Source organism: Momordica charantia, assembly GCF_013281855.1.
Source record: "Momordica charantia cultivar OHB3-1 chromosome 10 unlocalized genomic scaffold, Mcharantia_2.0 BLBB01000010.1, whole genome shotgun sequence".
NCBI lineage: Eukaryota > Viridiplantae > Streptophyta > Magnoliopsida > Cucurbitales > Cucurbitaceae > Momordica > Momordica charantia.
The window spans coordinates 3,938,128-4,215,729 of NW_028275158.1; the positions used below are offsets into that span (position 1 = coordinate 3,938,128).

Sequence of the window (277,602 nt, forward strand, 5' to 3'; positions counted from 1 at the left end):
CTACGACTAATTTATAATTATAGAGTTCAAATAATTATTTTGTAAATTCTAATAATCAGTGCTTATAGTAGAAGGACAGCAAATCTGAGTTAAAACGTATGATGACAGCCTGTCCATTAATTATTTTCTTTGCATGTAGTTGGCTTAATTAAGAAACTAAGTTAGAATTGTTCAACCTTTTTTAAAATATAGTTTCCAGAAAAAAAAAAATAGTTAAGATGTAACATATAGTTTTAAATTTTGAGAAGGAAATTCAATGGAGCACGTCAATTTAATAATTCTGTTTTTCTTTTTTTCTTTTTTTTTAACGAATTTTGATATAAAAATTAAAAAATATTTCTTTTTTCACAAAAATAATTATAATCAATGGTCAAACATTGGACCATGGACTTAACTATTGAAACTTTGGGCCAACCTGACTTTGGCCCAACTTAATGATTGAGACTACTTCTTATGCAATAATATATCTGTCAAATTGCATCAAATCGGTTGCAGTTGAGTAAAGACGTTCTATGCCATGTTGATGCATATACAGCTCTATACGTTGTAGGCACGTGGTATCGTTTGAGTGAACAAGTAAAATTTACCTCTATTTTTTTCCAATTACTCGATAATAAGAGTAATATGAGGAGTTCATTGAAGGTACTAATAGAGACTAATAATTTAAAAAGTATTCTTCTCGTTATTGTGTTTTCAACTACGTTTGATTTTGTTCTAAATTTTTATAAATAAGTTTGAATGGTTAGTTCATTGACAGATTTGTTAAACTTTTCCCGAAAACATGTCGGGCTGACGTGACAAATATGAATACAAGATTGTCACTTTAGATCATAGGTGGATAAAACATACGTTACACTGATATTTTTTTTCAAATAACATCACAAAATGATATAAGATCGCAACATTTACCTTCCAATTGCACTCTACAATGACTACATAATACCACAATCGTCGGTCTTGATTTCAAATAATAGTTTTTAAGCAATTGGAAGCTATTATTTTAATAACCACAGAAAATTCCAAACTAAGTTTGGCTTGAACTAATGAAACAATATATCAATTTTCTTAATAGAATTCTAATCAAAATGTAATGATCCTAATTTGAAACATGATTTTTGGCGAAGAAACTGACAAACTGTTCAATCATTTGTCATTTTATTTATTTATTTATTTATGGACAGTTCCATCCCTGGATATGATGAATCACGTGGCACTCAGTCCCAAGTCTTTGGCATATTTTTCCTTTTTAAATTCATATTTTTTTGAGACATTAAATTCAGAGATATATATGTATTATTCGTAGTCAATATAATAAATACAATAATTACAATAATACATGGGGCGGCTTGAATCGGATAAGTCCTCTGGCGGTGGGTATTTGGAAACGCCTATGGGAGACGCCACATTTATTCAAAATTAAATAAAAGTGTCACGCAATTAGAAGCAATCACGTCGACTATGCATATTTAAATTATCTAAATTTTGATTAGTTTTATATTTTAAAAATAGTTGAATTATAAATCTTAGTCTATATATTAGAAATATTGTGGAGTGGTAAATCGGAATATAACTTAATTATTTAAAATATTATATGTCTGAAAATTTTGGTGAAACTTTAACTCCATGTCGTTGAACTTTTATATATACACATTGAATTAAAAAAAATAAAGGACGTACCCGAGATAAATTAAAAATAAAATACAACTTTTTAATACAAAATAATAAAGGCATATACTCCTTTTTAAGTAGGTATTTTGTTAGTTATTAGTAGATTGATGAGACAATTTGATGAAATAATAATTGTTAAGGCCTATTTAAATCTAAAGTTTATTGGATAAAATTAAAGATTTAAAGTTAAAATTGATCGCCAGCTTAAAATATGTATGGGTAAAAATGGTACTTAAAATACTTCGATATTATTTCATATCTCAAGATTTTGAATGGAAGGGGCCAAAAACACTTCAAATTTGTTTTTGCCTATGGAGCTAAATATCATGAACAAAAATGTTTTTGAACAATTAATGATGCTTTTTATTTAAAAAAAAAAGAAATATATATATATTTTTTTAGTTCACTTGAGTAGTTGCTTCGATTTTAAAAAATCCGATCCACCTACTCGTCGTTCTATATTTACAATATACTACTTTTAATGAATTTTGTTTCTTAAAACACCACATCTTCAAAAGACTAAATTTTTAAGCAGGAAAGTAGGTATATTTATTTATTAAAGTTGAAAGAATAAATCCTAAATTTCCTTATATGATAATAACATATATATATAAATAAATTGAATGCAATGGACGAAAGTAAGGAGGAAGAATGGATAAAACCGGGTCCCAAGTCTCCATACCATTACACCATGTTGCATTTGCACACGTCGTTTTAATATTCAATTATAAAAATAAATTTTCTCTAATTTGAAGGTTCTTTATTTTACTAAATATATTAATAAAAATATTATTTGCTAAAAATTTGACAGTTATTTATTATTTTTATTAATTATATTAATAAAAAATCTCATTTAAAATATTTATTTTTTAAATTTATTAAAAAATTAGTGGTGGGTATTTAAGTATTATTCTCGTTTAATTCGACTGTCCATATTTAGGAAGAATTTTGTTTCTTTTTTTAGGGGTGGGATGAAGATTTGAACTCATCACATTTTTATCATAAATAAATGATTTAACCAATTTAAATAAGTTCAAGTTGGTAATGATAAAGCTAAATTGCCACTTCAACATAAATATCATGACAAAAAATATATGTGTTTTTTTAAAAGCTAATTATTATATAATAACTACTACATTAATATTTTGTCACCTATCTTTTCAGTTATTTTCTTAGAACTGTTAATTTCTTAACTCAGTGATTTTTAAAACATATTTTAAAAGTTTGGGGTAAAACATAAGTTTAAAATCCAAAGAAATTTTAAATGCTAATCATTCAAATTATTATTATTATTTTTTTTAGTATAATTGGGAGGAAATTCAAACTCACAACCTCTTGGTTGGAGGTACATGCCAATTATCGAGCTATGCTCGTTTTGCCTAATCATTCAAATTATTACTTACTAAATATAGCAACAAGATTATGATTTCGCATAAGAAAATATGATAAAGTTTTTAAATATGATAAAGTTACTAAATTTAGATTATGATTTCCCACACTTCAAATTTATTGTCATGTTTGTTTGTCGCCATGTATGTCTAACTATTTCTGAAAAAGCGTAAAAAAAAAAACTATTTCTGAAAAAAGATGGGGGGGGGGGGGGGGACAAACAAGATTCAAAGAAAAAGTGGTGACCGAGATCTAGATTATAAAATATTGCTTATATTTTATCCTGAGGTATTTTGAGAATAATTTTATCATTGTCATAATCACTCAACTTTCTACGATCATGTTTGATAAATTAAAAAATTGATTTTAAAAAAATTTAAAATCAGTTTTTAATGTTATTTTAGAAAATCAATTATATTTAAATATATTTTTTCAAAATTACTAATTCTACCATAATTTTCAAACACATTATATATCTCGTCCGACTTTGATGACTCCTATTTGGGAGTTATTTTCTTGGCTGAGTTGTTTTTTTCCTAATGTTCGTTCTTTGTTTGGTTGTTTTTGCTGTTAGTTTTTTTTTGCTCGTTTTTATTGCCAGATCTCGTGATCTGTTGTACCTTAATCTCAGGCGTGAGTTCTTTTTTTTTTTTTTTTCTTTTCTTATAATATACCTAATATTTCCCAAAAAAAAAAGGAAAGAAAAGAGAAATATTTTAGCTGTAGAAATTTCATTGATTGACGGTGAGCTGGCTTTTACGACGTCAGGGGGATCCTGCGTCAAAGTTTTTAAACGCTGATCTCCTCACGCCACAAACTCCAACTTTTTCTCTCTCCTCTCTCATTATGGGAATTTGATACTTCCGTTCTTCTCAAGGATTCCTTCCATTTCCATGCTCCGCCATCGGAGGGCCTAATCCCATTCCCATTCACCGATTGCCTCTTTGAAGTTTCTGTAAACTTCAGAGGGAGCGGATGGATAATCACACTGAGAGGGACGCGAACGGCGGCGAAATTGAGGGGTGCGATACGGCGGCGGAATGGCCGTTCTCCGATGACAGGGATTCTGTAACGGTGACGCTTGAGGAGCCGCTGTTGCGGACCAATACTGCCAGGATTAGTACTACCTCTCAGCTCGCCATTGTTGGTTCTAATGTCTGTCCAATCGAGAGCCTGGACTACGAGTATGTATATTATGTACTCCTCATCTTTTCAACTCTTGTTGCTTCTTATTTTCTTTGCGTTTGCGATCATGTTGTCGATGATGTGATTTTTGGTGGTTTTTTTGGTTACTTGCGTTATGTACTGATCAGCAGAATTATACTTCTCTTTTGTGTTGATTCGGATTGCATTCTTTTCTTTTCGTTCTGTATATGGAATGATCTCGTGTCGTATGTTGTACCGAATGCTTAATTTCTTCCTGTAATTCTTCTTGCTCCTCTGGTACCATAATTAGTTGGTTAGGCGTTCTTAGCACGTATAACTATACAACTACTAATGGAAGCTAACTTGCAACTAACTAACTAATTAACTGTAGCTTCGTTGGCTATTGATGTGTAAACTGGCCTAGGTAAAAACAGGGTATTATGAGTGACACTTTCAGTAATCAATAGAAATTATTTTCTTTGGGATTTGGATTCGCCATTGTTCTGAAGTCTTGGCCTCTTATCTCTATTTACCTCTGGATCTATGCTTGTCTGGTGATCTATTAAGGTGTTACATGAGGATGATTGACTTGTCAGTTCTTTTGCTATTTAACTTTTTTTCCGTTGAAGAAATGTAGAAAAGCATTTTTTAGTGAAAGAAGTCTTCACATTATTCAAATCCTACCCCTTAATATTAAAGAAAACTGGTAAATGGCCTCTGAAATCTTGAATACCAAAAATCAACTTGAAATATTTAAGAACATATTATAAACTATTATCAACTTGAAATAAGTAAAACATCACATGATCATGGAACAATATGTACAATTACAATAAAAACATAACAATGCTAACATTACCGATTTTTTATTTTCTCTTGGAATACCAGATTCTCACAACCTAAAAAGTTTCTGTGGTGTTTTTGTTTTCTACTATTCTTTTAGGAATGTTACTAATGATCTAAACTGGCCACTTTGTTGATTCTGCATATAATCCTCACTTTCTTTTTACTTTGTAATAGGATTATTGAGAATGATCTTTTCAAGCAAGACTGGAGGTCCAGAACAAAGATTGAGATATTTCAGTATATTATCCTCAAATGGACACTGTGCCTTCTCATTGGTTTATTTACAGGGCTTGTTGGATTTTCCAACAACATAGCTGTTGAGAATATTGCTGGTGTGAAACTTCTGATGACCAACAGTCTCATGCTCAAGCAAAAGTAAGCTTTGTGTGACGCGCAGTATAAGAAGTATTTGATTCATATAGCATGATAGAACCTTACAAGGCCATGTTCAAGGCTTGAAATAGAATTTGTGATAATGAATGTTCCCTATGTCCCTTACAATTCAACATAAGTACTCTAATGAACTAATCATTATATTCAGTACGATTCTTTATAACAATGTCAAGAAGGGTATAAATGAATAGATTAATTCTAGTCTGATGGTTGACACATTTAAGATTCGAGCAGATATAGTTTAAGAATTAATATAGTACTAATATATTAAAAAAAAAGAAAGAAATTTTACGTTTGAATTATTGGAACAGCTTTTTCTTCTCTTTTAAATTAATTGTCCCCTTGTTATGTCTACTTAAAGACTTAGTCTAAATTTGTGTGTAAGGGGAATTGTTAGAAGTAAATATAAATTAATCCCGATCGTGTATTTATTTTTTCTAAGACCAGGTAATTGAGCACTTTTTCCTCTTTTCCTGTCATGAAGTTTGAAGATTCATGCACCTTTTCTGCATCATTGTCATTCAGCTCACTATGTGGCATTGTTCTTTCACTGTAATTGATCTAAATGATCTCAAAATCTTATCTTGCTGCAAATTGTCCATATGGGTTCTATGATTTTTCTTGCTGTGTTTCTTTCTCAATGTACCCATTTTAGATTTATATGTCATTCATACATTTCTTGTATATTACACCAACTTTGAGATGACCATTAGCTTCAGTTCAGGTACTATCAGGCATTTGCAGTATATGTTGCTTCCAATGTTGTTTTAGCTGTTGCTGCTGCAGCCCTCTGTGCCTATATTGCTCCTGCTGCTGCAGGTTCTGGCATACCTGAGGTGAAAGCATACCTAAATGGTATAGATGCTTATTCTATATTGGCTCCAAGTACCTTATTTGTGAAGGTAAGCCTCAGTTTAGCACCATTCCGTTTTCTCTGTCTTTTAACACTAACAAATAAGTAGTTGCTTATGGTCTCGACCATTCAAGGAAAAGTCAGCATCATGTATAGTATAAGCATTTTGAATGACCTGGGATCCTATTCAAACAAATTGTTGTGTGGCTTTCTGGGTTTAAACTTGAAAGATTCATGAGCAGCAAGTCTTAGTATTAATTTCTTGAATTTGGTAATATTTGGATGAATCTTATGGCAATGTCTTGGTGTCTTAATGAGCTGGAAAGATGATACACCCCTACAGAGATTCACTTCTGCCAGGCGGTCTAAGGAGTATGGTAGGAAGAAAATAGCAAGGAATCAGGTGGTTAGATATAGATAAGTGAAGGATAGGGCATGTACCTAACTATGCCGAGTCGTATGAATAATGTGTTAGGAGTGGGTGGGAAGAGATCATGAATGAAATTATACTTTGATTTCTTGCTTTGAGTCCTATCAAAAAGATATTGTGAGTTGGGCGTTTTCTACACCAGAAGAAAAAATGACATTTTTGTTTTGGGGGTTCTATGATTGATATTCCCCCCGGGGGGGGGTGTTGTTCTCTTATATACTAGGCTATATTACCTTAGTTGTTTGTTCCGTATGGCATAATTTATTGTCTCACTCACTGTTGCAGATAAACCAGCATGTATGATCTAAAAGGCTGTCTTCTTTAGTAATTACAATCTTTTAAGTGACATATTATAAACTTGAATTATAGGTAGTAGTCCAGAACCTCTATTGTGTTTATGGTCCTTTGGAACGTGATATCATCTTAAATCAGCAGGAAGTTCAGAAACTGCTAACCATTATGATGCTGAACTTTAAAACTTTTCCAATTGTGGAATTGATTGTTGGATATTATCCGGATAAAAGTCATAATATAGTTCTTATGGGTGGTTTAAAAAAGCATGTGCCAGTTACAAATAACCTTGCGGATTAACTTGGCAGATTTTTGGTTCAATATTTGCTGTTGCTGGTGGATTTGTTGTGGGTAAGGAAGGACCCATGGTTCATACTGGTGCATGCATTGCCTCATTACTAGGACAAGGAGGTTCTCGCAAATACCGCTTGACTTGGAAGTGGCTCAGATACTTCAAAAATGATAGGGACAGGCGGGATTTGATCACCTGTGGTGCAGGAGCTGGTGTAGCAGCTGCCTTCCGTGCTCCAGTTGGTGGCGTTCTCTTTGCACTTGAAGAAGCAGCTTCATGGTTCTCTCTCTCTCTCATTTGGCTGCTCAGTTTTAAGTCATATTATAGGGGACGTGAGAGAAAAACTTGATCTAAGAAAGAAAATCAAGAGTCAAAACTTACGTAGCTTAGTTTTCTTGCCTAATAGAGGAAAACTTGATTTTTTTGAGATAAGATGCGAGAAGTTATGCTTGCGGACAAGTTAAGCTGGGTTTTGTATTTTTTGGCTTCCTCTGGTATCTTGATTTTACTGACTGTGTTGAACTGCTTTCATATCCATATGGAATTTATTTTGGTAAACAATAAGGTAAATTTGGAACGTTCTAAGGTTTTCCTAGTTCAGATCGTATTTACATTGAAAAGCTTTTGAGGTTTTTATCTTCTCTCTCCATGCATATATAGATAATCTGTGTCATCTTTCTGTCACAATCATTAGGTGGAGGAGTTCTCTTCTCTGGAGGACCTTTTTCACTACTGCTGTTGTAGCCGTTGTCTTGAGGGGTTTCATGGCAATTTGCCGAGGGGGAACATGTGGGTTATTTGGTGAAGGAGGTCTCATCATGTTCGACATCCATACAGAAAATTCCAATTATGGCACTCCAGATCTTATTGCAATTGTCTTACTTGGAGTTATTGGCGGTGTGTTCGGAAGCCTTTACAACTTCCTCGTGGATAAGGTCCTCCGAACCTACAGCATCATAAATGAGTAAGCTCCCGAGTTTGTCTTATTGACGATTATGGAAGAGTTAATTTCCTCCCATTTTTTACACCATATACAGTCCTGTTATTGTACGGCTTCGCTATACAGTTGAGTTTCCTTTGCAGGAGAGGTCCTGGATGGAAAGTTATCCTTGTTGTTGCCGTTTCCATATTGACAACCTGTGTCTCATTTGGTCTTCCTTGGCTCTCGCAATGTTTACCTTGCCCACCTGACTTGGACGATCAATGCCCAACCGTTGGTCGCTCGGGAAACTACAAGAACTTCCAATGCCCACCTGGCCATTACAATGATCTTGCTTCTTTATTTTTCACCACCAATGATGATGCCATCCGGAACCTGTTCACATCTGCTATTGACAAGCAATTTCAGCTCTCCTCACTTTTTATCTTCTTTGCTGCTATCTATTGTCTTGGCATTATTACTTATGGCATCGCTGTGCCCTCAGGGCTCTTCATACCAGTAATACTGGCAGGAGCTTCTTATGGTCGCATTGTAGGGAGATTATTTGGTTCGGTTGCTGATGCTGATCTTGATGTCAGTCTCTATGCCCTTCTTGGAGCTGCTTCATTTCTTGGTGGCACTATGAGAATGACTGTTTCCCTATGTGTCATACTCCTTGAGCTTACTAATAACCTTTTGATGCTCCCATTACTAATGCTTGTTCTTCTAATTTCAAAGACGGTGGCGGATTTTTTTAATAAAGGTGTCTATGATCAGATTGTGAAGATGAAGGGACTACCTTTTATGGAAGCCCATGCTGAACCATACATGAGGCAACTGATTGCTGGGGGCGTGGCTTCTGGTCCCTTAATTACACTCTCTGGGATCGAAAAGGTCGAAAACGTAATGCAAGCTTTGACAATGACAAACCACAATGGGTTTCCTGTAGTTGATGAACCGCCATTCTTGGACAGTTCAGAACTTTGCGGGCTTGTTCTGAGGTCTCATCTGCTTGTTTTGCTTAAAGGAAAAAAGTTTACAAAGCAAAGGGTGTCAATTAGATCAGGCATCATGGGAAGCTTCAAAGCACATGATTTTGCAAAAGCTGGTTCTGGCAAAGGGGTGAAACTGGAAGATTTGGACATTGACGAGGAGGAGATGGAAATGTTTGTTGATCTTCATCCCATTACAAATACGTCGCCCTACACCGTAGTAGAAACAATGTCGCTAGCTAAAGCAGCGATTCTCTTTCACGGGCTCGGCTTGAGACACTTGTTGGTAGTTCCAAAGACACCCGGGGTAAGATATGCTTTTCTAACAGTCTTACTATGATTTATGAGCAAATGCACTTTGTTTCTGTAGCATAACATATTTGATTTTAGTCACTCAATACACACACCATCTCTGCTTTATAATCAATGATATAATATAATGTTCACCAATGACAGAAACTTCCTGCATTTCATTCTTTGGGAAGGCAAGCTAGTTTGATCTCCTGGTTTATGCCTAGAATTATTAGAAGTTTGTAGAAGATCTGTTGAATTTAGGTTTAAATCCTAATATGATCATTTAACACGACATTGACACATCTTTTGTTCAATTACTTTATCCAAAGTTTTTAGTTTTTCAGACGTATTCAAATGATTCTGGGAGGATTAGCAATAGATACGAAAATATGACTAAAACCGAAATAGAACATTTAAAAGTTTAGGAAGTAAAATAAAATATCTCATCCGCAGATACTAAAACTATCGATTTAAATTTTTGAATCTAGTGATGATTTAACACTTTCTTGTTATATTTTGAATCTAGTAATCGTTTAACACTCATCGATCTTTTGCAGAGGCCTCCAATCACTGGAATCCTTACACGTCACGACTTCATGCCCGAGCATGTTCTAGGACTTTACCCCCACCTCAACCCCCACAAGTAGAGCAAGCAAGGTTCCTCTTTATTGGGGATAAAATTTCTGGGTTTTTCCATTCTGTTGGAAAATTTTGAAGCTCCATAGAAGAAAATCTATGAAATGAGGTACACAACTGGATAAACTGGAACTGTTTAGTGTGTTTATTTCCCCCATTTTTTACATTTACATGTCAATATCAACTCATTCAATCATTATTTATATTAGCAATCTTTCCCTCGGTTTGGGCTGGTGCTCTCGAGTATGAAATAAAGTGGCATTTGTAATTATCATATCATGTAAACAATTAATTTTTTTTAGATTGTATTGTTTTATTTTATCCAATTATCCATCTCTTTATGTTATCTTGTTTTACCTCCGTGTGTTTAGTGGCTTATGTGTTAAAGCCAACGGAGCTAGTAGGGGAGACACAAAATTGAAAATTCATGGATTTATGGTAAAGTTTAAAAAATATAGTGAAAATTTATCGGTCTCACTTTCTATCGATTAGTCTTGGTACGTCATGTATATGCAAGCACCAAAGTTTATAAATTAAAATTGCAACTTAAATAATTTTTAATATTTGCTTATAGTTAAAAGGATGGGTAGATGATCGTGATTGATAAAAGTTTGAGTAGGTGAGTGACATACTTCACATGTGATTTAGTTTTCTTTTTCCTCCCATTGGGGTATTTACATGAAAGAGAGGAAAAAAGGAATAATGAGAGACAAGCAGTGATTTACCATTAGTAAAGGGGATGTGATTTTGTTTTCATTTATCTCAATGGGTTTTTTATTAAAAAAAAGAAAAGAAAAACAATTGGTAGAGGAGATTTTGATCATTTATGAAATTTCAACATCCATATCAATAATATTAACGATATAATTGAAAGTTATTGATAAATATTGGGAGGAATAATTTATTAATGGGTAAGATACACTTTTTTTTGGTTTAGGAAAAGTGACATGGCAACAATTTTAAATGAGGTGGCAACTTTTATCATTTTTAAATGAGATGTACCTTCTCTTGCTTGCAGAGAGTAAAAAAACTAAATACGAATCCAATAAAAACCGAAACTATTTTTCATTTAAAAATTGCCATCTCCCCTATGCTACGCCACTTAACAAAAGTGATATCATTAATTCAGTTACCAAAAAGTGTATTTTACCATTTATTAATTAATGAATATTTGAAATATAAATTTGGTATGAATTAAGTAGTAACAAGTTTGGATAAATTGTTTCTAATTTTAGTGTGCTTTGCCGGCGATGCATTATTATAATAAATTATAAACAATGAAGAAACTATTTAATTGATCATAATTAATTAAATTTTAATTTCTATTATAAAAAATTGATTTTTTTTAGTTCAACTAAAATTGAATTTCTTGTACTAAAAAAAAACTAAAATTGAATTCTAATTATAATAATTATTAAATATTTTAGAATATACTCTTGAAAATTTTCTCATAAACTAACACAAAAATTTGTTTCACGTAGAAACTTCGGAATCATTCTACACATTTGATTTTCAACCATCTAAAGAATTGATTGTTTATTAACTCTATTTATTTCTTTTTGAAGCGTAAAAATCTTCGAAAGCGAAAAAAAAAACCTTTGAAAAAAAAATCAAAAGGCAAAAGAAAAAAAACAAAAAAAGAAGAAAAAACAAAAAAAGAAGAAAAAGGCAAACCGGGCTTGAAGTCGGCCACGTCATGCGAATTCCTGATCGTTATACTTCAGTTCTGCAAATTACTGAGTGGAGGAAATTGGAGCGCAGCATTAACATTGGCGGGCATGGCAGTAGCAGTGAGCTACTGCAACTCTTCCTCATTTCTCGGTCACTTCCCTTCGGTGAGTTCTTTTTAACATTTCGTAATTCGTCTGCGTTTCTCTGGTTTTGATGTTCATGTGGATAATTAGTCACGTTTTAATCGTCGGAGTTTCTGAATTTCTGGGATCCGATTTTGGTTTTGGGTTTCTTCGGTCATGAAAATGAATTATTATAGTATAGTTTGTTGTTTGCGAAGCCATGATATGCCATTATACTCGAGATACCTCTGTCGTGGTATATTTAGTTTTTGATACATATTCTTGATACTCCTCCTAGGTTATCAATATGGAGGGAATTTTTTACACTTATTCTTAATACTCATCTCACCGATGGGCTTGAAAATTAGCAGAGGAAATGATAGTATAGGGGTTCAATAAGAACTTTTATTTTGATACCAATATTAAATCCAAAAGCTGATAAGTTATGGTATATTAAATCGTTTACATATATTTTGTACAACAATAGGTGGGGTTGGAGATCCAAACCTCTAAGGAGGTTGAGGATATGATCTTTTGATACTCAAATAGAAAACCATCAACTACTTCTTTAATTGTAGGAAAAATTGAAGTCCAGAGACTTGGTTAGCTCTTCAGCTCAAGCAACTAGAATTAATGGGCTCTTTTGGGGAGCTAAAAAATCTACAGTACCAAAGGAATTTGATTATTCATTGGGAGATTTTACGTTGACAGGGACAGGCCCAGAGGTATATGCCTTTATTTTGATGTTAACTTGTAGTTTATAATAGATTATTTAGTTTCTTTGTTGTTATCACTGAGTTGTTCCATATTCAGGGAGTCTCAGTTTCCCATTCAAAACCTACAAAGTTGTCTCTTTCAGTTATTTCGTCTATTTCAGAGGTTTCTGCCAGTGACTGGGATGCTTGTGCCCTGGATACCACTGGCCCTGAAAAATATAATCCATTTCTAACCCATGGATTCCTTTCAAGCCTAGAAGAGACAGGTTGTGCAGTAAAGGTGAGGAATTAAGGCCTCTTCAGAAGTAGGGTTAAAAATGTTCAATTTTTGAGATCCTGACTTTGGAAATTTAATAAGCATATATATATATATTTTTTTTAAACAAGAAACAAACTTTTCATTGATGAATGAAAAGGAACAAAAATTCTTCAAAAAGAAAAGAGGGAAAACAGAGCATAAAACATAAAGAACAGTATAACACTTGTTTATGAAGTAACTATTTATGTATAATGAATTATTTTAAACAGATTAAGTTTTACCTTGTCTTGAAAAGCTACCTCATTGGCTTACTTTTAATTGGATTGCAGGAAACTGGATGGATGCCTCGCCACATTGTGGCTAAGGATGAATCAGAAAATATTTTATGTGTTGTTCCACTCTATCTTAAAAGGTTTAGCATCTATTCCTCTCTATTTCTTAATCTTTTTACGGTAGATTCTCGATTTGTATACTATATATTTTATGCTACCTGTTGAGAAGATCTGCTGAGTTTCATCCGTGGCTGCCTTTTCAACTTTTAACTCAATCTTCAATCTGCAGTCACTCCTATGGCGAATTTGTTTTTGATCATTCCTGGGCTGATGCATACTACAGTTTTGGTGCAAGATATTACCCAAAACTACAATCTTGTGTGCCTTTTACTCCAGTGACTGGTCCAAGAATTTTAATCCGTAACACATTATTCAGAGATGAAATCTTTGACATTATTGTTTCTGCTTTAAAAGATATGATTGTCAAGGTATGGCTACACATATGATTGATGCCTTCGGTGTACATTATGCCCTTTTGTCTAGATGGCAAATCATGTGTGATGTGATCATTCTTATGATAACATGCACTCTCTCTCTTTCTATCTCTCTCTCTCTCTCTCTCTCTCTCTCTATATATATATATATATATATTGTTACTATTTGCCTATGAAGATGGCTTCTTATTTGTCGGAAGAATGTAAACAACTGTTAGAGAGTTTGATTATCAAAGCAATTATATGTTATATTTTGCATATGTTTGAAACTTTGATGTTGTAATACCGTGTCTAAGAGTTTGTTGGTGGTGGTGTTCTTTTTTCCTAGGGGAAGGGACGGTGTTGAAAAACTAAAAGTGTTTTTTTCACCCCTAACTTTACTAGAACTCCACTATTTTTATGAAGAAACCGAGCTTTTATTGAGAAAAATGAAAGAATAGGAAAAGGCAAGAAAAAAAGCCTTGAAAAATGGTAGCCGAAAAAAGTAGCCAAACCGGAAACAAATCTAATGGAACAAGAAAGGGCTCCATTGTTCATGTCAGTTAGCATTTTAACCCCTTTGCTATTTAGTTGATGGAAAATTTGGGTTCGGCAGTAAAAGCAAGGATGGTGTTTAATTATGTCTGTGTGCTCTACATTTTTACGCAAGAAACCTATAGATAAGTCACATGTTGCATATCACTCAATAAAAGCATCTTATTCTGAGTTAATTACTTTGAACAGTCTCAGCTTTCGTCACTGCATATTACATTCTCATCTGAAAACGAATGGCAAAAACTAAGTGACAGAGGATTTCTGCAAAGGATTGGAATGCAGTACCATTGGAAGAATCGCAACTACAAAAAGTATGTCATTTGTTTGTTTTATTTCTTTAGTGTGGAACCGTTTTGTGATTGGTAGCTAATTTTTTCATTTGAAGGTGAGATTGCCAATTTTTCTATGAAGCACTCATGCACTAGGATTGTTTCTTCCGTCCATTTAGATTTCACCATCAACCTCTTCCCTTCTATTTTTCTGCAGTTTTGACGAGTTTTTGATGGATATGAAGCAAAGTAAGAGGAAAAATATTCGTCAGGAGCGCAAAAAGGTCAATATTTTTTTTATTATAATTCCATTATTTCGTATGATACCAAGTTACCAACATATCCGATTCATTATTTCAGCAGAAGTTGATGGCTCTTGAGTGTCTCTACTCTCTATAAAGATCTGAGTTAGACTAGAAATATCATTTTACTTTTGGTTAAGTTTATCTGCATGCTTTAATGCATAGTCTTGTCTATTGAACATATATATATTTTTTTTTTTTAACAAGAAACAACTTTCCATTAGATATATGTTTTTTTGGTCTATTGAACATATGTAATAAAGTTATCCATACAGATATACATGAGTACCCTAAATAAAAATTTCAATGAAGCACAAAATAATCAATGGGCTTCTATAGCTAAGATACTTTCATTAATGTAGATGATTGTCTTACTGTTTTACTATTGAAGTTTTGAATAGTATGGTAATTTCCATAGCTTATGGTGGCAATGAATTTTGAATTTTTCTTTGTGGACCTTCTGTGGCAGATTGGGGCTCAAAACTTGACTATGAAACGACTCCGAGGTTATGAAATAAAGGTAAAAACTGGATCTGTTAAGAATATTAGATAGGATTTAAATAAATTTTATTTTTTAAAAATTATCCTTGTTCTGGATTGTCAAGTTCATTTTACTCTAAAACAGACTAAAGTAGAATGAGAAATATCAAGAAGCAAGTTGTAGAAATATATATTTCCTATAAAAAGAAATATAGACTTTTATGCAACATATTTCTTGTTCATTTTAAGAAAGAAACTCATTGGCTGTGGATATATAAATTCTCAATGTATATCAACAGAGATCTCTATTGGCTGGGAAGTGATGTGCCATTTATATATATTTTTTAATAAGAAACAAACTTTTCATTTATAATATGAAAAGGAAGAAAAGTATTACAAACTCCCAAAAGGGAGCGAAAAAAGAAAGAAAGCAACAACAATGACTGAATAAAGCTCCCAATAATACAAGAGAATAGATACAATGAAGAGCAAAAAAAGTGAAATCTTGACAAAATGACAAGCTGAAAAACCAAAACTACTTCTTTAAGCTGTGAGAGTGACACCAAAATGCCAAATAGGAGGAAGGAACAACTAGAGTCCTTTGAAGAGGCAAGGAATGCCATTTGTATATTTAGCTCGAGTCCGATTTGTGCATTTATGGTTTCTCCCTACTTCATGAAATCATGTAAGGGGACTTTGTCAATCAACATTTTCCCTCTAAGTTAGAAGATTTTGGATCCCTCATTTGTCAAACGTCTTTGAAATGATTTATTCTTTGCTTTGATGGTAATCTCATCTATGATAATAAACAGTCTCTTGTAAATTCTAGCTGACGAATTGTTGTCTGTAGCAACCATTGCTTTATCTTACTGCAAGAGAATTAGGGGCACGGGCATCATTTGTTGTGATGTTTTGGCAGGATAAGCATTGGGATTCATTCTATACATTCTACAGGAACACTACTGATAACAAGTTTAGTCCCTACTATCAACCCCCTTTCATTTACTTGCCAATTGAGATTAAAGAAACTCTTGTTGTTGCTATCTTTTGAAAAGTATGATGAATTCGTAGATACACGAAAATATAATTAATTGTATTCAGTAATGGTTTTTTCATAGGTGGGGCACCCCTTATCTGACACGGGATTTCTTTCGTAACATGGCATCTAAGATGGGAGATATGGTGTTACTAGTTACTGCAGAGGAAGGGGATGAACTTGTTGCTGGAGCACTCAATCTTATCGGAGGAGATACTTTATTTGGGCGTCTGTGGGGATGTCACCCTAGGGCATATTATCCAAGTTTACATTTTGAAGCCTGTTATTACCAGGTGTGTGGGTATCATTATTTCACAGTACCAGTATAATAGGCATTCTCAAGCCAAGTCTCAAATAACCAAATCTGTTAGTTCCTTCTCCCTCTTTTCTTTTTGTTGGCTCTCAAAAAGTTCTCTGAAGAAAAGAAATATACCACCAGAAATGTGTGAGGTTACCAAAACTTGAGTTATGGGACCTTAATGCTTGTGGCCTTGTGTATATATTAGTGCTTTCAAGCTAGAAAACAAAAAATTTCATAAAAATAAGACATACAAATGAGATCATAACTCCAACTCCCTAGTTTAGCAAACATTAAAGGAGAAAATTCAAAAAATATTTATGAACAATACTCCAAGAAGGGACCAAAGTGATACTCTATCCCAAACCTCTCCTAAATCTTCCCCACAATTTCATTCTACTCTATTAACCCATGAAACTGCTCTCACTACACATCCACCTTTGCATTTGCTGTTCTTTTGTGGAATGACCATTGAGCACCACCAGGACAAACTCAGAAATCATGCTGTAGCTCGCATCAGGGAAGTTGAAAATACTTAGGATTCGAGTAAGATACCGGGAGAAAAATATTACCTTAGAAAATCGTGGTTGCCGTCCTCATAACCATCTTTGCACCTAGAATACATGTTGGTGGATAAAGACCAAAAGTCCATATATGAGGATTAAGCCTCATCTTTCCACCTCATCTTTGGAATTTCTTCTCAAGTTGTCAGCCTCCCCCTTCTTCATCCCACATCTTCCTTATAGCGAATGATTTCGAGTTTGCCACCCACCACCATACATTGAAAGAGGATTGTCCCATCCCAAACATCTATGCGAAAGAGAATTGAGGAACCATTACCCACCATGGACTTTCAGAGCTAATAACAGGAGTTGTTTACAGTGAGCCCCCAATCTAGTTTCCTACCTTGAGGAACCTTGATGCCACAATGAGCTTTATTTATAATGCTGTTACTAATATGCATTCTACTTAACTTTCAAAACGAAAGCTCCAAAACTTATTAGAATTTGATGAAATGCTGAATTGGCCTTGAAGCTCTATCCTTTTGGTTATATTCATCACAGGCAATAGAAGCAGCTATTGAACTTGATCTCAGCACTGTAGAAGCAGGAGCTCAGGGTGAGCATAAGATTCAACGAGGTTATATGCCAGTGACTACTTATAGTTGTCATTATCTTACAGATGAAGGCTTCAGGAGGGCTATAGATGACTTTCTAGTGCGTGAAGCAAATCAGGTAACTTTATGACCTTTTAGTCTCTTGTAAAGTTAGGTTATATTATAAATTTAGTTCCTAACTTTCATGTTGTGTCAAACGGATCCTTGAACTTTAAAGAGTATCAAATAAGTCCTTTAACTTTCAATTTTGTGCTAAATAGATTCTTCTTGTTAACTCCATTAGTTAAGTGCTTATGTGGCATGCTGACGGTACTATTTAAAATCACGCAGCTATGATGTGTCAAATGAAACTTAAAACATGAGATAAATTTTGGTCTAAAATTGGGGCGGGTGCAAAAAACAGGGTGGGTTCTAGGGTAAATTTTCTGAAGAGGTCCGTTGTTTATCCCAATTAATCGATTCATTAATCTCCAATTCACGGTTTAACCAAACTGTGCCTTTGCATTGATGTTTTACCTCATTCTCCCTATTCTGTGCTTGTATTTACCCACTGAATATAAACGCATCATTAACTAGAAAATGCGCTTTTGTCTCGTGTTCTTCGCATCGTGTTACCTACATACTTCTGAATGCATTGATACAATTGATTACTTTTGTTTGCAGGTTAAGGCCGTGACGAAACTATTGCATGATTCTGGACCCTTCAAAGAAGGTATATAAATTTAGGGCAGCCAAATACTGGATGGAAATTATTCCAATCCAAGATTGAAGAAGGGATATTGTAAAATCATCACATTTTACATGGAAGATCATCAGATGGGATGCTTGCTGATTATGGTCAGTGAAGGGTAAAATGACTGTACAGAGACTGAATTATAGCAACATTACTTTGTAAATGGAAAAGTTCTCAACTTTCCTTGGCCCACAATTGTATTATTTTAACGGGCCTCTGGTTTAAGTCCAACTAGGGGTGTTCAAAGAATTCGAAGACCCGAAAAAAAATTGTTCAACCTCCAGAGTTCTCTCTAGCACGAGAAAACAAGTATAAATTGAAACTAGAGATGTGTACCATGTCTTTTTCAAGCAATATTAGGGCTAGGACACACAACTTCTGATCCGGATTGTATTGAGGTGACGATGACATGATCGGAGAGGCTAATTTTAGGAAATTTGGACAAGGAAGAAATAACTTGGGTATGTTTTGAAATGAATATAATTAAATTTATTTGTTTTTATGTTTGTCTCAAGAAAAATAAAAAATTTACTTTTTCTGTAAAAAAGAATTTACTGTTTTAGGTTTTTAATATAAATTTATTAATTAAAAATTAAAATATGACACGTTAAATAAGTTATTTATTTTGAAATTCTTTAAAGTTCCATCAATTTAAAATCTTATGTGATAGCAAATAATGAAATGTATATGAATGATAAAAAAAACTTACGGTGGATTTGATCCTTGTGGATACCCGATTTGATCGAATAATTGATTTTTTTAAAATCATCGTAATTTAATAATTTAAAAGTAATTTTAACCTTTTTTTTATATCAATATTTTAATTTATTTATTTAACATGATCGAAAGGAAGTGATTTTGAGATAATAGATTAGGGTTCGTTAATATATTTATTATTTCCGATGGTTCGCCGGAAAAAAGTATTCGATTGAATTACTGTGTCACTCCCAGGCAGCGACGAGGCGGTCTTGCGTTGTTCTACTTGGATCACCATTTTGGAGCACGACTGCGGATTTTCTGGAGCCTAATGGAGGAACCTAAATTCGAAGGAGAAGAAGAAGAGAAGCCTCAGGTGGGTATTGAAGCTGGCCCGCTTGAGAAGCCATGTTTGACAAAGAATCTGTGCAGGAAGGAGAAGAGGAAGGCGTTGAAGAAGATGAAACGGAAGCAATTAAGGAAAGAGGTAGCACTGAAAAAGCTCCAGGAAGAGGAGGCGCGGTCGAACGATCCTGATGAGCAGAGGAGGATCCGGTTGATGGAGCTGGAGGAAGAGGAGAGGTCGGAGAGGGAGAGGAAGTTCTTCGAGGAGCGGGAGAGAGCGTGGATGGAGGTCATGGAGTTGAAGAAGAAGAATATGGCTGAGGAGGAAGAGGAGGAGCAGCGAAGGAGCGTGTTGGAGGAAGAATCGACGGCGCCGCAGGTTTTCCTTTCCCTTCTCGCGATTTTTCAGTGGCAATCTGGTTTTTTTTTTTTTTTTTTTTTTTTTTTTTTTTGCGTCTGTTGCTGAACAGTACACATAGCCTGTTGATGGAGTTGATCGAGTTTTGATTCAGTTTCCTCGATAAACCAAAATATCATTTGATATTCTAACGATAGAAACTACGCGTGGGTCGCATTTATCCTTGTTTCAGCTGAGGGAAGTTGTTCACTCCACCAGTTTGCAACTTTGACTTTCTTGTAGGATGAAAATGAAAATGAGTTTGGTGAGGAAGATGGTTGGGAATACATAGAAGGGCCTGCAGAAGTAATCTGGAAAGGAGAAGAGATAATTCTGAAGAAGAAACTAATTAAGGTTCCTAAGAAGAGTGTTGAACCTCAGAAAAGCCTAGAGGTATCCATTCTGCAACCAGGCCTTTATTGTTCTAGATCATCACTGTTTATGATTAATAATTTTTTTCCTGGCACATGATGCAATGAAAATTTTTATGATCCTATATATATTCTTTTTGTAGGATGCTCATAGGCCTACGTCAAACCCTCTTCCTCCACAATCTGAAGCTTTTACCGATTATAAGAATGCAACAATTTCATCTAGACAAGTGATTGAGGATGTTGCAAGCCAAGTGCCAAATTTTGGAACGGAACAGGCATCTCTCTCTCTCTCTCTTTCTCTCTTTTCCTCTGTATACCGACCACCTGTAACATATTCATTCTCAAGTAGTTCTATAGTTAAGTTCAATTGTCATATGAATAAATAAGCTTTACCTATCATTTTTTTAATATGTCAGGATAAATCACATTGTCCATTCCATCTAAAAACTGGAGCTTGTCGATTTGGTCAGCGTTGTAGCAGAATTCACTTCTACCCTGACAATTCATGTACATTGCTTATCAAGAACATGTACAATGGTCCTGGCCTTGCTTGGGAGCAAGACGAGGGGCTGGAGGTCTGTTAATGATGCTCATACAATTATTGTATCCTCAAAATAACTCGGAAGTATCGTTTCTTCTTCAATTATCTCTGAAATTGTTTTGAAAGATCTCTGTTAGGAGACACCTGGATTTTTCAACTCTATTTGTGGATGTTTAGGTATACATTTGTTTTCAAATATCAAATTATATGTATGGTTAGATTAGTAAGCATTATTGATGATTTTAACTTGTTCTGGTGCATGTTATGATTAGAGAACTCACCAAACTAAAATATAATGCAGTTACTTTTGTAGTCTTCACATGCTCATTTTGAGTGGAAAGAAAGAGATCACGAGGCCTGATCTTTCACCCTTTGTAATTTGGTGTTATTGGGTTAATTTAATGTTGCTTTATCAGCTGCAAATTTTGATCTAAGCTGTTAAAATTAAAAATGGATTTCATCAATGTATTGGAAATTCATCTTACATCCAAAAGATCGATTATACTTTGAGTTTGGATTTGAGGCATGATCTTTGGTGAAATACTTTATGAAGCTTATTTCTTGGGAATTTGGCAACTGGCAAAATTTATCTTCATAGTCAATCTCTTCCTTAGATGCCTTATGCAACCATTATACTGAGGTTTCACCATTATATATGGTGCATTTATTTTTATATTGAATTTCTTTGACCTACATTATATCAGAGATTTACTGCAAGATTTGTGTTAAATTTTCATGGAAGGTTACAGTTTTGCTCTTGAGTGCTTTGGAGTTGATAGTACGAAAACCAATTTTGTATCCTACTTGCATTATTTTCTTAATTATCATATATTATTTTTCTTACTAGCTCATATTTTTGTGAGAGCATTTTGCATTCTTTATGCTATTACCCCCGTTATTTCTCAGCTGAAGAAATTGTTTGTCATTCTGTGAACTCTATACATGTATATCTTTCTCTGCATGCAGTCTACAGGGTTGTAATTGGTAATAGCTATAAACTTTTATGAACTACAATAAGTTCTCCTAATTTATTCCCCACCCCCCCCCCCCCCCCCCCCCCCCAACAACACACACACACACACAGAAGCACCTGTATTGAAGAGCCAAAATAGTACTGGGTCCTCCACCCATACGGATGACCTAGGAGCTTCTAAAAGGCTCTCGAGCTGGTCCATAAGTAAAAGGGAAAGTTACAAAGTTCCTTAGAAAGAAACAGCCAGCTGGATGCATTAAATTGAATCCAATCCCATGTCTCACCCATTTTCTGCATTGTCTACTGAGAACTTCCCCTTTATTTTATTTTTTCCTCTCCTATATCTCCTAATACTCCACTAATATCAAATGGAACTAGGATAAAGAATTGGATTAATGTCCTGAGCTTAACACTCCCTCATTTGTGGCCTTGAAATTAGCACAAGACCCAATAGGTGGACTATCAATATTGTTGGAGAGGAAACATTAGGAGTTTGAACACACGATGTGCTTTGATAGGATGCTAAAGTATCACTAACCCCAAAAGATTAATTTGATAGGTTATGATATATTTAATTTTAAAATAATTCTTAACAAGAAGATTTGCCTGGAAGGGCTTTTGAAGAAATAGAAATTCTAAATATCATTAAGAATATGGGGAGGTCCACGCAAAGCTGGCTTGGACACACTCATGGGTATCAAAAAAATATCATTAAGAATATGTGTAGTGAGAAATCTCCTGCTCCTGGTCTTATTTATAAAGATTTTTGCCAAGGCAAGTGCCAAAAGGTTTCTATCTCATTTTGAGAGGAAAAGTCCATTGCACACCTTGAAATTACGGGTTAACTTTTCCTCTCAAGTTCTTGGCATACTCAGGATGGCATAGAGGGATGGCTGCTACCTTCCATGTCTTTGCAGATGAGATACCCTTGTCCATCAAGAGCCATATTTGGATGTGTGCAAAGATGGTTGGTTCAATCAGTATCAGTTGCAGAATTTATTTGAATCATGAAAGTCCAACATTTGGCTAAGATTGAAATTTTTCTAAAAAAATTAATTGTTCAATGACCGGTTGGAGAGGTTTTTTTTTGGGGTAATGTAATGTACCTAGTTCCTGGGTTGGGTTTTTGAAGCCCTGACCTCCCTTCCTAGTGTACCTATTTTAGGTTTTTTTTTTTTTTGTCTTTTCAGGTAAAGAATAATACTTTGTTATTTGTTCGTTCCTTTTCCTCCTTTTGATGCATGAAATCAATTCTGTCCACAATTGGTGGGAACAGTCTTTGATAACTTTCGATTTTTAAATGCCTTTAGAACTGTCAGGATCTCTTAACACTCTTGTTTCTCACTTTTATGAGTAAAACTGGAGATGTATCCTATTTTTTTCCAACAGTCTGGATCTCCCTTCCTAAACTTTACCTTAACGACATCTAGACTTTACTAAGCTCAGGTAGTGGCACAGCATAATTATGACCTTTTTGGAGTGATCATGGATGGCACCTGGATTTGACATAGCATGTTTCATTTGGAGTTGTTGGGGGTTCTTCTGAAATGTTGTTGGACTAAGATTTTCACTTTTTCCCTTCTAACTGGAATTTCTTATGGCAGAGTACATTCTAGATTGACTCTCCTCCCCGTTTTTTCAGTTTACAGATGAGGAAGTTGAACGCTGTTATGAAGAATTTTACGAGGATGTGCACACTGAGTTTTTGAAGTATGGGGAAATTGTAAATTTCAAGGTCTCCTGAATTTGGTACCCTGTCCTTTATATGGTTTATGTTGCCTTTTCTTTTGTTCTGTTTTGTATTATTCTTTTTTTTCTCTCTTTTGAAAATTGCAAGAAAACCAGTAACTAAAATCTCTGGGCAGTGAGAATATTCAAACACTTAGTTTGGTTTTTAACATTGAACCTCAAAATTGCATTTGTTTACTCTGTTCGACTTTATCATCTATCCTAAATATGTTATTTTGTTCAGGTGTGTAAAAATGGCTCTTTCCACTTGAGGGGAAACCTTTATGTGCACTATAAGTCGTTGGATTCGGCCGTGCTTGCTTATATTGCCAACAATGGTCGTTTCTATGCAGGGAAACAGGTACCACATCCCCCCCCCCCCCCCCCCCCCCCCCCCCCCCAACACATGCACGCACACGCAGAAAAACTGTTCCTAGGAATATTGGAATACAAAGATAGGTCAATTGAGAGTTGGCCAGCCAGAGAGGAGAGAGGAGCGGTTGTGTAAATAGTGAGAACTCCACCCTTTCTTTATAGCAAACAAACATTTCATAGATGATAGATGATATGGAATATTACAACAGAGGAAAAGAAAGCTAAGCTCCTAGCTGGTAAAGATCACAGAATATCCTGATAGGAAACAAACATTGCATGGATGATCTGGAATATTACAACAGAGGAAAAGAAAGCTAAGCTCCTAGCCGGTAAAGATCACAGAATATCCTGATAGGAAACAAACATTGCATGGATGATCTGGAATTACACCAGAGGAAAACAAAGCTAAACCCCTAGCTAATAAAGATCACAAAATATCCTTCCAATTGCACAAAGAACATTTAAACAATAGTTGTCGAGATGTAACTCAAGTGAGCCACAAAAGATATAGATTGTAGGAAACTATCAAAAGTCCTTTCAATGATGTCGAATGTACCGTTGCTCCTCTCAAGCCAAAGGTGCCAAAAAGCTAAACAATGTTCTTTTCCTTGTTGCAAGGATGGATCACATTGCTGTAATACCAAGAACAGAAAAAAAAAAGGAACTAGAAGTGATGAACCTAAATTGATCCAGATCCCCTTCGATGTCATTGATTTGAAGAATCATGCCTTGAATATAACTTTGACTCCTCTGCATCTTTAAGAATTTCTTTCTAAAAGAGAAGTTTATTATAGAGAGACTGCAAAAGGAGGAAAGGAAAGCAGAGGTCGCTGACTTTGCGAGAGAGACAAGTGGATAAAATTAGACTTTGTTTTCAGTAACCTACTGCCAAAGTGGTCCATTTTTAATAGGAATCTTCAAAGCCAAAGGCCCAATAGAGCAATGTACTTATTCGATTTCCAATTCTCCGGCCCTGAAAACAAGTTCTGATCAAAAGCTTTATTTGGCTGAGAAGGTTATTAGCATGGTCTGTTTTCTGGGAAGTTCATGCAAAATAAGTAGTCATGTAGATATCATTTTCTGATGGTATTGCACCTGCACGTGTCTCAGCTATGGTAGTTTCTCCTCCATCTCTGCAATTTTTGTTGGTGAAAATTTTTGGAATTCAGGATCTGTTGGTTTTTTGTTCAACCTAAGAGTGGAGCTCCCCTCCCATTCTCCCCTTTCTTCCCCAGCATGGCTTTGAACTGGTGCTATGTTGCTCATCTGAGGATTTTGTTTATGACAGGTAATATGTGAATTTGTAAATATTACTAGATGGAAGATAGCTATATGTGGGGAATTTATGAAGACCAGGTACAAGGTAATGCATTACCTCCCCCTTTTCCTCTCATTTAAACTAATTCTTTTCATTCAAGGTCTTGCCACCGTGCAATTATTGATAGTTTCCATTGCATTTTCTCAGACGTGTTCTCATGGAACAGCTTGTAATTTCATCCATTGTTTTCGAAATCCTGGTGGGGACTATGAGTGGGCTGACAGTGACAAACCACCCCCACGATATTGGGTGAAAAAGATGGCTTCTTTGTTTGGTTATGTAGATGAATCTGGAAATGACAAACATACTGAGCTCGAACATTGGGACAAGCTTGGAAAATCCAGAAAGTCAATGTCAACAGATGTAGACGACAGGTACTTGTTTGGAGTAACTATGATCTCCAATACTCTTAGTCTCTTGTTTTTCACCGTCCCTTTTGTTTTCTTAGATCCCAATTTCTTAAAATTCAATATGCATCATTCAGCATCGTTTATTTGTTAACCTTTGATTTACCAAGTTTTTCCTATGAGCTTTTTCCAGCCAGATTTCCTCCCTAATAACTTGTTTGAACTTTAAAGGGGATAGCTTTCTGGCCATTGATTTGCTAAGCTGACTTTTAGTTGAGATCTAACTTCTTCAAACATTTAATATTAATTAGAAGTCCTGGGGCTTGTGTTGGCCGGAAATAATCATATCCGTGTGATAAAAAATTTAATGTACATATGTATTTATATCTCATTTGTCACAAATAATTTTATTAAGTGTAGGAGGTTTGATGTTTTATTATTACTATAATTTTTTATTCTTCATGGTAGATATTATTCAAGAAGATCTAAATCTAGAAGTCTGGACCATGGTTCTGGAAGAAGGAGAAACGGTGAAATTGACTATAGATGGACCAGGCATTCTCGTAGAGAAAAAGTTGATGAGAGGCAGAAAAGTTTGGACAAGGAAGCATATGAGAAGGCTAACTTAAAAGATGATCAACAGAGAAAAAACAGATTTAATGGTGCAGATTCAGATGAATCAGCAGATAAGTTTGAAAGGAGAAGGAAACGGAGAGATCATAGTCAAACATCACGAGGGCCTAGGAATCAGGACAAAAACCAAAGAACTCGAGTTCAAATTGCAGATCGTGATGACAGTGAGAACACATCATACGAAACTGATGCAGACTTGTCAAGTGGCGATAGGGACAAAGATGGACATCGGCGCAAAAGAAGGAAAAGCAATGAGCGAGTTTCTGAGACTTCTAAAACCATAGATGGTTCTCCAATCAGTAAGAGCGTAATTAACGATCCTGATATGCATGGAAATTGTTCCGACAGAAACAAGGATAGACGCCCTATAAGTGGTGAAAAGCCCAAAAAACATTGGGATGAGGTGCCTAAAGACTCGGATAACCAGATGAAACAGAAATCTAAGTTGAAGACTGATTATGAAAGCAAGAAATCTAGCACAGGAAAAATTTGTAGCCGTCACTTAGAATCAGGTTCTAGGGACTTCAAGACAGGGGATAGTCACAGCATTGATTCCTTACATAGTGATGTAGTATCAGATGAGAATCAGGAGGCCTCTATTTCAGATCGATATGTTGAGAGGTTCAAACCACTGGATCTCAGCGAGCACATCGAGAAAGAAGGCCGATGGGATCCTGAAAGAAGTTACGATGATTTTGAGAAACCTAGTGAGACTACAAGTGCTGTTCACTACGATTCTGGAAGCCCTGTTCACTATGGTGAAAGAAGTAAAACGGATGTTCTTGGCACAGTGGACTACCATGATGACAAAGTTAACAAGCAAGATCACAGCAAACACAGAAGCAGTGATTTATCCGAACACCGGAGGTCTCGAAGAAAGTCTTCTCGGCATGATGATGATCAGACTTATAGTGATTTGAAATCTGAGAATAAGAATTCTGATGAGGATTACCTTCAGAAGAATCTTAGGAGAACTAGTCATTCTAGGACAAGGAGGCACAGACATAGCTAAGAGAAGGAAACATATGCATCAGATAACCACCGGGAATCCCAGAAGATCCATAAGGACACCTCTCATGTTGTAGAACAGTGCTCTCAAAGTCGACCTTAACCCGAGATCAAGGCTCGAAGAACTCCCAAAATGCTATACTAATATTGATATGCTCGTTGTAAAGAAGAAAACTTGCTTCTGCATTTCCTTGAAAACATGGTTAAAAAGTTCTAGGGATATGTTCGCGTATCAATTTTTATTTTTGGGATTTTTGGGAATGGTCGATTTCGACCCCATAGGAAAGAATGACACAAGGAGAATGTGATTTTGCTGGTGATTAGCTGAAATCAAGAACCTAAACCAACCTTTTGTTTTGGCCTCCTCTCACGTTACCAAGTATTAGGTGAAAATTCATCTTTGCCCTATTTACATTATTTGTTTACATATACTTGGCAAATTTAAATGATTTTACCATTAGTTTTAAGCATTTAGCTAACCTTAATATAGCTTAACTTTTTAAAGTATATATTCAAAAATAAAATATTAGAAATTTGAATTGTTATTTCACGTTGTAGAACTAAAAAAAGGTTTTAAAATCATTTTATTTTAAAAAATTAAGTTTATAAATCCTACTAAAATTTAAACAAAAAGTTTTGAAAATAAGAAAGTACTTGAAAAGAAATGAAAAATGAAACGGTTATCGGTTTAATTAATTAAAAATTTTCAATCAAATTTTGATTGAAAAAGAAATCTAAAATTTTAATGAAATATATAAAATCTTGTGTACTATACTAGTCCAAACCCGTTGAACCCTTGACCTTAAATTGATTTTAAAAATCGAATAAATTAAACGGATTGAAATTGATAAAGCTAAATCGAATTGATTGAAACTGACTAAAAGGATTAAGCCTATTTGTTTTTAATTTTAAGGAAATCAAATTGATCTATGTATGTAGCTCAAAGGAGTTCTTGTCCAATCTTTTGTTTTTCATTCACCGTAAACTTTTATTAGGCTTAACTTTAAACCAAAAGTTGCAATAAGTCGTTCATTTAGTAAATTTTTTTTACTTTTTATTTACACTCCCGTGCTTGAGATATACACACACATATATATATATATATATAACTGAACTGGTTGAGACACGTATTTCAACCAAAAGTTCAATAAAATTATTTGGAAAATTGACCAAAATGACGGGAGAGTTACAAGAAAAAGAGGGTTTGATTTGGCCTCATTTCATGGGCCATAATTATTGAGGAAAAGCAAGTTTTTGGCAGTCATTTCAAAGGGTCAGATTGCCAAATTAGTGTGATCAAATCCCCAAAATTCTAAAGCAGAAAGTTTATAATTCAATGGCTTTGTCAAGTTGAAAGAGAAAGAGGGGAAAAAAAGAAAGAAGAAGAAAAAAGCATTGGCAGAGCGTAGTTTGGGCTAAGGGAAATTGTTTGATTAAACCTTAAAAAAGAAAAAGAAGAAAGAGAAAAAAAAAAGGTCAATTTAGATGAAAAGTTGGAGAGTGGTGTGTGGGCATACGTTATCAACCACCCAACCCATTCATTCCTTTCACTGCTAACTCTCAATCATTCAAATTTTGGTGGTTTCGAAATTATGGTTTTTCGATTTCAGTTTAGTCCCTATAATTTAAAAAAATTTATTTATAATCCTTATGTTTCCATTAAATATCTCCAAATTTTCTCTATTATTACCATATATTACAAGTTTTTGTATGCAGTAAATAGGAAAAATGAAAAAAAAAACTAACAAACAAACAAAACACGTAGAAAAGAAATTGAAAATGAAACAAGAATATACGTTCATGAGATATGGAGTGGAGTTACTATATTGAATCTCCCTTTCTCTCTTTTTTTTTTTGTTTTTTTGCGGGGGAGAATCAATTGATGCTCAATCTCTACCCCTCGATGAGCCATAGCCAAGAGATCGTGAACCAGAATTAGAAGAACTTGCTCCCGTACCCATTAATACATACTCCACTATAGCCTATCATTAGACCGTACATCTTTATTGGTATATCTATATATATATATGAGGTGAGAGTACAGTTAAACTGAAACATTGTAGAGCTAGAAGGCTCAAAGTTTTGATAATTAGGATTTAGGAGTTGTTTTAAAGGACATACAACGTCAAAACCTACATATTTTCTACACAATCCGTTTCCTTAATACTTGGATATAAAACCGTTGAATTAATTTTCTCTATATTATTTACACATAACTCCAATCGTAATTCAGTTAATTAGCCCATCTAACCTTCCCATATGCCGTATGCCAATTTGCAACTTATCATCCCTAACTCATCAGCTCGCTTTGCCAAATTTAGAAAAAAAAAAAAACCCAACATAACACATAAGAAAATAGTTAATATCTAATAACTCAACATCACTCGTATTTTGAGACATTAACGTTAAATCATAAGGATCGTAAAGAAAATTTTAAAACTACAAGGATCAAATTGAAACAAAACTTAAAAAGAGTTATAAAGTAACCATGGTTAATTCACAATGGTCTCTTTTCTCTCAAGTTGAATAATCTTAGTGCCGAGTTCCTCGCTGCCTTGTCAAATGCAAAATGGAAATCCAACTGTGCTTTGCCATTTTAGAACTCTCTCTCTCTCTCTCTCTCTCTCTCTCTCTCTCTCTCTCTCCCTCTCCCTCTCTCATATGTGTATGTATGTGGATGCATGGAGATGATGATTGATGAATGGATGTGGCCATATTTGGAAAATGGCCCCATGGGAAAGAATTAATTATTTTTATTTTTATTTTATTTATTTAATTTAATTTAATTTAATTTAATTTAATTTATTTTATTTTTTGAGGAGGAGGGAAAGAATTAATTGAAGAGCAATATATAATAGCACTAAGGGGAGTCATAGGCTTTAGAAACCATTCAAGTAGCCCAATGTTGGACATGTCATCTCCACCATATTACATAACACATTTATAAAAAATAAAATATATAGTTTGTGAACTCTATTTGAGAGCAAATTAAGTTAAATGACGATATGGCATGTCTATTTGATAAATTTGACATCATATATGGTATAGAGTAGAGAAAAAACAAAATAATTATTTTATTATTGTTGGACGAAATAAAGTGACACAAGCGAGTTACTCCGATTTCCTTCTCCTAATTAGTTGTAACTAATAAGTAATATTCATCTCTAAGTCAAGTCGTTATCATGAAAATAATTAATTTCTCACACTTATCAACAAACAAATCAAATTGTTAAAAGAATATTATTCTTCTTATCACATAGAAAAAAGAAAACTTTTGACGTATTTCACGATGAATCTCTAAAAATTTATCAATATATTCCAATCGTGCCCTCGTGCAAATAGAATAGAAGTAACATTTTGCTCAAACATTGGAAAATTATAATTCATTAGCTAATTTGTTCACAAATTATCTAATTTCCAACCAAAACTTCGTTGAAATTGTTCGTTTGGAAATTTCCCGAAAAGCTAATCATTTGTTGTTGCATCAAAACATAGAAATGTTGACTAATCATTTCACCTTTTTAGTTGGAACTTTAGAACCTAAGAATTAGAAAACTATCAACTAGGTCATAATTGAACTAGGAAGAGAGTAATTGTGTATTGGAAATGAAACATAAGAGTTTAGGTATTAGTCACCAATATATCCTTCAAAAGTGGTCCTATTTGGGTTTAGTATAGGGATATTCTTGGAATAGTCCAACCTCCAATATATAACCAAATATGATCTATTTCATTATTCCTAGTAGATCTCAATGTCTCTCACTCCCTCTTCAATTCTTTCACATCCATATAACTTAGTACAATTTTGATTCAAATATTATTCATGTGTTGTACACATCACATAAGATTTTAATAGTTTCCTAAGCCTATGGAAAGATTTCCCATTGCTCTCTCCCTTTTCGTTTTTATCTATTTTTTTTTTCTTATTTTCTATTCTTGTATTTCAAATTTCATAATCTAACATTTGACTGGTGGATGAAAAGTTTGCATATATAAATGTTAGATATATCCTAACCCATTAACTTAAGCTTTCGGGTTTATTGTTAAATATGCATATTTAACGTAGTATTAGAGTAGGAGGTCATTTTTCAAGCACACAAGTGAACGGGAGTATTAAATATCCATAAATGAATTAAATTTACTCTAATCCATCAGTTTAAGATTTTGGGTTTATTGGTGGTTTATTTATGTTTAGGAGAGACAGCGATGCTCGATTAATCTAATAATTTCTTTGCTGGTAATATATAATCTTTTGTTTTTAGAATGTTTCTATAAAGTTGGGGATCGAACTTAAATAAAAGGGCAAATTTGGAGGGGAAAAAAACAAATTAACCTAAATAGTAGAGTCACTTTAAATTTATTAGAAAGTGAAAAAAGAATTACTTTTTAAAAATTATAACAACATATACTAATATACTCTTCATTCAAATTGATATTATAAAATATATTCGTTCTATATTTTGAAAACTTTCAAAAGTTTTAATTATATATTTTTAGATTTTAAATTATACTTATTTTTTAGTCACTAACACCCGTGGATAAAAATAGACATCGAACTCAATGTTATAAAATTTGAGTAAGGTGATTGTGATCTGATAGTCAATTCAGACCTACATCATATTAAAACTGAACTAACAAAAATTCAATCGGCAAATATTATTTACTTTTACATTTAAGAAATTAGAGTTTAGAATGGAACGTACTGAAGTTAAAAAACACACCAAAACTTTTTAAAACCCGAAACAAAAACATGCCCCTAAATTCTAAGAAAACCCTAGACTTTCAAACAAATGTTCTTGGTTTTGTAAGGGAGAAACAGACACAAATTAACACAATAAAGTTTAATGATGTTTTTTCCCATAAATTTAGCAGAAAAACGTCATTGTCTTCCCTAACACTACAAATATATAAGCTTTTTTTAGGATCTTCCACTTGAATCTCCATCTCACATTTTCATTATAAAAAACAGTAAAGCTTTTGGCCAAAAAAAAGAGAAATGGTCCAATATTTTTTCTTCCTCTCAATGTCAAAGCCTTTGACTTTTTTCTTCATCGACAATATAATTTATAGGCTCAGTCAATTTTGTAATAATGTTTCCTCTTTTCTTTTTTTTCCCCTTCCATTATTCCACAATGCCAAAAAAATTAATTACAAAGTAAGTTGACAAAGCACTACAACATTACAAGGTTAGGTAAATGGGTTGCATGTGTGTAGGGTAATTAATTTATAAATTATAAATTAAAGCCAAATTAAACTACTCAATGGGGTCAAATATGGTAGTAATTAATTAAAATATGTTTGTATATTATATGGAGGGGTGGTATGTGAATAGACCAAACTTTTATTGAATTTGGCTTCCTTTGAGCATGGTTTTTTTTTTTTTTTCTGTTTCTTTTGTAAAATCTTTAACTCCCATAGTTTACTTAATATAATGATTCAAGTTTGACCTTAAGCTTTTAATTTGATGATCAAATTGAACCCTAAAATCCTCAAATTAGTTAAGTTTTCTTTTCTTTTTGAAAATTTTGTTCGATAGTTATAAACAATTATTACGACTATTTCATGAATATCGGGATAAGGCGTCTTAGGTTGAAATTGAGACTATTTCATGTATATACCTCATTTCCTATTTCTTTTTTCCAAAATAGTGCAAGAGGAGACAGGGAGATTGAATTTTGATATCATAAACTATCCTAACCTATAACAACTTAATATATATATATCAAGAGGGGAAAGTTCAATGTTCAAAATCTTTCAATATATAATTTTTTTTCTCTCGATTTTAAATTTATAGTTACATGCTATAAGACTTTATGAAATGAATCTAATTAATAATATGAACCTCCACATGAGAGACAATATCAGGAACACATTAAAAAAATATTAAATTTATATGTCCCTATTCCAATAGCTAATAAAATTTCCATGGTAATTAAAAAACATATATAATAAATTCACACCTACAAACACAAACATATGTAATGAGATAAAGATGAGGCAATTGAAACTATTGCGGATAGTGTTGGAATTGCACCTAATTAATTAGTTTTTCAACAAATGCTGAAAAAGGGAGGGAAAAAAGAAGGCAAAAGTGGGGGAAGTGAATTGAAAAGCAAACCCAAGGAAAAGAAGAGGATAACAAAACAGGAAGAAAAAGAAAAAAAAAAGGAAGAAAAAGAATTAAATTATCTTAGATATTAAAGCAAATAAATTAATTTTTTTTTTTCATTTGTAGGCTTAGGCTACCTCAACCACCAACCCATTCCCTGTCCTTTTTGACCTAATTTTGATCAAAACAATAGAAAGTTTTGGTGTTATGGATTTGAATAATGGGTTGCCTTTTTGATTCTTTGAATGCCCAAAGAAAAAAAAAATTAAAAGGAAGATAGAAAGAAAAGAAAAGAAAGAAAACATGGTGCTTGATCTTTTTTTTTTTCTTTTTCTTTAAATATTTTTTAAATCTCTTTTATGATATGGATTATCATCATGTGTGTGTCCAAGTTCAATTTATGTAGATGGAAGGTGTTGTTTTTCTACAAAGGGTTGACCTTAATTTTTAAATTTTGTGTGTTGGAAAGCCACAAGTTTTTAGAAAAGTTAAAGGAGAAAGGAGAGAAAGAGGAGTTTTCCTTTTCTTTTTTAGCCCATTCTAATGCATATTTCTTAAAGAATAATAATAATAATAATAATAATATAAAAAAAAACATCAAAGAAAAAGAGAGAAAAAGATGTGTACTTATTGCCCTCAAATTTTGAATAATTCAATTAAAAGTCTTATCATATTCTAAACGGATTAGAAATTATCAGTTTATTTGGATGAATTTAGTCCATTATATTAGTGAAAGGATTTGATTTTAACTCATTTTAAATAGTATTTGAGAAAGTATATTTTTTTCTTTTAACGGGAGGTGAGATTCAAATTCATAATATTCTGATAGGATATATATATGCGTTTTTTTAATACAACTATATATATGCGTTTTAGCTTCATATATATATACACACGCTTCAATTATGAAGCTATACTTGTTGAGAAGTTATTTCATTTTTATATAATATTTGAGCCATTTATATTAGGATAAAATCTGGTTCTACGACGAAGTTTATATTTTATTTGATTCTTATGTTTTATTTTATTCTTGAAACTTTGCAGAAATTATTGAATAGACCCAAAAGGGAAAAAAAAAACTATCGGTACGAAGTGATTCCTAAACTTTACTATAAGATTGCACTAAACTAATTAATTGGATCCATGGTCTCACCAAGATCATATTCCATGTTCAATTCGAAATAAATATTTAAATATTAATATCTTCGAGTAAAATTCATTGTTCACTCGTTTATTACAAGGTCCAAAACAATCACATGTCACTAATTTTCGTGCTTTCAAGAATGATCTTATTATTATTTTTATTATTCAATGATAAATAATCCAACTACCTTTGTCTTATTCATTTATTTTTAGATAATATAACACAAATAGACATTTTGACAAAAAAAACAGCCTAATTTAATGGTAATTGGCATATATCTTCAACAAAAAATTTGCGAGTTCGAACCCTCACTCACATGTTGTATTAAAAAAACATTTTTTAAGTTTTGTCCATTTATAATTATGTTACCTATTACCTTCACAAAACTTAGCAAAGCTTGGACTTAGGAGGCCGATGCACGAAGAAACTTGCATAGAAAAGTAAAAGCTCCGACGCTCAATTCATCTCGGTTCGATTTATTGCTCTAGAGATAATAGTTTCACGTACCTGAAAAAAAAAAGTAAGTGGCTCTATTTATAGATATTGAACTTCTAATAGTGGTTGAGGAGTAGTTACAACCGTACCGTAAATCACAGCGTGTTGTCGGAAAAATGGTTGAGTGATTTTGTGATATAGCTCATCTTTATTGGCCGAGCTATGAATCAAGGACATAAGGTATTTATTGACCGAACTACCTGTTATGGTCGAGCTACCTCTTATAGACGATGTGCATTGCTTATGGTCGAGCTATCATTTATTGGTCCACATGTCACATCATTTGTTATCACCTAACATTGACACCAATTTCGAATTGAGCTGGGATATAGTTGGCCTGGGAAGTTCTAAGGTGATGACCTTCCTTTGTGATAGTTGGCTCACCCTTCAAACTCTCTCACGGGAGTTTGCATTTAAGCCAAGAGCTGTGTCCAAATAGCTCATCCTTTAAGCTCACACTAGCTCTCTCATAGAGACTTGCATTTTAGGTCGATGTGAGCTTCATCAAGATAGCTCATCCTTTAGACTTACACGACCTCTCTCATGGAACTTTGGGTTTAGGTCGAGGTGAGCTTTATCATGAACAAAAAAATTTTGTTTAGTACAACTTTATGTGGGAATAGGGGTTTTGAAACCCACGACCTCTTAGTCAGAAATATATGTTGAGTTATATTCAAATTAGTTAAAAATAAATTAAAGTCGAAAGTATATAGACCAAAATAAATATTTTGAAAGTACCAAGACCAAAATAAACCAAAGCTGAAACTACCCGAATCAAAATAATATTTAAAACCTAAAATAAAAATTATGTTGAAAGAGAAAATCACATGTGTGTATATATGTATTATAAGGGTTGTAAAGAAGAAATGGGGATCCACTTAGGACTAAAATGTTATGTCGCCACTTTGTCTCCCACATTACATCACTAATTATTTATTTATTTTATTTGTTTTTTACTTTGTACTTTCCAATTTTCAAACCCAAAGTATACAAAATGTTGACTCATTCTGCCGACAACCCAATGCTTTGTTGCCACGTGTCGAGATGAGGGTCTACTAAACAACCTAAGCTAGATAGTGATTTTGCCTTTTCTCTCTCTCCAAAAAGAGAGAGAAGAGAGAGAGAGCAATTCCTTCAAAGTTCAAAGCTTCATTTTTTTTTTCTAATCCACAAGTTATAAGTGGAAAACTTTTCTCCATTGGGGAAAAACTTCCACACCTTTCTTCCTCATTTTCCAATTGATTGCACATGGAGAGATGTTCTTGGAGGATATAGAGTATGGATGTTTATATATTTTATGTCGGTTCAAAATGAACAGATTTTAGTCGGTTTAACCTATTTTTGATTAGTTTTGTTCAATTTTATTGGGTGACGGGGGCAAACGAGACGTATCTCTTATCGTATTAGTACTAGACAAGCTCTGAGAGAATAATACGATTTTTCTTATTCCCATCTTTCTTTTTCATGACAATTAGGAACGTGCAATTCCAAATTTTCATTTCGAATTTTTCTAACCTCGATTACTATTAGAAATGAATGAATTGACGAGACTGGTTAAAAAAAGGGTCTTAACATTAATATTTTGACCTAAAATCAACCTAAATCAACTTACTTACACTCCTATCTTTCACTAATATTAAGTCGATTATGTATGTTGAAATTAGTTAATTCAATTAAATTTGAATTTTTATTTAAGACTCTATCTTCATCTATATTCTTATAAAAATAAGGTATATCCATTTCATTCATATCTTCAACTTCAACATGTGCATCAATTTCATTTATATATTTTCTCCAATTAAGTTTTAATTTTATCTTTAATTTGTACTAAATCTATAATTTCAATGTTTCTTAATAAAAATATAATGAAATGTTACTATTGTTAACACAAAAAACCAACAATCCGTTTCAACTTGTTAAAGTATGTATATCTCCCAACCAAATTAAGGTCGTGTGCCGAAACTCTCACCCCACATAAAAGTAAAAATACAAAGACAAAAAAAGTTTAATTTAATTATTAATTTTTATTATAACAAAGAAAACCCTCTTTTAAACTTTATAGATATCCATTTATCCTTGATATGTGGAGCCTAGAGAGCACTCATTTTACTAACCCCCATAATTTCCCTCTTTCCTTTATTATTATCTTTAATTAAGGCATGTCACATGTTTTTCTTAATCAACATGAAAGTTGAATAAAATTAACTATTATAAGATATATAATATATATTTAATCTCCTTTTACAAACAGAGGGTATTATTGTAAAGTAATTTACCTTTCAAAAATTTAATATAATCTTCCTCTCAAAGCTTTCTAAAAGAAAGCTATTGTTTCTTTCTAAAAAAATATTTTGTTGAGTGACATCTCGCTCTGCCGTCCCTATTTATAAATATTATAACTTTGAACCGATCATGGAGACAAGAAATATTTATTTTGGAAAGAAAAAAAATATATATATATACACACTATTTAGTCATATATATTAATAAAATGAAAATGTTCAATAATGCATATAATATGCTTGACTAACATGTGACAAAACGATTATTGGAGACAAGAAATATTTAATTTTAGACCACTTGATCAAATGAATATGTCCAATAATACATATAATACTGGAAGAAAACTTTGCATGTGAACTTCTAGAATTATTTATTTATGGATGTTCATTTCCAAATTAAATTTAAGAAAATGGTAGAATAATTAGTTCGAGATAATCTTACGATTATTAGTAAAATACAATTGATTTTTTCGAACTTTAATTCACTAAATATAGTGCACACTCGAATATCCAATCAAGACTATAGAGAATTTGAACTTATAGTCACATATTGGTTAAAAATAATTAAAATTCTTAGATAAATAAGTAAAGATATAATCGAAGGTGGAATAAAGAAAGGCGATAGAACATGATTTACCTTATATTCAGAAAATTAATAAAAACGTTAAGATCTTAAAATTTTATCTTTGATCTACCCTCCTAATTTTTTTTAGAAGGAAATGATTATATATATGAAAAGTTAAAATGTAAAATTTTACTTTCCCAAAATTTTATTTTTTATTTTTTATTTTTTTGTCTCTACCTAAGAAGATAACGTTGTTGGTATAATAATGGTGTCAAAATAATTGTACGTACTTAAATCTCAACAAGCACACATGTATCATAGTTATACACCGAAGATAGCCACAGAAATAGAATCCTCACAAGCACACAGGTATCGTAGTTATACACTGAAGATAGCCACAGAAATGGAATCCTCACAAGCACACAGGTATCGTGGTTATACACTGAAGATAGCCACATAAATGGAATCCTCGCATGTTCGAGAAAAAAAAATGGTAAACTTTGGAGGCCTAGTCATGTAAAATTGTGAATATATTATTATATTAGATAAGAAAAATAGAAATTAAATTCCGTCTTAATTATTCTATACAACTATCAAGCACTCGAAAACTTTCTTGAGTTAGTATATAAAAGTATCTTCCATCTTTTCGAGATACAAAATAACACCCCATATAACTTAGGTATAAAACAACTAAAAAAACTATTTCTTTTGTGGGTTTTGATAAGATTAGAAGAAACCAAATTTAAAATCTTATCAAAATATGATGAGATTTTTCTATCTTAATAAATAATATATAGTTTTTTTTTTCCAAAAAGATATATATACCCAAGTAATGCACAAATTCTACTATGCTTTACAAGTGGAGAGAATATATATATAACCAAGACTTTGAGACCTGAATATATAACGTTTAGCCACCAATTTTGCTTTACAATATGCTTTTTTTATATATATTCTGATAATATATTCGTCCTTTCTTTTAAACACCCATTTTAATCGAGAACGTTTCAAAAAGTTGCATACAAAGATTTTTAAAAAATTCCAAGATTTGAATTGCATGGAAATGTTGACGTTGATAGATATTTCTTGAAAAATTGTAAAAATAAAAAATCCATAATAAATATTTAAATTTACAAATAAACATCCTTCCATTTTTAAATAAGTTACATCTATATTAGTGATTTTCTTTTTTATTTTATTGATAAACATACATTATGGAAATACTTTCTTTTTACAGGATATATTATGGAAATGTTAATTCATCTTTCATGTCGATATTGAGTTATAGATATATAAAAATGTCAATTCATCTTTCATGTTGATATCTAGTTATAGACATAAAAATGTTCATATATAGATAAAAATTTAATACCGTGATTGCGTATATATATGTCAATTTGGGTCTGCCTTAGCAATAATAGAATATTTTTGTAAAAGCAAAGAAGTATAATTACTATAAATAGCTCAAAGCCCAATCCTTTTCACCACTCATAAAATCTTTTCTAAAGAATCTTCTTGTAGAACCTCAAGAAATCCCAATTAAAAAAAAAAAAAAAAAAAGGCCCTTCAATGAGTTGTACAAGAACCCACATTTTTCATTTACAACTCTGCACTCATTTTTTGGTTTTGTTTGAAAGAAAGAAAAAGAAAAGTTGGAAGAATGTAGCTTGCAAACCTATTTTTTAATCTTGAAGTAAAAAAATGTAACTTCTGGACCTTATTTTTATCTTGTCTTAACCTACTTTCAAGTGTATGTATAATAATCGTTATTAATAATCTAAACATCTATTCAAATCATATCGAAGACGAGTATTATTGAGTAAGCAAATATTAGATGGCATAACAATATAACAATAAGACCAAAATTATTGTTAGTTTTTTAAAGTGCAACAACTAAAATGGAAATTATTGTAAAAATCTATGGACGAAAAATGGATATGGTAGGGGCGGCCCACTAACAAAGACAAGAGCTTTGTGTTATCATTTACCATAAAGTCTTGTGTTCAAATATTTGAATCAACATAATACCAAAAATTCCGCAAGGCTGCTCTCTCTCACTCGTGCATTCCTCCTTGTTATAGGGTCAAAGTTAAAATAAGTTTTCAAAGCTCAACGATTGAATTTTAGAAACCAAAATAGAATAAACCTAAAAGTTCAAATACCCAAAATGAGATTTCAACAAAAGAATCTACAAAATTATTAGAGTAAAATTCTTTTATGTGTATGGGAAAGAAAAAAAGTTGTACATGACCAAAAAGCAAAGGTGTTAAAACATGTCAACTCTCTCACAAAAGAGGCACCAACCAACCAACACACACACACACCTCTCATGAGAGAGAGAAGAGAGTTTCAAAATTGTGCACAAAGAACAGAAAGGCTCACTAACTTTTTTTTTTTTTTTTTGATAATAATTTGTCTTGGTTGCGTGAGATTGTTATCCACATGTTTGTAGTGCGTGTGGGTATGGAATTAATTTTGCCATTGAATCTTAAATTTTGCCCAAAGAATTAAAATGGGAAAAAAAAAATAAAAAAGGGACCTTTGATTTGATAAAAGAAAACAATAATACTAATAATTTAGAATAAGAAAAATGGGATGGGTGGAGAGAGGTGGGGGCCTTTGCAGTTTATTTTGGCTTTATAAATGGAATGCCCAACCAGAAGAAGCTGCCTCACATTTCAGCAGAAAAATAGTCATATTACCCTTCTAGTAATTTCTCATTAACAAAATTTCCCTCCATTTTAATTCTCTGTTTTGGTTCAAGGGAAAGAAAAATAATGGAAATGGAAATGGAAAGAAGGAAGGATTTCAAAGGGGATGAAGATCGTGATCATGTCACTGTTGATTGGAGAGGAAGACCCTCCAATCCCCTCTCCCATGGTGGAATGAGAGCAGCTGCTTTTGTTCTTGGTAAATTTCTCTCTCTACATCTCGTGTTTTTCGTTTCCATTCTCGATTTCTAGTTCGTTTGGAGTTGAGGAATATACTTGTACACGAGTTAGGAGGAGTTCTTGCTAATTTTTTGATTTGACTTATTCTTAGTGGTTCAGTGAGAATTACTCATCTATTAAATGCAACGCATACCGTTGATGAAAATGAAGCGGTGAGGCTTCAATGAGTTGAAAAGAAAACTTCTCTTTGACATCAATGGATGTGTGATGGATGTGTGATGTTTTTGAGAAAAGTGGTTTTCTACCAAGTAAATGGTTTTGGCCTTGAGAGAATATAAAATAAGGCATGAATAACAAAACATGAATAAAATAATGGAAAGACTTAGGTTTCCTTTTTAGAATATGAGATGGGTCTTGGAGAGAGAGAGCAAATAATAAATCTAATGGACTTGGCCAATGCTGCTTGATCTCTACTTTTTTCGCGAGTTCGTATGCTCGAAATTCTTGCTCTATATTTATGATGTAATATTTTTCAAATCGTGCAGGACTGCAAGCATTTGAGATAATGGCGATCGCTGCAGTCGGGAACAATCTGATAACATATGCGATAAATGAGATGCACTTTTCACTGTCAAAATCAGCAAACGTGGTCACAAACTTTGTTGGGACAGTGTTCCTTTTGGCTCTTGTTGGTGGTTTCCTTTCAGATTCTTATCTTGGCAGTTTTTGGACCATGCTCGTCTTTGGCTTTGTTGAACTTTCTGTAAGTTCCCATCATTTCATTTCCCCATAATTTCTTATTTTTCTTTATGATCAAAATCCACTTCTTTTCACTAATCTCAGTCTCTTAAAAATCATTCAACAAAGATACACCCATCAATCTATCATTCATTTCATGTTTATATATAATCAACAAGTTCAATGAATGATCACCTCCACTTTCTTTTCGGTATGAGATAAAAAGGTATTATTTTTAACACAAAGAGACCCAAGTCATCTGTTTTTCTCAAACATAATATGATTTATAAGTAAACATTATGTATCGAATCTAGCTAGAGATCTTATGATCAAACCACTGTAATGTTAAAAATATTAACTTCGTGGTTTAACATGCTTTCAGACCAACAGATCTATAAATATTGATATTCACTTTCGTAACCCACCAGTTTAAGCTCTTGAGTTCAGTGTTGAGATTATCATATACATACATACATCTAAAACCTCAAGAAAAGACAAGTTTTTTGCATGTGCATGCATAGATCACATGATAAATCATTATCTTGTAACATTCTCTCTCTCTACCACTTTGAAGAGAGAGAGAGAGCAAAACCGAAATGCTAAAAGTGAAAGAAATGAAATTATTGTGGCAGGGATTCATATTACTGTCAGTTCAAGCTCATCTGCCCCAACTAAAGCCACCACAATGCAATATGCTAAGTGAAGATGGGGAGAATTGTGAGGAAGCCAAAGGGTTAAAGGCATTGATATTCTTTGTGGCACTGTATTTGGTGGCCTTAGGGAGTGGGTGTGTGAAACCCAACATGATAGCTCATGGGGCTGACCAATTTAGCCCACAAAATAACCCAAAGCACTCAAAAAAGTTGTCAACTTATTTCAATGCTGCATATTTTGCCTTCTCTGTGGGAGAGCTCATTGCCCTCACTCTTGTGGTGTGGATCCAAACTCATTCTGGGATGGATGTTGGATTTGGAGTCTCAGCTGCTGTTATGGCCATGGGATTGATCTCTTTGGTTGGGGGGATTTTTTACTACAGGAATAAACCTCCTCAAGGACCCATTTTCACCCCTATTCTTCAGGTGGTTTTTCTTCTCTTTTTACCTTCTTTCTTTGCAATTTTTACCTTGTGTTGTGTTGTGTTGTGCACAGTTGGGAGAGAAATTACCCTTCACAAAGCTTTCTTTTCTTACTTTCTTTTGTTTTTTTGTTTTTTTTGCTTTCTTGTAGTTATTATCTCAGTCTAAACCCAATTTCATTTTGTATACTTTCAGATGTTCTATTTTAACTCTTATACTTTTGTGTCGTTGTGTTCTTTGTCTTTGATTTTACGTAAAAGTATGTTTTTAGATCTTCTCGTCTATTTTTTTGTGTTGTGTTCTTAAGACCCAGAAGTTTAAACCGCCATTTGATCATATGTAAGATTCCTGCTAAATAAAATTTATATACCAAAAAAAGGCCTAAACAGGCCACTTTGATGTTAAAAAAGAATTGTAAGAGTAGAACCAGTTGAGGGTTTTAAAATAGATTTTCAATGAAAATTTGAGAGTATTTTTTTTTTTTTTTTAAGGTTGTAGTGGGAAGACTGTTGGGAAAGTACTGTTTGGGATGTTTGTTATGTTTGGATTAAAAAGGAGTGACATCTATGTATGGATTGAATGGATATATATTTGAATTGAAAAGACATAAAAGTTAGTGCTGTCTGCTGAGTCATATTGTCCTGAAAAAGTTCATTCAAACTTCTTTCTTTCTCTCTCTCTCTCTCATACTAATCCAATTAATTACTGTAAAAACAAATACATGTTCAGGTTTTTGTTGCTGCTCTTTTGAAGAGAAAGCAAGTTTGTCCTTCCAATCCTCATATGCTTCATGGAAGCCAAAACAATGTTGATCATAAAGTTGCTTTATCCTCTGATTCTGCCAACCTTATTCCCACTCAAAAGTTCAGGCAAGTCTAGTTCGATTCCAATTGTAAATATGGACATCATTAGCTCCCTCCGATAACGATTCTGTTTTTAATTTCCTCTTTTTAAAAATTATGTTTGTTTTCTCACAATTTCGTTGGTATGTTTTTCAGCTTTCTTCATCATACATTTGAATTCTTGACCAAAATTTTAAAATAAAAACAAGTTTTTGTAAACTTAACTTTTAAAAATAAAATAGTTATCAACCGGCATCAGTGATCTTAATGAAATGAAGTTTCCTTAATATGATAGGATGTTGAAGTTGGTACTAAAATTTGGATTGAATTTCAGGTTCCTGGACAAGGCTTGTATCAAAAGCCAAGATGGGGAAACAAAGGAGAGCCCATGGAGATTGTGCACTCCCACTCAAGTTGAGCAAGTGAAGATTTTAATTTCAGTTGTCCCAATATTTGCTTGCACAATTATATTCAACACTATATTGGCTCAGCTCCAAACATTTTCAGTCCAGCAAGGGAGTTTGATGAACACTGAACTAACCAAATCCTTCCACATTCCTCCAGCTTCACTTCAAGCCATTCCTTACATTATGCTCATCTTCATCGTCCCTTTATACGACACTTTCTTCGTCCCATTTGCAAGAAAATTCACTGGCCACACCTCCGGAATCTCTCCCCTAAAACGCATCGGCTTTGGCCTCTTCCTATCGACATTTTCGATGGTTTCAGCAGCCATAATGGAGAAAAAGAGGAGAGATTCAGCTCTGAATTTGAACCAAACGGTATCGATCTTCTGGATCACCCCGCAATTCCTCATTTTCGGGTTATCGGAGATGTTCACAGCAGTTGGGCTCATCGAGTTCTTCTACAAGCAATCATCAAAAGGAATGCAAGCATTTTTAACAGCCATTACATACTGTTCATACTCTTTTGGATTCTACCTGAGCTCACTGTTAGTGTCAATGGTGAATAAGATCACAGCAACATCCTCCAATGGAGGTTGGCTCCATGACAATAACCTAAACAAAGACAGACTTGATCTCTTCTACTGGCTGTTGGCCATACTCAGCTTCCTAAATTTTCTTAACTATCTCTTCTGGTCAACATGGTTCGATGAACATCCATCCCTCTCACAGAAGCAACACCATGACGAAAATCCCCACCATGGAGAAGACTATCACAGTTATAATTTCAATTCTTCAAAGACCAATATCGACGAATATGTACCTTGATTAAATGATCTTTCACCATTTTTTCACCTTTTTTAGATGAAAAAATCAATATAACCTAGGGGAGTCAATAGAAGGAATATAAGTAATCTACCTGATATATGTGTTTAGAATTTAGGGTTTAGGGTTTGCTGATATATGTACTTAGTGTTGTGTAGAGAAGAAACAAAATAATATTATAAGTAGAAATCCTATATATTATCCTCAAATGAATGTCAAAAGTTGCATTCCATCCATTGAAAAGAGGATCATTCTTTCTAGGAGAGGTTGGACTATAAAACCCTCTTACTTCCCAAAGGGTTTAAATTTCACTTTTATATATCAAATAATTGATTTACTAGATAAAACAAATAGCCTTTATCCAAAAGCTATAGAAACTTTCTTTACAAAGGGTAGCACCATTTCATATTCCACTACAAGAATAATCCATATTTTTCTTTCCCTTGTCAAAAGACTGAAAATGAAGTATTGAATTGGAAAAAGGTTAAAAGGAAGGTGCAAACTTTTTACGGAAGTTGGCAAGGATATTTACAAAAAGATATATATTAGGCAAAGGTCCATTGACAAGATTCAATGCATTCTCCATCTCATTCCTACAAATGCACATCAACTTCATTCCTTAATTTTTGGGGGAGAATGCATAGACTTCATTAAAAAATAATAATAATATGAATTGACAGAAAAGGAATATCTTCTAAGTGGTGGATTGGTGCTTTCTTGCTAGAGAGAAAAAAGAAAGGGGGGGCCCAAAGAGATCTAAGCAATGTGATGTGATGCATGCACAAGGGACATTATGAAATCGCTATAACACTGAAGTCAAAAAGGGAAAGAAAAAAAAAAGGGATTTCCATAGAGAGAGAGTTATGCAGTAGAATCACTGCAAAGAAATATGTACTAAGCTTTTTAGTTGTCAATCATATAACTTTATGCAAGGAGACATGTCTCAAACATGTTTTGATGTCGGAGTTTGGCTCCCCGCGCTGGGGCTAGGCACTTTCCTCAAACACCTTTTGCCAAAACAGACATCATATTGCTTGCAGAAAAGATTGGCATGGCATGGCCCCTCCCATCCCCAAACCAAAGCAAATAAAAGCCTAGACAGTCTAAAAAACAACACCCTGATCCATCTACATACTCCTGGTTTTGATAATATCTACCTCCACTATAAGTTATAGCCATTGGAAATTCATGCCTTTTATGTGGATGGAAAGAAATTGGCTCTAATTCAAGCACTATGGGGTTTTTTAACCTTTTCTATGGTAAAAAGGACGATAGAGTTCTTAATTCTACTCCAAATATGAGAGATGTGAGTCAAATTACAGTCCATTTCCACAACCATCAGAGAATATTGGTGTTTGGTCACCTGTAATTTGCAAACCCCATCGCTGACCTGTCAAAGAGTGATATATTAATATGAGAATTTTCTTCAATGAAGTTGGTACATGATAATAACCTGGCTTTCCTCGAGGAACCAATTAACTATTTTTGACTTGGACAAGAACATGAAATAGATAATCTCTTTACCAAAGTTCAAATAAGATACTGCAGAACCCATTTATTGTTGTTATTGCAAATGGCATGATCACCTGTGTACAGTTTTCTTGTAAATCGATTCTGTACTTGAACCCAGACCAAAGATCATGAGGCCTGAGGGGGTAAGAGAACATGAGTCACCTGAAAATTCACTTCTTTTTCCTATTATAATTTTGTAATCACACCAGAGTTAAATAACAAAATTATCAATCACATCGCATCAACAGCATCCATCATCATCATGTCTGTCATCTAACTACAACAGTCATCAACTTTTTTTCTACCTATATCACAAAACCAAATTATGTATCCAATCCAATCCGACCGAACCAATCAAGAAGAGATGTTTTCTTTCATTTTTCCCCCCACCCTTGAAGGAAGTAAAGTTTCCTTTTCTTCTTATTGGAAGGTCTGTTGACATATGATTATATGGCCACATGAGATAACCAGACTCTGAACGAATGACAGGATACAACAGAGAGAGAAGAAAAAAAAAGTAATATTGCATAAAACAATATCATGCACGTTTCCCTCCCTTTCTATGTTCGATGGTTACTTTCCAGACCTCCAAACCTACCGAATGTGTCCATGTGACTACAAGCTCTTCCACTATCATTTTTAAATCGATGATACCTTGTCTCATCTTACCGAAGAAGGCTTATGCTGCAGAGACCAAAATGACAACATAATCTTCCTTGTTACTTGAGAGACTTCAATATTACACAATGATGCCTCGTGATTCCATCTTCTTTCACTCATTTCTGATAGAATAGTATTTCTCTGAGAGTGTCAAAGATTTAGAAATTTCATTCATAAGATTCTTGAATTTGAGGCTGCAATCTCCTCCACTGCAAGAATAACAAAAACATGGTTCACTCACAGAAATAAGATAGCGAAAGTTACAAAATTAGCATGCATGCCATGCATTCAAGTTAAGTACTTTTGATGAAATGATCAAACCACTAAAAGTTAACGACCCTGGGATTGGCAGGGCCATCTCTTGTGCGAAGCTCACATAAGTGAAAAGATTAAACATCAATTTAGGTTTATAAGTTTTTTATTTAATTAAAGTTGATTTAATTCAGTTTCTTCTTTTATTTTATTTATGTTTGTACCTTTTAGATTCTCCATTTTAAACATCATCAGCTAGAGTTGCTTCGATAGGTTTTGAATTGTAAGATGATAGATCTTAATTCTTAAATAGGATTCATTGTGGTCCTTATACAAGTATGAGCTTCAACGTGATTTTTCCATTATCAATAGGAACTTGTCTTTCTCTTTTTAGATCTTGTTCTCTCGTATTTTTATTTTTTTTCTCCTCCAACAAACATGGAATTCTACCTTTCAAAAAAACCTCATCAAAGAAGTTGAGATTTTTACAATATCTTTATCATTCTCTTCCTTGTACAGTGGAATCAAAGTGTTGTTATATTTGAAGGGTTGTGTTTTTTTTAGGGTCGTCTTATTTTGGTATTTCCAATCTTCCATAATTTATTGTTGAAAATTATCAATTTTTGGTGGTCAAAATACAATCCTATCTCGTACCACTTGGCATTACATACCATTAGGAGCAAGCAAAACCAACATTAAATCTATCACATAAGACAGCATGGGAGAAGAAGATAAAAAGAAGCCCAAGGCTTTGTATATTTACATGCCACTTTGTCTGGTCTTTTTTTGGCAAAGATATCATTGATTATAAAACAGAAAAGGAAGCTTAGTACAAATTAGAAGAAGAAATTTGACCGAAGCCAAAGGCTAAATAAAAGTTCTGCTGTTCTAGATTCTAAAATTAATGATTCAAACTTGATAGAGGGCCTTTATGTACCCCTCCCTTCTTGGGTTCTTCCCCTTTTGTATATTTCATTGAAATATATATTTTTCATTTAAAAAAAAAAAAAAAAAAAAAAAAACCCTCGCACTCAACTAGAGTGATAAGCATTGTAAATAAAATTAGACAAGTTGGTGAAGATTTTTCCACATCGAAGATAATGGAAATTTTTATTTGTGTTCTAATAAAATTTAGTTCAAGATCCCAGCTATAGGAGAGTCTTGTGATCCAACCACTCTTTTTATAGAAAACCAAGCATCGAAAAACATGAAAGAACACAAAGGGAGTACAAAAGAAAAAAAAAAGGAAGAAGAAAGAAAGAAAAAAAGAAGCCAATCAACACTAACTGAAATATAAGAAAATAACTCCCATCCAAGATAATAAAACCTAACAATAACAACACTCATATGAGAGCTTTTTTCATATGAGAGAAAAATTGGAGAGCTTTTTTGTGATTAGCTTCCTTTTTGGAAGGGGCTGTCTTGGCCACTGTCCTTAGGCTGTTCTTGTTCTTTTGTTCCTTCCAATGAAGTGTTTCTCATAAAAAAAAACAACACTCATATGAGATCAACGTCTAAAGAGAAGCATAAAATCTAGCAAGAGACCATACCTCTCCCTAAAGTCTCTAAAAATTCAATTATTTCTTTTAATCCAAAGGCCGTACAAAACCACAAAACACCAGCAACCACAAAAACTAACCCTTATCACAAAAGGGCAGATGCACAGGGGCCCCCTCCCGCCTCCCCCACCATAGAGGGGCACTCACTATTTAAGGCCAAACTAACACCAAACAACTCAAAGCTTTGGGTTTCCCTGTTTTCTCTCATTCTTTACGTGTCTCTGTGGGGGAAGGTCTTAATACGTACTTTTGGGAGGATACTTGGATAGGCGACAAACCCTTGTGTCTTGCTTTCCCTCAGATCTACTTTCTATCTGATAAGAAACTCTTTTCAGTGGCCGAGGTTTAAGTTCTGGCGAAGAGGGTTTGTCCATCTCTTTGAGGCTCACCCGTTCCTTGACTGATCGGGAATCATCAGAGGTTTCCGATTTACTGGAACTGCTGTCTAGAGTTTCCTTATTTGTTGGGAGGGAAGATGTGAGGGTGTTGACCCCAATCCTTCAAAAGGTTTTTCTTGTAGTTCTTTTTTACATGTCCTGAACTCCTCCTCGTCCTCTTCTTCTTCTCCATCCCTGTTGACCCCTTGGTTCACCTCGCTTTGGAAGATTAAAATTTCTAAGAAGATTAAGTTCTTTAGGTGGCAAGTCTTACTTGGAAGAGTTAATACATTGGATCGGATCCAGAGGATGTCCTCCCTTTGTTTGGGCCCGCAGTGGTGTGCTCTGTATAAGAATGCTTCGGAGGATCTTGAGCATTTGTTGTGGTCTTTTCAGTTCGCGCAGGAGTTATGGCTTTGTTTCTTTAGATGTTTTGGGATTGTTTAGGCCTGTTCCAGAGATTGTAGGGCGATGATGGAGGAAGTGTTGTTATTCCCCCCGTTTCATGACAAAGGGCGTTTTCTTTGGCAAGCGTGTTTTCTGGCTACTCTTTGGGTATTTGGTAGGAGAGAAATAATAGAATTTTTAGGGGAGCGGAGAGATCTGTGGATTATGTGTGGGACCTCATTAGATTTAACACTTCTCTACGGGGATTGGTCACTAAAGTTTTTTGTAATTATCAGTTAGGTATCATTCTTTTGGATTGGAGCCCATTTCTTTAGGTGTTTCCTGTTGCTGGGCTGTTCTTTTATGTGCCCTCTTTTTGTAGTTGTTTTTCATTTATCTCAATGAAGGTGCACTTTCTTATCAAAAAAAAAACACCAAACAACTCAAAATATATATATATATATATATATATATATATATATATATTCCCAACTCAAGCGAACTAACAACTTCATGGGATATGATCTTGGTTAATTCGCAAATTACAAGCCAAAAAACAGAGATATAATTCATAATGAGAGCAGATCGAGGGTGGCCTTCAAATGCCAAGTTTAAAGATAAGAAATTTGTTGCAAACAATGATAGAAAGGAAAATGGAAGATTAGAAGAGCAAGGGGAAAGGAGCGTCAAGAAACATTTCTTTCTTGCAAATTCTGTAAATAATAATATTAATGGTAAATAAAAAATTTTGAAAAAAAAAACCCATGTTGATGAAAACTATTGGTCCAAGAAGAACAAACAACTCCACCATTGTAATTATTGCAATAAGATGGTCAAACAAGCAGGAGGATGTCATGCCAAACAAAACCAAACATCCCAATATTCTATTTGGAAAGCACCACCTACATGGCTAAAGATTCAAAATATCAATCTTATGATGGTCCTTGGACATAGAGTGTTAGGCCACCAACTCCACCATTGTAATTATTGCAATAAGATGGTCAAACAAGCAGGAGGATGTCATGCCAAACAAAACCAAACATCCCAATATTCTATTTGGAAAGCACCACCTACATGGCTAAAGATTCAAAATATCAATCTTATGATGGTCCTTGGACATAGAGTGTTAGGCCACCTATCATAAATGTATGTAGTAGGAAAGGGCAAAAAAGGGATTTAACTCTTAATAGTCAGTTGATCAGGCAAGGAAAAAATACAGCAATAATAAACTCAACGTAACGATCCTATCATCATATGCATACCAAGCAAAGTGAAAAGAAACAATCAATCAGTCAATTCCTCTATCCTTGTTTTTTTGTTTTTATAAGAAACTGAGCTTTCGAGAAATGAAGAAAAATATACAAGGGCATACAAAAAACAGCCCAACCAAAGTACGCCCTTTAGAGAAAGAGACTCTCGTTCAAAAGAATACCACTTCGTTGAAAATTACAAAAACTCTTAGAAATCAACCCGAAAGGGAGAATTAAATCTAACAAGCTAACAAACATACTGGATCTCTCCCCCTCCCCCTGTAAAAATTCTATTGTTTCTCTCCAACCAAATTTTCCACAAAGAAGCAAAGAAAAGCACTTGCTACAAAAAACTTGCCCTATCCGTGGGGGCCTCCTTCATCATCCCCCGACAATCATCGTTACGAGCCAAATACACCCCAAAGCACTGAAAAAAAGAACCCAAATATCACGTGCAAATTGACAAAACCATAGAATATATTCAAGATCCTCCAAAACACCTCTGCAAAGCATGCACCACTACGAACCGAGAAGGAAGGAAGAACACATCTAAATACAATCCAAGGTATTGACTTTTCCAGGTAAGACATGTCACCCAAAGAATTTGATCTTTTTTTGGGATTTTGACCTTCCAAAGAGAGGTAAACAACAAGCCCAAACAACCCCCCCGCCCCGCCCCCTTCCACTCCTCCTAAAGGCAATCCCCCAGGATCTTCTCCAATCTCTTACACAAATGTGGACCCGAAAAAAAAAAAAAAAAAGGTAAATTCCTCTACCCTTGTTTGCTTCTTTTTTTTCCTCCATACATGTCTCATTTCTTAACCACACACAAAATTTAAAAAAAAATAAAATAAAATCTGACATGTCAATTGATGTAGGTCGGTGTGGTAGTAAGAGCACTTCACAAGCAATCAATTGTTTGTTTATTGAAAAAAATAAATAATCTAAATTTAAATTTAAAACATAAATTTATAGAAAAGAAAAAATAATGCGGTCAGCCCCCTACAACTCACCCCCTTTCTCAAGCCTCCTTTTCTCCCATCCTCTTCGACTCTCCCCTCCCTCACAAGTTCCCCCCTCTATAGCTCTCTCCTACCTTTTAAGTCTCTATCTCACTGAATTAGACGCTTAGCCATGCAGCCGTTGATCGGTGTCAGCTTCTCTATCTCCCTCTCAATTTCTCCTCCAACACCTCAACCCTCCCAGCTACGCATTGATCGGTGTCAGCTTCTCTATCTCCCTCTCAATTTCTCCTCCAACACCTCAACCCTCCCAGCTACGCAATAGTCGGCACGTCCTACCCCTTTCTCCTTTTGGTGTCTATCAGATTTAGCCTCTCTCGACCTCACACACTCTCAACTTGGTTTTAGCCAAACCGACAAACGGTCAGTCGGTTTATTCGAAGAGGATGGGATTCTGCCAATTTCAAACCAACCAAAACCAATTGGTTGAACTTTCATGTCGATTACCCAAAACCGACACCAATCAACCGATGTGAACCCCTAAATTCAAAAACCTTGATTCTAATTTTTTTTCTAATGGGAAACAAGGCATGTATACAATAGGGAAGTATTTAATAACAATCTCCTTGATGATACTTGATACATCCAAAATTCCAGTTCCTCTTGTACTTTTCAATCTCTTCACGCAAGTCTTTATATTTCATATTCAACTATTTTTGGATAACCATGTAATTAGGCACACTTGTCAGATTATAGATCACTATCTAACCTTGCAGTATTTCGATAGGAATCAGATAATAGGACTTGAAAGCTATATTGAAATATCAATAAAAAAAATACAGCAAGATACTACCAAGTGTTTCAACATACTTAGACCCTCCCCCTCTAGATAAAACTCTAGACTAAACCACTTGTATTAATGTATGCCTCCCCTCAGACCCCAACCCTCCTATTTATAAGAACTACTCTCTAACAAACTCCTAAGTCCTAACACACTACCTCACTAATTATAATATTACCCCTGGCGATTTGGGACCTATCATATTTGGAGTCAAGAAATGCATCCGAAAAGCAAACCTTATGCGATTTAGAGATGCTATTGCCCGAAGAGCACTGCGAATCATGTCCTCGTTACGATCTACTTCTTGTTTAACAGCATCTTGCTTTGGCTTGAAGTTGATAGTTTTTTGAAGAGGATCAACCAGGGAGTCCAAAACTGGAAAAATACCAAGTACGCATCAGGTGAGAATCTTATAGAGACAGAGTTTTAAGTGACTTAAATGAAAGAATTAACCAACCTGCTAATACAGCTGATGGGCACTTATCAGCAAGTTTTGATAGAATCAGATGACATGGCATTTTAACGTCGTAATGATCTATAATAGAAATAATCAAGAGTTAATATTTACAGGAATAGACTGCAATCATTCATCAATCTTCAGATTTAAGAAAACATCAAACATCATAATTAGATAAAACTGATTCTTTCAACTACAGCATAACAAGTCATTTGTCTAAGAATAAACCTAAAAATAACGAAAAAGGTTGGTGCAACACAAAAATCCAACAAAACTCACAGTAAAAGTTTTCAAACTACAAGTAATAAAACAGGTTAATACTAACACATACCATCCAGATAAGACCAGACCAGACCATGCCATGCCAACAAAGACGAAATCCAAGTCAAAATTGTCAATAAAATAAAAATTATGATGTTCGAAAGATAATTTACCATCCAAACCAGATTTAAGATAAGGAACAATGAAAGATGATGGGTTCACTTGGTCGAGACAACTATCAAGCAATGTGTCCACACATTCAAAAGCAGCCTTCCTCAACTCAAGCCCATCATCCACAACATGCTTAAAGGGACCAAGATCAACTGTTCTTATCAATTCTTGCTGCATCAAGATTCAAGACAGTATCAACATATATATCCTTATCATTAAAAACTCAAGGGAAGAAATGGAGAAAATATATTCAAAGGAATAGCATAATTTCTTCAATATGAATGCTCTAACATGACATGAGAATTGTATAATTGGAAGGAAAAATGAAATTAGGAGAACAAATAATATAAATATCCAAGGTGAAAAGCAATTCACCATGCTTCCTCTTATTGTATGTAGTGTGAGCTTTTAGATGCTTTCACTGTAATCCTTATCTGGACCGGAAATTCTCGAACCACATAACAATTGAGGCACCGTTTACTTACCAGGAATCGAAATAAGAATCGATCAAAATAAAATCAATCAAAATGGAAATGTTATTCTTTTGATGTTATTTTCTAGGAATTTTATAGAATCGAAATCCAAAACCTTTGATGTTGTTTACTAAAAATGTTTGGCATCGAAATAGGAATTATATATATAACAATTACTATTATACCCCTTTCTTATTTATAGGTAATTACAATTCCACTATTGTGCTAATATTTTTTAATTTATTTCATTACTATTTTATTGATCGTAAATATTTTTAACAAGAAACAAACTTTTTATTTATAATTTATTGACAGTAAATATTATTTATTATAACATTTTATTTAATATTAACAAATAATAAATAATTAAAATAAAATTACATCAACCCATCATTTTTTTTATAAGAACCAACGATTTCATTGAGAATAATGAAAACCAATTTCCTTTAGATAAAATGAAAGCAGTAATAACTTGGAAAGATGCCTAACTTGACATTCCACACCAGCTTAACTTATGCACAACGAAGCTAATTGATTACCTTCACAATTGTTTGATCATAAAGAAGCGGCAATAACTCAGGAAGAAGCCCCTTTATGAGGTTAGGCTTATTGTGGGCAAATGTACTCAAGGCCAAGACAGCGGCACGTCTAACATGCTGCATACATTCAAAATCATGTTAATATCTCGATCCAATGAACCACCAGAAGATAGTCACTTGATAAACTAAACAGAGGCAGAAAAAACAACTCAAAGACGAGCTTAATAAATCTAGATGAATATTTGGTTCTTACCCGATCATGATCCTTTATAAGCATCAGGAATGATGAGATCTCAGGATATATAATCTCATCTATCTTTTCAGGTCTCTCAACTATGGAATACTTGACAGCAATTACAACAGTTGCCCTAGTGAATGCTGCTGGACTTGTCGTCCTTACCTAAAGAACATAATGTGACAAAACATGCTGTGTAAAAGTTCAAATAGTCATAGCCCGCATTAAAACAGCAAAAGTAACTCGATCAGATACCTTAAGAGCAGGAACAAGTTTTCCAGGTTCAATAAGAGCAATTTTACCAAGGCACTCAGCTACTACATTCCTGACTCCCTCTTCCTCACTTTCGCAATGATTAAAGAGTAGATTAAGTATCTTCTCAACACTTGAGTCTTGAAACTCAGATTTGTCTACAGATTGCCTAACAATTACCTGCAAAATCAATAAAAGTTGCAAACTTACAACAGTTCGATAAAATCAGAAAAATCAGACTCAGGGATCTCATGAACATACCTCCTTCAGTGAATGAAGCAAGAGGTATTGTTTCTTCTGCTGATTATCGATCTGGTCCAATATAAAAGGTAAATATTTTGATAGATTACCAACGGCAATATTACCAAGAGCATAGGAGGCAGCAGACTTGATCTCTTCAAAGGGAGATTGAAATGACTCGATAACAATATTTTCTATATGAGCATGTAAGCTCAAGTCCTTCCTTCTCCCAATCTCCCCAAGACAAAGTAATGCAAGGTGCTGCTTAGCCTGAATTATGTAAATAATAGGAAAAATTAGGCACCAAAAGAAAATTGCGCTACAGAAACAGACAGGAAAGATGAAATTGAATAGAGTCAGATTCTAATGCAGACAAAGATGAAAGTTAGCTCCTTCCTAATTTTGGAAAAACGAGTAACAAAAACAACGCATACTCCCACAGACTACTTTTGGGTGCCGTGTTTCAAACACAAGGCACGCTAAAGCAAAATAGCAGTTTGGGAGTTAGAATAAATAAAACATAATTAAAAAAACTTACAGAATTAGTACTGCTATCATCTTTAAGAATTTCCGTTAGCATTTTTACTGTTGAGGAATACTTCTGATCACCAGCAGCAAGACACAAAACAGCAACACATTGCGCTATTGAAAACAAAGCTTGTTTCGCAACACCACCTGACTGGGGAGATGGTTTGGCACATGAAAGAAGAGAGTCTAGCAAAGCATCAAAGCTTGTATTTGCAGAATAGACCAACGCAGCAAAAAAGCTCTGCAAAGCCTGCAAGTCATAATACCAAAAGTTCCTAACAAGAAGACAAATCATGGTATAGTGGTGCATATACAATTATAGAGATATGAATACCATAAGTGCCTGCCCCTGCAGAAGTGAACTTTTGATTAACAGAAGCGCCTGCGGAAGAACTTTGTTCCGAACAGCCAAACCAATACTTGGGCTCGACCTCCTATCACTCATCAAGGTGCAGCACAATTCCAATGCAAGAGCTGTCATATGCAAGTCTGAATCACTGCCAAAAGGATGTAAAATCTAAACATGAGTCAAACAAAATCCAACCAGGAGGGAGGGGTGAGAATGGAGAGAGAGGAAGAGTTGCTTTGAAGACTAAAACCTTATCAAGGTCGAAAGTTCCACAATAATGATTTCATATGCTGAAGGGCCAATTTTATCCCCATAAGCAGCTATTAGAGAATTTAGAGTACCCAAAGTTGCCTGTCTCAATGCCCGGTTGGCCTGTTTATATCCCCAAAAAAAAACATAAGAGCTCACATTTACATTCATTGACTTAACAGCCACATGAAGAAATAAATAAATGTTTGGAAGCATAATAATCATCACTTCAACTACACGCAATAATTTCCATACCTTCCGGAGGAATGCTGTCAACTCTGATATAACATGCTCTAAAACACATGACAGGTCTATTTGAAGTGGAGAAGCAGCTATGACAGCAAAAGCCTAGGACCAAATATTCAAGTTTAAGCAAACATCAGAGTTCACAAGAAACAGACACATAACCTTTTTTTTTGTTTGATAAAGAAAAGACATATTACTACCATTAACCATATAAAATATAAAAATAGAGGAGGATTATATTCGCCCTAAGCCAGAGCTCCAAGGTTATGAAATATATGTGCTAAAAATTTTTTTACCATAACAAATGCAAGGATGGGGATCTGAACCTCCGATCTCAAGGAAGATACCTAAACCACTCAGTTGTGCTCATGTTAGCATATATGGGCTAAAACTAAAAAAGAGGACGGTAATTTCCAAACACTGTAGCAACATACAACCAACTAGATGCATGACCCCATACATAATCCAAAATATACAGCCACTGAAAGGAGATTGTGAGCACCCGTCTAAAGACTAGTTTCTTAAATGGGTCGAAACCCAAAATCAAGACAGAAGCTCAGTTACCAAAGACCAAGTAGCACAACTAATTAGAAGGTTGCCTAGATGATTGACAATATGTTAATCTTACTCTAGATCCACCTTACTATAGGCCTAGCGTTCCTTACAATTTAACACCCACCACAACTTCTATGAACTCAAAAAAAAACCACCTAAAGAATGGGAGGAAAAACCAGTCAATGGGAGTGAAGAGGCTTATGGAGCCAAAGCAACAACAAGAACAAAAGAGGAGACTTTGTTTCAAGTGGAATGTGAAGTTGGCATCGGGGTTGCCACTGTAATAACGATTAGAAAAAAAATTAAAAATTAGAAAAAAAAATCTTTGACAGATGGACACATGAAAACATATATATTGAAAAGGAAGAAGCACTCTTTATCCCATTTTTAAAAGTACGAAACCAATTCAATCCAATAGTCCAATTTGGCCAACTAATTTAAAGTCTTTCTCCCATACTGTGGCTTCCAAACATATTGTCCACAAAAAGAATCTTGCCTTCATTTGAATTCTTCTTTTCCAAATCATCTTAGCCAAATATTTCTCCAAAACCTCCACAACAATGAGCTTCAAAAATTATAATCTGCTAAAATTTGATTCCCGCTAGTTGATCTGTCACATTTTTCTTGATCTTGCCATCCTAAACCTTCTATAAGGAGAGTGGATGGTGAAATAGCAAATTAATGACAAAATAAGGAAAACAGGGGACTGAAAAATAAACATAGAAGAATAAGGCCAAACACATTTCATGTAACTGGAAAGCAACAAACCAACCTTAACAGCTGTAAGTCGGGTAATCTCATTTCCCATCCGATCAACAAGAACTGGAAGGCAGGTTGCTAACTCTGCTTTGAGGTTGTCACCAAATGTAGACACAACTAGCCCCATGCAAGAGATGGCGCACTCCTTGACTTCCTGGAAAGTTATATTAGAAGTTTGGTTAACTGCATTTCAACCTCCAACTATTCCTCATTCCCAAGTTCAACTTTAAGATTTCAACCACTTTGTTCTAGAAACAGAACTTCATTAAGCAATATAAAAGAAAATAGATGATTAGGAAAACTACACAATATTAAAAGAAACTCACACCATATAAGATCCATGATATATACTCTCATCTATCTGCCCAAATTAAAAATAAAAAAGAAGGCCATATCAAGGAAAGAGTGCAGCCCGGGGGGGGGGGGGGGGGGGGGGGGGGGGGGGGGGGGGGGGGGGGGGTGGTTTGGAGGGGAGGGGGAGAGGGGGTACATCAAGTAAAGAGTTGGGCTACTGTTCATTAGGAGTATCTTTGTATCAGAATTTTGGAGTTTTCAGTTGCTCGTTTGAAACTTTTTTTTTTTTTTATAAGTGGGAGCGGAGCTTTGCTCCCTATACCCAAGGGCACCCAGCCCACCTCAAGGCCTGGACCCGAGAGACATCAAGGATTTTTGGTATTAAGCTCACCAGAAGGTTCGGACCTGGGACCTCTAAGTCAATATGACCAAGAGACCCTAAGCCCTTGCCAACTCGACTGCCTATTGGAGGCTACAATTGGGTTCTTTAATTAAATAAAATGGTAGAGAGAATTGTATTAAGGGGAGTTTGGTATTTTCATTGTATAATGTTGTAAGCACCAATGTGGTTTCTTTGAAACTTATGTACTTTCACTATTTAATGAAAGGTTCGTGTTCTCTAACCAAAGAAGAAATAACGATATGAAACCCCAACAAAAATAATTGGAAGTTCAAACCAGGAATATGGGTCTCGAGTACCTGAAGAAAGTTCTATTCCAGAGGTCTCTTACTGATGATATAACCTAATTTGTGTTATTAAATCCAATGGGCTGTGGGTGCATCCTTTGTAGGAAGCATAATGAAGATGCCAATCATTTTTCAACGCTTCAAGGAGTCAATTTCTAAAGTAAAACTATAAGGTCTAAAAATTAAAGCCTTCGTTGTTTCTAACAGAAAAACAAAACATTCCAATTAATTCTCCAGTACTTCAAGGACCTAATGTTGCAAACAAAAACTTCAAGGTCAAATTTAAAAATTAGCAATAGTCAGATGAAATGAACAGTAAAATGCTGTTTTCCCTTGGAAGTTCCTCTGACCTGATCTTGATCTTGATTAGTCAGGCGTGACATTATAGCATTATATATAGGATGCACGTATTCTTTGAAGTCAAAACCATGCCCCTGAGAAAAGAAAGAGATGTTCCAACTAAGATTAAAAAAATAACCAAATACTGGAAGCTCGTTGAGTAACCATGTTATTCTTCATTTTCTATTTCTAAAAAATAAGCTCGTTTAGTAGGAATATCTGATTTATATTTTTAACATTTTGAAACATTTCTTAAATCATCTCCAAATTTCAGAAAGCTAAGGTCTCTTTTGATTTTTTTTATCTGCTTTGTCAAAATTACAGATTTAAAAACCTTTTCTTTGTTAAAATCACTTATTTAAAAATAATTTTGAAATCGTAACAAATTGTAAAAATAAAATTATATGTACATTCTTAAAAATAGACTATGAATTATGAAACAAAAAAGATCATTAGTAAACCGCATGATTAAATGGAGACCCTAAAATAGAAAACATTCTATAAGTAAACAAAAAAGGAAAACCAAAAACATAAGCTCACATGGACCTAAAAAACCCTTGGTTTTTGGAGGGGCGTAATGTTTCTGGTTTCAAATATGGCTTAGATTAGCAAAGAATCTTTTATAAATAAAAAACAGATATCAGACATTCTTAGTAAAAAGGAAAACTTGTATTTTGAAAAATATGAAAAAGAATGTATTATCAAACTAGCCCAAGGAACTAAACTTCTACATTTAAAAGGAAACTTGAACTCACTTCATAAAATTATACGTTTAAAAGGAAACTTGAACTCGCTTCATAAAATTATGCGTTTAAAAGGAAACTTGAACTCACCTCAATACCAGGACGAACAACCCGAACAAGTTCTCCACATACCCTCAATGCTTCAGCGGTAACCTTGTAATAACGCTCTCCAACAGCAGACAAAACAGGACAAGAAAGATCCTATATCAACACAAAGATCAAGTTATGCAGTAACCACATCCAATCAATCACTTACAGAATGAGAAAATCCATTTCCATATTTAACATTCATCAAATTTCATCGACACCCCGCCCAACTATAGAACAACTACATCTACATAACGTCATGGTGGTTCATCTTTTTCTTTCCTAGAAGGAACAGAATAATAATTGTTATCCTCTAATCTATCTAAGCACTTCAAGAAAATGGAATAACCACACCAGAATCTGCAGAACGTTTTTTCACAAAGAACGTCAAGTCGTCAACTAGACACTTGCTGCCAGTTGAGGCTTCTCTTGGATAATTACCAACTTTTGGTAACAAAAAACCAGGGATAATTACGAAATAAATTTTAGTTCAAAGCTCAAAGAGAACTAGAGAAGCATTTATAATGTGCTGAAATCCAAATGTCCTCCTATAAACTATTTATCCCCTTAAACATTCTCCTCACTCTTTCCAACCAGACAAGCACCGAAATTGCAAAGAAGTCTACCAAGAAGAAGACCCTCCCCTGAAAAGGGGTTAACTTCCCTCCGTCATCTAGCAAATACTTGGTCTCTGCAGATAGGTTAAGCTAAAAATCTGCCAAAGGCACCTCCACATTCAAGTGGTAAAAAGGAACATAACCACATTCAAATCTTCTTGCTCTGCGCCAAAAACGAACAAACCAATTCAAGCCTAAGACACGAGAGAATGCATTCTCCGAAACATCATTTTTTTAGATAAGAAACGAGTCATTAAGGGAAAAAGACAAAAGACAACCTAAGGACAGGGGTCAAGGAGTGCTTCCAAAAAACTAACAGAGAAACGTTCTCCGATCTTGCTTCTTTTATTTTCTCTCACTCTAAAAGGAGTTTGTATCTTTGAACAATTTTGTTCCTTTTTGTTTATCAATGAAAAATTCGTATCTTGTTCAGAAAAAAAACAAAAAAAAAAATTATAGAGTGGCTGTAATTACAAATGAATTTTGTATTCCTATGGCACCACCACGAGGCTAACAAGACAACTGTACACTATTAGGAAAAGAATCCCAAGACTTAGTCTTATCTTCGAAAGAACGGAAGTTCCTTTCTAACCAAATACTCCATAATAAAGTTTGAAAGCACACTTCCACAAAACTTTTAGCTTTTCCTTTGAAATTCCACCCGTAAAATCATTCTAACATCCAATCATCGACATTTCTGGGCACGCAAACTTATAAACTGAAGCAAACAAACAAACTCTGTCAGCCCTTTACAGCATAAGGGCAATGAAGAAACAAGTCGTTTAAGAGCTCTCCTCCCCCAAACAAAGACAGCAGCAAGACAGGGATAAAGACCACTTGGAGAACTTCCTTTGAAACCTTTCATGAGTATTCAGAGATCTATGGGCAAGAGACCAAAGAAACACCTTCACCTTGTTTGGAATTGGGTCCCTCAAATAAACTTTATCAAGGGGGTCTAAGCTTAGGAGAGGTTTCCACTAATTTTATGAAAGCGGATTTTGTCGTGAAAAGACCACTTGCCTCCAAAGGCCAAACTACAGTATTTGTGCCCTCCCCATAGTACAAGACTCAAATCTTTGGACCAACCTCACCCAACTATCAAATTCCCTTTCGAAACCCCCCGAAACCCAAGTCCCACACATTCTGTTCCATACTCCAGCAGATTGTCCAACACATTCTGTTCTATACTCCAGCAGTCTTCAATCGAAGCATCTTGCTTAAGGGAGATGGCAACAAATCCAAAAATCCTGCACAATAACCGTATCTCAATTCCACTTGTCAAGCCAAAACCTTACTCTTCCACCTTGGCCTACTTTGAAAGACATCCCTTTGTGAAAGAAAGAGAACATCTTGGCAATGTTGAACCAAGGCCTTCCTCTAGCTTTTCCTTTTGGATCTCTAGGCAGCCAACCGTGAGGATCTACCCCATAAATGCTAGCTATAACTCATCTCCACTGCGTCTCCTTCCAAAATAATCTGATTAAAACCAAAAATTCGGTTCGGTTCGGTTCGACTCGGTTTTGTTGGTTTTGTCGATTTCATTAGTTTTGGTGTGCACCCCTAATCTCAATGATAGCTCGGTACCTTTTCAAAAGAAGCCAAGTAGGGAGGGGGGCGGAAAAAATGGTCTCCACACCCAGGGGAAAAAATCATCGATTGAAGTAAAGACAAAAAAGAAATGAAGAATCTATTGAATTTTTTATTGATGATTTTTTTTATTGAAAGCTGAGCTTGCAATACAACTGTTTTCCATTTCTCATTAAAATAAAAAATAGCTTTCTCAAAATGAAAGAAAGAAAAAAGTCATCACAAGTTCCTCCCTATGATAATTACTTGAGAAAACAAAAAGATGTGGGAGGAAAAGAGAGACGTAAAAAGATAGTACGTAGGCTTTTCTTTCTTTTTCTTTTTTTTTTAGGAGGATACAAATATCAAATATATTATTGATATGTTAAATTTTTTCAAACACTAATATATTTTCCAAGAAGACAAATAATTTACATAGAAATCACGAGAAAAGTAAGCATATTTTACACTGCAACTAAGCTTAAAGGATTAAAGAAACCTTAAAACAGTATGGGTAGGTTAAACAAACAATGATATTCCGTTTATGCACTCCTGCTTCGTTACCCTAAAATCTAGGATAGGTTAACAAACAATGATAGCTAGTTATTCTAAAAAACAAGCAACGAGCTCTTGGTGCCATAGTTCATCTTCTCCAAGTTAGGTTGCATGGCAAACTATATCGGCAGAGGTCCGCACGCCAACGCTAAAGTATCTACCAAAGCTTCCGAAAGATGCTCCCTCGTGATACTCTCCGATACAACACCCACATAGAACTCCTACCCTTCTCTAACACTTTATTCCACAGCAAACCACACTTTAAACCTCTTATCACTCTTCGCCCAATCGTCCAACTCCTCCCTCAGCAAAATATCATCCTCCGTCCTGTTAGCGTACACCAAACATCTCTGTCTCGTCCTCTGAGTCCTCAAAATCGCTTGCACCACTTGATACATGGGCGTGATCCCCGTCCCACCAGCCAACATACTTAGCTTCTTCGTGTGCTTGCGCTTGTCGTCCACTAAAAAGTTGTCGCAGCCCCACATATTCTATGTGACCTTTACAGAACACTAAATGAACCAGAGTCAATTTTCCTCCTTGACATCCATATGTTAACTCTTTTATTTTCTTTTTCATGAGAAACAATATTTCATTGATGGTATGAAATATACAAAAGGCCATAAAGGCAATTACAAGAAAGTTTTCCAACTTGTAATAAGATCATTTAGAAAGTAACTATTAAAGGGGTGGAAACATTTACACCACCCAAGAGCTAGAAAGATAACTCTATCAAAAAAGATGTCAAAAGGAAGAGCTTTATCCTTGAAGACCCTATTTTTCCTTTCCAACCATAAGCTCTAAAGAAATGCCCGTACAAACTGAACCCAAAGAGTTTCTCTGTCTTTCTTGAAAGAATGTCCCTCCAACAGTTGGTGAAGAAAGGTTGATGGCTTGTTGTGAAGGGCTGTCTTCCATCCGTATGTTAACTCTTTCAACCATTGGGTCCAAAATTGATCGCTATCTTATCAAATTAACCTTCCAAGCGGAGCCCAATTACTTCATAGCAAAAAGGACTCCCCATAACAACTGATAACCCCTACAACCCCGTAACTTATTTTCATTACAACTAATGCCTGTAATTGGATTGGGATCTCCTTTGGTAATTCTGTACCATCAATGAAATTATTTTTCATCAGAAAAAAAAAAAAAAAAGATAATGTCTGATCTTTTAATAACAAAAAAAGGGACCTTTGCTAGCAAACCATGGACAGTTTCACACAAAATAATGCAAGTTTAAGTAGAGAAAAGAGTAACAAATTTCAATATGCTACAAAACAATGTATTTTAGCGTAACTCCTTTTCTTGTTACCTTGATATATGGATGAAAAACCGAAGGAGAATTTGAAGCCAACACCAATCTCGTGAAAATAAGAGCTTCTATCTTCAAATTTGAGGTAGATGATTTTTCCTGCAAAGTTCAGAAAGAAAAGCCAAGATAGAATAAGGGAAGAGAGTACAATAGCATCACAATGGAGATGAATTCAATTGCTTGAACTTATTTGTAAAGCACCAGAAGATGATAGTGCATACACTTAATGCTTTTTCAATTCCTGGAATGAGAGATCCTATGTGATCAGCAAGACAATCGGGTAAGACAACCACAAGCTCTTTCAAGACGGAAAATGCACCAACCTACAGGATATTAGAACATAGAAGTTAAATGGACCATACTAAATCCAAAATTGCCACCAACAATTTCTTTACCTTTGTCTTGATAGATTTCTCTCGTAGCTGCCTATTTATAGATTTCACAATCTTTGGCACTTCTTGATTTAACAACCACCTAGGACTGCATATAATTGCCAACACAGATTTTTTATTAATTAAAAAAATAATCAAGGACCATGTTATGTAATGGAAGAAAGAAAATCATCATTTAACTTCTTTTCAATGAAAAACCAAACTTTCATTAAGAAAGTTTAAAGAAAAAATAAGGGCAAGTGAGAGCATTTTCATGGAACCCGAGATGGCTTTCATTGACAACTTTGTATGAGTTATTGCATTTTCACCTATACAATTAGAGCCTTTTTTTAATATTTTTCCACCTTTTGCCTTTGCAATTTTTTCTTTCGGCTCCTTTTGTTCTGGGCCCTTTCTTTGTTTCATTAGTATATCATTTCATTTGTTGTACGAAAGTTCTTTTATAGGAAACAATTTCATTGATGCTATGAAATTTTAGAAAATGATCAAATTCAAACTATGTTTGCTTAGTGAAAGTATGATTTCTCACCAAATATCAAACCATTATAGACAAGTAAAAAAGTTAACCCACATCCAAGCCAAGGTGCAAGTGAACCAAAGAACTCTAAAGCAAAAAAGAACTTGCCTCAGTTCATTGATGTCAACTTGTCCTTTTGTTACATTTCCAGTCTGGCGCAACAGTTCAATAAAAGTACTAAATACATCCATCTGCAGTACAATAAACATCCATTAAAGGTGCAATGCAAGTGAGTGTTCAAATCTGAACTCGGATACGCCTGCTACCTTGACATTTTCTTCCCTCTCTTTAAATCTATCAATCAGTTTTGGACAAGCCTGCCAATATGAGAATGAGTTGAAACATATGGAGACAGTAACAAGCAAATCTCAACATAAAACTTTCAAGAAACAAATTACTATTCTAAACATTAGATCAAGGAAACTACAGTCGGTTCAAAGTTCAAAACTAACTTCATAGTTATAGGTCAATTAAAGATGACTTAAAAAATATCAAATTAAATAGGATGAGAAAGACACAGAATTTCGCCTCCACAAGGAAGGTACCAATCAACAAAAAGTTAAAGAAAGTACCTCCTCATATAGTCTTGAAAGCATCTCTGGCCGAGATACAATTAGTGCTGATAAGCACTTGGCAGCTGCACGTCGGACTTTCCAGCTGAGATCTTCATCATCTGTATATTCATTGGCACTTTCACTGCAAGATAGTAACAGTAATACATCAAATTTGTAACTCCGCCACAAATGAAGAATATGTACACTAATAGAATTTTAAAAATTCAAAAAGGATATATTACTCCTCTTCCTCTTCTTCGTGACTCTCATCATCAGTATCTTCTTCCATATTATCAGTGAAATTTGGATCGTAACTCAAATACTCCAAGGTAAGATGAAGAATTGCATCACAATAGGATGAAATATCCCTTGGGCACCTTAGAAGAAAACTTTCTAGAGCCTGCAATCAATATTTCACTTTTGCAATATAAGAGATGCATCAAAATACGATTGTCCAAAAAACTGACATTGGGTGTAAGCTTTATAAACTTAACCAACAAAAGTGAGAAGATAAAGTACCTGTAAACTGTACTCACGAAGCTCTTCATCACTTTCAGAAGCACTTGTGCAATAATTAATAAGCACAGGAACAGTGTCCCCAAGATGTGGTCCAAAACGATATCCAACTGCACGGCTATGATGCCAAAAGATTTTAATTCATTACATTAGCATATTACCAAATCTCTACCTATTTATGTTTGTCTTGGTATAAAACAAAAATTTAATTGATGGTATGAAATATACAAAAGGAAACACTAACACTTGAACATAATATTTTCGGGTTTGAGTACTTACATATGTGTGGCTTGATTTTTAGTGTTTTAATGGTTGGACTATGTGCCATTTATGGGTCGATAGCAAAATTTCTAATTTGGTTTTGATGAGATATAAATTTCACACACTTATATTCAAGTTTAGAATTAAATGCAATAAAATTGAAAATTATCATTTATGTTCTCCAATCATCAATTGTCTTCTCATAGCTAATACTTTAGTCATTGAATTTAAAATAATTTTTTCTTAGTTAATATTATCGTTCTAATTTTATTAAATGTCCCCCAAGGGACTCCTTAGATAACTATTGTTTTCAAATTTTCTTCAACTTAAAATTGGGGGAGTAGAGTACAATGGCTAAATTAGAAGTTGTAGGGTTTAATTGTAAAAACATTTGTAGTTTCAAGTGTGTATGTGCATTTTTCAAATTTCCATTAACAGAGTCATCTTTTTCTTTGTGATATTACATCACAAATACAGGGTGTAGATTCAAACCTTAATCTTCTTAGGGGAAGTAGTGATGTCTTAACCACTAAGCTGCTCAAATTGGCCAAAATGGTAGGGTTTAATTACAATGATTTTATAAGTTTGGAAATGCAATGGCGAAGCTCAAGGGTTCAACTGTAAGACCTTTATCATTTAGAGGTGGTATTTGCATTATTACCTAACAGTTATCATAATAAAATTAAAAGTTTCCAAAAAAGAAATTAAGGAAAAGGAAAAAAGGAAAGCATGAGAAGAATCGGATAGCACAAATCTGCACCAAAAGCATAATTTACTCCCCTTTCAAAATCTGTACGTTCCATGTTCTAAATTGGGCCAGGGCAGTGTATCATGGTAGGGTATTCTATGTAGATGAGCGTCTAAGAATCTAGACCATATGCTCTATACTTGCTGTTTTTCCCATTTAATCTCAGACCGACTTTTGGAGTTGCTTGGAACTTTCCTGACATAGAATTGAGACTATTGTTCTATGATGGAGGAGGGAAACCTCCCACACATGACAAGGATAAGTTAATTGGGATGCTTTTTTCTTTTACTTTCCCTTTTTTTTTTTTTGCCTATTTTGTGGGGCACATGGCTTGGGAGAAATGGTAGGAATTTTAGAGAGGTGGAGAGATCTTGGTAGCTTCGACTCTAATTTTTTTTTTTATAATTATCAGGTAGGTTTTATTTTTTTGAATTGGAACTCTTTTAGCTCAGTGGTTCATTTCATTGGGATGTCTTTTCGTATGCCTGGTATATTTTTTCATTTCTCTTAATAAAAGCACAGTTTTCATTGTTAAAAAATAAATTTAAAAAAGGGTAAAATAATTCTCACCACACAATCTGCATAATTACTTAAAAAAATTAAAATCAACTTCCTTTTTTTTTAATAAGAAACCGAACTTTTCATTGAGAAGAATGAAAACAAAAAAATATTACAATCAACTTGATATCATATTTCAATTCAGCTAGTCTCATATTTATGGGTTATCACATGAACTAAATTTTGCTAGCACATAACATATGTTCCATTTCTCTAAACAACCTAATACTACAGGTAACAAACTTATCTTCCATTCCATACAGGACATGTGTCATGAAGGATGCGATACACATCTTACATAAAAAAAGTTTCTATTCATAAAAACTAACCTCAAAGCACCAATCATTTGAATGTTTGTACGTGTCATTTCTGCTTTTGTACTTTTAATTCTCAAGCTTCGAACAACCTCAGTCGTTGCCTTTGCCAACAAATCATCTGATAAGCTCGAAGCAAGAGAGGCTGAAGGCAACAAAATCATGGATTCAACAAACTTCTAATAGCACCTCATAAGTTTCACGAGAAGTACAATAGGTGATCATATTTTAATGTATTATTTACAATAAATATTGTGATTTATACTATCAATTATCAAATTCTTAGACTGATCGATTGTCATCATTGCTATCACCTAGCTGTCAGACTCCACAGAACTCAAAAAATATATATAAAATAAAAATAAATAAAGAATCAGACTCCACGATCCCTCAGGTATCAAATCATTAACATATTCCAGGAAACATATTTAGTTTCATGACTAAGATACTGGGATATTGAGTAATCATGTAAAGGCACCCAAAATTCAGCGGCTAATTTTTTCAAATTACTTCGCACGAGCAACTTCAACCTCACATTACAAAAGATCTGAAACAACTTAATGTGGATTCTGTAATATATATATATATATATAACGGCCGGTTTTATAGGAACTCGGAAGTGGTGTAGTTTTTCAAAAGAATACATTAGAAAGACGGATAGAAATCCACTCCCACATACAAAATCAGGAGTGAAATAACACCTACCCAAACCTTAAAATTTATAATCCCAAATGTCTAGAATCAAAATTAGGAATATCCCAAAAATCTGTAGTAATGAAGGCCCACAAAAGGTACTAAAATGAGCTCAACCCACTTTCTCAGTAAAAAGAGGCTTCATGACCAAACCCAGTTATTTTCCCTAAAAACCAGAACGATAAAGAGCAACCAACGAAACACTAAATAGAAACTTTGAACAAAATGAACATATTTATCAGGTAATAAATCTTACCAATACACGACACAGTCTTCTTTCTAACACTGGCTTGATTGGAACCCAACTGGGACAATAATGCACTTAACAGAAGCTCGTGATCATTGGCCATTAGATTACCAAATTTGTGGAGAACATCACATAAAATATCAAGAGACTCACATTTAATCTCTGTGCTCATTCCCTGCATAATAAAATGTGCAAATCTATAGGCTCAAACTTAAACTTTTATTGCCTAGCACAGTAGAAATAAAATAAAGAAAAAAGAAGAAGAAGAAAATATCAAATTTAGAAACATTCTTCAATACAAAATTCAGAAGCTAAATAACGTGTAGGTCAACCATAGAAAGTGATTCTTCAGGTCTAATCAACCTTGACTTTAAACTGCCAAGTTAATTTGTGCAAAAAGAACCATCATGCTTTATCAGCCCGATATCTTGTGGGTTCAGAAGATCAAAGCTTTCCTTTGGAGCCTTTTGAGTCTTTTGATGGAGGGAAACAAGACTTACAACAGAAAACTTCTTCCTTGTGACAGATTTTATGACAATGTTAAGTTAATGCACTTGGTTGGTGTAAATGTTTTTACTCTCCTTTTACTTCTTAAAATTTAAAGGACCTCTTGAAGATTCATTGATAAAATGGAATTTACCCAGGGAAGCTCTCCACAAAGGCTAAAGAAGTTTAAAAAACTTTCTCCTATTAGCACGAATTATAGAAAGAGAGTAGTTACACGAAGATCTAATAACATAGGTCCAGAAAGCTAGCAACATATGTTCCCATCAGTCATCTCTAACCACTGAAACTAAATCCGTAAAAGTTGAGGTCAAAATATTACTCTTCAATCTCAAATTCTTCTAATCTTGAACACTATGAAATAGACATGGATGAATGTTTCAGACACTAACCACAGTAGTGATCCCCTTTATCAATTGGGGTGAAAGGGAGACGAGAATAGATTGGGCAAGAGATGGCACAGAAACTTCAGCTACAACTGTCTTCAAAGCTATGCTGGCAACATCACGGTGCTGGTCCTTCCCATTCAGCAATTTGTCACAAAGTTTATTTGTCATCTCCACAACCCGTGTTTCACTAACCTTCTTCACCAATGGAGCAAGGCTGAAATTTGAATTGACGAAAGAGATTAAAAGAAAAGGTCAAGAACTAGAAATAGAATACCACACCAACACTCTAATTAACTTGACCGATTCTATCTCTCTTATCGTTTTTTTACACACGTGCATACAGAACACCTTCCTCTTGAAGAAAAAGACAGGCTAAAAGTTCACAGAGAAATAATCATCTAGTGGAATTGCAGTTGCATGGTAAGCAACGAGCATTGAGGGTGAGTAACATGGAAAGGGCAATGATCAGAAAGCAGAGAGGGTAAGATCCTTACTTACCATTTCACAGCTAACCCAGAAACATCACCGGCTGCATCATCGAGCTGTTGTATGATGATGTTTGACAATTTTATCTCCAGGTCTGTATCAGCTTTAAAAGTCTCTTTGTTTAACTCGTTTAACAAATCAGATGTTGCCATGTATCTGTAATCTTTATCCTTGCCTGTCATCTAACGAGTAACTCGTGCGAGTAAAACCAACCATAAGCATCCGAATTGAAGCAGCATAAAATGTCAGTGAAGAAAAAATGTAATTCCTTTGCAAAAATAAAAAATAAAAATGTAATAGATAGACAAAGATTATATCTGCTTGTAAAATCCGGTCAAAAAAAAAGGTACCTTCTCCAGGATACCCGTCATTGCTAAATTCGCCATTGCCGTGCTATTTATCTAGACCTGATAGAATGTCGCTGTGCAGGATGTGAATGATCTGAGGAGTTGCAACCATAGCAAAGAGAAATCACATACTTTCAAAAGAAAGACCAAATGTATTTGTAAATTGATCAACTATGGATGCTCCGGAATGAAAATGGCATCATTTAATGACCTCTGGAAAGTAATTATCGGAAATGACAGTGCACGTGAATAAAGAAACCCTAAAACACAAAACCAGACCGCAATATCATCGGCATGCGCAAGAAAAAAACGACAGAATCGAAGAGGGAAAACCCTAGACAGCAATAACAACAACAGAGCGACAGAAAGTACATCAATGGCGGTCGATACATCAACGAGGTCGGAAACGGAAGGGAAAAAATAAAGTTCAGCCATGGCAGTGGAGAAATGGAGAAGCAGAGAATCCGAAGGAGAGAACTGACCTGCGAAGCGCAGCAGTGGCTGTAGTTCACTATCAGACTTCAGGAGTCAGGTGTGGCAGATCAGAGGAGAGAATCTGAGTATGAGACTTCGGCTTTTGTTCATTGCCTCGTTTTCTTTAATCTACTCGTCTACCAGTTTAACGAAGTATTACATAATTTCTTCTTTTTTTATTTTATTAAATGTATACATTTGATGGAAAATGGCTGCAAATATATAAATAAATAATTTCTTGCTCTATATTTACTACGATGCGTCTTATATCTGTTTAATTTGTGGAATTTAAAAACTTTTTGCCAAAAAAAAAAAAAACATTTGCTGTGGTAGAAGGGGTGGTAAGGAAGAACGAAATTATATTTTCTAAAACATGCGTTTAAAAATCAGTTTAAATGATTTTAAACTATCTAAAATTAATATAAAGAAAAGTGATTTTGATAACAGCACTTAAAATCCTCCGATACACACTTTTTATTGTGTTTGGGAGTGATTTTGGCCGGATCAAATCACTTTTGATATTATCAAAATCACTTTCATTTCCATCTATCATGTTTGACAAATTAAAAGATTGATTTTTAAGATATTACTTTGTGGTGATTTTGAAAAATCAATTATACTTAAATATATTTTTTAAAAGTCACTAATTTTATCGTCACTCCCAAACACACATTTAATCTATTGTATGTATTTGCATGTCTCTATATCATCATTCAATCACGTTTCTATCGAATTATGCAATATAAGATTCGAGTAACAAGCTGAGCTGACTGAGTTGGACATAAATGCCTGCAACCAAATAATGAGCACATTGATGTTCAAGTTAGTTAAAGATATGAATTTCTCAACCTATTTCAGACAATATTGCATAGCTAATTGAGTGGAATAAAAGTATATTTATAGAGATTAGGTATTAATATCTATTGCAAGAATCATAAAGACAATCTTGACAACCATTTATTTTGTTTGAACTACCCCAAATGATCGAGGGGACAGTTGGATCCGTAGCTCAAGGGCTGATTAATTAGGTTAAAGAAAATATGGGATGACCTCATAAAAGACGTGTGTGTGGTCGGACTTCTTTCTTTATAGTGCTGCCCGCCCCCTTCTTCATTCATCCATTTAGGCCCGACTAGGAACACGTGGATCCAGAAAACCTAATTCGGGAACAATTTTTGTAACGCTCGACTAAAATGAACCGATACAACATCCGAATAAAAGGGACCTTGAGACCATAGAAAGTATGGTTAAGAAAGCTTAAAAGAAATAATAGTTACTACCTATACTAACAAGGTGCACATTTCTTTTCGGTGGTTCAATCATAAGAACTTCAAAGTTAAGCGTGCTTGACTTGGAGCAATTGACAAAACATGATGGAAGGACTCGTGTTGGTCTGTAGGAACAGTCTACGCTCTTCTAAGTGGCTCAGAGTTTGACAGTGGTGCAATCAGATCGCAGGAAAATACCGAGGCATAGAGGTGACAAGCCACTGATCTCCTAAGCTTGAGATTCTAAGCTATAGATGGCGAGCTATGCAGATCAATATCATAAGTTGATAGACACCCTCTGCACATGGTCTACGTGGTAATATCTCAATTACGAGTGTATATGGCTGCAATTTATTTGCCAAAATGTCTTGATGAGCCAACTGCACGCTACCTATGTTTTCCAATCCACCAAAAATACAATATGGTTGTTGTAGTATTTGCTCTTAATATATCAAGTTCGTTCGCACTCATTCATGTGATCTAAGACATTATGAAAATAGATGGATGATTGACTTCCAAGTATTCACAATCGCCCCGACTATTTCGCGCAACTAGGTTTAATGGTACTAAAAGAAGAAGGGGGTTTAATATCGTGCTTAATGTTTTTCTTTTTTTGGTACTTTGTTTAACGTTCGGCAAAGCTTAATGTTGTGTCTATTTAAATTTTAATTTTTCATTAATCAAGTAATGAAACGTATGAACATAGTTCAATTGATTAAGATACATATTTTTTATAAAAAAATTATAAGTTTGAATCCCTACCTCGTGTGTTGTAATCAAAAAATTAATAAGTAATTTCAACCATTATTCAAAATTATGCATTTATTTCGAAAGGAAAAAAAATCAAAATTTTTTAATACAACATGTGGAAGTCGAGATAAACTAATCTCTTAATCAAACATAACATAATTAGTTAATCCATATTCAGATCGGTAAAAAGATAATAATATTATTAAATAAATAATTATGTATATCCAAACATTGACATATTATGATATTAATATCAAATTTGAAGTAAATTTAAATATTGTTAAAGTGGACAATGCATATGGGTGAGGATTGGAACTCACGACTATTTAGTTGTGCATGAGTTTTTTAACCAATTTAGTTACGTTTCGATTGGCAAAGTTTACATGGAACAGTAAATAAATCACAAAAAATAAGACTTTGAAAAAAAGAAATCACACTAAAGGGCATAAAACAAATATACATGGTAAAAATGTCGTTATTTTAGATCTTTACCTATAGGTAAGAGACATGTACTACTTATTACTAAGCTCGTTTGCTTAAAGAATGAAGTTTAGTTAGTCTAATCTAATTTTATAAATTGGTCATTTATGTCGATTTTGTAAAATTTTAATACAGATATGATATATACTTCTTTTCGAGCTATTTTTAAATCTAAAATATGGGGTAGAAAATATACTTACGTGGAAGAATTTTCTAAATGATATATGATATTAAATTAAACAAGAAAAATGACATACTTGCAACTACGACGATAAATTTTATGATATTGTTGGCACATTCATTCCTTGAACAGTGACAAAACTCTGGGGATTAGAAAAGATAAGATGCAATTGTAATGTATATATAGTTTATAGTTCAACCCAAGAAAATTCAAACATATCATTGATACAATCTAACATATACATACAAGAAACTTAACAAAAGAACATTCACAATAAGGACTAAATCGTTACCAATTTTAAATTATAATGATTAAATTGTTACATATTAAAGTTCAATGACTAAATTGTTACTAATTTGAAAGTATGAAGACTTAATCGTTTACAAACTAAAGTTTAGGAACTAAACTATTACGCAGCACATGAATTAAAAGTATTTTTTAAAAAGGAAAAAAAAAATACGTTGACCACCTGCTTAGCAGCACCGGCCACTAAAATTTTAATTTGCCGCAAACATCTAATAAAAAAAAATCAAATTACATTTATTTTAAAATTCTCTCTTTTCATGCCGACCAAATAATTTCAAACTAATTTTCCCTTCAAAAAAGAGAAAAATTTAAAACTATTTTCAATATTCCAAACGAAGGTCGCTAAAGTTTCAATGCTTCTTAGTAAAAAGAAAATTAAAAAAAAAGTTTAAATGCTTATATATATATATATATATATAGATATAAACAAAAGAGTATAATTGATTAACAAAGTATAAATTTCTAAACGCAAAAATTAATAAATTATTATCATCCTTCCAGATTTAAATGATGAATTAGAATTAAAAAAAAAATGTTTAAACGTAAATTCCATAAAAGTTGCTGCTATAACGGCGGGGCCCACGACCCCCACTAGCATACAACGAAGAACGTATACCACAAATCGCAGAGGATAGAAATTCCATTGACAATGACAGACAAAAAGTTTTCAATTCTCACCTTCTCTTTCGCCATTGATTTCCTCTGTAGCTCCGTTTGGCAATTCCATTTGTAGGCCACCTGCTCATCTCCTCCTTCTCTCCCATGTCTTCCTTCGTTAATTCCAATGCTACTTCCTTCTTATTGTTCTCGTCGCTTGCATTTCCCTCTTCCTGATCCGCCCATCAATTCCTCGCTCTCTTTTGATTCCTGATTCGTTTTTGTCTCGATGGCTCCGATCAAGCTCAAGCAATCCCCCAACTCCGCTGCCAAATCCGTTGCTTCCTCCACCGAAGCGCGCATTCTCGTCCGGGAAACTCTGCGGATCAGTGCTAGCTTGGCGTCTGCTCCTGCTGACTCTGTCCCCCCGGCGCTCTCTCTTGCTGGACCGCAGGCGAGGAAGCTTGGTATTGTGGAGGACCAGTTCCTTGATTCCAGCTTGAGGTTGATTTGCTGCGAGGAAATCGACGGCCGCAGGTGGAATTATGTAGCTGATAATGAACCATCCGGGAGGACCAAGAACGGGGCGATCCGCGCCATTTGCCTGCAAACGCCGCTAGCTCCTATCGATGTTAGTAGTTTACATTCTGTTTCTTTTCCCAATTAATTACTTACTTATATTGATCCATTATATGTGGCTGAGAATTGTGCTACTACACTCATTTTATTAAGTATTCTACCTGGTTTAATTTAACAACCGCTACTACCCAATGTTCGGGAAATCCTTCCCTGAACAGTACATGTTCCTGTGGGTCTTAGGGTAACGAACGGGTGTCTGCAATCCTCTTGAGGAAACAAGAAATTGGTTATTGCCCAAGAACTCGTATAATTGTGTTGCTTTATTAAGTAGTTCTTTATGTTTCAGAAAGAATTATGAAATCTATTTGTAGTGGTTTATTTGTTTACAAATTTCGTTGGCTAAGAGGAAATTGATTTATCTGCTGTTAAATGTTAATCAATAGGAATGTAGTTTATCTTCTTCCAATTTATTGTTGTTGTGATTAGGGTAATCTGTAATGCAGGAGATGATGTCCTTCGTAAGATCATATGTAGTCCCAGAAGGCTTCCCTGACAGTGTTACCCCTTCATATGTACCGTACATGACGTGGAGGGCTTTAAAGGTTTGGTTCTAATTTTAGAGAAAATGATGCAGGCTTGTTAGGGGTATGTTTGTAATTACTTATAAGTTATGGTTTAGCTGGTTAGTTTAAAGAGTTGGTTGACTAATAATTATTTATTAGATCATGGTAGCTAGTAGGTTAGTTTTAATAATTACGTAATTAATTTCCATAAATCCCTTAACCAAAGCCTATAAACGGTGATAAAAGATGTAGACCAGTTCCCATAAACTCTACCAAGGAATTACCCAAACTGTCCTTTCCCTTGGAGATATGGTTAAACAAAGCTAATGTGAAAGGGTAGCAACTAGCAAGTGTCTATGTTTCCTCTTAAAAAAAGGAGAAAAATATTCAATTTGTTTTTCTACTCCTCATAAATACCATGCTGTAGTAATGATGACTTGGTTTATTGCACTGCAGCACTTCTTTGGTGGAGCTATGGGTGTTTTCACAACACAGACGCTATTAAACTCTGTTGGTGTGGCCAGAAATAAAGCTACTCCTGGGGCCATTGCTATTAACTGGATTCTAAAGGTAACAGCCTTTGTAAATGCTGTCGCACCTGTAATTTCTTGATTAGAAACATAGTTCCGCTCCTGCTACTTTTCTGCTCAAAAGAGGATGAATATATCTAAGAAGTGAGCATGCTTATACACAGAAGTGGTTGCCTCGTTCTTCTCATTTAACTTTTGTACATGCTACTGTTATGATTCGGATGCTTACATTGATGACATTTATACTTTATACATCCCCCCTCAGCTGAAACTTTCCAAAGTGCATTGTATTCTATTTTTCATAGTAGAAATTTTGTTATCACTTTGACTTTTTCCAGTGGTGCTGACCAGCAGCAATTAATCATAGTGAATGTCTGTCTATGTTACGATATTGACCTCGGCTAGGTTGTGCTATCATTCATTATTGATGTTAACTGTTATAAAAATGTTAGGAAAATTCAAATGGTATCATTAGCACTCTAGTTATATGTTGTTGCCGCAGAAGTAGCTTAGCATAGTGCATGTATGTTGCTGCAGACATTTGAGGAAAAATAAAATTGTAGTTTCACTCTTGAAGTGATTCAAGAATATTCAACAACATTTTAGGAGAGTATTTGGTAAAGAGTTGCTCCTCAATATAAATATTGGTAGATAAGGATCATATATATAAAAAAAAAGGTAGAAAAGGACTTAATAGTCAACATTTAATCAAACTACCAAAAAGTTCACATCTTTTCAAAGAAGTTCAAAAGCGATGCGGAACGTGGTTGGTTAAGATCTTCTTCTGTTCTTTCTCTCCGGGTGTTAAAATTTCTCTCTAATTTCTTCTGGTTGGTTGTTTCTTCTATTATTATTTAACAACTCAGCACAAAGTGTTTCTTATCATCACAGCACTTCATACCCTTGTCTTGCTATTCAATGTATCTTTTTCACATTTTAGTTGTGCAGGCAGAATTGGGTGAACTGACTAAGTTGTAGCATTTCTTTATAGGACGGTGCTGGTCGTGTTGGTAAAATGCTCTTTGCTCGACAAGGGAAAAAATTTGATTATGATCTCAAGCAGGTAAATTTTGTTTACTAGTTAGTCTCCACAGAAAAGCTTGCTCTCAATAGCGACTGAGTTTAATTTTTTTGTTAAAGATCTGCCTTCTGAACACTGCGAGGATATGCAGCTACGTTTTGCAGGTGATCTCCTTATGGAGTTGGGTGCTGGGGTAGAGCTGGCAACTGCTGCTGCACCACATCTTTTTCTTCCTTTGGCTTGTGCTGCTAATGTTGCCAAGGTTTGATCATTTCCTTGTAAGTTTCGATATTCAGCTGTTATGAAATCTCATTTTGTTACTTGCTTGCAGAACGTTGCAGCTGTAACATCAACATCAACCCGCACTCCAATTTACAAAGCCTTTGCAAAAGGAGAAAACATTGGAGATGTCACTGCTAAAGGAGAATGCGTGGGAAATATAGCAGATCTGGTATAGTTGGGCCCTCTCTTCAGACCTCGACAAAGTAGATAGTTTGTGTTTGACAGAATTTGCATAATCCTTTATTGAAAAAAAAAAAATTCCTCAGGCTTAAAATTATAGAATATGTAAGGTCTTAAGCAAAAAGTGACAATTATTTGTTATTATCAATTTGATATGTGTATTTCAATATGACCAGCAGGTGATATGCAGAGTTGCATACGGAATTATTGTTCTTTTTTTTTTAAAGAAAATATATAAATAATCTTAATAAGAAACAAAATACCACCATAATATATAATAAAAGAGGCTACCGAAGTACAGAGCACGTGAACGAGACATCTCCTTCGCTTCCCCAAAAGTTTATTAGCACCCCAAGTTTGTGTTAATTAGATAAGTAGATTAATTTGCCAAAGAGAAATCTTTGTAAGCATGGGAACTAGAGGCTCCGTACCAATTTTAAATGATTACAAAAATCCTTGTGTTTACAATTAAATTGTTCTGTTGTTTGTAAAACCAGAGTGACTATAGAAGGGCTTTTTGGAACATTTATTGATAGGCTCTAGCTTTTCAATAGACCATTATCCAGATAAATCTTTTAGGGAGCAGATGATTGGTATCTCCTAGAGAACACAAAGCCAAACTGAACTTATAGCAGAGTTCCTATAAGTAACTAGTGGTCTAGAGTTTCCTACCCAACTTCCTGTTCAAAAAATCTGAAGGGAGATGGCAATGTGGGGTTATTGAATGTTGTTTGTTTTATAGAATGGATGTTGTTTCTTGTACCAAAAAAAGAAAGGTCTACTCAATCATGTTGATGATTTTCTGAAAAATTGAAAAAATTCAGAAATTGCTATGATTTTCTACGTCTTCTAATAATGTTGTAACGCGCAAACTTTTATGTTGTTTCTTCTGGATGTGAAGTTTTATGTATCATTACTGTATGCTTCACGTTGATTATGTCTTAGGAGATTATAAATTAAGTTTCAGATGAAGCTGATGCAAGTTTCACTTATGTCTTGTGAAGCTAGGGACTGGACTAAGCATAATAATTTCAAAAAGAAATCCATCTTTGGTTACTACTTTTGGTCTCCTTTCATGCGGTTATATTTTCAGCTCTTATCGAGAGGTTAGTCTGCAACCGTAAAAATTGGTTGATTTTTTTTGCACTTCTCATTTATCTTGATTCTGGAATTTCTGGTAGTCATTCTAGTTCCACATATGCAACTGTTTTCAGGTCAGATCTGTTGTGTTGCATACGTTGAACAGAGCGAGATTCAATGTAGCAGTAGAGTCTTTCATACAAACAGGTGCTTTAAGTGTTCTCTGACAACAAAGAAAAGGAGAGAGAAACAAAGATGTTTCTAATCCTGAAGTCCCTTTTCTAGTGACTTAAAATCTAGCTAAAAGAATAAAGAACATTACTTTTTATTTTTATATTTGTTTTCAGGGCGAGTACCCTCATTGCAGAAGGGGAATATGAACGAAAGAATATTAAGTTTCCCGTGGCTGAAGGAGAGTCCAGTAGTTCTTGGTAAATAATTCATCTCAATATGTTTACATGCATTTCTGTCATTTATCTCAATGAAATTTGCTTTCTCGTTAAGAAAAATGTGCCGTGATTTTTTGTAGTCAAATGAATTAAATGCAAGCATGAAAAATTCAAGTATATCCATTTACTAGATCAGGGTTGAAGCGTGTAAATATATTTTCAATTTTTGCAGGACCAAGATTCAAGGACGCATTCCAAGATGCTGGTTCATATCTTGCCATAGAGCCCTTGTTTGATGTATGTAATATCATCTTTCTGATCATCTCATTATTTGGCATGCAGTAGCGTTACTCATTCTTTTATTTTCACTTTCTGACAATTTTTTCTCGATGGGTAATAGAGAGAAAAATACATTGTGACGTACAACCAAACTAAGGGCAAGGTATATGCATTACTCAAAGATCAAGCGAAGTCAGATGACATCCTAAAAGCTGCTTTCCATGTAAGATACATGACTTGTTTTTGTTGTATTTTTCAGCTCACCAATGTTTTTGCTTCTTGTAACATAAGTTATTTTTCTACAGGCTCATGTGCTTTTACATTTTATACGCTCATCAAGTGGGGGTCAGAACTCTTCTCGAAAACATGGTGATGCCTTTTCAAACTTTGTGCCAGCAACGACCAATCTTGAGGCACAAATTGCTGCATCATGTAAAATGGTCTCAACCTCATATGATATTTTCAAGAGTAAAGCTTTAGAGCAGGTAGGCAAATGTGCATGTTTTGTTTTTTTGCTCGTGTTTAATGAGTTATTATCTAATATTAAAATATATGGAAGATAAAATTAGCCGGCAGTATATTTTACCCGATGAACTGGTGAATGGCAGTGGAAATATGAGATTCAATTTTAGCCTCTGTTGTACTTGTTAATTATGCAAAAGCTTAAATGGATAGTGTACTTTCACCCATTGAATTATGTTTCTGAAAATATTTGCAGCTCTAATTTAGTTGAAAGAATCCAAAACATCAAATACAGTACCATGCGCTATAACATGTGTCCCACTGGACATTGCTTCAGTAAAACTTAGCCTATCCATATCATTCTCTTATGTTGCATTAGACAGAAATATAGAGAATGCCAACTTATTTTCATATGTTGATGGGAATCTAAATCAAACGAAGTTTCTAACGTCTTATCTGAGCATCATCTGCCGTCTTGAGTAACATTAAGATCAAGTGATCAAGAAGTTGTTTCAGACAACTATACTTGTCTTTATAACATAGTAATTGCTTATTGTTATTCTTTTGTCTTGGCAGGGATGGGTGATGGCAGAATCACTACTCAATCCTGGTAGAGCTCGATTATGTCACAGATAAATAACTATGGACAAGATGTTCATCAGTTAATACACAAGCGGGTAATATATATTTCAAAGATACAAAGGCTTGCACCAGTTTACCATTGATTTCTGGAGAATATCAAGTCTCTTTGATTCGTGGAGATCCTCGTCAGACGACAAGCCAGTTGCTTTCCAGTTTATAGGTTCAAAAATGGTCCAGTTAAGGGTTCAAGTCCAATGAATTGGTAACAAAAATCCAGTTGAAGTTTAACAACAGGTAAGTTTATGTATATGCGCCTCAGCCCCCATCTCTTTATCCATTTCCAGGAATCTCTCTGTTTGCTGTTAGGATACTAAAATTTTGTTGCTAGTATGCTTTTTCCACCGAGTATTTTTGCATGGTACATATATCTTTAGGCTCTTTCAGTATTACTTTTTGCAACTCTCTCTCTCACTTTCTCTCAACATTTATGGTAGCTGGAGGATTTGGTGATGTGATAGGTTGTACCAAACATTTCATAATGTCGTTTGATTACAACTTTCAATTATTTCAGCCACTAGATATATCTGTTAAACTAGATCTTGGCGCTAATCTTATATTAAGCATACCACCTTGTTAAGTCAGCATCTGAGTATGATTGAGATTCAAATGAAGTTAAATCTTATTCGTAATACTTCAAGTTTGAGTTTGGTGTATATTTGATCCTTAGAGTTTCAAAAGAGATACTTTAATCCTTGAAGTTTGGAAAATAATCCTCATTTGATCATTAATTTGACTAATGGAAAGATGGCGTGATCGTTTTATTAGTTAAATTAATAGTCAAATCAATCTAGGGACCATTTAGAACAATTTCTTAAACTTCAAGGACTAAAGCATCTCTTTTGAGATCAAATAGATCTCAAATTCAAGGATGACAAAAATGTATTTTACCCCTTATTTTATTCATGTAATCGTGGTTTTATCTCTAATTTTAGTAGGAGGGGGAGGCAACTCTTGCCATTAGAAAGTTAGTAATACTCAAGCTTGAAAAATATCTATAATTTGGATGGAATAAAAAGCAAAGCTGAGTATATTTGTTATCAACTAAATAGTAACTGATATTAAGCAATATTAGAATCTAAGTGAAGGCTAAGGATAACACACCGAAATCATAATGTCTGAAGTCTATTGAACCAAGTGAGAGATGACTTTTTGACCCTACATCTGTTGTACTAAAAAAGATAGCAAGAGTTGTTCCTTTATAAAAACAACCACCAGATGAACATGAACATACTACAAGTTGATATATTGAATTTTTGCTATGCCCTTCATTTATTTATATTACCTTTTTAGTATAACAAGTTGGGTGGGCGAGGGATTCAAATTCATGATCTTTCTGGTTAGAGATAAGTGTCAATTACCGTTGAATTAAACTCATGTTGACATTTATTTCTTATTATATCACTTAGAAACGCTTTTGTGATTTTAATTCTCATAGAAAGTAAGATACACGTGGTACATTTACACCACCACACACAGTTTAGTTCTATATTCTTAGCTTTCTTTCATCTTTTGTTTTGTTTTGGTAACTATATTTTCAACTTTTGTTTGTTTTAGTTTCTGTACCTTCAAAACATCGGTTTCTGTCTTGGTCTTTGTATTTTTCAAAAAGTGATTAATTTAGTCTTATTTGCAAAATTTTAACACAAATTTTATATACAATAAAAACTATTTAACACAATTTATGGCGGCATTTAAAAAATTTAAGGCCCGTTTTGTAACGTTTATATTTCTAGTTTATCATTTCTAATTTTCTTAAGAAACCTAAGCATTTTACAATTAACTATGTTTTTTGTTTCTCATTTTTGCGAAACATTCTTAAAATTGTATAGAAATTTTTTGAAACAACTGTAACAAGTTTCTTTTTTCTTGTTCCCATTTCCAATTTTCTCCAAAAACATAAATAAAAATATTGTTTTATCATATTTGAATTCATAGATGTTGGGACAAATGAAGACGAAGATGAAGAGAGCGATTCTTGCCACCCTCGAACATTTTAAAATTAAAATATAAAAACTTAGATCTCGATTAAAAAGTTGAAAATGAATGTTTTATGAATTGCATCCACAACCACAACATCCCATTCACCGGTGGTTGCCAATTTGGGTGTGTGTAGATGGTTCTGTTAATTTGGAGAGGGCATTGGAATGTTCCAGATTGCCCCACCTTCTACTTCTACATTCTAGTTGCACAAAATGGGAACAAATTCTATTTATTATTTGGTGGTTAAAAAAAATATTTATTATTCGAAATAAAAAGAAATTCTCTGTTCAACCTGACTCTATGGCAACAAAGTGAAAGGTAGGCTAACTCTATAAACATGGAACTATAACGAGATTCAATCGGATGATCACGCTTCTAAGAAAAAGTGTCTATTATATCTATCAAAAAGTCAATCATGAACGATTGAAATTTCAATCTATTTTAATTTTTCTCTTTATAATGCGGGTGGTAAAGTTTTTGTAACATATTGGTGTTTTCTCGTTTAAAAAAAAAATTGATACAAATTAATGATGAGGGCAAACATAATCTTTTATGCAAAGTTTTATATTGAAGGACAATGATAGATTATTGCTATTTGAAGATTCACGAGAATATGATTTTTTATCACATCCAAATGGTAGAAAGAAATATTATTAGATCAAGCTATCAAAATATGACTACCTTCTAATAACCATAAGATAAAAGATTCAAAATACATTTTATCATTTCTCTCTTATATCAACGATGTAAACCTATTAATCAAATTGTGACCACTTCCTCCAATAATTTCTCGTAGGGAGGAGGCCATCGAGTACAGTGACCAAGATGAGTTTGATTAAGGGGTGAACAACTTGATTCAATCAATTTCATTAATTTTCTCCATTTTGACTTGCATTCCTAAAGATATAATTTTCGTCCCAAACATTTGTGATACTTTTCAATTTTCTCCTTTAATCTCTTAGAAGTATCAATTGCAATTCCATTGATTTTTTTACCCTCAAAGTCTTTAACTAGAATTAATTGATATGGTGTGATATCAGTTGAAATAAAATACCATATACTTTAATTAAGTGAAACAAACATATCCCAATAAAATCGAAAGTGTACCCATTTCATGTGATGTGACTCGTAATAGTTTATCCAACCAAACCAAATCGTTATTATTGAAAATTAGATACATTAAATGATGAACATCAAATTTCTTTAAAAATTAAAGACAATTGAAAAAAAATGAAATATGGTAGGGCAAAAGCAAAACCATACATTTGGCCTAAAAATTATATGCATTAAATGGCAGGTATCATTAAAGATGAAGAATAACAATGTGTTCCCTACTACAGTTTTAGTTGCGGAAGAATAAGGGGCCATTCATTGAAATAATGAATGCGATAAATAATGCAATTTTTTTAGTGTCAATGAACTGAACTCAACCAAAAATTAAAATTAAAAAAAAAAAAAGACTACTATGAAAAATGGAAACAAGAAAGTGCTCTAAAAAGAGCAGTTACGAGCTCACAATTCTTTTGAACTCAGCAATGCAATTCAATGCCTTCTGAAATTCACTCTCCTCCAACGCTATTGTGAACCGACAGTATCCAGGAATTCCTGTCCATGAGCTGCTGTTGATGCACAAACCAGTGGCCTTAAGAATGGCTCCTCTGATGCTCGAATCGTCGAGCTTCGCTTCGTAATCAATGGCGTTCTTCAGTTTGATTGTCTTGTTCAAATAAGCAGTTGGCTTGGCCACCACGGAAACTCCAGCGTGGGGCTCGAGCACATCCCATCCGCAGCTCTCAAGTGTCTATAGTGAGAAAATGATAGTCAGATAACTTGAAGGGGAGGCCACAATGAGAGCTTTTACTCAGAACTCAAACATGTCAATGGGGGCATAGACATACAAAAATCTTACAACCAAACCATTTGGGGGTATGTTTGTTTCTTTGACATCTATCTCAAATAACATAATTACATAAAGCAACTTCTATATATAAAAATAAGATAAACAGGTTTTTTTTTTTTTTTTGTCATAGTCGAGGATGTTTTTGACAAAGTGTCCGTGACAGAAATACTAGTGTGTTTTTTCTTTCCAGACATGTGGCGGATACGCCATATGAAGTTTATGTAAAATTTAAAGAAAAAGATATAAGCCCACCTAAAAGAAATCAAATGAAAAAACAAAAGGCCAGCAAACGAGTCTATTAAGCACTTAGAAGCTCTCAAAATAAGAAAGAATCCAAAAGTTATAATTTAAAAAGGAATATTCTAACCGACTTCTTTCATGGTTCCACATATAGTTAATTTATTTAGAAATATTACTAAGTCAGTATATGCATATATATTATCTAAAAAATATAAAAAAGAAAAATAAATCACATGTCCCTTGCATTTTAGTGTCCTATAACTTTAAGAATTGGCGTGCTCGGTAGTTTTACCGAGCAAACAAAGTGAATTCAACACATCAAGAAAATACTTGTTGGCTCCTTACAAGCGAGGACCAATATTGTTCTCACCATCATTGAACGTTCAACAATTAAGAGAGAGAAACGTAAAAAGAGATAATTTTTCTAAAACTAATGAGTTGTCAAACATTCAATGATGGCGAAGATAATATTTGATCCTCATCGAGGTAAGGAGCCAAGTATTTTTCTTCTAATATTGTGCACAGGAACTGGAAAAAATTATATAACAGAAAAATTATGATTACCTCTTTCAGGCGTTTGGATCTACTTCTCAGATCCTTGATCTGTTTGGAAACAGCATCCCACATGTCTCCTGATTTCTGCTCTCTCAGTCCCAACAACTTCTTTATAGCATATTTCACGGTGCTGTGGGGTCTACTTAATCCTGAGAAGCTATGGAACAAGTCGATCAAAGGCGGTTGGTTCAAAGCCAGAAAACCAAATTTGAGGGCGCCCGTTAGCATCATCGGTGATAGTCCTCCAAGCAGACACACACAAAACGACGGATTGCTAGATGAGTAAAGCCTTGATAGAACGCCCTCCAGGTTCCAGCCACCCCATCCCTCAATATCATATTCCAATCCTGAAAATGAAGTATCAATGATAACCCTAGCCCCAAATTTGGCACATGTGGTTAGCAAATTCTCAATTTCTTTCTGGTTGTAAAGCAGACCAGTTGGGTTAATTGTTGGTCCAGATATGTATACCCATGGGTTTTTCACATTGTTGAGTACTTGATTAAGTGCATTCTCTGTTAGCTTGAATCCTTCTTCAGATTTGGTTGGTATATTTACAATCTTTGCCTTCAAGAAATTGGCACTGTAAGCATAGTTTCCATAGGTCCCAACTGGAAAACACAGTGTTCCACCTTCTTGAATACAGCAGAGAACCATCTTGTTAAACAATGTCAACGCGCTGTCGGCATATGTAAAGTCTGTATTGTTTTGAATCGGGAATCCATAATTGCTTTTGACAAATTTCTTGATGCTAGTGGTGACATCTATTTCTGCTTCTGACAAGTTCTGTCTTGAAAAACTTTCGAAAATTGCAGCTTTGACTGGAATTGGTGTAGGCAAGAAGCTCTGATCAACGTCCATGTGAATCAGAGATGAATTCTCTGTTTCGCCGATTGACAACTCAGCATTATTGAGAACTGAGATGGCAGAACTGGAAAACCCAATTATATCTGTTGAACTTGCACTTTTTCCACATTCCCTCTGAGGATATGAATCAATTAAAAGTTAAAACTAATGGTAAACAACACAATACCAAAACAAGACATTTACACTTCTTAACCTCAAATGTAAAGAAAAATAGCTACTAAGATCAATTAAATTAAAAAAAATGAGAAAATAATGTCAGTGCTAAACTAAACACTTATGCGTTCTCCTCCCATGTCAAATGGCTAAAATCTGGAGACTGAAGACTTCCATTATCCATCAAACTTGATTGTGACATGCAATATAGGAAGTATGCATTTTGTAAACTTCTGTTGTCACACTCAAATGTTTTTATGAGAATTATGCGTCATATTCTAAATGCAGGCGTATCCCAAACACAAAATACACAACCCACCCAACATATTCCACCAGAACACAAATGACTTTGTGCTGGTTGAAACTTAAAATTCGCTCAGTGAAGCAGATTGGTATAATCCATCTGTGTTCTTCTCAAAGAAGAAGAAAAAGAAGATATAATCCCTCTGTGTTGTTAGACCTGGCATTATATAGTGAAGACATTTACTAGGAAAAGAAAGAAAATTTTTTATATACCTGTGCAGGTGGACGTCGGTCAGCTAGCTGAAAAGCAAGTAGCTCATGAAAAAGACAGCCATAATAATATTGACTTATGGGCGCAGTGTTTCCTTCTAACAATTCTACAGTCTTGGACAAGGCCTTCAAAATGGCTTCTTCTTCAGAAATAACAAAGGCCACTTCTAAATCCGTATATACCTGGAAGGGGCATCGAGTAATCATTAAGGTAATAGTACATTGATGAGAAGTAACATGTTTACTTTTCGCAAGATATCATATCTAGTAGCTCTGTCATTTGATTGCATTTACGTCAAATAGTAAGCCCCTTAAGTGATAACTTGATTGAAGGAAACAACTGACACTGAAAGTTGAAATATGAAGTACCTGATTTTTCACCAGCCCGCATACAATGGCAGCATGAGAAGGAAGAGAATTTCCTGCTAGATACTTTAGGACTCCATTGGAACTTGGAAGACTGGATAGCTCGAAATTATCAGATATGTCTAAGAAAAGACGGGAACCTATTTCTCTCGTAACATCCAAAAGGTGCACAAAAGCTGAACTAGTGACAGCTTCAAAATGAGCCATCCCAGTAACCACCACCTGAGGTTTCAACTTCTTTATCAGCTCGATCATTAAATCTGACTGGCTAGGGGCCTCAATGACCATAAGTCCTTCATCTGCGGTCTGATTGCTTCCAGTCTGCAAAACAAGAATATGTATGGCCCCAGGTGTATCACATTGCTAACTCATGCTCTTTATGTCTTAATTAATAAATATTATTGATTGCATTGGATGATATAGCAACAGAGTCTAGTTCCAACTTCCGAGAACTGAATCTAAAAACCAAACTGATTAAATTTACGAAAAACGAGATTGAAATGCACAATTGTGTATGAAGATGCACTACCTCAATACTGAGAGAAGTCAGCCATTGTCTCGGTAGGTGCCGGGATAGATGCTCATCCACAATGGCAAGTCGAGGGGAGAACAGGCGAAGAGCATTCTCAATGGCCACAGCCCTTGAAGGAAAGACCACAACATTCTTTTACATGAAACGGTAACAGACTAGTCAGAGCTTTGAGTAGGCACCACATAACAAAAAAAAAAAAACTTCTAGCACTTTTCTTGGTAGAAAAACTGTGTATTTACATGTGCTAAGCACTAATGAGGAGATATATAGTGTTTACAAATTGGAATATTAGAATAGAGTTGGATACAAGTTCATCGATTTAGATGTTGCAATAACAAAATGAAATTTAGTAAAGACATATAAACCAGAATTACAATCAAGAAGACTCAAAATTCTCTCTGATTTTTCATGAATGTCCTGTATCTCTAACGCTTGTTTAGTAGCATGCATTCATATAAGAAGTCAATTTATTGTACGCCCATACATTGATCATATAAGTAATCATGTTAATGCCATCGCTTATAAGAAAGATAAATAATATGAGTTAAGAATTTTAAAATTGGATAACAAGTAGTCATCTTACCCCAGCACTGAGTGGTACATGGTGGTATGTTTTCATAAATCGAGCAATAAGGTTTCGGAAACGCAAGCTTCCAGCCGGTGGCTCATATGGAAAATATGCACTTTCTTTCAATATGCTAGCAAGATAAGCTAGGAATGGAATCTTCTCATCAGCAACGGAATCATCAAGAAATGATAAATCTAACGAACTGCTGATTTCTTGGAACCCACTCTTAAGAAAATCAAATATCGTCTTCACCTGTCAGTTCATTAAGATTTCAATCTTAACGTTGGTTCCATATCCTCGTATAATCTACTTTTAAAAACAACTTCAGTGTACTAAACCTGATTTGGTTGACGGATTTGACAGCTATAAACTGATAGTGCATGAGAGATGCGACCACCAGCCTTCCCATAAGCCCATGCTGTTCGAGCACAAATGGGCTGATCCCCTGAGAGCCCCATGAAAAACTCAAAACGATGCGGACTGTTCTTCTCAATTTCAACCAAGGCAGAGATGTCAGTGTCAGCAGCCTGCAAATACCAAAAATGAATATAAGTAAACTCTATACGAATACACGACCAGAAAAAGATTCTCTGATGAAAAAAATTCACTTGCCTGAAGAATTTTTGTCTGCCAAAGCTTTGTAATGCGAAAGCCACGCCGTTCAAATAAGCGCTTACAAACAGCTTGTCCCGGACGACCTCCCATATTGAAGATCATAATCCCCGTAGGTTTGATAACACTAATTCCTTCCTCTACTGCCCTGGCAATCAGACCTAAACCAAACTGATCTTCAACAAAACCCTGCATTGAAAAGTAGTATAAGTGAAAAACAACAGACGCTAGAGATCAATGTTCATCATCCAAAGGAACTCAAAACGTCTACATGGCAGGATGATAAATATAATTAGTAAATGGATGGAACACAAGATATTAGGAAACGGAGGAAAGATGCAAGTAAATTATGGTGATTAAATGAGCAATGGATTAATCTGGTTTGCAATAGCAGGGTACCAATTAAAGCAGGGTTTAATGATAATGAAAATGTTTGCAATCATGAGAACTGGTTACTATGAACAGGATAAATGTGGTGAATTTAATCCCTAAATATCCAAAAGGTTTTCCTTAATGATTCACCAACCTTAATATGCTTCGGGACAAAAAAATGTGTAGTAGTGACAGATAAGTTTTCTTTTATCATAATACTTTCAGATTCCTATCTAGAACTACTCTTCAGCTTAAATAAAATACAGATGTACGGGGAGCAGAAAATATACATATGATGCTGCACTTAAGGTTTAATCTTTTCATAAGATGACTATGTATATCAATTAAGACTAGATTATTATCTTTTTCTTCATTACCTGAAGAGCACAATAGTTACTCAACGAGTACAAAAATTCCTCACTTGCATTTTCCGTAATCATCTTGGACATAGCGTCTGGATTTGGGTTAAGAATCTGCAAGAGGCAACCAAGTATGAGTTTGATTTTTTTGTTTTTGTTTTTTTTCCATGATCAATTAGAAAAAATCAATCCTGTAAATTTCCACTAAAAATTAAAAAAATTTCAGTACTCGCATTACTTCAATGATGTTGCATAAAGAAGTTGTACCTGAGGAATGCATCCAACAATTCGCTCAAGTTGGATGTCATGATCTCTACAATAGCCCAGCAGATCAGATTCATGGAACTCTACCCTATCCAAAAGGGTTTTCTTCTCACTATCAAAGATGGGCTGGCCCTCCTCATCCAAAGCATTTAAATATAAATTAATCCAAGAAACCTTTACTGCTCGAGGGTTGATGTCAAGTCCATAGACCTACAAAGGTTAACTTAAGACATGAGTTCAAAATGCCAAAATTTTGGATCAGCCACATCACGTAGATGTATGAATCTCAGCAGGAAGCTGAAAATTACTTATAGCTGTTCATTTATAGTTTTTTTTTGTCAACATAAGGAGAGGAAAGCATGCAGTGAAATGAAAAGTCCAAGACAGAATAATTTTCTCTCTTTCCTGCTAGAAGGGATAAATAATGGAAAGAAGACAAACCTTCAAAGGTAACCACTTCTCAGCAATGGCAATTGAAATCCACCCATTTCCACAACCAAGCTCTGCCACTGTTCGATCCTTAAAGATAGAGTCTGGATGCCTATTCAATCCCTCAAAAAACGTAAATGACCAGTCTTCAGGGACAAAAATGCTAGGGATTACCATTGACGTCAATTTCTTCCTCCCATGGTAACCTGATGTTTTGGTTTGAAGGCATAATTGTATTAAAACACACGGCAAGATTGAAAAAAATCAGGCGATTGAAATTTTAAACTTTGAAGGAATAAAACTAGCTACCATCTCCCAATCATTAACTAAGAGATGTGGCAAAATGATAATTGCGCTGATAAGAAGAATATATGATCAAGCTGCTAAGAAGACGAGGTACAGGAAAACAATGGAAAGAACGACTGATACAAGTCATTAGAATTCGAAATTTGAATGTGTTTTGAGGAGTCCAAGATCCTTTCTTAGTCATAGACCCTCCGTCCATCGCCAAACAACATAACAAACAGCAAAAAGGAACCAAAAATAATAATAATAATAATAAACGAACTACTGCAGAGCGATCAGCTTGATCACTATTTATGTAATGACTATATATGTAAACGGGAACAAGCAGAGCATGTTTTGACGATTGTACAGACCACATGGTGACTACCGCGATGGAGTATTCGTATTCGCCAGTTGCCATATAAACTTGGCAAATGGTATCATAGCTCGGGTATAATTTGCAGGCCATGAGACCGAGGTGCATGATCGCATCCGAAGTACGCGCCCGCAATTCAACAGAAAAAGGAAGGATAAATGGAAGAAAATTTCGAATTGAATTCAGTTCACTGATTCTTATCCAAAAAAAGAAAGACAAAAAAACAATTATAACTAACTGTTAGCTTCCGTCCGAAAAGAATAGCGACATTCCACATATTTGGGATTGTGAGAAGAAGACAAAATATTAAAAACAAAAAACAAAATAAAAAATTCAGCATCTGCCTGCTTCAGCAGGTACAATTCATAACCTCGATTTCTTATTCCATTCACGGCAGTAAAAGCAAACGCGCAACGCAAAAGCACTGAAAGCATTCCAACTCTCTCATTGCCATCGGTTGCAATGACAACAAGAACTCAGCAATCACAAACCGTAACTTAAACTTAAAGAACGAAATCGAACCACACAATCATTAGTCGGAATATATATATATATATATATATATATGAGTTAGAGTGGACCTTCGTATTGGTCGAGAAATATATCCTCGATCCGGAAGTGGTAGGTGGAGAAGCAGCGGTCGCAATCCTCCACGGTAGGAAAACGCCTCTGAACATCGGCGAGGAACACACGAGCTCGGACTCTGGTAGTCGGATCCTCGAGCCGGTCGAGGACGGAACGGAGGGCGGCGTACGCGGCGTCGCCGGACTGCTGACAGCGGCTCAAGAAATCATCAATGGAGTCCATCACCGACGCCATTGGATTGCGAGAGAGAAAAAATTTTCGCAGCTGAACTTGGAAACTAATAACGAAGAAGAAGGGACGTTGGTTGTGAAATCATGAACGTTCTCTGATCATCAATTTATACAGCGATCTTCCGCTTTGGACTGGGTAAACCTTTTTTTATTTTTATTAATATAATATCTCCTTTTCCTTTTCCTTTTCTGGTTTTTCAAATTGATTTCTTTTCTTTTTAAATTATTTATCGACCTATTATAGCAATAGCAATAGCACTTGCACTTGCACATGTTTTAATTCTTTTTTTTATTCATATACTTTTCCTATAGAAATGCTGCAAATTTCCCATTCGAGCTAGTGGTGAAAATTTTAAATTTCAACTTGCGACATGATAATATATTCTGTGAATAAATTATAGTTTTTAACTTTTGTATATTTATCTTAATTTTTTAAAATTTTGATTTTTTTTCTTTTTTGCAATGATTGATTTTAAAATTGAGCTCCTTTCGTAGCGGTGAAAATTAAAATATTATGTGAATAAATTGTAGTATTTGACTTTTATATTTATTATCTTAAATTTTTTAAAATTTTAGATTTTCTTTTTTACCATATTTAAAATTTAAAATTGAGTCCCTACCTAAGAGTGGTGAAAATTTGAACTAGCAACGTGATAATATATTGGATAAAGCTTAACTTTTATATTTATTTATCTTAAACTTTAAACTTTTAAAATTAAAATTTGAAATACCGTTTTATATTTTTTGAATTAGCTTATTAAAAAAATTCCGTTTAATGAGACGAAGATTCCAACTCCTGTTCTCAAAAAAAAAAATTAAAAATTAAAAAAAATCCAACTCCTGATTTTTTTCGTCAAAACTGCATATCTTTATAACTATATCTTCTTTATAAACAATTTTTTTAATAAACCAATTCATTTGGGATCCTGCAAATCCACTTTTTTTTCTATTCAAATATGAGCATGTTGTTTTTGTATTTTCACATCGATAATTCTCGTTGAGTCCGAATTTGACTAAGGTTGAATCCACTTTTATTATTTCTCTTTTCTATCTTATTCTAGATTTAAAAACTCAAAAAAAAAAAAAAAGAAGAAGGGGATTAATCACAAATATTTGATTATTTTTTTACTCTTATTCACCCCTTCCCAAGTCAATGTTGATGTATGTACTTCCAATTTTTATGTGTTTTAGTTCCTATACTTTGGAAACGTTAGTCTTGATCCTTGTACTTTAAAAAAAAGTAACAATTTTATCTATATTTAAAAATTGTTGACACAAATTTTAAACACAACATAAACTATTTAATAACAAAATAATTGATGCATTTTAAGAAATTTACTGAACGTAGGATCGTACTGAAATTATAAAGTATGAGATAGAAAATAAAATGAATTTGAAATCAAAACAATCGTTTTTTAAAAGTACAAGATCAAATCGAACTCCTTGAATTATTGGAACTAAAATAGATAAAAACTAAAAATATTAAGATGAAAATAGATATTTTAAAAGTATAAATATTAAAATGAATAAAAAAAATAGGGAGATAAAATAATATTTAAACCAAAATGTGATAGGTTCTTCTTATTTACACGTGTGATTGTGACGGGATTATGGACATGAATCTCCTTTACACGCAGGCCTTCGAATGGAAGAAGAAAAAAAAAGTAGTGAATATTAAGAAAATGACGTAAATTGCCCATAAAAAGAAATTTGACTTTTTAGACCCAATTAGCTTTATGAGTGGCCAAAATCAAGTTTGCATTGCCACCAATCTAAATCTTTCATTTGAAAATTTTCCACCGATTAAAAAAAAAAAAAGATTACTAATATCATAATTGAAGAACGATATTTATTTATACATGAGTAGTTTTTATTAACTTTATAAAGTGGGACGTACTTTTTATAAATATTTATGTATCTACTTATCCATTAAATGGATTAATAACATAACATATATTGTTATTTTGCAAGTACAATAGATTATAAACCAAATTTCAACACTATAGTTTGATAGATATATGCAAGATCAATAAAGAAGAAAAGGCTGAACTATTCAAAGAACCAATGAAAACCTCTCTCGGTGGTCTATGTATCTAAAAGGAAGTTGAACACATGATGGTATTACCTGTATTATACGTGATTGATTGGGAACTTTGATTGTTGCTAGTTGCAAAGTAATTTAAAGAAATTGACCTATCAAAGTGAATGAGGCTTTTGACGATTGTCGATGTCTGAAAACAGTTATGAAATCTGATTGCTTCGAAGTAGTTTGCATTATAAGAGGATAAAATATAGAAATTAAATAAGTGGGTTTGTTAACTTATGAAACATCACATCTAGCGAGCAGCTTGAAGATCGAACTTTTCACCAACACAATTAGAAATTGAAATCATTGAGCTCATGAACCAGCGAGGATCACCTGCTTGTCTAAAATTTCAAGGAGTTGGAAACTTAGTTGCCTCTAGCTTAATTATGCAAACTTACTTAACTTTAATATGTTTTATTAAAACAACAAACAACAAACAATCCATGTGAGAAAATCAAACAACAAACAACAAACAATCCAGGTGAGAAAATCAATAGGCGTACTTGAGTATGTTAGCATGAGTTGTGAATATTTAGTATGTTAGCATGAGTTGTGAAATGATATTCAGTTTGACTCTAAATTTACCATTTCAATATCAAACTTGTCGTCCATTTCATTGTCTCGATGAAGTTATTGTTAAAGTATTATTATTAATTTTTTTTAAATTGTAAGTTTAGTGAGTGTAATATTACTATAATATATGCATCAAATTAAAATTATATCCCCATAATTTAAATTTCATTATTGTTATTTGGCTATCAATATCCTCTCCACATAATATTGGCTTACATCTCTTCAATAGCAACAAATCAATACATATACATTAAAAGTCACATCATTAGTTTGTAGTTTGTAATTAACTATGAAATAATCCTAATGAATTTTTACAATTCAAAAATCGATCCAAATAAAATAAATTTAAAAGTTTAGAAGAAAAAAAATCAGCCTCGTTTTCATCAACTCTTTGTGGTTAAAACCTAAAGGAAAATTGATGTGAATTAATTAACATTAAATAAATAACAAACAAATGAACAAGTATATTATGATTGAGTATACCAAGGTAGCTAGTCACGTATCAAGTCAGGCTCACCCAATCTTTGTCGAATAAACAAACAAATAATGTCTATTAAAATAAACAAGCTAGTTAATATTAAAATTAAATAATGTGACCAACTACCCACTCATGGTCTTCTATTTTTTTATTCTTCAATCCAATTTAATGGGAAATATTTTAATGCGTATCTTTATTTGAAAAAAATATTTTATTTTATGCGGTTGTCTTCCTCATTGATGATTAACGATATATTACATCACAATAATTACCGATTGACGTATGTTTTACTCTATATATATATATATATATATATTTTTTTTTTTTTAACACACAACAAGTAGGGGGTGAGAATTCAAATTTACGATATTTTAATCGAAGATATGTGCTTTAACTAATTTAAGTCCAACGCTATATTTATAATTATATTTTAACTTTTATTTATTTATTTTTCTCAACTATGTTATATTTGCGACCACCTCTTTTTAATTACCCTTCAATGATAATAAATTCAAATGACAACTTTAATCATGGTTAATCAAATATTAAAAAAAAAAGATTGGTATGATGATTATGTATTTTTATACAAAATAGTAGTAAAAGTAACAACGTGTAAGACTGAGATATTAAGGTTTTGTTTCTTTCGATATTTTCCTTAATAAACAATTAATAGCAAATTGTCAATATGAATTCAGTTAAGTGGTTAAGGCATCTTGTTCATTCTCTATGAATATGAGGGTTGATCCTTCATCGATCAAAATCAAAAAGTTAATTTTACGATAATAATTATATTATTTTAAACACAATTAATGATTTATCCAACATGAACAACTAACCATAATAACTAGTGTGGTTGAATTCATCATACTTTTTGCCCCGTATATAGTTTTTTTTAGTTGCCATCCTAAATTGTATTTCGAGGGAAACAAAAGTAATTTTCAAAGCTTAAATATCTAGTTAATTCTAAAATTAACATCTAACTCAAGAGGGGATTATGCAACCAGCTATCCTCTTGCATCTTTCTTTATCCACAACATTTGTTATTTGTCCAAATTATAAGCTCTCTGTTTTATTTATTTATTGTTTGTTAATTTGATATTAGCTAACCATATTGACATGATTTCGTCTTTGATAAAAAATTTTCATGGGATTTTTTTTTACCATTGATATAGAATACGAAAACATGAATCTTAAATCGAAAGAGAAAAAATATATATGCAATTTATTGCTGAACTATTTATATTGACTTTAAGGTAGAGCATTGAACTTGACTAGCAATAAATCAACCTTTTAAGTAATGAAAAATTCAGCCACGGACCCATTAAATTAGAATGAAATTGTGTAGTTGTATGTTTATAATTTTAGTTTAAGCTTGAGAAGTCTTAAATCGGAAAGACAGACATGAAAGCAAAATCAAATCTTAGGATAAACTATTGGAACGATGTCAAATATTTAAATTTATAGAATTAAATACCAAATTCAAATAGATACTTGTATATAACATTTTTATCTTTATTTATTATTATTTTTTTCTTAGTACAATAAAGGGGAGTGAAATGATTCGAATTCATGATCTTTTGGTTGGAGGTCATTGTCCATTATCACTCAAGTTTGATGTTCAGAGATATCTTTAAATTATCGAAACAAAAATTATGTTTAAACTAATTTTAATTTTTAAATATTAAAAGAATAATAGTACCGTGGACCCGATATGGAAAGATAAAAAGACGAAAATAGAATTATAAATTTCTCGAATCACCCTACCTTTTATATGTACTATAGATATAGATTTAGTACAGCAGGGGTAGTTTTGTAATTGCATGCCCTTGACTTTGAATTTAGCTTATTTTCGAAGCACTGAAAATGGAGGGCATTCTCCGTTTTGTTCGCTTCCTCCGTCAGTGAAGCGTGGATAGAGAGAGAAAAATGGCGAGCGTAAGCCATTTTCCTCGTGTGAGCAGTAGCTTCTCATCTTCTCCTTCTATATTCCCAATCAAACAGCGGACGATTCCCGCCAAAATTGGGCCATTGATCTCTCATTTCAGCCTACAGCTTGCAGGTCAGTTCAAGCTTGTCTGTGTTTGTTGCATTGTGTTTGTTTGGTTCGTCAGAAAATTGTTCGTGTTTGGGTTTTGAAGTGAATGTAAGTTCAGAGAAATTTTTGTTAATTGTATTGAAAAATGAGCTGACACTTGGAACGAATGGACATTGGTTCCATTTCTCAACTACCCAATGAACATTTTATCTGTTTTCTGAGGCGATTGAGTAATGTGCATTATTACGGCGTTAATTTTGATGTTTTGGATATTATTTCGATTTTTCTCAGGCGTTCAGCATAAGTACAGGCGAAATGAGAAATTTCTCAAGTCGGTGATCAAATGCAGCGCTGCTGAAGCTGGGGATGTAAGTTAGATAGATTTCCTGTGGCTAAAATGTACAGGGGGTGCTTTAATTTCTTTTACTATTTGTGTTCTTGTTTGTTCTATGTTCTCACATTTTCTCTTTTAACAATCTCCAGGGTTCTGAATTTGTGAAAGAGAAAAGTGTTTCTGTCGTTCTGTTAGCTGGAGGCAGGGGGAAAAGGATGGGTGTAAGTTTCTGATTGCAATAACAACTATTAGTTTATCTGAATCTCTTAAAATCGTTCTCTTTCTTCTCTTCTTTAATTTTTCAAATTAACTTCTTGTAATTCTTTGGTCCTGATTGTGATATGATTTTCTCCTCTTTATCCATTTAATCCACGTGTAACTCGTGTTTCTTTGGTGCTATAGTTAGAACTGTTAGGATTTCTGCTTCATATCTTATTTATTGTTTTTGCAATATTTTGTTATCATGGTGTAAGTATAACTTAAAGCTCCATATTTTTTTTACTAATAGTATGTTCATATGCATGCAAGACATGTTTGGACATAAGTGAAGTTTCACCAACCACCCATTTTCTTCATTAGCTTACTTCTACATATGCTAATTTTGTCATCTTTGTGCAATTAGGCAAGCATGCCAAAGCAGTATCTTCCACTTCTAGGTCAACCTATCGCCTTGTACAGGTAATTATAATTTAAAATTTCTTTCGTAGAAAGGAGTGACTTTACTTGAAACTAATCAATCAAATAACAATTTGGCATGAGAAGTTCCTATACTTGGTTCTTCTAAGGATAGTTGTCTAGTGACGCTCTCCTTAGGCTCGATGGCTAGCTCCAGCAAATATTTATTGTCTTTTTATTATGGCACATATCTCTTGTAGCTTGTAAGCAATGAAATGGTGACTTAGTGCAGCTTGTACACTTTCTCACGCTTGATCGAGGTTAAGGAAATCGTCGTGGTTTGTGATCCTTCTTATCAAGATATTTTCGAAGGTTTTCCCTGATATTTTTCTCTCACTGCCTGACTCCGCTGTGTATTGTAGCTTGTGCATTAATTAAATTTTTTTCCTGCTTTTAGATGCCAAAGAGAAGATTGATATCCAACTCAAATTTGCACTTCCAGGAAAGGAGAGACAGGATTCCGTGTATAGTGGCCTTCAGGTGCAGTCTCATAATGTTTTGTTCTTGTTTCTGTAAATTTGTTTCCTGTAGTTGACAACAGACAAAGTTTATTAAAAATTGGAATTAGACGGCATGAGAGACTCCCACAAGACAACCTACAGACGTATACAAAGGCTCTCCATTTTGAGCAATGGAAAAAATAATTTAGTAGTAGTTACATTAATTACTGCTCATTACATTTAGATTATGTAGACTCTTGACGTTTGATATGATACATCATAGAGTTTCCAGTCTGAATTCACTTTCGTTGATAATGTTGCATTCTCCCATTATCTTATAATTTTTTTTTTTTTACCATTTCTATTCACAGGCAATTGATTTGAACTCAGATCTTGTGTGCATCCATGATTCTGCAAGACCTCTTGTATTAGAAGGAGATATTAAAAAGGTTGTCTTCACATTCTTATTAATTTCCTGGATGGTGTCCCATTTTGTTGCTTGTTATATATATCAAATTATAATTTAATGATAATGTTCCATGCCACAAGGGAGGAATCTTACAACAAAGAGTTCTGTAATCGTTCTCCTACTATCTTTCCTTCCAATTAGAATGCTCTTTTATAATTTTGTGGAAGATTCCGCAAAACTATTGTTTCTCATTAAAAAGAAATTATAATACCTTTTTCTTGGAAATTTCACAGTGCATTGGTTTTCTTTCATCCCTCTGACCCCTGTTTTCTGTAACATTGATAAGCTGTGTCTAGACCAATTTCTTGTTGTGTGTAATAATGATATTTGATAAGCTGAAAGTGTGAGTTTAGTCAATGGAAGTGAATTGTGGATTTTTATTTGGAGCTTCTCTTTTTTGAACTCCAATGCTGTGGGATTCATTAACCTTTTTTGAATTTAACCTGATTTTTTTCTTTTTTCTTTTTGATAGAGAATTTAACCTTATTTATCGAATCCTTTCTGGTCTAGGAATAGTTTATTGCAGCAAACTACTATTTATGTTGCTTATAAAGACCCAACAAGTGGAAATGAGCAACATAAAGACCCAACAAGTGGAAATGAGCAACATAAAGACCCAACAAGTGGAAATGAATAATAAATGGGGAGAAAACAACAGTGCTAGGGTTCGAATACAGGACCTCCTGTTCTGATACTATATTAAACATGGTTTTTTCTCTTAGTGTCAATTACAGCTGAACTAAGCTCATGTTGGCGATACCATATTAAAAATGATTAAATCACCAATGAACCCAAAATCTTAAGTTGATGGGTTAAGGTAAATTTAATCATTTATATTGGATATCTAACCATTACAAACTTGGCAGGCTTCACATTTATGTTCTACTTCTACCTGTCTGAGATATACTTTAAAATTTACTTGACTTTTATTGTACCCCTCTCTCCTAATACTTTTTTAACTTAACCTACATTAGGTTCATTTAAGGAGATGCTGATTCTTTGTCTTTCCTTTTAGGTTCTTAAAGATGCTAGGCAGAATGGGGCTGCTGTACTCGGGGTTCCTGTTAAAGCTACAATAAAAGAGGTATATGTTAGCTTTGGGACTTATTATATCAAAATCATTCTCCGGTGGACACCTCTGGTTTCTTTTATTTTCTATCAGTCAGTGTTAGACAGGTATATTACGTGAGAAACTTAAGGGCCACTTGTTATCTGAAATGTTTTTAAATTTTATGAAAGTTGATTTCGCATTAAAAAAAAAGAAGAATGCAATGAATTCTCATTTCAAAGGCTTGTTTTGAAAAATATCGACAAACCAGTAATTTTTTAAGGCCAAAATTTGAAACCATCCACATGGTGATTCTTTCTTTCATTTTAAAGCCAAATGGCTCCTGAGATAGTCGGTTGAACTCATTGATTTGTTTTCATTAGTTGTCAACTTCTCTATTGCTTTGGCTGGAGTTTTGAAATTGAAGAGAATGTGTTACTAAACTTGGTCGGTAAAAATATGCTCCATCTGTATGTCTTTTGTTTTCCTTGTTGCCTGGTTGATCCCCCCTGTTACATGGTATCCCCTCACCAATCGCGCTATCAATCCACTTCCTGTCAACTTCCATTTCCTCTCTGTTTGTTTTTCCACTTTATTGGTGCATTTTTTTAGTCTCTTTGGTTCAATAGGAACAAGAGGTTTTTTAATGACAGAGTCCTTTGAGACTTTTCTAGAATCTCTTTCTTTTTTGGCTCTTGGTGTAAAAATGTTCCTCCATTCCTCAGTTGTAGTTTGAATTCTCACTTAACCAATTGGAGGATTCTTTTTAATCTTACTTGGTTCTAGGGCTTGGCTCTCCTCCCCCTTTATTTTGTAATTTCTTAATCTTTCCTTTGTTGCATGGGCTTATATTAGATTTTATGCGACATACCTCTTCAGTGTACGTGGACTTCAGGATTATTGATGATATATTTACTGCAATTTTCAATTGTCTACATATAACATCTACGAAGCCTCTTGAATTTTGCATTTTTACACTGTAATTTTGTTCAAGGGAAAATCGTGCATTTAGGATTTTGTCAAGTACATTCTTTATCCCAGAAAAGGTAAACTACATTCAGCTGTATCCATCAGGTCGCTGGTCATGCTTTACTTCACGCGACTTAATAAATCAACATATATTTATCATTTATCCACCACACCACATTGCGAGTATTCAATTGCATATATCAATCAATGCCATTTGATGTCAATTATTCAATTATTTTTCAGGCAAACAATGATCGTTTTGTCCAGAGAACCTTGGACAGGAAAACTCTTTGGGAAATGCAAACTCCTCAGGTTTGATGTCAACTTGCATATATGACAGTGCAATCTTTTGTGGAATTTGTTAGGAAGAAACTCAGGCAGATTAATTTGCGTTTATGTTGTTACAGGTTATCGTGCCTGAGTTGCTTAGAAAAGGGTTTGAGCTTGTGAACAGGTATTTAACAATGCTCTCCGTTTATTTTCTCCTTTTATCAACAGAAAATAATGTAGCCACAATTTTTAGTACTTGATTAGTTGAGAAATAATGTAGCCACAATTTTCAATACCTGACTAGTTGAGAGACCTTGTATAAAGGAGAGCTAATAGCTATTTTTAGGTGCCACTTGATTCAAGGTTTGCATGAAGTTATGATGCATAAGGTGGAGGTGCTGGAATACAAGATATTTATTAAAAAAAATTGATGTTTGTGGTTGGCTTTGTATGAAATTACTACTCGAGATACCCAAGAATAAAGGATGTCTTTAGTTTTTGACTTTTCTTTTTGAAATGAAGAAAAAATAAAAGTGCAAAAGAACAAGGCCAAGCCAACACTGGGGCCATCCTAACCACCAATTATTTTTACAAGGGCCCCCAATTGTTGGTAATCAAAAAGAAGATAACATTTAGAGGGAGACAGTAAAGCGAACCATCTCCAAGACTAGAAGAAGGTTACAGTTACATTGATCCACACTTAGAACCTCGTCCTAATATCTCTCTTTATGTTGAAACACCCTTTATTCTCCTTGACAAAAGGATACCCTAATAAATTGCAGAGAAAGTAACCTGCCGAAACACCTTTCCTCTATTGTAGGCCTGTGCACTAGAACCTCTTCCAACACTAACATACTCATGTAATTCCAATTTGGAGCTATAGAGATTCCAAAAGTCTCCAGTTGCAAATGTGCACTGCTGTAATAGGTGATTAAAAGTTTTCAACTCTTACCAACGCATCATCCACCATTGAGGAAACAAGGTCAATTTGGAGGATTTAGATAATTTCCAGGTATCAATTCTCCCATGAGTGACACAAGCCACATGAAGAACTTTGTTTCGTTTAGGACTTTGACTTGCTAAAGCCTACCAAAGAAGGGTGGTGGAGGAATTGCATGGGTGAAAAAGAAATGTGTTCAGAAAAGGAGAAACAAAAACTATAGGAGAAACCGCAGAAGACTCTAGAACTAAACCCTACAATCCTTTTGAGCAGGGAGTAACCAGAAATCCTGAAGGATGGAAAGGGCCTCGGATGGGAAGGGCATGGGGGAACTTCAACAACAATCTATCATTTAATGCTCTCCTAAAGTGAGAATTGAAAGGAGATCCACGCTAGCATCAGAGAGAAATAAAGCAATAAGGACAATTCTAAGAGACCAAAGGTTAAATAAATAAGTGAAAGATAATTGAAAGTGACTAGAGCCAATCCAACGATCTTCCTGTAAGTGAAGATGGTTTAATCTCAATGTAAAAGAATAAGAAGGAATTTCCTAGGATTCTTGAGTGTCACCAAAACCCGTACTTCAGTTACATTCCAACCATTGGTGTAACATTCATTCTTATGCCACAAAAAGTAAGTTCTAATTGGAAATGCCATAGGCCCATAACCACAGGCCATCTTCAAAAACCCAGGTTCAAATCCTCCCACTAAGCCAAATAAGAATCACGCCATCTTCTACACCCTTTGTAAAATTCTTGCCTGCGCTATAACAAAGTCCCAACAGCAGGAAAAATTCTGAAGATAGATAAATAAACAAATTCAAATCTCACTTGATTTGACTAGGTGGAGGTACTTTAGCCTATCCAACTGCGGCCAACTTAGTCAATATTTATATAACAGGCATAACATTCCGTTAACGCTATTAACAGCAAAGACTAAATAAAAACATAATTTCCGTTAACGCTATCAAATGATATATGTTTCTTTTTTGACAAACATACTTCCCATTTTCCAACAGGGAAGGCCTGGAAGTAACTGATGATGTTTCTATTGTGGAGCATTTGAAACATTCAGTGTTCATCACCGAAGGATCTTATACCAATATTAAGGTATTGTAACTTTTTGATCAGAATCTTATTCTTATCATACATTTAAGAAAGATCTATTTGATAATGATTTTTTTATGTCGAGAAGATAAAGTTTGTTTTTCAAAATTGTCTCTTAATAAAAGAGTTGCCTCTTTGCAGGTAACAACACCTGATGATTTATTACTTGCAGAGAGAATATTGAATTTGAACTCCTGAAAGTCCTCTTAAGGACTAAACAAGCATTGGCTAAATCTCTTAATAATCAAAATATCTTATCAATTTTCCCCCATTTTGAATGTAGCAATGTAGTTCAAATACAACATAATGTTAATGACTAATGAGCATGATTTTCGGCTTTTCAAGTGTCGATTCGATTATGATTAACTTTATTATTGATTTCTTTACCTACCTAGGATTTAATATCCTACGAGGTACCTTGGTAACCAAATATAGTAGGATAGTTGTCCCATGAGATTAGTCGAGGTGCGTGCAAATTGACCTGGATGCTCGCGGACATACAAATAAAGAAAAAAAAAGTATTGATTTCTTTGCATAGCATATGGTTAAAATAAAATGCAGTTGATATTACTGAGGAATATGATATTAGTAGGTTCTTTCTGATTGTTGTATGTCAATAAAATAAGGGTATTTATCTTTACCTGGCCAGCCTGCCTTTTTTGTCTGTTTTTTGCTCCGAATCTGTTTTAACAAGAATGAAATATTTTACTACAATTTTTCTTTCTTTCTTGTAAAAATACATCTCTCGTCCTCAAAGTACAATAAATAAAAGTTTGGGTTTGAATACTACGTTATATTTCTGTCCCTATAAAATGTTCATTTTGATCTTCATTTTTTCAAGTTCGGTTCATTTTAACTTTTACACTTTTTGAATGTATGTTTTTGTCTTACTTTTAAAAAATTATCATTTTAGTCTCCATTTTTAAAATTTTGGCACAAATTTTTTACACAATAGAAATCATTTAAGGTAAATTTATGGCTATATTTCAAGAAATTTAATAAGTGAAATGTCGTGATAAAATTTTGATTGAAATAAATTAGATAAAATGATCCATTGCAGCCACTCGAAATACTACTACTTTGATGAGCTGGTGTAGACAGTCTGATGCTCGAGCATCCAGTATGCTGACCTAAAAATAAATGGACTAAAATTACTACTTTTTTAAAGTATAGTGACTGAAGTTGAAAATATAAGTATGAAGATAAATATTTTGAGAATAAAAAATAAAAATGAACTAGAGGCCAAAAGAGTTTTCAAGGACCGAACTATTAAGAACAATTTTCAGAAAATGGCCTGAAAGAAAATCTAAGATAGCAGATTTGCTCTTCCATAGAGGAACAAATTTTCTTCTGGTTCATGTCAGTTGTGTGAAGAGTTCACATGACTTTGGCACCGGAAAGATAAGACCTTTTTTTTCGAATAAAATAAAATATTGAAAGATAATTTTTGTTTTTGTTCTTTTATAATTTTTTCCCAAAAATAGATTTCATTCTTTTAATTCAATAAAAGGTCAAAACTTTATTAACCCTATTGTATATATATAACTGCCCGACATTTTTTCCCTACGAAGTGACAAGCGACAACAACAAATTGCTTTTGAAAAATATTCTAAAAGTGTACATCTTAAAAGTAAAAGCCCATTCTTTTAAGAGGGTGATCTGGGGTTTCTCAAATTTCTATTTCTAACCAAGAAAGTGTACATCCTTTTAAGATGGTGATAGATTCTTTACCAAAAAATAATAATAATAATAATAATAAAAATAAAATAAGACAAGAAAAAGAGAGAGAGAGAGAGAGAGAAGTCGAAGAACTTGGAAGTTTAAAATGCACTTGAATTGTATTTGGAAGCTCCCCCAATTAGACATTCCAATGTTCATTACTAAGCATTTATTGGTTCAATTAAATCAGGATGAGGCTTACAAACATAATAACTCCACCCAAATTGATGAGAACTTTACATGAACTACCCTCCATCCATGACCCATAAAGAATGGTACCAAACTACACAAAATTACACAGGAAAAACCAATATATCTGAGACTTAAAAAGAGGCATCATGATCATGTTTGTCTTCTAAATCGGCTCCCTGAATTCCTCGACTTCCCACACTCCCCAAACAGCGAAAATCTTCCATTCCGAGACCGAACAGGGTTCGCTCTTACCTGCTCATTACCAACAGTAACACATCCATCCTATGATTCTCAACATCAAATCAAATGCTAACAAAGAGAAAAAACTGGATCAGGAAAATTACCTTCCCCCTTTTATGGGGCTTGTTGTTATTCCAGCAGAACAATCCGCTACAACCACCAGCTGCTGAACTTGACTCATACCCCCTGTGTGTTTAAGCAAATGAAGGCATTAGTCTTGTTAAAGTTGAGAGTTGAGATCTATTTTACTCATTTAGCATAAACTTTAATTATAATGATGCTCCCTTGCATATATACATGAGAAAATCATATCTCGCATTGTTTATCCTACACTTAGTTTGCAGGCAATATAAATTGGGATTCAAGGCATGGCAACCTAATGATTCTGTAATAATAAAGTAGAGCAACTTACAGGTTATCCTTGTTTGGATTTCCCAGCATGCTGCCATCGTGCAATATACTCGGGGAGATTGAATAGCGGTCAACTCGTCTGCCAACCTGCTCCTTCTGGGCTATTATGTCATCATTAATCTTCAGCACTTTGAGTTCATGGTTTAATTCATCTTCCCATTTCCGAGAGGAGTCGCCAGTTGAATTCATTTCGTCCATTTGATCTTTATAGTATGAACCATCTTGAGGCAGAACTTGATTCTTCTCAGGTTTCAGACGACTCAACGATCCAGGCGTACCTTTCTCCATGGCCTGTAACCAGGCAGTCTCCAACCTTTGTTCACGAATAATTGATTCTATTCTCTGCATTGGGATCTCCTGTCTCCTATCCCTTGAACCATCTTTTTTATTGTTGCTTTCAGTTGGTAGCTGCGATGAATCAGAGGTTGATTGGTATGTTGCATCCAGCATCAAGGATCGGTTAGAATAGCCCTCCATTGCAATTTGATTTCCAGTTTTCCTTTCTTTATTGGTTGGTTCGTGTTCTACCCCTTCGGGTAACTTGGCCGCCGTCATACCATTAATAGAAGTCTCGCCATCTGGTAACAAAATGATTCTGACTTGCACGTTGCATCTAAGAACCATCTCCATAGAATTTGTGATACTGCTCAAAAATCTTTCAGCCCTGGATTTAATATCTGCATCCTCAAAGGCAACGTAAGCAATAAGGGTACCTGCAAGCAGAGGAACTTCAGTACTGATATAAATGAACAGAAAGATAAGGCCTAAGGGAGTAAAAATAATAGGTTTATAGCCAAATTTTTAGAAAACGCTCAATTTTAAGCTTTCAGTTCTAGCAGTGTAGTAGCAGTAATTCTTACTCTGTCAAATGAGAGAAAAGAAGAGTCCAATTCCAAAAAACAGCAGATAATAGGTAAACTGGCATATTGATGAAAAACCAGAGAGACCTCAGCCTATATCAATAAAATAAACTTTCTACCTTTAAAAATGAACGTGGTCTAAAAATGAACTTGGTCCAGTTGACATTCTAAAATGCTAATTTCCCAAAACCTTGAATTCGCAAAGATAATGGCCATAATTTCAATGGTGAGTATCTGCCCCTTACCTTCAGATTCCGAGATGGACAAAAGCTTTCCATGAGCATACAGGAGCTGCCTTAACGTCTTTGAGTGGCATCTTTCAATACAATGTACCCAGATGCTATCCAACTTTTCTGAGTTTTTGCTTCTGAAGATCATATTTCTAATAGTATCTTCACGTGAAAAACCCAAGTCTTTACCCTCCATGAACTGCTTATGTGTGGGCTTGGAGTTGTAACTCAAACTATCAACCATAGGCAAGGAATCCCCTTGATTATTATAATTCCCATTTTTCAGGTTGCACAAAGATGCAGGAGAACTTATCTTTGGAGGCATAAGTTGAGCAAATGACTTTTGTTTGTAGGCAATTGTCCCATTTGAAGTACTTGATGGATCATCATCAGTTGTCTTGCAGCTCTGCCTCCTACTGCTGCCCGTCTGAGTGAAATCAGGAGAAGATATGGAACCAAGTTGTAACAGAGTTGCTGTGAACCAGGTTGAACGCTCACTGGAAACTCTCAACTGCTTCTCAGCCTCTGAAAGAAACTTCAGAGCATGCTTTAACCTTTCCACTTCTGTTTCGCTCACTGAAGGAAATCCCAAAGACACAACACCAAATTTGTTTAAAAAAAATGAAGACTGTGGAGAGATGTCTTTTATACAAACAAAAAAAAAATCAAGAATATTTTCAGTATTCCTCCACAACATCTGTTATACTTGTATCTAATTTCCTATATAAATATTAGCAAGAAGGATATCCTTATCACTTCATGTCAACATCTTTCACAATAATCTAATTAAAATGAACAATTAATAATCATATAAAATACTTGAGAACAGAAAACTAAAAATTCACATTTATAAGTGAAGAATTCCAATACTAGTAGAATTTATGGATGAACCAGTAACCTTCACTATGAGGAAGAAATGGAAATTCATGTTGAAAACTATCCAATGACGAGACAGTGCAGGGACAATCTAAAAAGTGGGAGCCTAATGTACAATCTTTATACTACCCTTGACATTAAATTTCTAAGACACCTGATGAGATTTTATATATTCGTAGCCAATAGGTAGACCCTAGTACTCTTAGTGCCACAATTATGCTACGTGTATCACGATTGGATTAACTAATGAGTGAGGGGGGCGTCATTATAAAATAAAATATAAAGAGAATCGAGTATTGGTGCATAACAATTAACACTGCAAAATTACTAGACCAAAATTCAAGTAACATAAATTCTTTAGATAAATAGCATCACATACTGGTGATTACTATGATTTCTTAGATTCTCATTAGCATACCGTGTTTTAAACAAGATTTGATGGCATCGGAAAATGGTGGAAAAGATTGATTGTTGTGATTTATAAATTAAAGGGATTCATACTCACAACTGCGTCCAGCAAAGAATGAGGCGCTGTCTTTAGCATCAATAATGTTGTAAGTTCCAGCAATAATGTCCATAATCAGACTGGCAAGTTGAGACATCAAAACTAGCGGATCAACCCCAGAGTCCATCAAATCTCTTGCTCTTTTAACTGTTTCAGCAGTGTTAGATGACATTGCTAATGCTAAAAGCTCCAGCAATTTTTCATCAGAAACAATGCCAACCTACAAAAGAAGAAAACGCATGATAAATATGAAGCACTATTTTAAACAATAGAAATAATCAAACCAGACCAGGTAACATGAAAGCAAGAGCAAGAAGCGAGTTGAGCTCACAAGTTCATTAACCAGAGATGTTGTTATCCTTTTCCCCAACAAACTCAACTGTTCCAACATAGTTTCGGCGTCTCTAAGTGAACCATCAGCATTCATAGCGATCAAATCCAATGCATCAAAATCAACATCCAGATTCTCATCTGCAGAAATTCTTTTCAGTCTTTCCACCATGTCACAATCCTTTATTTTGTTAAATATGTACTTCTGACACCTTGATTGAATGGTACGAGGTACACTGTCAAGATCAGTAGTTATAAATATGAAAACAACACGTTGAGGAGGTTCTTCAAAAAATTTGAGAAATGCGAGCCATGTCTTAGAGGGCAACAAATGACACTCATCAATGAGAAAAACTTTGTATCTCAAGAAGGCGGAAGATGGCCCGGATGATAACTTTTTTAATTGGTATCTAATTCTATCTATTCCCTTCCTATTTGTTCCATCAACTTCCAAGAGGTCCTTTTGCTTGCCAGACATGAAATCAGTGCATTCTCTGCAGTACCCACACGGCTTATTTTCCTCAGGGGCTAAACAATTCAACGCAGCAGCAAAAATCCTTGCTGTTGTTGTTTTTCCAGTCCCACGTGGACCTTGGAAAAGATAAACAGGAGCAATCCGACCCCTTGAAATAGCATTTATAAGTGACTGCACCACTATATTCTGACCTATCAGTTCACTAAAGAACATTGGCCTATACTTCTGACTGAAACTTCTCGTACTTTCTGGTGTACCTCCCTCCTCTACTTCCCCATTTAAAGCAACAATCTCTAGCCCTTCGTGACTTCTACAACTAGATGACCATCTTCGTCCATCTAACCTACTCAGAGCCTCCAAATCAAGCTCCCCAAAGTTAGCAGACAGTTCATCATCGCTCCTCCCGGTTCCTACCGACGAACCAACTCTCCCATCTGCACTGTTAGTAAGCAATGGAAGAACACCTCGAGCACTTCCTGAAGCAAATCTTCGCTTACTGGAATTTATTGATTTGCGCCTAGAATAAATATTTTGACTACCAAACAAAATGCTACTTCCCTTCCTTCTCAAGGTATCAGAAAGTGAAGGAGAGCAACAACTTCCACAAATTCCCCTATGTTTTGGCGTCCTCTTTGACCAATAGCAAGGAATACCACACCCCTGTCGACTAGGAAAATCTAATCGATCATCCACTTCATCATCCGCATCATTAATGGAAGTTGTGGTGCCATCCCAAGACCCAACAGTACTTGGGTTATGATTAACATACCTATTGTAAGAACTAGTTGATAATGCTGGGGTGCTATACGAGTAAGAAGAATCCTCTTTTCGGCTGTTTCTCAAGAACTTAGAAGATGGGTGGAGACTTTTGTGCTTCAGCTTCAATAACAAAGGGGACGCCGCAGAATATCGTCTGAAATCCTCCGAATTAGAGTAATCTTCGGTGTCATCAGACTGCTCGATCGAATCATCCTGGCTGAAATTAATAGACAATGAAGGATGGCCCTCGAGTAATTTCCTACCAAGAAGAGGGCCTTTTTTTGGATTTCTAGGCAAAACATCCAAATGGGAACTATGCTTCTTACTCTTCTTCTTGAATGCAGAAGCGCGTTTGGCCGATGGTCCACCGTACGACACGAGATTCGCATCACCGCACCTGAACACCATTGAAGAACAGAGATCTCCCAAGTAGCTGTCGCTTTTCGAGTCGCCTCCATTTCGAGCATCGCTCAAGCTATCATCAACACTGACTCCTGGAGCTGAATAAGACCCATCATTAGCATCGTCGTTGCCATCACGATCTTCGTTCTGATGAGTAGCACTCTTCTCGCTTGATGATTTATGGCTCTTCCAATTATAGAGGTATATCTTCTTGTCCTTCAGATTCCGATTGTCGCTTCGGAGAGGAACGACGGCGTCTAGTTGGGATTGGCCACTATGCCTCCTGGTCTCACATTCCAAATTCTTATTCAAAGAAGAAGATGTTCCTCCGGCCGCCGCGGTTGCAGTTGCAGTTGTAGTTGCGGCAGCCAGTACAGATCTAGAGGAACTAAGCGGAGACTTCCAAGACGACGTAGTGCCGGGATCCCTCAGAACACGAGCAGCCTTGCGGATTTGAGTAAGTTCCTTCTTCAAATGGAGCTTACTAGGATCAGAAACTCGAACTTCCGCCATTACTAACACAGCAGGTAGAACTCGAGATGAACACTTGAAGCACCGATCAGCCGCAGAACGAACTCGGAACCATTTACATTGGCATGATCACACCCACATTTCCACTTCATCGATCAAACAAGTTACACTAGTAGAACAACAGAAAAAACAAGCACAGATACTGAGAAAGACAAAGCTCACACAGTATTCATAAAAATATATATATATATATATTTGAATACGATCCGTAACAAATGATGTGGAAGAGAGTGCTCAAGATCTGACAGAGATAGACATGAACAGAGAAAGAGAGAGAAACATTGCTCTGAGTTTTAGGGTTCTAAGTTGGCGCCCCAAAAACGAGTTTCTGGTAAACTTTTGAGAGTAGAGAAAAAAATTGAAGAAATCGAAGATGGAAACTCCCTCCAAACACGGTGGGGTTGATTGATTGTTCTCTCTCTTCTCTTTCTCTGTTTCTTCTCTCTCTCTCTGCAACAATGGCTTGATTTGTGATTTTGGGCAAGATTTGAGTCAAAATAGCACAGCCATTTTCCTTTTTTCTTTGCCATTTGCCATTGCCATTGCCATTGCCATTGATTTTGATTGATACAAAAAGGAGGGGAAATGAAAAAGGGGAAACAAATTGATTTGACAAATCAAAGAAATCCCAAACCAAATAGAGATGCGAAAGTGGGAATTGACCATTTTATATGATTGGGATTTGAATGAAATTTGAAATTGGATTGGATCAACAACATTTGCACACTACTAGTTGAAGACTCCATTTGGTATTCCTTTAACATTTATCATTTATGTGGATTTTTTCCCTTTTTTTACTTCTCTAAATTACCTGCAAATATGAATATAGTTGAGCGGTAAATTACATTTACTTCTTTTTTTTAAGTAAAATGTTTAAAGGGAAGATAACGACAAATATGAACATAATTCAGCGATAAATTACATATATTTTTTTAAGTAAAATTTTTAAATTCTCATATTTTACGTTGTACTAATTTTTTTTAATAGTTTTACAATATCGATAAACTTTAAATTATACTCTATTTGAAAATCAATTTAATAATATTACATATTGTTATAAAGAGATGATTCAAATCTATAGTAAATACTCAACGGTTCAAAACATATCTAAATTCGAATTAATCACCACTACACTACACATATTGAACTTAAAAAAATGTCAGAAATGTTTATATCTTTTTTTATATAGTAGTATTATATGTTTCTTTAAGTTGTATGTAAATATTATATGTTAATATACTAGTAAAACTATTCTGAAATTAAGATCAAAGAAAGAGGTATTATTAACAGCAAAGCAATATGAAAATCAAGTTAGATGAAGTATGGAATTAAAAAAAAATTATTGTTTTAAAAAGATAGTAATAATAAAGAGAAAAAAAGCTAAAAAAATTCTTTAAAAATACTAAAATATTTAAAGGAGGCAAAAATCCAAAAAATTAGGAATAATTTTAAATTTTTTACTCTTCAGGGAAATATGGTTTCTCCGATAAAAGCAAATTGACTTTTAATTTGGTAGAACCCACAAATTAGGAATCATCATTTATTGGTTGGAGTAAATGCAGCTGAAATGAGAGAGAGGATTATTTTCATTCCTATTTTATAGCTAAACAAACTTTAATGCAATTAATACACACCAATAAATTATATGTACCAAATTTGGGGCTGCTTTGTACTAAACAAAAAAGAACAAGGGAGGGGGGGGGGGGGGGGGGGGGGGGGGGGGGGGGGGAAGTTGGGCTGATTGCAAAAAAGAAGAAAAAATTATTAAACTTTAGACGTAGTCGACATAAACATAACTTAGTGATATCTGCTATTAAAAAAAATGTAACCATAAATGTTATAAAAATAGCCAAATTTTAAATTTTATTGACAAAATAAATGTTAAATTAGTGATAAGAGATGAAACAAATCAAACATTACTACTAGAAATAGAGATTCTAGCCTAGCACCTATAAATAAGGAGGTTTGTTAATCTATGGTCTAGCTACCTGATTGATTGACTACAATATTATTTAAATTTGACCATAGTTCTAAAAAGCCTGGTAAAAAAAAAAAGCTACCCATCACAAATTTCCTATCGAATTCAATAAAAGTAATAGCAAAGTGGTATGATATTGCAAATCATAGAAGTATTTCAATTTATTTTTAAAATGTAAGAATATAGTTCATATGGTAGAAGGATTATAAGAGTATGATTTTTCGTTATTTTTTGTTTAATAGTAAAATCATAGTTTATTGATAGAGTATGTGATATGTGATACCCTTTTTGTAAGTTTAAATAATCAAAACGATACGAAATCAAAATAAAAATTAACTGTTATCTTTTTTAAGCGATTATTAAATTTTCATTAATTGATTTTAAATAATTGCTTAGTTAATAATCTATCAAATGGGATACGATTTGTCTAAATTTTTGTGACATTTTTTTAGTATGCAATCAAAGAAGATAAAAAGTGACCCATAAATGGGCACTATTATTTGTTCAAATTTCAATCATCCATTACTATTCTCTATGTTTTATGAATCATTTTACAATCAATTTTTTAAATTCAAATCTTCATATATACACTCAAACTCATACCAAAAGCTAAATATATATATTTTTTATTTTAGGCACAATATATAATATCATCTTTGATATTCGTGTCACTTTTTAATTCATCACTTTATTTATGAACTCTAAACTCTAAAAAATTTCGATTGCATCTCTAGATTTTGAATTTTGATTGTAATAAGTTTTTAACCTTAACATGAAAGGTTGGTTGAAATAACAAAGGATGATTAGCTCTAAATCTTTTTTTTCCTTACCCATCAACAACTTTTTTTTAAGTACATAACATGTGGGTTGGGAGATCAAACTCAGATGTTCGTTTTGACATCTGCAACTTACCTGTTGCAACCTTATGCTAATATTAACATAATTCAAATTCAGTGATAAATGACATATACTCTTTCCGTTGAGATCAGATATTCAAATTTTTATTATACCAAAAAAGTAGGTCTAAATCTTATTTTCCACACATTACAAATATAAAATTAGGGAGGAGAGAGATTGAATTATGAAAAATTGTGTTGGGGTTAGAGAGTAGAGAGTCATAATCAGAGGGAGCAAATCTGGACTCATTAACATTGTCCTGTCCAATGAATTAGGCATCAAGAAATGGTGTTGTTTTGGCCTTATTCAAAATCAAATATCATATATTATATTATATTATATTATTATGCATTTGCCTTTTCATTTCATAATTTGTATTTGAATAATCCCTATTTGCTTGGCCCATCTCTCTATCTTCTTCTTATTCTTTTTTCTCACTCATCCCTCTCTCTCTCTCTTGTTTTCACAAATCACACCCCAAAGCATGTGATTTCTTGGTCAAACCAACTGATGCCATCTTTTATTTTTTTCCCCTTAATCGAACATGATTCATGTTTACATGATGACAACGGGACGGGACAGGGTCGGAGATGCCCTCTTCATTACCTTCAATTTCGAAGAATTTTTAATCATCGATCATACCTCACTTAAATCTCAATTTAAAAAATGGGAGGATACAAGATAGAATGATGGAAAATTTTATAGTATTGCTAAGGTAAAATAAATGATAAGGTAGATTCTATAGAATAAAAAAAATTATTATATTATACAGCTGAATATTAATGGAAGGAGTAGAGTATCCACCATACTAGTATTATATATTTTTTCTAAAATAATTAAAGATGAACCTCAATATTAATCAATGAACCCTTTTAAACTTTATGAATCATTCAAAAGAAAAAGGAGTAAACTTTATAGATAAAATAAGTGTTGGAAAACAATTAGTGATTGAATCAATAATTTTTAGACATTATTATAGGATCTCATCTCTTACCTATTCATTCAACTAAATGAGATAATTTAAAAGTAATACTTATTGCTCTTCTCCTTGTCCAATGTTTGTATCTTTCAATTGCTCTCTTGCTTCTTTTTCCTATTTTTTGGTTCATTTTCAAGTGAATTTTAAATGTTTTTGTGTATGCTCACATTTTATGATTTTTTCCTTTTTTTTTTTTTTGGTCAAAATATGACAAACTTAATTTTGCAGTTGTGAAAGGAGCTTAATCATTCTCTCTTATTCTCATCCTTATTTCCTCTGTCTTAATTGTCATTTTTAATAGTAGTAAGTAGGAAAAGTAAGCACTTGAATTTAATCCATTTTTTCCATTTTTTCATCTTTATTTTTATAATTGATCAAATATTTTATTAATCCTCATTTCAAACATCAGTAATCAATCAGAATAGTGATTCATTCAAATTGATTTTTATTCTCATTCACAATGTACTCGTTCCTATACCCCAAGTAAACAAGACCGAGTTATCACCCGATCACTCGGGACCCGCTTTCGCACCCCATATATTTCAATGCGACAGAGAGAGATGTATATATATATATTACACCTGTGAAGAGAGAGAGAGGTGAGGATGGAGACATGTGAAAAGTAGTGCATAGACAGAAGACAACACAGGGTTTATGCCTGTAGTTTGTTGAATACAGAAATAAATGAGGAAAAGCCTCACACCTCAGAGACTCAGACAAGCAGGACTTGACAATGGTCATTGTCTTCTAACGTTTGTAAGATAACGTTAAATCATTCAAACCAACAAACACTTCATTGTTCAGTTCAGACATTTCCCCAATCAAAATTCATCTCCATTTCCTTCCAATAATACAAAACCAAAACACATCCATAAAACTCTCCTCCACTCATAAAAAGAAACCATTTTCTTCACCAAATCATCCAAATTGACTCCACTTCTTACACATAAACAGCAATTTCAACATCAGATTCAATCCTTCAACCAATAAAAGCACAAGGGCAGATCAGATCACTTTCACTCCTGGCCGTGCCCATAGCCAGCCTGGTTCCAAGCAATCCATCTATCTACTTTCTATAGCATTTAATAGGAAAAAAACATATAGAAGAGGGTGGTTGTAGCCGAACAGGTTCAGTGTTAAGCTAAGTGAATGGATGAGTCAGTTCAATGTGGGAGGTGGATGACATATATTCATAATAGTTGAAAGATCAATGCCTATTCATAGAGAAAACCACTAATTCTAAAATTAGACAGAAGAATAACACAAGTAGGAAAACTTGAAATTCCATCTCAATTCACCAAGTCTGTCAACTGATTATGACAACCATATTTAGCTTTATAATCGTAATAACACAAGTCTCGGAGTCGTGCCTGCTGCTTTTCTTCTTCTTTTCTTTTTCTTCCTCCCCTGCAACTATCTCCAACTTTCGGATCCTAAATTCAAACCCTTGCCCTCTTGTTACTGCAACTTGGACACTTGTATTGCTTGATATGCTCAGCCTTCGCAGGTGTAATCTTCACACATTTTCCATGGAACCATCTTTCACACGCATCACAACAAATCCAGAATTCGTCGTTGCCGTAATTGTCCCCACAAGCCCCACATGTTGCGCCCTGTTCATCATCTTCTTCTTCCTCTTCATCTTCCCCACTATCTTCATCCTCTTTTGGTGGTGGAGACATCTTCACTCCCTTGCCATGGGGTTCCACCAATTGCCGGGACTGCCGTAAGATAGTAAACAACAGCAAGATTGTATGCCGTGAGGTTGCAGCAAGACGATAGAAATTAGAAAGTGAGAACAAGGTTGAATTAATTACAAATTTCGGAAATTGCTTACCATCTTCCCACTCGACTTGCTTTTGCTGCTATTGTTATGAGTGGCAGACTGTTCTTTTGATTGCTTAACATTTCCACTCACAACTTCAAATACACTTGGGAGATCGTTGATCATCTGGAATAGCCTCTTCCTGCAATGTCCAATCTCAACCTAAGTCATGTTCCTCTCATAAGTCATAACATGGCCAAAATAAATTATTGGCATAAATGATGACTGAAATTTCCTCCATTAATGATGGAGCATTTGCTGGATTTTTCCCTACTTTCCTAACTACATTTTGTACGGGGTGTTGCCAGATGGTGAAAATGACTATACAGAAAGACGTTGAACAGAAATTCAACTAAGATAATAGATGGCTTATGCCATTGAAGCAGGCAAATTTACTAGAACAAGGAGTGATCCAAATGAACAAGACACGGCAACAGTGAGATACAAAATCATGACATTCTTAAAGACGTCGCAAGAATCCTTCTAATTCCCTGATATACGTAGACCGTGAAACCTTACATGTGTCTTTAAATACAAACTGTGTTCTCTCAAAAATCTAGTAACCAAAGGTAAAAGGAAAGGAGAATGTGGAATAGATGAGCCATGCAGTCCACTGCCATGCATCAAAAGTATGGCGACAACAGACGATCTAAATTCTTCAAATAAAATTTTGCTACAAATTGTATGAGATTTGGAATATTTGAGATCATATCCATTTTGAATTTCAAATGCATTACACGACCATAACATTCAAGTCTACCAAGTTATAAGGCATGCAGCAATAATTTCTAGAATAAAATGGTCAAAAGTTCACAACCAACAGGTTCAAGCAACAAACAATCACAAAGACAAATCAATTTCTTTTTTTAATAAGATACGAACATTTCCTTGATTAATGGAAAGGAACAATTGTTCAATGAAACAAACCCCAAGTGAAAATATCAAATAAAAAAACAGAGCAAAGCTATAGTTTCAAATTTGCCCACCCAGAAAAATAAGTAATAGTTACCTTCAAATCAAATTTATTAATAGGTTTCTTTACTCAACTGCTTACATCGATTATTAGCTCGAAAAATAGGTAACAATTACTTCAGCAAAGATAATTAAACTCCTCAACACTTATTTTCTAATCATATTTTGACTAGTGTGACTCTACAACAATATATAAAGTTCCACCTAAAAGTTAATTAAGAGATTACAAATATCTCATGTCAACATTTATAGTCTAAGATGAGTGATTCACAGTACAAAAGAGTGCTAGAACCTTAATCGGTAGTTCCACTCCTTGAAGCTCCATTCAGTTAAAAATTAGAATGCCAGGCATTTCAACAATTCTCAAGCTAAAAATCTTTTTTAATTTATGATATTTTCATGGGAGAGATAATGCAATAGAAAACGTAAAAATCATTTTCATATGCCAAGCCCACCTAACAATTTATAAATAATGATTTATGTCTTGTGTAATGACGTCTTAATTTGCTAGTTATAGTAAGTGACAAAAAGAAACAGTACAGCAAAGTCTACAGGTGTTCGTGTTCCTTGGAAGATATCACTGATGAAACAGACCAGAGATTATGAGCATCTAAATGCACATGCAAAACAGTACCAAAGTGTAAATGGTGTCCTGGCAAAGAGTTACAAGTTTTATTACAAAAGAAAAAACAAGAAAAAAGGTCTATAAGTTGACTCAAATGTTTAAAATATTCAGACTTGCTAACCACTTCAGCAAGAGATATTTCCCAGGATACTAAAGCTTTTTTTTAATAAGAGAACGATGCTCGAACTAAACGAATGAAGAAAAATATATAATTGGCAAAAATTTGAGGATCACTTAACCATATGTTTTCAAATCCAAAAATGAGTATATCCCCATCCTAATCTTGACTCAAGGATAATAGAGCAAGCAAGGACGGGGGACAATGATTCAAACAATTCAAAGTTTCAAACACAGCCTCCTATCGACTTGAAGAAAAAAGACAGTTTGCATCAATAAAACAAATAGGAATGTCTAACTCGAAAAAAATGTTCTCACTCAAATCAGCACAAGTAATTATTATGCAAGACGATGTCTATTGACTACTAAATCTAGTGAAAGCATGCAAACTTCTGGTACTTGTGTTAAAGCCCCCCTTACTTTGATACAAATGTAAAAACACAAATGTTTCAAATTTGAAGTCAAAATTAAATCCCCTCCCAACAAATGGAGGCACACCCTAAAAATAAATAATAAATAAACAAAGGAAAAGTAACTTTATCATACAGAATTATTCAAGCCTTATGTTTTTTAAGTGTTGTTCAAACCTCTCTACTACACTGTTTTACATGACTTTAAACCAATTTCTCATAATTTCATTAAACACAACATGCTAGAACAACAAGTGACCTCACTCTCTATCTCCATCCACAATTATATGAAAAATCGGTATATCACTAGATGGAAAAAAAGAAAAAAATATATGGTGAAGCAGATCTAAATTCTTTTATTTTCTAATTGTACAGCAATGGTGATGCATAAGATTAAAATTATATAAAAACTAAGACAGTAGTATTAAAGTTCAAAAATGTTATAATGAATTTCGATTGACCATAAGTACAATTGCATACCTTTCATTCTTCCCAAATCCAAAACGTGCACCAAAATAGAATGCAACAGCAAGCAGCCATGAATCACTGTGAACTGCAACCAGTGATAACCAGTCTTTCTCCTGCATCCCATCCCTAGCAAAGTTTATACCTAATGCTGGTTCAGGCAGCTCAGGAGGCACCTCCTCCACAGGTAAGTTAACTTCCCACGTCTCATTTGGAAGCCCATAGAGACACAGGTTCTCCTTCTCTATAAGCATGAGATGAATTGTCTCAGAAAATAATAAGAACCACTTTCTTTTAACTCTCATTACATGCTGAATTAAACCTCAAGAAAAATTGTATTACTCTATAGATACCGTCAACTACAAAATACCAATAGGAAAAATAAAAATAGATATTGTGCAACACATAACGAAGCATTTCTAGTTCAAATGTAATCAAGGGCAACATAGCAACAAGGACAACCGACATGACTTCATTCCTCAAGATGCCAGTCAAGATTCACCACCAAATTTAGATCTAAGGGTGTCCAGAAATACAATATTGGAGGACCACGTTCAACTCACAACAAACCAATACGCGAATAAATTATTATTAAAATAACATGTGAACTCTAGACAATTTACCAAGAAGTAAACCAACTAACCCCCTATTAAATGATAATTCTTCAGACTGAAGAAACAAATGAAAAAAACAAATCATAATATCTATGAGTTGAAAGGAAAGAAGGTAGAATTTGAAACAAATCATAATATCTATGGATTTCCACAACAACCTAGCATTAATTATTAAATAGACAATGTATAAGAATCTCCAAACAAGGTAGAAACATCCATATTACCATGGTTTTCAGTGATCTTTTCATCTGGTAAAGAAACACGGTAACATAAATAAGCACATGTGGAGATGAACAAAAATACTTATCCAGATTTAACAAATTTATAATGATAAAAAATCATTAAGAATGTATTTGAAGTATGTCTAACATAAAAGACAGGAGTACAAGAATCTTTTCCACCTCCCCAGCTAGGCTTTATTAGATATACTGCCGAACAATAAATCATGTTTGTTAATTTAATAATCAAATGGGAAAAGGGGATAATTACATAGAGAGCTCCCAACACAGTACGTTTTCTAAAGACACCTCTTTCTTGTACTGAATAGGGCAAATCACAAATATGGACAGGACAGGAGGACTAAAGGAAAGAAGAACAAGCTTAAACCAAATTCTTACATTTAAAGATTTTAAATTTAAAACCTTGAAAGTGAAGAAACAGCCAAAAATAGGAGAAAATATTCCTATGCGACAGTACCCAATGACCACTCTGTGCAATTCAGTCATTGGCATCATGGTTTGAAAATTGTGCCCCCCATATCCAGAAGGTTACTTATACATTCAGAAAGCAATGGAACATAATTAAAAGTTAAAACATCCAGTCTAGGGTAATAACAAAACCAAAAGCAACCAGCTAAATAGATAGGACATATATGCAACATTTGAGTTTATTGAATATCCAGTAATATCAAATTCAGCGCCAAGGTGACTCAAACCATTTGTTGACTTTACGCCCAGCTCAACCCTAGAGGTTCAAAAAACGCACAGACAGCTCCAGTTCTATCATAGCCCCAAATACTTAAATAAACTGAATTTAAACTCTAATGTATAAAGAACACAGTCGTTGGGTACATTCCACGCACAGGTAAAGACTCGTTCTGACAGACTTCTGACATTAAGCCAAAAATCAATAATTCGATCAAGAGAGCCAGCGAGCAACAACTTATTAAAACGCGAAAACCAATTCAATAGCGAAGCTTATGGATAAGACTGTTTCATTTAGAGCGCCTTTCACACTTCTTGTAAAAGGAAAAAACAATTCAGAATCATTGAAACAAACGGAGTTCAAGACCACAAAAAAAAAAAAAAAAAAAACTATACAACTAAATAAGTTTGAACATTTCAGACAATCAACAGGAATGGAGAGAGCGATAGATGAAAGGAAAACCCACCAGGATCGCACTGCTGGTAGAACTTCTCAACATCTGCAAAAACTCGACAAATTGGAAAAAGGAAAAGGATTAAAGTGCAGGAATTCATAGGGAAACAACTACACAGTCAACCTACATCTACATGAAGGGCAGAACAAAGTAAAGACGAGTGTAGGGAGAAAAGGGTAGAAAACGAAGAAGATAAAAAGATGAAGAGACCAGCGGTGAGGGCTTTGATCAAGCCGGCACGTCTGCCTTTAAAGTCGCTGAAGACCTCCTCCACTGTACGGGGTATTGGGTGCGGCATTCCCTCCATTGTCTCTCAAAGATGAGCCGCCCACTGAGAGGATTGTGGATTCAGTATCGAATTCCGGTAATGAAACTGCAAGATTCTTCAGAAGAAGAGAAGGAATTGAGCTATGTAACGAGTAGTTGAAGCATAGAAGAAGAAAAATTGAACGGACACTTTTAGGGTTTGTTGGTTTTTCTATGTAAATTACTTCGGGAGAGAGAGAGGACAGGGGGAGGAGAGAGAATGTCAGTTTATTTCAATTTACTGACGGACACAGCCGGTATAAAATTTGATGGCTAATGCTTGCTAAGGCATTAAAATATTCTTCTAGCTTCTACTTTATTTTTATTTTTTCTTTTTCAAATCTCATAATAACTCGCGAGATATATTTTTTCGTTTTTTAACTTTCAAAATATTAATTTTATTTTTTGAATTTATAAAAGCAAATCTAATAATTTTTTTGGGCGTTGAAAATATGGCAAAAATACTTATAAAATAGTAATTGCATCTAATTTTTTTTAACAATAGCATTTAAAAAAATGGAGATTCAATTTTAAAATATTAATTTTACTCAAATGATATACATCTGTAATATATCTGATTATTTGACTATTGATATATGTATGTGATATATTTACAATATGTATGTGATATACATCAATATACTAATGATATGAGTGTCTGTGCGATATGTATGTAATATACATCTAATATACTACTGATATAATTGAAAATTTTTACTATATTTGAAAGTTTTGAAAATAGGTGACATATTTTGAAATACATAAAATATTTTTGTAACAGTTTTCCTATTTTTTTTTACTATAACAATATAGGGTAGGAGTTTGAATCTCAAACCTTTAGAAAAGGGACGATATGATGCTTTAATACTTGACATCTTAGACTTAAAATGTTTACGATGTGTCTGACACGATTTTGGAACATTGTCAAAATCACTTCCATCCAATTGATTTTTAAAATATCACTTATATGGTAATTTTGAAAAATTAATTATATTTAAATTTATTTATTCAAACGCACTTATTCTACCATCACTCCCAAACAAACATTAGATGGGTTTGAAATTGACATGTCAAAATCATTTTCCTTTCCATTTATTATGTTTAGCAAATTAAAACATTGGTTTTAGGAAAGTCTAAAATCACTCTAAATTGATTTTTAAAGCATCATTTTGATGATGATTTAGAAAAATAAATTATACTTAAATTTATTTTTTCAAAACCACACATTCTATCCTTGCTTTCAAACACACCTGCTTTCAAAATTATGAAAACCTTTTAGAAAGTTTAGAATAAGAAAATACACATTCCTAATACAATGTTATAAAATAATTTAAAAACTTTGTTTGTAAAACATAATAAATAAATAACTTCAAATATTAAAAACCAACGTGGAGCGAAAATCCACCACACAATAGACAGACATTATCGTCTCTTGTCTTGTACATTTTTACTATTTCTTAAAAGAAATGAAGGAGTGAGTATTTTTTTTTTAATACTCACGCTAATGGATCAGAGAGGTGCATGTACACAGATAACATGATTCATAGTGTCATAAAATGTGTGGGACGTAAGACTTTCTATAGTCATAGTTTCACTAGCTAGTATAGTCAATTAACTCATTCCAAAACTGTGCTAATTCTGATGCATAAGTGGGTTTTGTGTGAGGATGAACCCCAGTCGATGATAATTGGCGAGCAATCAGCGAGGTGAGGTCTCACCTTACAAATTTCCTATTGATACTTGTAAATTGCAGGTGGAACATGAGGGGTTTTATGTGAGATCGGACCCCAACTGACGATAATTGGCGAGCAATGGTGCATGATCTCTCATAAAATACTTTATTAATGTACACTGACAAGGAAGGTATTTTGCCACTATTTTTCATAGAAACATATTGTGGTTATATATGTACGCGGTCCCTTTAAATAAATATGATTTTTGATATGCAACATGAAAAACGTACTTCAATTCATACCTATCTTCTAAACAATCAAATATTATAACTAGAAACCCAAAATATTTGAGTTTGTAAAAAGGAGAGGAGAAATTTTTAGAGATAAGGAACGGTTTTAGAGATGATTTTTCTTTCTGGTCGACGATGAAATGTGGTTTAGGCATGGCTTCGAGACTTCATGAACTAATTTGAACATAATTCATTTCAAAATCCAATTTTAAACAAATCTATATTTATCATAATTCCCTTTTTCATATTAGAAAATCTCTCAATAGACATATACATTTTTTATTATTGTTTAAACTAATTACTCAATTTTAGGAATGAAATATTTTATTATTATTCTTACGGTGAATTAAAAAATATCAACTGACTTATATTGAAAAAAGTTTAAAATGTTATTTCGTCCCTTATATTTTTATTTGGACCAAGATTCATAATTTGGATTCCATACTTAATTGCCTTGATATTTTCCAACTTGACTGTGATACCATCTTTATCTAAGACTTACTTATACAATAGTGAATGATTCATCGGACCTAAGATTGGTCAAAGCCAAACACGCTTGAGCACTGAAAAGGCAAGTGCGTATTGTTAGTATAAATAGTAATTATCAATTATTTTAAGAATTTTTAACCACGGTTCTTAGATTTATTTAATAAACACCGATAAAGAGAAATTTATATGGTCAAACAACCCATGCTAGTTTGACTGCTTTTAAGGTTGATTTATTGAAAATATAGAGACTAAATTTAAATATTTAATAGTATATAAATGAAAAAATAACGAGTTATTATTATACAAGATAAAAATGATATTTTAACTTAAATTACAAATTTAGTTCACAAACTTCTAGAGTTGTGTTTAAATAGATTTTCAATATTTTAAATAGTAGCGAGGTATATTGACGTTAAATTTTGATATTCAATAAAAAATGTTAAACTTTACGTCTAACAAGTTCATGAATAAAACTATCTAAAAACTTTATAGTCTTTTAAACATTTAAAAATTTTATAGATGGATTAGACACAATATATTAAAAGCCAAAACTTTATTATTGTTATTATTATTTTGAATTAAACCACGAAGTAGAGGTGCATATTCGAACTTTTAACTTTTGATTGGATAATATATGTCTTAACTAATTGAGTATGATTGTAAATAACAAAACTAATTAAAAACCCTCCAAAATTACAGTTTAACATATTCCAAAATTTTTAAAATAACAATTAGTCATAATTAACAGTTATAAATTTATCAAAGTGATCTATTAAACGGTCAAAACTAACACAGCTCAACGAATGACAATACACTATATACTAAACCAAAAAAAATCGTAAATTCGTAAATTACCAGAAAGGAAAAAAAATATAATGTTAGGATGATTCACTATGACCATTTTACCCCTGCACTTCTGATTATTTTTTTTTTGTTATAGTCTGCAGGCTGGTGTCACTGTGATCGCCGCCGCGACGTATCTATGTCTCGCTTATGGGTTCCATTGCTCTCCCATCGCCGAAGGGTCATCGGCTATGGCGTTTTCCGTATCGGTGGAAGAAGTAGAAGAACAAGTTCAAGTACTGTAACGCCCAATTTTTTCAGTGGCTCGGTTTTCTGCAGCGAGGGACACACGTCTTCAAAATTTTCTTCGCTTCCCGAGCCCTGGAGTGAGAAATGCAACCATTCATTCGTTACATCAGGTACCTGGTTTATCCTAAGATTTCCGCTGATTCATTGTGTTGGTTTAGTACTTAGAACGAGGGATCGAAGACCTGTGCATAGTTATAATTCACAGTTCGTGTTTGTTTTCAGCACTAATACTTAGAGTTAACACGGTTGCTCATCGTTCTTGCGTTCTACTGTTTTCTCTAGGTTGGAATAGTTGTATCTCAAACCCAAGATTGTTGGTTCCGTTGGCTGCTGCTCGTATAGCCAGGGGATTTTGTGGACTATCAGAAAATGGGAACTCGGAGAAACGTTCAAATGATAACGCTATGGATAGTGATGTTAGTGGTAATAAGGTTCAAGGTGTACATAGAAATTCAGTTGATTTCACCAAAATTTCTATTAGTATGCTTCCTACTGTCGTGCTTGTTGGGCGCCCAAATGTTGGGAAGTCTGCATTATTTAACCGGTAAAGTCTGCTGGCTTATATTACCCTATTAATGAATTTCCCATTCTTGCGCAATGTGAAGTCAGTAATTTTTTTTTCTTTTTTTTTCGCATCATGTTTTTCTTATCATTGATTTAATTTTTTTGGGGTTTTGTTAATCTATAGCTTTATTAAGAGGAGGGAGGCTCTAGTTTACAACACACCCGATGATCATGTCACTCGGGATATTCGTGAAGGTGTTGCTAAACTTGGAGATTTGCGGTTTGTAGTATTGGACTCGTCTGGCTTAGAGACAACAGCATCTTCTGGCTCTATTCTTGAAAGAACAGCAAGAATGACTGGAAATGTGCTTCTCAAGTCTCAGTTAGCAATTTTCCTCATTGACGCAAGGTGATTGGTGGATGTTTTTCTTTCATAAACTTGGTTAAGATGAATGTGGCATATTGCTTTCCATTACAAGAAAAAAGAATGACTGCTGTCTTATGCAACTGCAAGATGCATAATATATACTGGTCTTTTTCTTTTGGTTTATTGTGGTCACGAAGTTTAAAGTAGTTGTGATGCTATTTTTGTGACTAGAGCTGGTCTTCATCCCTTTGATTTGGAGGTTGGGAAGTGGCTGCGCAGACATACACCCGATATTAAGATTATAGTAGCAATGAATAAATCAGAATCGCTTTTTGATAGCAGTGGCACACTTTTGGCTGCTGCTCTTGAAGCCCAAAGGTTAGGCTTTGGAGACCCAGTACCTATATCAGCTGAAACCGGACTTGGCATGCAAGAGCTTTATTGTGCCATCAAACCCGTGCTTGAGAATTATATGTTGAAAGTTATAGATGGTAAGAAATATACGTGTCAATCAATATATAATTTGGATCTTGGTTAATTTCAAGTAACCACATAGGTTAATCAAAGAGGACAATTGTATATCTTATCCTGATGTCCTTTGAGATTTTGGGTCAGACTATAATGCTATACCTTGATATTAAACTATTGTAAGTTTCTTTGACTCCAATATTACGGAGTTTGGTAGTTGTTTAGAGGAATTAGATCAAGTTTGTGTAAGCTGGCCTAGGCACCTATGGTTTGGAAGAAAGAAGAAAATATCAACGTGTTTATTTCCAAATTTATTAGCATCCTTCCAGCACTTGCTTATTCTTTTGTTTCTTATGCTCTCTACTTGATTTTGTATAAGCTGTTGAAGAGAGAGGAGGCCATTATTCATTTTTGCAAGTTTGCCATCCTGTAATTTGTCTCAAAAATAGGAAGAAACTTCGCATAGTTCACTACTTGAATTAAATCTATCTTGGCTCCTGTCTACTTTCAACTCCCCCACCCTCATCTTTTTAAAAATCTTTAGATACTGTCACCATTATCAAAATGTATATGTATAACTTTTGGATTGTTATATTCAACTATTGTCAATTTTTCTGGATGACTATTATACCTGCTGCTAAATTTTTTTGGAAAATGTATGCTATCTTCTTTACAAATGGCGTTAGATGTTGGACAATTAAGATCTTCCGCCATCGTCCTCTTTGGTCTAATGTGTAGATGATACAGTAATTTTGGCACTATTCTTCCTCTCTTCTCTTCTAACCTAGCTGTGCATTCTCACAATTCCTAGATAATGGTGGTCTTGATCGCTTCCATCAGGTCACAAGCTCCAATGAGGATGAGGACACCCAAGACAGTAAGTTGCCATTACAGTTAGCAATTGTTGGACGACCAAATGTTGGCAAGTCAACCTTGCTGAACACATTGTTACAGTCGGACCGTGTTCTGGTTGGTCCTGAAGCTGGTTTAACAAGGGATTCAGTTAGAGCTCAATTTCAGTTTGAGGATAGAACTATATATTTGGTAAGCACGTGGTTTGACTATTTCTTGTATCTCCTTTTATGATGCTTTGTATTCCGAATAAAATCTGTGTTTCTAAGTCCTTTATGTCACAACAGTTTCTTTACTGCACTTCTTGTGAATTCCTCATTGTTAATTGGTAATAATAATGCTTTAGGTTGATACTGCTGGTTGGCTGCATAGGACTAAGGAGGAGAAAGGACCAGCATCCTTAAGTGTCATGCAATCGTCCAAGAATCTGATGAGAGCTCATGTGGTTGCTTTGGTTCTTGATGCAGAAGAGGTGTGCGATAAAATCAGTCTCTTCATCTTCTATGACTTTTCATGACCATCCATGAGCCTTTTAGTGTCCCCCCCGCATCCCAATTTCCTTTCACGAAAAAGTTATAAGATTGTTGACAGAAGCTGAAAGTAAGTTAAAATTTCAAAGCTTCTTTAAATAAAGTAAAACCAAACTACAAGGTGAATATTCTTTTTGCATTCCATTTTTTTGGCAACGGAAGAAAAATAACTATATTGTGGACTACAGTAATGGGAGTAGGTCATTAAAAGTTTGGATTATCATTGGATGTTTGTTTTTACCATTTCTGTTGACAGAGAGTGATTTATGCAATGTTCAGATTGCTAGAGAAAGAAGAAGTATGAAACATGCTGAAGTGGTTATTGCAAGGCGAGCGGTGGAGGAAGGTCGTGGTTTGGTAGTAATTGTCAACAAGATGGATCTTATGAGAGGGAAAGAAAATTTTGCATCATATGAGAAGATCTTGGAGGCTGTTCCCGAAGAAATTCAAACAGTTATTCCTCAGGTATGGTTATTTAGCATCTTATCTGATTTTAGCTGTATCTTCTGGTAAGGAAAATGTGATGAAGAGATTTCTTATTGACAGAGTGAGATTCTCCTATTTTTGGAAAAATATTTCTCAAGTTTGAAGGTGAACTCCACTCATTCAATTTCTTGATTTGGTAAACAACAACCATGGAAATGAAAATTTCCATTCCTATTACTCTATTCACCATTCCCACCAAGTAAAATTGCTAAAATGTTGGATATAATTATTTAGTACAGCTTCAGAACTTCTATGAATTGTGTAGGTATAGGATGGAGATTGGTATTTCAGTCATTCCTCTTCAGAACTATCATTTACTTGTTAGATTAACATGGCTTTTCGGCAGCATCCAGGTAACAGGAATTCCAGTTATATTCATTTCAGCTCTGGAAGGAAGGGGTCGACTGGCTGTCATGCGTCAGGTTATTGAGACATACGAGAAATGGTGTTCGAGGTTGTCCACGGCTCGTCTTAACCGTTGGTTGCGGAAGGTCAGTAGAAAATACTCATTTGTTTTCTTCTCAGCATATTTATAGCACACCGTATAAAGCTAGAGAACTTGCTCAGGTAATGAGCAGACATTCTTGGAAAGACCAATCCGCACAACCAAAGGTCAAGTACTTCACGCAGGTGAAGGCCAGACCACCTACCTTCGTCGCCTTTGTCAGCGGGAAGACGCGGCTATCAGATACAGACATCAGGTTCTTGACTAAATCATTGAAGGATGATTTCGATTTGGTTGGAATTCCCATAAGAATCATGCAGCGTGCTGTTCCAAAGAAATCAGTTGATGGGGGTGGGAAGAGCAAAAAATTCGTTGGCAGAACACCCGAAAGAATCCGATCCGATAAGAGAAGCCCCATCGTTGAAGAACAGACAGCTTGAGCAACAGATATGTTGGCAGAAAGCCCCATAGAATCCAATCCGATAAGCAAAGTCCCAATGTCGAAGAACAGTCAACCCGAGCATAAATACCGTATTCCGTTGCCATTTTTCTGTTGGACCAGAAATGATTTCAGTGTGGTAAATTATGAAACAGGTTCTCACTCCAGGTATTGTTTAAAGTGGAAGAAACAGATTATCTGGAATATTTTGGAGGAGAATGGAGCAGACTTGGGGTTTTTGATCTTCATCTATAGACTTTAGAGTTCATTAGAGAGTATCAAGAAATGGAAGCCACAATCAAGTTGTATACATTAATTAAATTATTTTCCAATCTCTCATTTCATCTGCTGCCATTTACAGGCCTCTCAGAGTAAGATTGCAGGAAGAATTGGCATCTGGTTTAGTAAGATGGGAAAACAATGGAGGTCGTAAAAGCTTGGAGTAATGTTATCACCTTGAATTATTCAAAAAAGTTTCTGTAAATTAAGATGTTCAAATACACATTCGTTTTATGCTATTTATGTAACTAACTATTTCAATTTTGTGTGATAAGAATTTTTGAAATTAATGATTCTATTAAACATAGCCTGTTAAATATAAAATTAAGAACTTATTAAATATAAAATTAAAAAGTTTAAGATCGTATTATATTTTTGTTTTTTGTTTTTTTTTTAGACATAAAGGACTTCAATAAAACTTAAACGGAATCTGACGCCACATTGTCTTATGGGCGACTCTGTTTGCGAGACGTCTCACATGAATTAATTTGAAATTAAGGAAATTCTTCGCCAATTTTCGAATATCCTTCATCCAAATATTGGAACCAGTTGGAGGGAATCGGATTCGAACTGCACCAACTGTAAATTCAACCTTGTCGCCAGACGGAAACCTTCGAGTAAAGCCAACGATTCGGCCATCAATGGATCGTGGTAAGCTTATACCCTTCGAGAAACAGCCGCAATAATTTGACCGCAATAATTTGACCCCTTTCATCTTTGACAACAACACCAATTCCTGTTCTAAACAAAGTCTCCTTACATGCAGCATCCACATTGATCTTCACTAACTCAACCGAGGGAGGAGACCAAACAGACGAGGAGTCGCGATTAAAGCTGACTTGAGGCGAATAAGTGGAAATCCATCCACGGCAAAGACCGTTACTTTTCTTGAAATCCTTCACAAAGGTCAGAATCCATTCACATTTGCTTAACATTTATGACAAATTTGTTAAATCTAACCGCCTCCATATTATTCATACCTTTTGTTTAATTATTAGACATCAATCTAAAAGTGTTGAGACTAAACTTATAATTTTACTTTTCTATTATTACTTTTACGTGTATGGCCAGTTTTGATGAAGGTCTCAGACATAACGAAAATGATTTATTAAAGATAGGTATTAATTATCATTGAACTCACGTGGATAGCCTGTGATCTAATTAAAACATGATTTAAAACTTACCCGCTCCGTATTGATGACCGGCTATTAAATAAAATGTGGTAATTTTACCAAAAAGAAAATTCTGGTAAAATAAAATAAAATATAATACACCAAAGCAGAAAATGATGTGTGGCTGATATGGCGACAGCCAACCCATCGTCTTCCCGCAATTTCACCAGCAACTGAACGAAACATCACAGAAAAGCAGAGAAGTTGAGCCGGAGCAACTGGTGGCGGAGCTCAATCGGAGAAAATCATCGTCATTATGTGAACCACAGCAACCGGAGACGCACCTTTTTTGCAAGTACCTTCTCTTGCGAGCCAGCCACAGGGAAGCTGAAAGTCTCTGTTGTCATGGAGATCTTTTCTTCAACTTAAATTCATGGAGGTGGTCGGACCAGTGAAATTGTTTTCATCGTCACCGGCGAATACAGTTTCAGGCCTCTGCTACTCTGCCTCCTCTTATACTTCCTCTTTCTCTCCCCCGAAGAAGAAGAAGAAAAAGAAGAAGCTTCTTGTAGTGTCAAAGAGCAAAAAGCAGCCTCAAACTTCATCGGTGATTAAGCTTCTTAACCATTTTCCTTTATTTATTTCCGTCGAAGCCCGATTTTCTTTTTGAAGTAGCTTGCGAGATATTCTTCCTTGCTGGACTGTTGAGCCGTCTTTTTGTTGCCTGTACATGCTTTATTCACTTGGTGATAAATTGATAACGTACAATCCAAGTTTCTGATATCATTTCTCATTTAAACTGACTTAAAATTCCACAAAATGCACTGGCATTTTAGTGGATGGCGATTGTTGGAGTGCCCTAGCTATGTATGTACATTCAATTCTGTAAATGGAATAGATTAATAATTTTGTACGAAACCTAAACGACTTCTAGCTGCAGGGTGGTTCTGATCCTCCTCCGAGAATTACGTCAAATCTGAAGCAGAATTTGCAGTTTCTAAGGTTGTGGAAGGTATGCCATCTGGTTCTGCTGCAACTTATTCGAAAAATTCGAGTATCTAAAGTCCTATCTCATATTACAAAGATATTTAGGAGTTTCAAAAGAGAAAATCTGGCACACCTAAGCCTGCTACTAGTTATCGGAGGAAGAAGGTAGAGAAGGAGGACCTCCCAGGAGATACGGATCTCTATCGCGATCCTACATTGGCTCTTTACTAGTAAATCTCTTAATCTCCTATACTATAGCACATCTGTTTAACAAATTTGTTTTAAAACAATTTGTCTTTCAACCATGACATAACTCAAAAGTTGCTGGGAGAAGTGCTGCTCGTAATGTCTTCTATTTACCTGACAGTACAAACCAGGGCATAGACAACGCAGTCCCTGTCTTGCTTGTTGATGGTTATAATGTGTGTGGCTACTGGGTGAAATTGAAGAAACATTTTATGAATGGGAGACTTGATGTGGCTCGCCAAAAGCTAATTGACGAGCTTATTACATTCAGTATGCTGAGAGGTTTGTTGTTTGCCCCTTCAAACCTTGGGTTGTAGACTTGTAGTTGTAGATTTAAGTGTATAAAAGTTCTGATTCTTGTAGGTTTACATGGACCAAGATTTTACTTAATGTTTTCAGCAACTCTTATGGGATACTTCTTTGACTTTTTGTTGCAATTGTTCCTGATTGCATACTTGAAACATTTACAGAGGTGAAAGTGGTAGTTGTATTTGATGCGATGCTGTCTGGACTCCCGACGCACAAAGAAAACTTTGCTGGGTACTTCTTATGATCTAAAATGCAGCCTCATTAATCTATATAATCTTCAGTTTTCCGCTAATCTTCTGCCAGTAGATGTGCATTTAGTGTTTGGTGTTCCCATGGTTGTTAATTTCAAGCTTAATGGCCGTGATAATGAATAAATTTTAAGATACAGAACAAATGGAAGATGATTAATTAGGGTCCTAAGAAAAAAAGATATATGTACGGAAGATATTGATCATGTGGATGGTTGATGAAACATACATAACCCAGCCCTTTTTGCTGCACTGAAAACAAAATTTGACCAATTTCAGCAAGAAATAAAGGGTGAAATTGCCCCTTATCTTCTTGCTTAGGCCATTTTTCCTAAAAATTTTCTGTGAGTGCATGAAGAAAAAAGATGGTTCATATTTGTTTAGTATGTTAAGGGTAAAATATATTAAGAGGCTTTTATACAAATTAGAACACAATACCTTAAAAGATGACTTAAAAAGAAAAATGATGATTTGTACTATATCCGGCCCTTTTTAGTTCTGAGTGCAGGAAGTTCAAACAAGAAACATTTTCACTTTAAGACTTCAGACCTCTTGGTGACCAAGAGGATGAGGATATACGCACCAAGGGCCATGAAAATTGTCTGGGAATGTAATATTCATGGTCTTATATCAATGGGGCCTGGAGTCTTTTTGAGGGGCTTGTAAGTGGGCATTCCCAGTCTCCCGTTGGAGTAAATCCTACTAAGGACTCATCTAATGGTGCACAGAACATGGAAACTTTCAGCTCCTGAAAGAAATGTATTTTCAAATTTTCATTTTACTTTATGTTATGGAAATTATCAATTTTTTCTTGCTGATGATTTTGAGTTTGATATTTTAAACTTGCATAATTTAAAAGAATGAATCACTTTTCGTATTGAATTAACAAATATTACTGAGGATGCTCTCCAATGTGTGTTGTAAATGTTTTCCCTTGGAAAATAAGCACTTTTTTATGAGAATGAATTATGCTACACCTCATGTTATGTCATCCCTGACGATCACTTTCATGCCCAACTCACTCCTTCAGACCTCTTTTCTGACATGGGTTGTTACTCTGCATGCTTAGCTGTCAAATTATTCAATTAAAAAGAAATAAATTGATTTTTTGGTTTATTGGTTCACTTAAGACTTTTAAAATGGTAGAATCGTTCTTGCAGAATTGATGTGGTTTTTTCAGGTGAGTCGTGTGCAGATACGTGGATTGAAACAGAGGTAAGATAAGAGTTCATGAATAAGATCCTGTGACAGTGGTTAAAAAACAATACAATAAAATCTACTTCTCTACGTATGTGTCTCTGCTACACATATAGAAAGCATGTATCCTACTAAAAAGTATAAATCAGCAAGAAGCATTTTTCTGGGTAGCAAGGGTTTCAGCCATATTGTGCTTGCCTAGAAAACTTATGGATGGGGATTGCGATTTATAATATATACAGATGTTTGGTGGTCCTCCACTGTTGACAATGCCAGATAATTGATTCCATGGTATCACTTTTTCAATTTGGGGAGCAACTTGAATGAGAAACAACTCGTACCAATTTATTTCAAGATCATGTCTGTAAATTGCTCTTAGCTGGTTGCTTTATTACCCGCCTTAGTTATTGGATTTTCTCTGAAATACCATGCTTGATGTCTTTGATCCTTGTCTTTGAAACTCTTCTGGTTTTCCTTATCATTATCAAAATCTTGCTTGAGTTACAGGTTGTAGCTCTGAAGGAGGATGGATGTCCCAAAGTTTGGGTAGTGACTTCTGATATCTGTCAGCAGCATGCAGCCCATGGAGCAGTATGATCTCCTCATTGTTTGGGTATCACTGTATTATGCCTTAAATTTTGATGACATGGACAGAGGATATAATTTTTATCTTTAATCTTCTAACGGAATTGATTGTTAATGTGGAAGAATTTGTGGTCTGATCTGTAGAGGATTTCTCATCAGTTATTTAGATTGTTATCTTTGGTATTGTTAATTATTATTCTTATTCTGTTTTTATTTTGCACCAGATTGTTTGCTAAATGTTAATTTCAGATTTAGAAGTTTTAATTGTTGCTCTGCTTTTAACCATCGAGGATTATTCTTACCAAAAAGATGGAGAGAAAAAACGAAGACTGTCATTCATTTGTCTTGTGGTCTAAATTGGCAAACTATAAATTTAGATGACTTAGAGGGCGTAGATCCAAACCATACTAGTCACCTACTTAAAGATATTAAATATTGTCCAAAATTTTTTTGGACAATATAAGTTGGTCTGCACGCCCATTGTTATTAGTATATCTTGCTGCTACACTATTGGAACAGTATATATTGCTCTACTATGATTTCCTTTTGTATTCCAAAACGTCTTTTTTATTTTTTAATAATTTTTTAATTTGAAGAGTGTAGTTGGGGTGGTTAATGCATGTAAGTTTGCGTATATGACTTATTTTGGTTGTTTAGATCGCTACTCTATTTATGGCTGAAAAGACGATATTATGTTTATTTTCAGGGAGCCTTTATTTGGAGTTGCAAGGCATTAGTTTCTGAGGTGAGAACAATCTAATTTTATTTGGTGCATACTGTTAACATGGCTTAAAACATGTCTCTTCCCGTGTAAACGTTAATTCTAGGATGCCACTGTCTTTAATTCACCATGTCATAGATATTATTCTCCAAGAATTTTTTCTTTTGGATATTGTTTTCTATATTTATAAGAAATGAATTTAAAATTTGCTTTGTGCTATTATTTCTTTTCCCATCGAGTTCTCAATGATGGGGCACACAAGAAGAAAGATTGAGAGATACCACTAAGATGAAGCCTAAAATAAGAAAGAGGCCAAGCCCCTAGCAGCCAAAATTAAAGGCAACGATCTCTGATTTGCCATAACTGATATTAAGCCTTGAAACTTCCGAAAAACTTTTGACAATGTGGAAAAGATTGTCCAACACTGTAGTTAACATGAGGTGCGCTGCACGTAATGGGTTAGGCTTGTAGGGTGTGCTTAATGGTTTAGATTCGACCTGTTCTCCTTTCAATATTGCGAAGAGGCAGGCCTTGCCCATTCGACATTTTTTTTTATAAGAAACGACAAACTTCATCAAAAAGAGATCATCACAAAGGAGCAACAACCTAAGGAAACCTAAGGGCGGGGGCGAGAAGGCCCTCCCCTAAAGAGCTAATACATTACAACTTTCCAATCTCGAGAAAGTAAGGCTATACTGTAATTACAAAAGAATCTTCTATGAGTGAGGTAATAAGAGGCCGTTTATGTTGTACCTAATTTTAGTATGTTTATCTAATGGAGATTACAGTTCATCTTGACACAACCTGCCCATTTTTGTTCTCTACTCGTTTATGGACGATGGTAATCGGATGCTTTACCTATTATCTTGTCTCAAGAATCTGGCTCGCCATTATTTGTGCATTTTATATGGCTAAATTATACATGGATTCATTCCATCTGGTTAAAAGTAAACATGTTATTCAGCACAATACTATTGAAAACTTGCTTTGTTCAATGCACGATGAGAAGATGTGGATGGCCTCTATTTTTTTCTGACTGAAGATGGTAATACTAGCAATATATGGCACGTTATAGTTTACATTATTTATGTGAATGTAGATTAAAGCATCAAAAAAGGAGGTTGAAATGATGTTACAAGAACACAGGTATGTATGGTTATTCAAGATGCAAAATTTTCAGTATTTATGCAGATAGAATATAATTGGTTACTTTTATACATACAGTCCTTGCTGTTAAGATTTGAGTTCAGAATGAATGAAAAAGAGCTCATCAAAAGAAGATTTGAGTTCAAAACTAATGAAAAAATGACATGATCTATTTTATTATCTTGATTAACACACATATAATTATAATTATAGTTTATTACACGGAGATGACACAACAGTTGAAATTGAGAAAGGGTAAGGTAGTGTGTCCAATAGTTAGAGAAGGAAGAAATTTTGAATATTTGAGAACATAGATATTGCACTGCAAGGAAATGAGTTGTGCCATTTTTCATTATTGAACTTTTTGAACTTTATTGACCAAATTAGAAACAAGGTTGAATCTTTACGGACCAAACCTATATTTTAACTCATATAATACAAATTTAGGTTTATACATCTACTGTGACTGTGAGAGATGCTTTTTCCTTTTCAGTTTGCTGAATTTCCCTCAAAGTTGTGATCTTAACCCTTACACCCAATAAATAGGTGTATTTTATTCACATCCATCCCTAAAAGCCAACTCTCCCATCCTGCGGGATGAACCTTGCATGAGACCGCCCTGGACTTTATTCATATGAACCTTTAATTTGCTAATTTGAGGGATCAACAGTACCGTTTATTATTTGATAGGTAAAATTGAACTCGCTAACAGGCTTGGAACATATTTGTGCACCCTTTAACGTGAAATATCTTTAATAAGAAGGTATATGGTGGTGACTGCTTAAACCCGCTGCTCTCATTTTTCAGATCGACATCTTTCCAGGGGAAATTGTTAAAGCATAATCTTGATTCAGAAGTTGTCAATGCCCTCAATGATCTCAAAAGGAAGCTAACCGAAAACGAATCAAGTTAGATGGCAAGTTTGTTTGCATCGATACTCTCTTTCTATAATCCATTCTTTCTGCTTCATTAATTTAAGCTGAATTTGAAGTTCATAGGCATGTCACACAGTTTGTTTCAACTCATATCTGTTTTAAGCTGATTAATGGAGGATGAAATCAGATTGTTTCTTAAATCTTCTAGACTTGTGACAGAAAATAGCCACGAGTTTGTTGATATTGGTCATTGGATGAAGGTCTAGGCTCCATAGGCTTTCCCAGTTCCAGATGTAGGGTCTCTAAATTCCAAAAGTGATGAAGAGGAGCATAGTGTGTTTGTGCATGACATGCTTTGCATATTTAACACGTAGAAGGTGGCACGTGAGAAGGAAATTAAAAGAAAGCCATTTGTAGAATAGCTTTTTAGTTCAGCTTTGGCCCATCATTAAATGAAAACAGAGCTACCACCACCGCTTTTGGAAGTCATGAGTTAATGGCGAGTTCTGGTTTAAGAGAGTTTTTATGTAAAGTTTGTAGCCATATCTATCTTTTGTGCAGAAACTAGGTTGGATTTTGCCATATTAGATGTTTGGTTTGGTTATAAATGTTGAAGACGCTACACCAATACGTGTAATTTTGGTGGCGACGATTGACTCATTTGGTTTTAGTGAATATTGTTAAGGTATCTGCCGTAATCCATCAGGATTCAATGGTGTTTTAATATGGTATTAAAGTAGGAGGTTTTGTGTTTGAACTTCTGTAATGTCGTAAATTTCTAAACCTACGGGCCACGACGGGGAATGGTAATGTATCTATAAAAGATTAAATTTACCGTAACTCACCGGCTTAAGTTTTTGGATTAGATTGGTGATGTAAGAAGCATGAGTTAGTGAAAGTTGGAATTGGTAAGTCAAGGATTTGTATAAAGGAATGTGCTATAGAAATTTTGATCAAGATAAATAAATCTACATATCAAATACAAACTCGGCTTATTAAACAAGCTCAACCATTGAGCCAAACATCTAACTTTCTCAAAATACTCGAGTTACGTAATTGAAATTATTCGTTTACTCTTATGTCATCCACTATTACAACAAAACAGACACAAATTACATGGAGAAATCACAAGGCATCAAAAGAGAGAGAAAGAAAGAAACAAAAAAATAAAAAGAAGAGAGATGAATCACATGAAAAAACTTGGTAACAATTGTTTGTATATAACGAAAATGTGGGATTTTATGAAAGTCAATGAGTGGCAGAAAGAAAAAGAATGCAGAGAGAATCAATCACGGGAAGCCTGCTGCTCACCTCCCCCACACATTTAATTAAACACACCATGACCATATGAAAGAAACAGAAAATTATAAACAAACATATCAAAACACACAACCAAAAGCAGACCCCATTGAAGTGTTAAAAAAGAGAAGCTCAGGCAGCCGACAAAAAACCAAGCAGATGAACAAAAATTATCATTTAATGAAAAAGTCAGAAGGTCAACCCAATGTCAGAGTCATGGTCGTTGGTCAGACAGTCAAAACTCCCCCCTCTTTAACTTCACTCTCATCTCTTATTAATTAATTTTTGAGCTCTGCTGTGCTGTTTGATCGGATCTGTACTGCCCAATAAATTCCACCGCCGGTGGACCCCATCCTTCCTCGAGCCACCACTATGTAGCTAGACGGCTCGAGAATTTTTCGGAGGAGGACCTGTCTGGTAATGATCCCGTTTCTTTAATCTTGTTTTTTTTTCTCGTTTTCGATGTTTTGTTTTTCTGAAATGTAAGTGTTATGCTAACGGTTTATGTTTATTGTTTCTTAAAATGGTTGTAGAAATTTTGGAGACAATAAAATTGAGTATATGATGTCTCAATTTTGAGAAATTTTAAAGGGTGTAAATTCTAGGTAGTTTTTAGTATAGTTGTTCTATTTTCTTTTTTGAAATATGAGTGTTATGATAACTGTTCATGTCTCTTGTTTTCTTTTTTTAAGATACGTTTCTAAAATGGTGTAGAATTTTTGGAGACTACAAAATCAAGTATCAAATGTTTCAATTTTGAGAAATTTAAACGGTGTAAATTAGATAAATTTAAAATCTTAAGTAATTTTTAGTATAGTCGTTTTATAGTGTTATTGTTTTCTAACTATACTAACATAACATAGCATGATACTTAATGAGTTATTAAAAATTAAACTACTTAAAAGAGGAAAAAAGTTTATAATATTTTGTTCTTAAAATTTGAAAGGCATAAATTTTGATTTTTACTCTTTGGCGGTCCAATTTATTTTCTAAATTCATGTTAATTCATGTATGTTCTACCTGAGTTTATTGTTAGCCAATTTTAATACTGCATGCGAAAAAATAATAAAATAAAGATACTCCACACGTAAGTTTATTATCAGCTAATTTAACTTTGGGACACCTGTGCCCTCTCTTCACCTAAGACGGCCGCGTAGTCTTGATATCTGTCAAGTCTCCTCGGCCGTTTTTGTCCGTTTTTAACACTCTCCTCCACTCTACACTCAAATATCTTTCGCTACAAAACAAGAGAGAGAGAGAAAAAAAGAGGAGAGAGAGAGAGGTAATAAAGAGTCGGCAGACAAATAGAAAGCAGAAACGACGGCCGGAAAGTGGCGGTTCGTCTGGTTCTGAGTGAGTGGTGGATGGGAATGGGCCACGGCTCACTCATATGGGGCGGTTCGATTGTGATGGCTCATAGAGAGAGAGAAAAAAAAGACATCTAGAGAGAGAAACAAAAAATAAAAAATAAAAAAAAAGAGGGGAAAAAAGGAAGAAAAAAAGACCAAGTCAGCAATGGCCTTAATTCAAGTCCTTCTCCTTCCATTATAGCCTTACCAAACACCACCGTTTCCACCACTAATTATTAACTCTAACAAACGAAAGAACTTGAATTCAATTCTTATTTTGACCAAAATAATCAATTAATATCCTCTCCATGTAATAATATTCAATTCTTCTCAGACCCCACTTGTTATTTTATGTTCAAAGATTATTCAAACCCCAAATCATGCACTTTCAATCATATGTAATGTGTAAAGATTGCAACTTTGGCAGAAGATTCATGAGATTTGTTGGAACTTTGAAAGTAATTGATTAATTTATGTTGGGTTTTGAAATTCCCACTTTTTTATTTTTTTTTATGGAGGGGAAGAAAAGAACTTTTTTGGGTGTGAAGAAAGTTTTGATCTTTTGATTTTATTCCTAGTACACTTTTGAGTATATATTTTATTTTATTTATTTTTTTTTGAGAAAAGGGTTTTAACTAAAAGGAATATGACATGACATGACGACAGCATTTGATGTGCTTCAATATTTCAAACCTTCAACAACCTGAGATATTGAGATGCCCTTCTATTTGCCTCTCCTTGGCTTTAGATCAGTTACTTGTTGAATAGGGCAACCAAACAATCATTTTCTCCAATCTTACTCTCTCTCTCTCTCTATCTCTAAGTTTTTTGTCGGGTTCGGACTCGGAGCCTGGATTCGTGTAACACGTGTTTTGATTATCCAGATGATATGAAAACTCAGAATTCATAGAATCTGGTGTTTGATTTATAAGTTCTATGAGTATTTGTACAGGTAATTGAGGTAGAATCCTTAAATTTGATTTATAAGATATATATAAGGTGAGAGAGCGCAGGATGAATAAATTTACAGCTTACGATAAGTAAGTCTACCTACCGATTTGATTGTACGCTTCATCAAACTATATAAATTATTACTCGTGAGCCAAACGCCACTAAAGTTGTTTGTATATGCTAAGTTTGATCAATTATTGTGTATGCATTCTATCAGTTATAGTGTGGTGTGTAATATTAATTAGCCAACTACATTTATCAAGTTACATGAAAATAGAAAATGATGGGGCCATTTCTTTAAAAATTTAAAATTCAGTTGATGGATAAGTTTGCTGTTCAAGGATATTAAAACATTGTTAAATATAGTGTCTACCGTCCTCACCTGGGTTTAGTAGTGATTTAATATTTATGAACTCGGATATTAATTGGGAAGAAAATGATACTGTAAAAAATATTGAGAACAATGCATGATTTCTTACGCCAATTTGAACCTAGCTCGAGTGGACAAGACACCGACTACCATCTTAAAAGTCTATGGTTTGATCTCTTATCCCGCTTACATTTTATTAAGGAATATTAATGATGATCTCTTTCTTTGATGCTAAACCCAAAAAATTTAAACCTAATAGTTGTAGATTAGATTATGTTTCAATCTTAGAACGTTGAAATTATTGAACAATCTCTTGCTTCTTTCTCTAATTTCTATACCAATTATATATATGCATTAATATTGGGAATTACTTAGGTCTTGATTGGCGATCATCTATCTCGTGCTCACCATTATTATTTGATAACTAAAAGAAAGAAATGCAAAAATAGATTTTTTTAAAAAAATAATGATCCTTTCCACCCGGTGTGGTGTCGCGGCGATACGCAGTACTCTCCATTGAGTGAGAATTCGAGCCGTGAGCATAGAGATAAGTTCTCACCAGTCAAGACCTAAGTATTTTCCTTAATATTGAGGATATATATGAACTATTAAATAAATGTGATTGGTAATTAGAAATAAGGATAAATTTAACTCCATAGTATAAATTTAATATGTATTTAAAAAGGGTCAAAATTATTCAATTTTTTCAAATATAACATAAGTTTGACTCATCTTAGTATGTTCCTTTTTTTTCTTTTTAATTACCATTTGAGTTTGATTTGATATTAGTTTTGTAAAATTTTATACTTTCTGAAATACATATTTCTTTTATGCTATTTAGGTAAATACCTAAAAAATAAATCAGTTTTTATTAGTTTCTAACTCAAAAGTTAATGAAAATGGCTGATTATATATATATATATATATATATTCTAAAAACTTGAGACTAAAATAGAAAATTTTGAAGAACTCGAGGAATCAAAACTGTATTTCAACTAAAATTCAAATAAAATGAAATTTGCATCACAATTAATTAAAATTCCCCTTCTTGAGAAAGACAATCTAGCTAGTAAGATGATGACGATTTTGAAAATTGCCACAAGAGATTAGGATATTGATTTTTAGGGTGAAAGAAAACCAATCATATTCAAAAGGGAAAGATTGATGCTATCTTTGAAGAAAAAGAGAAATTTTGTAATGTTATAAACAAAAACGAAAAGTGGAAATATGTTGTTTATGACCTATGTAGAAAATTTTGTGGTTTAAAATTCATCAAAAAGAAAAATCATAATCAAACAATTAAGTTTCGATGTTGACAAAACTATCAAAGATTTTAAAAATCCTGAAAATCAAAGAATTTTTTTTATTTAAATTGGTAAATAAGTATATTATATACTTCTTAAAATAACTTAAGAGGCCGTATACAATATTGATTTTTAGGACGAAAGAAAACCAATCATATTCAAAAGGGAAAGATTGATGCTATCTTCAAAGAAAAAAGAGAAATTTTGTAATGTTATGAACAAAAACGAAAAGTGGAAATGTGTTTTCTTATGGCCTATATATGTAGAATATTTTGTAATTCATCCAAAAAAGAAAAATCATAATCAAAGATTTAAGTTTTCATGTTGACAAAACTATCGAGATCTCTACAAAAAATAACGAAAGTCAAGATTTTTTTTATTTAAATTGGTAAATAAGTATATTATATAATTCGTAACTTACCTAGTATTTACATGATATACTTTTGACTTCATTCTTGAAATTTCATCAACAAAATTGTTACTGTATATTGAAAACATCGATATCAAACTCTTCAATTAGTTAAATTATCGATAGAAGTTATAGGAATATCGTCTCGTGAGTAGATATTTCATTATACATCAAACAAAACTCAAAAAACAACAATCATTGGACGGCCAATAATCCATAGTGACAATACCAACTTAAAATCGTGGCCATGCAAAGAGATATATAGAGAAGAAGATATGTCAGAAAAAAAACATCTCATTCTTATATATTGGTCGGTGATTTGGGTCCAACCTTAAATTTTGCCCTGTTTTGTTTTTCTTTTTTTGTTTGTTTTTTTTACTATATATTATGGATGAAAAAAGGTTGATGAACCGCCAAATGATTTTCAACCACGAGCTGCTTGTGGGGAACATAAAATGAAAAAAGAAAGATAATTTTTTAATTAATTGATTGATCAATTAATTAATACATTCTCAACTAATCCAAAAAGGGGCCCTCTCCTTTTTGTTTTCATTCGCACGTGAAGACAAGATTCATTTACTTTATATAAACAAGTGGATCAAGCAAAGAGATTTAGTGAAATGAATTTATCCCATAAATGAATATAATTCATTAATTTCAAATCCATTTTGCTTTGTTAAAGAGAATAGTAATTATGAGAATATATATTCAAATCAGTGAGGAATTAAGCCCCATCATATAATGTAATTGTGTGATCTTTTCATGTGATTGTTTGATGATACATTGGAATTAAAAAAAAAAGAAACTCTCAATCTTAGTTGTGAGCTATTTAAAAAGATTGGGTAACATTAAAAAAAAAAAACATGTTGTGGTGGGTGATGACTATTTAATGAGTCAAATTAGTAATTTACAATAAAAGGACTATCCAACGATTATAATTAAATTTACCCGTCACAACACCTTTTTTTGGGCTGACCACTAATTAAAATTTTACAACTTTCATAGTTTTTAAAGTTTATACATTTCTTTCTCACATTTGTCTAAAATTTAATGGTGGGTGTCGGTAAAAGATAAGTGCTGACCGATAACACCTCGTTTTTTTTCATATTAAATTACCTTGTTTTTTAAAACATTGATCTCAATTAACTAAATAAGATGTAAATGTGGTTAATAAAGATACTAGCCCAAGTCAAAATTAGCTATTCATCACAAAAGGGCTTGTGAGAAATTAGTAAAATAAAAATGATTTGACTGTTATAAATTACATTATTTTCAAAGGCATATGATCTTGATATCAATTACAGATAATTTAATATCAATAATAGATGGACAATGTTTTAAATGATCAAATTTAATGACTTTAATAAAAAGAGTACTCTTGAACAATATAAAGATAAAGGGAGGGTGGTGTATTAAAATATAATTAATAAATTTCATAACTTAAACATAAATAGAGATGGATGATAACTTTGGAAGGAAATTTAAAAAGGACAAAAATTTAATACTAATGGAAGAAAAATGCTAATCCAATATATAATAGGATTTAATCAATGAATAATGGAGCAAAATTGGAGAGATGAGGTGTACACATTCTCTTGACTATCATGTATGTGGTAAGTAAAATATTAGTTTGGATGTTATATATTTAATTAACTTGTAAATAGTTTTTGTACTAAAAAAAACTTGTAAATAGTTCTTTTAATATTTAGGCTAAATTACAAAAAAAAAAAAACCACTAGGAATATTCTTTTGACATCTGTTAATATTTGAATATCTTAAGGTCGTAGAGAAGAGTTGGAATTCTAATGTGTTTCAATTCTCAAAATAGAAATGATATGAAATAGAAAAATGACGTGATAAAATCTGGAATGAAATGGAAGTTAACGTAAATGCTTCATTTCAGGTTAATTGCAACCTCAAATTTAACAATGTCAACTTTCTATTTAAAATATTAATAGAAGTTCTATATAATATATATATATATATATATATTTATTTATTTATAAGTTAGCCTAATATTTATAAGGATTCGTGTTTTTAAATTTTTATTTTATTTTGCTTTGTGAGTGGAAATTCTAAAAATGGTAGTTATGGGTTTTGTTAGGGTTCTAGATCTTTGGTTGGTAATATGAAAAATATCTTTGACTCCAATTCACATTTTAGATTTGGTCCAAATTTAGGGTTTAGTAGTATCAACATTTGCACTAGACAACTCAAACCCAATCTCGAAATTCAACTCAATTAAGACAGAGAGGTGGGTGAAACCATGACCTAATTCTCTTAATCATATTATAATTAAACTATTATTAAGCTTAGAAACTTAATCCGATAAGTTGATAAATATATTTGATATTTTTAATATGTTATTCTTAATAAATTATTCGTGAATATTAATTAAAAATATAATACTGGTAGATGTAACAGATACCCGGTTGAATTACCAATAAACTAAAAAATTGAAACTTTATGTTAAAAATAATTTTTTTTTAACCCAACAATGCGTGGGAGTAAAAATTGTGGATGAAAATTTGAACTCATGACCGAAACGTTTTTAATAAATAGTCAATCAACAAAGATAAGAGAAAATGTGGACTTTTTAAGGTTAAATTGGGTTTACAAACTTCAAGTATTATATTTTATTACTAAATTCTTCCTTTCTTTGAGTAATTAAAATCCCATTTATTAATAACAATTTAATTTGTTTTTAGTTATCAATTCTTAAACATTATTTTTATTTAAAAATAAAAAATTAGAAATGAATTTATTATTGAATCAAGTTTAATCGAATGAGTTCTTTAAAATTTTTAGACTAATTTATATATATTTTTAAATTCTATTGAGATTTGTAAATCTAGGTTAAGACATTTTTTTTTTGAAAGAGTGTAGGTTAAGATACTTATTTCTGATCTTCGAATCCTCGCTTTTCACATGTAGTACTTAAAAAATTAGTGTTAGGATTTATTTTATAGTAACTAATCTAATTTTATTAAGATGTTTGCTGCGTTATATGAAAATTCTAAATTTAGGTTTTTTCATCTATAAATGTACTGTTTATTTTTTTTACATAAATGTACTGTTTATTATACATTGTCATGAGGACATTGATGATTTGGCTATTCATGAAATCAAGAGCAATTAATATTTTCCTATTCAAACACTTGGGAAAAAAACCCTCCTAGGTCTTTGTTTGAAATATTTAAAAGTACTTTTTTAATAATTAAAAGAAACTTCTCAATATGTTGTGAAAGTATCAATGATAAATACCTAATTCTATGAAAGTAATATTTAGGTAAAAGAATGATTTTTTAAAAACCATATATTCAGTTGATTAAGTCAATTTTAATCTTTAAATTTTAAGTTAATCAAATCGAAACTTAAAGCTGAATAATAGTAAAAATAATATTAATCTAAAAAAACATTTCTTCGAAAAAAATCTTAAAATCACTCCATAAATCATTTCAATTTCAATATGAGTATAAAGGACCATTCAAATTCAGCCTCTCTTTTTAAACTAAAAGAATCACGGAAAATATTAAAATTCCACCAATAATTTAATATAGCCACAACGATCTAAAAAAAAAAAACTAATTAACTATTGAAAAATAATAATGTTACAATTTGTTTAAATTTAAAATTGGCCTCAACGTCACCTACATTATATTATTGGGAAGAATTTTGGAGAGGTGTCATAATCATTGAAAGTTCTATCGCCAGAGAGCTCTCGATACACGTAAATATTATTAAATGTAGTTTATAATGTAAATATTATTTTGTATATGTAATAGTATATGAATGGAAGAAAAAAGAAGAGAAAAAAATGGTCAAAATGACGTTTCTCGAAATTAGTATTGAGATATCTCATGGTTCCAATATAATATTAGTTAAAGTTTCAATATTTAGTTCATACCACACGTTTTGATGATTGTATTTTTGTGTGTAACAATCTAGGCGGTTGGTACTAATTTAAGAAAATATAAGGATTAATTAACTGTTTCACTAAAATTTTGATTCAAAAACCAAACATTTTCATGAAATAAATGGGCTAACAAGGAAGAGATATGGGTGAAATAAAAGACACTTTCACGTTTGTTATTCTAAAAAAAAAGATATAAATTAATAACCTCTCTTGAAATTATAGATTCGAATTCCACCCCATATTTGAATTGCTTTTTTAAGTTAAAAAAAAGGTGGGGTGGAAAATTGAATCTACTCGGAGAAAGATAATATGTGTTTTATCCATTATAAGATGATGACTTAAGAATTAGTTCCTATGTGTTGTTCCCCATAAAATGTTGTAGGGACAGGTGTCTGTCGAATGAGACTAGTCATGTGACCCAGACACTCACATGAATAATTAAAAAAAAAAACAATATTTCCAAGTTCCACCTATTATCTATTTTAAAAAATGTTTTCCAAATTTAACTCAAATTTTGAAAACTAAAAAATAGTAGTTTTAGAATATATATATATATATATATATATATATTTTTTTTTTTTTTGAAATTTGGTTAAAAACTTGAAAAAAAGATGGATAATATATCAAAGAAAAGAAAAACAATAAAAGGGTTATCCCTTAATAGGCTGATTTGTCATTAATTAACGCGTGAGGTTTTAGGTGACAGCTAAGCCCTAATTTTATGAGAGTATATATATGTAAATATAAAAGAAAAGGTGGGTAGCTTTGCAAAAAAAGGAAAAAAGAGGGGCTGATCTTGAAAGGTTGAACTTGGTGTTTGTTTTTTGGGTTTAAATCAAAAGACCCGTGACTGTGTCCCTTTGGTTTTCAAGTCTTCTAATGCGACACCAACTGGCTTTTACACAACAAATGCAATACAAGCAAACTCTCCTTTAGAGAGAGAAAGAGAGCTAGGGGATGAGAGAGAGGAAAAGATATCGACGTGGTGTGAGAATCGCGATGGAGTGAGAGAGATCGAGAGAGTATGTTTGAGATTGAAAAAATCACCCGATAACACCAACTATCTCATTATCAATCATTTTTAAACAAAAAGATTTATGGATTGAAATAATAATATGATACATTAAAGATAAAATTTGAAGATAAATTTGTTGATGGTGAGTTTCGGAGAGGTCCGTGTATCTTGCGAAACTGGCTGTCGTTGACAAATGAGTCTGCAACAACGATCATCGACATTGGTTTGGTGTCCTACCTAGCTAACAGTCTCTGACGGTCAAATTAGTATTCAGAGAGGAATAATATAGCAGAGAGCACTTTAGTAAATTAGCGACAAAATTTTCACTTATCCTAATGATTGTGGTGGTTCTTTCCTTTTAATAGGTACTTACGACTAAGGAGGACCACCTATTTGTGGCAGGACTGGTCGAGTCGACGTCGTACGAGATTCTAACGGGCGGTTAGAGGACATCCTGACGGAGCGACGGTAGTACTGTGACCTGTCACACTATTCTTAGCAGATTGTCGTTCGCCACTCGTACCATGCAATAGGTGCCCAGGCCGCATCTTCCTTCCATCGTATGTCACGTTTAATTTGTGGTCCCCCATCCAAGTGTAACCCTTCGAGCCTGCCATGTCATCTGTTCGACTTTCACCCTCAACAAAAATAAAAATGGAAATGACTCATATCTAAAATCAGCTTCATCATGACTATATACTTAAAACAACCATTTACTTTAAAGAATTTATATCTTGAGTTTGAATCTCTCCACATCCAACTATCTTGTTTTTTTTTCCCCTTAAAAAGTAGCATTATATTTTTTAGATAATTACGTGTTGACATCGGTACTAAACAAGACTCTTAAAAGAGACTCTAAACTACATTGTGGGACATATCATATATATAATTATATAATTATATAAAAGTGCCAAAATTGAAAAGAATAATACGTGTGAAGTTGATAGGAGTAAATAGTAAGAGGCAATTAATTCAACTTAAAACTAATTCAATTAATTAACCTAATTATACTATTAATCATATATTTGGATACAGCAAAGATTTTAGGGAAAATGTGTGAAGAGAGAGAGAGAAAGGACTAATTAGCAAAATTGTCATCTTCAACCTCATTGGAGAGAAGAGACCAGTCACGGGTTCCTCTTGACTCTCTCTCTCTTTCACTAAATTTTTATCTTTTTCAATTTTTTTATTATGTATTTTTATTATTATATTATATGTAAAGCTAATTTAGCTGTGTGCATAAATTCAAATTCATCCCCACCTATATTTGTCCCACAAATCTCCATCAATTATTTCCATTTAATTAAGACCCAAAGTTGTAATTGTTTTTTTTTTTTGGGTTTTTTTAGGTATTGATTTTTTTTTTGTAATTTATTAATTATTTTCACTAGATATATATAGCAAGGGGATGGATCTATATATATCATAAATATTCTTCAAGACAGAGCAAGTAAAGTAGGGTTAATTCAATGTCATGTTTGAAGACAAGTTTTTGGTTGAAATGTTGGAAGTTTTTGAACTTTTTGGTAAGAAAAAGGGAAGTTTTGACTTGCATGTGTGGTAAAAATAGGGTTATTAATTGTGGTAAAATTTTGTTGATGCTCCCTTGCTTCAAATTTTGTCTCTCTTACCCCCTTTATTATTATTCTAATTATTTATGAATTGAGAGTTGAAATAATGAGTTTATTTTTATATTTTTTAATATGTTATCACATTTTATCTAATTTGGTTTGATTGGTTAAGACACTTGTTTATACTCTGGTAAGTTCAAATCCCGACACCACATCATGTTTTTTATTAAAAAGAAGATTTTTTTTTTACATACTCAAACTGTTTTCTATTTTTAATTTTGTTTTTGTATTTATTTATTATTTTTTGTGAGTGGGAGATTCAGACTCACCTTTTTTGCTATCTTATTATATTATTATTATTATTTAGTTCGACAATATGTTGAATGGGAGATTCGATTCAAACCGACCTTTAATTTGATCATATGATTTATGTTTTAACCAACTACACTTAGATTATCACATTTAACAATCTTATCTAGCATCTATTTACGTCATTTCTTCTTCTAAGAGTTTATTCTCAACTTAGAGTTGTTCAGAAAACAAATTTCAATTTATTACTTTTTAAAAGTTAGATTCTAACCAGGCACATTTATTTTCAAAAGTCGGCCATCAAACATAAAATTTAAACTCAAAATTTAATTTCAATTTTCCAAATTATACTATCTAACACATTTTCAAATTCCTGAAAGGTATAGATCAGCTCGTTTTTTCTTTGTTCTATTCATTATTTTCATGTAAAGAATCAACCATAGCATAAAATTTCTTAGAATCACTATATTTCATATAATGAAAAATAAGCTCATGTTAACATCTTAATTAAATACATTAAATGAACTTAAGTATATTTGAACTAATTTTTCATTCATGAATAGACAAGATGTACCTAGTGACACTGTATTTCCAACATTGTACTAAATTTTTTTAGTACTTATATTTGGATTCCTCTCTTTCCCTAGTGGGAATATAGAACAATTTGGAATAATTAAAATAAGGAAGAAAATGATATAAAATTAATTTAGTTAATTAAGGAAGTTATTTTTAGTCTGATAATGATATCAAATTTAACCAAACGAATATCATCTCAACCTTAAAATAGATTTCATATGCAGCCACAAATTCTTTGTAAGAAATGGAAACAAATCTAATGAAGAGTTGTAATTAAAAATACGAAGAACATTTTTTCCTCTAAAAATTATTGGAAAACATTTAACAAAATAATATAGGTAAAAGAAGAACAGTGATGGTCGTTTTAGCATGAGTGCATAAACTAAAAATGTGTAATAATTTAAGACTTTTTGAAGCCATGGAGTACATGAATTATTTTTATGGAGAGAGAGAAAAAGGAGGGGAAAAAAAAAGAGGAATTAAAATTTTAATTTTGAAGAAGGCGTGGAAGAAAGATCCAAGAGGGGCACCGCTAATGGGCTATGGCCACCCTGTCCTCAGCCTGTAATGTCATTTTCTCATCTTAAACCACACCTCTCACTCATTTTCGCTGTGTTTGAGGGTGTATTTTGGAAATCGTAACTTAAAAATAATTTTCTCTCGAAATGAAAAAAACAATACACCTAACGAGAAAAGAAAAAAAAACCACTTTAGAGAATAATATAATTGTTGATATGAGCTTAAGATTTGGGGCGGACAATATTACACTATCATATCAATATACGAGAGATACGTTTTTCTAATAATAAAATAGTATTTATGTAGTACTTTTGTCTCAAATACTTTGTGAAAGAGTATTTTTTAAATGGTATAACTCAAACGTGGAAATGATTTTGTTATTGAACTTTTTTTTTTAAATTTAAAGTATTTAGAGATTTCTAAGGTGTTGTTTGATAGCAGTTTCGCTTTTAGTTTTTCATTTTTAAAAATTATGTTTGTTTTTTACAATTTCATTATTAAATTTTTTACCTTTTTTGAAATTATATTTTTAATTCTTAACTAAATTTCAAAAATAAAAACAAGTTTTTATATATATTTTTTGACTTCTCACTCGTTTCCTGGATTGAGAAACATTATGATCAATGTAGGGACTTAGCTTGAGATCTTAAAGTAGATGATATCACAAGGCTTCAACGGTTTGTTACTGCACCATCATCTTTCAAGGGAGAAACAAAAATAAGTTTTTGAAAGCTATTCTTTTTTCAAAATTTGGTCTAAATTTTGAAAATATTAAAAAAATTATATAACAAAATAAAATAAAGTAACGTTTCTAAACTTCATTTTTAAAATAGAAAACTAAAAATGAAATTGTTATCAAATGAGGATAAATTGTTATCAAATGTAATATTAGAAAATATTTAATAAAAATTTATGAATCTATACCTTTTATACCGTTATGAGTTATTATTAAAGAGGAACAAACCACCACTCAACCCAAAAACTTAAATTAATAGGTTGGATAAATTTAATTCATTTATATTGGATATCATCTTAACGATTATCAACTTATATAAATTGAAGATTTGTAGAATTTTTGAAGGTGGTTTTTCCATATTTTCAACATCTCTAGTGTTGATCTTTTGTCAGAGTCGACTCGTTTTGGAATATATTAATATTCCTCTCTCTAGTAATAGGAATATTTTGCTTTAAAAAAACAATCGTCTCTTCACACATATTTCTAAACTTGTGACAAAAAATTTGTGGGAGGACATAAAAATGGGAGCTTTTTATCTTGGTCCACGAAATCGATATTCTTTTTTAACTACAACATTTCCATCATCTCATTGAAGTGGATTGCCTTTTACTTAACTTTCCCGCATATATCTCTCATATACTTTTTGAAGGGATGATATGCAGGTTTCTAAAAAAAAAGTTTATATAAATTAAAATTTTAAAAATATATGAATTTACTACTTCACTCGTTTGGAGTGCTCTCTTATCCATTATTTTGCATGTCTCTCACATACTTCTCAATGAAATATTCGGTTATCTTTCAAAAAATAAAACTTATATAAATTGAATTTTTCCATCTTCACTAGAGTGATTACAATTAGCCCAAATTTTACTAAAAATTCACTCAATCCCAAACATATCCTTTTTCTCTTTTGTTCCCATTTTTCTTTTGGGTCTCTCTCTCCCCTCATTTTCATCATAAGTAAAGAAAAAAGAGAGGAAAAAAAAAGAAAAAAAAACTAAAAAATTCAACACCCCACCCCATGTTTTTGTTCATAGATTGTTCTAGAGAGAGAAACTTTTTTGGAGTGGTACGACATATATATAAATTTCACCATCTTCCCTTCTTATCTTCTCCTGTTCCTCCCCCACCCCCACTTGCTCCTTTCTCCCACACCATATATAAATAAATACTCTCACATACAGCCATACCCACACCAAAAATACCAAAAAAAGACAAGTTTTATGGCAATTGCAGCCGCCGCGAGCAGTTCATCGACGATGAGCCACGAAGAAATCAGCAGCAGCGGCAACAAAAACAATAACAGTAATAGCCAATTAGTGGATAATAATGGTGATGACCACCAACACGACGTCGTTATGCCCGGCTTCCGCTTCCACCCTACTGAAGAAGAGCTGGTAGAGTTCTACCTTCGCCGTAAGGTCGAGGGCAAGCGCTTTAATGTCGAACTCATCACTTTCCTCGATCTTTATCGCTATGATCCTTGGGAGCTTCCCGGTATTTTCTTTCTCCCTCTAAAACTGTAATTCGTTCATTCGTTCATTCTTCCTTTTGTGTTGTCTTAGCTTTGGCTGCCATTGGGGAGAAGGAGTGGTTCTTCTACGTCCCCCGCGATCGCAAGTACCGCAACGGCGATCGCCCCAACCGCGTTACGACCTCCGGGTATTGGAAGGCCACGGGTGCCGACCGCATGATCCGTACCGAGGACTTCCGCTCCATCGGTCTCAAGAAAACCCTAGTTTTCTACTCCGGGAAGGCTCCCAAGGGTATTCGTACTAGCTGGATTATGAACGAGTATCGTCTTCCCCATCATGAAACCGAACGATATCAAAAGGTTTTTATTTAATTTCTTCTCTAAATTTGGAGATGTGGTTCTTCGCTTATATTTTTTTTTTATGGGTTTCGAATTGTTGGGGGACATTGAAAGGGTTGATTAGTTTGAGTTTAATTTAATGATTAATTTCCAGGAGGGAATTTATGAATCTCTCTTGTGTATGTTTTTGTTTCGTACGCTCATATAACTGATCGGTCTCTGACAGTACTTTTTGGGGTTTTTGTTTTAATGTTTTGTCACGAACTACGTGATCTTGCTTTAAATTCCCCCCAAAGTTGAAGAGGGAGAGAGAGAAAAAAAAGTGATTGAGATTATGAAATCTGATTTTGGTAGTTGGGGAATATGTTTAGTCACAATGAATAATTTTTCTCGATTTCTGATGAAATTTGACTTGCAGGCAGAGATTTCGCTATGTCGGGTTTACAAGAGAGCTGGAGTTGAAGATCATCCATCGCTCCCTCGTTCTCTCCCGTCGAGAGCGTCGTCCTCTAGAATGACGACGAAGAATAATATTTCTGGTGGTGCGATTAATGTCCAAACTTCATCATCATCTACAGACAAATTTCAAACGAACTTTGAGTCCCAATACGGCCACCACCCCCTTCAAATGAGCAGCACCGTCGAAACCGCCGCTGCGGATGCTTCCGCCACGAGCTCTTGTGAAGAAGTCACCACCGTCCTTGGCCTGTCCAAGCACAACCCTTTCCCCACAACTCCATTGATCAACATGGCAACCACTTCTCTTGGACTTCCATCTTCTTCTACTACTCCCAATTCCATGGAAGAAGACGACCACCAATCCATTATTCTCCATAAACAACAACCTTCCTCTTCGCTAGTTTTACCCTCTTATGCCTCCTTCTTCTCTCCTTCTCCCGCTTCGAATTCTCTCGACGACCTCCAAAAACTCATCCACTTTCAACAACCTCCACCGCCATCGGCTTCCGTTGCCATTGTAAACCCTCCACCGCCGCAATATTTCCAACCGCTGCCACCACCACCGCAGCAATTGAGCCTCAACTCGCTACCGGTTGTATTCTCCGACCGACTATGGGAGTGGAATCCAATCCCCGACGCCAACTCCTTCAAGTAAAAGAAACTGCACTTTTAGCCATCCTAACCAATTGAACTATATTCAGGTTGGCAATATTTATACATTAGTTCATATGATTGAAGAAATAACGTGCCTTGTTGCTAGGTCAAGCGACTTCAATTCTCATCTTTCGTTTTTGTTAGCTGATGATCATGAACATATATATATATATATGACTAATCTGAAAAAGTATATATATATATATCTATATAATTTAAGTTAGTTTAGTTTGTTCCCTTTCTTCTTGATTACAAATATAAATATATGTAGTAGGGTTTCATGAGATTTTAAAATAATTACTTAATTAGGTTTTTAATATTGTAAGGAGATCCAAAGAGGATCTTGTTGTAGAAAAATGTTCAGATCTCTTAATATCCATAATAATAGAATGTCTTCTTCTTCCATCTTCTTCACAAGTTTTCTTCATGGTCCATATTTCAGTCAGAGTTCATTTTTTATAAATATATCAGATTTTTATTAGTTTCTTAGTAATTTTATAATCTCTACGAATTTTACTGCTAAATTCAAAAATTTAAAGTTTCATGTGTGTTACAGAATATATTTAATTTTTAACTTATATTTTTAATCTCTCTCCTTTTATCTTTGGATTCTTCCAGTGATCGATTACTCTATATTTAATGAATTCAAAAGTTTAAACTAATGAGTTTCAAATATATTTATATTCTTAACACTACTCTCCTCTCTCTTGATTCTCTCTCTAACAAGTTACAATATATTGATATTCTTAGTTAACACCACTCTTCCCTTGATTCCTTTAGATTCTCTCTCCCTCGTTTAGTTTAAATTAATTTATCTGGAGCATGTGCACTATCCCCATATCCGTACATACACAAGGGGTCATTGTTTGTTGGAGTTGCGTTTTTTGTGACTTGAACCCAAGACCTTAAGGATATTCCTTGAAGTCCCAATCCACGGAAGCTATCTCTTAGGGACTCCTTTAGTTTAAATTAACGAGTTGCGATAGATCTCTTTAGTCTCTCCACCTCTTTCCTTAGAGTTTAAACTAATGGGTTACGGTATATTTCCGAAATCCTCTATATCTCTCCCGGATATTGAATAGGGTGGGTAGGGATTAAGAATAGAGGGAGAGAATAAGTAAAGGGCATTGATAATTAAATTGGCGTAGAAGAGAGGATTTTCATCGGGATTTGAGCCATGTATATCGAGAGAGAATAGAGAGGGGGAGTCGAATATTATAGATATAGAATAGGAATTTAAGCCGGGTAATTGGTGGAGAAGAAATGAGTTCAAACTTCCATGACAGCCACCTACATTAGTAATTAATTCTTATAAACCAAATGTTGTAGAATCAGACGGTTGCTCCGTAATATTGTTGAGCTGCACGTAAGTTGGTCCGGAAAAAGAAAAGAAAGGGAATTTAAGGAGGGTTATGTAGGATCGGTGTGTGAGTTGGGGGATAACGTAGGGTGGTATATTTATTACTAAATTTAGCCAACAGCAATATAGCATGCAGTTGTAGTATCAAAATTCTCTCTCTGTGCCTACTTACTGAAGCAAGAAACTAGAAGAAAGTTGGCAGAATAATCAATTTGAGATCAGAGCTAAACAATTTAGAGTTAAGAATAATACATATTGTTATTATTATTACATGTAAATGTGGAGTAGAGAGAGAGAGGACCATGTGATATAATGGTGGGCAGTTGTTTTAGTTTTAGGCAACCTTCTTGTTTCTTTTTTGAGTAGTTTTATAAACGACTTCCATTGCAGTTGCAGCCCTACGTCGACAGAGCCTATATATTATGTATGTGCTTTTGCCATTCTATAAACCCACACCCAAAGATGGCTCATTAATTTTCTTCATAATGAATGAGAGAGAGAGAGTCATTACTTCACTGCTAACTTTTTTACATAGGGAGAGATCATTAATTTAGAGGTATGTGATGTCAACGATTTTTCCCGCGGAAAAGATAAGGGATCTGATTAGAGTTTATAATATAAGTGGACAACTATTCTCGTTGGGTTTGAGATAAAATCTCATGAATATTGATATGGTATGTCATAGTCCAAAATGCTCAAACGAGCGTCTCGTTCGAAAATGGATATGGCCAAGATCGATGAGCCTAAAAGCCACAATCTTGGCGGAGCATTGTTAAGGATCTCACATTGAAAAAAAAAAAAGAGATCTAACCAGAGTTTATAGTATAAGTGAGCTACTCCTCTCATTATCAATTGGTTTTGAGATAGAACCCTATAAATATTGATATGTATATATCACATAAAATGGAGGTTATATATATAAAAGCACTCTAATTAAGTGAAATGGTAGAGATGTTATAATTTACAAAAAGGAGAAGTAAATAAAGACTAAAAGCTATGAGAGAGATGTCAAAACGAGCATAGCTCAATGGTAATTGACATGTACCTCCAACCATGAGGTTGTGCCTCCCCAACATGTTGTACTAAAAAAAAGAGCTAGGAGAGAGATGTTTTTTTTTTAATATAAAAACGCTCCAATTCAGAGAGATTGTAGGTACACCATAATTACAAAAGAGGAGGGACATGTTGAAAATGAGATATTTTTGAAGTTCTTATAAGTACCCTAAGTGCTTACTAGCTATATATAGTAATTGTTGATCACTATGAAAGCTTTGAGGGATATTGGAAAAGAGATGTTTTTTGTTTTAAAATAATAATAATAATAAGTGTTTTCAAATTTTTAATGGCGGTTGGCAACAAGAATAAGTGTCGAAGAATTAGTACAGAAATATTTTTCTTCGTATAATATATACTCTCCCTAAAGATATGCGTTATTTATATATCCAGAAATACTATTATGAATATTATTAGAGTATTTTGTACGTATTTCGTATATATGATCTCTCTTCTTGAAACATATTATTGTGTTATTTGTATCTTTGTTTGGTACAAATAACAATTTCCTCTCTAATGCATTATTCATAGGTTTTTCTATCTAGAAAACATAATAAAATATAGAGTAAAAAAGTTAATTAAAGATGGATATATCAATTACTACTAATTTTATAGGAAAAAGATATATATATAGCAATCAATTTGAAAATTATAGTCTTAGAGAGGGTTTAACTAGAGTTAGAAAAATTGATCACAATTAGAAGAAGTAAAAGTCTAATTACAATATTAGGAAACTTAATTAGACTTTTATTCAACTAGGACTCTCAAAGGAAATTCACATCTAGCAAAACCTAGGGCTTGAATCTATAAAGTCTTGAGCACAAAATTCTTTGGCAGTAAAAATTTATAACAGTTGTATTTTACTTTACTTAATTATACATGCTAGAAAGCCTATTTTATAATTGCTATGTTAATCTACAAATATATATATATATATATCCCGTATACCCTCAACACTACACAACTCTTACTTACCCTTTAACTAAGATTAGAATTTAGAAATAAATCTAGTTTTCAATTATTCATAATACCCATTGAATTCTAATTCTACTAGCAATAATATTTATAAATATAAATAATCAAATATAAATTAAAAATCAGCATCCAATTTTGAAATGATATTGCTTAGTCAAGTAAAGATTTGCTAGCTACTAGTGCATTACCAAACTTTTCCATATATTATATTTGTTCTCTAGTGTTGAATTTGCATGGAACAGTGGTTATTGGAATTTTAGAAATCACCTGAAAAAAAATATATATATATTCTAGTTTAGTATGAGTTCCTCAACTTTTAAATTTATTGTAAATTTTGCTTAAAAAATTTATATATTTGTAAAATAAATATTGTCAAATAAAGCTTTCCTTATATGCTTTTTTAGCCTAGAAATTTTAAAAAAACAACTATTTTAATCTTTTCTATTATGTTGTGACAAAATATGAAGTTGTGAGATTCGAATCAAGAAGAAGGAGATACATTTTACCGTTGGTTATTTTGGTCATATATCACTATATGCTATGATATATCCACCTATCCAAATATTCGTCTCATCTGACCTATGATACCTAAATTCGTGTGCAACAACAAATATTCAAAGTCACGTTATTTATCTATTTAAATTAATTGATGGTAAACCTAGCGAAGAAATTAAAAATTCATACATTAAAATGGACATTTTGGTGGCAGAGTACCAAAATTTAAAATGACTTTTTATGTTTTAAAAAGAGGCTTTAAATTAATTAATAATTTAGGGATTCGGTGGTTTTCTAACTTCTAACGGTATTTTTTTTAATACAACATGTGGAGGTGGGAATTCGAGTTCACGACCTTTTGAAATACCCTAACCAATTGAGTTCTGCTTAGGTTGACTAATGATAATTGATTTGTATGGTCCAAAAGCACTTCTTTGATTATTTTCTAAGAGGATTATTACTCTTTTTTTTTTAATTTCCCTTTAGCCAAAACCAATTTCAGAAAAATGTGTATTCATATGGGAAAATTATATTATTAACAAAACAACATAATATCATAGTTTATCTTTTAAAATTTCAAATTATTATTTTTTCTGTGCCACATGCCTATACTTATGAAGCACATAGACTTAATTCATGTCAGATTTTTTAACGAAGAATTGTGTGCCTATTATAAACTAAATACAATTATAGCATTTATTAGAATCTTTAATTATATTATGTGGTGTTCTTAGAAAGTATATAGATATTTTAAAAATATTTTATAAAATTTACAAAAAAAAGAATGTCATGATAAAATTTTCATTGTACAATGGCATTTATTTTGAATTATACTTTAGTTTCTATCATTAATATCAATTGACGAAACAACTAATTCGTTTAGCCTATTAATTATCCTAATTTAATTTTATGAGTAGGAAGGATAATTAAACAACCACCTTCATTAATTCTCTAATTCCCATTGACCAACACAGTTACTCTTTAACCTCTAATTTCATTTTGAACCCTTGTCCCAATTAATTATTTTATTTTTAAAGACAACACATCATTCATGAGAAACCTATAATAAAAAGAGGCTAAATGAGAGTGATTCGGAGAGATGACAGAAATATCATAGTTAAAAAAAAAAAAAAAAAGATGACCTAGAGTAAGTAGCAGTTTTGATATCATCCCAAAGGAGAGCGGGAGGTATGAAAGCTTCTGAAAATATACAGTTGTTCCTCTACCACCATATAAACTAAATGATAGAACTGAAACCATTTCACCAAAGAACATTTTTGATGTTGGAGAGATACTTATATACTTTGAAATAAATGCTTCAATCTTGACAGGGAGCGTAATGGAGACGTTGAAAATGCAAAACAAACACCTCCAAAGGGATGTAAGGACAATGAGAAAATAAATGGTCCAAAGATTTGTTATTCTAATTGCAAATGATACAATGTTTAGACTCGAATCGTTGCAAACACGTAGACGAGAACTTGGTATCTCTTTCAAAAACTTCCTTGGTGCAGAGGAAAAATTTTAATTTTTGGATATAGGTTTTTGTGTGATGTATTGGCTCACTAGGTAAAGGTATAACTTTTAAATATCAATACGAGTATAGATCAACCGTTTAAAAGTATATGTTTTTTTTATTAAGAAATAGAAAATTTAAATCCTCACTCTACTTTAAACGAGGGAATAAATAAATAAATAAATAACTCACGAGACCATGTTTTTCGAAGCCTCCTTTATTGTGGATATATATATACAAGGAACTGTATTGAAAAAGTTCTTTCAGGTCCATGGCCCTATAAAAGATCCAGGCCCACAAACTCTCTTTTTAATTTTTCTTCAGAATATTGGTATTTTTTTTAATTTGTAATTTAATATTGGTAGATTTTTGGATAACAAATACTTTTTTTGTTTAATCTTTTCAAACGAGTGTATATATAATTTATACAACTTAGAATAATACTATGACCTTTGCAAAAACCTCTTTAACAGTAAATTTTACCTAATCAATCTAAATATAATTCAATTAATATGTGTCAAAACCAAGATAATTAACATATAATTCTAACTAAGAGGTTGTGAGTTCGATTTCCCACTCCCATATGTTGTACTAAAAAAAACTCAATTAGTGTGGATCGATTGAATGATTGAAAGTTCGAATTCTCATCTCCACGTATTATTGAACTAAAAAAACTTTCGCTTAATCATGAACACAAATAACTAATTAACACTCATTTTAAATAAACTTTATCTAACACACGCGCATATATATATATATATTGTTGAAATAGTCCTTTATAAATTAAGCTCAATAAAATGCTCATTGAAAAAGTGAAAGAATTATTTATACATAATTTATGTAAAGATTTATTTCAAATAATTATATAATAAAGAATTTAAATAACGTTTACTAACAAAATGAAAAACTGGCGCCTGTAGCTCAGTGGATAGAGCGTCTGTTTCCTAAGCAGAAAGTCGTAGGTTCGACCCCTATCTGGCGCGAAGTTTTTATTTTTCATTTTAAATTCTGTAAATTAACTTTTTTTTTTTTTTTAAATTTTAGAGAAGTCTGTTCAAAGTTGAAATCCGAGGAAAGAGACCTCTGATCTTCTTCGGATTCTGAAGTCCAAACAGAATCTCTCTCCTATAACGGAGAAAACAAACATTTCTCGCCATCAAATTCTACAAATCCTGAAATGGAAATTTCTCAATGGATAAACAATCACCATCGTTCCGTTTGCTCCACTTCTCTCAACTCTTCATCCGCCCTCCGCTCCAAATTTCGAGAATCGAGAATCGTAGAACACGATGGCGAAAGAGCCCGTTTGCGTGACCGGAGCCAACGGATTCATCGGATCGTGGGTGGTCCGTACGCTTCTGGAGGCCGGCTACACCGCGATTCACGCCTCCATCTTCCCCGGCTCGGATCCATCCCACTTGATTGATCTCCAGGCCGCGGCGAGCTCTAATTCGAAGGTTAGGGTTTTCGAAGCGGACGTGATGGACGGGGAGGCCGTGGCTAGGGCTGTGGAAGGGTGTAGGGGCGTGTTCCACATCGCGTCGACGTGCACGCTGGAGGATCCGAAGGATCCGCAGAGAGAGCTGGTGGAGCCGGCGGTGAATGGAACTTTGAATGTTCTTGATGCGGCGAAGAAATTGGGAGTGAGGCGCGTTGTTCTTACATCTTCGATTTCGGCTCTGGTTCCGAATTCGGTGTGGCCCAAGGACAAGGCCATCGATGAATCTTCGTGGACCGACTTGGCATACTGCAAATCCCGCCAGGTTCCTTTCTTTTCCCTTTTCTCATGTTTCGTGATTTTCAAATGCCTTGCTGCTCAAGCTTTGTGGGCAATTGCCCTCTCTGTTTGTCTTCGATTAACGAAATTGTCAGTGTATATATATATATATATATATATGAGAATTTAAAGTTTTGTTTCTAATTTGCACATTGTTATTTACTCAAAATAAAAAAATAAAAAAAAAATTGGTTGAATGTAACTTAGGGACCATTGAATAGAAGGAATTTGGTTCGCTACTTGATGGTATTTGGCAAATTGTAGTAATGAAATCAATTCAATCATAAAAACTAAAATTAACCGTACTTAAGTTGGGTGACTTCTTAGGAGAGTTTAGTGTTATAGGAATAATCTTCACTCTTGAGAGTAGTTCAAGTCATGTTGGTATCTCGGTAATCTCATTCATCTCCTTTATGGTCTCTTGTTTCATGGGTCTAGTCCATTTTCAATAATTACTTTACACCTTTTGCTATTTCTCTCTAATTGTTTTACAATTTGATTCTTTATTTATTTATATTACCAATAATATTTCTTTTAATAAAAAGATTATACCAACTTTTCTTATATAATGTGATTTTATTTATAATACTACATATTTCTACTTAATTTATGAATTATTTAATATTTAACTTTACTTTGTCATGGCATTGTTAAAATAAAATTTGTTATTGTTAAATATTAGAACAACAAAATTTAATAATATTTTATGTTAATGAGGGTTGTTTTAGTAAAAAATATATTAATTATTTTTAATTGATGCAGTTTTAATTTAATTATTTATTGTTTGTTAATATGAAATGAATTCTTATAATAAAAAATAGTTACTTTCAATAAAATAATAAATTAAGATTTAGTATTATTTTAATTAGAAATAATATTACCCCAATTTTTAGGTAATATGTTTGTAATGAGCTATAAATAAGAAAGGATATACTAGTACTATATGATTCCTATTCTGATTCCAAGATGCTCAATCGAAGTTATTGAGTTAATGCTTGATCATGGAGCATCCATATACATTGTACGCGACAACCTTATAACACCCAGTTGAATATAGCAATTATCTTTCTCAATTTTATAACAAAGTCATTTACGGAGTGAGTCCTCCCTTCTAATTATCAACAAGTTCATACTTATGGAAATCCCAAGGGATACTCTACTAGTAATGTAATCCCAACATATATACTTGAAAAATGCTTAATTGATAAAATACCATCGAAAAATATAAGAAAAAGATAAACAACATCACTAGTTTTCTAATTCTAATTCCAAAAAATTTCAAGCGAAGAAATGACATTTTGGTTAACCAAGAACGGACCCTTTACTGTCGATTTTTTCCACTTTCAATTAAAGCAAAGTAATGCATTAATTCTCGTGAGTGTTGGTGATAAAGTTTCACGTGTTTTGTTAAGATGGAAGTATCCTAATCTTAGGAGCAAGAAAGTTGAAACTTTTATATAGAAAGGTTGGCAATGGCCAGCCCAGATGGACATTTACCTAACAAATTAATGTTAGAGGTGAACTATTTCTTTTTTTTTCGTTTTCCTTTCCAAAATCAAGTTTCCTTCCTCTTTCAATTAAAAAAAAATGAGGAACAAGAAACAGTTACCAATGCAATTAAAATATTGGCAGTACCGCACCTGATCCATGTTCATATTTCTTTAGTTTTTAACATTACACTGTGTGGTTGTTGGAATGACTTTTGCAGAAATGGTATCCAGTGTCCAAAACATTGGCAGAAAAAGCAGCATGGGAGTTTGTAGAGAAGCATGGAATAGATGTAGTTTCAATTCTGCCAGCCACATGTCTTGGTCCTCTTCTGCAGCCTAATCTCAATGCAAGCTGTGCAGTATTGCAGCAGCTGCTCCAAGGATCAAAGGATAGCCAGGAATATCACTGGTTGGGCGCTGTCCATGTCAAAGACATTGCAAAAGCACAAGTTTTACTGTTTGAGACCCCCTCTGCTTCTGGTAGATATCTTTGCACCAATGGCATCTATCAATTTGCTGATTTTGCACACAAAGTCTCCAAAATCTACCCTCAATTCCCAGTTCACAGGTCACACGACTTGCTCAAATATTTGAAATTTGATGTGTTTGGTGTACCCTTTTTGCTGTTGTTTTGTTTTCTGGTTAGTGATTTGAATTCTGTGCAGGTTCGTGGGGGAAACACAGCCGGGCTTGGTTGCCTGCAGAGATGCAGCCAAGAGGTTGATTGAACTGGGACTTGTTTTCACTCCTCTTGAAGTTGCCATTAGAGATACGGTGGAGAGCCTGAGAAGCAAAGGCTTTCTGCAGTAGGGAAAATTACAGAATTGTAGGATGTTTCTTTTCAAATATGATCTGAATAAGTTGAGCTAGAGGCAAGATAAGAGTTTCTTTTAAAAAAATAATGAGGACTGTGAATTTTTCGATAGTATAGGGATAGGTACTTGCCCACTATTCAGAACTTAAATATTTTCGATCATTTAGTGTGGTTTAGGTTTGAGTAAAAATACTAAAGAGATGAGAGGGTTCAAGCATCTCAAATTACTTGATCGTGTTGTAGTTCTTTTATCTTTTATATTTCTATATAGATCCTATAGGAGTGTTGAGGGCTTCAAATATTCGACCAGTACCACAAAGTTTGAGTTATTATTCTTGGCTAATGAACTAATGGTAATGTGAGAAATGATTGGAGTGGGCAACTGTGTTTAGTGTGGTCTAAGTACCTCAATTCAATTACTTGGTCGTCTTATATTTTTTACATTTCTATATAGGCTCAATTACAAAAAAAATATCTTGAACTTTGCCCACTTTGCCCTCTCTTTTAAAAAATAGGTATCGTTTCAAAAGTTTCAATATTGATCTTGACCTTTCATAAATATCTTTTTTTTTTTTTTTGAAATACTCTTTGAATAAACATACATAGTAATTAATGGAAGTTTGTTTGGAACAATTAGATGTTACCACAATAAATTTGACCTTAACATGGTCAGTTGTGGTCTGTCACTATTTTTACCCATACATTTTTTTATCGTCATCGAAATTCAAGTTGGCGTAGTAGAATCTCGAAAACAATGGTGTTTTTGTTTGAATCTTCACTAATTTTAAACAAAATATATAATTTTTTTCCACGATTCTTCAACTAAAACCTATTATATTACTTTTTAAAGTTTATAGTGAATATGGTAACACTCATTAAAGATGAAATTGAAAAAAAAATTGATATACCTTATCAAATTACAACTGAAACTTTGTAATTTGGCTAATACATATGCCAAATTGAAACTAAATTGCAATTATAAAGATTATATCAAACATTTTAATAGATACTAAATTGAAATTAAACTTAAATTAGAGGGCCAGTTCATTATTTAACCTAAAAACTATCCAAGCTAAGTTTACAATTTAACTTTGATATTTAGTTTTCTTTTTTTCTTTTTCTTCTTAAAAAAATTAATATAGTGAAAATTTCAAAAGGCCAAGAGGGTGCCACGTGATCTTCAACCTTTTATGGTAAACAATACTTTTTATTTTATCATTATTTTTCTTTTTGAAAGGACTTTTGATTTTGTTTATCTTTTGGATTTTTCTAACAAATATGGAAAATATGTAGAAAGGTCGAGACGTGTAGGTAAGATTGTTTAAGATTTTATAGTAAACAATCTTTTCACACGTCTTTAACATTCTACTTTCAAATTATTTGATACAGATTCTTTTAATAATATATATATATATATATATATATATATGAGATAGAAATTTGAACTGTTTTAACCGAAAAAAATTAAATAAATAAAAATTAAACGAACTTAACATTTTTTAAAATTGTTTTAACTTTTAGATTAAAATATCATTCTTGAAACTTCAAAGGATTTTAACAAAATTTAAGTTTAAATCTCATAAATCAAAAGGGTAACTTATCCTATAAAGATTTAAATTATTATGAGATTTTCAACTATAGACCTCATTTTGAATCAACTTGCGTAATAAAAAAGCAATAATAAATATGTATTTTTCGACAGACTAATAAATATTGTATGGACAAGATTTGAATCGGGAGGCTGGACGCATGTTTACTCAAATCACCACAAAAATAAATATGTAAAATACAAGGCCATTGCATTTCTATGGGTTTCTCTCTTTCCTTGTCTTTCATTTTCATCATAAATTCTAATATTCTTCGACCTTCGACCGCTAATCTCGCTATCGTTATTGATAGTAGTGTTTATGGGTCGGATTGGATTGAATTAGCTTAAAAGAATTTAGATTTCATTTAGTTATTTTGATCGAAAATTTAATGAATAACTTTAGTTAGACGACCAACTCTAACATATTTGAATAATGTGAGTTATTTTGATTATTTGGGTCAATTTCTCACCATTTTGTTAGAAAACTAATATTTATTATTCTAGTTTCAAAAGTTGAACTAAGATGAATAACTTAATATTAATTTATATGTAATGGAAAAAAAAAGTTTAAATACTTAAAAAAATATTATTCTAAAAAGTTGTTGGAGGAGAAAAAAGATTCTAGAAATAATTATCCAATGGAATAGAATTACACGATAAATATATACCTATGTAATTTTCTGTGGCTATGTAATTTTATTGTAAATAAAATGGATATTTTTTAAATAAAATAATAGTTTATCAACTGAACCAAACTCAAACCAATTTGAGCAAGTTATAAAGTGAAACTAATTTTAACATAACATATTCAATTTATTTTGATCCAACTTGAACAAACTTATAATACAAATTGAATTCTAAGGTTGTAAATGAAAGTTTCAATTTTATGGAAATGTTCATCTAAATATGGATAAAATATTGATATTGATGAATATTTTTATAAAAAAGGAAAAGAATTTAAAAGAAAAAATTTTCACATTAAATATTTAAATTACCTAATTAATATTTTACAATTTGTAAATAAGTTAAAATTACTAATATTTTGTCCATATTATTGATTTTTTTCAATATGTTGTCTATTTTCTGCGATACTACGACCATATTGTTTCACTCTTCATACTTTGCTCCATCCATACCATTTAACTTGAATTGATGATCACAACCTCATAATTAAAAGTATATGTCAATTATTGTACCACTGAACTATATGCTCGTACTTTGACTAATTTTTGAAGACTATTTAATAATTAAAGTCTCCATTTATTGATTTTTCCATCTATTCCAAGACATATTAAACACAAAATTCAAAATTAAAAACTTACCTCCTCAAAAATTCAACATTTTTTAAATTTTAGTGAGTTACACCAAAAATAAAATAAAATTTAAACATTATCTAAGAAGTTGGTGGCCTGAAATGGGTTTTGTTTCAGTTTCACACATGTCCCTTTTTTTCTTTTGTGGCTCTTAACTTTTGTTTCAACCAAGTTATCCTCTCCATTCCAACGATTTATTTCTTGTTTTTAAATTTATCGAATCCGAATATATGTTTGATAAATTTGTATGTGAAAATTATTTTTGAATTCTATGATCTCAAAAGTGAAAATTTTGAGAACAACTATGTTATGTTTTCTGTGTTTTTTTTGTTTGAAATTTGAAACTTTTTAAGATACGGAGAGTTAGATTAACAACGATATAAGTATATTATGAAAATTTCGATAAGTATATTATATTTTATGTTATAAACTCCTTTTATTTTATTTTTTAATTAAAACAAATAATTAAATACAATATAATATAAATTATATGATATTATTAAATAAAATTATGCAAATTAATTTTATAACAAAAATTATGAACCGAGGCTTACTTACAAGGTATTAGAATGAGAAAGAATTAGAATAGGAATGTTATTTGTTTGATGTTGTTTACTTGAAATTTTATGGGATCAGAATTTGAAACTTATTGACGTTGTTGTTTATAAAATTATTTAAGATCGGAATAGGAATCAAATATATAACAATTATTTCTATACCATTTTTTTTTATTTCTAACTAATTACAAATATATTAACTAAATATTGTGCTTGTATTATTTTTAATTAAAATAATAATAAATTTTTTTATTATAACAATTTATTTAATATTAATGAATAATAAATTATTAAAATAAACTTACATCCATTAAAAATGATTATATAATTTTATTGTTTTAATATTTAATAATGATAAATTCTATTTTAACAATTACATTAATATTATTATTAATGGGTAATAACAAAGTGAAATTAAATAATTGTTAACTTAAAAAAAATTTGTAATATTTCATTACCTCCAACCGAGATAAGAATTTCTTTAAATTTATAAAAGCTTTTTTTTTTATATTTCTTATTTTTTCGCCGTAAAATCCTTCATGTTAATGGAATGGGTCCCACCAACATGGCTTCATCTTCTTCTTTGTGGTTTATGGCCTCATTTATTTGGTCTCTATAAAGCTCTTGTGGTTTGGCCTACCAAAGGCTAAGGCTACCAAAAGCTCTCCTCTTCATTATTCCTCTGGCTTCCATGGACGACGATCACTCTGCTCACCGGCCGCTTCTTCCGGCGGCCGACGATCACTCTCCGGCGACCGGAAATGCGTCGACGATCATCGTATCTGGTGCGAAATGGGTTCTGAAATTGACGATGTGGGTGATCTTCATCGGGTGGATTATGGTGATTTTTCTGTACCCAGCTTCCTTCACTGTGGAAATGTTTAACAAATGGTTCAATGCCACCGAAGTAACCCTTTTTGGGGTCACTGGTAACTTTTCGTTTCAATATAGTTAACGAAATTATAAATTTTTTTTAAGGAAAAAACTTTCCAAGAGTTCCTTCGGAATTTATGTGTGGTCCAACAACTTTTTTAATTTTGTATAATTATTGCGTGTTTTACTTATCTATATACTATTGGACTATGCAGAGAAATTTAAGAAGGAAGTTTTGTTTTTTTATTTAGATTCTATTTTCTCTCATTTTTAGATGAGTTCGTAACTATTTAGTCGTAGACTTTACTTATTGATGATTTAGTTTTTAAATGAGTAACCACTTAATTCTTATAATATAATAAATTTGTAACAACTTTGATCAATTTTTTTAATAAGGACTAAATTGGTACAGATATTTTAATTAATGTAAATTAAAGACTAAATCATTATCCATTAAAGTTTAGAGATTAAATTGTTATTTTGAAAGTATACACGGACAAGAGTGTTTCTCAATTTCTAAGTTTATTCCAAAATGGAATTTAAAACTTCTATATAGTTGTTCCACCCTTTCTTCTTCGCTTCATCTACATACTCTGATACCGCTAATCAAATTGGTCGTAGGCGGTGTCTTCCTAACTTTCAGCGCTCCCATTCTCGTGATTGCGGTCCTCTCGGCAGTGTACCTGGTTGTTTCTGGGGACGACGAGCCTTACCGGTACGTAAAATTTTGAAATAAAGAGTTTTAGAAAGCTTTGTACTTGTTGTGTGTTTAGGAATTTGAATGGAATGAATGACAGGAATAAGAAGAAGAAGAGTGGGAAAGAGAAGGCGAAATGGCGGCTGTGGACGCTGCCGGTGGTGGTGGGGGGGCCGTTGGAAGTAGTTACGGCGGCGGAGTTAGTTGGGATTGTGGTGGTTGTGGCGTATGTTGTTTGGGCTGTCTATAACTACACCTTGCGGATGTTGGCCGACAGTTTCCTTCAGTATTTAACTCCCAAACAGAAGAGGTATGCAATTGCCAACAATTTTTGCCTTTTAAATTAGTTGAAAGAATTATTGTCTAGGAAAATGTCTTCTTGGTAATGAAACTGATGGGTGGTGTTTTTTTTTTTTAAATGTATAGGAAGAAAAAATAATTTGTTATTATTAGTGAAAAATTGACCGTTCATTGTTTTCAAAAATAAAATAAAATCTATATTTTAACATTTTCATCTCTTAGTTGTTAAAGATTTAATAGGGGTGAACACAAGATTGTTCATCACCGGTAGGAAGCCAACTATCTTTCAAAAAATAACCTCTCTTCGGTCTCTCTCAACTTTTGGATGAAAGATTTAGGACCAACAGACGTGGGTGAGAGGATTTGAACTTATGATATTTGTTTAATATGTGTCAATTACCGCTGAATTAACCTCAAAATTAATGGGGTCACAAGTAATATATGAATCATATATACCTTATCAGGTCTATCACTAATAAATATTTTCGATTCAGGTTAGGTTTCTTATTAATTTATCAACTGAGTACTTAAAAGATCAATGATGTCATTTTGAATATATCACTAATATAATTAATATATATTCAATATCTAATAAATCACTAATGTACTTGATATTAGTATATTATTAACATTAATGCGGGAGTTTCTCTCGCTTACAACTAACTATTAATTAGCCGTTTCTCAAAAAAAAAAAAATCTAAACTACTTGTGTGGCTGATATTCAACGTGGGAGAGTCGTTAATATTAACATAGTGATATTTCAGGGACCATTGAAATTATTATTTCTTAAAAATGAAAATGTGAGACATGCATCAATCAATCATTCATGAGATGAAACTGATTTTCTCTTGGACTAAATTACAAATAAATATTTGGTTTCAATATTTTTTAAAGTGAGTTATTTATAAAGATTAGATTCATTAAAAATATTGTGACATTAATTAATTAATTTATTGTTGTTGGCAGTGCGGAGATGTTGGAAATCATGGGACTGAGGCTTGGGTCAATTGGATTATTCTGTTTGGGGTTTTTGTTTGTCCCAATATCGCGGGGTTCTGTCCTTCTACGCCTCATAGACATTCCCTTCGAGCACGCCACCAGATACCATGTCTGGTTGGGCCACCTCACAATGCTCATTTTCACCCTCCATGGCTTGGCCTATGTCGTTGGATGGTACATGCAAGGCCGATGTATCCAACAGGTCATCTAGAGTATCTTATCTACGAAACTATACTTAATTTACTTACAAACTATACTTGAACCCGATTTTTACCCGCCCAAAAAAGAACTCATTTTATATGAACTTATATTAGCTTCCTCGCATTGGTTGATATAATTTGTGAAGAATTTCACATTGAAAAGAAAATAGACTTTATAAGGTATTAGAGTAAAAAACGCTCAAACGAGCATCCGTTCCAAAAATAGATCTGACCAAGATCGATGAGTTAGAAGAGCCACAATCTTGAGATTCCTCGACTTTCAAACGTTTTATACAAAAAAAGTTTAGTTCCTAGAACCCAAAAATGTGGCATAGGATGGAAAGTTTGATATTAAAATGAAAATGAAAAGTAAAATAGTTATGAACTTTGAAAAAGAGTGATTTCATGGGCTTAGTGAATAACAGAGTGGATAATGATATACTTGTTCGAAGTTATTATCTCAAATGTTCAATGGTTCCATAAAATTTTGGATCAAACTCAGAAGTTTATCAAACATATGTATTTCAAATGTTTGATGAAGAAAAGAAAGATTTAATTAAGCTTTAGAACCTGAAATGGTCGTCAAAATTGTTCTTGCGCCTTCTTCCATGGATGACACTGACAGAGCTTGCTCTGCAACGTTCTTGTTTTGCGATGCAGTTGCTGGAGTGGAAAGACATCGGAATCGCGAATCTTCCCGGAGTTATAAGCCTTCTGGCCGGGATCTTGATGTGGATCACCTCTCTCCCCAAAGTCAGAACCAAGAACTTCGAATTGTTCTTCTACACTCACCAATTATACATCGTTTTCGTCGTCTTCTTCGCGCTCCACGTCGGCGATTTCGTCTTCAGCATCGCCGCCGGTGGAATCTTCCTTTTCGTCCTCGATCGCTTCCTCAGATTCCTCCAATCCAGAAGAACCGTCGACGTAATCTCCGCCAAGGCCCTCCCCTGCGGCACCGTGGAATTGATCCTCTCGAAACCTAAAAGTTCGATCCATCACCCATTTCAATTTCTTCGATCAATTAATTTCGGTGTTGTGTTGCTCCGTGCCCTAATTTCCGCGATCTGTTCGAATTGTTAGGTCTCCGATACAACGCGCTGAGTTTCATCTTCCTGCAAGTTCGAGAGCTGTCGTGGCTGGAGTGGCATCCGTTCAGCGTTTCGTCGAGTCCATTGGAAGGAGAAGATCGGTTGGCGATTCTGGTAAAAGTTCTTGGGAAATGGACGGAGGGGCTTCGGGGAAAGATCTTGAATGATAAAATTACAGAGCTCTCTTCTGATAAACATCGGTCTCGAATGACGGTTGCTGTGGAGGGGCCTTATGGCCATGAATCGCCATATCACTTGATGTTAGAATTCTCCTGATCTCTCAATACAGTATACTGTTCTTCTTCTTCATCGATTGCTGTTCATAATTTGCAGAATCAAATGGCAACTGATCTATTTGGTGTGTTTTGTAGGTACGAAAATCTGATTCTAGTAGCTGGAGGAATTGGAATTTCTCCTTTCCTAGCCATATTGAGCGACATTCTCCATCGTACCAGAGATGGGAAACCATGTTTGCCAAAGAAGATTTTGGTTGTTTGGGCAGTCAAGAAATCAACTGAGCTTTCTCTTCTCTCCACTCTCAATGTGGAATCAATTTGTCCATTTTTTGCTGATAAACTCAACATCAACATCTCCATCTATGTTACTAGAGAATCACAACCACCATTGGTACCTTCTCAAATTTAAATTTACTTCTTAAACTTTCAACAAACATTGTGTGTAATAAATATTTTTTGATCCATGAAATATGTCTTAACTAGTACCTCTTTAAAACTTTAAAGGGTGTCTAGTAAGTCCATAAACTTTTAATGTTGTGTCTAATAAATCATTGATGTATTACATATTTTCTAAAACTTACAAATCTGTTAGATACAAATTTAATTTTATGGAATTTTGTGTATCTAGAAGACTGGTTAAACATAGGATTGAAAGTTTAGCAATATATTAGGAACTTAAGGTCAAAGCTTGTTAGACATAAAATTGATATATGTTTTGTAGTTCAATAAATGTGAGAATGGGGATGGAATCTCCGACCCATAGAAAAGGAATAAGATGTCTTTAACCGTTGAATTAAGTTCAGAGACTTATTTGACATTTTCTTGCTTTTAAGTGGGTGACACTTAAATTTTTCTGATTCTTTTTTAACTCTTTGTTACCAATTTAATAGGAAGGTGAAATCCAACCCACAAAGGTGATTTCAATTTGTCCACTATCAAAGGGATCCAAAGTGAGTGTTTTGGTTGGGACTGGTGACAATGTATGGTCAGGGCTGTATGTTTTTTTCTCAACTGTGGGCCTTGTCCTCTTAGTGGGCTTACTAGATGTCTATTACATCAACCCTTTTCACATCATAAAATGGTGGTACAAAGGCCTCCTCTTCTTGCTTTGCATGCTTGCAAGTGTTGTTCTCTTTGGAGGTCTTGTGGCTGCCTTATGGACTCTTTGGGAACAACACATTTCAACCAAAAGGATAAACCACAACAATGACATTGAAGATCAAGTGGGTGGAGACATCCCCAAAGAGAGTTTTGCACAAAGGGATTTCACTTCCAAGCCCTTTGCAACTTCTACCACTATTGAGTATGGATCTAGACCAAACTTTGAAGGTATTTTTTTCTTCCCTCATTCTAATTTATATCTACCTACACCTTCGACGTATTAATTATTTAGTTGGATGGTAACAAAAAGCTAATGTGATAAGAGTAGTATATGCAACTATATGACATATCGAAGTGTGTGTCAAGTTTCACGTGATGTCATGTCAGCTTTTCGTTACTATCTTGTTGTTTAATTAACGTATTTTGTGAGATAAGTTAAAGCATAAGGACGCATTCTTCTTTCAAGACATGTAAAATCAACTTGTGTGTTCATCTGTTATATTAGATTACATCTATATTAGTTAAACACCATTTTTTTATAGGTTATGGTCGTTTCAAATATCGTTGTTTGTAATACAATATTGTGAGAAACGAAAACTTCAATCTCCGATACGGGAAACATGGATTATAAGACAATTTTATTCATTTATATGCAGAGATTCTTGGATCAGTATCTGAGGATCGGGGCAAAGTTGATGTTGGTGTATTAATTTGTGGTCCTTCTACACTTCAATCAAGTGTAGCAAAAGCAATTAGGTCACACAACATGGGCAGACGCAGCCATCATCCAATCTTCCATTTCCACAGCCACAGTTTTGACCTTTAATGTGAGCCGTATAGTAGTGCTATATTGAAGTTGGCAAAAAAAAAAAAGGGTTTGTAAATTGTATTACTGTATACATACTGTATAGTTTTAATTATAAAACTTATATTTAATGTATTTTAGGAATTATTTAAATAAATATTGATATTAATTATTATACTTCAATATTGTTGATTTTAATAACCGTGGTTGCACGCTCTCTTCGTGGCAGAGTCAAGGAGTGGCTCCCGTTTATTGTAATTCAAAAAGTATATATTAAAATACTTAAGATTTGATAGTATTTTTCTAATATATTTGATGATTATACATAATGATAAGTATATATTTGTTGAAGACATAACACACAACTAGGAAATTGTTAATTTTCACCTACTAACTTTTTATATATATATATATAACATTTTCAAAATTCTAAAACTTTAACAGAAAATTTTTAAATTGTCTTTTTAAGATTTTAATCCAATAAATTAAGAGGCGGAAATCTTTTATTCACTCTACCGCTTATTAGGTGTAATTAGAAAGAAAAATCATATTTTAAGATATGTATTAGTTTGAATGGTCTTTTCATAACAATGATGTTATTAAAGTAAAACTTAATCAAAATCATATTTTAAGATATGGGTTTGTTTATTCAAATTTGAAAAAAGAAGTTGCTGAAATGAAATGTGAGAGAACAAAGACAAGTGGGATGCTCTGTGTTGTGGAAATAAAAAATAAATAAATAAATAAAAAAGAGAGAAAATATGTTTCTTTGAGTGTCGGCAAAGGGCTTAGCCTAAACCTAACGTTAGTTGGAGTTTGTGAACAAATGCTCCCAACACACAGAAAGAATAAATACATTTTTTTTTCTAATAAAATTAAATGTGGAAACCAAGCAAAGCCACCAGCTGAACTCTCCCTCCACCATTTTTTCCTTCGCTTTTTAAAAATATAGTTTCTTTAAACATTATAATTTGCTAGGAAGAAAACATTCTATTTGTTCTTTTCTGTAAAATTATAAATTTAATCCTTAACTAATAATTATCTATTTTGAACTTTAAAGTATTTAATAAATCTAAACTTTCATACTTATGTATGTCGTAAAGTCGATAAATTTAATGATTAATTAGACATAATTGTCACCCTGACCCTACACATTATTGTAAGTTCTTTTTAATACATGTGGGAGTAGGGATTCGAACTCATAACTTTTTGATTGGAGATACGATTATCGCTAGGCTATGTTCGTTTTGACGTAAGTTTTAATATTTAAATATCTATGTTAAAAATTGAAGTTAACATTTAATTTATATTTAAATAACTATTGACCCAACCACTCAACTTTGAGTGAAAGTTTCTGCTTCTCATGAAATAGAAAGAGACAGGGAAAGAACCGACAATTGTATTCGTAAATATGAAATTAGAATAAATAGAGGTATAATTTTTTTATAATATCGAAAAATATAATACAGACAAATAATCGCAGGAAATTATATAAATTAGGTTAACTAAAAATTAAATGAGATGTGAATTATAAGACCAGAAAATGACAAGAAAAAAATAAGTGGTAGACAGGTTGTCGCTGTCGATTAGTGGTTCCGTCGCCATCTCTCTACCAAATCAAAACGCTACGAATTATAATTTCATAAATTCGGTGACAAATTAATTAATTCCACCTTCCACATGACGTCTAATCTTTTATATTTATTTTAAATACAAATTATTAAGTTTAGTTTTAATTTTGTCCTCTGATCTTCTTTTTTGGATACAATCGGAAGATAGAGATTTGAATATGTAATCTTCGTCGACAAATTTAATTTAGTTCTTATATAGTTTTATTAAATCATGTTTATGGTACTGTGGGGTAAAAACCGATCGTCACGTGTTGCTATAGGGAGGGTACACCAATTTGACTGATCACTCAAACAAAGAGACCGACACGTTTAATGGAAGTTATCCCCAATCTGTGACTGACTTCATATGACGTCGTGATTAAGGGGAATGAATAAATGGGGTTAAGTATCGTTTGTAATTCTCTGACTCCCATTGATTTGCGGTGTGCATCGCGGGAAGATTTGCGCCAACACTCTCCTACCTCACCTATAAGATGAAAGAGTAAGTACAACGAGAGGTAAGTGAGTTCTGACAAAAATATCTTGATACATATTTTAATCTGTATTGATTTGAGCATAGGAGTGTTCGTCATTTGTCTTAAAGGTTCTTCTAACCTACATAGAAGAAATCAAAAGTCTAATATACCCTTAATGAACACAAAGTTCAAACAATGATATACTTGATATATACCAATGACATACCCGACTTGATTTGCCTAATTATGAGTGCTAAACCAACGATCTACCTAATATAAATGTTGATACATTATATTTTACTTCTCTTTATTTCTGTTTACTGTGTTCAGTTTTTTTGTATTGAATTGTGTTATGTTACTTGGATTCTACAAGAAAACGTTTATCTTCTATACCTAATATGAATGTTGATATACTTTGATTTGTTATATTACTTAATGGATCAATAATACTATCTAATAGAAGCAATAATATACCAATGATATAACCTAATATATGTTGATATACTAATGTTATACTATCTAATATATACTTAATTGATACATTTTGAAGATTTTTGGAAGGGTAAAATTAGAATAACCAAAAAATGGGAAAAATAGATTTTAAATATTCCTAATTATTAATAGCTTTGTTTTTTATTAGTATTAATATTATGATAGTTTCTACTAATTAGGCAATAATTTGACTCATTTTCAGCACCGTCACTCGCTTTCTGAAAATTTAAAATAATTAATTGAACGAGAGAAAAAAAAATAGAAATGAAAATCCGGAAAAGTGTATTCATCACACAGAACAGAACACAGACAGCTATTGCTCTGCTTTCCGCTTTCCTTTGTTCTTCATATACTCCTCTCCTGCTCTTCTTCACTGCCTTTAATTCTCTCCTCTCTCTCTCTCTACATTTTTCCATTCCTCCCAGAAATTTGATAGATCTGGGCTTCTTCTCCGCTTTTCGGTGCCGAATTTCATCTCTCTGTTCTTTGATTCCTGCTCTTTCGTTTCGTCGATTCGTGTTACTCAGAGGAGAGATCGAAGATGAGTATGTACGGGCGGGATCCGTGGGGGGGTCCGCTTGAGATCAACGCGGCGGATTCAGCCACCGACGACGATCGGAGCCGGAATTTGCAGGATTTGGACAGGGCGGCTCTGTCTCGGCCCTTGGACGAGACGCAGCAGAGCTGGCTGCTAGGACCTGGCGAGCAGAAGAAGAAGAAGTATGTAGATCTGGGCTGCATTATTGTCAGCCGTAAGATCTTCGTCTGGACTGTTGGAACCCTACTCGTGTCTGGGTTTATCGCCGGACTTATTACCCTAATCGTTAAAACGGTGCCGCGCCACCACCACCCTCACCCGCCGCCGGACAATTACACCCTCGCCCTCCACAAGGCCCTCATGTTCTTCAATGCTCAGCGATGTATGTTCATCTTTCATTCCTTATCTTTCTATTCCTCCATTTCTACTTCACCATTGCATTATCAGTACTTTTGGTGATAATTGGTGTGAATCTGGAATTTTTTACTTCATATTCTTTACTCAATCAGGCTGGATCTGGTTTTGGATGACTTTTCCCCACTGGGTTTTGACTCATAACAGGAGATCCTATCTTTTTTTTTTTTTTTCCTCAAACTATACCGAGTTGTTATTGGAGATGTTTAACCTTATTTGATACCTGTCTATTTAAAATCTAGGATGCATAGTCAAGAAAATTAGTTGATGATGAAAATGTTCATTGATCATCTTAAGATGTATATGTGAATTGATGATGCGCTCAGTGAGTAATCATCCAATCGATTTACCATTAATTACTGGCTAACCCCTTTATATATAAAAAAAAAAAGTTCTAATTGGTCTTTGCTACTGATAAAATTCTGATGAAACATTAGATTGGATTTCTACTTGTAGTTAGGCAGTAAAGATTTAACTTTATGTTTGTTATTTTTCAATAATCAATGACCTGGTATTGTGTTATTTACCTCATTTTCGTCCGTGAATGCAGCTGGTAAGCTCCCGAAGCATAATAATGTGTCCTGGAGGGATAATTCCTGCACGCGGGATGGTGACGGTTCATCATCTCTCTTTAAGGATCTGTCTGGTGGCTTTTATGATGCTGGAGATGCAATTAAGTTCAACTTTCCTGCCTCTTTTGCCATGACCATGTTAAGTTGGAGTGTCATTGAATACAGTGCAAAATATGAAGCTGCTGGAGAGCTTAACCATGTCAAAGATATTATTAAGTGGGGGAGTGATTACTTCCTCAAGAGTTTTAACCATACTGCAGATTCTGTCAATACCATTGCTATGCAGGTACAAAAAAACTCTTACTTGTGTCATGTTGAATGAATGCTTTTTTTCGACTTCCTACATGACTTGGGTGCAATTCCTCTTGCAAATACGCTGAAGTAAATTATGAATGTGCCCCTAAATAAGAATTGTCTTTCCCTTCATGTGCAAGTTGTTGAATAATTCTTTTGTTGTTCAGCTATAATATTTATTTTTCCATCCATCATATGACAGGTCGGAGTGGGGGATACCTCTGGAGGAAATACAAGTCCTAATGATCATTATTGTTGGATGCGCCCAGAGGACATTGATTATGTACGACCTGTACAAACGTGCAGTAGTTGCTCGGATCTTGCTGCCGAAATGGCTGCTGCTTTAGCTTCAGCATCCATTGTTTTCAAAGATAACAAGGCATACTCACAGAAACTTGTCCACGGTGCCAGAACACTCTTCAAATTTGCCAGAGAGCAGAGAGGCCGATACAGTGCAGGTAATTCAGAAGCTGCAATCTTCTACAACTCAACTAGTTATTGGGATGAGTTTGTATGGGGTGGAGCTTGGTTGTATTATGCAACTGGGAATTCTAGTTATCTTCAACTTGCTACCACACCCGGCATTGCCAAACATGCGGGTGCTTTCTGGGGTGGTCCTGATTATGGAGTGTTGAGCTGGGACAACAAGCTTGCTGGTGCTCAGGTTAGTTCACGATTTCTCATTGCCCTCAATTACAAAACTTCCATTCTTAAATGTAACGTGGCATTTCTTTTAGATTCTTGCGATGAATTATGATGCATTTGCTTATTTTTGTAAATGTCGTGTTGTCGAGATTTCTCGTCACAATATTTAAGTGTGATCACCAGTTTTTTGCAATGAATTTGAATCATGAGTATTCGTTGGGAACTTTAATTAATATCTACGGAAACTCATACGTACCATGTATCAAATTATTGCTGAAACTAAATTCTACCATTTCTTGCAGGTTCTTCTTAGCCGTTTGCGATTGTTCTTGAGCCCTGGATATCCATACGAGGAAATATTGAGGACATTCCACAATCAAACTAGCATAGTCATGTGTTCCTACCTGCCCTTTTTCACAAAATTTAATCGAACTAGAGGTATGCCACTCCTCATCCTTGTTGGTAATTGAACTCTTTAACCTTGTAAACCATAATAGTTGTTACAATGTACTAATACATTTTACATTTTTCGCTGTCGTGTTGGGGTGATCTTATAGGAGGCCTAATTCAGCTAAATCATGGAAGGCCACAGCCTCTTCAGTACATTGTCAATGCAGCCTTTTTGGCCACCCTGTACAGTGATTACTTGGAAGCAGCAGATACACCTGGATGGTACTGTGGACCCAATTTCTATTCAACTGATGTTTTGCGCGACTTTGCCAAGACCCAGGTATTAATTACTTCCTTACAATTAAAAACTTTTTTCTTATGAATTATATTATTGGTTAAGTTTAGTTTGGTTCAACATGTTTAATTGTTAACCGAACCAATAAGTTCAATTGAACCGAATCTACTCGAGTATGGACTAGTTCGGTCAGGTTCATCAGTTTAGTTCGGTTTCTATACCCATAAATACACACTCAATTCAAGACTATTCTCTGGTATTCTGCAGATTGATTATATCCTTGGCAAAAACCCCCGTAAAATGAGCTACATCGTGGGTTTTGGAAATCATTACCCGAAACATGTGCATCATAGAGGTGCATCGATCCCAAAGAACAAGATCAAATATAACTGCAAAGGAGGATGGAAATGGAGGGACAGCACGAAACCTAACCCAAATACAATTGTTGGTGCCATGGTTGCTGGTCCTGACAAGCACGACAGGTTTCATGATGTTCGTACCAACTATAACTACACCGAGCCAACTCTAGCTGGAAATGCAGGCTTGGTTGCAGCGCTCATTGCTCTGTCAGGTGAAAAGACAACTGGAATTGACAAGAACACCATCTTCTCTGCAGTGCCTCCAATGTTCCCAACTCCACCACCACCTCCAGCACCTTGGAAACCTTGATCATATAACACACATTCTTCTGAAAGCATGTCGCCGTAAGTTGCAGAAACGCTGTTGGTTGTGGTGATCGGATTTTGAAACGTCTGTCTGTCGAGGTGAAACTGAAGACTGTAGGGAAAGAATGTAAAACAATATTGCTTGGCAGAGAAACCACAAGCCAAATGATGGAGTTAACTATAAGGATTTTGGCTTTAGGGGAGGGTGTTTTTGATACCTGTTTTAATCCTTTATTCTGCAACTCTTGATTTGGAGTTTGTGATATAGTTAGTACATAATGTATTCTTTAAACACGAAAAAGCTGTAGAGGTGAAAGTGTTTGACAATAAGCTGCCATGGTTTCTTTGCAGGTGAAGTCTTTGCTTCTCTTTTTATAATTTTTCCTTCTTTCTGAAATGTGGGTTTGGCCATTGGTTTTCTGATTTTCTACAGTTGCCTACTGGGAAAGCCATTGCTGAGGAAGCAAGCAAATTCATGAATGCATGGTAGGTGTCACAATTGCACTTCACTACTTGGCTTTTAGGCAAGAAAATTATTTTTATACAGCGTGGGATCTTGCGTTCTTCAAAGTGGTGAGAAGTCACTTGCACTCAAAACTAATATATAAACAACAAACTACAAATTTAGTTATATTGTATCAATACATAATGAGTGAGGCCTCTTGGGCATGCAACCTTTGATGAGCATGACCACAACATTCTCTCTTACCTAGTTCATTGAAGTTCCCGATCGATGCTAAGTAAACTCGAGTCTTTGACTAAAATAACTCTACCCCTTCACCATGCTCCCAATTGATCTCGTCTAGGTGCCTTTTCCACCCTATCGAGCATGCCTGCCACTCTTATTTTGTAGGTAATCTCCCCGATGACTTCTTCGACTGCTCTATCTTCCCTCTTCACATCAATTGAGGATCTGCACACCTCATCTTCTAAGTCAGGATGGTAATGACTGAATGAATCTTCACTTTTTTATTTTTCAACTACAAACGAATCTTACATTTGCTTGACCAACCAGCATTTTGGAACCTTTTTCTCTAATTTCTCTAGCGAACTCAATATCAAATTGCACAAAGTTTCATAACACTGATTGACGACAACTCCTAATTGTAAGGTTCGTGATAATGGTAGAACTGTACTTTTATAATTATTCACCCAATATTGTCTCCCTTGAAACTTCAGAAAAACTTTTACCTCTCTTTACGTTATCAAGATGAACTGTTTCTTGTATTTTCTCTAATTTCACAAGAATTTTCTATATTCTGTTTCTTGTTCTTTGTGGAGAAAAAACGTGAGTTCTAATAAGGTCTAATCACAGCCCCACCAATGCTTTAGATCCCGGAAGAAAAAAAAGTTCACCCCTCCTGAAGCGATGATCTTGGTGCAGGCATTAAAAATCATCTATTGAATACACGATTTTGAAACTAGCCAACAGCTATCGTATTTTTCGAACTACTTTAGAAATCATCACAAAATTCTACATTCTTTTTCCCTTTCAAAGCAAATCCAGACTCTCACAAACCCATTTCTATTAACATGAACCCTTTCCTCCCACACTCTAAAGACCTGTTCGGAATGAAAAAGGAACAGAAAAAGGAAAACAATTTGCAAAATGAATAAATTTTAAGCCTGAAAACCTTTACAGAACAACTTAATTCAGTGGTGTTAGTGTTCAGAATCCTCTAGGTTATTTGTTAATTTTGCAGGAACTAATCTGCATCTTATCCAAGCGAGTTCACCAATATGGCAATCTAGATGGAAAACCAAATTACTTGTACCTTTCGGGTGAAAGATTCTCCACCTCGAAACTGCCAGGGTGAGAGGCAGAATATTTTCCATCATCTTGTGCCATTTGAAGCTTGCTCAGCGTCCTTTTTGCATAAACAGTGAAAATAATCGTAGTGATGATCGCGATGATGAAGGAGATGACATTATACACAATCTCTACCGTCGTCAGGTGATGTTTTCCATATTGGACGTCTGCTAGTGTCCTCATTAGCCGACCACTGCACCAAATTAAAGCCCGACATATTTAGCATATGTTTATGAGCGCATATAAGTCTAGGTACATATATCTCATTATGCAAAACAAGGTTCCGTTCATTTTCCAGAATGCACACAAGCATATGATGGGAGAAATTTTAAAACTAGATGAACATTAACGTTGTTTACAATTCTTTTTTTCTTTAGTAATGGAAACATTCAATGTGTTAGAAAATAAGTGGACAACTAGAGAAACAAAGTACCCAAAAAGTAGGGAGGGATATAAGACATCACTCATATCTGTAACAACTAGGGATAAAAAGAAGCTACTTTGACATTGATGATGAAAATAGAAATAGGTAGCTTACATATATTCCTATCTAAAGAACTCCAATTATAGGCTAATATATATATAAAACTAACCCAAAAATTGTACCCCCACCTTTATATTTATCTCAATAGATTCTTCTGTTTCATATGAATAATCAAGAAAGTTTTGAATGTATATAGTTTAATATGCCGTAACAGAAACACAATTCCTGAAAGAACCTTTGTAAATCTTGAAATTTGGCTTATTTTCGATTTATATATGCACAGACACACATTCACACGAATGTGTTAACTTTCCTTCTTACATTCTTGGGTAAATTAAAAGTAATCAAACAAGGGACGAAGAAAGAAACCTGTAAATGTAAATGAAAGCCTCTGGTATCATTCCTGCAATTGACCCACACAAATAGGGCCAAAACCTCATACTTGTTACCACAATCGCATAATTGAAAATAGTGTACGGAAATGGTGAAACCCTAAAGAGTGCAACAACTTGAAATTGACGAAACCAGCTCCCTTCCCCAGCAAGCCTGAGCATTTCTGCTTTTTGAGGCCATCTCATTAACCATTGCTGCACGATAAGGAATAAACAGAGATTATGGAACCAAATGACAAACTATAGCATGGGTCCAATTGATCTCCAGAATAAATTTTCTTCCTAAAATTGATAAAGATCTTACATGAATGCGGTCACGGAAGAATAATCCAATTAAATACGGCAGGACCATCCCAATAGTTGTTCCAACCATTATAATAACAAACCCAAGGCCATAGCCAAAAATCATCCCAGCCAACCACATTGAAGGGCCAGAGGGGATAAAAAATACAGGAAATAGTGCCAGAGAAGCAACAAGCGTAAGTGCAAGCATAGGTCGACCAAAGGCAGTAGCTTCCCACTGCATGATTGGGATAATGACCTGAAATGAACTCAGGGAGCAAAAATAGAGGTCAAATAAATCACAGGAATTAAAAACGTTAGAAATAGAGTAGATATTCAACATAACAGTCTTGAAACAAAACTTACTAAAAGCACCAAGGAAAAAATCATAGTATAGTCTAATTGACAGATGAACAAATTTATACGATATGTTTATTGGTCATTCATAATAATATACCACTTGGCTGTTATTTCCTTCTCTACATTAAATAGTTTGCCTTATCACATACTTTTCCTGCTGCATTTGCAATCAGAATAGTTTTTAAGTTCTAGGGACCTCTATAGAATAAGAATTGAAGTTCTCAACAGTCATACAAACAATAATCATGATGAGTTCCCATCTCAAGTACATTAATTCTGTGCCTACGAACAAAACTAAAAACTCTCTCCAATGGATAAAATCCTCTTTAACACTACACTATATGTAGATTTTACTGCACTCTTGGTTACTTTGTTATTCAAATCAGAATATGATTAATCCATATTCAAAGCCATTATTACATCAAACTTAGTTTCATAAGGCTGCAAGTATATCATACACTATGAGCAGCAGAAACGAAAAATCTTTGAAAAATAAATAACAGGCAAAGGTTAAATTTCCTGCAGTTCAACTAATGGGTAGGTTATAAACAGAAGAAATGGTGATGTAATTAATCAAATTACCTTCTCAAAAAGAAACGGCACTCCCCACTTGAAGAAAGCAAGAAGAAATACGATACTGATAATGCACCATAGTGAGACTTTGATCCACCACTTGAAGGATTTAATTTTTAATTTAGCTCTAGGCTGTAGAATCTCTGTTTCCAAAGGACTTGCTTCATTAGCTATGACTAGCCTTACACATTCATTATTCTCACTTCCTTCATGCCTGCTATTTGCATCATTACCCAGCTTTTCTGTTGATTTGTGCATGTCCATTGACAACCTGGAGGCCTATTATTCGTAAAGACAGAGCATAAGAAGCAATCTACAAAAGCATAATTCAGGATATATAAACGTATCACTTGAATTAACGTGTCGACCCATCACTTAAGTGATGACTTTCACCCAAAACTTCTCTCTAAAATCTCATCCTACCCTCTAATCAGCCCTACAAATTATACGGAGCAGCCATGACTAACATAAATATGTTTTAACTAACGATTCACAAAAACTATTGACAATAATATGGTTCACGAACATGATAGAGTTTGAAGCTATAACTTCCAACATCCACAGTTCATTTCACTGAAATGCTTATAATGAAGAGGAAGAATCTAGTTCCCAAGCATGCATGTTACTCAACAAATCAACGTCCCTCGATTCTGGAGAACGCAAGCGGCACACAGATGAAGAGCTGCAAGAAACCAAGATACTTCGATATTTATGACTGTACTCACAAATAGAGCAGCGTGACTTGCGATAGCGGTGGAATAGACAGACAAACATAGTCACGGAACAACGGAAAGGGTTCACAGAAAATGACCAACCACCCCCCAAGAAATTCTCCAAGCTCGGCGAAGCAGCAGAGTAATTACGATTTACGAGGCAAGGAAAGGCGAGCAAAACAAAACAAATCAAATCAAAACAACAACAACAACAACAACAATCAAGACACAGAAGAAACGGGCAAAAGGGAATCGCAAGCAGAAGACAGAAAGAAAACTAGGGTTTCCAGACATGATCGAAGCACAACCCATATAAAGCACAAGTCTCAAGAAACGAAGAAATTGGAAGAATTACCCAGAGCCACCAGATAAAGAACCGGAGCAGGATTGAGGAGACGATCAGCCGTAGACTTGGCCGGACCTCGAAAATGGCGCCGACCCACCGGCAGGGCCAGGAGAAAAGCAACAACAGTAACACACGGACACGGGGGCGGCTGCAATTGCTTTGCTTAGAAGAATGTCTTTCCTTGAAGAAATTCAAAGTTCAAAGTTCAAAGTTAACGACTGCGGGATATAAAATAGAATACGCAAATTTTGTATTGAGAGCAGAGCATCAATGGATTCCGTACCACCGTTTGAAGCTCTTCTGCGCAGTTCCATGGAAGATTCCCCACAAAAATAGAAATACCTTCCACTTCCACTCCCACTTTTCGTACAAAAAATTTTATATATTTATATATATATTTTTTTTTGTTCACCCACGCTTTGAAGAAGGCCACAGATCTCTATTTCTTGTAATTTTTTTTCTTTTATTTTTTTTTCTGGTAGCAAGAAAATTAGTGGCTTGGCTTCCAGCTACTTGAATGAAGTGTTCTGAAAATTAATTAACTGCTTTTTTTTAAATAAAATTTTGTATTTTAAATTTTCATTTGGGTCCCGCATTTTTTAAATTTTGAACGTACAATAATCTTAATTTTGTAAGTTGCTTTAAAATAATTTTAAAAACATAATAGAAACTTTTGTTGAGATCAAGGGATAAATATTCAAACAGCCCCTTTATTTCATTTTATATAATTTCACTCTGGAGGTAAATACTAAAAAAATTTCATGTTTTTTAAAACAAATTTAACAAAATTTTAAACGTGATTAAACTCTAATAAACCCAAAAGTTTAAGCGGATGGATTTTGATAAATTTAATCATTTATTAGAATTTGAGTTCACGTAGTGTCTTTTATTTGTGCCACGTCCTTTCGAAAATAACAAATAATTAATTAATTCAACATAATTATATATATGCACTTTTTTTGTGGTAGTATTTACTCTTTTTTGTTTGGTGGGGAGAAGTGAGGATGTAATGAAAAAAAAAAAAAGAAAATTCAAATAATTATGGTTGGTGGTAAAGTCAAGAGTGGATATCCAAACAATAGGTTTATTGTGGTGTTCCTAATTTATACTTCATCTGAATTTGTGCAGGTTTTTTATTTTTTTATTTTTTATTTTGGATAAGTTGTTTATTAAATTTTTTAATGAAGTTCCAAAGTTTTGTCTACACAATTTAGTATCAATTTTAGGTAAGCGTTGATTGCGTGAGTTTAATTCCATAATTGTTTTGACAAATTATTTGGATAATATCATGGTTTAAAATTTTTGATTTAATAGGAATTTGTTTGACTTGTTGATTTATTGTGATAATTTTTAATTCTGCTTTTCAAATTTGTCATGATGTTTGATTATTTGGCTAAAAAGGAATTTTAAAATTATGTGAGATTGGGGGATATCATCATGTTTTAAGTTAGTTGAGATAATCATTAATTACCGACGTTTTTTACTAAAAAAAATTATGAAATTGGAATAACAAAACCTATTAGGTTGCCTGGTAAAACTAGAATCGAAATAGAAATCAAATATATAACCATTACTATCTTATTTGTTTTCTATTTCTAGTTAATTACAAATACATTAATTAATATTATGTTTAATTAAAACAACAAATTCAAATTATATTTTATTATTGATGGTAAGTATTTTTTATTGTAACGATTTACTTAATATTAACGAATAATAAATAATTTAAACAAAATTAGATCAACTAAGAACGAAAATTTTATTATTATAATATTTAATAATAATGAATTCTATTTTAACGATTGTATTATATTAATTAATAATAACAAAGTAAAATTGAATAGAAATTCCATAATATTTCATATAATAAAATTGAAAGAATTAATAAAAGTTGTATCCTTTTGTATTAGAAGAAAATTTTCTAGTACCATAAAATAAATAAACAGAGTAAAATTGTAAAACAATTAACAAATTATATATTTTGTTAATAAATGAGACAGTAATTATGATATCCGTTTAATAAGAGATGAGATTGGTTAAGTTTTAAGAAATAAATTAAATTATCCCTTTTTAAAACGAGTAATTCACAAGTTTAAGGTGGTCCCGCAGTGCCATAACAAACAATTTGTCTTTTTTTTTCTTTTTTTTGAAACAATAACAAACAATTTGTTGATGTTTAAAAGTGGGGTGGTGGATTTTATTTAATAAATTAATATACGACTTTCATTTGTGACCAAGGAATGCTTGGAAATTCAAGAATCAAAATCTTATTTTATTTGTAATCCAAACTTTGAACCCTTCAAATACAAATCATTCTCACCAAATTTAAATTAAAAATCAACCGAAAGTTTCAATAATACACATCATTGCAGCCAAAGCTTATTCATAACATACTTGAATATCTTCTCTGTATCGTTCCAAATAAATATAATTATAATTTCAAAACATCCGTAAATGAATAAAAACAATGTATAAGAAAATTATCAAACCGAGACCTAAATTTATTTATATTTTATTTTATTCATACGACGATATATTTAACTAATTTTCATTTCATAAAAGAACAATTGGAGAAATTATTACATCATAACTATTTATGTCTGTCCACATGAACATAGTTCCGTAATTTGACATCTACTCCTTTCCATGAGGTCGGATACCCTAACTAATTTGCTGTACTCAAACTCAAAAAAGGGGGGAAAACTCTGACTAATTGGCTTATAAATAAATCAATTATATTAACCAAAATGAAATAAGATTAAGTGACTCGGCTGACAAAAATCTATAAATGCACTATTGTTGCTTAAGAAGATAATATAGTTGGTTGGGCGAATAGAAATTATGACATAAAACTATTAAACAAATGTCTTTAGCAGGATTATGCATTTCAAAAATTAAAATTAGAGATGAATATTCGAAATGTACACTGAAGCCTTAATTCTTTCTACTCTTTTTTGGATTTTGAGAGAGCTTTTGACCTCTGAACAAGCATGTAGCTATACATGTGAGGACTTCCTGCAGCAGACAATGTTTGTACAGTTATCAAAGGAATCAAAGACAAAAGGAAAAAACCGTAGCAAGTGAAGAACTTGAACCACTCGAACCTGGAGCATAGACTACGAGGATAAGAATCGCTGCGTAGAAGTAATCGAAAGAGAAGTTCCATTTGTTTGGCATCCTAAAGCAGTACTTCCCAGATTCCTGAAAGCAACTCAATATAATCATTTTCAGCAGTCAAGATGATGGCGAACTTCCTAATACAACTATGCAATATCGCTATACTTCAACACGGCATGGCGAAGGTGGGTTCAGTCTTTCGGGATTGAACTTGTAATAGTGAATCATGTCATCGTTTGTGTTGTATAACATGGGATTTCTTACCTTCATGTAAGGAAGAGCCAGATAGATCAGACCAACTTCGCTGGTGATGCCAGTTGCATACAGCAACAGGAAGGTACTATACCTACATGACATGAATGAGAACATTTTTAATGCCACATGTGGAGGAACATGGCGAATTGTACCCCGGTTCGCTTAGTGAAGGAGAGTTGGTACCTTAGCCATAGGAGCCATGAAGGTGCAAAACCAAAGGCCTCCTTCATGCCATAAAATGAATAGCGGATAATCTGCAATCATAGATTGGCAAAAAGAATCAATCGCAGAGCAATTTCTCCCTTTTTACTGTGCCATTCAACTTTGGGAGGGAAAGATAGAGAAACCAGAAGACAGAATTTATCCACCAAAGTTTGCATATGAACACAAAGTGATTACTTTTTAATTATGATACATGGTATATCTTGAACACCGTAAGGCCTCATTAATTTTGAGATAAATTTTGAGAGTTATGTCCTTAAAAGTGAGACTCTTTCTGTAAATACTTTTAGAAAATCACTGGTTAAGTACTTCTATAGGTTATTTTGAATTACTCTCGAGCGTCTCTTAGAATTTTCAAAAGTATTAGTTAAACATCATGATAAATTTGAAAAGTTTTTTTAAAATTAGTTTAAAGCAATTTTAACTATTCTAAAAGTCATGGCAAACTGACTCTAAATCTCTTAGTTCTTGTCTCACAGAATACACGAATGGCACACTTAAAAGTAAAAAAGCTGCTACCGATATACAAAATACCTTAAAGAATAAAAACACAGCACAAATCATCAACCATCTGATTAAAGCATAAAGTTCTTTTATAACAAGCAGAGACAATATATTCAAAAACCAGGACAACCAAGAGAAGACAACTTAAATGCAGAGGGTAGAGAAAACCCTCCTCAAAGAACTATACACTAACAGCTTTCCAATCATGTTTAATCAATGTAAACTATAATTACAAAATCCTTCTTGTGGATTGTAGGCCCCAAGAAGCGATTAAAGCATAAAGTTGATATGCATAATTTACTTTTAAAAAACAAAGAAATCTTGAACACAGCTCTAACCGTTTGTCAAACTCTATAATCAATAACTACTTAAAAAGTAGGTGAATAGATAAAAAGTTTGGAATCAAAGTTTCCAATTAAAGAAAGGAGAGGAGCTGGAGTCTTGATTACTTGCCTCTGTGATAGACCAGCTGATGACCAAGGAGCTAACAAGTACATGATTCCGAACCTGCCACACCCAAGCAGCAACCAGTTTATTAATTCACGTTACAGCACAAACACTATTTTATGGTTAATTGAAATAACAAGAAAGTTTTTGACCTCAGGGAAACTCCATAAGATGCCCCAAGTCACATACAATCTTGAACCAATCTGTGGTAATGTAGCTGTTACTGGAGATCTCACCAGACCTAATTGAACCAGAATTCAACTTCCTTCTTAAGGCAAAAACAGGGCAAGAAAATCTTCTTCAACAGAAGTTTTAAACGAAACATCAAATATTGCTCACCTACGAGGCCATGGAGAATCTGTCAAACAGAAAATAAGAAGTAATTACAAAGGACTTCATCTTAAGCTCCATCGTGATAGTCAGCTCATATTAAAGTATTTGGAAAACAGCTCAAGTCTAGCATTCATCTTCCGAACAGATTACAGCGAAATAAGGAAATACCTCCAGAACAGCGGCGGTTTGAGCAAGCTGAAGAGGGCATTCGACGGCATTATAAACCTGTTCGTGACCAGATTCCTTCAATTGCTTAACGGAGAAATAGAACACCTGAACCCTGAACACGCGTGCAAAAAAGAGTTCACACAATCCGATAGATCCAAAGAGAAGTGATTGCGAAGAGGGGGAAGAAATTACCATCCAACGAAGAGAGTCCAGTTGTAAATGGTGAGGTAGAGGCGCCTAACAGTTGACAACAATCCCGCCATTGATGGAGAAATGAGAGGATGGATGAAGATCTGGGGAAGCTTGAAGCTTATATGAAGAAGAGAAGTGGGGAAAGCGGGCACATAATTAGAGGAGTATTTAGGTGGGCGGCTCAACTACCTTCTTGCTTATGGCTTTAATGGCGGTCTCAGATCAGATCGCCCCGCTCAAATTTGATCCAGGCTGAGGGGAGGTTCAATTTTGTTATCTCATCACAAAATTAATAGAAATTAATGATTTAATAGTGATTGTTGAATTTAATGTTTTTATCTTTGTATTTATCATTAAGTTGAACTTTTTTTTTTAGAAATTTATTAAGTTAAAACTATTAATTAGTCCGCTTCGATTTCAATTTGATTCATTTATGGGGTATAGTTTTTATTTTTTTAAAATACAATAACGGAGTGGAGATTTGAAGACTGACTTTTTAAATAAGCTATTTTAGGTTGTTTTAAAAATTTTCAACTAAAAATAATTTAACCTAACTATTATTGCATTTATTTTATTGTATGCTTTGATTTATTTGGTTGGTTGAAAATTATGTCTTAAAATTTGTTGCTTGTTATGTTCGTTCTTCTCCTCTGGAAGTCCTCTTGAAGAGAAACTCTTTGAAAACGCATTGAATAGGAACTACGTTGGTCAATTTTGAATTAGGTGATGTTTGATAATTATTTAATTTTTAACTTTTTGTTTAAAAAATTGTGCTGGTTATTGTACAATTTTGTTAACAAGTTTTTCACCTAAATAATATTTAAATTCTTAACTAAATTTTTAAAATTAAAAAAAAAAACCAATTTTTGAAAACTCTTTGAGAAAATGTAACAAATACCCATTTTAATCTCTATTTTATATTAGTCACTAAATTTGATTGGTATAGTATTTCAATTTGCAACATGAACACAGAATTCTGTAAAATAACTACATACTCTGAGAATTTCGTTCATTATAATTTATATGCAAAATTTCCAGTATCCTCTTGAAGAAAATTCATATTCTTCTACAATAGGAATTGATCCAATCCAGCAAATCCTTTCCTGGTACAAATTTATATTTCAGAATACAAGTTTTCTGCACAAAATGGAAGCTCTCCTATTGCTATGGAAACCTCTTCAAAGTGAAAATGGTTACCAATGGATGTATTTGAGTCATCTTCAACCCAGCGAAGCCAAAGGGTTGCCATCAACAGCACCAGCTCCCGAAACCAATCAGTATTTTGTTTCACGACTCACTGCTGCAACTGCAAGAGTTGAAACGACACAAATGTACGTTCCCCCGCCCTACAGTCATGGAACTGTACTTGATGCGGCATATATAGAACGCGGCTTCACAGGGCCATGCTGCGCATTTTACAGTTGAAAAAGTTGCTTATCAACCGAGCAATCTGAATGCACTGCATCAACTAGTCTCACTAGTCACTATTCACTTGGAGGTGGAGTCTGATCTTTCGTATCCTTATCCGGAGTTGTTGCCCCATTCGTTCCATTCCCGTTCCAGCGTGCAGCCAAATCTTTCACGGTTTCAGGGGAAGAAGGCATGTCCTCCTCAATAGGAAGGGTTCTCTTAGAGCCATCCAAAGCAACACCAAGAATTAAGTTCTCTTCAACACCAGGCTTCAATGTTGATGGCTTTAAAACTGGCGTCTGTTCACCTTCTATCCTTGGCTGTGAAGTAGCTGAACTTCCCCCTGTTTTCTTAACATCTTCCGGCAAGGAAACAGCTGGATGGTTAGACTTGTAGTTCTGCTTGGTACTTCCCGAGCCATTTTCAGATTGCTTCGTACTAGGATCCTCAAATGAATTATCAGTGTCTGATCTAGTTGTTTTGGCATCAGAACTAGGCATACCAGAGATACCGTTTGTACTCGATGCAGATCTTGATGATGACTTATGTTTTGATTCATTACTTGAATTATCATCAGACATCGACGTTGGAACTTTGGGATGCTTTTTTGTATCAGAGTCTTTTTCTTCTCCAGTCCTGACTTCTGTCTTTCTGTCAGATGGTGTTGCCTCTTTGGCTGCCTTGCTGTCACCCGAAGACCGTGCAATGGGCTTACCATTTTGTTCTCCAGTTGTGCGAGACGTCCTACTGTGGCTTTGTTTTCTATCTTCTCCATAGACTTTGTATGGGGGTTCGATCATTAGCATGCGGCGATTCAAATTCACACCACCACGACCAAATATTGAATCAGAAAATGGAACACTTTCCAAGTCCGAATCACTATGCATCTTCTGCATTGTGCGGATTGGTGTGGCGAGGCGAGCCCGGTGATGTCTAATGACTCTAAGTAGATCCAAGATTATAGCTTCCTGATTTCACCAACTAGCAAGTTAGTTTAAAATTTAAAAAAATGAAAAAATAGGTTCAAAATCCAAAACGTACTCAGACGAGCTTCAGACAAAATGGATTAAATTATTGGAACTTCTTTAATTGAAAGTTGAAAGAATGAGAAGTAAACAAAAAAGAAAATTATAATGAGTAATAAAGCAAACCAAGAAGGTTGTTTTACCTTCACACAAAGGTATTCTTCAAAGTGTGAAGTCTTGACAAAACAGGATATCAAAATCTAGCAAAACAAAAAAGCACAAAAATCAGTTAGGAAACATGAGAGAGCCCCTTGCAATTTGGTGTAAACAAACAAAGATTTATGACGTTATCTAAAAACAATGCAGTTTGTCTTGACAGAGAATAAGTCGAATGATTAAATCACCCAATATAATAACTTTGGGATAAATCGAGATTTAAAATTGTCTCAATACTTGAGAATTTGAATTTTAAAATCGCCCTACCTATTATATATATATATATATATATATCTTTCGAGATGCTTGCAAGCCGCCCAGACCAAAAAAAAAAAAACCATCCTTTCAATCATAGTTATTCCACCACACAATGTAAGCCAAGCACACCCATGGATGCAGCGACCAATTTCATAATACCAACACTTTGTTCAACTCTTATTCAAGTAGGCAAAATTTGTCAAACGAATATGCTAAATTTGCAACATTTTAGTGTGCTTTTGGCATTTTAGTTGAGGAGTATATTTAAGTTATTCAACTTCGAGACAAAATTGAAAACTTCAGGAATAAAAAATCATATTTATGTCAAAATGTTTAATACCGACCAAAAGTGCCTGGTTTTCAGGATTCACGTTCTCCAAAAATACTCTTCTATGCAACCTCTGTTGTTCAACTTGAGGGTTCTTCGCCAAGACTTTCCGCATGTCAGCGACAATATTCTGCAGAGAGATAAACATACATTTGTCATACATGTGTCTATATATACACATATATACATATAAATATTCAAAATAAAATAACGCTCCCTTACCCAACTGAAAAGAAATAAATAAAATAACGCTCACATTGATTTTATTGACGTCCAAATGGCTGATGGCTAGGTGGGTTTTAATACGCCAGTGAGTTTTTTGACTCAGATTTCTAACCACGTTAATGGTAAACTGATGGTTTGGTATGTGAACTGCTTCACGATCTTCACCTCTAATAATTGTTGGCGACCACCATCCTACATGCTGCAGTTGATAGAAACGATATTGAATGTCTATTGCATTCATATAAGATGTTTCTAACGACATTAAAACTTCTAAAGGTGCATGGTTCAACACAAACATACAAACCTCAACCGTGCCAGAAACTTCATAGCCCTCAATCTTTGTTTGAATCCATTCATTGACTATGAAAGGACGAGTTGCATGGATCATCACACTTGAAAGGAAGTTTGTGAATATCTAGTAGGTACAGTGAGATAAAATCTATAATTAGTAAAAAAAATTGGAAGGAACAGAGAACACAACCCATAATAATCGAAAATGTACTTCACGGCCAGCTAGTGTCAGCAACACAGTCCCAAGACCTCCAGCTGTAAGCCATTTTTGGGTAGAAAAGCCCAAGAGCTCCATGAACAGTGAGACAGCAGCAACCCATACTGCAGAGTATACGGCCTTCCAAGCAAATTGAAAGCCCATCTGCATAGGCATAGAACTTATATTCACACTTCCATGGTTTTTAATAAATCATGAAACAAGAATTCCTGTGAGAATCACATCTTGAAGGATACAAACCCATTTAAAATGATATTTAAAGCAAAATTGAAATGAAAGATATTAACTCCATATATTGCGTGTACTTTAAGTTCGTAAATTCAGGAATTCATAGCTGTTTGACCAATCTCTTTCTGATACTGGACGCCACTCAAATTGTCTTCAAGGCAATGGTAAGGAATATAGCCATGTACAAAATATAGCTTTTGCTGAATTGCATCGTCCAAGAAACATTGACACGATAATTAAAGGTGTGTTGCTTTAAATATAATGTGAAATACCATACAACACAGAGCTTACAACAAAAGACAGCTGGTTTGACACTATAAGATGATCTTCACATAAGTATGTTTATCAACCAACAGAAACTTGATAACATGATATATATTAAGCGTAGATTACAATTGTGATGGCATACTGTACATACATTTCTTGCGTCACTGGATTCGGTGGTCTCTGAGAAGAACTTCTGAGCTTGTTCAATCATACTACACCAGAAGAAAAAATGGGAAAAGAAGAAGAAAAATAGACCAAAAAAAGGCAAGGGTTAATCAAATTGAATCTTTTTCATAAGCAAAAAGCCTCGAGTAAGGGTAACATATCATTGCTAGCTAGATTCAGGTCATTTTCTGTTCATGGCAATAGCAGATTTCTTCACTCTATAGGTCAAAACTCATTAAACATTTCAAACAGCAAGGTCTCAAACTCTCACCTTGATAAGCAATACGCAAAGGCCAGCACCGTGGACAACGACCTAACAAAATTTAATATACGTTGCTTCACAACTTGGCTAGGCTTTGTAGGTAAAACTACTGGATCCAAAGCTCTGCAAAAGCAAGACCAGGACCATTATACTACACTAGTCAGAGAAGAACTATTTTTAAAAGAGGGACTGAGAAGATAAGTCTATGTCTCAACATATAAAATACTATATTTCAAGGACCTGCAAATAAGTGCAACTCCAGCCCATAGCAATAATGGTTGAAGATACAAGGTCATGACTTTATACGTGCGACTTTTTTTCCAGTTATTATCGCTCCCCTGCAAGTCAATTATCGAACAATATTAAAACAATAGAATACAATTAAAGAGGAGAATGAGCAAGTGCAATGCAACATAAGAAACAAAAGTTGAGTCAACATACATGGAGGAGTAGGCTTCTAGTATAACGCAAAAATGGTCCAAGACCCCATACAGCAAACATGATAATACAAACTGCAGGAACCAACTTAATCACTGGAGGAGGACAACCACCTAATACATTACAAAACCTGCGTTATATGATCAAATGTGAAGAACCAGTTGGGCTCAAATATTATCAATTTCAATTTTTAATCTCGTGTGGAAACGAAAAATGAAAAATCTTAGAGATGCATGGATGTTTTGCCACGATGGAAACATTATCGATCACTCAAAGATGGAGGGTGCATTTTAATTAATTTCAAGAGTCTATAAGGCAGATTTTAAGAAATAACATATCGTTTAAGATTAAGCTAAATATATACCTTTATGGCTAAGTCCCAATGTTTGTGTTGCTTTTCAATTTAATCCCTAGCTTAAAATTCCAATTTCATCCTTTATAAGATAAGGTTTTTCAATCAAGTCCTTACTCCTTACTATCTCACTAAACATTAAAATCTAGGTTTAACATAAAAATATATTATATATTTATATTAATTAAGTTGGAATCACCCTACGCTTTAAGTTAATTGGTTGAACATGCCCCACATAAAAAGGATAATATTCAAACTTTTCTAGAACATTAAGGAAGAAATGGATAAATGGCACATACATTAGGGGACAAGTTTTTTATTTTTATAAGAGACAAGTCTTGTATTATCAAAAGAAGGAAGGGCAGCCTAAGGTACATTAGGGGACAAAATTGCATACTTAGCCTTAAGATTATATATACATAAATATCTCTTATTAATTTGAAAAAATACTTGAACTAGTAAGAAAATTGGTATTTAGTCAAACCAACAACACTGCAACAGCTATAGCGTACGAATCATTGCAATTATTATATCCATAACGAACGCCATGTAAGGACTGAAGTCCTCAAGATTAATTTCACCAGTTGAAAAATATGAGGTTAAACTACAATTTGTTCCCTAAACTATTGGCTATTTTCTATTTTAGTTTTTATGATACAAGCACACAAGTTTCTAGCTTTTAATCAAATCTCCATGTTAGTCCCAACCATCAACTGTGCTAGCATGTTTTAACGAAGCTAAGATGGCTCAACTAATTGCTTACTTTGAAACAAGCGTGGTTGGCTACCTGTGCATTAAAATTTACTCCTAAAAGGAATACATAGTTCATAACACGAGGTCCTAGATAAAGCTCAAATTGAGTCTTGGATGTTGATTGATTTCAAGCACAACTTGACTTTATAGTCATGTCCCAATTAAAAAAATTAGAAACTGACACTAGACGTAAAGGAGAAACATCTAGCTAGGATGACAAGGAACTCAATCTTGTAATGGATGAAGACGGCCACCAAAATTGTCAGCAAGACCAAGATTCAGGATGAAGACATATGTGAGAAATGCAACCAGAAGTCATTTATCAAAACCAGGGATGAGAGACTTAATCAAGTATTTTTAGAAAAGTACTCCTGAACCAAAACCCACAATTCTAGTGTTTTCTCAAAGTTCCAGAATTGTCCTTCGTTCAACTTGTCTCAAATGACATCCAACATCATCCATGTATGCAATGATATGTCCATCTTAAGTTCTAATGAAATTTTACCTACTTTTATTGATGCAAAAACCTACAAAGATGTTTTGTAACTGGGGACTAACTGGAACATTTTGAAATGGTATACAAGTGAACCAATATTTGGGAATAAAAAATTATACTAACGTAAAATTTATCAAGATGGCGTGATTTTTTTTATAAGGTTTGTAGTAGCTTTGGTGTCAATAGTGGAGCTAACAGGTAACATATCAGAATTGTGAAAGGGATGGAGAGAATATCGTTGATCTTCACTGTGAATGTGATTATGTGAGAACAATCTTATATAAGTCAATGCTGGGAAGATTTTGGGGCATTCATACATGAAACCAGACAAATACTGACCTTGTCAAAGCCACTACAGCTGCCTTAATCCCAGGAGGATCCAGTGGTTGGTCTGTCATCAATGACGAGTGGCACCTAAATACATTGTATCTAAAAGGTACAGTGTAATTAGGTGAGTACTTCATGCTAAATAAATGAGTGCTCCAAGTGTTCTTCTGCTGAAACTGCAATAAGAAATATTTTCAAGTATTTACAAGGCAAGAATTTCATATGCAGCCAATGCTCAAATAGCCAGGCTTACACAAAATATACACACCCAAATACACATGGAAAGCATCCAAACCCATTTTGATATAAGGGACACATTCTTGCTGACCTCCAAGGACAACAGTTTTTTTTTTAAGTTCTGGTTTCAAAAGAATAGTAATAAAACAAAACAAAAAATTTTTAATCATCAAAATTTATCGTTATTCATTGAAGAAAACATATTGAGAAACATCATGTCAACAACAAAGCAACAAAAGGTTGGCAAAATGAAAAATTATAATCAATTTAGGAACCAATTTGAAACAAAAAAAAAAAAAAGAAGGGACTGATTGCAGACTCTTTTGTATTTGAGGACTCAGAAGTATAGCACGTATCTAAGAGACAACCAAGTAGCACCAACGTCTGACAGACATGCATTTCGATGGGCTAAAATTATGCTTTTTAAGAAAAGCTAAAAATAATTGTTCCAAGCTAACAAACTCACTAAACGAGGCGATGGACTGGCTGCACTCAATAACCGTATGTTATTGCTCTGAGTGGCAAACTGTAAAGAACATTAAGTTTTGGATAAGAACAAAAAGAGACATTACAACAAAAATATTTACTTGAGTCTTATAAATATATAAACTGTCTGGAGGCAGGGAGAAGGTTCCTATACCTTAAGGTTTTCTTCATACAAACGGTTCCTCCAGGGTCCCAGATGATAGGACAGTTGCAAAGAACCGACAATAACCATTTCTCAAACTAAATAAATGCTGAGATGTTGACACTTGAACAATAAAACTCCTATGCAGCACGATGACAGCTGAAAGCTGCACTAAATCATGCTTTATTAATACATGAATGAAAACATAGGTGATACAGAACCAACTAACAGTAATTAATAGTCAAGAATCTAAACTCTCTCTGGCATTTTGTTCATATAACTTGCAATAACACAACCAAAATCATAACATATTTTTCTCCGAACCCTAACTTCAGAACAACACTTAATCGCGGATCAGAATTCAACAAACAACAACTTATAAAGAAGAAAAAAAATCAAACGGTAGAACCAAGGAAACAAAACTTCAAACTTCTGAGCTGAATCCATCGACACAAATACTAACCTGATATTGATCACAAGTTAAGTAATTGAAGAACTTCTAAGGTTATTGCCCGTGATGACGACGATGACAACGATGGAAAAGAGAAACTACTAAAGCCAAAAAAAAAAAAAAAAAAGACGGACGCCAAAGTTTGCTGATTTGCCATTAACGGAAATTTTTGGATTGAACGCCGAAGATACTACCTGGTCAAATCGAAGCAAAATACGTTGGCGGCCAAATTTCTACAGCTTCCGATCGAAACCACCGTCTCTATTTCGCCTGCTCATGCGTAGGTAGGAAGAAAAAGAAATGAAAACAGGGCCCACTTTTCAAAAAGGTCTTTGGTCTGCTAAATGCTACTAAGTATTTATTATTATTATTATTAATTTTTTTTTTTTTTTTTGAGAAAAACTATTGAGTATTTATTTTGATTTTTATATATGAACTCTTTTATGTTATTAACACTCGTATTTATATCCCTTTCTTGGGGTTTTTTTTTCTTTTCTTTTTTATATTACAGCAATTGTGAGTGCGGTGAAAACTTGATTTGTGAATTTGAGTATAATTCAGTAGTTAAAACGTGTTTTGCTTTTTGGTTGGAGGTCATGAGATTCAACCTCCCATTTTCTCGTATTAAAAAAATAAAATTAATTCAAACGCAGGTTAGTAATAATGATCTATATTCTTTTTTTAAAATCGTATGTTTAAATCTATCTACTCCATATTTGTTTTCTTAAGAAAAAAGTAATTATAAGAGCAGTGACAATTAAAAAAATAAATAATTGGAGAGATAATTATATGTCATTATATTAGTATCAATTTAATAATGAGAAGATTGTATTTATTTTTTCAGTTTTTGGACAAATATTTTCTTTGGTGGATTGTATTAGTGGTGCGTGGTCATCAATCTTCTTATGTAACTCGTAGTGGTCTAGTTTTTTAATATAGTGTTTCATTTTTTTTTCTTTTAAAATCTACTTTATTTAAATATGGGGTGAAACCAAAAAATATATATTAAAAAAAAGTACAGTGAAACATTAACTTGCCGTAAGACTACGGAGCTAGACAGAATATAAAGATAATTTATCATTTAAATTAATTTTATAACAGTCAATGTGCTACTTGAATTCCCTACTGTTGGGATGAAATTTTTAACATATATATCATTGTAAAACAATTGGTAAAATATAAAAATTAACATCATCTAACTTATTGAAACTATTTTTGTGTTGAATTAGGTACAAAATAAAGCCCTTTCGATCATATTCGTGATTCTTATTTCTTATTTGTTTCCATATTTTTTAATCATGAAATACAGGTAGCTATTTCTTTCTTTTTGTTCTTTCTTTTTCATCGAAAAAATAAACATTTAGTAACTATTTTTTTAATATTCGTGAAATGAAATAAAAGTTTTATATGAAGTTTAATATTTCAAATTAAATGCTCAAAACTTTTGTGTTATATTTATCTTTTGATATTTATTATATATTTTTTAAAAATAAAAAACGGTAAAATAATATGTATTTTAATCGTCAACATCTTCCTATATTTCTTCAACTATATCCAAAAGTCCTTTTGGCATAATTCACATTTGGCCAATACTCAAGATTTTCCAATATAATATATATCATTGTATCCTCTTTTGTTTCAATTTTCTTGATTTCAACTGCATGATATTAAGCCAGCTTATAATAAATTTTATTTGGTAAAATTGGAGCCCAACGTCTACTTCTCACGAGTTCCTTCATCATACGACATGGTTTGTTTTACTTTGCTATATACAACCTTTTCATTGTTCCCTCTTCTAACTAAATCGTCTCATTTTTAGCTACCTTCTAACAATATCGCATATTTTCCTTCAATATAGAATATAAAAAACTAAAATTGATTGGATCTATGATTTTCAAACTTTTTTTTGTGGTTAAAGAAAAGTAAAGGCTTAAATTAATGGACAATAATTTATAAGTTATGAAATAATATGTCCGTAGGAAGCATCTTTAGCTTTGTCAAGACTACTTTACTACAGATGTTTTAATAAAGTTCTTCGTCTCTTTTGTTCTATCGTCTTCTACTTTTCAAATCTTTGGATAAAACAAGGAGACAAGGTACAAATTATATAGACTTATACATTTATCCGTTGCTAAAAACATCCACCGCAATAGTCCTCCAAACAATTTGAATCAACATGTCTAATTATTTGTTCAACTTTTGCTCGAGTCCTAAGCTTGCCAAGGGAAGTTTTACAACGTGCTAAAGGGAATTATATGTAGTAAAAATGAACGATTCACGATTCAACCCACCATAGAAATACTTGAAATCTAATACAATGATATATCAATGAATCTTTCATATTTAATACTTTAATTACTAATTATAAATAATCGTATTAAGTTTTCAAATTTTCTTGAATATAAAAGGTTAGATTTAATGCTAACCAATTCTTGTAGTTTGAGTGTGTAATTATAATTGGTTCTTTATAATTTAAGGATGGTTGGAATGACTTTTAATTATCCTTGACATAATTATAATAATAAAGTTTAATTACAATACTTCAATAAATTAAATTTTTATGAGATATACCATGCTCAAATTATAACAATATATTAACTCTGTAGTAATTTGTATATTTTAACTTTTATTTACTACAACATGTAGGGATGGGGATCGAACTCACAACCTCTTCGTCAGTGATGGATCTAGGATTTTCGTCGATGGGGGCTTCACTTAAAATTTAGTAAAAATAATTTATGAATTAACAATCTCAAAATTCATAACTAAATTAAATTAGAAAATCTTTTAAGTTCAAAACGGTAAGATGATTGTACCATTTAAAAGTGTCAAATTAGAAAATTGCTTTTATAGAAAATTAGGATTTGAATATCTCACTTATCTTTTCTTTAAAATTAATATATTTATATAAAAGAATTTTTTAAATTTTCTATAAAAATAATAGAGAATTACAAATGTATGAGTTTTTCTTTTATTTTTTAAATGGAGAAATTATATATGATTCTATTGTTTTTTATTTTCTTTATTTTAAAAAAATGAGAAGTCATCGGAAATATAGAATCTAAATCATGTAGCAGTGGCCTCAAACCCAAGCTTCAAGGAGATTGAGAAATTAAAAGAATATATATATTAAAAATGGCGCCTCCCAGGCTTCAATGGATTGAGAGATTGGAAAAAGAAAAAAAAAAAGCTGCAGTCTCGGAGGTTCGAACCTAAGCAGCAGGGAGGCTGTGGAAATGATTTGCCACTGATCCAATTTTAAATTTTAATGTCTAAGTTAACAATATTCTAAGCTCGAGGTGGCTCGAGTCCCCTAAGCCCACGTTGAATCCGTCCCTACTTTTGGTTAGAGATATATTCCAATTACAGTTGAGCTATGCTCACTTTCACTTATATTTTAATTTGTTATCCTTGAGATATGTAACATGAACATAACTCAATGGTTAAAGTATTTTTTTTGTTTTTTTAAGTCGGTTTAGATCTCCCCCTCATATTTATTTTACTAGAAAATGACATTAAAACGGGTGGAAAAAAAAAGTAAGGAAGTTTTTAAAAAATGAACTCAAACTCTATATAATGGTTATCTTAATTAAAAACTTCTACAAATGTTCTAACGACCAAATAAGAACATGCTCCATTTGGGGAACATCCAAAAATAACGGAAATACCTGTCGAAAATGTTTTGATTTGGACACCCGCATGTCGACGAGGCGCCCTTAAAAAGAAACCGACAAACGAGCTCCTTCAAAAGCATAATTTTAATTTTTACCACAAAACCTTTTTTTTTTTTTTAATTTTAGATACCACAAAACATTTGTTTTCTTAATAGACAAGTAATCCTAATCAAATAATATTAAATAAATTAAATACGACTGTTTACCTTTTGTAAGGTCGGTGACAGAAGGAGCGACACCACCGTGTTAAGAAATTTTTTTTCCTAAAGCTTTTTCACTTGGAATTCAACGTCTGTTAAGAAATATATATATTAAAAAAAAAGTTAAAAAGGCAAGAGGCCAATCCTGCAAATTCCACGCTGGCAACGTCATAAAGTGGCATGTATAATTTCAAGTGTATAGAAACAATAATGAAAAAGTTATTGTTAAATCACTATTTTAATGATGAGATATCATCTATATCCCTTAATTGTTTTATATATATATATATATATATATATATCATCCTATGAAATTGAAAATTCGAATTTATGATATTTTGTCGATATATAAACTAATTGAGTTGTGACTCGACAGTATAGATTTACAATTGTATTCGACTTTAATTTAATCCTTGTAATTTTGAATAGATCTCTCAAAATGTCTATGAATTAATATTATTGATAATTTTCTTCTTCGACCGGTTTTTCTTAGATACCAGCCTTTTTTTTTTACCACAGAAATATTTGACAATTATCAACTTCTAATAATGGTTTGGGAGACTAAGAGATTAAATTAAAACCAAGAAGAGCAGCACTAAAATGGTAATTCAACTGAAAATTATTTCTTTAAAAAGAAAAACTAAGAATGATTTTAGGACAGAGAGGACAGATCTTAAGTTGAATTTTTTTTTCTTTTTTTTTTTGAAGAACACGTTATTGGGGCGAAGATTACTCTCCTCCATGATCTCATATTTAGTAAGAAAGGGGATTGGCTTCAAACATTTCATTCTCAATAACTTTCCCTCTCCTTCTCTCTCTCTTCTTTCCTCTCTCTCTCCTGTTCTAAATTTCTAATTCTTTTTACAATACAGTCTCTGTTCTTCCATTGTTTATTCTGATTAATCCAAGGCTTTCCAGGAAATTCCATCGCATGTCTTCTCTCTTCGCCTAGAGAGAGAAAGACAGAGAACAGAACAAAAACAGAGCACAACAGAACAGGGAGGTTTGGAAATTAGAGAGAGAAACAAAATAGGATAGGAAAATCCCCCCCAGAAACATCAAAGATGTTGCAGAGAGCTGCAAGCAACGCTTATTCATGGTGGTGGGCAAGCCACATCAGAACCAAACAATCCAAATGGATGGAGCAAAATCTTATAGGTTCATCTCTCTCTCTCTCTCTCTCTTTCTTTTGCTTCTGAAAATTCACTCGAAAATGTTGTTTTTTGTTGTGAGATTCTCTGATCCATGAGGAGACTAATGTTTTCTGGTCGTTAGAAACATGAATTGTCTTCTGGGTTTCCTTGTTTTTGTGATTTGATTTGCATGAATGCATATTGGATGATGCTTTGAATGTCTTTTCTTGAGAAAATTTGGTCTTGTTTTTGGGTAAGATCAAGATGTGTGGAGTTTCTGAAAAATTAAGCAATTCCCATTTGTAATTAGATCAGAAGTTTAATACCCAGAGATGGATTAAAGTTTAATTAATGAATGATGGAGAAATGAGAGTTTCTGGAAATTGCAGATATGGAGGAGAAGGTCCAAGTTGTGTTGAAGCTGATAGAAGAAGATGGAGATTCATTTGCGAGGAGAGCTGAAATGTATTACAAAAAGAGGCCAGAACTGATCAACTTTGTGCAGGAATTTTACAGAGCTTATAGAGCTTTGGCTGATCGGTATGATCATATTTCAACTGAGCTGCAGAATGCAAACAACACCATTGCTTCGGTTTTTCCGGAGCAGGTGCAGTTTTCGATGGACGAGGAAGACGAAGAAGCGATGCCGAAGTTCACAAAGAAGCCACCAGAGATCCCCAAAGCGAACATCCCAAAAGTTCCCAAGGCCCCCATTGATTTGAAGACTGTCATAACGACAGCGACCCAGAAGTTGAAGACCAAGAAGAGCCAGAAGAGTGGCTCGAAACTGGCAAACATCGTTTCGACGGTTGTGGCTAATAAATCTGGCTTGACCAAAACGGAGGCACTCCAGGAGATTGACAAGCTGCAGAAACAGATCCTGGCACTGCAAACTGAGAAAGAGTTCTTGAAGAGCTCTTATGAAAGCGGGCTTGCGAAGTACTGGGAGATTGAGAACCAAATCAAGGAGATGCAGGACAGAGTTTTCAACTTGCAGGACGAGTATGGCGAGGGAATGGTCATCGAGGATGATGATGCTCGTAATTTGATGGCTAAAGCAGCTTTAAAATCCTGCCAAGAGTCATTGGCTCAATTGCAGGAGAAACAGGAGAAGTCAGCTGAGGAAGCAAGAATAGAGTCTACAAGGATTAAGGAAGCTAGAGAGAGATTAGAGTCTCTCAAAGGCAAGCTAAAGGGCGATCCTTCGAGCCAGGAGAAGTCACTGGTGAAGAACGAACCCGTAAGGCAAAAAGAACCAGATCGATCGAAACACGTAGTTGAAAATGCAGTAGAAGAGAAACAAAGAGCAGAGGAAGTACGCCAAAAGATTAAGGTGCAGTTAGAGACCACTACATGTCTTACCATGACAGAAATGGCCGAGAAGATTGATGAACTTGTAAACAAGGTGATCAGCTTAGAGTCTGCGCTGTCTTCACAGACCGCCCTCGTAAAGCAGTTAAGATCAGAAACCGACGAACTCCATACACAGATTCGAACCCTGGAAGATGACAAGGCATCAATAATTGATGGAAAAAACAATCTACAGCAGAAGTTGAAAGAAATGGAGCAAAAGTTGGGTGGGATTCAGGATCTAAACCAGAAAGTTGAGAATGAGAAAACCAATTTCACTACGCAAATAATTGAGGTACATTGTAATCTAGATCATCTTTCTGAGAAATTGCCTAGCGTACAACAGGATGTGGAGCTCGAGCCGAAATCTTCAACAAGCACGGAGGAGGTCGAACAGCTGGAGAAACTTCCTAGCATGAAGCTAGGTGCAAGTGGACCACATACAGAGCTTGAACAGCCTGACAAAAAGTTGAAAGCTCATGAGGGTTCAAATGATCCAAAGCAAATGAAATCAGATGAAGCATGCCAGGTAACAGATTCGAGACGAAGTGAAGAACCAGTCGCTGATATGAAATCATCAGAGTTTGCATCCCCTAAAGAAGAGGAATCACAGAATTTCAAAGGTAAATCTGAGAAAGCTGATGTAAGTGATATGAACATAAATCAAGAGAACACAGGTTTAACCCAGGTGGATTCACCAAATTTGGGAAGCAGTTCTAAGAAACTTGCTGTTAGTGCTACTTCTAGAAGTCTATTAGAAGTTGTTGAAACCCAGGATAAATCACAGAGTTCTAAAGGTAGTTACGAGAAATCCGATGCAGATGATGCTGCCAAAAGTCAGGAACAAAATTTTCAAACCTTGTCAGTAAATAGCGGAGCCGATCCCGAGAAAAATGATGTTAATGGTTCTGCTAGAAATCCAGTAGAAATTGTTCAAACCGTGGCTAATTCACAGTACTCTAACTTTGGTCGTGAGGAAGCTGGAGGGAATGCCACTTCTACAAGTCAAGCAGAAGCTCCTCAAACCCAGGATAAATCAGAGAGTTTAAAAGGTACTTCTGAGAAATCTGATGCAGACAACTCTTCCAGAAGTCGAGAAGAAATCGTTCAAGCCTTGTTAGTAAATATTGAAGGCACTACCGAGAAAAATGGCACTAACGGTTCTGCAGGAAATCCAGTAGAAGTTGTTCAAACCAATGCTAATTCACAATATTTAGAAGGTGGAGGGAATGGTACTCGGACGAGTCAAGCTGAAGAAATTTACAAACAGGCAGATCTAGGACATCCTTCAGAGAAAACAGAGGATGCGATGAAAGAGCAAAACAAAGAAGAAAATAAGACTTTTTCAGAGGCAATTGATGCAGAACAACAAGGGGGGAAAGTAATGGAGAAAGAAGATGAACCAAATTGGCAGCAGTTGTTCATGAGTGGAATAGAAGACAGAGAAAAAGTCCTCCTGACAGAGTACACTACAACTCTTCGAAATTTCAAGGATGTCAAGAAGAAGCTCAATGAAATGGATGAAAAGAATCGGGATCACAAACTTCAAACATCAAAGCTGCTAAATGAGTTAAAAACTTCAAATGCCTTGAAGGATCAAGAAATCAGATCCTTGCGCCATAAATTGAATCTTATGCAGAAATGTTTCACTGAGAGCAAGGAATCGGTGGATCTAAGCAAGGAATCTTTAGATTTTAGTCCCTCAGATCACCAGGAAGCCTCAAGCACATCGGAGGATCAAAACATCGACAAGATAACAAGGGCTGATTCAATTCAGTCAGAAACACCGACACCTCAACTATACGATGAAGAAGAAGATTCATTCGATATCAGTAAGCTTCTAGTTCAACAACCTACCACTATATCAGTGATTGAAGAAAAGCTCAGGATGAAAATTGATGAACTTCTGGAGGAAAACTTAGACTTCTGGTTGAAATTCAGCACTTCTTTCCATCAGATACAGAAATTTGAAACTGGGATACAGGATTTAAAATCAGAAGTAAAAAAACTTCAAGAAAAGGGAAAGAAGATGGATGAAAGTGGCAGCGGAAACTACTCCTTGAAATCAGAAGCCCGGCCATTGTACAAACACCTGAGGGAGATACAGACTGAACTTACAGTCTGGTCAGATAAAAGTGCAGCATTGAAAGAGGAGCTGCAAAACAGATTTTCATCACTGTGCAACATCCAAGAAGAAATAACAGCTGGATTGAAGGCAAGTGCCGAGGATGACGACTTCTCGTTCACGAGCTATCAAGCTGCAAAGTTTCAGGGGGAAGTTCTGAACATGAAACAAGAGAACAACAAAGTTGCTGATGAATTGCAGGCAGCATTAGATCACATAGCATCTCTTCAACTTGAGGTAGATACTACCCTGTCAAAGTTGAACGAGGAGTTCCGACTTGCTGGATCAAAGAAACAGGAGACTCCACAGCTGCGACACTCTGAGAGCCGAAACCGAGTTCCTTTACGGTCATTCATCTTCGGCGTCAAACCGAAAAAGCAAAAGCAATCAATCTTCTCCGGGATGGCACCTGTAATGCAAAAGAAGTATCATGCTTTGAGAACAGGAACTCCTATGTAAATTATGTATGAACTTTCATTTTCTTTGTTTTGCATCTTGTAACGCTTTTTAGTCCCACTTTTCATTTTTCTTTTTTGGTCTGCAATATTTGGCAGAAGTGCGATTTTCCTAGACTTTTGTAAGCTCGATTATAAGTTGGTTTTTGGAAAATACTTATACCCTACATTCTTTGATTCATATTAGCAAATCAATTCTCGTATTTCTACAACTCTCCATCACTCAAACTCAAATCCTGAAGACTCCGATTATAAAGATCGGCTCTCACTATAAAAGAATTGCAAAAGTTCTGTTCCCAACAAATTTCAAAAGGCAAAGGTTCCAACTTTGATACCTTTGCAATGCTATTTTCCATTGATCGTGTAAAAGAGAAGAGAGGATAATACATACAAACACCATTTCCCATCTCATCGCCATGTGATCCATATCTTTCTTTATCTATGATTGAAACAATAATCTAAAAGCTCTAAACATGATTTGTTGCAATGGAAAGGAAAGTTCAGTCGTAAATTTGTAGAGTTTACACGAAAAATCATCAACCTTGCTTCTGAACACTCGTTTATACAACGATGAAGTTAGCTCGTTTCATTTGCCTTTGTCAGCGTCTCTCGGAAGCTTTAGACCCATGAGTCCAAGAAGATTAGAAGCAGGACCAGGTAGGCCTTCTTGTGATGAAAAGGAATCGAGAAGGCTCTTTACAAGGTTCACGTCCACATCAACAGGAGTGAAATCCTCCTCCATATGATCAGCAGCTTTTGATGTTCCCTACGTTTTTATTCAATTGCAAATGTGAGTAGAAGTACATCAATAAACACAAGGTGTTATAAATTGTACTGTAGATGAAAGGTATTTTCTGCCCAACTGTATCATTGATCATATACAGCCCCACGATATGATTGTCATGTGACAGAAGAAAAACAAGCTCTTTCCAGAAAACCATAAAAAAATGACCAAGAACTTGTTCTTCCATAAAACGAATGCTGTGGGTAATCCAAAACTGTGAGATCCTATATGGGTTTGAAATCAATGGATCTCAAACATGTACCACTTGCCAAGAGAATTGACGTTGTACAATAAATTTGGTTGATAGCTCAGAAAACAAACTGCTTCTGACAACAGCCCTTAAATGAAAATCTGGAGGTGATTAAAATTTCTAAAGATCACAGCATCCAGAAAATATGTTGTTGGAAAGATGAAACATTCCGACCCAACTCCACAAAACTCTCTCACTGCCATTAATAGGAGTAAAATCTAAAAAGAAGAATTGACGGGTAATCATATAGTTATGGGTTCATCCTTAGAAAGGTCGGGGAAATAAGGATTTTGCATCATCATGCACAAAGGAAAATGGTAGGTACCTCATCTTTCTGGGAAGCTTCTCCAGTAGCACGATAAAAGCTTTTCTTGAGGGTGCTACTCTTCAATTCTTCATTCAAAGCATCTGAATAGGATTCCATGAACGTATTCTCTCCATCGACATTATTCGCAACGGTGGCTCCATCACTCTCATCATCTTCAGATTCATCTGAAAAGCGTCAACAGTTTCAACTTAATGATCAAAAGATCCATCAGGAAATTTTTCTATAAGAAATAATTTTAGTAATAAGATCAAAAATTCCATTAAGCATAGAAAAACGGGGTTAAAAGAATCCCCAGGAGCAAGACTGCAGGACATGGTAGAAAAACTGACGATCCAGTTAGGGATATTCAAATATTTCAAACGATCCAAATCATAAACTCATGATGATCCATAACTAAAATCCATACTTCCTCTAAGGCAAGGTAGCCCCAAAAAAAACCTATATAGATAAAAGAATACACAAAAAGGTTTGTAGCCAGTGTTAAATGGTAGAGCTACTTTAAGGAAAGAAATTACAGTAAAATCAAACAGAAAAAACATGGAGGGAGAGTGTTCTTCCAAGTTATGGCTTTCTGACTTTAGCATTGAAAGATAGAAACTTGCTCAAAACTGAAAAGAAGAAACTAGTTTATGAAACAGCATTTTATTTACCAAAATCCAAATCAGAAGAGGCTTCATCTTCATTGTCAGCATCACTAGAAGTCTCGATGGATGCATGGTAGTTCATGACTGATTCCATCTCTTTAATGAAGCGGTCTACATCAATATTCACATCTTCTGGCTCCCTTAAAACGTAAGAGGTTGTATTATATTGATAGATCAACATATAAGAAGATTAAAATATAGCATTTACAAATATAGAAATAAGCTTGTTCGAGATGTTATGCAAGGAAAATCAGTGTAAGCAGAATAACCACGACCAGGGGCCTTGCAGTTATTACGTGAAAACTATTACAGTTAGATTCATTAATGTGTAACAAACCTGTTATCGGGCACCTCTACTCCTTGATAGCTTGATACATTTTTGACAAATTCCTGCATGGATTTAGATATATCACCTAGATCAGATTCATCCATGCTACAGCTGGAAGATGGACCAACTTGATCCTCTTTTGAATTCTGCTTCTTTTTAAATTTAGAATTACAAATTTCCATCTCCTTTTGTCGCTCTAAGAGAGCAGCATTCAATTCATCATCACCATTGTAAAGCCAAGAATCGTTGTCAGAAGGAGGAACCTCCTGATCCCTGAAATCTTCCGCCGAACAGGGAGAAGCAAGAATCTCATCTATGCGCCTCACAGGAGCACTCATCATTTCGCTGAAAATGATACGAAGTTCTCAGTATTTGCAGTAAAAACAAACGAACTCAAGAAAATTCCACTAGAAAAGACCACAACAATTGTTAGGTTGGAGAGCCATGTGATTAATCTGCACGACCATAATCATTAATCAAATGAACAGTTATGTTATACTGCTATTGAATCCCATAATGCATGTGGAATCCTGTATGCTGAGAGTTCATATTCATTCAATCAACACATAATCTACAAATACCAAATTCACCATAAAATCATAGATAAATTACGACCCACAACACAAGTGCAGTCATTGCATACAAACCAGGTTAACAGAGTCCGTATGCTAAATCCATATTATCAAGCTCCAAATACCCAAGTAAATATAATTTCAATTGTGCGGAAAATAAAATTACCTGGCTCTTGATGAGAGTTGACTATTCCTGTAATATTCCTCCGCATTCTGCATCAATCTCCCATACTCTTTCGAACCCGGAAGTAAACCTTTGAAGTATCCGCTATTTTCTAAACTCTCTCTAAACGCCTCCCATGTCCTACCTTTCCCTTCAGACCCCTCTTGTCTTCTTAGTTGATAAATCATCTCAAATCCGCATGCTATCTTCATTCCCAATTCAGCCTCAGTGTACAGTGAAGCATTGGTCCTACTGGGCATCGGATAGCATTTGGGCGCCTGAAAACTCTGCTGCATCAATTGTGCAAACATCGCCTTCGACATCTTAACCGACACATAAACCAATTCTTCTTCTCTCCCTCTCCTAAAAAACTTCTCCATTTTGGCGGCGAACTTCATTGTGTCTATGTCACGATCATAAAACCCCTCAACCGCCAGCGAAATCAAGCAGGGCTCATGCTTCAACACCTGTGCAACTGATAGAGGAACCCTAACCCTAACTCTATGCATATTTCTCTCCGCTCTCCCGGGATAATCCGATATCTTTTTCTTCACTGCCAGCTGAACAGACTCAGACGCCCTGGATTCCTGATCAAAATCCACCAAGAACTTCAGCGAATCAATCAAATTGGGATCCCGTAATCGGATTTTCGGTACAATATGGAGGCTACCGTTGCGAATGAAGACACGATTAAGACTGTTCTCAGGGTTAATCCATCGAGGGATGTGGAAAGCAGCCTCAATAAGCAAGAATTCACCGTCCGTGTCCCACACTCGGATTGAAAGCGAAGGAAAACTCTTCGAAATGTGGAAAAGAAGAAACACAGTGAACCATTCGTCTTCAAGGTTGTCACCGAAGCGAAGCTTCCCGTGAAGGTGTGGGAGGTGGGAGGAACAGAAGCAGGAGGATTTGTGGAGAGAAGAAAGCGAGAGAGTGAAGGGTTGGTGCTGCCATATATAGTCGGAGGTGAATGCAGAGATAGTGGTGATGATTTGGAGGTGAAGGGATTGGAGGTAGGATAATACGTCGGCGGTGTTGCCGGAGCTCAGAGATGCGTCGGGAAATATGGCGTAGAAGACGGTATCGTCAGGGAGTCTGGAGCTGCTCTGATTGAAGATGGAGGAAGAAGAAAAGGGGTCGGTCGCCGTCGCCGTCGCCGCCGCCGTCGCCATTGTGTTCTCTCTGAACTTCGCGAACTTTGCAGCTATTTTCTGTAATGTTCAGAATGCTTCCGGAAGACCAAATATTTGATTGGGTCTCATAATGGTACAGTACAGGGGGAGAAAAAAAATCAATTTCTTAACCTAAATTTTCAATTTAATCCAATGAGAGTTTGGCTAATTTTTAGCTTAAAATTAAATAAGTGTAAATTTATTTTAGATGAACTTTCTTTTTAAATTTTGTTATTTTTTTCTTTTTTTTTTTTAAATTTGTGAGATTCAAGGACTTTGTTTAATAGTTGATGTTAGGCTTTTGTAAAAAAAAAAATAATAATAATAATAAATAAAAATTGTTGATGTTATTCCTTGATGATTTTTTTCTTTCTCAACAACATGTGAAGTGGAGATTCAAAAATTCGATTTCTTTCTCGAGTTTAATTTGATGTAAAGCTTGATTTCCATAAGATTAGTATGTTTTTATAAATTTTTACCTTTAGCAGGTGAACTTAACACTAGTCCACGCCTAAAGTTGAATCTAACGAAATTGAAAATTTTAAAGTAAATCCAATAAACTTTCCTTACATATTATAAAAACTTGAATTTCAAAAAATAATTTTAAACTTGTCACCATGCAAATAGGAGGTGATAATTTATCTTTCAATGAATTACTAATATTAACAAATACAAAAAAAAGTGACATAGGTAGATTAGAAATGAAATTAGAAATTGGCACAATTATTTAAAACTAAATTACATATTTATCCTTATATAAGTTTCATCCAACCTTTAACTTTGATCATAATCATGATGAGAATAAATTTTTAAAGCGTAATTTTTTTTAGTAGTGTACAATAAATATGGGACATGTGAACTTCATACTCTAAAGGAATAAGTAAAATCTCATTTATTATTGAGCTATTTTACCCTTTTGGCCTCAATTAGTAGCTTTTTTTTTTTTTTGGAAAAAGAATTAGCAGCTTCTCATAAACCTAAATTAATAATGTATAATGCACAAAATCTATTGGGTAATTACTATCATCGAATAGCATGATTTTCTTTTCTATTTAAGCGAATCATACTTAGCATGATTGGTTCTTCTATTGAATTATTGGACGGACGAATATAGCACGATATAAAATCTTCGATAATTTTTTTTCTATTTAGGCGAATCATACTTAATATGATTGGTTCTTCTATTGAATTGATCAAACAGACGAATTGATCAAACAGACGAATATAGCACGATATAAAATCATATATATCATCATTGTCCAGGAAATATTATGGCTAATAACCCTAGTAACCACTAAATTTTTAAATTTGGTATTAGCAATATTTTCACTCCAAGTTTCAGCTCATATTATTCACATTTTTTTCCTAAAATTATTCCATCTCAAAAAGTAATAGAATTTTAAAAGCTTTTTTGGACAAATAAATCTTTAATACCACATCTTTTTTTTAGTAATAATACAAAAAAAAAAACTGCCATACCATGTAGGACCAATTTAACTTTCAAAGTAAGAGTTATTTTTTCTTTTTCTAAAACAAACCAATTAATTACAATACTTGAAGGATATAATCAAATGCCCAAGAAAATATATAATATATATATGAAAAAGATTATAATTCTAACAGGCCTTTTTCTGTTTCTTAAGCAAAAGACAGATACACCCATTCCCTTCTTACACATTCAACACAATATTATGTCAAAGTCTAAACCATATTGATGGGATGTATTAACTTTACAAAATTCAACTTCCTACAAATTATAACAAGCTTAGTTTCCATGCCAAAAAAAAACCCTCCCTACTTTCTTTTCTTTTTCCTACTTGTAAAAAAAGGGGGTTAACAGTTGAAACTACAGTCATTGGGGATAAAATTCCGGGTCGCCCAGGACACGGTGTTGTCGACGAACTAGTCGGGTCATGTTAGCTATAGCATTTTTGTTCGATCATCGGCAAATCTAATAGGATTGATGAGGCCAAACAAAAAACTCGGCTGCTTGAGGTGCCATGGTCACTGGCGCTGCAAGGGCTGCGCTCGTCGACTCCGATATGGCGTTAGGTTGAAGATGATGGAAGTAGTTGTGGTGATACAGCATGGCTGCAGTATCATATGGAATTCCACAAGGGATGGGCGGGACTGCCTGCACGTTGGCGCCGAAACTGATGCTGTTGCTTCCGCTGCTGCATTGAGCTGCTTGATCGTGGTTCGGGAGCGGTTTCTGATCGGACTCCAGGCAAAGCTTCAGCCTCTTTGCTGCTCCCCCAATCGGTAGAGCACTCTTCGCAATAGCTTCCACATCGTATCGACTCATCTCGAAATTGGTCACAGCGTTCAAACCTCTAAACTTGATTGCTGCTATGTCGTACGCCTCGGCTGCTTCCTCTTCAGTAGCTGCAAGAAAGACAGCAAGCCAGCAATAAACATCGACATTAATACCTCGACATATGTTTCCAACATCCACGTTGTGCAACAAAAAAAACACCTACCAAACGTCCCCAGATACAGGTCCTTGTTCCCCGCAACACGGCCAATTCTCGCCTGCCATCGACCCTGCTGATGATGCCTCGTTACACCTCTGTAAATAGAGGCACCCCTCGAGAAACCACTACTCTTTCTATCGGTCAAACAAATACCAAAACTTTCAGCAATCAAAACGACAAAACCAAAACAAATAAAAAAGCAATGAAGCGGTTAACTCACCTTCGCAAAGAAGCAATGAACTCTTGCTTGGTGACATGTTTCATCTCTTCCAACTCTTTGGTGTAATTCGAAACCTACGCACCCGAACCCAAAAAAAAACAACAAATTGAGTGAAGAAAGTTAGAAAAACATTATGGATATACCAGAAGTAAGACTATCAAATAATTACCATATTATAATTTTAAGGAAAGAGAGATTATATATATTTATGCATATTATATTACAGGAAAATTTGTGGTAGCAGTTGGACCCCAGTACTTCAAAGCTGCCAAATCATAAGCCCTAGCTGCTTTTTCCTCCTTATCATACCCACCTGAGAGGAAAAAATAAAAAATTTACGGAACTCAATTAAATATTTTTTCAAAAATAGAAAAAAAAAAGTTAATAAAGGGAAGAAATTTCATACCTAAATAGACTGAAGAACAAGAATTGGAATGTGAATGCCAGCAGGAAAATCAAGGCCGCAGATTTCGTGCAAAAAAGCGAAGAGACAATCTCAACTCAGCAAGTTGCCAAACAAACATATCAAAAAAAAGGTCAAAGTTTTACACGCTAGTCAAAGAAAAATCAGATATTGTTTCAAAACCCAAACAAATTAATTAAAAAACCACGTGATTAGCATGTAATATCAACAAATCTTTTTCCCAATAATACTAATTGACTTCAAAGAAAACAAATGGGTCTGATTGGCAAAACTATCCACAAACCCCATTTGATTCACACACATAGACACCCCATTTGATTCACACATATAGACTAGCAAATCCTAGGTACATGATCACCATGGTTGGAACTCATTCCCTCTGCGCCCGGATAAATGTTGCTAGACCGTCCATTAAAAATCAAACCCAAACTTCAACACAGTGGTTGAATTGTTTCTACGTCAAATTTTACTAACAAATCACACCCTGATAATCAAATATTTTTACTAACAAATCACACCCTGATAATCAAATATCCATTCCAATCCAAATTCTAACGTGACAAACAACTTCTACTAACTTGGCCGAGGCGTCTAGACCTTAATTAGGTTGTGAACTCAAACCTCTATGTGTGTAAACTGAAAATGTGGGATAGTCAAATGTAAAGGATATAATAAACAATGGGAATTGGTGGTTTGGTCAATTGGGGCATATGAAGAAAGCAAAAAAGCAAAAGCAAAAGCTTAAAAACTCTTCAGAAAACACAGCTACAGAGAGACAGAGTAGTGTTTCAGACTCATGGATTGATGCCTGAAACCCTCTCTCCATCACTGGATGTGAGTCTCATCAAAGTGACCACTAAATTAACTCAATACAGAAGAGAGAGAGAAACAAAACGGCGGCACATCTGATCAAATCAATCCAAAGAAAAGAAAAGAAAAAAAATGGGAAAAACAAGTACACATTACGTACCATCAGTCAATCATAATAATAATAAGAAACCCCAGTGCCCAACCCAAGTTTCTTTCTTTACCTTTTAGAAAAAGAAATAAAAATCCCCCAAAACCCATTAATTCTAATTCATCACTCTCTCTCTCAGATCCGCCATTAAATGAAAAAATCTCTGAAACTCACTCATGCATGCAAAAGCCTCCCTTTTTCTTCTTTTCAGATTTTGTACGTATTTGTCCTATGCGTATTCTCTACCGTTTGCATTTTTACTTCAAAACCCAACAACAAAAAACACTTCTTTTCCCTCCCCATCTCTCCCATTTCCAATTTCATTCGAAACCCACCAATAAAAAACACTTCTTTTCCCTTCCCATCTCTCCCATTTGCAATTTTATTCAAGACCCAACAACAAAAAAGACATCTTTTTTTCATTTTTTTAATGTTTTTCTCGTTGTTGTTAGAGAGAGAAACAAACCTTGACGTCCTTTCCTAGCCTGACCCTCTCTTCTACAGCTGTTATCCCATAGATGCGCTTCGTATCTACCCGTCCATCTGTGCCTGCAATTACAACAACATTTATAAAAACTTAAAAACTTTCTTCTTCTTCTATTCTCTATACTTTATTGATTAGTTTCGAGATCTTGCTGCTCTGATACCATGTTAAATCATGGCCGACCGGCAAGGGGAAGTTCTAAATTCATGCAAAAAATTAAAACTTTACACTCGTATATATACATGGGACACACCTAGTGACGCCTCTGTAAATGGAAGTCCGCTGGCCAAAAGTATCAGCAATTTTCTTAGAGGAGTCGGAATCGACGGCCACAAGAGCCGCGCTCGCCGCCGCCGTGTCGGAGGTCTGAGCGACGGCTAGGGAGAGAGCGCCAGTGGGGCAGTTAGAGAAGCTACCCATCTCATTTCTAACCGACTCAATAGAGTGAGCGCCGGCAGCCGGGATCTCGCCGGCGGCGATCTGGGTTCTGGCGATGGACGCCGAGTCATCAACTTCGGAGCCGGAGTTGGCAGAAAAAGCCTGAAATGCGGCAATGGTTTTGAGATCCTGTTGGTCGCCGAAATAGGCGGCGCCGCCGTGGTCGTAGATGTGAGTCAAAGACGAATCTTGAGTCTCCGTTTGGCTGTCGGAATATCGCACCATCGAATCGCCGAGGAAATCTTCGAGCTTTGGCTGGTGGTGGTGCTGCTGCTGGTGGGTCTGTGGATGAAAAAAGCTCGTAAAAATCGGTTCTTTACCAACAACTTCGTTGCTTTGATCCTCTCCATCCATGAACAGAACTTGTGACGATTTTGGGTTCGTAGCAGCAGTGCTATTACTCCATCCTTCAAAAAGAGAAACAAAAAGAAAAAAGAATACCATGTTAGAAATCCGTTAATAATATTGACCCAAGAAAAAAGACAACAAAGTCGGTGATTTGGAGAAATGGGTATCTCAAATTAGACAAAACCCAGTACGGTGCCATCACTTTCATGCACTTTCTCGGCATCCAAACAGAAAATCAGGAGAGAAAAAAAAGGAGAAGTACCATTGGAGTAAAAGTTGTCTAGGAGATAGTGATGAGGAGAGGCGGTGGAGGAAGTTTCATAAGGAACGAACTGATGAGATTCAGCAGAGCGAAGCATTTCAATAGGAGAAAGAGAGAAAGAAAGCCAATTAGTCGCAGGAGCCATATCTCAATAATCTATACTTTGTTTCTTCTTCAAAACTACACTTCTTCTTGTACGTTGGGTGATGAATCTGCAGAAGCAAGAGTATTTAAACAAAAATTAGGGGAGAAAAAAACAAAATTTAAAGGAGAGCTTAGAATAGAAGAGACGTGATGAAACCGATGGATTTTGGTGTTTTTTTTTTTTTTTTACCTTGGGCGTTACTGAATTACTACTACTCCCATATCAGGAGAATAAGGAATACGAGAATCACGAAGCTGACGAAGAAAGAAAAAACCCAGTTGAAAAGAGAGAAATGCATGCAGAGAAGTGAGAAGAAATGTTGGTAAAAATTAGTGAGACTGAGGAGGAGGTGGAGGCTTATAATGGGAGGGGGAAGCGGTTCGAGTTGCCAACCGGCATTGGAAGGAAAAAAGGGAGAGTTTTTAGAGAGAGAGAGAGAGAGAGAGAGGGGTTAAATGGGAATTTTGGAGGGAAAAAAAAATAATGAAGGAAAAACTAGGGAGGAGGGAGGAGGCAGCGACTTTTGGCACTGCGCCGAAGAAAATTTGTCTGAAACAAGGTCGCGAAACATCCGGGCTACCGGAAAATCTACAATTTCTTTCTTTTCTCTCTTTTTTCTTTTTTCTTTACTAGCTACCATTTTTCCTTCATTATTCATATATTTCATACATAACTCAATTTTATTTATTAATTTTTAGATATCAATACAAGTTTCAGACATTTAGTTTGATCTTTGTGGTTTGTACTTTCCCGTTTTGTTTTTTCTTATCAATCACTTTTACAAAAGGGTTATTTTTATCCCTTTTTGTAAAATTACAATGTTAAATTTTATGCTCGATGAAAATTCTTTAATACACATATGAGGTTACTTGGTATCGTTATATGGTTTGAGATGTTAGATATTTGAAATGATAGATGATATCTTTAAATTGTTATGTTTGTTTGGTGTGAATATGTGGATGGTTAAATTTGTTTGGTTGGATTTGTAGTTCTTATGCTTGTTGTCTGTGTAATTTGTACGTTGATATTGGTTGTTTTTAGATGTAATTTGAATTTATTACCAAATTTGTTTTTATTGATTTGATATTGTGTTTTTATTTCGATTTAGTTTTATGTTGAATGACCATTGAAAAATGTTAAAGTAGGTGAGATATTGCACACTATGCTTCGATTAAGATGTTATACGGTTGATTTAATAAGTTTATTTTATATCTAATTCTAGTATATAAATATAGTTTTTTTGTTTAGTACATATAAATATAGTTAATTGTACTTAGTCATTTATCAATAAATCAATGCACGGTATCAAAAGGTCTTCTTGGATGCCCCTCGTGCGGGCATAATATATTACAATTCTTGAATAAATAAGAGAATCTAGGTATTCATCTCACAATAATTTTGAATTTCCATTCACAAGCCAACCTCTTTAGGTATTTCAAGAAATTTGTTAAGTATAAGTTGAAATATTAATAAACAAATGATAAAAAAGAGAAAAAGAAGATAGGGAGATCGAAAGAATCTATATTGATAAGTAGCACGATCTAAATAGATATTTAAAAAATGGACAGAAATTTGAAAATACAATAACTAAAATAGACAAAAACTAAAATTACATGAACTAAACATTTTCTTTTTTTTATTATTGTGTTGGTTAATGAATTTCCAAATTTATTATACTAAATATCTACTTTATTGTCAAACAATCCACTACAAATTAATGTAACTTTTAAAATAGGACTTTCGAAATTTTTAAAATTCAATAAATCTGAAAGCATATATACTAAATAGATATTTTGAAAAATTAGATATCAAAATAAAACCATTTTTAAAATTGAATGGAATGAATCAATAAGATGAGATTTCAACCCTATATATATATATATATATATTTTTTTTTTGGATTTGGTCAGAGTAAAATTAAATTAAACGAAGGCTGACCAATGAATTAGAGTGATAATTTTACCCACTTGTCATCCATGCACATCACCTACTAATGACTTAATTACTTCTCGTGAGTCCGTGTGATTTCCGTTCAGTGGACCCTTTTTTTTCTTTTCTTTTTTTTTTTTACTTTCAACTTTTTTTTTCTTTATTTTATTATTATTTTTTTTTTGTGCGTTTGAAGATGAATCATGGAAATGACAGCCAGCACAGAGGAAGACCAATGAGAAATATCTGCTCCTACTCATAAAATTATTTATTTACTTTTCATTGGTAAATAATTTTTCACGAATATTTATAAAAAAATCGGATTGTAAATAAATTAAAGGAAACAAAATAAAAGTTTGAGAATCATAGAGATACTTTATTAGGAAAGTTAGAGCCGATATTTAAAACGACTAGGCAATAGTTAAGGATTTGATTCTCATTGGTTGATAGAAGGATTATAAATAGATAGAACCAAAATAGATCATCTATTATGATGCAAAAGTAATTATCGAAAAATCCGTATCCAATTTCCGATGCTCTACGCTCTAAGAAAGGTATGTTAGCACGGTTGTTAAGAGGAGATTCGTTTGTGTGATCGAAGAAGATTTTGGAATGTTCTTACCCAATAAGGGAAAAAGTTCAAATCGAGGCCGTTTTTTCTCCGATCGATTACTCTGTTATTTATCAAGCGTGTTTCTTGAGGGATGCCGTCCTTTCCAACTTTATGGGTGAATAAGAACTATACTAAGTGACAATTGTCCAAATGAAATCTCTCAATTTTCTTTGATTAACTCAATCTGGCAAGCATACCATTATCATTTTTTTCCCTCGAAAAATCATGTGCATTAATCCAACAAGGCTAACTATTTATTACTCTCGTTTTTTTTCTGTGAAAAAAGCTTCAAATCTAACCTTAACCGTAATTGTTTCTTTTTCGATAAAGTAATATTGATGTAAGCTTACTCATGCTTGAAACTCAGAAAACCATGAGCATCAAACTTTACCCTTTTTTTTTCATTGAATTGGGAGTTTTTATTGTGTGGGGAAAAAAAACGTAAGAACTTTTGAAATGTGTGTTTATGGACATTTGAGAGCGTCAGCAGAGGAAAATGGGAATCCTAGAAAAAGAATCAGACAAGTTTTTGGTAAAATCTGTAGTTTGTTTTGGTTTGGAATTGGATGTCCAAAGGAAAGGCACACAGGGAAATGAAAAAGCCTTTTTCAATTCTTTCAAATATTTTATTCTTTTAATTAATTTATTTCAGAGTACCAAATTGGCTTGAAAATCGAATATTGGGAGGCAGATATTGCAGAAACCACAAGCTCTCAAATGCCCTTTTCTCTCAGAATTTAAATATGCATGTGCTCAATAAAATAATTTTCTTTTTTTACTTTATATTTATAATATCAAAATTAATTCTCACAGTACTTTTCACTTCTGCGTTTAAAATAACTCTTTTTCATTTCGGAGTTCAGTAAAATTACAATAATTTAAGTTATTTAAGGTCGAATTTGATGAAATAATTTAAATCCCCTCCAAAACTAAGTAGAAAAGTAGAAAGTGAAATTTTCCCTTACAAACATTTGATGGAACTTGACAAAAAGTATTAAAACAAAGCCAATAAATAAATATATATATATATATATAACTTTATTTATTTATTTATTTATTTATATCATGGCATAAACATTGTAGAAACAGACCTCCAAAGCATGCCTTGAAAATTAAAACAGTGAAAGTTGTGGTAAAATTGTTCCTTTGTATATATTTTTAATTTATATCTATTTTTATCTTGTACTTTTTATATAGTTTTAATTTTTGTTTCTATATTCTCGAAAGTTTAATTTTATTCTAATACCTTAACTTATTAATTTTTAAAAAATCCCTGGTTAATAAATATTATAGAATTGTTCACCACATTAGCATCACAATTCGTGGATTGACTTATCAATGTAAAAAACAATAAGACATAATATATATATTATTTAACATTTTCACTACTATCATATTCATGGGCTAATACAAAAATACACATTAAATTTCAAAACTAGTTCTCGTCAATTACTTGTAATCCAAATAAGTTCTTTACTTTTCAATAATAGATCATTTCTACCGAAAAAGAAATTTCAAAGGACAACTTAAAATAAGAATACTAAACTTGATTTTTATTTTTATTTTTATTTTTCTCTGGAGACAGGCACTTGATTTACTGTAGATGATTAAGTAAACGAATCATATTTTTGTTAGAGATACCTACACTAATTAATTACTTAATTAATTAATTAATCGAAGTTGCTTTTAATTTTGGGACTGTGTTTGTATAATAGATTTAACCGTGTTTGTAGGAAGGTTTTTGTCTTGTGCGAACGGTCAAAGGAAACCTAATTCTTCTTATAAACATGATCTAATATATTAAACTTATTATAAAAGATTTTGAATTTAAATGACAATTTTATTTTTTTTAATAATTTTACTTGAAAATGATATTCTTAAGAAATATAAAGCTATATGCAAAATAATTATTTCATTAATCGATATAAAAATATGATATTATAGTTATAGACACCAACTTCTGAATTTTGTTATTCAAATTTATAAGAGTAAATAAAATGAAAAAGTAGAAAGTCCTAAGTTAATAAAATCACATAACATACCATTTCCAAAAAAAAAAAAAAAAAAAAAAAACCAAAGTACCAAAAGAAGAGGTAAACTTATGAGATTATAGAAATATCTCATTTTGGTTCTAATAAATATTGATATGAGTCTCATGGCATGTTGATTGTACCAACGAGTGATGATTTAACAATTCTTTTTAGAAAATTTAAGTTTGAAAGGACTACGTAATATCTATTAAGGATGAACTACGACTCATCTTATTATCAATTGATCTCGAGACAAAACTCATAAATGTTGAGGATGATGATGTGATATGTATGTGTGTAAAATTTTGAACAAATGGTAATAAGAATATTTATTTTTTGAGTAGAAAAAGAGTTGAAAATAAAAATAAAAATGGAACGCAGTGATGAAATAGTTAAAAACAGAGAGAAAAAAGAAGTGGAGACAGGGAGCGAAGAAAGCGGAAAGAAAGAAGGAGAAGGAAAGGAGTGCGTTTGCACTGTGAAAACGGGTTTCTCCCCCCGATTTTATGGCAAGTAATTCGGCTCCCCAAAATTATTCATTTTTAAATTATAAACCAAAATCCCAACCAAAAAAAGAAAAAAAAAATTGTAGAAAGCAGTGCCGCTGTTAATTAATCACTCTATATATTTTTTTTTTGGTTGTTGGGTTTGCCGGCCACCCTCTACCACCGTCCGCAAATCCTTCACTTCAATCACTTTTTTTTTTTTTGAATAATATTAATATTAGGAGAAAAAAAATTAAGCGAAAATTCAAACTTACAAGACGACTGACTATCTGAATTATCCTAAAGGCTAGGCTAAAGAAAAATTTTATTGTACTATTTATCTATATTCCATTACATAACTGTTATGTATATTATTTTATTATAAAGGGTATGTATGATTTATTTACTTTATTTGAATAAAGTATGTTATATGATACTCTTTCGCTTATTAAAATGTTGATGTAATTTTTATATATGTCTCTATATGACATATTTGTTATTACATATATTTTAATATAATATTATAAATTCGAGTGGAGGACTTGAATTTTCAATTTTGGAGAGATCTTAAAAGTTAAATTAAGTTATACTTATCAATTTATTAAATATTTTGCAGCATTAAATAAGTTGGCTTGATATTTGTATTTGCCTTTGATTTACGATTTCTTTTCTTACTTTTCTTAGCATGAATTTTTTTAAAGCAAATCAGAATGTTGTCTAGTTTACAAAATTCTCTTAAAGATTTTAAAACCATTAAAAAAAGATTAAAATTACCATACAAAAAATATAGTTTTTATAAAATAAAATAAAAAAGAAGCTAGCAAATCGATACTAAATTAAAAATATAGTCTAATATCACGGAAAACTCGAATTGTAACCATAGGGTCTTCTCCTACAAATAAAATTAAAGGAAAAAAAAAAAAGTTCCGTCATAGGGACTTTTTTTTTATTGTTATTTATTTATATTTTTTAACACATGTTTTGTAAACGACAAAATTTAATGCACATTTTTGGGTTTAAAGTAAGGGATTTGTTCTGAATTGAACTTCCATGAATAAATAAATGAGATTAATTTCCATTAAGATTGGATTCGGAATCGAATTATTATAATTGTTATTATAGTTATAATAAATTTTTTTTTTTTGAGAAATTGAATTGAATTATTTAGAAATAGCCTTTTGAGTTTATTATTGAAAAGAGAGAGAGACAAAGTTGGGTGGAGCTGTTGGTAAATAGACCTACAGAAGCTTTATGTTATATAATTAATAGTAGTGCTAATGATATCTTATCAAACAAAACCAAAATAATTAAAAAAACAAACCAAAACAAAACCAAACCAAACCAAAAACTGTGTTTCTAAAACCTTTTTCAAGACAAATAATATATTTGTCGAACTATGGTGATGTCCGCAAAATTATTTTCAAACTTGTTGCTGTATTTAAAAGAGAATGATGTTCATGAATTTTGTTATTTAAAGGTTAAATAAATAAATGGGTGTTTGTTTATGGTACTTTTAAACTTTTTGTTTTTATCATTATTATTTTTTACTTTTAAATTTTATCTTTAATATACCAAATTATTTCAATCAAGTAGATTAAAAAATGAGATGATTGGTACGGTGGACTAGTTTTATTTATCAAAATATATAAGGAAATCAAACTATTTCTTTTTTTTTTTTTTATTTGTGAGTATCTAAATCAGCTTACGCACATTTCAACTAATCTCAAGCAACAACCGCCGACCTTACAACATTTGATGCTCAGAAACACATACGAATTACTAATTCTCAAGATATATAGGTGGCCATCATGAGATTTGAACTCATTCCTTAAAATCAAACTATTCCTTGTTAGAAACAGTGTTAACGTTGCAATTTATCTAAACTAAAATAAAAAAAAAATTTAAAGGCATAAATTGAATGTTTTGGAAGTTTAACCATGAATTCTTAAAATGAAATATGAAGAAGTGTTGGAGAATTTGAAATAAGGAACTTTACCTTTTATTGTATAGCTTGGAGAAGTGAGAGGGCATATAAAGAACAGTTGAAGGTACGTGATTTTAGGGACTACAGCGCTGGAGTTAGTTTGAGGTTTTGGTTGCTACAATTTAAAAGTTTATATCCTATTCAACAAAATTTCAAACATTTCATTATAAAATAGTTCGAACTATACAACGGTTTAACTTGTAATAGAGTAAATAATCGAGATGAGTCTTTTTAGACTTATTTAAAATGCTTGTCGCACGTACATGTGCACACGTGGAGTTCACTCTGTTAGTTCATGATGGAAATATTAATCATCTTGCCTCATCGCTTGATTATATATCATGAGACCAGAGTTCCATTACACATCCACATCTACCAAATTCTATTAACGTTTATGTTAACTCACTTTTCTTCGAAAGCCTATTATTCTAGAGTTTCATTACGCCACCCAAGCATTGTTGTTGAGATTCACTCATTGTGATACTCAAACATGGGCATTAAAAATGTGTCGTGAGGTAATTCATATTTAGGCACACGCTTGAGACTTAGAATGAAGGTTATTGACGATGTCTCAAAGTAAATTGGTGAGGGAGTTGCTTGGGTTAAAATATTATTTTGTTCTATGTACTTTCGATTTTGATTCATTTTGCTCTTTCTACTTTCAAAATGTCTATTTTAGTACCTCTACTATCGACTTTTGATTCATTTTAGTTATAATACTTTCAAAATGTTAATTCTAGTCTCCCTACTTTTAAAAAGTTACTATTTTGGTCTCTGTCTGTAAAATTTTAACACAAATTTTGTACGTGAAGAAAACCGTTTGATATAAAATTCTGATTAATTACATTCCTAAGAAATATGTTTTGAATACTATTGTGCCACCATGTTTAAATTGTGATAATGAAACTGAGACAAAAATATCACTTTTTAAAAACTACGTGGATCAAGATGGAAGTTAAATGAACCAAAATTAAAAATAGACATCAAAATATTATTATAATCAATATAAAAGTCCTTTCATGTACTCGTGGTGTATATCTCCAAATCCACATTTGCTCTTTTAATAAATTCAAAAGTATTTATTTTAGTACTCTAATTAAAATCATATAAACAACAACCTTAATTTTAAAGTAATCCTTATCATCATGCTCAATCACCTTTAGCCCTTAGGTGTTAAATGATCAAAAATAGAAAAAAAAAAAGAAAAAAAAAATAGATTAATGTAGAGAATATGAAAGAATCCAAGTTGTGCATGTGAACTTTGGTAATAACACGTGGTGTAAGCAGACAAAAGGAATGTGAAAACCCCCCTTTGTAAGTAATCTTTATTATAAAAATAAAATAATTGCATTAAGATATCAATATATTTTTTTATTTTTATCTTTTCTTCTAAACTATAAAGTATAAACTAAATAACTCATCCACGTCTCTCTCATAAAAATCAAAATCAATTCGCCACACCAAACCAAATTCCTCAATCTTCATATCCTACATCCTACATATCCTGCCACGTGGACTACACGTGGTCATATACTTTCAAAGTAACATGCACCCATCATCCACCCTCTCCTCTCTCTAAAATCATTAATGTGCTGACGTGTACCTATATTTGATCCCCCAAAAACTATATTCTATATTTAGTAAATAATTGGCTAAAATAATGTTGGACATAAAGTATAGCATTTGTACTATACAATAAAGTGCTAATTGCATGTACATTATATTTAATCATGCATAAACCTCGTCATTTTCTTTTTCCAAACCAAACAAATGGGGACATCATCGTCTTTTTTCTTCTTCTTATAGAAATGGATCCTAATCTTTTGATTTTGAGTGATGATTGGAAAGATAAGAATATAGTTAAACACTGAAAGCACAATCTCCCGTTCTTTCCACACTTGTTGAACAAATATTATTGATTTTTAGTTATAATATAAATGGGAGAACTTTTTTTAGAGGAAATTTGTTTTAGTATTTAACTAGACCAAATTATATCTCTCTAGGAAAAAAAAAACTTTGAATTACACCTTAATTTTTTAAATTTTAAAGTGGTAATAAAAATATTGTCCTAGTTTTAGAATGGTGTTAAGATGTTATATTGGGACTAGATTAGAGTTTTATTTATTGATTGGAATATTAGATAAAATTTTAACTTAGCTCCGAAAAAATTATTTGCTCAAAATTTCAATGGATTAAATTAAAAACTTCAACATTATAATTGACTACACAAATTTTATCTAATCAATAAAGTTTTTTCTTTACCTCATCTGTCAAACCTATAAAAGAGAATGTTAGAGGGAAAGAAACATGGCTAGGAATGTCCAACTTTTTTTTATCACTTACATTATAATTTTTTCTCCAAACATTTTATTTTTATTCATTCGTGATTTCTAACTTTGAAAAATTAGATACTTTAAAAACATAGGTTATGTTTATATATTTTTATTCTTGAGAATCACACAAAATATTGATACTGATATTTATTTATACTTATTTAAAAAATTATTAACATGCACATATTCGGACTAAAGTTAGAATCTATTTCTTCAATTTTCTTTCTGTTTTTTCAATTATTCATTGATTATCAAGCCAATTTATGGTGATTGGTTTCAACGTTAAATATATCTCATTTAAAACTAAACCAACTCCCTCCAATTCAAAAATTTTCAAATTGGCCTTTAAATTCTAACAAAGCTGCAATGTTTGTACATTTGACATTTGCTAGACATCAATTCATAAGAAAACAATAATTTTTAAACACAATATTATATTGTGGGTCTTTTTTTTAATGAGAGAACAATTTTGAGTCCTTTAAAACATGAATAATTAAATAGAAAATTATTAGAAAAAAGATAATAAAAACAAAATTTGTAATTCGTAAGTGTTTTTTTAACAATTAAATATAGTAGAATTATACCGTTGTTCCGTGAAATTAATCAAAGATGTGTGCTAACTGATCCGACCATTTATTAAAATTTTTGTTTTTTTGATTCGTTGTAGTTAGAAGTGATTGTTGTTATGTTAGAGTTAGGGGATTAGGGCAGAGGGTGGGTGGGGTAATTAGTAATTAGGGTCATATGGACGCGTGCGACAAGAAGGAGCAATAATAAATTTGGAATTAATAATAAAATTAGCAACTTTTGACCTTTGACTGGAGGCACGTGCGTTGCATCTTTTAAATTTCAAATTTATCTCGAAGGATTCGGTGACGCACGTGCACTCCTTCCCACTTCCGCCTCCCCTCTGACACACTTCATTTTAATATCTGTCTTAAAATCTTCAAAACTTTGCCTTTCCCTTCTCTCTCTCTCTGCCATTTTTTTTTTCTTTTTTTCTTTTCAATAATATTATAACATAACTAATTGTTTGTATTTATTTATTTATATAACCAAATGCATTGACGTGGTACCAAGGGCTTTATAATATTGTTTCTCACTTCGTATTTATCTAACTTTTTTTAAAATTTTTTCTTTTATTTTTAACTGCTATTTTAAAGCCTCGAATCATTTTGTTTTATTCTTCAAAATGTGTATTTTAATATCTGTATTGTATTTTGAAATGTAACAATAAATTTATATTAAAGACTTTTTAGTTGGGTATAAAATTTGTGTTCAAATTTAAAAAATAGAAACTAAATTCGTTATTTTTTAAATTACAAAGATTAAAATGAAGGGAAAAAACTAGTCTTTGAACTTTTTTATTTTAATAATTCAGGTTGAAAAACTTAAGTCGTAAATTTGAAGAATTGTTTGAAAATTCTTTTTTTTAGTAGAAAATACGAAGGATAAAGTTTGAACACACAACTTTTTGAACGAAAATACATGCTTCAACTAGTTGAGTTAGATTAATATTGACTTTAAAATAATAGAATATATCTTAAATATTAAAAATTATTGTTTCTATTCATTTGCTCCTATATTAAGTCACTATTATAATATATTCCGAACAAATGCGAACTTGACAGCCGAAACTGAAGACAAAATATTTTGTCTCTTTCATTTTAGTTAAACTAATCTAGAGAAAAGACTATATAATAAAATGTTAAGTTTAATAAATATATTTCATTATTTTTTATATTCATATATTAGACATAGTACTTGGTCATAACTCATAATAAACAAGGCTCAAGCTTGATCTATGTTTGGGCTTTAGGCCCATACCAATTTAGAAATGGGCCTAAGAAATCAATAATATGAAGATATTGAGAATGAAACTGTTTGTCCTCTGGTCTTAGTGGGTCATATTAAACATGATATTTTACCAATGTCAATTTTTTCTAAATATTTACTAATCTAGGTTTTTTAGATTTAAATAAGATTTTTTTTGTTTATTTTCAAATTACCCTTAATAACTGTCATTATATTATATTCAGTATTATATTTTAAAATATATTATTTACTAGTGAGAATTGATTGCATTTAATGCAAATATTTACATTAATGATTAAATAATAATATTTTAATAAATAATTAAACAATCAATGCACTTATGTTTTTTGAATTTTGTTTCAGATATGGAGTCAAGTAGTTACTAAAACAGATTCTTTTTCGAAATTTAATTATTTAATCTTTTACTATAAATATTGAATAATTACTGGTAGAAATAGTGAGCCTCTATTAGAATTATATAGAAAATACCAAAATTTTAAAAGAGTTCATGGTATTTCAATCCACATCTTATAAAAATCAACATCTTATAAATTTGAAACCTCGACATTTAATACCTTAATGAGTAATATAATTAATGAAAAGAATGTTTTACCTAATTAAACAACGAACATGGATACACTACACCAAACCAAATTTCTAAATCTTGAAGACCTATAAGAAAAAACTATGTTTGTATACTATATCTATCATCACCACGACGTGTTAAGATTTAAACTAGAAACGCGACCCAAGATATGCCATTTTCATATACATAAACACTTGCACCTGCAAAACAACCGCGAAAACTTTCCCGGGAGAGAGTAGGTTGCGAGCAAAGCGGGATCATTCTTAATGTCTTCGGCATGCGACCATATATACATTCCGCGCTCCTGCCGACTACCTGGAACCGTGTTTTCGAGTACGATCGCTATGAAGAATGTCACAACCATGTTCAAGGACATGAGGGCATTGAATACAAAGTCAAACTGCAAGATATATATATCAATATCACAGAGCTGGATCAGTGGAAAAGAAGCAAAAGAACATAGGAACAGAAAAGGAAGTTATTATCTTGACTCACTTGTTTGTTTCCACTATGGGTTGGTCCATTAGATGCTGCAGCATAGGGAACAAAGTAACTAGGCAAAATAAAGCTAGTTTCTGCTTGGAACTGCTGAAAATAGGCAGGGATTGATAAGCCAAAGAACAACGAGACACCAACTATTGTCATGTTCCTGATGCTCGCTGTTTGACCATACTGCAAAGTCGAGAGACCTAACGCGACAATTAGAGCCCATATGAAACAGAGAACGGAAGCAGCCAATGCCAGCGGTATGGAGGCAAGAACAGCACCAACTTTACCTATTAAAAACAAAGAAATTGTTGATGTCCTCTACAAAAACATTTTCTTTTAAAACCATACTCCAAAAGATCCATTATCCATAAACAAATTCTGTATCGTTGGCTGGTCTCTTAACCCCAAATCAGTAAGCATTCATGATAACTGGTAAAAGCTCAAGAACATCTATGATTTTCCTGTGATATGATCATATGATGGACAGTTTACCTAAGAATGAGATAAATATCAAGAAAACTGCTCCGACTTCCAACGCCCTTCGATTTGCCACTTTCGTTACATGAATAGTATGCACATTTTCTGTCAATGTTGTTGACCCAGCACCTGTACCCCAGAGTCCAGCCAAGATGCTGCAGAAACCTTCCAAAGCAATTCCTCTGCTAACAATTCCTGGAGTTGGTGGCTTTGTAGCAACACGCAAAGCCACAGTGTGATAAGTACCGACCTGTACCATGAGTATCCTTTTGGGTCAGATGACTACAACTAACCATTTAATCTTTTATATAGATTCTCTTCTCACATGTGAAATGGGATATAAATTTGATTCATGAAGCTCAACACATGAACTATTAATATTAATCGGAATGAAAATAAGTTAAACTAAGCTTAGCTGGTGTTTATATATATATTCTTAACCGTCACTAGGGATAGATTTCAAGACTTGGGAATCAAAGGCAAGACAACCTCCTTCCTTCAATGGTTGGAGCAACGTGGGCTCAAACTATAATGGCCAACTACCTAAGATTTAATTCCTATGAGTTACCTTAACAACTAAATGTAGTAGGGTAAGGCGGTTGTCTTGTAAGAATATTTGAGGTGCGCACAAGCTGGTACTGATACTCACGAATATTAAAGAAATATGAGTTGAAGTACTTACAGAGTCCACTGATGCAACCAGAGAAACCATGATCGTGATAATGCAAGTTCTGATGTGAAAGATTGGTACTCCCCACTGCAAAGGGTAAGGAATTCGAACCCATGAAGCAGTCCTCCATGCACTAGAAACATCGGTTCGGCAATGTTTCATGGTATATGCATGCCTTCTACATGCATCTACTACGATATTTGAACTTGGTACATCTGGGCTGCAGCCTGCGAAATTATATGCTCCACCAGCAGTCAAAAAGAAAGCGTATGCCCATATAATCATGACACTAAGAGGAACCTACAATCACAAAAGAAGAATTTAAGATCAATGGAATGGAAAAACATGACTTCCATCCACCCCTTAAAAAAATCGTGAAGAATCAATCTGACCTTAAAACAAAAACTCATGGTAAAATTTGAACAAGAATCGTTTCAATGTGGCGATCATGAATTTGTCAACCAAATTGATTGAGGGAATAAGAAAGTGAAACTACTCGCTCTTGATTCAAGTGAATCGTATAGAGGTCTTTTTACCTCCTTCGAGCTTTCCTTGAGAACGTTTCATAAACTTCTCTAAATAATGGATTATTCTTATGGGAAAAAAAATCAAGGTGGACTAAACCCAACAACATCTATACCAGTAAATTTCAGGGCAGGAGGAGGAACTTGTAACAGCCAAGTCACCATTCCTCAAAAGGGAAATATATACATACCGCATAAATTCTAAATACGCGATGACCAAATATGGATACTCCTCGTAGGTACTGAAAATGCACACACAGGCAATTAGTTTTTTGAACAATTTCAGACATTTTAACATGTTTGTCACAAGAAATACGTAAACTGTTTCAAAGAGCAGAAACCTTAAACAGTTACTTCATATAATTTTGTAACAAAGTGCTCAGATATGAACTTCTATTAGCAACAGAGTACCAAAATGCTTGATAATCAATTGCATAATTTTTAACAAGTTTCTTACCAGGGTGAATATAAGAAGCAAGACTATCAGTGGGATGCTGATCTCCACACAACTACCAGCTTGTGGAAAGCCATAGCTGAAAAATGCTAAACCTACGGCAGCGACCGTCGGTGCAACCACAACTGGATTTATCAACCTACAGATAGTTAGAATGACCATCGAATTAAATGCTTTTCTCATTTATGGAAGATCATTGAATAGCATCTGCAGATACCAGGAGCTTAGAACCCTGGCTTCTTAGAAAAAACAATCTTCGAACTTCATAATACAAGGAAAGTGATGCCCTAACAATTATATCGAAACGATTTGTATTACCTAAGGAAAAGGGACATTAAACCACTGAAACCCAAAATGCTTTGAAATATTGAACTAACAATTATTGCTCCCTGCAATTCTCTCATTATATGCCTGAATTTCTGCAGGAAACGAGAACCAAATATTTAACTATAAATATTAGATAGACTTTTCAATAGGATTATTAGGCACATATTGTAAGGGAGAAAAAGTAGAAAACTATGATTCACGATGAAGCTTATATATATCAGGTATAAGAAATATTTAAAGTTGATTTTTTTTTTAAGAGACCAACTTTTTAAAGAAAAATGAAAGAGAGAGAAACAAAGGTGGCCTCAAGAAAACCTATGGCCAAATCAACTTAGGACTAAACAAAATTTTTAAAGAACCCTAACTGTAAGTAGGGGAAGAAACAGGAAAATTCTAAAAGGAATAGGTACATAGGCCCCAAAGAGAAGCATTATCGAGGACCAAATTCCACACCTCTATCCAATAAGCCTCCACTCCCATAACACCTTTCAATCCAAGGTTCTATTTTTTAATGGAAGCAGTTATCAAGTTTTTATAACAAAAGTCAGAATATACAATATGTAACATGTTTCTGACAGAGCTTTCACCAGCCAGGACCAACTCAGTTCTCAGCACTTACATGTTCGGTAAGATTGCGATACTCCTGAGCATTCATGACAACTAGTACTGGAGCCAAGTACACAAATGAGCTTCCTTGAACTAGTGGTAATCGGGTGCCAAAGTAGGAGTGAAGAATTGTTGTAATGCCCGAAACCAGTAGCAAAGTTGAAATAACTGTTGCTGTATCTTTCTGTCATAATTGAAACAACAAATGATTGAGCAAGCACATTCTGAGTTCATTAGAAGTTGGAAAAGACTTTACTGCACACCAGTGAGCAACCAAGCTTGCTCAATGTGGCTAAAATTACAGTCATATGAGCTGAGTTTATAATTCTTTAGACGTGTATCTTGAAAAGAAGCCTTGGTTGCACACCTGTCTTTTTCCTAAGATTTTCAGTTGAAATCAAAAGAAGACATAAAAAATATGCTTACATCTGTTCCACCCATAGCTGGTACAATGATCAGGGGTATGAAGACAACTGACCCGACCAAAGACAAATAATGCTGAAGACCATAATATATTAATGGAACTGCAAAAAGAGTAAAAAAAAAACGTAAGAAAAAGCTACAAATATATGATGACACAAACTATAACTGGGAATAAACGTTCAGTTCCATTTTGAATGAGTTTTAAGCATACTAATTACTTCACATTTAGAAGTCTCTGGGAAGCACATATCCTAGTGATTCTTGTAACTTGAGAAATGACAACAAACGATTTTTTTTTTTCCTCACTTCTAATTTTCAAAATGCAAAATGAGGCCTAGTGGATTGATAGTTCTCTTTGCACTGCACAAACAGCAATACAATCAAAATGATATTAGATCTACTTGTATTTTGCTCCAATTAATTATAGTTGTCTCATACCATGCCAACGAATTTATTATGATGAACTAATTACGGTGAAAATCAACATACTAATTTCAGAAAGAAAACAACAAACGAAAATTTAGAAAGAGATTCAAGAATCCTAACCGAAACCCGGATTTTCTGTCGGCCCAAGTTTCATTCCAGAAGGTCTTTGCCACCCACTTTCAGCAGCTTCTACTTCACCTGCATTCACATCGATATCCTCATCTCTTCCATCTTTATCATCTTCCTTTTTAGGCTCACCTGCAGGAGTAACCACAGGGAACTCATGGCCGTTCCCATTAACAGTTCCATCACTGTTCCTACTCACAGCTCCAGCCACTCTCTCACTTCCTTTACCATTCGTCACTACTCTTCTTTCATCCTCTTTAGCTTCTCCCATCATAGGTTCAATTCCAACCCGTCTCCTCTCTTCCCCTCTCACTCCTCCATCCCTAAACCTTAAAACCCCTTCATTCTCGGTCCTCATTTCCCCTTTTGCAGGCCCTGTAACTGGCTCCACTTCAATCTCTCTGTTCGGCCTAGTGCGGCCAAGAATCGGGTCGATCTCAATTTTGGGGGATGACCCACCGCCTCTTCGTTCGAGACCCTTCTCCAAATCAAATCTAGCACTCTCATTCTTCTCCCCAACACCACTGGTTGTCTCCCCAGAGAACGTAGAGACAAAACCAGTCCTCTTGGCCCAAGATCTCAGCTCCCTCGGATTGTGGTCGGTTCTGGGCACGAAAGGGTCGACCGTGGGGGCATTGGGGAGCATCGAATCAAATTTCGCGCTACGCCTTCCAGTCTCCTCCTTCCCCAGAGACTTTGCCCTCGACCCAGTTTCCATCTAAGTTATTGGTAAAATGGGTGCCCCTTTTTTCTTCAAGAATCTAATCACAAAACTCCCAGAGAAGATCCCAATCACCCCTAACCCCTCATTAGCACAAACTGCAAAATGATGAACAGTTTCGAAAGAGGAGTAAAATCAAAGCAAAATAGGACTAATGTGGGGATGGAAAAAAGGTTTCAGAAGGTGCTTGACATTATTGTGATGTGAATTCTAGCAACGCCAACTGTTTGAAGAGCAGGGAGAGTGAGTGTACAGAGAAAGGGGAGTGAGCTCCAAACCTTAGCTTGGAGGCATCTTTAGACTTTACCGCCCGAAAGTTGCTATCAGTGGATTAGATTAAATTGGTCTTTTCGACAACGATAAATTAAATTACTTGAACTTGAACCTCATTTTTGGGTGTGAAAACTGAAAAGTGGGAAGAATAAGAACCTGTTTTCCATTTTCTCTCCGTTTTTCTTCTTCTTCTTCTTCTTCCGCTTGGAGCTTCATCATACGATAACTTTTTTTCAAAACTGAGATTAAAGTTGAATAATGAATGATTGTGATGCTACTTTTGATGGGTGGAGTGGAGGAGTCTTGTAATTCAAGTTTCTCCATTTCTCCTTCCCATCTTCGAACTCGCTTGGTGTTGGTGGGACTTGGTTTTACTTTTGCCTTTTTGAGTATTATTTGCTTTGATGAAAATCGAAATCTTAAATTTATTTTTTTAAAATAAGAAAGAAAACAATTGGAAGAAATTCTCTTTTTTAGTCGAGAAATTCCTTTTCTTTCTTTTTTTTTTTTTTTTTTTTTAAGTAGAATAGAACTATTCCTATGCATGATTTTGGCCTTAGGGCCATTTGTTTACAGATTTTTTTTATGCTCGATGTCTAAAATTCAAATAATACTTTTATCATATTATGGCTATTTATTTTTAGAGCACAATAAACGATCTATTTAAAATTTTAGGTATGTTATTTTACAATACAACTTCACTTTTTTTAAGCAACAATACAACTCACTTGATTGGTCATTGATTTTTTTCCTTCTATTCCAACTTTGATATGCATCTCTTTCATCATAAAAATCTCACAACCTTTTATTATTTCGAAAATAAAAAATTAAGTGGAAAAATATATTTTGTCCGTGTAATTTAATTTTTAATTCCCAAACTTTTAAAAGTGACGATTCAGTCGATGTATTTCAAGAATGACTAAAATTTAGTCCGTACCATTAAAAATGAGTTTAAGATTTAATATAAACTTGACGTGGCTACCAAGATGGAAACATGTGTACAAATTAAAAGGTTATGTATGCATAATTATGGATATCGACTCAAACTTGGATCGATTTAAGTCTTAAAAAAACAGCAAATAATCAATATAGGAGAGAAGCAGAGAAACTCAGGGCTCGTTTGATAACGTTTCTGTTTCTTGTTCCCGTTTCTTCATTTTTAATGAATAAAAATGAATTGCATGACTCCAACACATCAATTAATTCAAGTATGATAAAACAATCTTTTTAATAATGTTTTGAGACAAAGTAGAAATTGGAACAAAAAAGAAGAAACTTGTTTTGATTGTTTCCAAAATTTTTATACAATCGTGAGAATGATCCCAAATAAAGAGAAACAAGAAACAAAGTTAGTTGCAAAATGCTTAGATTTCTTAAGCAAATTGGAAACGATAAACAATAAATAGGAACGTTACCAAACGAGCACTCAATGACCCAAAATCTCTCTTTCATGTATTTTACTCTTGTTCATGTAAAAAAATTAAATGGTGACTTTAGCACCTAAGTACTCTTTTAATTGAATAACATGTAAGATACAGATTTAAACTTACGACATTTTAGTTGTTTGAACTATGCTTATGTTGGCAGTGAGCATAGTCATTAAAGATGAAAAATGTTATAAACTTAAGATTTCCGTAAAATGAAATTGTGAACTGACTGACAGATATTCGTATGATGTCGGACAATTTCTCAATGATCACCTTTTACCATGTTTTTCGGGAGTCGAACTCATCAGCCCATTGTCTGGCTAAGGAGAGTCTCAGGTTGGAGAGATCCCGTGTGTGGCTTTCAATTTTTCCTGTTTTTTTGTGTCGGTGTGTTGAAACCGACTTTCACAACTTTGTAGCCTTAATGACAAACTGATTTTGTTAATACATCTTTCCTTTCTTAAAAAAAAAAAAGATTCCCGCCAAATTTCCATTTTTCGAAGACCTGTTCTTGACTTCGATCTTGGGAAGTTGGGAGAACCCAAAACAAACGTGGAAACCAAATTTTTGTTGAGAAGCAATTGCAAAACTAGGTTGGTTGGGTACTCTATTTTCATCTTCTTGAAAATGGGTCAACAGTCAACAACAACAACAAAAATGGCATACCCAACTCTTCATTTTTCTTCACTGTTACATAATTAATGGAGGGAATGTAAGTTGTTGTTTTGTTTTCAACTTCTCAGTTTGATATCAAAATAAATTATGTTCAAATTAGACAATCCTCTGTTAGGGGAAACTCACATCATTTCTCTCCTCTTCCTCTCTTGCTCGTTTGCTGCTTTTTTACAAGAGGAAAAATCTTTTGGCTTTTATTGGGATTATGTTATAGTTTGTAATCAGCTTGTAAATCCATGAAAAGGAACAACTTCTAACAAACCATTTTTGGTCCCAAAAAAGGAAGGTGATTTAGAATTAGAATTTTTGTTTGCATGTTTTTTTTCCCGACATTTTCATGTGTTCATAGGTTCAACTTTAACGTGAGATAAATAATCATTTTCTTAATATTGCATACAAAATGAACAAAATAGCATAATATTAATGATTAATAATTTTTAACTTATTTAAAAATGGTCTCATGCATATTCCTTAATTTAAATATTTTTACGATTTTTTTATTTTTATAACCTTCTTAAGAATATCGATATTTTATTGATATTTTTATGAAATTGAGATATCGACATTGATTTTTTTTTTGTTGGTTGAAATGATTTTCTCCATTTTTGTTTGGGCAGGAAATGAGATGGTTGGATTGACACATTGAAATATGAGTATGTTATGTAAGTTGTCTTTTTTCATCACCTTTTTGAGTTTTGACATTTTTAATTTCCTATCAATTATCCGTCCTTGAAGCATCCCTTTTCTTTACAGAAGTTATGAATGGTTTTTTAATTACAAAATATGATTAAATAACGATGCCACACAACCACATATATTATTCAACTCCATTTAAATTGTTAACGAAATTTCAAAATAAAAACAAAATTTGACTTAAATTTTAAAGCCATTAAATTATAATTCCTTTGGTAACATTTCCCATTATTATTTCTTATTTTTAATTTAAGTAACTGTTTTCGTTTTTTGAGAAGCTAACTGTTTTCATTTCCAATTTTTTATTATTATCGTTGACTTACCAAATGCACAATAAATAGTTAACAAACATATTTTTGTTTAAAAAAAGGTAAAAAGAAAAATAACAACTAGTAGCACAACAAGAAAAAAAAGTAAAAAATAAAGAAGGTTATCAAAAGGAAAAAGTCTTGAGGCTCATTTGTCGACATTTCTGTTTTTTTGTTTATGTTTCTTCATTTTTTTAAAAGAAATGATGAATTGCATGACTTCAACATCCATGAATTCAAAAATGATAAAATAAATTTTTATTTATGTTTTGGAACAAATAGAAAATGGAAACTCGAAAGAAAAAGTTTTGGTTGTTTCTAAATTTTATATACAGTTTTGAGAATATTTAAAAAAAAAAAAAAGAAGAAACAAGAAACGATAATTTCAAGATACTTACATCTATTAACCAAATTAGAAACCAACAAGAAACCTTACAACCTTATAAGATGGGCCTAGATTTAGTTTCACTTGTCTTAATTAGTTTAGCCACTTAAAATAGAGAATTTAAATTCAAATACCATGTACTAAAAAAACGTTTTATTTATCCATGTAAAAATACTTGTTGAACCTTGTTCACCTCGTGATTAAATGTTTGACGAAGTACACGTCAGCTAGTATTTTCCTTATCCATGGCAAGAATGCTTATTATTCTTAAGATATTCCAGAAATTCAACCACATACTTTTGTTGTATCTCTGTATCGACGAACAACGCCCTCGCTTCCATAATCTTCTCTCTGTAAATCTTGCCCTGTTCCTCCACCATCACCATCCTCAACGATTCCGCCACCGAATTTCTCCCAAACCAGCCGTCCTGTTCCGCCCTCGGAATCGGGAGCCCCATCTTCTTCTCCGCCACGACCTTGGTGTTAATCCCCTGATCTCCATAAAACCCAACCAAAATCAGAGGTTTCCCATTCTTAATTCCCTCCACCACCGAGCTCCATCCACCATGGGACAAAAATCCCCCCACCGATTCGTGCCCCAAGATCTTCACCTGGGGAACCCAATTCCTGAAAACCAGCCCTCTCCCTCCAATTCGGTCTTCAAATCCTTCCGGCAACTGAACCGCCTCGCCGTCGGCCGCTCCCCGGCGGGTCTTCAGAGCCCAGAAGAACGGCAGTTCCGATTGCTCTAACCCCAGCGCTATCTCCGTCAGCTCCGACTTCGTCGGCTTGGCCTCCGTCCCGAACGCGACGTAGACGACGGATCCTCTGTTTTGATTGTCCAGCCAGTTTTTTATGAATTCCCATGTCTCTGTTTCTTCCCCTTGGTCGTGTTCCGTTGTCGGGAAATGGCCGGCCGGGAAAACGGGCTTTTGGTAGATCTCGTTGAGGACTTGGAACCATTCGGATTCGAATTCGCGAGAGCCTCTCACTGCGATTACGTCGGAGTCTTGTATCACGTCGGCGAAGCGGTGGACGTCGGAGACGCCGTTGTCGGAGCCGGAGGCGTTCTCCGACGACTTGTCGAGTATTTTCTTGATGTCGTAGTAGGAAAACGACACCGTTGTGGGGAAGGGGATCCAGGTGGGTGTGACGGTGAAATCATGGGGAGTTTTGCGGATCCCTTCGCCACCCTTCATGCCTGAAACTGGGCCCATGAAACTGTGAAACGCCGGGTTTAGAGTGCTGAAGTAGCTGTCGAAGAACATGCATAGAGAATTAAAATGTTTGAATTGAATGAACGTTTTTTTGAGGAAAAACTAAATTCAAACGTTTAACAATTAATTGTCCAAAAGTAAAACGTTTTTCAACACTACAAGATCTTATGACTTAGCACCACATCGTGTTAAAATTGTTTGAAGGTAGTGGTTCATCTACAACACGGAATTGTTTTTGGGAAAATTGACATAAAATTCACATTCAGAGATGATTAATACATATATTTGTGTTAAAAGAAATAAAAAATGATTACCCAATCTTAATGCGGAGTTGGCGGGCGATGGGAGAGAGCCAGTAGGAAGCGAAATCATGGAGGATCCAGTCGGGAGAGGAAGATCGGAGAAACTCAGCCATGGGATGCCGGAGCTCATCATACGACACTTTGAGGAACTTAACCAGGTGAGAAGGGAGATCGGCGGTGGCCTCGGCGCCGTCGGGGAGGCCGGCGACGGGAGGGAGGGGCAGGTTGACGAAGGTGATGAAGGGAACCAAATCGGAGGGCACTCTGGGGATGAGGCGGCGGATGTTTTGAGGGGTGGAGACGAAGAACACGTGGTGGCGCTGTCCGCCGATCAGCTTCGCGAATTCCAGGTACGGGATGAGGTGCCCCAAAGCCAGCCATGGAAACATCGCTATGCGCAGGGTTTCACTTTCGCCGGCCATTGATTTCTGGCTCTTCTTCTGGTTTTTTCAGAGGTACCACAAAAATTAAGTAAAACGCTGCTTTGCTTTCCTTTCTTAAATGTTGTTTTCTTTTGTCGTTTGTCTTTCCTTTTAGTGCTTAATTATTTTATGGCAACTGGATGTGTTAATTGCTTTCTAACTTTGCTTCTTATTTTATGTCAAATGGATGTAAACATACAATGCAAATATACAAATCTGTTTTTCTTTTGCCTCTGAAAATGCACATTTATATATATATTTAGGCCCTTCTATCATCTCTATATATACTTCTTGACAAAAAAGAAGAGCCTCGAGACATGATACAGCCATTGAATAGAAAAGAGACGCTGACTGGTGTGAACGTCAATCTCAGCCTTTGACACAATTGCAGAGGCATCAATTTAAATATAACTTATAGCACAAACAAGCAAGAAAGTTCTGAGGGCAGCAGAGCAACACAAACATAAAAAGGCCTCACTCCAAAACGAGCTCCCTGTGGCGACTAAGGTCGTCGAGGTAGTTCGAACACGTGTAATCTTCGAGGTCGCAGGCTTCCAAAAGGAGCGACCTATCCACGTCCATAGACTTGTGTTTTATTTGATCTAACGGTCCATCTTCACCCTTCAGCAGCTGTACTACCTACACTCCCCACAACGTCACTCAAGTCAACTATGAAGGCAGAACAGAAAGTGAGCAAAAATGGAGAAATACAAGACAGTTCCCTTACTCGGTTCATATGCGGGCGCAATGATGATGAATGGTTAATGCACATTGAAGCTGCTAACATGGTTCGTCTCATTTCAGTTTGATCATAATCATCTCCTAACTTTGGATCTGTTAATTCCTTGAAGCTGTTGCTATCAAGTAATGGCTTTGCCTACTCAAAGAAAACCCCTTTATAAGCTTACAACAAAATTGCAATTACTAAAGCCTTAGGAGTCCTATTTGTATGGATGTTAAATAAAGCTGTGGAGTTGCAAATCATTACCCAAATCACAAGACTTTGTCTACTTGAATCAACTGCACGGCGGCCAGTTATGAGCTCAAGCAACAAGACTCCATAAGCGAATACATCAGTCTTCTCGTCAATGATTCCATGCATAAAGTACTCGGGAGCCAAATATCTGTGGCCATCAAAAGTTGCATAAGGGACTCATAGTTCTGAATGTAATAGTTATAATCGAATATCAAATCATGTAGTATAACTCACCCGAATGTACCCTCGATGGGGAAGACAACATGGTGAGCCCAATTTTGGGGCAGCCACTTTGCTAATCCAAAATCAGAGATCTGCAAAAACAGGGAAAACCATTCATTATTATGGAAAGAATGTCTGAAACTCGTTGCTTGCGGATAAAATCATTACCAGCGGATCGCAGTTTTCAGCCAGCAAAATGTTAGAGGCTTTGATATCTCTGTGAATGATGCGCCTTGGACATTCACGATGGAGATAGTTTAATCCTTCTGCTACACCAACAGCCACCTTGAATCTAATCTTCCATTCCAGAGATTCCGAACCTGATTGGGAAGTATTGCCTTGAATCAACTGGTACACCATCATCATCATAATAACGGTTTGGTTTGATTCGTTTTAAAAACTCTGTTTTCCTTGTCCAATTCAATCCAAGCCATGCTTTTTGAATGTGCGATTATTTAAACTTACTACTGATGTTAAAATGTTATTGCTAGAAGAGGGGAAATTTGTTCATAACATCAATTCCAACAGTTCATGCATGCAGGGGAGAGAGACGAACCGAAAAGGGCAGAGGCAAAGCTGCCACGGGGACAGAATTCAAGGACAAGGTAGAGGCCGCCATCAATTCCAAACCCGAGCAACCGTGCAGCATTCGGGTGGTTTATATGAGCAATAATTCCGAGCTCCGATAAGAAATCGGCAGTTCTTTCCTCGTTTTCCTTCTCCTTTTTCATAAGTCTTTTAACCGCTACAATTTGGCCATTGGTTAAGCAACCTTTGTAAACTTCTGCTTGCCCTCCTTTTCCAAGCAAGTTTTCTGAGAACAGTTCGAAGCATATAATTATAATTAGAACCATAAATACAACATAAATAAATGTCCAATTCAGTGTGAAAAGTGGTTGGGTTTTAGACTTTTAGTTGATTACGAAAGGCTGCAAGTACTGAAGAAAAAAGAAAGCGGAAGTGGCAACTTCTGAACTTTGATATTTATGAATTTGAAATTGACAGTTCAATGAAAAGTCCTGCGACGCCATTGACTTCCAAAGCTACACGATTACGACAGGCTGCTGACTGAATTTTAGTTAAAATACCTAACACTTGTAATAGTTATTTATTTATATCTAACCTACCTTTGTAAATAATTCAAACCTCTAATTATAAACAACCAGTGGAAGACTTTTAGAAAACAAAGTATTTATTTTAATCTACTCTTGATTTCATCGTGAGAATATGATCAAGTAATAATAAGGGTACATATTAATTTTTTGAGAGATATTTTTAAAGTTTATAAAAAAAGTTAACATGCATGAACATAGTTCAACTAATTAATCACCTATTTGTACTCATATGCTGGACTCAATAATTGTGTATAAAATTTCCATCTGTAATTTTTAGCATACTCTTACCCCTGTAATATTATCATATTAACAAAAGAAACGAATTGCAATTATTTAAATTCAAAATCTGATGCAAAATAATATCATATTAAATCATATTTAACTTATTTAGACATATTTGTTCTCCTTTCCTTAGAGATTTGGACCACCCTTTACTGCTAAAGTCAAAAAGCTCGTCTTTCTTCAAACGAGAAAAAGAAAGTCTACGGTAGTCTCACTCAATCGCTGATATGGCATTTCAGAAAAAAATTAGAACCAGCGAACAACAATCTGCCATGACTCGCGGGAAAAAGAAAAAGAAACAGTGGGAAAAATAAAACAGAAACAGTATGATTCAAAGATTAAGAAGCTGATTAAGAAGAAAGGCCAGTATATATTTCAACACTTAATATCTAGATATTTTTTAATTTAGTGTTAAAATTGATTCATAAATGTGTTGGTACCTGGACTGAAATTGTTGGTAGCGGCGGCGAGCTCGGAGAAGCCATAGTTCCTCCAGGAAGGTTTGCAAAATGGAATATCGTCGCAAGTGATTGCGTCATCGGCGCTCCGAATCCGAGCCAATTTCTTCCTGAAATTTTTCCTGGAAATGTCGTAGCTGGCGGTCAGTAAAGGAATTGTCGACAATTTCCAAAGCGGCTTCTTCTTTATGCAACCGATCATCGCCTTCCACGGAATTCCGATCGCTTCCTGGAGAAGAGCCCCTGGCACCACGTGTTTCTCCAATACCGACAGGGCTCCTCCGTCGCCGTCTTCGTCTCCGTCTCCGTCGCCGCCTCCACTGCTGCTCTCGCTCTTGTCTGAGTCCGTCCCCAAAATCTGGATCTCAAACACACCCCTGGGCGATTGTTCGTCGCCTGAATATTCCGCTTCCGCTTCTCCCTTTATCATCATCGTCCCCCGTTCTGCTTCCGTTTCTGCAATTTCCTTTCTCTGTTTTCCAGCCACACCTGAATCACCGATCAAATCGAATCGAATCGAATCAATTATCATCAACTAATTTCTCTCTCGCTATTCGGTTCTGAAAATTGATTTTGGAAGACAGCGTAAATGTGATTCTACAAAATTAAAAAAAAAAAAAACGAAATCACTGTAGTCTATTACCATCTTCGATATCCGTTTCTAGAATTTCCTTTGTTTGATCTTTAATCTCCACTGCATTAACCAGAAAAAATAAAACACAATAGAACACACATCAGTGATGTCAAATCCCTAGCGTTTGGTTGCAGCGAAAAACAGAGATGGAAAACAAAAATCAGGAACGAGACGGGAGAACAAACATTCAAAATAGGTATATATATAGAATCGGTTCCGTATACATTCAAAAAAAAAAAAAAAAAAACCCCAACCGTTTCCGATTGAGCAAGCAAACGAAAATCACCTCTCAACCGACAGCCAGAAAACGCCAATCAACGAATCGAATGAACCAAAAAAAAAAAAAAAACAGAGAAATAAATAAAGCAGAAATCAGATGGTTACCTTGAACAGTCATGGTATTGGATTTGGGCAACAAGAAAAAGAGATCAATCCTGAATCCGAAGAGAAAAAAAGAGGCGAGTCCGAGAATGAGCGTCGAAATCAAAGAAATGGGAAAGGAAGCTCCACTACATCTGGGACCAGAAAGCGGAAGCTCCCATGCAGAAATGAAAAGCAAGAAAACGGTGGCGACGAGGGAGGGAATTGTGAGGGGAAGGGGAAGCGGAAGATTATGTTTAGGAGGTGGTTATTCTTGCAACACCACAGGAAGCCAACAAAAACGATGAATTGCAAATTGGAATAAATCCCCATATTTATACACTTGTACACTTCCTTTTCTTTACCCCTAAAAAACATAAACAAAAAACGTGGATTGGATAATAACCCTCTCAAAAATAAGAAAAAAAAAATGGAGGGCGGTTGATTTTCTCCCGGAGGATGGTTGGTAATCATTAATCAACAACATGTTTCGCCATTTGATTGTCCAGATGAAATGATAATTATATTTATTTGGTACGATCAATTATAATTTTATTTTTCATATTTCTTAAAATAATTATATTTTAGTTCTTTTAACTTCGCTTTAATTTTCTACTTGTTATTTAACAAAATTTTAGATTTATCTACAAACTCGACACTTGCATTTTTTCACTTGGCTTTAAATTTTTATCCACAGATATTGATATTACCTATTACAAATTTATTATTAATTTTTTAACAAGGGATAAAAAAATTTTTTAGGTAAAATTTAAAAATTAAAATATGATGTTTAGGAGTAAGAATCATAATAGAACAATCATTAAAAGAGTTTTAAATAAAATATTTATTGTGTCTTTAATTTTGAATTATGATTCGACTTAGTCTCTATGGTCAACACCACACATAAAAGATTAATAATATGATAAATTTTAATTAAATTGAAGTTACGTGATCGATAAGTTGAACAAACTAATATCAATCCTAAACATAGTTCAGTAAATAAGGATAGTTCAGTAAATAAGGATGCTTATTATTTTGAAATTAGAGGTTAAATTTACTTGTACTAGATAAAAAATTATATTCAAAGAGTGGATTGGATATATTAAATTTATAAGGTAACTTTAAATTTAGTAAGAAGGATCACCGATGACCAATGGAAAGGGCTATCATAGATTAGATTCCCACGAAACACAGACTATATTGAAAGAATGGAATCTCAATCTGTGTGTCCTGAAGAAATCTCAGCCGTTGGTTTTTTCTGCCTCGTGGATTGTGCCGTAACTGCCGCTCCATATCCATATCCATATCAGAAGCCTACCGTCTGTAAATATTGAATATCGGGAGGGGTAACTTCGGTACTTCGTTTAAGAAAAGGGCGCCTTTTCCACGTGGACGGCTTCCCACGTCCGTACGGATCCCTATGCGAGGGAATCGACCGTTTTTTCCGTTCTCATTTATATATATATATATATCTGTATTTTTACATTATTCGTAGAATAAGAATTTGGAAAAAGTACAGAAATTAGGAATTTTGGATTTCTCCCTTTTTATGAAACTCGAGGAATTCCCAATTCGCAGTTCCCGATTCCCAAACACTACACTCATAAAGTCAAATTTAATTGCTCAAGAAACGGCTAATAAAGAAAAAATGAAAAGATATTAAAAATAAGAGTATAAATCATAATCGAGTGTCGGGTATGTTTCTCAACAAATATATACGGTGGATGTTTGTTGTCATGTTCCAACTTATGTTATATCTGTTAGATTCTAATACATATATTCTGTCAAAAAAAAAAAAAAAAATCTAATACATATACGTGTATGATATATAATGTGCGCTATAAAATGTTTCATACAATATTTTTAACATGTGTACGATGTTGTATATAAACATTACTTTATGATTCACATTTCATCAAATTTATTCATCGATTGTGCTACTTATAATTTGGATAGTCATATTTTTACCTATCTTAGATATTTGAAAATTGTATTCATATACTGGTAGATATTTTTGGTTTTTTTTCTTCAAATTGACAAATTAATATTGTACACATATCAAGTCAAATTATGTTAAGAGTGTGAAATCATAAAAATATCTATAACTCACACGTATGTTTTTCAACAGAGCGGACTTTACATAAATATTTTTATTTTAAAAAATATTTTTTTACAACAAAAATAGATTTTTAAAGAGAATAAGTCAATCATCATTCAACAATAAGTTAATATTATCACATCCTCAATTAGAATCACAAGTAGTTTAGATTTAAAAATTATATTGTGTTAGTGTTGAATTATGTCGAGATGGATAAATCGGCCTACATCGAACAGGAGTGAGCTACTTGAGAAGTGACTTACATAGAGGGAATAAATACTCCAAAACTCAAGTTAGTGCTGGTTTGAGCTATTGTAAGTCGTAGTCAGACAAAATAGCATACCTGAATGAGTGGACACTGCAAGAAAATCATATTTTCTTGACATAAAACGAATCATCGAAAAAACGTACTTATGGCGATGAAATAAAAATTCATTGCCACTAACCTTACTAATTTCATTTCATCGGTATAAGCACCCTAGCTTGATGAATTCTATTTTCGTCAAGATAAACATTATTCCCAACGCAATATACATTTCTTCGAGAAATATACCCTATGCTGACGAAATATATGTTTCGTCGGGATAGAGCTTTTTAAAAGCCCTAAATCGTTTTTGTCTCCTCCCACCCTTGTGATTTTTCTCGGCAACCTTCCCCTCCCCCACACGGTTTTTCTTCCCCTCGCTGTCCATCCTTACTTTGCCCATCACAGGTGGTCGTCGTCATGCCTCTCTATGTCGCCACACCTTGCCCCATTGCAGCAGGTTGAATCAAGAGCAACAACCGCTATTAATTATGAAGAGCCTGCAGAAAGGGCATAGCGAAGTCTAAGCTCAAGAGCGGCATAGTGGAAATCAACTCCGAAAAGAGACAAGGTCGTTGGAATCACTCCGACTGATAGTTATGGGCTGTCGGACCCCAAGTCGGTGTCCTCAAGTCGATTGGAGAATACTTGGGCAATTCTCTAGTTGGTTCGGCCTTCAACTCGACCTATGTGGTAGGTCGATGTTCTCCCTTAAACTGGTTGGACGAACTTGACTTTATTGAGCTGAGTTGACTGGTCCACGTGTAATGTTAGTATTTTTTCTCCAACCTACTATTCTCATCTTTAAATTCTACAAAACATCAGGTGATTATGTACTATATCTATACAGCCACGTGTTATAATTGAGAATTTATTTTCTGCTTCCTACCCAAATATCATTAATTAACGAACCAACTACGTGATTCTGATTTTTTTCCTAAAATTTTCAATGGTACAAATAAATATATAGGAAAGAAAAAACGTTGTTTTTAGTCGTGTTTTGGGAAAAAGACAATCAATTTAGAGAAAATGTAAGTCAAAATCCAATCCTAGTTACTAGAAAAGATCTAATGAAGTAGACTTAGATTTAATAATTTGATTACTAGTCTAACTACATATCTATAGATATATAGATTCATTTGAATTTAACAAAATTATATATATGTGTGTCTAACAAGTTAGAATGTGAGTACTATCAACTTATTCTTTATTTGAATCTTTTATTCTTATGTACAACGATTTTAACATTTTTAGATATCCAATATTTAAAAATATGAATATTCAACACTTTTTCACTCGAACAGTCATAACTCTTTTTGATTAAATACTTGTTTCATCGAATGATCACAACTCTTTTGGATTAATTCTCTCAACAGATACTTTTAACTTAAACAGTCTTGTCTCTCGTAAAAATTTGAAGGGTAAAATAGATATGTGTTTAAAGGTTGAGGGCAAAAATGAAAGTTAAAGATTCTCTTCCATAACTTTCTTTCGTTTAGGACATATATGATGAGTCTAAAAAGTAGTTTTTTAGTATAATAACATATAGAGTTAGGGATTCAAACTCACGACCTATTAATTGAAAGCATATGTATCTTACTCTGCCAAGGCAAGAATCGCAGACTACGACTTACAAGTCAACGACTTTCTCAACTATCAGTCTCCTACTCATGTTTGAAAGGGATATCGCTAAAAGGGGGCCAACTAGCAATCCTGTTACAGGCGGTGGTGTATGTATTTCTACTTATTCGAGGGAGAAAAAACTCAGGTTTAAGGGAAAAAAGATGGACATATAAACGAAGCGACATCCAACAGAAGCCTAGGCTCGAAAGAAGGAGAGAGAAGAGGCTTCTGACTCATAAGCTACTAGCCCGAAAGCCTTGCCAACTACGTCTACGTTACTTACTAGCTAGCCTAACAAGAGAAGTACAGGCCAATGGAAGTACTTACTTAGCCTACCGAGCCTATCAATAAAGGGGAGGCGGGCAGAGAGCCGGCTAAGCCATATTTACCGAGTAGAATGAATGTATGTGGATTGGACGGCGGATCAGGGCAAGTTAAAGAGCATGTGAAAGCTGAACTAGTACAAAGACCATAAGAGGGCTTGAACTGGCGAGATAGGCTAAAAAATCGGCAGGCAATTGAATTGAGAAGGTTTTCCGCAGTTGACCGGGAAAGGCTGGGGGGCTGATTCCACCGATGAAAGAAGCCAGGCTACATAAGACTCTCTAGGAATGGACAGAAGAGGCTACGAGATTCGCACACTAGCAGGGCCAATCAGCGAGACTTTGACAACAAGACTCAACTGCGGAATTGACTGAATAGGACACGAGCGGGTACTTTCAAGCCTATGTGACCAATGCACTTATGCTGCCTTCACTCAAACACTTTCAAAGAAGCAAGGGGAAGGAGCGAAGCTGCTTTACCGAGTTTACGAGGGGAAGGGGAAGAGTTTTTGAAATCGATTCACTAAGCTAGCTTCACTCTTAAACTACTTGAACTAGAGGAGCGGTACGAGCTACCTACTCTACTAATAGGCTTACTACAAAAGAAAGGAAGGCTATTTGAGATCCTTTTTCAAGGCTCAAGTACTCAGACCCATAAGACCGATTAAGGAAGACCCATTAAGTAAGGAAGGGGAACTAATTCCAGATATCGATTAACTGCTTGCCAACCGAGACCTAGACCGACGGATTGACCTGTTGACCAGGCAGGAATACCCATACTAATTGCGACAGGAGAGATCGATCGAGTTGAACAGACAGCTCGCGATTGAGAGACTTTCCAGTTGACAGAAGAGCGATTGCAAGAGATAGGGGAAAAAAGACAGATGGCGCACAGATTGACTTATTGCTGCCTATCGACCTCTGCAGCAGTCTTTGACTAAGGAAGGAAAGAGTGAGTTACTTACCGCAGGGAAAGAACGACAGAGTCACTGACCGACCAAAGAGATGGAAGGCACGCATGACAAGAGAAGGGGGTGACGGAACGACAACTGGCAGGATTTAGTGAGACCTACCAGAGAGAAGGCAAGATAGACTGACCCACAATAGCTATTCCTATCTCATACCGTTACTACCTCTCGTGTCCCTTTACCCTTTTAGGCAAGAAAGACTAGAGCAACAGCACTACTGCAAGCTATAAAGGGAAGTCCTGAGCTACCGCTCCCTCATACCAGGGATATCACTAGTGAAGCCTTACCTTCAGTTAAAGATTAAAAAAAAAAGTACACACCACGGGGATGACCCCTCCTGAGACTTATGGTGATGTCTTCTATGTTCTGATCTCAGCCCGGGTCCTTGTACGCTGAAGCTGTCAAGTCCATACGAGGATACCGTTTCACTCGGTGGACAGTCGAATGATCAAAGCGAAATGCTTTAGGCAGGCATCTTTTGAGCATGTTCAGCTTCAAAAATTCCTGGAGTCCTACGGCATTCTCACAGAAAGAAAACATGGCTAGTAGATAACTATTTTATTATTGTAGAAAGCAATCAGGAATTAGGAAGCATATGGGAATGCCATAACAGAGATCAACTCGAGCTTATGCTAAGAATGACTTTCCCAACACTATCCGTCCTACTCATGTTTGTGAAAAAGAGGAAAATCGCTAAAATTACAGGCAGTGTGTTCTACCTATGAGAAGATCAATTAAACTGGCCTCTGGCTTAAGAAGCATATAAACGACATACTACGCAGACGCGCGTAGACTCAAAAGAAGGGAGAGGGGCAGAAGCTTTCTCGTCTATTCAGCAAGGGAAGTCATCTACTCTGCCAAGGCAAGAATCGCAGACTACGACTTACAAGTCAACGACTTTCTCAACTATCAGTCTCCTACTCAATTGAGCTATGCTTTGGTGGGTGATTCTACAAAGGAGCCCTTACAAACTTTGCTATTGGATTGTATATGGTATAACCTTTGGGATGATGAATAAAGTTGAAAATTTCACCCAACTTTTTCTAGATTTTTCTAGATTAAGATGAAATAAGTTAATTAATTAAAATCTTGTATTTGATCCCTAATGTTCATTTTGTTTCTATGGATAGGAGAGGCTGGACTAGCAAAACTATCGGGATCGGGCTTTTCAGACAACAAGTGAGGAGGAGAGAGCTCGAATAATGACAATATCATGGCAGATTTGGGAAGCACGCAACAGAGCATTTTTTTTCGGAGAGACAAGTTAGACATTGTTGATATGATGAACAAAATTGATTCCATTAGAGATCATGGTTCAAATTCAAACAACAAATCAGTGGCATTTCAAGGAATGAAGACACAAATATTCAACAATCAGATACCCACGAGATTACACAATGTGAGGCAGGACGTCGAAGCTCACGTAAGTCGACGACTAGAGCTAGCACTGGGATTGTAGATGGGAGACCCCCTTCAGGCAACTATTGGAAGCTCAATACGGATGCAACATGGCATGCAGAGAACAGAAGATGCGGGATTGGTTGGATCTGTAGAGACAAAAGAGGAAAAGTCATTAGGACAGGGTGCAACAAATTTTTAAAGATTGGGGAGTTACCTACTTGGAGTTGATGGCAATTTGTGATGGTCGGGAAGCAATTGCGAACGAGGACACAAATTCGATTAATCTGGAATAGATTATGTGCAGGCTGTAAATTTTATTCTACGAAAAATGGATGATTTCACGGAGATTTCGTGGATTCTTGAAGATATTAGAAACTGTGAAGATGGATGACAATTGCAAATGACTCAAAGAGGGATTCCAACACTACAACTCACAAGATTGCGCATTATGCGATGGTAGAAGGATTGAAGATGGAGTGGACTTTTAAACTTCTTTTATTGTTATCTAGTGTGGTAGACTTTGAGTTCCTTTAATTTTGTTTCTTTATATGCTGTAATAAGAAAAAATTAAATTACATTTAAAGTCACAGTAATTTAATTCAAGCCGTAAAATGAAAAGTCAATAATTAATCAATAAATGTAATAAATTAAAGAAGATGGAGAGTGAATATCACACGCAACAAACTTTATATGAACACTATTTCTCTCGAAAAAAAGAAAAAAATTATCAGTAAACTATTGAATTTTTATTTTCTTTATTTTTAAAAGATTGTGTTAAATTTGGTATAATGTAGCAACTACCGATATTTTGATTCATTCTTGTTTGTAGGAAAATCTATAAGAACCCAAAAAAAAAAATGTATATATGCCTTAAACAAATTTCATTGAAAAAGATCTTCAATATCCATTAAAAGGGAGCTCACGAAAACTAAAAATAGGAATGCGGCATCCAAATTCGTATGGTGCCAAAATCTTATTTACTAATTTGTTCGTGTTAACTCTAATTTACACAATTTCAAAATCATCGTTGTTCTAAATCTCTAACAAAATTGTGATTAATTCTAATTGTTTTTTTTAATCATCAAAACATTTACTAAATGAGATCGAGACCAAGAAAATCACACGTAGAGGTGTTCACGAGGCGTGGACGAAGAAGTTCTTTGTCCATGTCCCTGCCCCGTTTCAATATTTCTGTCCCTACAAAATTTCCCATTATATTTCACAAAGTCGAATAGGAATTTTCCATAGGTAATTTTATACCAATCAGGTTCCTCTTGAGAAATTATTCTCTGCTTATATTTTAAAATATATTCTTAAAAGTTTATAGTTAAATTTTTAATTTCTAATAAAGGAATAATATCTATTTACATATTAGAGAAAAATTCTTAAACAACATAATAAAAATAATATAATATTTTATTTAAGTCTAATTATCCACTATTAAAATTTTAAATATCTTAAAAATAAATTTGAAAAGTTAGGAGTCTGAAATGTTGGGTTTATAAGGTGATTACAAATAAAGTCCCACATTGACTAGGGGAGGGAATGATCATGGGTATATAAGAAGGGATAATTATCTAATGAGACATTTTGGGTGAAACCAAAAGCAAAGTTCACTCCTAAAGGTGTTTTTGGGAGTGATTTAGGCATGGTCAAAATCACTTTTTGTAGGTTGTTATTGTCAAAATCACTTCTCTTTCTATTGATCTATTGATCATATTCGACAAATTAAAAAATTGATATTAGGAAATGTTTAGGCACACCCTAAATTATATTATACATTCCTTTTGTTTTTTGTTTTCTTTTCGGCCACTCTACATAAATTCACATAATTAATTTATGGGTAAATTGCACAAACCACCCCTAATGTATGTTAGCGGTTGCAATTTTACCCATAAACTTTCAATTGTGAAAATTAAACCCTCGAATCTTCATAAATGAAAAAATTGGACCCCTAAACTTTTAAGTAGAAAAATTACATTATAAAGAAAAGGAAAAAATTAGATCCTCACACTTAAAATTTTTTTCATGTATTATATACTCTATTCCTATCACATGTCCCCATGCCGCAATCACACAATTCACAACAATCGTTCGGATCTTGAAAGCTGAGGAGGTGGGTTTCGGCGTCCGATCATTTAACAATCTTCATCAATTTGTCTTTTACCTTTATGCACATACGCTCTCCCTCTCTCTCGGTCATTTTGTACTTTCGTTCATGGCGACTGCAGAAGTTCTCATTCTGTGTGCCATCCACCACAATTTGAATAGGAAAGCACACAAGAATTGCAATCTACTGTAATTTTTTTTTTATTCCAAAACTCATTAATTTTTTCCCAAATTTGAAATAGGAGACCGCTTTCCGACGGTAATGTTGTTTGAGTATATTAAATTCAAACTGCTTGTGTTTTTGCTCTCATCCAAACTGTCGACTCCATTCACAAGTTCTTCTCTCTACAAAAGAAAAGAAAAAAAAATCTAAATTCATTGACCTGGATTTTGGCCGACGAAGGGAATGGGAGATAAAATAGAGAAAGGAGAAAATGTGGGAGATAAATAGTTAATTGACCTAATTCTTTGAAATTTTAGGGGTTCAATTTTTTCACTTGTGAAAGTTTGAGGGTTTAATATTAACTATTAAATATTCACGGGTTCAATTTTTTCATTTAGGAAGGTTCGAGGGTTTAATTTTGACAAAAAGTTTGCAATTTGCCCTTAATTTATTCTCTCTTAAAAGGCACGTAAATATTAATGATCTGCCACACCCGCAGTTGCATTGGGAGAAAATGTTTAATTCCTCATAAATAATGGAAAACAAGACGCTCTTTTTTCTCTGCATGAAGTTTGATTATATATGATGGATCATGAGAGACTTTCGTTCTAATTTAAGATTAATAATTTTTATTTTAAAAAATTTTAGTTTTGTGCTTTGGCCAAAGGTTTGATTCGGTACGAGAAAGACTTTTGTTCTCAGAAAGCTAAAAAGTGATTTTATACTTCCTGCTAGTATGGTAATATTTACATTTTTATTTTCATTAACAACTCCATCTTCTTTTGTTTGTGTTCGGGTCAACTTATGTACACCTCAACTAATTTTACGGGATCCTACAATATTTGATGTCGTGAAATAATTTTTAAGGTAGGTGCAATCAAACCTCGTTCTGTCCCACTCTTTTCTCTTTCCAATTTTAACTAGATTAGAAGTTTTAAACTCTAATTTTGTGATGTGTGGGGTAATTGAGAAAGGAAATTAGGGCTATATGTTGGTGTATGTAGCTTAGTGGTGGGGAAGTGAATTAGTTAAACACAAAATGTGATTAAGTTAAGTGGGTGAACTAAACCCGTTAATAATGATGACTTAATGCACCACGAAAATGAATGAAATATTATAGATTATTACACCAATCCACTTCACTTACTAAACTAACTGCCCTTTAACTTTTAACTCAAAGTGGGACACCAAACTTTCTAACATGACACACAACTACATAAATGGGTTTTTCTTTAATAATAATAAATTAAAAAAGAAAGAAAGTTAAGTTGTGACTTGAGAGGCGAAGACATTTTGGTTTGGTTGTTCTACCAGATACAGATGTCACTATTTTGAGTTGCTAGACCATTAAATTTGTTTGCATCAATAATTTCAAATCTTATGTTAATTAATGAATATCTCAAAACAGAGGCTTTCTTGGCTCACAAAATATATTACATATTATCGATCTCTAGAGATTTTGGGCATGTGAAGTTGATCAACTAAAACATAATGGAAACAGGTTTATAATTGTGGATATATATATATATAATATATAATATATATATGATATATCGTTACTATCCATTTTCAAAGCTAATATATAAATATAGCTGGGTTTTAATCAAATGCATGGATTATATGTTTTTAAGCTTATAATTAATTTATTTAATTTGTGGAACTAGGGTTTATGGATAATAATTAAAATAGTTTGGTCGGGGCAAGACTCGAGAGTATAGAGTTTTTCTTTTCTTGAAGGCTATGTAAAATATTAATGGTCTGTTGCGTGAGAGAGAAATACTTTAAATCTTCAATAAAAATTTATCTCCTTCATTTTTTTTTTTAAGTTTATATGATTTTGAGGATTTACGTGTTTGATAATGTTTTTGTTTCTGATTTTTAATTATGTTTTATTTTGAATTATGCTTATTTACTAAACTTTTTCTATCATTCTTCTAGTAATCATCTATTTTCTATTTTTCTATGATTATATTTTTCATTTTTATATTTGGTGGAAACTGGAAACATACGAAAAATATGCACTGTGTTTGAGAGAGAATATATTTTAATTTTGTTTATTTCTACTCTCTGATAATTTTCGTCAAGAGTATAATTCTTCCTAAAATAAAAAAATTTGCATTTTATTACTAATCTTAATTCAACTTGATGCTTAAATGACTTATATAATCTCAATATTTTCTTTCACTTAAATTTTGAACAAATAACTCAAATAACTTGACTTAATTTAGCCAATATTTTAGACTTGAGTTGGATTGGATCTATTGTCTAATTAGGAAGGATTGATTGAGTTAAACAAGTTTTGTGATCCAAATAATTAAATTGGATCCAAAAAATCTTATAGCCCACGTCTAATGGTATGGTTCATTTTGTTATAATTTTAGTTAGTAGACTTCTGCAATGTTATTTGTTTTTAATTATTTTAATTGTGTTCCTCATTTGCCAATTTCATCAATAATCTTTTGAGAGTTTCAATTGCATCAATTATATATTGATATTAAAAAAAATAATTCTATACTATTTACTAAATGTTAAAAGAAAGATAATATTTGAGTTTTATAAATGATATGTTTTGTAGAAAGGGTGAATTATAATTATAGTATCATTTTTTCACAGTCTCTATTTTCTAGAGAAAAATCTATTTCTAGTTGATCGAATGAGTGGATATGAAATCATATGATGTACAGTGAGTGTTTTTATTTTATTTTATAGATAAACATGTTCAACTTTGTAGGTTGATCATGGCAAGGCTAAAGATGCATATATTAATTATATAAATGTGAAGGCATCACATATATAGTTGATGTTCGTTGTCCATTAAAATGAATCTAGAGTCTTGAAAGTATATTTTCATAGTATGAGAGGAGAGGACTGCTATACTATATTAAGAATATCTCAAGTGCGGAGGTACATTTAAATAGAAATTATTTTGTTAATTTTTCAAACAATTATTTAATTGGAAAACAAAATTTTGTTGTTGTTATTATTATTATTATTATTTTCCTTTAAAAAGTATAATTAATAATTTTTCTTTTTTGAATCAAGAACAAAACTTCATTGAGAAAGGAAATATATTCAAGTGAATACTTTTATACTTAAAAAAATGTTTCGAAGCTAAGTCCAAAGAAAATCAATTGCCAATATTTTATTGATGCGTGCCAATGAACCCTATAAAATAATTATATTTTGAATCCAACATTTTCGTCGTTGGATTCCAACTTCAGAAAATCTCACTTATTTATTTATTAGTAAAACAAAATCGCTTCCCATTCGGTTTTATTTATTTTCGGTCGTTTCACATTGTGTTTTATTTATTTATTTTTTAAATAGTTATTTTCATGAACAGCGACAATTAATATTATTTTTCACATAAATTTCCTCGAATTTACTATGTCTCTAATATATATCTTGAATGTCATTTCAAATTCTCTTACATTTGAATTGATCGCCTTTGTCCCTTATTAGGTTCACATTATGTTTGTATTCTATTTTTAGAGGGAAAAAGAAACAAAATTTATCTTTGTTTTAATTACTCTGAAATAAATGGTTCAACAAAAAATTAAAATTATGATATGATCTTTTACTCTGTCACAGCAAAAAAAAAAAAAAAAAAAAAAATTAAGATTACTTTTAAAAATGATAATGGAAAGAACAAAAGTTCTAAATTTTCGTCGGTTTACATTTATCTTTATACATAAAAATATTTTATTTTGATAATTATATTTTTAAATATATTCTTCGACATTTTTTTGAACTTTGCACAAATAATATTTTGCTACCCTTGTTATTTTTGTTAGATTTCTAGATTGGATATTAATAATGTTTCGGCCAGCATTATTCCAAATCCAGAAATGAAAATATTTGAATGTAAATATTTTGAGAGAGATAAATAAAATTAAAAATTAAACAGTTAAGTACATTTTTCCATAATTAAAATAAGGAATAATGAAGAATAAAGAGAACATTATCCAAGCATAACATTAAAAAAATTGATGATCAGGCATCTACCAGGGATGAGATTGTTGGGAACGACATGAAATTTCTTGGTAACGGTCCTATGTTCGAACCTCCAGGTAAGCTTAATACAGCGGGTGCATAGATCTTCTAAAATTTAGAAGCACTAATGTCATCTAACAAATTCAAAATCAAAATCTCCACGTGTTATACTAAAAAAAACTACTCAAATTTTGCTTGATGTATAATATATTAATCTCTATGTTAAAAAAACATGAAATCTATGAACATGTATAACCAATTTAATTATTTAATTATTGTTCATTTGAAGTCAATAAAATTTGGAGTATCTCAATCAACCCTACACGTTGGGTTAATATGTTTTCCTTGGACTTTATCATCAATGATTTTTTAAGGAAGAAATAAAAGTGGTGATCATAATGATAAATTTTTTAATATTCAAGTTGTAAGGTTATATTAATATGGATAAATATATATAATTTTATCTACAAACTACTTGTATTAAAAAAAAAAAAAAAAACTACAAACTTGTTTTTAATACTTCCAAAATTATTTTATCCTGAAATAGTAATCTAGGGTAGATAATCCATTATTATTTCTAGTCTATCAAATAAATATTAAGGGCTTGTTTTTTCGATTTTTGGTTTTAGTTTTTAAAAATTAACCTTGACTTTTTATAATTTCTTTGGTAATTTTTTTCACGCTACTCTTTCAAACACATACACATGAATTTTTAGTCAACTTCATAATAAAACAAACATTTTAAAAACAAGATAAACAACAAAGAAACACATATTAATATTCTTAAACTTAATTTTTAAAAATAGAAAACCAAAAACAAAATATTTTTCAAACATGAATTATTTTTCTTTTAAATTATTTGAAAAACAATATTTAAAAAATAACTCTGCAAAATCATTGGGTGTTACTTAATTCTATTTTCATTTTTTTTATACTTACTTTGCATTTACAAGTAAAGAAATAATAAAGTAATAAAGATAGAAAACACGAAATAATAAACAAGATTTTTTAATTCAAACTTTTGTTTACAATTTTGGAAAAGTTCTTAAAAATGAGAAATAGAAAACAATGATACAAAGACCTGTTCTGTAATAATTTTATTTTTAGTTTTTAATTTTTTAAAATTTTATTTACTTCCTCCCACAATTTTTTAGTATATATTTTTAATATTTAAAATGCATTTTATAAGATTAATAATCTATTTAATTAAGTTTCTACAAACAAATTTGTAACTTAAAAAAAAAAAACAGAAAACATGTAATAGCTAAACAATATGGTCAAAAGCGATAAATAGAAACTTTTTATAAAAATTAATGAGTTGTCAATTTTTCAATGATACGACCCGTTAAGGAGCTAAGCATTTTCCATAGTAATAGTAAAATGACCAAAATGCATAGATCCGATGGGAGAGATAAGCTACCCACAAAACACAAATATTTTAAATTCTCGATTGTTTGAATTAATGATCTAAAATGCTTATCTTGATATCCAAAGAAGAAGAGGAAAAAAAACTGTTTCGATTATTTAAACTTTGTATCAGAATCCCACATGTATCTGATATCTCAGTTCCAGATAATCAAGACAGCTAATTTAATCATTTAAAAAGACTCTCTCTTCTAATTGTTGGCTAAGTTCCCACTTCTCAATTAATTTAATGTAATCAATTGAGTTAGAACATGTCAAATACAGATTAACATAAATAGGAATGGTAATTAAGCTAATAAATTATTCAATAATTTCCACATCATTGTTGTCTATATATTGGTTTCCCCATTCCAATGATGGCCGCCGTATCTAACATACAAATCCCTCCTCTTTCTGTTTTCTCACTGAAAAAAGTTCATCATATTAATAAATGGCGGTTTATAGGTCTTTCATGAAGCCAAACCAGCATTTCTTCCAAACCCAGGAACCCCATGCGCCAAAATCCACTTCCACTTCCAAAAAACAGGTCATTTTTCGCCTTTTTACTTTTTATCCTCCGATTTAAAAAAAGAGGAGCAAGTGTAAATTGGTCATATTTTTCACGTGGATTGCAGTTGCTTTTGAGAGCTGTGAGAAATAACGCAGATGGCGAAGAGAGGAAGATGACAATTAGTAAGGAGAAAAACGGAGGAGAAAAACCAGTGACGCCATTGTTGGACACAATTTGTTACCCAGTTGACATCAAGAATCTGTCTCTGCAGGTAATAAAATCAAAGGAAAATTTTGGTGTATTTAGTCCTTAATTAATTATGCTGACATTGATTTAATTTGTTTCAGGAAGTTGAAGAAATGGCAGAGGAAATTCGAGAAGAGATTGTATATTCAGTATCGAAATCAGGTGGGCATTTAGGTTCCAACTTGGGAACTGTGGAGCTCACGCTGGCGTTGCATTACGTCTTCAACGCACCACAAGACAAGCTCCTGTGGGACGTTGGTCATCAGGTCCAAACAACAAAACCATATTATAATTATTGTCACTTTTTCCATATATATTGTTAAGTATAGTGATACCTTGACTATCTCCACAATGGTATGATATTGTTCGCTTTAACGTAGCTCTCACGAATTTGCTTTTGATACTATTCAAAAGGCCTCATGTACTAATGAGTTTGCGATCATCTTACAAACCCAACGTATATAAATATATAAGAATGATTGAATATAAGTATTACTGAATTAAGGAGTGATTTTGGTAGAATCATTTTTACTCGTGTAATTAGAGGTGTTATTATTTTTTATTTATGAAGTGCAGGCATATACACACAAGATTGTTACGGGGAGGAGGAGTAGAATGCACACTATAAGGAAGCATGGGGGACTCTCAGGTTTCCCCACGAGGAATGAGAGTGTTTATGATGCTTTTGGGGCTGGACACAGCTCTACCACTATATCTGCTGCTCTTGGTATTGTTTATGTTTCAATTACATTCTCACCTTTTAAAATCCCATAGTTTTCTTTAGACGTGGCAGAGATAATTAACGATGCCCTAACATTGTGTGTGCAAAATTTCTAAACTTTGTAATTCAACTTAAAACTTTTTAAAAGCAAACTCAAACCATATATTTAAGAACTAATTGGAATGATAATGTAACCACGGGTGTATGTGTTACTAATTCGGTGACAAAATTGGAAAAAAAAAATGAAGGCATGGCGGTTGCTAGGGATTTGGTAGGGCAAAACAACAACGTAATTTCAGTGATCGGAGACGGAGCCATGACGGCGGGCCAAGCATACGAGGCCATCAACAACGCCGGCTATCTCAACGCCAATCTCATCGTCATCCTCAACGACAACCGCCAAGTCTCTCTGCCGACCGCCACCCTCGACGGCCCTACGCCGCCGGTCGGAGCCCTCAGCGCCGCCTTAAAAAGTTACACGTCGTCCTCCTCCGGTGGTAATCTGTTCCGAGATCTTGGGTTCTGCTACGTGGGTCCGGTGGACGGCCACAATGTCAGAGAATTGGTGGCCACTTTTCAACAGGTGAAGGAACGGTCCGATCCGGGTCCGGTTTTGATCCACGTCTTGACCGAGAAGGGCAAGGGCTATCCTCCGGCCGAGGCCGCACCGTATAAGATGCATGGTATATAAATTTGGTCCCTCAATTAATTGTAGTAATTATTAAAAAGAAAATTTGAAAATTTAAAAGCGTAGTAAGAAAATTGAAATTACACTAAGGAATTTACGTAATGTTAATAATAAAAATATATAATAGGAGTTGTGGAATTCGAGGCGAAGACTGGGAAGCAAATGAAGAGCAAAAGTGGGGGGCTTTCATACAGCCAATACTTTGCGGAGGCGTTGATAAAAGAAGCGGAATCGGACGAGGCGATCGTGGCGATCCACTCGGCGATGGGCGGCGGAACAGCGCTTAATTACTTCAAGAAGCGCTTTCCGGAGCGGTGCTTCGACGTGGGGATCGCCGAGCAGCACGCCGTGAGTTTCGCGGCGGGGCTCGCGGCGGAGGGCATGAAGCCCTTTTGTTCCATTTATTCCACCTTCCTCCAACGGGGATTCGATCAGGTCTCACACCCTATGCTACTATGACCTTTTTACAATACCCAATTTTTTTTTTCAAAACATATTTAAACTTTTAGCTAAAATTTAAAATAAAAAAAATTTAAAATTAAAAGCCAGCATACATCATTGATAATTATAATTAAAGATTGCGAGTTTGATTCCCAGTAAAAAAAATGAAAATTACTTTTTTGGGATTTTGAAAATGTCTTTAAATAAAATTGATTGGAAGCTTAATTTTCAAAATAAAAAAAATCAAAAATAAATTGTAAGCTTAATTTTCAAAAAATAAAAAAGTTAAAAAAAATATTATCAGCCGGGTTCCATATTCATTTCAATTTATAAATTTTGCATGAAAAAAGTTATGCTTTTGGTACTAAGATTTGGGTTTAAATACATTTAGAAAATAGTTTCAATTTTACTCCAAACAAATTGTTGTTAGTAACTATATATATATATATATATAATCTCATTAGCATATTATTAATTTTCTTTAATTATTTTATAGGCATGTGAAAAGACTTTTGAACTTATATTAATAGGACAAGTAATTGGGTTTTGAAAAAGCTTTTTTTAACGAGTTAAAAAGTAAGAATTAAGATGTCTTTATAGATAAGTCTAAAGATAGAAAATAACAGATAAATATGAACTAGAATAAGATTTAAACTTACGACGACGATGCATCTCTAAATGAGACATCGGCGAAAAATGTAGGTACATGATGTAGACCTTCAAAAATTACCAGTCCGCTTTGTGGTGGATCGGGCGGGTTTGGCAGGTCCTGAAGGTCCGACCCATTGTGGAGCATTTGATATATTACATACCTCTTGTTTGTCCAATATGATCGTCATGGCTCCATCTGATGAAGCTGAACTTATTCACATGGTGGCCACAGCAGTTGCCATAGATGACAGACCAAGCTGCTTCAGGTTTCCAAAGGCAAATGGAAGTGGATTAACACTTCTCCCTCCTAATAACAAAGGAACCCCACTTGAGGTTTGGCTTCAACAAACCATGTTTAATTACAAAAACATTCAAACTTTGGTCATAAAACAACCTTAGCAAATTAGTCTCATCATTCAATTTTTTTGAAAAATTAATTCTTTTCCCAAATGGTTACTGTCCTTCATGTTTGAGCAGATTGGAAAGGGTAGGATATTGATGGAAGGGGATAGAGTAGCTCTCTTGGGGTATGGATCAGCAGTTCAACAATGTCTTGAAGCAGCTACAATGCTGAAAAGTCGAGGGGTTTCTACGACGGTTGCAGATGCAAGATTTTGCAAGCCTCTCGACGCAACGCTCGTCAAACGCTTAGCTAAGGAGCACGAGATCGTTATTACTGTAGAGGAAGGTTCAATAGGAGGTTTTGGATCACATGTATCTCAGTTCTTAAGCTTGGCTGCAATTCTAGATGGACCCCTTAAGGTAACATTGAAAAGTTTTTCCAATTGTTTAGACCCCGTTTGATAACGATTTTGTTTTTAATCTCCCGTTTGGAACTTATCATCTTGCAGTTTAGGGCTATGGTGCTTCCAAATAGATACATTGACCAAGGGTTGCCTCAGCACCAGCTTGAGGAAGCTGGTTTGTCTTCTATGCATATTGTTGCACAAGTTTTATCTCTTCTTGGGAGAGACCAGAAGAAGGTGATCTATCAACCAAAATCAGTGTAGAGAATCCAACATTTTGCTAAGGGCTTTGTATAATTGTGCTAGGATAGATTATTTTCTACAGTAAACGTGTATTTTAAGTAGAATATCTCATCTATATATGCATCCATATTGTATAATATGATTTGTTATTGAATACAGACTACACATATAATATAATTTGTACTTTCAAGTAACTATTTGGCCACTCAATTCAAAAGTACTTGAAAGAATGTGTTTAGAACTGTGAATATAGTGATAAGTCAGAGAGAACAAGAGCTCATATTTGAAGTGAAAGAGCCTCCTTTGATCTCCCCAAAAGAGATAACACTGTTGTAGCTATATGTCTTGAGGAGAGTCCAGCCTGTTCAATCTGCTCCTCTGTTGATCCATGGTCAATATATCTATCAGGAAGAACCATACTCCTAAACTGCAACAACAGAAACCAATTTCAGTGGTTTCTGTACATGGTTCAAGAAAAACAAAATCACTTTTCTGATCTTAAAATGAATTAGAAAGAGTAGTTATATACCTTGATCTTTTGGTCCAAAATCGCAGTTGCACTTAGGAAATTGAACACGTGAGTTCCAAAGCCACCGATAGAACCTTCCTCCACGGTCATGAGGATTTCATGTTGGGTGGCCAACTGCTTAATGAGCTTTGTGTCTAAGGGCTTGCAGAATCTTGCATCCACAACTGTGATTGAAGTGCCTCTGGCTTTCAATATTCCTGCGGCTTCGATGCATTGTTGAACTATTGAACCGTACCCCAAGATGGCAACGTGATTGCCTTCCAGTAGTACTCTACCCTTCCCAATCTGCTCACCAATCAGTGCAAGTGATAGCTTAATGTTCTTGAAAGGTTTTCAAGGAAAATTTCTAGCACCAGTAGTTCTTGTAGAAGAACTGGAAGATCACTTGGAAGTGAAGTGAAAATGAATGGAAAATCATATTTATAATCGTTGGATGGTAATTACCTCAAGTGGGGTTCCTTTGTAATTAGGAGGAAGAAGAGCTCCAACTCCATTGCCCCTGGGAAACCTGAAGCAGCTGGGTCTGTCGTCTATGGCAGCTGCGGTTGCCACCATGTGAATCAGTTCAGCTTCATCAGATGGAGCCATCACCACCATGTTCGGCAAACAAGCCATGTATGTTATGTCAAACGCCCCACAATGCGTTGGCCCATCGGCTCCCACCAAACCGCCTCGATCCAGTGCAAACCGGACCGCTAGTTTCTGAAGGTCTACATCATGCACCACCTAATTCATACATAGTATAGTTTCTTTGAGGCCAACCTCAACCTAATTCAACTAACATATATCTCCGATCAGAGTTCGTATGTTCTTCAAACAAAAAAAAAAAAAACATAGTTCCTTTTGTAATTTTAATTACACCCTTTCCTTTAAATTTCAATAACATTAATAATTAATATTGACATATTAAACCTGATCAAATCCTCGTTGAAGGAATGTGGAGTAAATAGCACAGAATGGCTTCAAGCCCTCCGTGGCCAAACCAGCCGCAAATGTAACAGCATGTTGCTCAGCAATCCCCACATCAAAGCAACGACTTGGAAACTTGTTCTGAAAATAGTTCAGGCCAGTTCCCCCTCCCATGGCTGCGTGAATCCCAACGATCTTGTCATCTAACTCCGCTTCTTTTATCAACGACTCGGCAAAGTACTGAGTATACGAGAGAGTGGATGATTTGGTCTTAAATTGCTTCCCCGTTTGAGGGTCGAACCGGACTACTCCTGGAAAAAGTGAAACTTTTTCGTGAGTCTATCACTTAAGGGCTCATTTGATAACATTTTTGTTTCTTGTTTATAGTTCTATTGAGATACTTAAGCATGTAACAACTATTTATGTTTCTTGTTTCTTATTCTTTTAAAAACATTCCCAAAATTGTATAGAAAGTTAGTTGGTACCATGCATTTTATCGGCGGCTGCCTCAGCTGGAGGGTAGCCCTTGCCTTTCTCTGTAAGGACATGGATCAGAACTGGCCCAGGGACGGGCATTTCTTTAACCTTTTTGAAAATGGCCACTAATTCTCCAACGTTGTGGCCATCCACTGGCCCTACGTAGTACAGCCCAAGCTCTTCGAAAAATGTAGATCCCGATCCGCTTATCATGGCCTTTGCAAACTCATCCACTATTGCTGCAGCTTCATGAGCCTGCCTCCCTATTTTTTGTGTCATGCTCTTCAAAAATGAAACAAAGGTACGTTTTTTTAATCAAACATCCTAAATCACAGCAATGACTACTTGGACTAGTGTTTTCTTGACCTTAGCTGCGTGACGTAGTTTGCGGAATTTGGTGCTTGCTTGGAGGTGAGTGAGGGCATTATTGCTGAGAGCGCCAACAGGAGAAGCGGGGCCATCGAGTGTGGCGGTGGGCAGAGAGACTTGTTTATTGTCATTCAAGACGATGATGAGATTAGCACGAAGATGGCCTGCATTGTTCATTCCCTCGTAAGCTTGACCTGCCGTCATGGCTCCATCTCCGATCACCGAGATCACGTTGTGATTCTTTCCCAGCAGATCTCTGGCAACAGCCATGCCTGTCAAAAGAAAAATACTTAGGTGCTGACCGGTCAGCACGATAAGAAAGAGAGAAATATAATGATATATGCATCGTACCGAGACCAGCTGATATACTGGTAGAACTGTGGCCAGTGCCAAAAGCATCATAAATGCTTTCGTCCCTTTTGGTGAAACCAGCAAGCCCTGAACTTTGCCTAATGGTGTGCATTTCAGACCTTCTGCCAGTCAGGATTTTATGTGGGTATGCCTGAAATTGAAAATGAAAATGGAAATGGCTAATGTGGGATCATAAAGAGCAAAGAAAGGAATCAAATTGGGTTTTTTTTTTTTTTGTTTCACCTGATGTCCCACGTCCCATATGATTTTGTCCTGTGGAGCGTCGAAGACATGATGGAGCGCCACGGTTAGCTCCACAACTCCCAGGCTTGAGCTTAAATGGCCGCCTGTTTTTGACACAGAGTAAACAATATCTGCCCGTAGTTCTGCTGATAATTGATCAAGATCCTGAAATGTTCCCGTTTCCATCAAAACAACACATCTTGTAATACATAAATGAACTAATCACAAGTTGGTTCGGTTAAAGGAAGAAAACAATTTCGGTCCTCTAAAATCACTTAGAAAATTAATTCAAACAGAGTGGAAAGTGTTGTATTATTGACCTGCAGTGATAGATGCTTGATGTGAGAAGGGTAATTGATGTTGTCCAACAATGGGGTGTTTGGTTGTCCCTCAAAGGAATCGATATTCCATCCATCTTTTCCTTTGCTTATCGTCTTCTTCTTTTCACCATCTCTGCAACTGCTACTGCTACTGCTACTATGTGAAACTCCCAAACGGAACTTTCCATTCAATCCACCATTTCAGACCAAACAAACAAACAAAAAACGAAAGCAAAACAAAACAAAATAAAACATTTTAGTTTATCAAACTGTCAGGGAAGTTTAATGTTGGAGGATCCAACCCCTCTCCTAACTCTTGCTGTATTTTTTATTTTATTTTATTTCTTTTCAAATTATACTATTCTTAATAAACATCCAACCCCTCTCCTAACTCTTGCTGTATTTTTTATTTTATTTTATTTCTTTTCAAATTATACTATTCTTAATAAACAATAGTAAAACATATTTGATCATCAAATTTGAATTGCACTCGCAATTTAATTCCTATATTTTAAAATTAGTTAAAATTCAGTCCCTATCATTATTTATCAATTGTGTACAAATAAAATGGCTAGCTGTCTAGAGGTAAGGGTTGGTTAAATTTTGGATCGATTCTTGAAACGATTTAGGATTAAGAAAAAAAAGAAAAATTATAAGGAAAAAAGACTCTCTCAAAGCCTCCCCACCACCATCCTTGTCAAGTCGTCCAAGCCCACCGACAACAGCAATGGTGGTGGGAGGCCTTGAGAGAGTCGAGGTGGAGAGGTATTTTTCTTTTTTCTTAATCTTAAATTGGTTCAAATTTAAATCAACTCGAGATTGAATTGACATTTTTGACCATTTTACTTGTACACATGTATAAGCCACGTCAAGCTTATGTTAAATCTAACCTAGTTTTTTTATGGTGGGGATTATAATAGTATTGCTAAATATATGGACCAAATCGTTATTTTAATAAAAGTGTAAGGACCAAAGGTATATTTTAATCCAGTAAAAATGGTATTAATTGAAGCACATGTAGATTTTCTTAATAAGTATCATTGATAATGGGATGAATCTCTTTAATTACATCACCACATTTAAAAGTGATTCTACAAATATGAAGTCACCACAAAGTAATATACGACTTCAAAATCAAATTTCAAATATCTTACGGAAAGATCAGTCTTTTTCCCATTTTTATTTGTTATCAAAGATTTTAAATAATAGACCTTTTTTTTTGTCCAAAACACATTTGGTCTCTATAGTTTCACTAAAGTAACAATTTAGTTCCTCTGTACTTTCCCTAAAGCAACAATTTAATCCCTGAATTTTAACTTGCAACGATTTAGTCCCTGTAGTTTAAAATTTGTAACAATTTAGTCTCTATGGTAAATTTTTTTATTAAAATTAAGTGTCAAATTTTATCATTTAACATTTTAATCTTTCCAATTCATAAACATAGTTGGTCCCTCCTTAGTTTACCAATCCATACATATAAAAAACTTAACCCAAAAAAAAAATTCACGATAAAGACTAAATCATTACCAACTTTAAATTACAATGACTAAATTGTTACATATTACAGTTTAAGGACTATATTGTTACCAATTTGAAAGTACAAGAACTAAATCGTTATTACAAACTAAAGCTGAGAGATTAAATTGTTACTTTAGTAAAAATAGAGGACTAAAACTATTTTTTAACCTAATTCCTTCCTCACATTTGGTTCTAGCTGGTGAAAGACAAGAAAAATTAAAGACATTCAATAATAAAAATAATGAAGTGTCAACTTGGTCCAAAAAAACTGACAAAGAATACTTTATAATTATTTTTTAATTTTAGAAGTTACCATATCAGCTACTTTTATGTAAAAGAAAAACACTTGGGTCAACTACATTAACATTTGAAACCCTTCAAAATCAAATGGGCATAGAGTTTTGAGATGAGTGAGAGAGAAGATGAATTTAATAAACTAACCTGTTTTGCATCAGTAAGCTTTGGCCTTGGAGAATCCAAGCATGGAGAGAAGAAATGGTGAGGTTTTATCAGACACCCAGTTGCCGCCATAGCCAATAATTGTAACTTGAGTTTACAGACAATGTTAAAAAAAGAAAGAAAAAACTAAGGACAAAGAAAAACATACGAATTAACATGTTGGGTCCATAAAGGAGAGGGAATTTATAAGCATTTCAACATTAATTCAGAGTTGTTAAACAAGGAAGGTAATGAACTTTAATATCACTTTTTGTGAGTTTTAGTAAATTTTCCATAAATTGGCAATTTCCATTCGTCAATACAGATTCATCTTTTAATGATTCCAAAACAGTAAAGTTTTTGCACTATATGGTAAGTGCCAGTCAATTTATTAACTAGTGTGACCAATTTGTTCATTTTACCTGTTTTTGGAAAAATATAATGTGTTAATAATATTTTCTTAGTACTTTAACTAGTGTATGTTTGATATATTACTTAATTTGTAAAATTGGAACACTGCCTGAGACATGCTACGATATAAATGAGCGATATTATGATGAGTTGAACCGAGTAATTGATAAGTGGTAAGAGTACACTTCTTTGTGTTTAGTTGAGGATTTTGCGAGCTAGAGTACATGTGGTTAAGAAGGGCGTATGTCCTTTTTTTTTTTTTTTGACTTTGGACGTGTGCCTTTCAATTTGTCTAAATTAGTAAATCAAGCCATTGGTGATGCAATCCTGAGTTTCCATATTTGGTAGGACGGGCGAAATTTGAACTTTTTTTAGTATAACAATATGAGAGGGTGGAGATTCAAATTCATGACTTTTTGGTCGAATATATGCCTTAGTTAGTTGAGCTATGCTTATGCACATCATTTATGTATTTATTAAGGGGTTAAATGACTTTTTTAGTCTCTCCATTAAATTTTATGTTTATTTAATTATTTCCTTACTTCTAAAATCTTCACAAAATGGGTAAGAATTTTGATAAATCAAATTTGGTATTTCATACCATTTGAGAGTTCGAATTTCCTGTCCTATATGTTGTACTAAAAAAAAGTTCATTTTTCGCACTTAAAAAACTAATAAAAAGAAATAATTGACCTAATATTATTTTAATATGATATTTTCTAATCCAAACCTAAAAAGATATCATTAATAATCCTCGACCTTCTTTGATAGAGGAGCCACTCAGTATCAATAAGAGACCTTGAGTACAATATTTGTCTGTTCCTTTTCTCTCTAATGTACTTTATTCAATATTCTCTTAGTATCATTATATTAGTGCGATATCTGCGAGATTCATAAAAATTTGATTTTTTGAGGTTTATTTTTTCAAATTATTAGCACAAATTAGGTCCTAACATTTTCTCGAATTATCACTGTGCTTATGACAATATACTCTTTGAAAACTTACCTTAACTATCATTTATGAGTTACCATTGACAACGCCATTCATCATGTGAAATGACAACATTTTTCATACATTTACTAGACTACTAGTACAAGTACAACTCATTTTTAGATTCCCATAAACTCTGTAGATATAGAGCTTCATGTTCAGTTATTGGCAGTAGACACCTGAATTGAAAGAGCTTCTTTTGATCTTCCTAAAAGAGTTAGGATTGTTGCAGCTATGTGTCTTGATGACAGTCCTGATTCTTCGAGCTGGTCTCGTGGCGCCCCGTGGTCGATGTATCGATCAGGAAGAACCATGTTTCTCAACTGCAAACATGACGAACATGAACCGACGTTAGGAACAAGCGGAAATTTGATGATTGTATTGGGAGGAGAATGAGATTATTTGATGGGAATTACCTTGAGACGATGATCATCCAAAATCCCAGTTAAGCTTAGGAAGTAGGATACATGAGAACCAAAGCCTCCAATGGATCCTTCTTCCACAGTGATCAGAATTTCATGTTGTTTTGCCAATTGTCTGATGAGCTGTGTGTCCAGGGGTTTGCAAAATCTGGCATCTGCAACTGTTGGGCAAATGCCTCTTGTTTTCAGCAGTTCTGAAGCCCCAACACACTGTTGAACCATTGCACCATACCCCAATATAGCCACTCTGCTGCCTTCCATCAGTACTCTCCCCTTGCCGATCTATATATTCAACCAACACAGAATGTGTTACTTGTTACTCTTCTCATTGTCAAATGGTTTTGAGAGGGAACCGTCTTTTCTAACCTCGATACCTCGGAGTTGGTTTATTTTAAGCTTACCTCTAGTGGAATTCCTTTGAAGTCGGGAGGAAGAACGGCTCCGATACCATTGCCCCTAGGAAACCTGAAACAACTTGGTCTATCGTCTATGGCTGCTGCTGTTGCTACCATGTGCACTAGTTCAGCTTCATCAGATGGAGCCATGACGATCATGTTTGGCAAACAAGCCATGTATGTTATATCAAATGCTCCGCAATGTGTCGGGCCATCGGCACCGACCAATCCAGCTCGATCCATTGCGAAGCGGACCGGTAGTTTCTGAAGGTCTACATCATGTACCACCTAGATGATGATCACTCCATAGTCCATATGGTTAGTAATTAGGAGAATACAAGATTGTCAAATGAAAAGAAAATCTTTGGCATAACTTTTACCTATCCTTTCCCCTGTACGCACCTGATCAAATCCTCGCTGAAGGAACGAGGAGTAGATAGTACAGAATGGCTTAACACCCTCCGTTGCTAAACCGGCTGCAAACGTAACAGCATGTTGCTCTGCAATCCCGACATCGAAACAGCGCTGGGGAAACCTCTTCTGGAAATAGTTAAGACCAGTTCCACCACCCATGGCAGCGTGGATGGCCACGATCTTGTCGTCGACTTCGGCTTCTTTTATCAGAGATTCAGCAAAGTATTGAGTGTATGAAAGTGTGGAAGATTTTGGCTTGAATTGCTTGCCTGTTTTTGGATCAAACTTGACAACACCTAAATCATATAACAGTTGTAAAGAATTAAGTATTAGAGAGAATCCATGAAACAAACAGGAATATATTTCATTATAACAGAGTGTTACCATGCATTTTATCTGCAGCTGCCTCTGCTGGAGGATAGCCTTTCCCCTTTTCTGTAACTATGTGGATCAGAACAGGCCCCGGAGCCGGCATTGACTTAACTTTTTCAAAAATGGTGATCAAATCCCCAACACTGTGCCCATCCACAGGACCAATGTAGTACAAGCCTAGCTCCTCGAAAAAAGTAGACCCCGAGCCGCTTATCATACCTCTCGCATATTCGTCTACTTTCGCCGCAACCTCGTGTGCTTGATCCCCAATTTGCCTTGTGATGCTCTTCAAAAAATGAAAGTCATTAACTGTGAAAACTTGTGGCATCTATATGAAATATATAATCTCAAGGCTAGGGATGTGTAAGCGTATGCGATCCGCTGAGTTTTTACCTTTGCAGCTTCTCGAAGTTTTCGAAATTTAGTGCTTGATTGAAGCTTGGTTAAGGCACTGCTGAGTGCACCAACAGGAGTAGCAGGGCCATCGAGCGTAGCAGTCGGTAACGAGACTTGCTTATTGTCGTTCAGAATAACGATCATATTTGTGTCGAGGTAGCCTGCATTGTTCATCGCCTCGTATGCTTGGCCTGCTGTCATAGCTCCATCTCCAATCACAGAAATGACATTGTTTTTCTTTCCCAAAAGATCTCTTGCAACTGCCATGCCTGCATTGTTTTTCGTCGCAACAAAAATTCGTAAAACCGAAGAGAAGAAAGTGAAAAGAAAAGGACTAAATGGAGAGAGGCATACCAAGACCAGCTGATATGCTTGTAGAACTGTGTCCTGCTCCAAAAGCATCATAAATACTCTCATCCCTTTTGGGAAAACCAGCAAGCCCTGAAGTTTGCCTTATAGTATGCATTCTAGACCTTCTCCCAGTAAGGATTTTGTGGGGGTATGCCTGCAAAAAACAATTGCAAATATCAAATCTAATCCTTCAAAAAAGATCTCATTTTTGTCAACTTTTGTTGGTTATTCACCTGATGGCCAACATCCCATATGATTTTGTCATCTGGAGTGTTGAACACATGATGTAGTGCCACAGATAGCTCGACGACGCCTAAGCTTGCGCTTAAATGACCTCCGGTTTTCGATACGGAGAACACGATTTCGGCTCTAAGCTCTGCTGCAAGTTGCTCAAGATCCTGAAAAACATCTCGTAAGAAAAAACGAAAAACAAGTTGCAAAAATTGCCAAACCCGAGTGGTTTCTCTACCTGTAATGACAGATTCTTCATGTGAATAGGGAAATTCACAGTGTCCAACAATGGTGTCATCGGTTTTTCACCGGAGTAGTCGATCATCCATCCATCTCTTTCTTTTCCCACCAGATTGTTCACATCACCATTGGAGCTATCACTCGAAGCTCTCAAACGAAACTGCATACAACAGAACAAGAATCCTAGTTATAGCAATGCTAAATCCTTATTTTAAGCAACAATGCAAACAGAGGGGAGAAAAAGGGGGGGTTTTTGAATCGCCTGTTTTGAGTTCGTGAGCTTTGGCCTTGGAGATTCCAAGAATGGGGAGAAATATTGGTTGGGATTGATGAGAAGCCGAGACACCGCCGCCATAGCTGATCAACCAAGAAACAATATGAAATGAATGAAAAACAGAGGACAAGAAACAGGATTTATATGTATAGTTGTCAAGACAGAGAAATTGAAACCTTCAATTTCTCTGCTAATTCATGATCTATAAAAATAGGGAACAATTTACCAATTGTCACAAGACCAAAGGGAGAGTAAATATCAAATCGGAATTTAGATATATTAAATCGAAATTTATGGTTGGTGTCAAAGTCAAGAACCAATAAAATTTGACAATAGACCGAAGAAATGGTCGTTGCTAATTGGCTAATTGGCTAATTGCAGAGTAAATATCGTCCATGGACTTCAATCAGACTTTGAACAGTCTTCCACTGAAATTCCAACTGACAAAAAAAAAGGAGAAAAAAAAACTTGTCTGCCCTCTAAGTTGATTTAACTTGCCGATTTTTTTTAGTACAACATGTGGGGTGAGAATCAATTACCACTAAGCTATGACAATCAATTCTTTGATATAAGATTAAGTAATAAATGCGATATTAGCTTGGATTTAGAAATTATTTCTTGATTCCAAATTAATATATCCTAGGTTAATAGCTTAATTACCATCGTCTCTATATTTGTTGTACTCAAAAATTTTTTTAAAAAATTTGAGGTCTAAAATATACCTATGCTAAATATATTAGATGGTCCTTAACAATTTTTGGTTAGGTTTTTCTCCATTTGGTATATGATCTTTTAAAATTCTCTATTTTACCGTAATTAGAAAAATTCTCAATTAAGTTTTACGTAAAAAAAATTGTTATTATTATTATTTTTTTTTTTTGCAAAGAAATATGTTAAAATTTGTCAATAGATATATCACCAAAACATTATTATATCACCAAAATATTATTTTTTAACCTATTTGGATGCATGGTATATCATTTGGACGAAGAAAATTAACTTTGTTTATGAACGAGTTCAAGTTGATTTCATGTTTCATATTATATATATATAAATTTCTTGCCCCATCTTGCATAAGAAAAAGAATATTATGAAAAAACTATTTTCACCACATAAATTCATAATTGTCTTTTTTAGTTCAACAACGGCGGGATGAAAATCAAACCAAAAAGGCTTTTGAGAAGCTAATTAATATAAGAATAACATCACATAAGTGAAAGCTTTAGCAACTATTTTGGAGCATTTAAAAAAAAAATTATGTACTCAAAATTTCATATACTAAACAGAAAAGTATTAATGTCTAAAATTAACTGTCATTCTTTAAGTTGAAATATTGAAGGTGCATTAATATTGCAAAGATGTGGTTGAAAGACTAGGGCAAATGTAATTCGAGTCAGGTCAAATTTCTAACCAAAATAAACAATACGGGAGGCACAATCACAATAGATTTCGTTAGTTTATTGTAGAATAGTATCGGTCACCTCCACCTCCAATCTAAATTTCGATCCTTCTGATTTTTAAGAGAGGCAACATGCAGGGTGGAAATCCAACAAAATTATCCAAATAAAAAACTCAAAACTAATACAAGAAAAAATGAAAATTCAGGGAGCAAAACTTATACACATTAAGGTGAAATTAGGAAAGATCATCTCAAATACAGGAGTGAAATCGCACACGAAAATCAGCAAAATAGAAGCAGGTTTTTCCCTGATGAGAGAAATCGAACAAACAAGAGAGGAAGGGAGAAGAAATTAGAGATGAAGAGTGAAAAGAAGAAGAAATTACTTACTGTAGAGTAAAGCAAGAGAAGCTTTAGTTGCAGAGAAGAGAATCTGGATCGTAGAAGAGAGTGGAATGACGGTGGGCTAGAGCTACAGCGGTTGCATGATATAAGAGATTCAACGCTTCAATAGCAGACAGAACACAAATTACAGAGTGCAAGGAGGATTGAATGAGAAGGGGTCCTGTAAGATTAAAGAAGACTGAATAAGTAGGGGTCGTGTGAGATTAAAAAGAACTTCAAAATTACAGATTTAGTAAAAAAATAAAAAATCTCATTATATTAAAAAGAACTTCAAAATTACAGATTTAGTAAAAAATAAAAAATCTGAGGAGAGAAAATAGAGACAATAACAAATCCTATAGAAAGAAACCTATTTATAATACTATAATTCGAATAGAAAATCAAAATCAAATAATATAATCTAAACTAAATCTAATTCATATCCAATTATAATTTAAATAACAGTATCTAATAATATTGTTTAACAGTTACTATATAATATTTTCCTCAGAAAATTTATTTGAAAAGTGAGTGTACATTGCTAGTTTTAAGTAAGAACAATTATATTGAATAATTCTTTTCTCCCTTAATTAAACATATTTAGAACAGAAATTTGGCGTAATTTACCGGACTCTAAAAGATTTATGAAGTAAATTTGTAATTTGAAAACAACACAATATTACCTTTTCAACCATTTATATGGTTATAAATTAAAATAAATGCATGCATGTATTTAAAATCCAACGAACAATTGATGCTTAAAAAGGGAACTTATTCCAAAATTTGAAGAGAAAATTACCTTTTTAAACAAATTTTCTCATTTTGAAATATAGTATGTTTTGAATTGATTTTATTATTAAAAATAAAATAAAATAAAATAAAATATGGGGAGCATCAATGGATTTCTCCTCTGTCCAGATTCCTTCTGGGATAGTATTTGTCATCTTCCTCTGCACCATTCTTTGTCTTTCTCGCTCCATTCACACTTCAATTTCTCCTTCAATTTCTCGTATCTTTTACTTTCTCCTTCTCAATTTTTGTATTAATTATTTTTTCAATTTCTCCCAATTTTTTTGTGTAATCCACCTAGATGGGAAGATAATTAATGTAATACCATCTTAGATTCATTTTAATTTGGAGCTTTACCTTGTGTTAACCATTTACAAGATTATTATATTTAAACTATTTAATAAATGTCATTTCTCAAAAATAAAATTTAATAAACACTTCAAGAAGTTTTTTTTTTTTTTGGTTACATAGATAAGAAGGTAGGTTCATAATAGATGTATTTTAGTTTTTTTTTTCTAATGCAGTAATTTTAGGGATGATGATCCAATCGTCTCCTAATAGGTATCTTATCTATTTAAACTATGTTGAGCGATAATTGACATATACCTTCATCTGAGAGGTTACATACTCTTAACTAATTTTATCACACTAAAAAAAGATCCATCTTTATCTACAATTTAGTTTCGAAAAAATTGTGACAATATTAAAAATAAGCGGTGAAGTTCTCATTTTGAGCATAAACTTACGTAATTTTTATTTTGATTTTATCTAAAAAAGTTATACCAATAGATAAAGATATTGTTTTAACTTCTACATACCATAAATCTTTGTCACTTCTAATATTATAATTTTTTCTCTTTAAAATAATGCTACCTTTTAGTATAATGTTTTATTTTGAATCACAATTCTTTTATGAATGTGGCATTCTTTTTCCTAAATGGTGGGTTCTAATTGTACGTTTAATGTCTGCTCTTTCCATCACATCACATATATTAGTGATAATTAATTAACATCAGAAAACCAAGATCAGTCCTAATTCGGCTTTTCCTTGTCTCTTTCACTATCTTTTAGCAAGGTTCTTCATTGATTATTCCATCACCTATATACACACACACACACACACACATTTGATTTTCAAACATAATATATTCATTTAATTGGAACATATACTATTTTTAATTTCTGTTCTTGAACTCAAAATATATTATTCATGTTCTTGTTATTACTTCACAGCTAGATATAAAAGTCAGAGATTTAATTGAAAACGAAATCACTGTCATAAGTTCATAACCATGGCCTTATGCATTTTTTGTTTTTGTTTTTGTATTTATTACTTTTTTTTTTTGAAACAATTGTATTTATTACTTTGATCAAGTCTTTTTGAGAGAACCAATTATCCATATTATTCAAATTTCCCATAAGAAAAATGAGAGAAAAGACCAGTAGGGTTATTTGTTATGCATATAATAGTATAATAAAGATTATATTAAATGCCAATGTACGCATAGTATAATAAAGATAAAGTTTATTAATTTATGACAAAATTAGAGGTAAAAACTAACTTTTTTCTCCTCAAACATGAAAGAAACATTATATTCACAATTCTCAACTACTAAGACTCATTATTGTTTATCTTTAACTTTTTCGGTAGCAACCCATTTTAGTTAGCTATTAAAGATAATAGAGGTCTTTTGAAGTTAAATATACGAAAATTTCTTTACAATTTTTCTTTTTTAGTCCAACAAAAGGTGAAGGTTTGAACTACCGATTTAAAAGAAATATATGTGTCAATCACTGATGAACTATATCTGTGTTCACGAAAATTTGTGGACAATTGTAAATTATATTAGAGATAAAGTTCACTTTTTTTTTTTAACTTGTCCAAGTCAGGTTTTAGAGCCAAACACAATTTCCAAACTGTGTTGCATGCCAAAAGTTTTTCTTGGGGACATATCCGAACTTTCACTCAATGTTACAAGTATATTACCATTTGGCTTTGGTTATAATCTGAACATCATTGAAAATGCGACCAAAATTTTATATTGACTGGATAAAAGTAAAATTATGGAAGAATAAATAGAAGGTAATATTTTTAACGGGATGAGACATTTTGGATGCTACAAAAAAAAGTAGAGTCACGAGAACTTTATGTTTAAAGTAAATAATATCATATCACTGTAAAAACGTGGAGGATCCATTCTTCAAATTTTAAAAAGTATAGGTTAGAAAGTGAAAAATGATAAATCATATGTCATTTTTAGGAGTTAGCAAGTTTCTGAATAGTTATACTTTAGAAGTTTGAAGTATATCAGTCGACCATTCTTCAAGTGGAGGTCGAGAATCGGTGAACTACTTAACTCCCCACTCACCACTACCCTGCATATAGCGTGCCTAATTTTCCAGCTGCATCGTGGCCGGTCATGGTGCTAACTATCTTATGCTTAAAAATATCGAAAGTAAACTCATCTTCAAGTATGCGTGAATCTATGAATACACTTCAAAGTGAAATAGTTCGGACTTGAACTAATTTGAGCACCGATCAAACGATTTTGTGCTCAAATAGTATTTAATAGGTTCTTAAACATGACTGATTTATAAAAAATATTTAAGTTAACTATTAAATAAATTAAAAATGGTTAATATTAGTGATATTTTATTAATATGTTTTATATATTTTATAAATTCTTTTATGCAACACTTTATACTATGGAAAGGATCAGTTCCTCGTGTGTCGATGTGATCCAAAAAAGGATTTTGTTTGTTAGAATAAGGCATAGGCAGAACCTGCATTACTGATTACATAGCAGAGATTATTATATTTAAAATATTGCATGGTTTTGGTTTTATTTATTAAAATATATATGAATGGGGAGCATCAATTTCAGTGGGTCGGCCCCCCTCTTCTGGATACCTTCTTTTGAACTGCATTTCTCTTTCAATTAACTTTTT

The 277,602-nt window shown here is 33.8% G+C and overlaps 28 protein-coding genes, 2 long non-coding RNA genes and 1 other non-coding gene across 51 annotated transcripts; 15 read left to right on the top strand and 16 right to left on the bottom strand.

Annotated features, from left to right (window-relative positions):
* The first annotated feature begins 3,845 nt into the window (after window positions 1-3,845).
* On the top strand, window positions 3,846-10,495 carry CLC-C (chloride channel C). The gene is made up of 7 exons (XM_022281122.2): window positions 3,846-4,241; window positions 5,224-5,424; window positions 6,167-6,344; window positions 7,325-7,587; window positions 8,003-8,272; window positions 8,392-9,526; window positions 10,071-10,495. The coding sequence occupies exons 1-7, from the start codon at window positions 4,033-4,035 to the stop codon at window positions 10,158-10,160; spliced, it is 2,346 nt and encodes a 781-aa protein (XP_022136814.1). The 5' UTR covers window positions 3,846-4,032; the 3' UTR covers window positions 10,161-10,495.
* Window positions 10,496-11,828: 1,333 nt separating this feature from the next.
* Window positions 11,829-18,836, top strand: LOC111008444 (acyl-CoA). 3 transcript variants are annotated; one of them, XM_088118864.1, is made up of 12 exons: window positions 11,829-11,984; window positions 12,521-12,667; window positions 12,756-12,938; window positions 13,247-13,329; window positions 13,479-13,677; window positions 14,407-14,528; window positions 14,704-14,770; window positions 15,258-15,308; window positions 16,119-16,240; window positions 16,387-16,597; window positions 17,667-17,837; window positions 18,383-18,836. In XM_088118864.1, exons 1-12 carry the CDS (start codon window positions 11,928-11,930, stop codon window positions 18,437-18,439), a joined length of 1,470 nt encoding a protein of 489 aa, XP_087974990.1. In that variant the 5' UTR covers window positions 11,829-11,927; the 3' UTR covers window positions 18,440-18,836. The 3 variants fall into 3 exon arrangements, with proteins under 3 accessions (XP_087974990.1, XP_022136849.1, XP_087974992.1); XM_022281157.2 differs by having other exon boundaries at window positions 16,188-16,240; XM_088118866.1 differs by lacking the exon at window positions 18,383-18,836 and having other exon boundaries at window positions 16,387-16,670; window positions 17,667-17,807.
* Window positions 18,837-19,311: 475 nt separating this feature from the next.
* Window positions 19,312-27,544, top strand: LOC111008443 (Zinc finger C-x8-C-x5-C-x3-H type family protein). Its single transcript, XM_088118867.1, has 9 exons — window positions 19,312-19,872; window positions 20,134-20,283; window positions 20,405-20,539; window positions 20,681-20,839; window positions 23,421-23,513; window positions 23,751-23,867; window positions 25,170-25,244; window positions 25,347-25,573; window positions 26,015-27,544. The coding sequence occupies exons 1-9, from the start codon at window positions 19,480-19,482 to the stop codon at window positions 27,189-27,191; spliced, it is 2,526 nt and encodes an 841-aa protein (XP_087974993.1). The 5' UTR covers window positions 19,312-19,479; the 3' UTR covers window positions 27,192-27,544.
* A 12,895-nt stretch (window positions 27,545-40,439) lies between these two features.
* Window positions 40,440-44,869, top strand: LOC111008146 (protein NRT1/ PTR FAMILY 4.3). Its single transcript, XM_022280746.2, has 5 exons — window positions 40,440-40,692; window positions 41,219-41,436; window positions 42,044-42,490; window positions 43,217-43,356; window positions 43,664-44,869. Exons 1-5 carry the CDS (start codon window positions 40,560-40,562, stop codon window positions 44,559-44,561), a joined length of 1,836 nt encoding a protein of 611 aa, XP_022136438.1. The 5' UTR covers window positions 40,440-40,559; the 3' UTR covers window positions 44,562-44,869.
* Window positions 44,870-46,228: 1,359 nt separating this feature from the next.
* On the bottom strand, window positions 46,229-71,039 carry LOC111008417 (cullin-associated and neddylation dissociated). The gene is made up of 29 exons (XM_022281120.2): window positions 70,881-71,039; window positions 70,402-70,492; window positions 70,064-70,233; window positions 69,569-69,779; window positions 68,682-68,847; window positions 67,748-67,877; window positions 65,855-65,969; window positions 65,578-65,735; window positions 65,354-65,477; window positions 65,048-65,098; window positions 64,890-64,972; window positions 64,268-64,352; window positions 64,094-64,195; window positions 63,873-63,971; window positions 59,826-59,936; window positions 59,004-59,087; window positions 57,686-57,826; window positions 56,368-56,460; window positions 56,114-56,235; window positions 55,849-56,011; window positions 55,525-55,764; window positions 55,008-55,256; window positions 54,750-54,926; window positions 54,513-54,659; window positions 54,260-54,376; window positions 53,250-53,418; window positions 52,816-52,893; window positions 52,595-52,733; window positions 46,229-46,939 (listed from the first exon to the last, which is right to left on the bottom strand). Exons 2-29 carry the CDS (start codon window positions 70,435-70,437, stop codon window positions 46,843-46,845), a joined length of 3,657 nt encoding a protein of 1,218 aa, XP_022136812.1. The 5' UTR covers window positions 70,438-70,492; window positions 70,881-71,039; the 3' UTR covers window positions 46,229-46,842.
* A 3,467-nt stretch (window positions 71,040-74,506) lies between these two features.
* On the top strand, window positions 74,507-80,996 carry RUS6 (root UVB sensitive protein (Protein of unknown function, DUF647)). Its single transcript, XM_022281008.2, has 13 exons — window positions 74,507-75,085; window positions 75,537-75,635; window positions 76,053-76,166; window positions 77,118-77,189; window positions 77,299-77,409; window positions 77,479-77,598; window positions 78,614-78,715; window positions 78,824-78,896; window positions 79,037-79,120; window positions 79,311-79,375; window positions 79,479-79,580; window positions 79,663-79,842; window positions 80,396-80,996. Exons 1-13 carry the CDS (start codon window positions 74,744-74,746, stop codon window positions 80,453-80,455), a joined length of 1,524 nt encoding a protein of 507 aa, XP_022136700.1. The 5' UTR covers window positions 74,507-74,743; the 3' UTR covers window positions 80,456-80,996.
* A 2,709-nt stretch (window positions 80,997-83,705) lies between these two features.
* Window positions 83,706-91,740, bottom strand: MMT (methionine S-methyltransferase). 4 transcript variants are annotated; one of them, XM_022281176.2, is made up of 12 exons: window positions 91,414-91,740; window positions 90,184-90,377; window positions 89,746-89,952; window positions 89,497-89,592; window positions 88,748-88,936; window positions 88,474-88,662; window positions 88,151-88,387; window positions 87,565-87,699; window positions 87,039-87,356; window positions 86,673-86,852; window positions 85,146-86,117; window positions 83,706-84,242 (listed from the first exon to the last, which is right to left on the bottom strand). In XM_022281176.2, the coding sequence occupies exons 1-12, from the start codon at window positions 91,649-91,651 to the stop codon at window positions 83,946-83,948; spliced, it is 3,252 nt and encodes a 1,083-aa protein (XP_022136868.1). In that variant the 5' UTR covers window positions 91,652-91,740; the 3' UTR covers window positions 83,706-83,945. The 4 variants fall into 4 exon arrangements, with proteins under 4 accessions (XP_022136868.1, XP_022136871.1, XP_022136873.1 ...); XM_022281179.2 differs by lacking the exon at window positions 91,414-91,740 and adding an exon at window positions 90,831-90,985; XM_022281181.2 differs by lacking the exon at window positions 91,414-91,740 and adding an exon at window positions 90,845-90,981.
* A 4,905-nt stretch (window positions 91,741-96,645) lies between these two features.
* On the top strand, window positions 96,646-103,414 carry ISPD (Nucleotide-diphospho-sugar transferases superfamily protein). The gene is made up of 12 exons (XM_022281209.2): window positions 96,646-96,843; window positions 97,111-97,187; window positions 97,303-97,374; window positions 97,776-97,831; window positions 98,061-98,140; window positions 98,226-98,308; window positions 98,640-98,717; window positions 99,753-99,821; window positions 100,998-101,066; window positions 101,162-101,208; window positions 102,983-103,073; window positions 103,212-103,414. The coding sequence occupies exons 1-12, from the start codon at window positions 96,711-96,713 to the stop codon at window positions 103,266-103,268; spliced, it is 912 nt and encodes a 303-aa protein (XP_022136901.1). The 5' UTR covers window positions 96,646-96,710; the 3' UTR covers window positions 103,269-103,414.
* A 1,468-nt stretch (window positions 103,415-104,882) lies between these two features.
* Window positions 104,883-111,286, bottom strand: STI (AAA-type ATPase family protein). The gene is made up of 6 exons (XM_022280887.2): window positions 108,435-111,286; window positions 108,104-108,323; window positions 106,738-107,298; window positions 105,634-106,345; window positions 105,326-105,407; window positions 104,883-105,233 (listed from the first exon to the last, which is right to left on the bottom strand). The coding sequence occupies exons 1-6, from the start codon at window positions 110,580-110,582 to the stop codon at window positions 105,132-105,134; spliced, it is 3,825 nt and encodes a 1,274-aa protein (XP_022136579.1). The 5' UTR covers window positions 110,583-111,286; the 3' UTR covers window positions 104,883-105,131.
* A 4,322-nt stretch (window positions 111,287-115,608) lies between these two features.
* Window positions 115,609-121,421, bottom strand: AL6 (alfin-like 6). Its single transcript, XM_022281020.2, has 5 exons — window positions 121,071-121,421; window positions 120,873-120,905; window positions 118,884-119,112; window positions 116,292-116,421; window positions 115,609-116,175 (listed from the first exon to the last, which is right to left on the bottom strand). Exons 1-5 carry the CDS (start codon window positions 121,165-121,167, stop codon window positions 115,894-115,896), a joined length of 771 nt encoding a protein of 256 aa, XP_022136712.1. The 5' UTR covers window positions 121,168-121,421; the 3' UTR covers window positions 115,609-115,893.
* A 3,131-nt stretch (window positions 121,422-124,552) lies between these two features.
* On the top strand, window positions 124,553-129,370 carry LOC111008384 (GTP-binding protein). 2 transcript variants are annotated; one of them, XR_002601098.2, is made up of 9 exons: window positions 124,553-124,820; window positions 124,993-125,254; window positions 125,399-125,623; window positions 125,813-126,072; window positions 126,861-127,093; window positions 127,248-127,373; window positions 127,711-127,896; window positions 128,264-128,408; window positions 128,485-128,625. XR_002601098.2 is itself a non-coding variant. In XM_022281066.2 (9 exons), the coding sequence occupies exons 1-9, from the start codon at window positions 124,601-124,603 to the stop codon at window positions 128,800-128,802; spliced, it is 1,968 nt and encodes a 655-aa protein (XP_022136758.1). In that variant the 5' UTR covers window positions 124,556-124,600; the 3' UTR covers window positions 128,803-129,370. The 2 variants fall into 2 exon arrangements, 1 of the variants encoding a protein (XP_022136758.1); XM_022281066.2 differs by having other exon boundaries at window positions 124,556-124,820; window positions 128,271-128,408; window positions 128,485-129,370.
* A 988-nt stretch (window positions 129,371-130,358) lies between these two features.
* LOC111008254 (yacP-like NYN domain protein) lies at window positions 130,359-137,263 on the top strand. Of its 3 annotated transcripts, XM_022280890.2 has the most exons (11): window positions 130,360-130,799; window positions 131,127-131,204; window positions 131,285-131,409; window positions 131,547-131,707; window positions 131,896-131,965; window positions 133,143-133,197; window positions 133,687-133,770; window positions 134,471-134,509; window positions 135,585-135,631; window positions 136,439-136,547; window positions 136,726-137,263. In XM_022280890.2, the coding sequence occupies exons 1-10, from the start codon at window positions 130,626-130,628 to the stop codon at window positions 136,542-136,544; spliced, it is 939 nt and encodes a 312-aa protein (XP_022136582.1). In that variant the 5' UTR covers window positions 130,360-130,625; the 3' UTR covers window positions 136,545-136,547; window positions 136,726-137,263. The 3 variants fall into 3 exon arrangements, 2 of the variants coding, with proteins under 2 accessions (XP_022136582.1, XP_022136583.1); XR_002601083.2 differs by lacking the exon at window positions 136,726-137,263 and having other exon boundaries at window positions 130,359-130,799; window positions 133,687-133,792; XM_022280891.2 differs by having other exon boundaries at window positions 130,363-130,799; window positions 131,133-131,204; window positions 136,439-137,263.
* Window positions 137,264-151,922: 14,659 nt separating this feature from the next.
* Window positions 151,923-154,165, top strand: LOV1 (NAC domain containing protein 35). The gene is made up of 3 exons (XM_022280786.2): window positions 151,923-152,327; window positions 152,396-152,664; window positions 153,062-154,165. Exons 1-3 carry the CDS (start codon window positions 152,054-152,056, stop codon window positions 153,755-153,757), a joined length of 1,239 nt encoding a protein of 412 aa, XP_022136478.1. The 5' UTR covers window positions 151,923-152,053; the 3' UTR covers window positions 153,758-154,165.
* Window positions 154,166-160,065: 5,900 nt separating this feature from the next.
* Window positions 160,066-160,138, top strand: TRNAR-CCU (transfer RNA arginine (anticodon CCU)). Its single transcript has one exon. It is a non-coding gene; the product is annotated as a tRNA-Arg (tRNA).
* Window positions 160,139-160,242: 104 nt separating this feature from the next.
* LOC111008179 (NAD(P)-binding Rossmann-fold superfamily protein) lies at window positions 160,243-163,537 on the top strand. Its single transcript, XM_022280783.2, has 3 exons — window positions 160,243-160,918; window positions 162,641-162,990; window positions 163,088-163,537. Exons 1-3 carry the CDS (start codon window positions 160,445-160,447, stop codon window positions 163,230-163,232), a joined length of 969 nt encoding a protein of 322 aa, XP_022136475.1. The 5' UTR covers window positions 160,243-160,444; the 3' UTR covers window positions 163,233-163,537.
* A 3,781-nt stretch (window positions 163,538-167,318) lies between these two features.
* Window positions 167,319-173,173, top strand: LOC111008081 (ferric reduction oxidase 7, chloroplastic). 2 transcript variants are annotated; one of them, XM_088118904.1, is made up of 9 exons: window positions 167,319-167,623; window positions 168,189-168,286; window positions 168,372-168,574; window positions 169,531-169,765; window positions 170,424-170,751; window positions 170,847-171,114; window positions 171,226-171,481; window positions 171,981-172,419; window positions 172,848-173,173. In XM_088118904.1, exons 1-9 carry the CDS (start codon window positions 167,386-167,388, stop codon window positions 173,015-173,017), a joined length of 2,235 nt encoding a protein of 744 aa, XP_087975030.1. In that variant the 5' UTR covers window positions 167,319-167,385; the 3' UTR covers window positions 173,018-173,173. The 2 variants fall into 2 exon arrangements, with proteins under 2 accessions (XP_087975030.1, XP_022136349.1); XM_022280657.2 differs by having other exon boundaries at window positions 167,320-167,623; window positions 168,189-168,282; window positions 168,365-168,574.
* Window positions 173,174-175,881: 2,708 nt separating this feature from the next.
* On the top strand, window positions 175,882-179,743 carry GH9A1 (glycosyl hydrolase 9A1). The gene is made up of 6 exons (XM_088118553.1): window positions 175,882-176,494; window positions 177,077-177,384; window positions 177,595-178,056; window positions 178,340-178,475; window positions 178,595-178,767; window positions 178,990-179,743. Exons 1-6 carry the CDS (start codon window positions 176,116-176,118, stop codon window positions 179,389-179,391), a joined length of 1,860 nt encoding a protein of 619 aa, XP_087974679.1. The 5' UTR covers window positions 175,882-176,115; the 3' UTR covers window positions 179,392-179,743.
* A 229-nt stretch (window positions 179,744-179,972) lies between these two features.
* LOC111008092 (SNARE associated Golgi protein family) lies at window positions 179,973-184,779 on the bottom strand. Of its 3 annotated transcripts, none has more exons than XM_022280670.2 (7): window positions 184,631-184,779; window positions 184,357-184,522; window positions 183,298-183,567; window positions 182,378-182,614; window positions 182,051-182,268; window positions 181,163-181,390; window positions 179,973-180,300 (listed from the first exon to the last, which is right to left on the bottom strand). In XM_022280670.2, the coding sequence occupies exons 3-7, from the start codon at window positions 183,550-183,552 to the stop codon at window positions 180,165-180,167; spliced, it is 1,074 nt and encodes a 357-aa protein (XP_022136362.2). In that variant the 5' UTR covers window positions 183,553-183,567; window positions 184,357-184,522; window positions 184,631-184,779; the 3' UTR covers window positions 179,973-180,164. The 3 variants fall into 3 exon arrangements, with proteins under 3 accessions (XP_022136362.2, XP_022136361.2, XP_022136363.2); XM_022280669.2 differs by having other exon boundaries at window positions 184,357-184,527; window positions 184,631-184,778; XM_022280671.2 differs by lacking the exons at window positions 184,357-184,522; window positions 184,631-184,779 and adding an exon at window positions 184,014-184,247.
* A 2,340-nt stretch (window positions 184,780-187,119) lies between these two features.
* PAS2 (Protein-tyrosine phosphatase-like, PTPLA) lies at window positions 187,120-189,866 on the bottom strand. The gene is made up of 9 exons (XM_022280685.2): window positions 189,586-189,866; window positions 189,394-189,505; window positions 189,232-189,250; window positions 189,045-189,133; window positions 188,899-188,952; window positions 187,903-187,973; window positions 187,729-187,810; window positions 187,452-187,548; window positions 187,120-187,362 (listed from the first exon to the last, which is right to left on the bottom strand). The coding sequence occupies exons 1-9, from the start codon at window positions 189,654-189,656 to the stop codon at window positions 187,292-187,294; spliced, it is 666 nt and encodes a 221-aa protein (XP_022136377.1). The 5' UTR covers window positions 189,657-189,866; the 3' UTR covers window positions 187,120-187,291.
* A 711-nt stretch (window positions 189,867-190,577) lies between these two features.
* On the bottom strand, window positions 190,578-198,432 carry MSL2 (MSCS-like 2). 7 transcript variants are annotated; one of them, XM_088119031.1, is made up of 14 exons: window positions 198,294-198,432; window positions 197,661-197,814; window positions 197,487-197,546; window positions 196,796-196,959; window positions 194,859-194,985; window positions 194,658-194,755; window positions 194,427-194,540; window positions 194,142-194,202; window positions 193,490-193,639; window positions 193,292-193,402; window positions 193,019-193,186; window positions 192,779-192,892; window positions 192,164-192,220; window positions 190,578-191,963 (listed from the first exon to the last, which is right to left on the bottom strand). In XM_088119031.1, the coding sequence occupies exons 2-14, from the start codon at window positions 197,736-197,738 to the stop codon at window positions 191,070-191,072; spliced, it is 2,196 nt and encodes a 731-aa protein (XP_087975157.1). In that variant the 5' UTR covers window positions 197,739-197,814; window positions 198,294-198,432; the 3' UTR covers window positions 190,578-191,069. The 7 variants fall into 7 exon arrangements, with proteins under 7 accessions (XP_087975157.1, XP_087975159.1, XP_087975158.1 ...); XM_088119033.1 differs by having other exon boundaries at window positions 197,661-197,807; window positions 198,294-198,420; XM_088119032.1 differs by lacking the exon at window positions 198,294-198,432 and adding an exon at window positions 198,112-198,266.
* A 2,877-nt stretch (window positions 198,433-201,309) lies between these two features.
* On the bottom strand, window positions 201,310-204,893 carry LOC148208418 (uncharacterized). Its single transcript, XR_015788315.1, has 3 exons — window positions 204,756-204,893; window positions 204,469-204,604; window positions 201,310-202,065 (listed from the first exon to the last, which is right to left on the bottom strand). It is a non-coding gene; the product is annotated as an uncharacterized LOC148208418 (long non-coding RNA).
* Window positions 202,638-207,217, top strand: LOC111008363 (protein NETWORKED 2D). The gene is made up of 2 exons (XM_022281029.2): window positions 202,638-203,131; window positions 203,496-207,217. The coding sequence occupies exons 1-2, from the start codon at window positions 203,038-203,040 to the stop codon at window positions 207,038-207,040; spliced, it is 3,639 nt and encodes a 1,212-aa protein (XP_022136721.1). The 5' UTR covers window positions 202,638-203,037; the 3' UTR covers window positions 207,041-207,217.
* LOC111008364 (suppressor-like protein) lies at window positions 206,852-211,354 on the bottom strand. 2 transcript variants are annotated; one of them, XM_022281032.2, is made up of 6 exons: window positions 210,109-211,354; window positions 209,380-209,715; window positions 209,049-209,182; window positions 208,396-208,562; window positions 207,578-207,802; window positions 206,852-206,990 (listed from the first exon to the last, which is right to left on the bottom strand). In XM_022281032.2, the coding sequence occupies exons 1-5, from the start codon at window positions 211,275-211,277 to the stop codon at window positions 207,623-207,625; spliced, it is 1,986 nt and encodes a 661-aa protein (XP_022136724.1). In that variant the 5' UTR covers window positions 211,278-211,354; the 3' UTR covers window positions 206,852-206,990; window positions 207,578-207,622. The 2 variants fall into 2 exon arrangements, with proteins under 2 accessions (XP_022136724.1, XP_022136723.1); XM_022281031.2 differs by lacking the exon at window positions 206,852-206,990 and having other exon boundaries at window positions 207,341-207,802.
* Window positions 211,355-212,841: 1,487 nt separating this feature from the next.
* AIL6 (AINTEGUMENTA-like 6) lies at window positions 212,842-217,461 on the bottom strand. Its single transcript, XM_088119226.1, has 9 exons — window positions 217,220-217,461; window positions 216,886-217,097; window positions 216,091-216,682; window positions 215,820-215,902; window positions 214,378-214,386; window positions 214,196-214,284; window positions 213,972-214,045; window positions 213,758-213,885; window positions 212,842-213,662 (listed from the first exon to the last, which is right to left on the bottom strand). Exons 2-9 carry the CDS (start codon window positions 217,028-217,030, stop codon window positions 213,229-213,231), a joined length of 1,554 nt encoding a protein of 517 aa, XP_087975352.1. The 5' UTR covers window positions 217,031-217,097; window positions 217,220-217,461; the 3' UTR covers window positions 212,842-213,228.
* Window positions 217,462-228,713: 11,252 nt separating this feature from the next.
* LOC111008361 (Xanthine/uracil permease family protein) lies at window positions 228,714-234,644 on the bottom strand. 3 transcript variants are annotated; one of them, XM_022281027.2, is made up of 11 exons: window positions 234,478-234,643; window positions 233,322-234,146; window positions 232,779-232,876; window positions 232,366-232,536; window positions 231,738-231,838; window positions 231,423-231,558; window positions 231,157-231,207; window positions 230,454-230,741; window positions 229,787-230,021; window positions 229,301-229,581; window positions 228,714-229,205 (listed from the first exon to the last, which is right to left on the bottom strand). In XM_022281027.2, the coding sequence occupies exons 2-11, from the start codon at window positions 234,043-234,045 to the stop codon at window positions 228,984-228,986; spliced, it is 2,307 nt and encodes a 768-aa protein (XP_022136719.1). In that variant the 5' UTR covers window positions 234,046-234,146; window positions 234,478-234,643; the 3' UTR covers window positions 228,714-228,983. The 3 variants fall into 3 exon arrangements, with proteins under 3 accessions (XP_022136719.1, XP_022136717.1, XP_087975138.1); XM_022281025.2 differs by having other exon boundaries at window positions 233,322-234,643; XM_088119012.1 differs by lacking the exon at window positions 231,157-231,207 and having other exon boundaries at window positions 233,322-234,644.
* A 3,303-nt stretch (window positions 234,645-237,947) lies between these two features.
* Window positions 237,948-239,834, bottom strand: LOC111008360 (UDP-glycosyltransferase 91A1-like). The gene is made up of 2 exons (XM_022281023.2): window positions 239,341-239,834; window positions 237,948-239,063 (listed from the first exon to the last, which is right to left on the bottom strand). The coding sequence occupies exons 1-2, from the start codon at window positions 239,748-239,750 to the stop codon at window positions 238,049-238,051; spliced, it is 1,425 nt and encodes a 474-aa protein (XP_022136715.1). The 5' UTR covers window positions 239,751-239,834; the 3' UTR covers window positions 237,948-238,048.
* Window positions 239,835-239,899: 65 nt separating this feature from the next.
* Window positions 239,900-244,120, bottom strand: LOC111008359 (receptor-like cytosolic serine/threonine-protein kinase RBK1). The gene is made up of 9 exons (XM_022281022.2): window positions 243,822-244,120; window positions 243,447-243,497; window positions 242,786-243,292; window positions 241,505-241,762; window positions 241,117-241,268; window positions 240,961-241,040; window positions 240,739-240,874; window positions 240,478-240,627; window positions 239,900-240,389 (listed from the first exon to the last, which is right to left on the bottom strand). The coding sequence occupies exons 1-9, from the start codon at window positions 243,832-243,834 to the stop codon at window positions 240,225-240,227; spliced, it is 1,512 nt and encodes a 503-aa protein (XP_022136714.1). The 5' UTR covers window positions 243,835-244,120; the 3' UTR covers window positions 239,900-240,224.
* Window positions 244,121-246,606: 2,486 nt separating this feature from the next.
* LOC148208419 (uncharacterized) lies at window positions 246,607-250,959 on the bottom strand. The gene is made up of 2 exons (XR_015787362.1): window positions 250,500-250,959; window positions 246,607-246,952 (listed from the first exon to the last, which is right to left on the bottom strand). It is a non-coding gene; the product is annotated as an uncharacterized LOC148208419 (long non-coding RNA).
* Window positions 250,960-258,589: 7,630 nt separating this feature from the next.
* On the top strand, window positions 258,590-262,493 carry LOC111008478 (1-deoxy-D-xylulose-5-phosphate synthase 2, chloroplastic-like). Its single transcript, XM_022281206.2, has 9 exons — window positions 258,590-258,730; window positions 258,819-258,965; window positions 259,042-259,206; window positions 259,517-259,667; window positions 259,910-260,344; window positions 260,477-260,784; window positions 261,493-261,774; window positions 261,919-262,203; window positions 262,293-262,493. Exons 1-9 carry the CDS (start codon window positions 258,635-258,637, stop codon window positions 262,449-262,451), a joined length of 2,028 nt encoding a protein of 675 aa, XP_022136898.1. The 5' UTR covers window positions 258,590-258,634; the 3' UTR covers window positions 262,452-262,493.
* Window positions 262,494-262,599: 106 nt separating this feature from the next.
* LOC111008479 (1-deoxy-D-xylulose-5-phosphate synthase 2, chloroplastic) lies at window positions 262,600-267,677 on the bottom strand. The gene is made up of 10 exons (XM_022281207.2): window positions 267,588-267,677; window positions 265,629-265,829; window positions 265,309-265,473; window positions 265,066-265,216; window positions 264,712-264,986; window positions 264,354-264,627; window positions 263,872-264,179; window positions 263,404-263,685; window positions 262,960-263,244; window positions 262,600-262,857 (listed from the first exon to the last, which is right to left on the bottom strand). Exons 1-10 carry the CDS (start codon window positions 267,675-267,677, stop codon window positions 262,708-262,710), a joined length of 2,181 nt encoding a protein of 726 aa, XP_022136899.2. The 3' UTR covers window positions 262,600-262,707.
* A 1,311-nt stretch (window positions 267,678-268,988) lies between these two features.
* LOC111008255 (1-deoxy-D-xylulose-5-phosphate synthase 2, chloroplastic) lies at window positions 268,989-274,136 on the bottom strand. Its single transcript, XM_022280892.2, has 11 exons — window positions 273,871-274,136; window positions 272,070-272,164; window positions 271,806-271,967; window positions 271,570-271,734; window positions 271,340-271,490; window positions 270,983-271,254; window positions 270,602-270,875; window positions 270,206-270,513; window positions 269,810-270,091; window positions 269,403-269,690; window positions 268,989-269,309 (listed from the first exon to the last, which is right to left on the bottom strand). The coding sequence occupies exons 2-11, from the start codon at window positions 272,160-272,162 to the stop codon at window positions 269,145-269,147; spliced, it is 2,160 nt and encodes a 719-aa protein (XP_022136584.1). The 5' UTR covers window positions 272,163-272,164; window positions 273,871-274,136; the 3' UTR covers window positions 268,989-269,144.
* Window positions 274,137-277,602: the final 3,466 nt, after the last annotated feature.

What these genes read in the sequence shown, in the direction of transcription:
- CLC-C (XM_022281122.2), top strand. Translation starts at nt 4,033, where the DNA reads ATGGATAATCACACTGAGAGGGACGCGAACGGCGGCGAAATTGAGGGG. An exon ending in ATCGAGAGCCTGGACTACGA is followed by an intron (nt 4,242 to 5,223) that starts GTATGTATATTA and finishes ACTTTGTAATAG; the next exon opens with GATTATTGAGAATGATCTTT. An exon ending in CAAGTACCTTATTTGTGAAG is followed by an intron (nt 6,345 to 7,324) that starts GTAAGCCTCAGT and finishes TTAACTTGGCAG; the next exon opens with ATTTTTGGTTCAATATTTGC.
- LOC111008444 (XM_088118864.1), top strand. Translation starts at nt 11,928, where the DNA reads ATGGCAGTAGCAGTGAGCTACTGCAACTCTTCCTCATTTCTCGGTCAC. An exon ending in TGACAGGGACAGGCCCAGAG is followed by an intron (nt 12,668 to 12,755) that starts GTATATGCCTTT and finishes TTCCATATTCAG; the next exon opens with GGAGTCTCAGTTTCCCATTC. An exon ending in TAGTGCGTGAAGCAAATCAG is followed by an intron (nt 17,838 to 18,382) that starts GTAACTTTATGA and finishes TTTTGTTTGCAG; the next exon opens with GTTAAGGCCGTGACGAAACT.
- LOC111008443 (XM_088118867.1), top strand. Translation starts at nt 19,480, where the DNA reads ATGGAGGAACCTAAATTCGAAGGAGAAGAAGAAGAGAAGCCTCAGGTG. An exon ending in CAAATTTTGGAACGGAACAG is followed by an intron (nt 20,540 to 20,680) that starts GCATCTCTCTCT and finishes TTAATATGTCAG; the next exon opens with GATAAATCACATTGTCCATT. An exon ending in AGCAAGACGAGGGGCTGGAG is followed by an intron (nt 20,840 to 23,420) that starts GTCTGTTAATGA and finishes CCGTTTTTTCAG; the next exon opens with TTTACAGATGAGGAAGTTGA.
- LOC111008146 (XM_022280746.2), top strand. Translation starts at nt 40,560, where the DNA reads ATGGAAATGGAAATGGAAAGAAGGAAGGATTTCAAAGGGGATGAAGAT. An exon ending in AGCAGCTGCTTTTGTTCTTG is followed by an intron (nt 40,693 to 41,218) that starts GTAAATTTCTCT and finishes CAAATCGTGCAG; the next exon opens with GACTGCAAGCATTTGAGATA. An exon ending in TTTTCACCCCTATTCTTCAG is followed by an intron (nt 42,491 to 43,216) that starts GTGGTTTTTCTT and finishes ATACATGTTCAG; the next exon opens with GTTTTTGTTGCTGCTCTTTT.
- LOC111008417 (XM_022281120.2), bottom strand. Translation starts at nt 70,437, where the DNA reads ATGGCGAATTTAGCAATGACGGGTATCCTGGAGAAG. An exon ending in TTCGTGAGTACAGTTTACAG is followed by an intron (nt 65,736 to 65,854) that starts GTACTTTATCTT and finishes TATTGATTGCAG; the next exon opens with GCTCTAGAAAGTTTTCTTCT. An exon ending in ATGATCAAACAATTGTGAAG is followed by an intron (nt 53,419 to 54,259) that starts GTAATCAATTAG and finishes ATCTTGATGCAG; the next exon opens with CAAGAATTGATAAGAACAGT.
- RUS6 (XM_022281008.2), top strand. Translation starts at nt 74,744, where the DNA reads ATGGCTCCGATCAAGCTCAAGCAATCCCCCAACTCCGCTGCCAAATCC. An exon ending in TTGATTATGATCTCAAGCAG is followed by an intron (nt 77,190 to 77,298) that starts GTAAATTTTGTT and finishes GAGGATATGCAG; the next exon opens with CTACGTTTTGCAGGTGATCT. An exon ending in CCATAGAGCCCTTGTTTGAT is followed by an intron (nt 79,376 to 79,478) that starts GTATGTAATATC and finishes GATGGGTAATAG; the next exon opens with AGAGAAAAATACATTGTGAC.
- MMT (XM_022281176.2), bottom strand. Translation starts at nt 91,651, where the DNA reads ATGGCGTCGGTGATGGACTCCATTGATGATTTCTTGAGCCGCTGTCAG. An exon ending in GTAACTATTGTGCTCTTCAG is followed by an intron (nt 88,937 to 89,496) that starts GTAATGAAGAAA and finishes TTTTCAATGCAG; the next exon opens with GGTTTTGTTGAAGATCAGTT. An exon ending in GATCCAAACGCCTGAAAGAG is followed by an intron (nt 84,243 to 85,145) that starts GTAATCATAATT and finishes TTCTCACTATAG; the next exon opens with ACACTTGAGAGCTGCGGATG.
- ISPD (XM_022281209.2), top strand. Translation starts at nt 96,711, where the DNA reads ATGGCGAGCGTAAGCCATTTTCCTCGTGTGAGCAGTAGCTTCTCATCT. An exon ending in TAGAAGGAGATATTAAAAAG is followed by an intron (nt 98,718 to 99,752) that starts GTTGTCTTCACA and finishes CTTTCCTTTTAG; the next exon opens with GTTCTTAAAGATGCTAGGCA. An exon ending in TTAAAGCTACAATAAAAGAG is followed by an intron (nt 99,822 to 100,997) that starts GTATATGTTAGC and finishes ATTATTTTTCAG; the next exon opens with GCAAACAATGATCGTTTTGT.
- STI (XM_022280887.2), bottom strand. Translation starts at nt 110,582, where the DNA reads ATGGCGGAAGTTCGAGTTTCTGATCCTAGTAAGCTCCATTTGAAGAAG. An exon ending in ATTCTTTGCTGGACGCAGTT is followed by an intron (nt 107,299 to 108,103) that starts GTGAGTATGAAT and finishes GATTTCCTTCAG; the next exon opens with TGAGCGAAACAGAAGTGGAA. An exon ending in AGCCCCATAAAAGGGGGAAG is followed by an intron (nt 105,234 to 105,325) that starts GTAATTTTCCTG and finishes GGTAATGAGCAG; the next exon opens with GTAAGAGCGAACCCTGTTCG.
- AL6 (XM_022281020.2), bottom strand. Translation starts at nt 121,167, where the DNA reads ATGGAGGGAATGCCGCACCCAATACCCCGTACAGTGGAGGAGGTCTTC. An exon ending in GATCAAAGCCCTCACCGCTG is followed by an intron (nt 120,906 to 121,070) that starts GTCTCTTCATCT and finishes GAGTTTTTGCAG; the next exon opens with ATGTTGAGAAGTTCTACCAG. An exon ending in CTACCAGCAGTGCGATCCTG is followed by an intron (nt 119,113 to 120,872) that starts GTGGGTTTTCCT and finishes TCATGCTTATAG; the next exon opens with AGAAGGAGAACCTGTGTCTC.
- LOC111008384 (XM_022281066.2), top strand. Translation starts at nt 124,601, where the DNA reads ATGTCTCGCTTATGGGTTCCATTGCTCTCCCATCGCCGAAGGGTCATC. An exon ending in CCATTCATTCGTTACATCAG is followed by an intron (nt 124,821 to 124,992) that starts GTACCTGGTTTA and finishes TGTTTTCTCTAG; the next exon opens with GTTGGAATAGTTGTATCTCA. An exon ending in AGGATAGAACTATATATTTG is followed by an intron (nt 127,094 to 127,247) that starts GTAAGCACGTGG and finishes ATAATGCTTTAG; the next exon opens with GTTGATACTGCTGGTTGGCT.
- LOC111008254 (XM_022280890.2), top strand. Translation starts at nt 130,626, where the DNA reads ATGGAGGTGGTCGGACCAGTGAAATTGTTTTCATCGTCACCGGCGAAT. An exon ending in AGTTTCTAAGGTTGTGGAAG is followed by an intron (nt 131,205 to 131,284) that starts GTATGCCATCTG and finishes AAAGATATTTAG; the next exon opens with GAGTTTCAAAAGAGAAAATC. An exon ending in AGCATGCAGCCCATGGAGCA is followed by an intron (nt 133,771 to 134,470) that starts GTATGATCTCCT and finishes GTTTATTTTCAG; the next exon opens with GGAGCCTTTATTTGGAGTTG.
- LOV1 (XM_022280786.2), top strand. Translation starts at nt 152,054, where the DNA reads ATGGCAATTGCAGCCGCCGCGAGCAGTTCATCGACGATGAGCCACGAA. An exon ending in TGATCCTTGGGAGCTTCCCG is followed by an intron (nt 152,328 to 152,395) that starts GTATTTTCTTTC and finishes GTGTTGTCTTAG; the next exon opens with CTTTGGCTGCCATTGGGGAG. An exon ending in AAACCGAACGATATCAAAAG is followed by an intron (nt 152,665 to 153,061) that starts GTTTTTATTTAA and finishes TTTGACTTGCAG; the next exon opens with GCAGAGATTTCGCTATGTCG.
- LOC111008179 (XM_022280783.2), top strand. Translation starts at nt 160,445, where the DNA reads ATGGCGAAAGAGCCCGTTTGCGTGACCGGAGCCAACGGATTCATCGGA. An exon ending in CATACTGCAAATCCCGCCAG is followed by an intron (nt 160,919 to 162,640) that starts GTTCCTTTCTTT and finishes TGACTTTTGCAG; the next exon opens with AAATGGTATCCAGTGTCCAA. An exon ending in CCTCAATTCCCAGTTCACAG is followed by an intron (nt 162,991 to 163,087) that starts GTCACACGACTT and finishes AATTCTGTGCAG; the next exon opens with GTTCGTGGGGGAAACACAGC.
- LOC111008081 (XM_022280657.2), top strand. Translation starts at nt 167,386, where the DNA reads ATGGACGACGATCACTCTGCTCACCGGCCGCTTCTTCCGGCGGCCGAC. An exon ending in AAGGCCGATGTATCCAACAG is followed by an intron (nt 169,766 to 170,423) that starts GTCATCTAGAGT and finishes TTTGCGATGCAG; the next exon opens with TTGCTGGAGTGGAAAGACAT. An exon ending in ATCTAGACCAAACTTTGAAG is followed by an intron (nt 172,420 to 172,847) that starts GTATTTTTTTCT and finishes ATTTATATGCAG; the next exon opens with AGATTCTTGGATCAGTATCT.
- GH9A1 (XM_088118553.1), top strand. Translation starts at nt 176,116, where the DNA reads ATGAGTATGTACGGGCGGGATCCGTGGGGGGGTCCGCTTGAGATCAAC. An exon ending in TCAATACCATTGCTATGCAG is followed by an intron (nt 177,385 to 177,594) that starts GTACAAAAAAAC and finishes ATCATATGACAG; the next exon opens with GTCGGAGTGGGGGATACCTC. An exon ending in ACAAGCTTGCTGGTGCTCAG is followed by an intron (nt 178,057 to 178,339) that starts GTTAGTTCACGA and finishes CATTTCTTGCAG; the next exon opens with GTTCTTCTTAGCCGTTTGCG.
- LOC111008092 (XM_022280670.2), bottom strand. Translation starts at nt 183,552, where the DNA reads ATGGACATGCACAAATCAACAGAAAAGCTGGGTAATGATGCAAATAGC. An exon ending in TGCCGTTTCTTTTTGAGAAG is followed by an intron (nt 182,615 to 183,297) that starts GTAATTTGATTA and finishes AGTTCATTTCAG; the next exon opens with GTCATTATCCCAATCATGCA. An exon ending in GCTTTCATTTACATTTACAG is followed by an intron (nt 181,391 to 182,050) that starts GTTTCTTTCTTC and finishes AATTTGGTGCAG; the next exon opens with TGGTCGGCTAATGAGGACAC.
- PAS2 (XM_022280685.2), bottom strand. Translation starts at nt 189,656, where the DNA reads ATGGCGGGATTGTTGTCAACTGTTAGGCGCCTCTACCTCACCATTTAC. An exon ending in TGGACTCTCTTCGTTGGATG is followed by an intron (nt 189,506 to 189,585) that starts GTAATTTCTTCC and finishes ACGCGTGTTCAG; the next exon opens with GGTTCAGGTGTTCTATTTCT. An exon ending in TCATGGCTCCTATGGCTAAG is followed by an intron (nt 187,811 to 187,902) that starts GTACCAACTCTC and finishes CATGTCATGTAG; the next exon opens with GTATAGTACCTTCCTGTTGC.
- MSL2 (XM_088119031.1), bottom strand. Translation starts at nt 197,738, where the DNA reads ATGGTTATTGTCGGTTCTTTGCAACTGTCCTATCATCTGGGACCCTGG. An exon ending in TTTGCGTATTGCTTATCAAG is followed by an intron (nt 194,203 to 194,426) that starts GTGAGAGTTTGA and finishes CTTCTGGTGTAG; the next exon opens with TATGATTGAACAAGCTCAGA. An exon ending in AAGTTTCTGGCACGGTTGAG is followed by an intron (nt 193,187 to 193,291) that starts GTTTGTATGTTT and finishes TATCAACTGCAG; the next exon opens with CATGTAGGATGGTGGTCGCC.
- LOC111008363 (XM_022281029.2), top strand. Translation starts at nt 203,038, where the DNA reads ATGTTGCAGAGAGCTGCAAGCAACGCTTATTCATGGTGGTGGGCAAGC. An exon ending in GATGGAGCAAAATCTTATAG is followed by an intron (nt 203,132 to 203,495) that starts GTTCATCTCTCT and finishes TGGAAATTGCAG; the next exon opens with ATATGGAGGAGAAGGTCCAA.
- LOC111008364 (XM_022281032.2), bottom strand. Translation starts at nt 211,277, where the DNA reads ATGGCGACGGCGGCGGCGACGGCGACGGCGACCGACCCCTTTTCTTCT. An exon ending in CAACTCTCATCAAGAGCCAG is followed by an intron (nt 209,716 to 210,108) that starts GTAATTTTATTT and finishes TATCATTTTCAG; the next exon opens with CGAAATGATGAGTGCTCCTG. An exon ending in AAGCTTCCCAGAAAGATGAG is followed by an intron (nt 207,803 to 208,395) that starts GTACCTACCATT and finishes ATAAAAACGTAG; the next exon opens with GGAACATCAAAAGCTGCTGA.
- AIL6 (XM_088119226.1), bottom strand. Translation starts at nt 217,030, where the DNA reads ATGGCTCCTGCGACTAATTGGCTTTCTTTCTCTCTTTCTCCTATTGAA. An exon ending in ATTTACAGAGGCGTCACTAG is followed by an intron (nt 215,903 to 216,090) that starts GTGTGTCCCATG and finishes TTGTAATTGCAG; the next exon opens with GCACAGATGGACGGGTAGAT. An exon ending in CTGCTACCACAAATTTTCCT is followed by an intron (nt 214,046 to 214,195) that starts GTAATATAATAT and finishes TCGGGTGCGTAG; the next exon opens with GTTTCGAATTACACCAAAGA.
- LOC111008361 (XM_022281027.2), bottom strand. Translation starts at nt 234,045, where the DNA reads ATGGAAACTGGGTCGAGGGCAAAGTCTCTGGGGAAGGAGGAGACTGGA. An exon ending in GACAGAAAATCCGGGTTTCG is followed by an intron (nt 232,877 to 233,321) that starts GTTAGGATTCTT and finishes CTCTTTTTGCAG; the next exon opens with TTCCATTAATATATTATGGT. An exon ending in GATATTTATCTCATTCTTAG is followed by an intron (nt 229,582 to 229,786) that starts GTAAACTGTCCA and finishes TGTTTTTAATAG; the next exon opens with GTAAAGTTGGTGCTGTTCTT.
- LOC111008360 (XM_022281023.2), bottom strand. Translation starts at nt 239,750, where the DNA reads ATGGCCGGCGAAAGTGAAACCCTGCGCATAGCGATGTTTCCATGGCTG. An exon ending in CAACTCCGCATTAAGATTGG is followed by an intron (nt 239,064 to 239,340) that starts GTAATCATTTTT and finishes GTTCTTCGACAG; the next exon opens with CTACTTCAGCACTCTAAACC.
- LOC111008359 (XM_022281022.2), bottom strand. An exon ending in AGAAACGGATATCGAAGATG is followed by an intron (nt 243,293 to 243,446) that starts GTAATAGACTAC and finishes TCGGTGATTCAG; the next exon opens with GTGTGGCTGGAAAACAGAGA. An exon ending in TACCAACAATTTCAGTCCAG is followed by an intron (nt 241,763 to 242,785) that starts GTACCAACACAT and finishes AACTGTTCTCAG; the next exon opens with AAAACTTGCTTGGAAAAGGA.
- LOC111008478 (XM_022281206.2), top strand. Translation starts at nt 258,635, where the DNA reads ATGGCGGTTTATAGGTCTTTCATGAAGCCAAACCAGCATTTCTTCCAA. An exon ending in CGCACCGTATAAGATGCATG is followed by an intron (nt 260,345 to 260,476) that starts GTATATAAATTT and finishes AATATATAATAG; the next exon opens with GAGTTGTGGAATTCGAGGCG. An exon ending in TTCTAGATGGACCCCTTAAG is followed by an intron (nt 262,204 to 262,292) that starts GTAACATTGAAA and finishes ATCATCTTGCAG; the next exon opens with TTTAGGGCTATGGTGCTTCC.
- LOC111008479 (XM_022281207.2), bottom strand. Translation starts at nt 267,677, where the DNA reads ATGGCGGCAACTGGGTGTCTGATAAAACCTCACCATTTCTTCTCTCCA. An exon ending in AACTACGTCACGCAGCTAAG is followed by an intron (nt 264,628 to 264,711) that starts GTCAAGAAAACA and finishes TCATTTTTGAAG; the next exon opens with AGCATGACACAAAAAATAGG. An exon ending in TTCAACGAGGATTTGATCAG is followed by an intron (nt 263,686 to 263,871) that starts GTTTAATATGTC and finishes TGTATGAATTAG; the next exon opens with GTGGTGCATGATGTAGACCT.
- LOC111008255 (XM_022280892.2), bottom strand. Translation starts at nt 272,162, where the DNA reads ATGGCGGCGGTGTCTCGGCTTCTCATCAATCCCAACCAATATTTCTCC. An exon ending in TATGGGATGTTGGCCATCAG is followed by an intron (nt 271,491 to 271,569) that starts GTGAATAACCAA and finishes TGTTTTTTGCAG; the next exon opens with GCATACCCCCACAAAATCCT. An exon ending in TTCAGCGAGGATTTGATCAG is followed by an intron (nt 270,092 to 270,205) that starts GTGCGTACAGGG and finishes ATCATCATCTAG; the next exon opens with GTGGTACATGATGTAGACCT.